General features: G+C 42.6%; 3 protein-coding genes, 2 long non-coding RNA genes and 3 pseudogenes across 7 annotated transcripts; 3 read left to right on the top strand and 5 right to left on the bottom strand.

Annotated features, from left to right (window-relative positions):
- Positions 1 to 12906: 12906 nt before the first annotated feature.
- Positions 12907 to 14904, bottom strand: LOC129058655 (actin, cytoplasmic 2-like; annotated as a pseudogene).
- A 20998-nt stretch (positions 14905 to 35902) lies between these two features.
- RBP2 (retinol binding protein 2) lies at positions 35903 to 59285 on the top strand. The gene is made up of 4 exons (XM_002814102.3): positions 35903 to 36032; positions 50119 to 50297; positions 57571 to 57672; positions 59235 to 59285. Exons 1-4 carry the CDS (start codon positions 35960 to 35962, stop codon positions 59283 to 59285), a joined length of 405 nt encoding a protein of 134 aa, XP_002814148.1. The 5' UTR covers positions 35903 to 35959.
- Positions 59286 to 60692: 1407 nt separating this feature from the next.
- LOC129058657 (uncharacterized) lies at positions 60693 to 122818 on the bottom strand. 2 transcript variants are annotated; one of them, XR_008523928.2, is made up of 4 exons: positions 122180 to 122376; positions 92839 to 92962; positions 89400 to 89498; positions 60693 to 61792 (listed from the first exon to the last, which is right to left on the bottom strand). It is a non-coding gene; the product is annotated as an uncharacterized LOC129058657 (long non-coding RNA). The 2 variants fall into 2 exon arrangements; XR_008523927.1 differs by lacking the exon at positions 60693 to 61792 and adding an exon at positions 85429 to 87557 and having other exon boundaries at positions 122180 to 122818.
- A 157-nt stretch (positions 122819 to 122975) lies between these two features.
- On the top strand, positions 122976 to 154951 carry COPB2 (COPI coat complex subunit beta 2). Its single transcript, NM_001133132.1, is given in 22 exon segments — positions 122976 to 123055; positions 129152 to 129289; positions 133107 to 133193; positions 133400 to 133526; positions 134374 to 134522; positions 136947 to 137093; positions 137972 to 138071; positions 138732 to 138874; positions 139128 to 139327; positions 140729 to 140839; positions 143012 to 143100; positions 143189 to 143295; positions 144266 to 144409; positions 145373 to 145503; positions 145743 to 145950; positions 150006 to 150116; positions 151233 to 151447; positions 153176 to 153268; positions 153360 to 153540; positions 153727 to 153795; positions 154270 to 154341; positions 154586 to 154951. Coding segments are annotated over 22 exon segments (2721 nt in total). The 5' UTR covers positions 122976 to 123052; the 3' UTR covers positions 154682 to 154951.
- LOC112132852 (U6 spliceosomal RNA) lies at positions 124253 to 124352 on the bottom strand (annotated as a pseudogene).
- Positions 153864 to 168586, bottom strand: MRPS22 (mitochondrial ribosomal protein S22). Of its 2 annotated transcripts, none has more exon segments than NM_001131698.2 (8): positions 153864 to 155623; positions 156752 to 156860; positions 159767 to 159912; positions 161502 to 161585; positions 162244 to 162387; positions 164237 to 164401; positions 165520 to 165686; positions 168356 to 168534. In NM_001131698.2, coding segments are annotated over 8 exon segments (1083 nt in total). In that variant the 5' UTR covers positions 168528 to 168534; the 3' UTR covers positions 153864 to 155527.
- A 40224-nt stretch (positions 168587 to 208810) lies between these two features.
- Positions 208811 to 208937, top strand: LOC112132964 (U2 spliceosomal RNA; annotated as a pseudogene).
- A 17760-nt stretch (positions 208938 to 226697) lies between these two features.
- Positions 226698 to 230238, bottom strand: LOC134761032 (uncharacterized). The gene is made up of 2 exons (XR_010139252.1): positions 229831 to 230238; positions 226698 to 229134 (listed from the first exon to the last, which is right to left on the bottom strand). It is a non-coding gene; the product is annotated as an uncharacterized LOC134761032 (long non-coding RNA).
- Between the last annotated feature and the right edge of the window lie 23910 nt (positions 230239 to 254148).

Below are 254148 nucleotides of genomic sequence, written 5' to 3'. Positions count from 1 at the left end.
CAGGTGATCCACCCGCCTTGGCCTCCCAAAGTGCTGGGATTACAGGTGTGAGTCACCACACCCTTAAGTTTTAAAACTTAAGTACATTTAAGTTTTAAAACTAGAAGGAACTAAAGCCCCCTCCAATGCTGCCTAGGACTTCTAAGATCTAATCTGGCACCCACCACCCCACTACCACAAACACACCATTCTAACAGATCCTAGACCCTGGAGGTGGGAGATAGGAGGTGAGAGGAGCAGAGTGGTAATAAGACTAAGTAGATGAAGACAGTGGAGAAGGACGATAGAGACCTAGAGGAGAAGGGAGCTGAGGTGGTTTTAAAATATTTTGGCAAGTTCTTTGACACAGCTTCTTCAAAAGGTGCAGACTAATTTCCTTTCACTTGAATGTGGACTGGCAGCAGAAGTAATTGTGTGACTTCCAACTCTAGGTCACAAGAGGTATAGCTTTCTCCTTGCTCTCTCTTCTGGACCACTTGATCTGAAGGAAGCCAGCCACTAGGTCACGAGGACATTCGAGCAGCCCTGTGGAAAGGCACATGTGGAGAGCAACTGAGACTTCTCACCCACAGCCTGTGAGCCACCATTAAGAGAAGATTCTCCAGCCCAGCTAAGCTACTCGTAAATTCTGGACCCAGAGCACTGTAAAATAATAAATGTTTGTGTTATTTCAAACTACTAAGTCTTGGGGTAATTTGTTACACAGCAATCAATAACTAATAAAGTAACTCTCAGATACACAATCAGGTTGGTTTCTGGAACCAGGAAGGACTGCTGTGCCCTGTCTTGTGAACCCCATGTGTCTGGCATACCAGTTCACAGCAAGACTTTCTTTCCACTCTGCAGGGTTTTGTAGGCAGAACTAAGAGGCAGCCCACTGGGATTGGCACTTGGGTCTCTGTGATGCCAAAGACTCTTCCCTTCTCATGAGGCCACATTGCACAGTCTGGGTGCCAAGAAGCTACAAAAATGGGACCCTGTAGCAGGTGGGGGAAAGAGCTAACAAACCTCAACTTGTTCTGAATCCTAAAGAGTCCAAAACTAAAGGATAGAATAAGATGCCAGTTCTCCTATCAACTTAATTACTTAATTAACTCAGTGGAAATGTGATTAAGGTAGAGACTGAGATGAGATCATACCGGATTATGGTGGTCCCTAATCCAATGAGTCTCTCTTTATAAGAGATAGAGACACACACACAGAAGGAGGCAATTTGAATATGGAGGCAAACCTGGAGTGATGTGTTTACAAGACAAAGAATGCCAAGGGTTGCTGGCAACCACTAGAAGACAGCAGGGACCATTGAACAGATTCTCCCCTTGGAACCTGCAGAAGGAACCAACCCTGCCAACATCTCGATTTTTTTTTACTTCTGGCCTCCTGAACTGAGAGAATAAATTTCTGTTATTATAAGCCACGAAACAAAAACACCAAGACAAACAAGAACAACAGCAACTACAACAATAGCAATAACCCCAAAGAAATAAAATAAATAAATGAGAGCAATATCAGATAACAATTTCAAAATGGCCTTGGGGGATTGAGATATCTCCCTGAAGTCTTTCATTCCTCAGTAAATGTGTGTTGACCACCGGCTCGGTGCTGAAACCATGACTGGCCATTCACTCAGGAAATGTCACATCAGGACAAGGGACTGAATGAGTAGTCCAGAGGGCCAGTGCTCCAGGAGCTTGCTGGCATCTAGAGGGCAGTGTGAGATGCAGGAATCTAGGAAGACTCCCTGCAAGGGGGCTAAATACTTCCAAAACTAAGAGGGGATATTTCTAGCAAGCACAGATACACAACCCCAGGTGTAGCACTGTAGGCTGGTCCATTGTGTGGGGGCATTACCAGAGGGAAGAAATATCTTTCTGCTTCTAAAAGAAGAACCTTAATGGAGCAAGGCCTTAATCCAAAAAAAAAAAAAAAAATCCAAAATCCAAGGTCTTAGACCCTCTGTGATGTCTCAGATACTGTGAGAAGTGGCAGGGGAGAGAGTTTCAGAGAACTTCCAGTGCCCACAGTAGCACCTTAATTCCTGTCATGTAGCATCTGCCCTGCTCATTTTGGTGTTTAAAGCCCCCTGAAGTCCCTTTTCTGAAAATCTGAACACTCTCTTTCTGTTTGAGCTAGGCTTGTCTCCTGAAGTGAATGTGATGGCTCCTGCACGACATTATTTTCCTTCCCATATTCTCCTGAAAAATGCCTGATCCTTCCCTTTCTAGCAATTCTTACGAACTTGCTCAAAAAGTGCTTCCTCCAAGAAGCCGTCCTTGAGTCACTCTTTTCTAACTAAGTTTACTCAATTTCAGTTGGTTTGGTTCTGCTGAAATCTTTGCAGACAGGGGCCAAGTCAGGTTGCATATCGAGGAACTCTTTCTTACTGACCCATTTGATGACCACAGGGCCTCCATTAGACTTTCTCTAGCCAGGCAGGACCTAGTCTCATGCTGTTCACCTCTCCCTCTCTGCTCCTCCCTGAGTTCTCTAAGTTACTGGGTACAAAACTGTGCAATAAGTTAATTAATAGCCTGAACTTCACACACTGTGTTTATCAGCCCAACCTTGACCATGCTTACATTTATGGCCCTTCTATGAAGACCTCCAGACTGTGTTAAGAAATCTTCCTGCCACGCAGCCATAGGTGGAGACCTTTGGCCCAAAAAAGAGGCCACCTCAGAGAGGGTGCTGTTCTTCAGATGAGGTGGGCATTGCATCACCTAATCTGGGGTATGAAGGTAATGCTTGGATATGTCTTCAGAAAATCTCTGCTCTTTTGCACTTTGGGACTCTCATTATTTTATAGCCCCTGATTAATAAACCCTCAAGGTTGCTGTAATCAACCACAGATTTTTCCCCGCAAGCCCTACCTATTCTTCAAGACTCAGCTAAAAGCCCTACCTAAGCAAGATGCCTTTCCCTTTGCCCTAGATAACCACTGCTGGCTAACATTATATCATTAATAAATTTTATTCTTTTTGTGTTCTACTTACTCCCTTAAAAACCTTTGAATTAAACTGTAAATCAAAATTTAAATAGCAAAATAGTTAGAAATTGGTGATAATATTAAAACTACATGGGAAAAATATTTGCAAATTACATATTTGACAAAGGACTCATATCTAAAACAATATGGAACTCTCTAAACTCACCAGTTAAATAAAAAAAAAATCCAATAAGAAAATGGGCAAAAGACTTGGGTAGACATTTCACCAGTGAAGAAACAAAGATAGTAAACAAACACATTAAAAGATGTTTAACACAATTAGACATTAAGAAAAACCACATTAAAACCACAGTGACATACCACTAAATACTTGTTAGAATGGCAAAAATTAAAAATACTGATAATACTAAATGCTAGCTGGTACTAGTGCAAAAATAGACACATAAACCAATGGAACAGAATATATAAACCAATGGAACTGAAATAAAACTGCACACCTACAACCCACTGATCTTTGACAAAGTCAGCCAAAATAAACAATGGGGAAAAGATACGCTGGACAATAAATGGTTCTGTGAAAACTGGCTAACCATATGCAGAAGAATGAAACTGGATCCGTATCTCTAATCATATACAAAAATTAACACAAGATGGATTAAAGATTTAAATGTAAGACCTCAAACTATAAAAATCTGAGAATAAAACCTAGAAATACACTTCTGGGCATTGGTCCAGGTAAAGAATTTATGACTAAATTTTCAAAAGCAAATGCAACAAAAACAAAAATTGACAATTGGGACCTAATTAAACTAAAGAGCTTCTGCACAGCAAAACAAAACAAAACAATCAACAGAGTAAACACACAACCTACAGAATAGGAAAAAATATTTGCAAACTGTGCATCTGACAAAGAATCTATAGAAAACTTGAACAAATCGGCCGGGCGCGGTGGCTCACGCTTGTAATCCCAGCACTTTGGGAGGCTGAGGCGGGCAGATCATGAGGTCAGGAGATCGAGACCATCCTGGCTAACACAGTGAAACCCCGTCTCTACTAAAAATACAAAAAATTAGCCAGGCATGGTGGCAGGTGCTTGTAGTCCCAGCTACTCGGGAGGCTGAGGCTGGAGAATGGCGTGAACCCGGGAGGCAGAGCTCGCAGTGAGCCGAGATCGCGCCACTGCACTCCAGCCTGGGGACAGAGTGAAACTCCACCTCAAAAGATAATAATAATAATAATAATAATAATAATGATAATAATAAGCATAAGGACAATAGGAGAAAGAAATTGCTAAAGCAACAAGCAGAAATTAATGACACTGAAAACAAAAATAAAACAAATCTAAGAGTTGGATATTTAAAAATAAAGACACTACTACCTAATAACCAAACTAAGAAAAAATAAGAAATCATAAATACATAAAACTAAAAATAGAATGGGGAAATAGCCACTGATACAGAGGAAATAAAAGTAAATACAATTATTTCCTCAAAAAATGGAAAATTTTCAAGTAAAATAAGAAACACCAAAACTGGTCCTAGAATAGGCAGAAAATCTAAAGAGACCAATTGCCTTAGATGAAATCAAGAAAGTTATCAAGGAAATATCCTTTCTCACAAAAGCACCATGCCCAGATGGTTTCATAGGCAATTTTTAATTAAATCTTCAAGGGGCAAATGATACTACTGCATTTTTTTCTTTCACGGTTTCGTGTTTGTGTGTGTATGTGTGAATAACTTTGTTCCTTTTTGTCTTTGTTCTTTCATTCTCTCCACCTTAATATTAGCATATTTTTACAAGATGTGCATTGTTCCGTGGTACTATATTTTTAACTTATGTAAATGAGATTGTGTTATATATCTCATTGTGTTTCCTACATTTTTTTTGCTCCATTCATTTGGGAGGGGGGTTCATTCATGTTGCTCTGTACACATTTAATTAATTGCTTCTAATAGTTTTATAATATTTCATGATGTACATCTACCACATTTTACCTCTTCACCTTGCCAGTAAGGGATACACAAGTTCCTACAATGTCCCTATACAGGCCACTCATGGATCTATGTGAGAATTGCCTCAAGATATGTACTCCAGAAGTGGAAGGGTCTAGGGAATACATAGACAATGTGTTTGACTGAATAGGGCCAGACTATGTTTGAGGTGGCTGTACCATCTACACATCCTCAGGCTCCCATATCCCTCTGTCCTGTGTATCCCCACCACACTTGGAATTATCCACCTTCTACCTTTGGCTGGTTTAACAACTATAAAGTGATACTTCATTATTGTCTAATTCACATTTCCCTGACTCCTAATAAGTTTGCATACCATTTCACATATTTGTTAGAATTTTGGGTTTTACCTTCTGTGCCTGTAGTAGATATTATTAATATTCATTTGTTGGTTTGGATATTGCAACTGTTTTCTCTCATTCTGTTATAAATTAGCCTTGTCAGTAGTATCTTTGTTGAACAGAAATCCTTAATTTTCTTTTAGAATGTTAGAAATTTCTTTACAATTATTTTTGGAATGTTAGAAATTTTTCTATTTTTTTCCAGAAACTCTTAATTTATATGTAATAAATACAATTTTTTGCCTGATAGTTTGTGCTTCTGAAGTTTTGTTTAAGAAGTCTTTCCTTCTTAGGTACAGAAATAATCTCCTACATCTTCTTAAAATGCTGTAGTTTTACCATTCACAGTTAGGTCTTTAATTCACATAGAATGCACCTTTGTATGCGGTGTTGGCAAGATATCTGGTCTTATTTCTCTCTGTATAATGAACCAGTTTGCTCACTCTCTGTTCCTCTTCCATTGAATCATAGTGGCACTTTCACTGTACACTAACTTCCCACATACAGAGTGGTCTGTCTCTGAACTCTGTATTTTGCTCCACTGGTCTGTTTATCTAAACTTGTGTCAATATCATTGTGTATTTATTACTTTGGCTTTGTAGTATATCTTAATACCTGGTAAGATAAATCCCCATCCTTCATTGTTCTTTATAAAGACTTAGCTATACATGGACTTTTATTCCTCCATATGAATTTTAGAGTGAATTTATCATATTCCCAAAAACATCTACATGGAATTTCATTTGGGAATACATTGAGTTTATAGATGAATTTGTGGGCAATATAAATCTTTGCAATGTTAAGTTATCCAATCCAAGGGCATAGACTGCCTCCCCTTTTATTCAATCATCTTCTGTGTCCTTTAATGGCAGTTGTAAGATTTCTCCTTAGAGATATTGTGTGTTTTTGCTTCTATTAATTCCTAGACTCTTTGTAGATTTCTTGCCCTTGTGAATAATTTCTTCCTCTTTTATTATATTTTCTAGTAAGTTATGGGTTGCATAGGGCAATACTATTGATTTTTGTAGGTTGCTCTTATATCTGGCAAACTTTCTGAATTCTCTTATCAGTTCTAATGGATTGGGTGTTGATTGTGATTTTTCCTAGGTAAAGGATTATACCACCTCAAATAATGACAGCTTTAAGTCTTCACTTCCAACCCTAACCACCTCTTATGTAAAACAATCTAGGACAGAGAGAGGAAAAAGAAAAGCTTCCAAATTTATTTTACAAACCAGTACAGTATTCATACCCCAAACAGATAAGATAGTCTCAAATTTAAAAATGATATGTTAGCCTTATTCATAAATATACATGTAAATATTCTAAATAAATACAACCAAATATGATCACGAAGCACATTTAAAAATATGCCATAAACAATGGTGTTAATTCCTAGAAGGTAAGGAAGAGTCAATGTGATTTATTATATTAATATGTTAAAGGAGAAAATCATACAATGCTGAACATCTATTATTGATACTAACTTAAAAATGAATGCTGAGTAAAATAGATATGGATGGCTGACTTCTTAACAAGATACATTAAACTAAAAACTAACAAATCAGTCTTATCGTAAAAACACTACTAAAAGTATTTCCACTAAAATCAAGAAAAAAACAGGCTGGGCATGGTGGCTCACACCTGTAATCCCCAGCACTTTGGGAAGCCGAGGCAGGTGGATCACCTGAGGTCAGCAGTTCGAGACCAACCTGGCCAATATGGTGAAACCCTGTCTCTACTAAAAATACAAAATGTAGCCAGGTATGGTGGTGCACACCTGTAATCCCAGCTACTTGTGAGGCGGAGGCAGAAGAATTGCTTGAACTCGGGTGGTGTAGTTTAAAGTGAGCCAAGACAGTGCCAATGCACTCCAGCCTGGGTGACAGAGCAAGACTCCATCTCAAAAAAAAAAACAAAGAAGAAGAAAACAAAAATGTCCACTGTCATCAGTATTATTAACTACTTTTTTGGAAGGTTTAGCCATTGCATTTAGACAATCAAAAGCAATAAAAGTACAAAAATCGGAAATAAGAAGAAAAAACTATCAATATCTGTAGATGATGCAAATGCATACATAGATAGTAGTCTCATGAGGTCGTCTGCTCCTCAACTAAAAAGAGTTCTGGAAATCCTCACTCCTTATACTGATATGATCTGAAAGTTGCTTAAGTGTTTCCAAATCAGATACCGCTACCTAAGAATCAATGCTTTGAAGGGTCAGTATTTGAAGTAACCTTTTCCATAAGACTCTGAGCCTGTCCTTCTTTGTTGAAGACACCAACCCCAGCCTGCAGCTAATAGGAGAAACTTCAATAAGCATTAGAGTAAAACAAAAACCACTCATGAATGACAGAGCTATAATTATTTTATTAATTTTCAAGTGTAAAAGGACTGATGAGAATGTATAATAAAAATAATGCAAGAATAATGCAACAAGGAAAGTTGGTTGTTTGACTGGTGGCATGCAAAACAAAGATAATAAAGCCATTCACTTGAAAAAAATGTAAACAAATATCTCCTAGGGTAATGATTAAGTCTACTTTTTAAGAAATTAGTGAATGTCATATCCACTTTATAAAACTAGATGAGTATATTTTATAGAGGAAAAATTACTGAGCTACAACATATAATAATCCTTAGATTTAGCATGTAAATAGCATACCAAGAATATCAAGAAAAGAGATTCAGTAAGTCTGGAGTAAGGCTTAGACTTCTCTATTTCTATAAAACTTTGTGAGTGTATCTGTGCATTGAGAACCACTGGCCTAAAATTATTTGACTCAAGCTTTTTAAAAAATGAAAAAAGGCTGTGGCCAATTAACATTTTAAACAACAATTGAAATACACTATTGCTCAATATCATCAGGTAAAACACTGCTAAGACTCAGATAAATACAGGAAAATTCAACAGAACTACTTTATAAGACTTTTGATCGGTGTTTTCCTTAAAATTGAAACATATGCGGAAAGCAAGGCATTGATGAATACCTCATAAGACATAAAGTTTCTAAAATATTTATATTAATAGTATCTGACCTATGCAAATTTAATCTAGGGAACACAAGACGGATCTTCTGATGTGACAACTCTTCCATGCAACCCACAAAAGCTAATCATTTCCAGTATCTCTTTTTATAAAGTAAAAGAACAAATCTTTTTGATTTTCTAGGAATCCTCTGGGAAATCTCGAAAACTGTTTTAGGTATAAAAGATGTCCTGCAAGTTTTGTTCTATTTTCTTCTATATTTCAGATCTGATTTTTGGAAGGCAAAAATCAAAAAAGCTGTCAAAGATTTGGACACTTGATTAAGATAGGTTCATAAGTGCCTGAGAAATAGTATTTGGTTTCCTATTAAAGTGACAATAAGACATTTAAAAATGAATATACAAGGTAGCATGGTTGTAAAGAATCCTACATGAAAGAAAAAACTTACTTTCATAAATAAGGGACTTTTTTTCCTCTTCCTCTTCCTCCTTCTTCTCCCCTGCACACCCCCACTCCTCGGCCTCTCCCTCCTCTTTTTTTTTCTTCTCGTTTTTCTACTTTTTCATAGATAAAAGCATAAAGTTAACATAAAGAATGTACAACTATTCAGGTGAGTCACAGAATCTTTGCTTTCTAGGCAGATTAACAGAAAGTAAATAGGGCAACAAACTATCCTGGTTTCTCTAGGACTGTTTTGGTTTTAGCGCCAAAAATTTCACATCCAGGAAACCCTATGGTTCAAGGCAAATCAGGAAGGTTGGTTACCATAGAAAGAATAACCATTCACATTGTAGGAAAAGACAATCAGTAAATCAAGGAACCAAGCCCATCAAGACTGAGTGAATTTTGTAGAAGTTTTAACACATTTAGTAGCTTAAATATTAAGCTTTGACTTTGAAGTTTTAGCCTTTATTATGCTCTTTCATACTCTGGTGACACTTTTATTCTAATGCAGATATCAGGGGGTCCACAAGTTTAAAACTAATTTTATAATAGTATGAAGTGCTTATTTATGATCACGTGCTATACATTCATCATTGCCATCTTTAAATAAATGAATAAATGGATATTTTAAATATTTCCCAGTTTTGATTTTTAATATAGTAAATACAAATAGTTGTAATCACATATACAAAAGCTCTTTGAGGTCCTTAATAAGTGTGAAATAATCTGAAGAACAAAAATTCCAAGAACTGCTGCTTATGGAAAAACAAAAGCATACTCTCTTGCATTTTTCTGTCACTATTGTTCCCAGTGCGGTTGTAACCACTCATATTAATTATAACTTTTAACTGAAGTAATTAACTTCTATTTCACAGAAAAGACGAGAAAGTGGATAATTAACATCTTTCTGTCATCTCAAAGCATTTAAGCAGATTAACAAAATTCATAATACAACTTTTTGTAGTCTCATGCATCCCTGTGTAGCAAAAGTGAGCACATTTATTAACATGACTCATTGTTACAGCTTCTCTAACATACAAAAATAAGTAAATTTATTCTTAATAATATATGTGTCGGTGTTCTATCCTACTTAGAAAATAACTAGATATCTATTGATTACAGATTAATTAATTTATTTAAGATCAATTTAAGGCTTAGGTTACCTAGAGATCTTAGAAATTATCTTCAACATGACATGCTATAAAACACAATTACTGTTGAAATAAAAAGTGTGTCAGAATAAGGATTCACTTCACTTGGACATAAATTTACATTTTTTACAATCTTAAACATTACATAAAAGTAATGTTAGCTTATTTGATCAGTTAAAAAATAATAAGAAAAACATACCCAGGTAAAATAAGCTGTTTGCTTATATTATGCTTAATAGTGATAAGTCAGAAAAGACAAAGCTGTTTTTATTAAACTCACATTGGTAAACTAGTCATTTGCCAAATATTTGCTTAATTATGTGAATTCAGATTCTTAAAAGGTTTCTGAGTTAGCTTCAGGAAGAACCAATTGTAGTGCATCTTTATAGCACATTAAAGTATTAGAAATTTAATTAGCTTATGTTTTAGGGATTTTATATATGCATTTATATATTCTATTAACCAATCAGAACAAATATCCTTCAATTTAAAAGACTTTGTAATCTTATTTACTTACACCCTCCAGAAATAGGAAAATATACACATACATTGAGAGGTAAATGCCTTTCCGAATTACAGACAGAGAGCTCATAGCTTCAATTCTACAATTTTAGCCACAGGTCAAGTAACACAAGAGACACAGAAATTTAAAAACAAAAAGCAAATTTAAAAACCCTCACCAATCCAGATATCAAAGAGATATTCTCCTTCCTAGTGGCCATGCAATTTCTAATTGATTTGTTTCAAAACAGACAAACATTCAAACGAACAGAAAACAAATTAAAAAGACTAACAAACCAGATTCTCTGTCATCTCTTACGCAACAAAGAATAGGTATCTGTCGTCTATCTACACAGATCACCAAATAGCCAGATCGTAAGGCCAAACTCCCAGTAATTGCTGTCACCAATGAAGTATAACCTACTGGCTGGAAAAGAATCAAAAACAAAACACAAAATTAACTGATAGGAAAAAAATTCCTGAGAATATAGAGCTGGCAAAGTTAAAGTTCTATTGCCACTTGGGATTCACCTTAAGAAGCCAAGAAAAAATGTGTCTTGACATAAGCTGCTCATAAAGTATACTTCCGTGGGCACAAGAATAAAGATGGTATAAATCCACAAAAGCAAAGAAAGTGAAAAAAAAAAAAAAAGAAACAGATAAGTGACAGGAAAACTTGGTTCTGATCAGGAGAACTTATTGTGCATCTCAGCAGGAACTCCAAAATTGTTAAAAGATATTTTTTTCCAAAGGTACAGTCAGAACTCTCATATAAATATAAAATGAATACTTGGCAAATATTTTTAATTAACTCATTAATTAATGGGGGAACCAGTTAGATGTTACAACTGATTCAAATGAGGACTTGACTTGAAGAGATTTACATTCCCTACTGGAGAAAACCTCTTTGCATTGTGGTCAGGATTTAAATAAAATACCTATAGATTGAAAATATTTATATTATGCTCAATTCCAAAAGTTAACTTGTCTTTTTACAGAAATGGGAAATAGCTTACTCAAAGGCAGCCAGAGGCAGAGAGAACCTGAATGAATGAGCTAGACAGAACACTCACTAATTTTTTTTACCCATTGAAAAATGTTCCGGAGCTATTCACAAAAGAATACAGATGGCATAAATCCACAAAATGAAATAAAGTTAAAAGAAGAAACAGCAGATAAGTGATGGGAAAACTTGGAAAAGTGGTTGGATGAGTAGTAACTGACTGAGTAGAGTAAGTAAATGGAAATGCAAGTGTCAAAAAGGATTACGACAATGAGAAGCAATCCAGTTTCCCCACGGAACCCCTGAGGGGCTCAGAAGTCAGAAGCACCAAATGTCTAGAAGGCAGGGATTAAGACTAAAAGCAGGAGAGTCAATAAAATACTTATTAAAGAAACAAAGGCCAAGCACAATGTTAACCTGTAATCCCAGCATTTTGGGAGGCCAAGGCAGGTGGATTGTTTGAGGCCAGGAGTTCGAGCCCAACCTGGCAAACATGGCAAAACCCCATATCTACTAAAAATACAAAAATTAGCCAGGCGTGGTGGTGCATGCCTGTAATCCCAGCTACTCAGGAGGCTGAGACACAAAATTCGATTGAACCTGGGAGGCAGAGGTTGCAGTGAGCTAAGATTATGCCACTGCTCTCCAGCCTAAGCACAGAGCAAGACTCTGTCTCAAAAATAAATAAATTAATTAAATAAAATTCCAGATTTTTACCTCTGTCCCATCAAAAAAATTGACTATGCCTGCCCAACTCTATCAAAAAATACAGGTTTACTTTCTAGGAAATTATTCCAGTCGACTTCTGTATTCTAAGACACCAAGCATAGCACAGCCTCCTTGAGTTGAGATGCAACCTAAACAGAAGGACTACTGTAAGAGGATGAAGGGCTCCAGGATGATATCTTAAAAAAAAAAAAAAAAAATTATTATTCAATGTGCTTGATTCTAGTCAAAGATGTGTATTAAGTTGAAACACATAAAATTGAAAATATTCAACTATTTTGGGCCTACAAAAACTACCAATCTACCAATTTCAAGCAAACAAAAACCTGTTAACTCCAGGAAAAACAAAGAGTTGACAGGAATGGAAATCTAATTACAGTAAATTATTCAGCTCAACTACAAATAACATTTAAATAGTCAAAATAATATAAATACTGAATGTTGACCTACCCCAAAATTAAATAATACATATAGAGAGCCAATAGAAGGCATAAGTATATATGAGGGAAAGGAAGGAGGAATTATTATAAAAGAGATAAATCTTCAACATCCATTGACAGAAGTCAACAGAAAATCTTTAAAATTGATATAATAAAGAAAAGAAATACAAGCATATTATTTAGAAGTTGGAGGTGAGTGCCAGAGAAACAGCTAAGAGAGGTGAAAACAGTTGTTTCTGGGAAGCAGGAACTCAGTGAGTATAAGTGAGATGAAGGACTTCCACTTTATTATAAGCCTTATATACTTTGACTTTTGTAATAACTGTATGCATTGTTTGGGGGAAAATAAAACTATTTTTAAAGTATAATACAGAAAGCTAAAAAGCAAACAGGAAACTGAGGGAAATACTTCTTTTTTTTCTTTTTCTTTTTTTTTTTTAACAGCAGCACTTTTATTTCTACTTACACAATGACGTGTTGCTGGGGACTGATGTTCTCACATAACAGCAGAAAACCAAAATTCATTGTCATCTCTTTAAAGAATCCAATTGCATACCAAAAAAAAAACCTTACATAAATTAAAAGGATAAATACATTTACAGGTATAAATGCAAACTACTTCCAACTCAAGGCAAGTAACAGTCCATGGTGTTCTAGCAGGAAAACATCAGCTAAGAAAGAAAACTGGGTCCTATGGCTTAGACTTTTCCAACCCTGAGAGACTAGCAGGACAGAAACAATTGGTTCAGGAGCCCATGTGAGCCTCTAGAGAAATTCCAGAACACTCATCCTTGACACATTAATACCCTGCACAGATCAGAGACTGCTGGCCACACAGACTCACCAAGCCACAGATTTGTCTTCCACAAGCACGTTGTTACCTCAGCCATGAAGTGACCAAACCACATGTATGTACTAAGGGTTAAAATCAAAGATATGTACACGGTATTAAACAAATACCAAGGGGAACAGTTAACTTGAATACAAGGTCAAAATCAGCAACAAGTTCTACAATCCAGTGCTTATATCAGATACAAGCTTCAAGGACAATTTCTTTGTGAAGGCTATTCCAGTTTTGTGAGGCTAGCATGAGGTGTATGCATTTGCCAAGGGCAAATTTATACTTCTGAATTGACCCATGCAGCAAATGCTACACATCTGCTCACAGTCCATTTAGAAGCATTTGTGGTGGACGATGAAGGGGCCCAACTCATCATACTCCTGCTTGCTAATCCACATCTGCTGGAAGGTGGACAGTGAGGCCAGGGTGGAGCCACCAATCCACACCGAGTACTTGCACTCTGGGGGCATGATGATCTTGATCTTCATGAAGCTGGGTGCCAGGGCGGTGCTCTCCTTCTGCATCCTGTCGGCAATGCCCAGATACATGGTGGTGCCACTAGACAGCACCGTTTTGGCATACAGTTCTTTGCAGATGTCCACTTCACACTTCACGATGGAGTTGAAGGTGGTCTCTTAGATGCCGCAAGAGTCCATGCCCCGGAAGGCTGAAACAGTGCCTCTGGATACCAGAACCACTCGTTGCCGATGGTGATGACCTGGCCATCAGGCACCTCGTAGCTCTTCTCCAGAGAGGAGGAGGATGCGCAGGTGGCCATCTTGTGCTCGAAGTCCAGGGCAACGTTGCACAGCTTCTACCTGATGTCACACACGATCTCCTGCTCAGCCATAGTGGTGAAACGGTAGCTGCACTCGGTGAGGATCTTCATGAAGTAGTCAGTCAGGTCCCAGCCAGCCAGGTCCAGATGCAGGATGGCATGGGGGAGGGCATAGCCCTCATAGATGGGTACCGTGTGGGCGACCCCTTCTCAGAATCCATGGCAATGCCAGTGGTGCGCCCAGAGGTGGAGAGGGACAGCACAGCTTGGATGGCCATGTACATGGCCAGGGTGTTGAAGACCTCAAACACGATCTGAGTCATCTCTCTGTTGGTCTTGGGGTTCAGGGGGGCCTTGGTCAGCAGCAGAAGGTACTCCTCTGGGTTCACATGCAGCTTGTTGTAGAAGGTGTGGTGCCAGATCTTCTCCATGTCATCCCACCTCATTGATGATGATGTCATGCTTGGTGGGGTGCTTCAGGGTCAGGATGCTGTGCTTGGTCTGGGCCTCATCGCCCACACAGGAATCCTTCTGGCTCATGCCCACCATGACACCATGGTGCCAGGGGCACCCAACAATAGAGGGGAACATGGCTCGGGAAGCGTCGCCCCAGCAAAGCCAGCTTTGTACATGCTGGAGCCAATGTCAATGAAAAGCATGGCGATTTCTTCTTCCATTGTGACCGGCAGAGGAGGGGGGTGGTGGAGTGGTTGGAGAACAGAGTGCATGGGCTGGTGGCAGTGACTGAGACCCTGAGGGAAATATTTCTAACAGTTATACAATAAGATGAATTTCCTTAATTGTATTAGTCCGTTCTCACATTGCGATATAAAGAACTACCTGAGACTGGACAATTTATAAATAAAAGAGGTTTAATTGGCTCACAGTTTACAGGCTGTACAGGAAGCATGGCTGGGGAGGCCTCAGGAGACTTAGAATCATGGCAGAAGGCAAAGGGGAAGCAGGCACATCTTACATGGCCAGAGAAGGAGGAAGAGAGCAAAGTGGGAGATGCTACACTTTTAAACAACCAAATCTCATGAGAACTCATTCACTATCATGAGAACAGCAAGGGGGAAATCTGCCCCTATGATCCAATCACCTCCCACCAGACCCCTCCTCCAACATTGGGGATTACAATTCGACATGAGATTTGAGTGGGGACACAAACCTAAATCATATCATTAATATATAACAAGTTTTAAAAATCAATTTAAAAGAGGCTAAAACAACCCAATTTAAAATGAACAAAGGACAAGAAACGGCAGCTCACAAAAAAAGAAAAATGGTTCATAAATATTTGGAAATATTCTTAATTGTACTTATAATCAAAGAAATTCACATTAAAACAACAAAGCACATCTTTACAAACCTATCTGTTTGGCAGACAGATTTAAATCATATTGATAATCTCAGGGTTGCCAAGTATGTGACAAAATAAGAACTCTCATTCACTGGAACAACCCACATGAAAACCACTTTGACATTTTCTATAATGTGCACAAAAATATATGTTCAAGATATAACAGAATAGCACTGTTGGTAATTATAAGTAATAGAAAGCAACCCAAATAACCTGTGCCTATGAATTGGATGGCTAAATTAATCATGGTACCTTCAAGCACTGGGATACTATGCAGCAGTCAGAATGAAGAAGCTTTCTCTGTACTGATATGGAAAGTTTGCCAAGATACATCAAGTAGAACAGGATTGGAGGAGGTGGCCCAAGATAGTTGAACAGAACCCTCCATTGATTGTCCCTACTGCAGGAACACCAAAATTGAACAACTATCCACACAAGAAAGCACCTTCATAAAAACCAAAAATCAGGTGAGTGATCACAGTACTTAGTTTCAACATCCTACGAAGGAAAGAGGCACTGAAGAGGGTAGAAAAGATGGTCTTGAGTTGTCTACACCACTCATCCGCCATTCTCCAGCAGTACCTTGTGGTGCTGAGAGAGTCCATGTGTTTGGAGGAGGAAGAGTGAAGTGATTGTGAAACTTTGCATTAGAACTCAGTGCTGCCCTGTCACAGCCAAAAGCAACACAGGAGAGAATTCAGCAGGTTCCCACGGAAGAGCATTTAGACCAGCCCAAGCCAGAAGGAAATAATCCATTCCAGCAGTTGGAAACTAAGTTCCAGCTATCCCCACCACTGTAGGCTAAAGTGCTCTGGAATCCTAAATAAACTTAAAAGGCAGTCTCAGACATAAGGACTACCATTCCTGGGCAAGTCTTGATGCTGGGCTAGGCTTGGAGCCGGTGGACTTGTAGTGCATGCAACCCAGTGAGACACCAGCTGGGGCAGCCAAGGGAGTGTTTGCATGGCCCCTCCCCCAACTCCAGGCAGCACAGCTTGCAGCTCCAACAGAAACTCCTTTTGCTTAAGGGCAGAAGAGGGGAGAGTAAAGATGACATTTCTCTTGCAAATTGGATACCTGCTCAGCTGCAGTCTAATAGGGTAGGTACCAGGGCAGAGTTCTGAACTCTCCATTCTAGGACCTAGTTTCCAGGCAACATTTCTAGACCCATCTTGGGCCAGAAAGTAACCTCCTCCCCTGAAGGGAAGGACCCAGAATTCATCACCTGGTGAATAAAGAGCCCTTGGTCCTTGAATAAACATTAGCAGCAGCCAGGCAGTAGTTGCCACAAGCTTTGCATGAGACCCAGTACCATGTTGGCTTCAGGTGTGACCCAGCACATTCTCAGCTGTGGTGGCCACAGGAAGGTAATCCTGCTTGAGGAAAAAAGAGGGAAGAGTAAAAAGAAGTTTGTCTTACAACTTGGATACCAGCTCAGCCACAGTAAAATAAAGCACCAAGTAGATTTCTAAAGTTCCCAATTCCAGACCCTACTAGCTCCTGCTAGTAGGCATTTGCAGACCTACCCTGGGTCAGAAGGGAACCCACCACCTCCTGGTGATTAAAGAGCTCTTGGACCTTGAATAAACATCAGGTAGCCAGGCAACAGTCACAACAGGCCTTAGACAAGACCCAGTACTATGCTGGCTTCAGTAATGACCCAACACAGGTGCAGTGGTGGTGGTCTTTGGAGTGCTTGTGTCACTCCTCCCCAGCTCCAGGCAGCTCAGCAGAGAGAGAGAAAGAGAGACTTCATTTGTTTGTTTGTTTGAGGGAGAGTGAGGGAAGAAAACAAGAGGCTCTGTCTGGTAATCCAAAAAATTCTCTCAGATCTTACTTAAGGCCACCAAGGCAGTATTTCTACCAGTCTGTAAGAGTCACAGCATTACTGAACTTAGCATGCCTCCTAATGCAGTTATGGCTGCAGTGACCAAAGACTTAGATCACAATACTCAATTCTCTTTGAATACTTGGGAAACTTTATCAAGAAGGACAGGTGCAAACAAGCCCAGACTTTGAAGATTAGAATAAATACCTAACTCTTCAATGCCCAGACATTGATAAACATCCACAAATATCAAGACCATCCCGGAAAATATGATCTCATCAAATAAACTGAATAAGGCACCAGTGACCAATTTCAGAGTGACAGAGACAAGTGACCTTTCAGACAGAGAATTCGAAACAGCTGTTTTGAAAAAGCTAAGCAAAATTCAATATAACATAAAGAATTGAAAATCCTATCAGATAAACTTAATAAGAGAATGAAATAATTTTTTAAAAGTCAAGCAGAGATTCTAAAGCTGAAATATTCAACTGACAAATTGAAGAATGCCTCAGAGTCTCTCAACAGCAGAATTAATCAGGCAGAAGAAAGAATTAGTGTGCTTGAAGACAGGCTATTTGAAAATACAGAGGCAAGGGAGACAAAAGAAAAAAAGAATAAAAAGAATAAAGTACACCTACAAGATCTATAAAATAGTGCCCAAATGGCAAATCTAAGAGTAATTGGCCTTAAAGAGGAGGTAGAGAGAGAGGAATAATGGTAGAAAATTTATTCAATAAGATAATAATGAAAACTTTCCAAACCTGGAGAAAGATATCAATATTCAAATACAAGAAAGTTATAGGATGCCAAGCAGATTTAACCCAAATAAGACTACATCAAGACATTTAATAATCAAACTCCCAAAGATGAAGGATAAAGAGGGGATCCTAAAAGCAGCTAGAGAAAAGAAACAAATACCATACAATGGCGCTCTGGTACACCTGGCAGTACACTTTTCAGTGGAAAGTTTATAGGCTAGGAGAGAGTGTCATCATAAATTTACAGAGCTGAAAAAAACCCTTTTATTTTAAAGTAGTATATCCAACAAAAATATTCTTCAAACAAGAAAGAGACATAAAGACTTTCCCAGATGAACAAAAGCTGAGGGGTTTTACTAACATCAGATTTGATGTTAAAAAAAATACCAAAAAGAGTTCTCCAATCTGAAATAAAATGACATTAACAAGCAATAAGAAATCATCTGAAGGTACAAAACTCACTGGTAATAGTAAATACACAGACAACTATAAGATATTATAACACTGTAATCATGGTGTGTAAAGTACTCATATCTTAAGTAGAAAGGCAAAAAGATTAACCAATCAAAAATAATAACTACAACAACTTTTTAATACATAGTGTACTTAGACATAAATAGAAACAACAAAAAGTTAAAAGGCAGGGGTAATGAAGTTAAGCATTTTTATTAGTTTTTTGTTTGCTTGTTTTTACAATCAAGAGTTGTCATCAGTTTAAAATGATGGGTTATAAGACGTTATTTGCAAGCTTCATAGTAGCCTCAAATCAAAAACCTACAACAGATACACAAGAAATAAAAAGCAAGAAATAAAAACACATGACCATACAAAATTACTTTCACAAAAAGGGAGACAGGAAGGAAGGAAGAAAGAAGACTACAAAACAACCAGAAAACAAATAACAAAATGACAGGAGTAAGTCTTTACTTATCAATAATAACACTGAATGCAAATGGACTAAACTCTTCGATCAAAAGACAGACTGGCTGAATAGATTAAAAAACAAGATTTTATGATCTGTTTCCTGCAATAAACACACTTCATCTATAAAGACACAGATAGACTGAAAATAAAGGGATGGAAAAAGATATTCCATGGAAATGAAAACCAAAAAAGCAGGAGTAGCTATATTTATATCAGACAGGATAGATCTCAAGACAAAAACTATAAAAAGAGACAAAGAAGGTTATTATATAATGATAAAGAGGTCAATTCGGCAAGAAGATATAACAATTTTAAATATGTATGCACCCAACATTGGAGCACCTAGATATATAAAGCAAATATTATTAGAGCTAAAGAGAAATACATTCCAATACAATAATAGCTGGAGACTTCAACACCCTGCCTTCAGCATTGGACAGATCATTCAGACAGAAAAAATCAACAAAGAAGCATCAGACTTAACCTGTACTATACACCAAATGGATCTAATAGATATTTATAGAACATTTCATACAATGGCTGCAGAATACACATTCTTCTCCTCAGCACATGGAGTGTTCTCAAGGACTGATCACACGTTAGGTCACAAAACAAGTATTTAAAAACTCAAAAAATTGAAATCATATCAAGTATCTTCTCTCACCACAAGGGAATAAAACTAGAAATCAATAGCAAGAGAAACTCTGGAAACTCTACAAACACATGGAAATTAAAGAATATGCTCCTAAATGACCAGTGGAACAATGAAGAAATTAAAAGAGGAATAAAAAAATCTTGAAACAAATGAAAATGGAAACACAGTACAGCAAAACCTATGGGATACAGCAAAAGCAGTACTAAGAGGAAAACTTATAGTAATAAGCACCTATATCAAAAAAGTAGGAAAAACTTAAACAACAAATGATGCATTTTAAAGAACTACAAAAGCAAGAGCAAATCAAACCTAAAATTAGTAGAAGAAGAGAAATAATAAAGATCAGAGCAGAAATAAACGAATGAGAAGGTCCTAGCCAGAGCAATCAGGCAAGAGAATGAAATAAAAGGCATCCAAATTGGAATAGGAAGTCAAGCTATCTCTGCTTGCCAATGATATAATCATATACCTGGAAAACCTAAAGACTCCTCCAAAAGACTCCTAGATTTGATGAACAAATTCAGTAAAGTCTCAGATTGCAAAATCAATGTATACAAATAAGTAGCACTGCTATACACCAACAACAACCAAACTGAAAATCAAATCAAGAACTCAATCTCATTTATAATAGCTGCAAAAATTAAAATAAAATACCTAAGAATATACTTAACTAAGTAGGTGAGAGATCTCTACAAGCAGAATTACAAAACTGCTGAGAGAAATAATAGATACGATACAAACAAATGGAAACACATCCCATGCTCACGAATTGGAAGAATCAATATCATGAAAATGACCATACTACCCAAAGCAATCTACAGATTCAATGCAATTCCTATCAAAATACTAATATTATTTTTCACAGAATTAGAAAAAAAAATCCTAAAATTCATATGGAACGAAATAAGAGCCCAAATAATTAAAACAATCCTAAGGAAAAAGATCAAATAGGGACCATCACATTACCTAAGTTCAAATTATACTACAAGATTATAGTAATCAAATAGCATGGTTCTGATATAAAAATAGATAATTTAGACCAATGAAACAGAATAGAGAACCCAGAAATAAAACCTAGTATTTACAACCAACTGATATTCAACAAAGCATACAAAAACATAAACTGAGGAAAAGACACCCTATTCAATAAATGGTGCTGGGAACACTGGATAGCCACATGTAGGAGAATGAAACTGGATACCTATCTCTCACTACATACAAAAATCAAATCAAGATGGATCAAAGACTTAAATAAAATACCTGAAACCATAAACATTCTAGAAGAAAACTTAGAGAAAACTCTTCTGGACATTAGCCTAGGTAAAGAATTTATTACTAAGACTGCAAAAGTAAATAAAACAAAAATAAATAAATGAGACCTGATTAAACTAAAAAGCTTCTGCACAGCAAAATAAATAATTATCAGAGTAAACAGACAACCCACAGAATGGGAGAAAATATTTGCAAGCTATGCATCCAGAAAGGAATATCCATAATCTACAAGGAAGTCTAACAAAGCAGCAAGAAAAAAAAAAAAAGTAATCCCATCAAAAATGGGCAAATGACAAGACATTTCTCAAAAGAAGATACACAAATAACCAACAAACATATGAAAAAATGCTCAACATCATTAGTCATCAGGGGAATGCAAATTAAAACCACAATGGTATATCACCTTACTCCAGCCAAAATGGCCATTATTAAAAAGTCAAAAAAAGCAATAGATGTTGGAATGGAGGTGGTGAAAAGGGAATGTTTATGCACTGCTGGTGGGAATGTAAGTTAGTACAACCTCTATGGAAAAAAGTACGGAGATTTCTTAAAGAACTAAAAGTAATCCATTAATAGATCCAGCAGTCCCACTACTGGGTATTTTCCCAAAGGAAAAGAAGTCATCATATCCAAAAGATACCTATACACATACGTTTATCACAGTACAATTCGCAATTGCAAAGATATAGAACCAACCTAAACCGCCCATCAACCAATGAGTGGATAAAGAAAATGTGGTATGTGTATATATATCTATATATATATTTAGATAGATAGAGAGATAGATAGATAGATAGATAGATAGATAGATAGATAGATAGATAGATAGATAGATAAAATTCCCTGGAATACTACTCAGCCTTAAAAAGAATGAAAGCTCTCTTTTGCAGCAACTTGGATGGAGCTGGAGGCCATTATTCTAAGTAAAGTAACTCAGGAATGGAAAACCAAATATGGTACATTCTCACCTATAAGTGGGAGCTAAGCTATAGGTATGCGAAGGCATACTGAGTGGTATAATGAACTTGAGACTCAGAAATGGGGAGGGTGGGAGTGGGGTGAAGGATAAGAAACTACATATTGGGTGCAATGTACACTACTCAGGTGATGGGTGCAGTAAAATCTCAGACTTCACCACTATACAATTCATCTACGTAAACAAAAACCACGTGTATTCCAAAATCTATTGAAATTATATATTTTTGAAAAAATAAAAAGGAAAAGAAATACAAGTGTTAGTGAACTGAAGAAATAAGAGTCTTCATACATTGCTAGCGTAAATGTAAAAAGGTGTAGTCACTTGGAAACATTTAGAAGTTCCTTAAAAAGTTAAATACAGAATTATTTCTATATCAGCAATTCCACTGCTAGGTATACACCCAAGAGATATTAAAACATAGGACCACAAAAAAACTTGCAATTGAATGTTTATAGCAGCATTATTTGTAGGAGACAAAGGTAGAAACCCAATGTTCATCAACAAATAAATGGATAAACAAACTGTGTTATATAGATACAATGGAATATTATTCAGCTATAAAAAGGAACAAAGTACTGATATATGCAGCAACTTGAACCTTGAAAACATTATGCTAAGCAAGAGAAGCTCAACATAAAAAGACATATATTGTATGGTTTGCTTTTTGATCCAGAATAGGTAAATCCATAGAAATGAAAGCAGATTGGAGGTTACCAGAGGATGGGGAGAGGGAGGAATGGGGAGTGACTATGTATGGCTGTTTTGTGAAGTGATAAAAAAGCTTTCAGATTAGAGCTGATGTTTATACAATATTATGAATACACTAAATATCATCATATTGTACTTTAAAATGGTTCATTGTATATTATAAAAATTTCCCCACAATTAAAAAAACTTTATATAGAAAAATATACAGCTCATTTTTTAAAGAGATATATTTCAGGAATTAATTTTTAGCCTTTTCCAAAATTGTTATTTTAAAGTTACTTACCAAATAACTAACTTATATGTTGAGCCCCTGCTACACATTCAGTATGCTTTTTCTTCCTACTTCAATGGCATTCAAATTTGGACTCTTCTCTTGATGCTCTAACATTGAAAGTAATCTATCCCTTATAGGAAAAAAAAGAAATAAATGAAAGAAATGAAAAAAATACAAAACATCAATGAAATACAAAGTCATTTTTTGAAAAGATAAATAAAAACAACAAACCTTTATGCAGACTAAGAAAAAAAGATCCAAATCTGCCCTAAAACAGCTCCTGAAGGAAACACTCATGGAAAGGAACAACCAGTACCAGCCACTGCAAAATCATGCCAAATTGTAAAGACCATCAAGGCTAGGAAGAAACTGCATCAACTAATGAGCAAAATAACCAGCTAATATCATAATGACAGGATCAAATTCACAAACAACAATGTTAACTTTAAATGTAAATGGACTAAATGCTCCAATTAAAAGACACAGACTGGCAAATTGGATAAAGAGTCAAGACCCATCAGTGTGCTGTATTCAGGAAACCCATCTCACATGCAGAGACACACATAGGCTCAAAATAAAAGGATGGAGAAAGATCTACCAAGCAAACGGAAAACAAAAAAATGCAGGGGTTGCAATCCTAGTCTCTGATAAAACAGACTTTAAACCAACAAAGATCAAAAGAGACAAATAAGGCCATTACATAATGGTAAAGGGATCAATTCAACAAGAAGAGCTAACTATCCTAAATATATATGCACCCAATACAGGAGCACCCAGATTCACAAACCAAGTCCTTACTGACCTACAAAGAGACTTAGACTCCCACACAATAATAATGGGAGATTTTAACACCCCACTGTCAACATCAGATAGATCAATGAGACAGAGTGTTAACAAGGATACCCAGGAATTGAACTCAGCTCTACACCAAGCAGACCTAACAGACATCTACAGAACTCTCCACCCCAAATCAACAGAATATACATTTTTTTCAGCACCACACCACACCTATTCCAAAATTGACCACATAGTTGGAAGTAAAGCTCTCCTCAACAAATGTAAAAGAACAGAAATCACAACAAACTATCTCTCAGATCACAGTGCAATGAAATTAGAACTCAGGATTAAGAAACTCATTCAAAACCGCTCAACTACATGGAAACTGAACAACCTGCTCCTGAATGACTACTGGGTACATAACGAAATGAAGGCAGAAATAAAGATGTTCTTTGAAACCAGCGAGAACCAAGACACAACATACCAGAATCTCTAGGACACATTCAAAGCAGTGTGTAGAGGGAAATTTATAGCACTAAATGTCCACAAGAGAAAGCAGGAAAGATCCAAAATTGACACCCTAACATTACAATTAAAAGAACTAGAAAAGCAAGAGCAAACACATTCAAAAGCTAGCAGAAGACAAGAAATAACTAAAATCAGAGCAGAACTGAAGGAAATAGAGACACAAAAAACCCTTCAAAAAATTAATGAATCCAGGAGCTGGTTTTTTGAAAGGATCAACAAAATTGATAGAATGCTAGCAAGACTAATAAAGAAGAAAAGAGAGAAGAATCAAATAGACGCAATAAAAAATGACAAAGGGGATATCACCACTGATCCCACAGAAATACAAACTACCATCAGAGAATACTACAAACACCTCTACGCAAATAAACGAGAAAATCTAGAAGAAATGGATAAATTCCTCAACACATACACCCTCCCAAGACTAAACCAGGAAGAAGTTGAATCTCTGAATAGACCAATAACAGGCTCTGAAATTGAGACAATAATCAATAGGTTACCAACCAAAAAGAGTCCAGGACCAGATGGATTCACAGCCGAATTCCACCAGAGGTACAAGGAGGAACTGGTACCATTCCTTCTGAAACTATTCCAATAAATAGAAAAAGAGGGAATCCTACCTAACTCATTTTATGAGGCCAGCATCATCCTGATACCAAAGCTGGGCAGAGACACAACCAAAAAAGAGAATTTTAGACCAATATCCTTGATGAACATTGATGCAAAAATCCTCAATAAAATACTGGCAAACTGAATCTGGGAGCACATCAAAAAGCTTATCCATCATGATCAAGTGGGCTTCATCCCTGGGATGCAAGGCTGGTTCAATATATGCAAATCAATAAATGTAATCCAGCATATAAACAGAACCAAAGACAAAAACCACATGATTATCTCAATAGATGCAGAAAAGGCCTTTGACAAAATTCAACAACCCTTCATGCTAAAAACTCTCAATAAATTAGGTATTGATGGGACGTATCTCAAAATAATAAAACTCACAGCCAATATCGTACTGAATGGGCAAAAACTGGAAGCATTCCCTTTGAAAACTGGCACAAGACAGGGATGCCCTCTCTCACCACTCCTATTCAACATAGTGTTGGAAGTTCTGGCCAGGGCAATCAGGCAGGAGAAGGAAATAAAGGGTATTCAATTAGGAAAAGAGGAAGTCAAATTGTCCCTGTTTGCAGATGACATGACTGTATATCTAGAAAACTCCATTGTCTCAGCCCAAAATCTCCTTAAGCTGATAAGCAACTTCAGCAGTCTCAGGATACAAAATCAATGTACAAAAATCACAAGCATTCTTATACACCAATAACAGACAAACCGAGAGCCAAATCGTGAGTGAACTCCCATTCACAATTGCTTCAAAGAGAATAAAATACCTAGGAATCCAACTTACAAGGGATGTGAAGGACCTCTTCACGGAGAACTACCAACCACTGCTCAATGAAATAAAAGAGGATACAAACAAATGGAAGAACATTCCATGCTCATGGGTAGGAGGAATCAATATCGTGAAAATGGCCATACTGCCCAACCTAATTTATAGATTCAATGCCATCCCCATCAAGCTACCAATGACTTTCTTCACAGAATTGGAAAAAACTACTTCAAAGTTCATATGGAACCAAAAAAGAGCCCACATCGCCAAGTCAATCCTAAGCCAAAAGAACAAAGCTGGAGGCATCATGCTACCTGACTTCAAACTATAATACAAGGCTACAGTAACCAAAACAGCATGGCACTGGTACCAAAACAGAGGCATAGATCAATGGAACAGAACAGAGCCCTCAGAAATAACACCGCATATCTACAACTATCTGATCTTTGACAAACCTGAGAAAAACAAGCAATGGGGAAAGGATTCCCTATTTAATAAATAGTGCTGGGAAAACTGGCTAGCCATATGTAGAAAGCTGAAACTGGATCCCTTCCTTACACCTTATACAAAAATTAATTCAAGATGGATTAAAGACTTAAACGTCAGATCTAAAACCATAAAAACCCTAGAAGAAAACCTAGGCATTACCATTCAGGACATAGGCATGGGCAAGGACTTCATATCTAAAACACCAAAAGCAATGGCAACAAAAGCCAAAATTGACAAATGGGATCTAATTAAACTAAAGAGCTTCTGCACAGCAAAAGAAACTACCATCAGAGTGAACAGGCAACCTACAAAATGGGAGAAAATTTTCGCAACCTACTCGTCTGACAAAGGGCTAATATCCAGAATCTACAATGAACTCAAACAAATTTACAAGAAAAAAACAAACAATCCCATCAAAAAGTGGGTGAAGGACATGAACAGACACTTCTCAAAAGAAGACACTTATGCAGCCAACAGACACATGAAAAAATGCTCATCATCACTGGCCATCAGAGAAATGCAAATCAAAACCACAATGAGATACCATCTCACACCATTTAGAATGGCATTCATTAAAAGGTCAGGAAACAACAGGTGCTGGAGAGGATGTGGAGTAATAGGAACACTTTTACACTGTTGGTGGGACTGTAAACTAGTTCAACCTTTGTAGAAGTCAGTGTGGCAATTCCTCAGGGATCTAGAACTAGAAATACCATTTGACCCAGCCATCCCATTACTGGGCATATACCCAAAGGACTATAAATCACGCTGCTATAAAGACACATGCACACGTATGTTTATTGCGGCACTATTCACAATAGCAAAGACTTGGAACCAACCCAAATGTCCAACAATGATAGACTGGATTAAGAAAATGTGGCACATATACACCATGGAATACTATGCAGCCATAAAAAATGAGTTCATGTCCTTTGTAGGGACATGGATGAAACTGGAAATCATCATTCTCAATAAACTATTGCAAGGACAAAAAACCAAACACTGCATGTTCTCACTCATAGGTGGGAATTGAACAATGAGAACACATGGACACAGGAAGGGGAACATCACACTCTGGGGACTGTTTTGGGGTGGGGGGAGGGGGGAGGGATAGCATTAGGAGATACACCTAATGCTAAATGACGAGTTAATGGGTGCAGCACACCAGCATGGCACATGTATACATATGTAACTAACCTGCACATTGTGCACATGTACCCTAAAACTTAAAGTGTAATAATAATAAATTTTAAAAAAAGGAAAAAAGATCCAAATAAGTAAAATCAGAGATGAAAAAGGAGACATTACAACTGATACCACAGAAATTCAAAGGATCATTAGAAACTACTATGAGCAACTATATGCCAATAAATTTGAAAACCTAGAGGAAGTGAATAAATTCCTGGACACACACACCTACCAAGATTGAACCATGAAGAAATTCAAAACCTGAGACACCAATAACAAGTAATGAGATTGAAGCCATAATAAAAAGTCTCAGCAAAATAATGCCTAGGACCTGATGGCTTCACTGCTGAATTCTACCAAACATTTAAAGAAGAACCAGTATCAATTCTAGTCAAACTATTCCAAAAAATAAAGGAGGAAGGAATACTTCCAAACCCATTCTGTGCAGCCAGTATTATCCTGATACCAAAACCAGACAAAGACCCGTCAAAAAGAGAAAACTACAAGTCAATGTCTCTGATGAACATTGATGCAAAAATTCTCAATGAGATACTAACAAACCTAATTCAACAACACATTAAAAGGATCATTCATCATGACCAAGTGGGATTTATACCAGGGATGCAAGAGATAGTTTCACATATGCAAATAAATCAATGCGATATATCATATCAACAGAATGAAGGACAAAAACTATATGATCATTTCAGTTGATCCTGAAAAAGCATTTGATAAAGTTCAACATCCTTTCCTGATAAAAAAGAAAAACCTCAAAAAACTGGGTATAGAAGGAACATACCTCAACACAAAAAAAGCCATACACGACAAACCCTCAACTAATATCATACTGAATAGGGAAAAACTGAAAGCTTTTCCTCTGAGTTCTAGATCAAGATAAGGATGCCCACTGTCACCACTGTTATTCAACATAGTACTAGAAGTCCTAGATAGAGCAATCAGGCAAGATAAAGAAAGAAAGAAAGGGGATCTAAATTGGAAAGGAAAAAGACAAATTATCCTTGTATTTATATCCAGGATATATATCCTTGTAAGTATATCCTTTGATATACTTAAGTATATGCTTTGGTATATACTTTGATATACCTATATGATATATATCCTTTACTAGTATTTATATCCTTTTACAAGGATACCCAAATTATCTTTGTAAAATATCCAGATGGTATTTTCTTATATTTAGGAAAATCTAAAGACTCCACAAAATATCTACTAGAACTAATAAACAAATTCAGTAAAGTTCCAGGATGCAAAATCAACATAACTAAAATCAGGAGTATTCATACATGCCAATGGCAAACAACCTGGAAAAGAAATTAAAAAACTGATCCCATTTACACAGCCATAAATAAAATAAAATGGCTAGGAATAAACTTAACCAAAGAAGTAAAAGATCTCTACAATAAAAACTATAAAGCACTGATGCAAGAAATGGAAGAGAACACCAAAAAATGGAAAAATATTCCATGTTCATGAATAGGAAGAATCAATATTGTTAAAATGTCCATGCTATAATACCTAAAGCAATCTACAGATTCAACGCAATCCCAAATGTACTCTAAACTATTGACATTCTTCGCAAAATACTACTGACATTCAAAATACTAATGACATTCTTCACAAAAATAAAAAAAATTTGAAAATTTAAATGAACCACAAAAGACCCAGAATAGCCAAAACCATCCTGAGCAGAAAGAACAAAACTGGAGGAATCACATTACCTCCCTTTGAATTATACTACAGAGCTATAATAAATGGTACTGGCATAAAAACAGACACATAGGCCAATGAACAGAATAGAGAACCCAGAAACAAATCCCTAAATCTACAGTGAGCTCATTTTCAGCGAAAGGGCCAAGAACATACATTGGAGAAAGGACAGTCTCTTCAATAAATGGCACTGTAGAAACTGGATATCCATACGCAGAAGAATGAAACTAGACTCATCTCTCACCATATACAAAAATCAAATAAAATGGATTAAAGACTTAAATCTAAGACCTCAAACTATGAAACCACTATAAGAAAACTTTGGGGAAAATCTTCAGGACATTGGCCTGGGCAAAGATTTCTTGAGTAGTACTCCACAAACACAGGCAACAAAAGCAAAAATGGGCAAATGAGATCACATCAAGTTAAAAAGCTTCTGCATAGCAAACAAAGCAGTCAACAAAGTGAAGGCACAACCCACATAACGAAAGAAAATATTTGCAAACTATCCATCTGACAAATGATTAATAACCAGAATGTATAAGGAGCTCAAACAATTCAATAGGAAAAAAATCTGATAATCTGATTTTAAAATGGTCAAAAGATTTGAATAGATATTTCCCAAAAGAAGTTACACAAATGACAAACAGGTATATGAAAAGGTGCTCAACATCATTGACCATCAGAGAAATGCTAATCAAAACTACAATGAGATAGCGTCTCACCCCAGTTAAAATGGCTTTTATCCAAAAGACAGGCAATAGGCTGGTGAGGATGTGGAGAAAAGGGAACCCTGATACACTGTTAGTAGGAATGTAAATTTGTACATTCACTATGGAGAACAGTATAGAGGTTCCTCAAAAAGCTAAAAATAGAGCTATTATACAATCCAGCAATCCCACTGCTAGGTATATAACCAAAAGAAAGGAAATCAGTGTATCAAAGAGACACTTGGACTTTCATGTTTATTGCAGCACTAGCCACAATAGCCAAGATTTGGAATCAACCCAAGTGTCCATCAACAGACAATGGATAAAGAAAATATGGTACATATAGACAATGGAGTACTATTCAGCCATAGAGAGATCAAGATCCTGTCATTTGCAACAACATGAATGGAACTGGAGGACATCATGTTAAATGAAATAAGCCAGGCACAGAAAGACAAGCTTTACATGTTCTCACTTATCTGTGGGAGCTAGAAATTAAAACAACTGGACTCATGGAAATGGAGAGTATTATAGAATAATCATTACCAGAGACTGGGAAGAGTAGTGGGGAGAGGGAGTGGGGATGGTTAATGGGTACAAAAAAGATTACATAAAGTTGAGTATTTTATAAAAGCACAACAGGGTGATTAAAGTCAACAATAGTTTATAGTACATTTTAAAATAACCAAAAGAGTATAACTGGAGTGTTTGTAACATAAAGAAAGGATAAATTCTTGAGGTGATAGATACCCACATTTGCCCTGATGTGATTATTATGCATTGTATGCCTATATCAAAATACCTCCTGTTTGTACCCATAAAAATTACGTACCCATAAAAAATTTATGTACCCATAAAAATTATGTATCTATAAAAAACTATGTACCCATAAAAAACTATGTACCCATAAAAATTAAAAATAATTATTTTTTAAAAAGATACTATTAAGTAAAAAAAATGAGGATTCAAGTTTGTTGTATTCTACTTTTTGGATAAAAAGACAAGAGGGAAAACTATCTTTATATTTGATTTTATAAAGAAACTCTGGAAAGATACACGAGAAATTAATATAAATGGTTTCCTGTTTAACAGTAGCAATGGTGGAAAAGGAACATAAGTGAACCAGACTTTTCATTGTATATCTGTTGCTTGAATTTCTAACTATGTGAATGTTATTACATTAATACCTGCTTTAAAATGCAATGAAATGTGAATAGATAAACAAATAAACAAGAATGAAGTAGATCATATATACTGATTTGCAAAGATTTCCATAATATGTCAAATGAAAATGTCATACATTCCTTAGGTCTAGTGGAAAGAAAAGTCAGGGAATATCAAGTTTCACTGGATGGGATTACCAAGGGCATTCCAAAGATCCTTGGTAGAGAGGCAGGAACAGCTCCCTTGGGAAGAGGTGGTTTGGATTGACCACTGCCAGCTTACTACCTACTCTCAACTGTTGGGGGAGGTTGGAGAGGACAAGGGGATTGCAAAGGGCCCCTTCTTGGGCCAGAGCAATTTGAGTCCTTGTGGCCATGGGAGGGATGAGGATTTGTGATCCCCCTGTTCTCCCGTTCTGCCTTCTTAAGAAGGGGCACAATTTACATGAAAAATTAAGACTAGACCCAGCCCTATCTAGTGGCTGAAGGAACTCCAAGACACACTTTCCCCTGGGGCCTCCATGTGAGGACAAATCTAATGGAGCATCTAGTTCTCCTACTGAGAAAATTCAATTAAGCTAGATGTGCAAGTCACAGGGGCATTGCCCAGGAGTGGAAACCTGCATACAAGCTGAGCAAACATTCCAGCCAATGGCCCTTTGCCTGCTAAGGGAACGCCTTCTTACATCAAGAGGAAGAAGGAAGCAGGACAGAGCTCGGCGAGCCTGGGTGGGCCTGGGCCTGGGCCAGGGAGAGACTGCTTGGCTATAGGGAGCCAGCCCAGGAGCCCAGCTGCTGCAGTCCGATACTCCCAAGGACAGCAGGTAAATTCCTGAGAGTCCTTGCTGTGCTCATTCTTAGCTGACTGATTTATCTCAGAACCAAGCTTCTAGGGAGACCCACCTCTGCTCTTTTTCATGTAGTCTCCAGAAAGCTTCTTGTAACCTGGTAAGATTGGTTATAGTTGATCATTTTCCTCCATCTTAAAAGTCACCTGAAGAATTCCACAAAGACTTAGGTAAGTAAATTCAGAAATGGAGTCACCCAGGCAACTGAGAAAATGGAATGTCCAGGTATGTGATTTGTGAGTGTAGTGGACAGAGTTGGGGTTCCTAGAACCCCAGAACTTTTGAAATTGGGCTCTGCTACCAATTTTAAGATTGTGGTGTTCCTTAAATGGAAGGTGTAGGGGCAATAGTGGCTGAGTTATTGAGTAGCAATTGCTTTTTCTCATCCACTACCCCTCACTTTTTCCCCTCAGTACCACCCCCAGTTCCTACACATACATAGATCTGGAACAGAAGAATATGTTGAAGCTCTGTTTTGTTGAGGGCCTAGGACAAGTCACACACTTACTAGGAGTTTGGTCTGTCACCCCCATATCTAGTTACTATCTTGGAACAAACACATACTATGTGCCAGGACTCTGTTAAGAGCTTTCTGGTTTTTTGGTGTCGTTTAATTCTTACAATGACCCTGATTCTCAAAGAATGAATCTGAAACTCAGAAATGTTAGGGACCCCCCAGCTAGGAAGCGTTGAAACCTAGATTCAAAACTTGGTGTGGCTGACTCCAAACTTTAGGATTTTATTTTCCCTCTCTATTTATTTCCTCTTTTATTTCTGTTACTCTAAAACACTAGTTCTCAACTGTGGTCATCAAGCAGCAGCAGCAGCACCCAGGAAATTACTTAAAAACATAAATTCTTGGACCCTAACCCAAACCTATTAAGTCAGAAATTCTAGAGGTGGAGCCCAGCGATCTGCGTTGTAATAAGCCTCCAGATGATTCTAATGCTTGTTAGAGGTTGAGAACTTCTGCTCTATAACGGTTAGTCTTAATTTAAAAAAAAAATGCTTAAACTAATAGCTCTCACAAACATATAGTCAATCAGTAATTACAGCCTCCTTAGCACAAGTTTACTTCACATCACTCATGTGGGTATAACACAGGATTTTAGTTTGAGTCTGTACTAAATTGCTTTTATATAAACAATCAACATAACTATACCTTTTTTATTAAGGTATAGTTTACATACAATAAGAAGGCACAGATCACAAGGGTAGAGTTTGAGTTTTACCTTTACCTGCTTTCCCTGGACCCACAAAAACTGATCTATTGTATATCACTGTAGATTAGGCTTGTTCTTTTCTAGAGTTTCATGTAAATGAAATTATATAGTATATGATCTTTTGTGTCAAGCTTCTTTCTCTCAGCATAATGTCTATGAGATTCATCTTTGCTGTGTATATCAGGAGAGTGCTCCTTTTTACTGTCGAGTAGTATTTCATTGTGTGAATATACCACAGTTTATTTATTCATCAACTCGTTGATGGAAGTCTAGGTTGTTTCCATATTGTGGCTATTATATCTGAAACTTTTTTATATCATTCAAGTACAAGAGTATATCTGAAACTAAGGTTATATGGTAAGAGTGTATCTGAAACTCATACTTGAATGATAGTTGACTGGGTTTAGAATTTTATTCAAATGTGTTTTCCCTCATTATTACAAGATATTGTTCCCTTGTCATATTCCATCAGAGTTGTTGAAAAGCCTAATATCGATCTCATTATTACATTGTTCTTTTATAGGTAATCTGTATGGTTGTCTTTGTTCTCTCTGGGAAATTTTAGAATTTTATTTTTATCTAAATTTGCATCACAGTGTGTTCTGTGTTAATATATTCTGGGTAATCTCCTTGACTGCATCTTCTATTTCACTAATTTTTTCTTAAGCTGTGTTTAATCAACTGTTTAACCCACCTATTACCTTTTTAATTTTAGTGATTATATTTTTAATAACTACTCTTTTTAAATTTTTAATCTGTTTTTAAAAACATTATTTTATTCCTTTTTCATGTTTTCAGTGCTTTTAAATTTTCTTTATTCATTTTAAACATAATTATTTTATAGTCTGTACCTGATTTTATTAACTGAAACTCCTGGAAATCTAATTTCACTGTATGTTTCTTCTGATGATGCTCTTGGTGGGTTACAAAGAGCATCAGTTTGTATGTGTTTGTCAGTGTGTGTTACAATTTTGGATTATGAGCTCATATTTGGCATGGCTTTATCACACAGAATTCTGGTTGATCTGGTTTTGAAGGTGTGTTCCTCTACACAGCTTTTACATTTACTTCTTCCTGGCATCTTAAAAATGTTAACAAGCACAGGACATTTATTATTTTAATATTTTAGCTAACAGAAAGGATAAATTCAAACCCCAAACCGAGGTCAGAGCAGAAAAGAACTTTTTTTTTAACCTATGTAGATCCCATGCCAAGTAGATAAATTTTTCCTTGTCTGTTGCTGCAGATTTTGACTAATTTACATCCTCAATGAGGGAGTAGCCCTTCAAGTGCCTGGCTTTATACAGGCATCTCAGTTTCAAATTTGCATCTTACACCAAGACCAATTCCTCCTCCCTCAATGCCCATGAAAACCCAAGCCCCTGGCTTAGTGCAATTAGCAACTCCTGTCTTGCCCCCAGCCCCTTCCCCTACCAGGCCAGCTTCTCATTACACATTCTTACAGGGGAGGCCTCTGGGGTACTCAGTTGCAGGCAGGAGGGACTGTGGAGGCCCTGGAATTTGAGCCTGGGAGGGACTATCTACTTCTCCAGCCCAGGAGGCTGAGTGCTCAGTCTACAGCAGCTTCTGGCTGGACTTCACAGGATGAATCTCCAAGGTTTCTTATCTGTCTACTCCTTCCTCTATTCATTTTCCATTTGTGGTAAAGTTATTTCTTTCTCACCCCTTACCTTTCCCCACTGGCCTTTTGACAACAGCTGGGCCATTTTTCACTGTCTTCCTAACTCCACTGTATTTACTGAAAGATAAATGTGCTGTTTTATATCCCTCATACCACACACAGAGTCATTTACTTAGATTTCACAGCAGAAGGATACATATATGAGAGCTGCAGTGTCATCATTAAAATAGGTCTCACTTTGGGAACTCACGGTATATCTGTCTCAGGCCACACCTCCATTCTTCACAGTCACTTCTCAGACACCACATCTTGGAATAGAGTGTCAGAGCAATAAACTAAACCCATTTCCATTGGGACAGCCCATTTGGAGAACATTCCTGAACCAAGAGTCCTTGTCCAGCTATGCCCCCACTTTGATCCAGGTGATCCTCAGCTTTCCCCTTGGATCTTAAAACAACATCCCACTACCCCTCTGCCTCCATCTGGTCTCCCTCCAGGCTCAGCTTGCTTTTAGCAGAATCATGTTCCCAGAAAACACTTTTCTAATGTCTCACCCTACTGCTAGGAAGTCCACAGGGCACCTTGCTTCCACAGGGAAGCAAGAGAGAGTTGGGCTCTCAAGTCAGGCTCCAAACCTCTTTCAAAGCTGACCTAGCACACTGTTGAAGAAAAGGATTTGGAGCCCAACAGATCTGAGTTTGAATCCTGGCCCAATCACTTACAAGTTGTGATTAGACATGTGATTTAACCTCCATGATCCTTTCTCATCTGTAAAATAAGGATGGTTAAACATAACTCACAGAGCTCTTGTAAGCTGAAACAAGATGAAGTATGCATGCTGCCTGGAACAGAGTAGAGTAGAGCTCCACAGGTGTAAATTCTGTCTTTTCAGTTTCACCAGCCTTGCTATGAGTGCTGGATTCATGGCTGATAGACTCCAGGCTTGAGGCCTGGGTATTGGTGACCCATAGTACATGTGGGGTAGACCCTGGATGTTTGTTTTCTTCCATTACTAGATGAAATATTCTGTGTGGGACAAGGGGCCCATGGGGACCCAGCCAGCCAAAAATGAGCTGCTCTAGGGCCCTGCTTATAGTGCAGGACACTGGGACATCCACGCCTGGCCATACCAGGACTTTGTTTGTGGGTTACCTATAGTCTCGCTGAACTTTGCAAAGAAAGGTTCTTTTGAGTTGTGCTTCTGCCCTTTGAACCTGTTATCTTCAGAGTCACAAACCTGGCCCACTAGACTATAAAAGCAGCTCATTCCAACGCATTCTCCCTGCAGCCTACTCCTTGCCATCCACCACACACCCTCACTGAACCAGTGGCCACCACCATGACAAGGGACCAGAATGGAACCTGGGAGATGGAGAGTAATGAAAACTTTGAGGGCTACATGAAGGCCCTGGGTAAGGAGGAGACTGGGGATGGGGAGGGTAGCTGTTGTTGGGAGTACTGTGGTCTGGCCCTCCAGACAGTGCTGCTATGGAGTTCAACAGACCTGTGGCAAATCCTCATGCCTCATGTACAGCTGTGCAATATTAGGCAGATCATAAAAATTCTCTGAGGCTCAGTTTTCTCATCTGGAAACTGGGAATAATGATAAATGAGATTATGTCTAGGATGCCTTAGCACAGTGCCTGGCCCACAGAAAACATACACTGAATGTGTATGTCAGGAGGATACACACACACAGATTAAAGCCAAACTTGAGAGGATAACATAGTCGCTCCCCTGCCTTGTGACCACCATCTCTTTGATAACCACTTGGACCTGATATTATCCACCAATGACCTCTGCATTGTTCTTTTATCAGTTTTGTAATGGGGAAGCAGAAAAGAAATAGCTGGCAAATCTCTCAGCCTAGGGAAAATCAAGCTCATGGAAGCCTAGAGAGGCTGTTGTCAGATAGCACAAACAACCCACTGCTTATATGACTTCTGAACTGGGTTCCAGGCCAAGGGCTACCAATTGGTACACGTCCTGAGTTCACCACAGAGTGGGTTCCCTGTGGAACTGGCAGAAAACACATAGCCCTGCCCAGCCTATAGGTTCTGCCTGGGACTAGAGTGAGTGGGTCCCCAGACGGGAGCTCACAGTTACTGGGTGGCTCCTGTGCTCCAGGTGCTGAGCAAGGGGCTTTGGCTGCCTGACCTTATTCCATCCCTCAGCAGCCTCTTTATCAACTCTTCTAGCTTTAAAGTTCTCCACATATGGGGTTACTTTGCTGGAGCTTCCTCCACATGTAGAATGAGAGAAATGGCAGTGGGTGGAGTTAGAGGCCCAATAATAACTTGGATATGATGGTGGGAGGTCTCTCCAAGAGTGGAAATCATGAGTTTTTTGGTGTGATACACTTCTAGCTTGAAAATGTCCACCACGTCAATGAACAAGGAGAGCTGTGATATGTTCCATATTTGTGGAACTAAGCGCTTTCTTCATGTTCTTTTTTTTTTTTTTTTTTTCATTTATTTATTTTGGAGACAGAGTCTCGCTCTGTCGCCCAGGCTGGAGTGCAGTGGCGCGACTCAGCACACTGCAAGCCCGCCTCCCGGGTTCATGCCATTCTCCTGCCTCGGCCTCCAGAGTAGCTGGGACTACAGGCGCCCACCACTACGCCCGGCTAATTTTTTGTATTTTTAATAGAGACGGGTTTCACTGTGTTAGCCACGATGGTCTCAATCTCCTGACCTCGTGATCCACCTGCCTCGGCCTCCCAAAGTGCTGGGATTACAGACGTGAGCCACTGCACCTGGCCTCTTCATGTTCTTTAGACTGGTTTCCAACACTGAATAGCTTTCCTTTTCATTCTGGTTAGCAGGATTTTTACCTCAATATAGTTGGGGGGAGGAAGAAAGAGGCAAAAATCCTCCTACCAGAGCCCCATCCTCAACCCTGTTGCACCTGTGTTTTTTAGTACCAGGAGTGGCCAATAGAAATGGGATTCTGATGCCACACATGGGCAAATGAATTGGAGCATAGCTTGGAACTAGAATTCTGAACAAGATTATACAGATAAGGAAACCAAAGAAGAAGGGTCCACATAGCTGGGACTAGAGTCCAGGGCTTGCTCTGGGACCTTGAACCAGTTTTTTAACCTTTTGGAACCTCGGTTTCCTCACCTGCCAAATAGAGATAATAGCCCCAGCCTTGCCTGTCCCTCCAGATGATATTAGATGTAGTTGTGGTTTTGAGCAATTAAAAGTACTTTAACAAGGGTTATTTGGAAGTTTCAAGGTTTCAGCAGTATGCTGAATAAGCCAGTCAAGTAATATAATTAGAAAGAAACCTTGTGTCTTTTGCTGCTTATACTTCAATAATAAAAAGTCCTATGATGACTTAGATTTAAAATCTAGGCTCTGTTTAGTTTATGGCTCTGCAGAGTGGACCCCTAAAGCCCACCCTTCTAGGCTTAAGGTGAGAAGCAAGCATTCCTACCACCCTCTTTCTCCTCCTGGGGGTTGGGAGGATGGAGAGTACACCATCAGCTCTCTCCAGGAAATCCTGCCTCTAACAACAGCCTTCCTCTGGACTCTTTTCACACCAACTTACACCTTTAATGTGAGTAAGGGGCTCACAAGTTGTGAATGTGATATTTGAATATCTTCACCATTGAGGTTTCAGATTGGACTTCCTAATGCTCCTTGGTATCAAATATTTATTGTCTCTTAAAGCTTCAGCCAAAACTTCCAATTTAATATCACATTACATTGATTTCACTCTAATGAGCAAGTCGTTTGATCTCTTTGTCCCATGATCTCTGCAGTGTAGAGTGTTAAGCTGACACTCAACTGATTAACATTAATACCATACATGGTACTACTAGGTAAACCCAGAGTGTGAATCTGTTGGTGCCTGGTTTACCCAGCTGCTAACAGCCCAGTGTCTCAGGACCCCAGAAACTTGCTCCTGCCCAAGTCATGAGGCCCTGTGCAGAAATGCCTCACCCAGAGTCTTCTTATCACCATTGAGGTGGGACCCCTTGTCCTTCTCAACCTGCCATGGGAACATGGGTGGGGCAGGCATGGCAGTGATTGAAGACAGGTCTCAGGGGGCTCAGCTAGAAGCAGGCAAGGAAGAGCTGCCCCTTCAATCTAACCTGCTAAAAGCAGCCCAACAGATCTCAACAGTTTCCTCCACGCCCAGGACATAAGGCAGGTTGCTTTCCCAACGCTGAGATGTCAATGAAGCTTGACTTCTTTACCCTTTTGAGCAGTGAGACCCTTAGCTTTTGGGAAGAGTATGTGTAGAACATCCTCAAATGTGTGACTATTGTTAAGGATGGTACCCATTCCCTGTCTAAGAATCATCGATTTCTAATACTTTAACCCCTAGCACTAGAGAATTTGCTTTTTCTGTGGGCCTGGTTGTTGGTTCAGTAAGGAAAGAGCAACTCTACTGAGATGTGGGGTTGGGCAGTAAACTGGCTTTGTCACTAGCCCAGTGACTCACTCCACACACTGGCCTCCCATCATGACTCAACCACCAGTCTCAGCAGAGTAACACATCATGGTAACCTTTGGGTTTGCCACAAATTACATCATTAAGAGTTCAAACGGTGAGTGACCCAAGGGTCAGTGGTACTTCCTCTCCTGCCTTCTTAGGCACCTGGTGTTTCTCACCCCAGATTCTTTCTTGACAGTGAGGAAACCAGTTGGTGAACTCTTTTGCCCTGAGAAACTTGTCATGTCCTGAAGTCAGTCCTCCTTCAGGTCAGATCAGGGGATGAAGGAATGGGAGGGGTGGTCTTCATTTTAAAGGTGAGATCAGGAAGGACAGACATAAGGAGGTCTCAGTAATGTGAAAGAGTACCGGGAGAGAGTTCATTAACTCTGCCCAGATGGGAATCATTCAACTTCTCTACCAAAGCTTTAGAAGGTGCTGTGGATGCCAGGGACTGTGCCATCTGAAGCAGAACCAACCCTGGAATCTGTTCTCAAGGAGTCAGGTTATAGCCATGCACAAATGGTATTCCTGTTTTTTATTACTGTTTGATGAATTACCCCCAAAATGTAGTGGTTTGAAACAACCACGTCATTTAATTATTATTTCTCATGGTTCTGGGGGCTGACTGGGTTCACCCCAATGGTTCCTGCTCAAAGTCTTTCATTTGGTTGCAATTGGACAGCAGCTGGGGTTGGAGCCATCTCAGGCTTCCTCACTCATATGCATGTCTGGCAGTTGGTGCTGGCTGGCAGCTGAGACCTTAACTGGCCTTCAACATCTACATGTGGTCTCCCCATGTGACCTGGGTTTCTTCACAGCATGCTGGCTGTATCCAAAGAGATACAAGCTGCATGGCCTTTTATGACCCAGCTTCAGAAGCTACTGGGTACCACTTCCACCATATTCTATTGGTTGAAGTGGTACAAGCCTGCCTGCATTCAAGGAAAAGGGACATGGACCCCACCTCTCAGTGGGATGAATGTCAAGGTTGCATTATAAGAACAGCATGCAGGATGAGAGGTGTTATCGCAGCCATTTAAGAAAATATAATCTGCCACAGATGGGCCAGTTGAGATTCTATGCCTTAGGCTCAAAGGGGCTATGGTATCAATAGAACAATAGTAACAAGAAGTGTGTGCATGGTGGTGAAAGGAGCTACAGTACATGGAGTCAGTAAAGGCTTCCTGAGTACTTCTTGGTGGGGTTTGGGGTTTTGAAGGAAGAACAGGAGCTCTCCATGCAGAGATGGAGTCAAGCATAGCCCCATGGGCGTGTGCACAGGCATGGGCCTGGGACACCAGAAGGCATTGTATTACCAGGGAGTGAAGTGCAAGGAGGAGGCAAAAGAATAGTCTGGAAAAGCAACAGGATCTTTAAGTCAGTGTGCTGCACATGAACTTCACCTTGCAAGGAGAGGGTCTAGGAAGAAATTGTATGCAGAGGAAAGAGATGCTATCAATGCTCACTCTAGCAGAGATAGAGTGAATAGACCAGCAGACTGTCAGAGAACTAAAGAGGTTGTTACAATGACCCTGGGAAGGTGTTGAGAGCAGTACCCAGAAAGGGTGAACAGGGAGATGTCCAGAGCAGGAAATAGACTGGATTTGGTGACTAGAGGAGGAAGAGTCAGGGAGGAGTCAGCCTAGAAAATGAAAAACTATCACATAACTTTAACCAGTGAAGATGGGGAAGCATGTGTCCAAAAATTAGATAATGTTAAATTTATACCTCTTTTAGGAAATTTTCATTCCATAAATTGTAACTATTTGGGGAAAATCCATTCTTTTCTTAATTCACAAATGAAGGTGAGGATTATCTTCTATGAAGAACATCTTTTTCACTTAAATTGACATGCACAGACTTAAAAGTGCAGTGGCTATCACAAACAGTTCTAGTGGGTCTCTGAAAGCTCCACTAGGAAGGGGGAGCCCTGAGAAGCTGAAGTCAGACAGCTCCCATCTAAGTGGTCTCTGCCAGGAAATATTTCCTGAATATGTGTCTTGTGCAAAATCTCATCTTGACCATTTAAGAGCCTGCAGTCTAGCATGATGGGTGAGCACATGCACAAATTATTCTCATACCATGATACACATCACACTAGAGCTTTATAAGCATTTCTTCATTTTAGTGAATTCAGTTTTCAACAAATGTATCGAGCACCTACGACACATCAGAAAGTGCTCCAGGCATTGGCGATATAGTGGGAAATGAGGAGACGAGTTCCCTGCCAGCATAGAGTTTACACGCTAGTGGGGAGACAGAAAGTAAACAAATAGTTTAAGATTATTTTGAGTAGTGGTGAGTGCTGGGAAGAAAATTAAAAGAATAATGGAGTGGAGTGTGATGGGTGGTCAGGGAAGGCTTTGAGGGGATGACAGTGGAACCCAGGTTTGAACGCTGACTAGTGTTATTTTGGACATAGGGGACAGCAAGTGCAAAGGTTTTGGGTGTGTTCAAGAAGCCAGGTGCGATGGCTCACGCCTGTAATCCCAACACTTTGGGAGGCCAAGGCAAGACGGTGACATGAGGCCAGGAGTTCGTGATGAGCCTAGGCAACATAGTGAGACTTCTGTCTCTACAAAATACAGAAAATAAAAAAATTAGCTGGGCCTGGTAGCATGTTCCTGTGGTCCCAGCTACTCAGGAGCCTGAGGGGAGAGAATCACTTGGGCCCAAGGGTTTCAGAAAGCTGGTGTGTTGGGAGTTGAAAGTGTGTGAGCCGGAGGGGTCGGGGGTACAGTCGGGGAGTGAGAGTAGAAAGGTAGGCGGAAGGCAAAGCAGATACCAGTCTTATGCTGGGAAGACAAATTGATCCTCTTTGTATTCTTTAAGGATTACTATGGCCAAAGCATGGAAAATGAATCATAGGAGGGCAAGATTGCAAGCAGAGAGGATGAGAGACCCATTAGGAGGCTGCTGGGTTGTCCAGGCAGGAAATGACCATGGCTTGGGCTAGGGCAGTGCCTGTGGAGCTGGAGAGAAGAGGACGGATTCAGCATATATTTTGCAGATAAAGCTCACGGGGTTTGCAGATGAATATGAAGTGAGAGGAAATGATAGAAATGAATTTGGGTCCCCGGCTTAGGCCTGAATAACTGGGCAGATGACAATCCCATTGCCTGAAATGGGGAAGTCACCAGGAGGAGTGAGTTTTGGTGGGGAGGTACAAGGCTGGGGTGGCAGGGAAGCATGCATTAAGAATTCTGGTTTGCATATTTTGGTTTCAGATATCTGTTACACATTCATATGGAGTATTAAAATTGGCACTTTGATATGGGATATAGAGCTCAGGATCCAGTCAGAGATAAATTCAGAAGAAATGCTTTCCATTTTATGGGGTGAGGAATCCAGAGAAGTGGAGAGACTTGTCCATGGCCACGTGTGGTTAGGAAATGATGGAGCCTAAGACAGGAGCCCAGGCTATCTGCTTCTAACACCCACAGCCCTTTCCTCAGCACTGTTCTTGGTAGGGGTACAAAACATGGAGGTAGGGAAGAAAGAGCTTCACTGTGAACAAGGTATGTCCAAATGAAGGCATCCAAAGTAAATAGGCAGGACCCTCAGGAACACTGCAAGAGAATCACTGAGTCGCTGGGTGAAAATGAATAGGTAGATAGATGATAGATAGACAGATAGACAGGTAGATAGATAGATAGATAGATAGATAGATAGATAGATAGATAGATAGATAGATAGATGTCTGATGCTCCAATGAAGAATTTGTTTCATAAAATCTGGATTCCTGATGGTGCTCACAAGTCAATGAAGGTATACACCTTGCCAAAGTCTACTTGAACCATATGGTACCTGGTAGGACTTTCAAAGGGGAAATGCTGAGGGATGGAAAAAGCCTAGGTAATGATAGGTGTCATCCCTTTGTACAAGTCTCCCCTTGCATGTGTTGGCATCAGCTCCACTCTAATGTCCATCCCAGTAAGTATGCAGTAGACTAAGAATGGGGAGGAGAAACAGTGTATAGGGAGCAGGGAGGCACCCCAGGGTCTCCAGCCTGCCCCCAGTGCCTAAAAGGAAGTGAGAGGAGGAGGCAGGCAGGGATCTCATCTAATTCCTTTCTAAATGTGTTCTCTGAGGAGGAAGTGGCATGGAAAAAAGGAGAAAATTGTTCTTGCACTCTGCTTCTCACAATTGCCTAAGAGTGCCAATGATTTGAGAATTAAGGAGTCCAAGTTTGAAGCCTATCAAAGCTGCACTTTGAATGGTTCTCAGATTTCATATGATGAATACTTGTGCCTCTCTGCTCTTTAATTTACAAAGAGCACCTGCCCTTTTCACCTGCAACTTTAGCTTTTTTCACAAGCACATTACAAAGCATTTTAATGTTGAGTAGCATACTCATATTTCACCTTTATGGCTTGTATTGTTCAAAATGTAGTTATGAAAAGTATGCTTTAATAAAGTCATGTCTGTGTTGTTTTTTTTCCTTCTGCAGCAGCTAAAAGCCATATATATTATTCAGAAATAGCTTGCCTTTGGACCTTTCCTTCTGAGATAGAAATTCATTTCACCTGGCTATAAATCAGACTCAGAGATACCCTTAATCCAGAAAAGGAGATAAAACATGCTTGATAACCCTGGTGTTAAAATACCACACCAGGAAAATAATTTTCTCTGCAAAGTACGAAGAGGAAGTGTTTTTATAATCTGTGTGTGTGTGTGCATGTGTGTGTGTGTGTGTGTGTGTGTTCTACAACTGCAGTTAAACCCTTTTGATTAGAAATATCATGAGTCCACCAACAGAACATTTGGCTACCTTCCCTGGGGCAGAGCAGAGGCAACATGATTTACTGGGTTGTGCAAACACTGAAGGGTGACCAAGAGGCCAAGCCATTTTTCAATCCAGAAGAGAAGTGATGCTTGATTCCATTTGCATAGTCTTCTAATAAGATTCCCCCAGCACTGGTCAGAAAGATTGACTAGGGATGGTGCTTCCAGGACAAACCAGTTCTGTCAGCAATAGATATTTTTAGCTGTGATCTACCTTTCTGTGCAACCAGGGACAAGCAATACTTTTTACTGGGGAGCGGGGGCATTAGTTGTAAATGACAACAGAATGTGTTTGTAAAGAAATTGTCAGGAGTGCTATCCTAACTGGGTAGCTCTGAGCTCACCACTTAAATTCTCACGGCCTCCGTTTCCACATCCATTGAGTGGAAATAGACTTGCTCTCAGAGGAACACTTCAGTTCTAAATTTCTCTGTAGATTTTCAATTATTCCTTAGTGGTTTTACCTACAGCCTTCCCCTATGTTTCATCTGGTTAACAGATAACCTATGGTATTTTCCCATCTCCTAACTATTGTTCCAGAAGTATGGTTTAGCACAGCTCAGACCTTAGCACAAAGGACTGGAGAAGGAGCTGAAGTTGGTTCTACCCATCACCAGACTACAGAGTGAGGAAACTGATCCACACAGAGAAAAGTGTCACCAGGCTGGATAAAATGCCTATGGGACAGACCAAGTCTATGACAGTAAGAGAGTGTATCAGCCACCATTCCCACTTCTCCTGCGGAGTCCAAGCCCCTTGCAAAACATGGAGTGCAGACAGCTACGGAGATGCATAAATATGACCCAAAACTTTCACTCTGGACTGAATGCTGACTTGGTCCCTACTTGACCCAAACAGATAAGGCCAAGAGTGGATGGCAATGTGCACTGCATATGGACAAGCTACTTGGTACTATGTAAAACATTCTACCATTATTTTTACTGAATCCACACTGTAAATAGTCCTCTGAAGTGAGCATTCTTTTCCTCATTTTCCTACAAAGGAAGAGTGATTTCTCCAAGGTCACACAGCTAGCTGGGAAATAAGAGATAGGATTGTACCTGCATCTGCCCCTTACCCTTACTCGTTTATACCACAGTTCTAAACTTTAGCATGCACATGATCACTTGGAAGACTTGTAAGGACAAGCCTGGCCAACAGAGCTCCTATTTAATAGGTCTAGGGTGGGCCCCAGATTTTGCATTTCTTTTATTTTTATTTATATTTATTTATTTAGAGACAGAGTCTTGCTCTGTCACCCAGCCTGGAGTGCCGTGGCACAGAACCTGCATTTCTAACAGGTTCCCAGGTGCTAATGCTGCTGCCAGCCCAGGAACCTCACTTAAATCACTGTCCTGGCCCTTGCTGCCTCCATTAGCTAATGCATAGTGTTTCTTGAGTACCTACTATGTGCCTAGCTCAAGACCTGGTTCTATGGTGTGGTGGGGGGGAACACAGAGCAAGAAGATGGCATTGTCCTTGTCCTCATAGAGGTGAGACTGCAGGAAAGAATAACCAACTCCATGAAAAATGCAGGGGGAAATGCTAAGTACTGTTGGCAGGTAGAGGGCAGCAGTAAAACTGTTTGGCCTGGATAGCAGGTAAGGAAGGAGGCAAGAAAGAGTAGGAAGAGGCAAATCTGGGGCTGGGCCTTATGAGATTTGGAAAGCTGGGACGAGAGTGACAGGGATTCAGACAGCAACTGTTCAAGGGATATGTGGGAAAACACAAAGAACTAAGGAAATTGGCCTGTGAGATCAGGGGCTTCATAATGACATTATGATGATGGCAGCCTCCATTTACAGAGCCATGATCACAGGCTGCCAGCCACTGGGCAAAGCTCTTCACAAACACCATCAAATTTGATCCTCACAACAAGGTGATGCAGTTAATAATAGCGCCACATACGGCCACTGCCCTCTGCTGCTTTAGATCTGGAACCAAATGTCCAGTGATGAGACTGAAGCTGGACACACTTGAGGCAGGAGAGAAATATGAGCTGGAGTGTGACATGCCAGCCTCTTGCCAGCTCCTCTGCACACCACGAGCATGTGCTTTTACTCACTAGAACAAGGAAGATGCTCTTCAGTGGCTTGTAGCAATTTTAAGGAAGGGTTCATTTTTTAAGTTGGAAATACTTGACCACTCGGTCCTACCTAAACAGGTCAGCAGTCACCTTGAAGAGAGAAAAATTAAATAGGTATGATTGCAAGGCCAAGGTGGCTGAGATACGTGTGTCAGAAAGGGTTTGGTGAGCCCTTTCCATAGTAAGTTGCGTGGGATACCTGGCCGACTGCATATTCCTCCACAAAGGGGCTCCATGGCCACCTCAGACTTTGAAAAGCTACATCCTGTACCCTCCCTCCTGTAGCTCCTGTACTTGGAGCTACAAAGCACCTTTCCCATATTAAAGAATCTATGAAATTCTACAGGGCAGAAACCAGCTTGTCTTGGTTTTAATTCCTCATCTCCCAAACTTATTTGCTCGTGAGCCCATTTTTTTCACCACCAAACATCCGATGGAGCTGTACCCCATGGCAAACACAGTGGGGAAGTGGGGGCTCTGGGAATGCTGGCCAAGAAGACTAGAGGAATTCACAGAACCAAAGGCAGCTGAGAGACCATTCGTCTCTCCCCGCACACCATGCCTCGCAGGCTGTGTGGCTTGGACGTGCTCACGTACAATTCCATAAGCCACAGAGGTGAAGCGAAATGAGCTGCCAGATAATGTAGCCGGCTGGAGTGTGACTGCTTCAGCTCTCACTTATTATACAGCCCTGGGCCTAGAAAACAATTGCCATTTGGTGGGGGACAGTATGCAAGGGCTTTGGAAAACAAACTGCCTCAAACAGGGAGGGCTCATCCAACCGAATCCCACAGTTCCTGTGTCTCCAGGGGAAATTTAACAGAATCAGAAGTTACTAGTATCTTGGGCAGCCACAGAAATTGCACACATGGGGATGGTCTAACTGGGCTACCCCAGAGCTTGGGGAGCACAGCACTGGCCCTTGAGACAGACTATCCTAAGTTCAAGTACCATTTCGACTGCTTCCTCACAACATAATCCAGGGAAAGTGACACAACTTCTCTGAGGCAGTTTTTCTGCATTGGCAAAATGAGGATAAAATAAAACTTATCTTGTGGGTTTGTTTGAAGAATAAAATGAGGAAGGTTTCCCAAGGGAGCTTACACCCTGAGCCACCATCCCTAGAAACTATCCGTAGACACAAAGAGACACCATCCCTAGACACAAAGAGTGTCTTAATTGCCACCCCAAATATTACCAAGAGTCCACACAGCATGGCTCGCAGATTCACCTTACCTAAAATTCAGTTCCCTATGTATCCCCGTAAAACTAGTTCCCTCTTTTATTCCCTGGCTCTCATCTTGATCATCCAAGCTCAGAACCACTGTTTGTTCCTTCCAACTCAATCTCTCTACACATCTATCCAATTACCAAGCCACTACAATTGCTGTTTTGGCCATGTATATTTAGACAAGCAGTCTAACCTCTCTAGGTCTTACTTCATCATCTCTGACATGAAAAGTAGGCACTTTAACGGTAGCTTTTAAAATTTTTAAACCATAGAAGTCTTTTTCCAAACAGCCTCCTATAGACAAAGTTCAAAATCTGAAATCACTGAGCTCTACCACCCAGAAGATTCTAGGTTTGGGATAGGACCCAGAAATCTGCATTTTTTTCATTGTCTCAGGTGATCCAGAAAGGAAACTAGCTTTGGGACCCACTGGTTCCTAGACATGGGAAGGTACTCAACAAATAGTAGAGAATGAGAGGTGAGCAAGGCACTGGCATTTGTGCAGCAGCTCATGCCAACTTGAACTTACTTCTCTTTTCAACTTAGGATACAGGCATGTAATCCTTTTACCTTCTGGCTAGCTAATATTACTTGAAATTATTCTGTCAGGCTCAAATCTGACTTTTTACAAGTTAGAGTCTAAAGGTACCCAGGGCCCTTTCTTATGCAGCTGTGATTCTGTTGTGGATTCAGATTGCTGACCCAAAGTGAGGTTCAACTTGGCCTCTCCTTGATTTTGGGGAGAAGGGGAGTAATAGTGATCAAAGAAGGATTTTTTTTTTTTTTTGAGGTGGAGTCTCGCTCTATTGCGAGGAGCGCAATGGCGCAATCTTGGCTCACTGCAACCTCTGCCTCCCGGGTTCAAGTGATTCTCCCACCTCAGCCTCCTGAGTAGCTAGGATTACAGGCACCTCCATCATGCCTGGCTAATTTTTGTATTTTTGTAGAGACAGGGTTTCACCATGTTGGCCAGGCTGGTCTTGAACTCCTAACCCCAGGTGATCCACCCATCTAGGCCTCCCAAAGTGCTGGGATTACAGGCGTGAGCCACCAGGCCTAGACCCAAAGAAGGATTTTTGAAGGAAATGGGTCAGAAAGGAAATGGGGAGAGAGTGAGGGAAGTGATGCTTGGCCACCATGGGAAGGTAGCAGAGTTGTCAGTCTCCAAACTGACAGGAACTTCCTGAGCTACCTGCTGCTCTCTCTTTCATGGCCACAACATAGTGTTTGTCCTGCACCGGACAGTGCACAACATGAAATTTCATCACTTACATATCATAAAGACAGTACTGCAGTTCTCAGAGAAATAGCACTCGATAAATTTGAACTGTTCTTATTCTTGAGGTCATTATTATCTTTGGGTTTTAATAGAATCAATTCTAGTGTTTTTTAAAACCTTCTCAGTGGATTTTCTGAAAAACATATTAAAGATTTAAATTGGCATCTAAAGACATCTGCTGAATTTACAGGCATAACGGGAATCAGATATTTGACTAAGACCAAGAGTGATGATTTCATAACAAGGAAAGAAATTCAAGTATTTTCAGAACTATCCTCTCTTTCTAGATCTACTCCATAGGCCAACAACTTTTTGCCATGGCTCTAATTGAGCCACATTTTATGCTCAACTAGGGGTTAGCTTCTTGTTGTAATATGCAACGCTTAGGACATTCAACACTCCTTTGGTTTGTTTCAACATTTTCATAATAAAAATGTAAACAATTATTAACCTATCCCTTAAAAACAACAGAAGAGGCGGGCACAGTGGCTCATGCCTGTAATCCCAGCACTTTGGGAGGCCGATGTGGGCAGATCACGAGATCAGGAGATTGAAACCATCCTGGCTAAAATGGTGAAACCCCATCTCTATTAAAAATACAAAAAATTAGCCAGACGTGGTGGTGGGCGCCTGTAGTCCCAGCTACTTGGGAGGCTGAGGCAGGAGAATGGCGTGAACCTGGGAGGCAGAGCTTTTAGTGGGCGGAGATTGTGCCACTGCACTCCAGTCTGGGGGACAGAGTGAGATTCCATCTCAAGAAAGAAAAAAAAAGAAGAAGAAATCTCTGAACGAATATTTATTGTCCAGAATATGTTTAAAACTACATTGGGGGCCAGGCATGGTGGCTCACACCTATAATCCCAGCATTTTGGGAGACTGAGGCACATGGATCGCTTGAGCTCAGGAGTTTGAGACCAGCCTGGGCAAATGGTGAAACCTCATCTCTACAAAAAATACCAAAATTAGCTGGGTATGGTGGTGTGCACCTGTTGTCCCAGCTACTTGGGAGGCTGAAATGGGAGGATCACTTGAGCCCAGGAGGTCAAGGTTGCAGTGAGCCAAAATCATGTCACTGCACACCAGCCTGGGTGACAGAGTGAGACCCTGTCTCAAAAAAACAAAACAAAACAAAACAAAAAACAAACCTATACTGGGGGCTAAGAACTGAGGCAGAACAGTCTGCTGTTAAAATGGAAGCTTGTAACTATCCCTCCCCGTTGTGGACATTAACAAAAGTTTCCTAAGTTTCATCTTTATCCATGATTAAAACTAGTGATTTCCAAAGTCTTTTTTCTCTTAAATCATGAGATCTTTTTGTTCAGCAAACTTTTAGGAGGATGCCCAATGGGTCAGATAGAATAGAGCTGCTGTGACGTGTGTGTGTGTGTGTGTGTGTGTGTTGGGGAGCTGCAGCTTAGGGGTGACCCTTTTGTGCTACATCTCCCTCCCATCAGGGATCCTGAGGAGGTGCCAGGAGACTCCTAGGTTTCCCAGCAGCTGACTGAGATGCCCAACTTGGCCACGAGTAAGATGCTTGTTTCCCACTTAAGCAAAGACAGGTGGCCTATACAAGATCTGTGTCTCTAGTCTTGAATGTTTGGTCTTGTTAAAGAAACGAATGAGTCTGGCTGAGCACATCATAACCTCCGCAACTCCCTTTGCCAACAGATATTGATTTTGCCACCCGCAAGATTGCAATACATCTCACTCAGACGAAGGTTATTGATCAAGATGGTGATAACTTCAAGACAAAAACCACTAGCACATTCCGCAACTATGATGTGGATTTCACTGTTGGAGTAGAGTTTGACGAGTACACAAAGGGCCTGGATAAGCGGCATGTTAAGGTACTGACCGGGGCTGGTGTTTTTCACTCACACATTCTGTGCAGGGGCTGGCTATTTGGTACCATGATGAAAAAAAATGTTAGAAACAACCTGGGAAAAATCAGGAAAGGAGGACCAGGGTGGCCTTAATCATGCTGGCAATGAGTAATTACTGAAAGTTTAGTAGGAAGAGGCAGGCCTAGGAGAGATTAAGAGCTCAACCTCTCCACGATCAAGGGCCAGGGCCTATGAGTCATATACGGCCATGGGCCTGGCAGGCAGAGGGAAGAGGGCAAGGTGGAACATCACAGGGAGGGACAGCACCTGTGCCTGCTGGGGAGCAAGGGCACATGGAAAGGTGGCAGCCCAGCCCAGCACCAGCCAAGCACTGCCATGGAGGAGCGAAGCCTGAAGGTGCTAGATTTTTTTTAGGAGATGTAGAGAAATCAGATGTTTTTATATAAAATATCTCAAATTGTTATGATTCTGCTGAAAAAGAGCAAATATAAAATGAAACATCTCAATTATAGATGATCCCAGCTGATTTCATTTTTTTAGAAAAGAATGATCCAAACTAAACAAACAAAAAAATCAGTAGGTTAAGTGAAGTCAAGATTTATCCAGCCCTAATAACTTGGAGAAGTCTCTGGCAAGTTTGTGGCTTCTGTCCTAGCATTGCCTTAACCGACAAGTGATAATCTAGGCAACTCTCCATGTATCAGAAGGCCAGACTTTCGCCATTTGAACTATTGAATATAGATGGGACCCTGAAAGCAGGCAGAAAACAACTCTGAGAGGGGAGTGGGGAGTTATCTTAAAGCCCAAAAACTTGAGTTTGCAGAAGAGGCAGGCTCTTGCCCACAGGAGCTGTTTGCAAATAAGGCAGAGGCAGCAGGGAGAAGTGGAGAGGTGCTGGGAAGGCAAGGGTAACAGCAGCTCTCCCCAGCATCACCGTGTGGTATCCCAACCCAGTAACCAGCCCTCCTGCTCACATTCATGCTCAGTGTGCCTGTTTTTGATTTTCCAAATCAAATTACACCTGGTCAGTCCCCACCAAACAGGAATAGGAGAAATCCAATCTCAGTTGTATTTAAGGATTCCACCAAACCTTCCCATCGTAACGAACCCCAGGGATACACAGTCCAAGAGATTTGGGAAGGTTCCTGGCTTGTCATTTATCATGGTTGCAATTGACTGTTCACTGTCTATGCCCATGCATTTTATACAAGGGTGGGCAGTTTGAATATTCAAAGCATCCTTTCCCTCTGGGACAGTTCAGCCACTGGAACCTCTGTCCTATCTCCCAAACTGAGGGAGGACAGAGCTGAGTACTCTGACCCCAGGTACCCATGCTGTCACCTTCCCACCCCCGGCAAAGGGCCAGCCCTTCAAGTGCCACAACGAAGCAAGCAACACCCTCTGCCCCGCCCTTCACCTCTCACCATGAGTCCTGATCTTCCCAGGGTCAGGCCACTACCCCGAGACTCTCACACTGTGCTTCCAGGAGCTCCTTAGAAGTCAGAGGTCTCAACTCTCCCCCAAAGCAATGGGCACAAGCTCTGACTCCTCTCCTGGGATGGGGAGGAAAAGCTGTTATTATTGTTTGGTGACAATTAAAAGCCAAGAGAGCTGGACACACTTTATTTCTCAGTCAAGTTGTCCTGTAGCATTGATAATCTCAGCCATCAAGTCAAGGTTGAATTATATTTAGTGTTCTTTGCTAAAGAAAAGTAGGGAAACATAAAGCATGATGGAAATTTTTCCATCAGAGCACTCTTGGCATGAGAACTTAAGATTCTGGGCCCTGGAATGTCCACTTATGGAACCCCTCCCTGAGGGGATAATGGATCAACAAGCCTTTTCTGAACCTGTGAACCATCTGGCTGAAAAGCCAATTCATTGGACACCAGAATTGCTAGGAAAATTGATCTCAGAATTTTTTGCATCTGCTGTTCCAACCCAATCAGTGCAAAATGATTCATTTTCCCTCACCTTTCTGTTTTGGGTGTGGGCTCTTGAAAAGCAGGCCTGTCCTCTCTGACTTGATCCTTTGTGACCTTTGATGGTAGAGAACTTGCTCTTCCTAAAATAAATTACCCTTCCAGCCCTTAATGGATTCCACGTGTTAGCACACTCCTACCTTTCTTCTGTCTCTCCGTGTTCCATTTTCTCCCCTCTCCAGTCAGCAGTTAGCCCTGCAGAAAGAGAGAGAATCCTCTTTCCCACAGCTTGCCTCCTCTTTGCCTTCACTAGATTGCCAGAGTGAATGCACACACACACACACACACTCACCCACACCCTTGGTAGGGAGTGAGAAGTACCCAGGACAGTTTGCCCAGCCTCCAACAATGGGCCATTCCCATGAGAATCACCATGCAGAGCAGATGCTCAAGGGACTACCTACTTCCTGTAACTTCACTGGAACCCTTCAGCTGGAAAGACAGTGGGCAAATCTCTTTCTGTGATTAATATCTTCCTTTTTTTTTTTTTTTTTTGAGACAGAGTTTCGCTCTTGTTGCCCAGGCTGGAGTGCAGTGGCACAATCTAGGCTCACTGCAACCTCCGCCTCCCAGGTTCAAGCAATTCTCCTGCCTCAGCCTCCGAAGTAGCTGGGATTACAGGCATGTACCACCATGCCTGGCTAAATATATATACACACACACACACACACACACACACACACACACACACACATATATATAGTAGAAACAGGGTTTCACCATGTTGGTCAGGCTGGTCGTGAACTCCTGACCTCAAGGGATGCACCCGCCTCGGCCTCCCAAACTGCTGGGGTTACAGGCGTGAGCCACCATGCCTGGCCTCTCTGATTAATTTCTGTCGCCCACACTTGGTGGCATGCCTGAGTGAACATCTATACACATGTGGGAGTGTGAGGATGTGTGAGTGTGAGAGTGTGTGTGGTACTCCTCATGCTGTTGTTTTCCAGGGCTCCATGTCTCAACTACTTATTCACCCTTACAAGCCCTCTGGAAATCTCCCCACTCAGCAGTGTGGAGGAGAGGTGCATGTTGTGCCCTGCAGTGCCCAGTTCTATGCCAGCCGACAGCAGAAGCAATGCAACCACATTGATCACAGAGTCAATTCTCCTCTAAGGAGTCAGGGACCCCCCCCTTAGGAAGGACTTCCTGTGGATTCTATGTATTCCTAACTTCCTATCCTGGCTGATTTCTAAGAGAAGTTAAAGCCCCTTTCAAAACTACACAAGCTACCCCCAAAATAAAATTAAATTAAAAATAAGTAATTGATACCCATGTAATGGAATGTGGAGTATATGCAGACATGAGAAAGGATGAAGGACAGACTCATGCTACAAAATGGATGCACCTGGAAAATGTGCTAAGTGAGAGAAGCCCCACGCAAAAGGCCACGTATTGTGTGATGTATATGAGACATCCAGAATAGGCAAATTCATAGAGAGAGAAAGTGGTTGCCCAGAGACGGGGGATAGAGGAAATGAATGATGACTGCTAATATATAGGGGTTCCTTTTGGGGTGCGAAGAAAATCACCTGGATTTAGATATAGTGATGGTTACGCAACCTTATGTACTAAAAGCTACCGAATTGTGTATCTTAAAAGGGTGAATTTTATATTTTGTGAATTATATCTCAATAATAAAATAAGTAATTGAAATTGGGGTAGACAGTAAGGGCAGGGAAAAGCAGCGAAGACAATGGCGGTTAGAGCCAGTAATGCCATTCTGATGGCAGAAGAAGATGGGAGCCCCCAGAAGAGGAGTGGCAGACAGGCGCTGCCAGGGGAGGGCCCCTGCAGGCGAACCAAAGAACTCTTAAGTGAGGGCAAGTGCACTAAGGAGGGTTGAGCATGTGAATACTGTCCTTCAATGCTCTTAAAGAGCTGTTGTTTTCCTTTAAAAAAAAAAAGTATTGGCGAGTAATTCCAACTTACAGAAAAGTTACAAGAATATAACAAAGAACACCTGTGTACTCTTTACCAAGCGTTACCACATTTTGCCCCTTTGCTTTATCATTTGCACATGCTTTCTCTCTAACATACAAATATTTTTTTCTGAACAGTCGGATGCCTTAGCCCTAAATAGTTCCATATGTATTTCCTAATAATTAAGATATTCTCTTGTAAAACTGCAATATGGTTATCAGCTTCTGCAAGTTTAACATTGATACAGTGCCTGTATCTAATTTATCATAAAGGGCTGTTTTAAGCAATGTTAGCTTTGGAAACTGTGATAGTGGAAAGCATGGTGGGAGCCCAGGTTTCTTCTTTAATTCTATGTACAGCTATCTGCCCTTGGAATGTACTCCTTCTTTATCCGCTAGCTGAGAACCAAGGGTTTTCCTCACTTGTATCCATTTCCTCAACCTGAGGATCTTTTAAGGCAATTGAGCCTCTTTTAAAAATCTCTTCTGATGCAGGGATGAAGGGCACCAACTAAAAGCAGATTAAATTAAGAAATTTTAGTTCATTTAACCATTCTCTTCTTTCTGCTTCTTATTATTTTTATATAGGAGTAAGGCTATAATATTGTAAGTATTATCATAATTTATTGGTAACCAATTTACTCTAGGGTCAGAACAACTTTTAATCTTGCTGTCCAGTATGAGTTATTAAAATAAAATATCAGGACAGGCCCCATGCACTAACATTTGTCTCCTTCCTTCTTCCTTCCTTCCACAAAATTTGCTAAGTGCCTAATACATGCCAGGGCTAAGTCAGTAGCTAGTGATAAAATGATGAATCAGATGCCCTCTCCCACCTTCAGGCATTGCAAGCCACCTGGGGAAGGCAGACAAGTAAATGAACAATGACCATACAGTGTCCATATTGATGTACGTGTGTGCACTCTGGTAGGACCACAGAAACTAAGGCAAGGAGGCAAATGGATTTACTTCAAGATTATGTTTCAACAAACAGAGATTCATTCAACAATGCTGGTCACTGTGCTGAGTCTGGTGTTGCAGAAATGAACAGCAGATACAGCATCTTCTTTCATGGAGCTTACTGTCTACTGGGGGAGACAGGCATCAATTCAACCAACATGTATTACGTATCTATCATGTGTGAGGCAATCTGGGAATGAGGAGGACAGACGACACCGTCCTTGCCCAAATTGAAGACATGAGTCCTTTCTCAACTGTTTAGAGGAAAACTCAGAGTCCAAGGCTCATCATAAGAAAAAGCAAATTATTATTCCAGACAACATCTTCCTCCCAGAAGAGCAAGGAAGGCAACCTATGAATTGAGCTTCTCCAAGACCTTTAAAGATGTGAGGTTTAGGATGGTCCTAAAGGAGAAGGAGACCTTTTTTTTCTTTAGAAAACATGTAGAATTTTATTTTCAAATTAGCTTTGGGGATATGAATACATGCAGATGGTTAAAAAAAATCAAAAAGTAAAAAGTAACATTTTCTTTCTATCCTAGCGCCAGCCACAAGTTATCTCCTCAGGGACAATCACTATTAAGGGTTTCTTTTACTTCCTTGCAGGAAACATGTACAAACATATACATGCATGCATACTCCCGCCTTCTTGCTTTATGCATTTGGCTCTGCTCCTTGCTTTTTCGACTTAAACCATACACTACGGCTATATTCTTTCAATGACTGCATAGCAGGGATGAACCATACCATATTTAACTAGCCACCCACTGACAGAATTTACGAAGCTTCTAGTCCTTTGCTGTAACAAATAATGCTGTGATGCACTGGGGAGTAAAATGAGAAGGAATAAAATTGTACATAAAGTATATAATATGGTCAAGGTCAAATATTATTTTAGAAATAGGTAGATTTAACAATCTGTAGAAAACAGATTTGTACCAAAAAAAACAGGCCCAAATGTACAAGGACACTGGGGAAAAAAACCACAGGTCAGTTTATCACCAATTGGGTTTACAAGATACCAAGAAAAGTAAACATCTGGTCCTTAGCATAATATTGTTCAGAGAGGCATAATGTAGTTTGCACATACTTGGAAGAAAATCAGCTAGTATCAGGGTCATCCCCGAAGAAGAAAAACACAGACACAGAACCATTCCTCAGGTGGGAATGACATAATCATCTCAGGAAGGGCATGCCTAATTTGAGCACAGAAGTGGTTGGCCCTGTAGCGCCACCTAGGGGTAGTACAGATTATAGCAGGTATTAGGAGGGGTAAAAGTGGGAAACAGAAGGAGGAGAAATTTGAAGAGTAAATAGTTTGTAAATATGTACACAGAGGTTTGATCACTCTTGGGATTCAGCAGGCCTATGGCTTCTCCAACCTGCTGGCCACTGTAGCCTGGCTGTTCAGCACATGTTCTGCTGCTGCCCCTGTGCTATTAACCAGTTGGCATTGCTGCTGGGAGGAACCCAAGAACCAGGAGAAGGTCCACCCATCTGGTTCTGGATAAAAAGGCAGGTACTGGAGCCATCTGGGCAACCCCCTGATTATTTAGGGAGCTCCCCTGCCTTTATTGCTGTCCTATAGTTGGCAGTTCTCACAGTGTGATTCCTGAAGGAGAAATTCCCAGAAGTAGAATTTCTAGGTCAGAAAGTATATGCAGTTTTATATTTTGAAAGGTAATATAAAATTGCCCTCCAAAGAGATTTCTACCAATTTATATCCCCATGTGCCATGTATAAGAGAGAGTGCCTGCTTCTCTACTCTCCCTCCAATTCAGTGTATTATCAAACTCTTTGATCTTTGACCATATGATGAATTATATCTGTAAAACAAAGTCTTCATTTGCATTTCTCTTATACTGTGTGAGGCTGAATGTCTTTTCTTATGTTTAGAAGCCATCTGCTAGGGCTCTCTCCCCCTTGTAAGCTGTTGGTTCATGTTCTTTGTTAACATGAACTATTAAGTTAATGACATTTTTCTTATTGATTTACAGGAGCCCTTTATATATACAAGGAAATCAAATCTTTGCTGATATGTTATCATTTTCCCCCAGTTTTTGGTTTCTCTGTTGACTTTAAGGTATTTTCCCCTTCCAGAAATTTTACATCATTATATAGTGAAATTTATCATCTTCTCCCCACTGATTTGAAATGCTATTTTTACCATAAGGAAAAATGGAAGAGTATAATTCCTTAAAAGAAAACAGAGCAAGCCAAGATAAGCTGGTCTGGCTGGAATGGAGGGTGTATGTGGAAAATGACATTGGAAAGATCTTGGCTCCTTGAGGCTGAGGGCTCTGCCCTTTGAGCAAGCAAGACCCTGAAATGGCTGCAGGAATTGCAGCTGCAGGTTTAGACTTGTTCAGTCCCTCAAGAGCATATGTTTGATTTGCCTGGGAATCTGTCTTTACAGGCACTGGTCACCTGGGAAGGTGATGTCCTTGTGTGTGTGCAAAAGGGGGAGAAGGAGAACCGCGGCTGGAAGCAGTGGATTGAGGGGGACAAGCTGTACCTGGTAAGTACTGGGTTCTGCTCAGCTCACTTCCACTGTGCTCTCACATGCTACTGTGGTCACCTGGCCAGGCGCTTTGACAAGAAAAATGGCCCTGCACTCCTACCCCGAGCTCCAGCCAAATGCATGTGGTCATATAGTCAGAAAGCCATTCCCATCCGGCTCAGGGGACTCCAGGAAGAAATCTATATGGCTGTTTCTGTGAACAGCTGCAATTCAAAAGAAAGTTCAAAATGCTGAGTTAGGAAGCAGAGATCCAAGGAGAAATACAAGGAACCTGCTAAAGACCAGCTGGGGAGAAATGTGAGCCACAGACTTTAGATGCCCTGGAGGAGGGTGGGACAGGGCCTTCTCATAATGATGGGAGCCTGGGAGAGGGAGTGGGGTGGGGAGGAGACGGGACCCACTCTGCCTGGGAGCTGCCACAGGCATTGACCTCTCTCCATGAGGTATGTCCTCCTGACCCCAAAATATTTTAAGTTAATTTGGTACTAGAACAGAGCAGTAGGAACAATAACTGATATCCTTAAATATCTTATACCTGTCAAGACAGCTTAATTTTTTATTCTTCAATCTTCAAGGCACTTCATGGGTTCAGCATTCATACGGTGAAAAATCTCTCACTCCTTCATCCTTTTTCGCTCATTTGTAAATGAATGGCTCATTCAGTGAATGGCTCTTCATTCATTAATTCAGTCACCTTTGGAATCAGGCAGGTACCTGGCTCCAATGTCAGTATTCAGGTTGCCATGGCACCCTTCACAGCCAGCCTTGCTTCACCTGAGATCTTTATTTTGAAGGCAATGTCAGCTGATGATATATGGGAGGCATTTACTGTGTTTTGCATTGATGGCTTTCCCTACCTGCACTGGTTTGGATGATGGATTTTTCTAATTGTAATACAATCCCCAGTGCTCCCTGTGGCTTAGACAACGGATTCACAGTCAACTGCAATGATTGTGGTGGTCCTTCCCACACTCATGTTTTTCCCTCCTCCTTCAAGGATCAGTGAGGGTCAAATAAGGCCTGGGGCTCCCTCTATGTGGATGAAAAGCAGGAGCTTCTCGGTTGCACAGGCAAGCCTGGGAAAGCCCTTCTGCACCTCACACCCTGCAGGTACCTGCGCCACCGCCAGCCAAAGTTCTAATCACCAGAGGCTAGAAAGCCCGCAGGGTGGAGGGGCAGCTCACCGGCCAGCATCCTTTCAGGCCCCTACCTTCCAAACACTTCTCTACACTAGGTCCTTTCCTTCCTCACGGCTCTGCTGCCTTTTATAAATTAGGCCATGTTACTTTAATCATGGGAGTAGGAGAAATCCTGCCCAAGAGGGTCATTTCTTTGCATTTTTCATTTTTATAGTTGTTCAAGCTCAATTCAAGTGTCAAAATCAAATTACTGCTACCTGCAGGGCATGCCCACTGATTGGGTCTGTGAGATGCACTTTGCCCAGAATACCTACGTGTCCTCTTTATTCCAACCTCCCATCCCCAGATACCAAGGGGCTGAGGGCTGGGCAGAAGAAAGGCCTGGCTTGTTAGCTCCTCACCCACTTTCTGACGTTGCAGGAGCTGACCTGTGGTGACCAGGTGTGCCGTCAAGTGTTCAAAAAGAAATGATGGCGACGCGGGAGGCCTGCCAAGCACAAGCTCCCCACTGCCCACATTGAGTGGTCTACTGGCTTTGAGAAGCAGCTGTGGGGACCTTCCCACTCTTGACAGAGCCCCATTAAGGCATCTGGGTGGGTTTTAAACAGAATGCGTATGTAGCAGTGATAGACATATTCCTCTCCTTTGAAACCTAGCATTAAATGGAAAAACAAAAATTACTCCCATATTTTGAAACCCTTTATATGGATCTCCGTTTATTTCTAGAGCTGTCAGTTTTACCCACAAGAGATGACTGTCTGTGTGGTTTTTGCATGTTTATTAATTTGTTTCAATTTACTTTGTTTCTTTTTTCTTAGCTTGTTTGTTGGTTTGTGGGGGACATGGGGGGTGGGGAGGAGGGCATTTTACCTAGAAACATTCTGTGGCCAACACAGCATCTGCTACTGATTCTTGAACGTCCTCGTCTGAGACTCATTCCTTTGGATGCACATTATTTCTCCAAAGTTCTATTTTAGGATACACATGCCTCCCAGTCTGCACCTTGCCCTGAGCAGCCTGGGCAGAGCTATTCCAACAGATCTGCAGTGCCAGCTGCTCTTGGCCCAAGCCAGCCCTCTGTCCATCAGCCCTGTGCTGCCAAGGGGGTCACTAACCACAGGTCTACTCAGGCTCAGTGTAACTTCTCAACTACTACCACATGCCGGGTGCCGCAAGCTCTGGGGCCAGGAGGCCTGAGTTCAAGTCCTGCCCCTTCATTTCTTAGCTGGGTGACCATGGGCCTGTCATTTGGCGTCTCTGTCCTTATTTTCCTCTACCATAATATTGAGAAGAGACAAAACTATCATCTCCTCCACTGGGTCACTGTGAGGATTAAGCAATTTAAAACATGCGAAGTGCTTGGAACGGGCCCTGGTATGTGGTAAGGATTCAGTCCCCATTAGCCCTGGTCCTTCTGCTGAGTTACCCCCTCCACAGCCTCAGGGGTCCTGGTAAGCAGATGCTAACTAGAGATAGGTCAATACTTCCACAACATTCTGGTGCCTTCAGAACATTAGGTTCATTATTCTGAGCAGAATTGTATTTTGCTGCTGGATACGCAGATGGAATAGCGCACCTGGAAGGACAGAGTGGTTAATGCAGACGGATTTGTGATGGATCATTCACGGGGTCCTAAATTCATGGGGTCCCGCAGGTAAAGGCTTGTCCTTCATCCTTCTGTCTCACCATTAGGCAAGCATTCCCTTTGTAAAGCAGGTTTATCCCCAGAGGGGGTAGCACATGGTATTAGCACACTTTGGTATGATTTGAATGATCAGATCTTTTCATTGATCCTGAACATCCTAAATGGGATTAGGGGGATGGATAGAAAGGCTGCAATCCAGCCATGTGGCCCAGGGCCAGCCTTGGCTCAAGCCCTTTGATCAAGCCATCATGCCATGGGCCTCCTGGCAAGCTGTGCTCCCAAACAACCATGCCATGTTCCTGCAGCAAGAAAGCCAGAAAAGTGCCTGGCTGGAGCCTCATGTTGGCTGGGAGAACAGAGGAGGTGGAGTTCTCTCACATGCATGGCCTTTTTGGTCAAGTCAGTGAGAGGCACTGGGGAGGAAGGCAAGCCTCCTGAGGAAGTGCAGGCCCCCTCTCCTGGGGCAGACAGGGAACCAAGTAGAGGGACCAGTGAAGTGGGCCCTTTGTCCCCACCTTCCTAGAGCTTCCCCAAGAGCCCATCCCCACTCCTATCACTCTCGCCAGGCTTGCCCTTGCTCGCCACAGGCTCAGATGACCTCTCATCTGTCCCTCAAGAAAACCCTATTGAATGAGGTTGTGTCTGAAGCCCACTGGGGACTCACTGTGAAGTATTCTGTGCAGGTAAGGGGTTAGTATTTATTTCTGATCCTGGATTTTGCCAAGTGTATTCTAGGAGATATTAGTCCCTAAGATTCTATGAAAAGGTTTATGGTCAAATAAATTTGGAGAATTATATCTCCTTCCCAGAAATTCACAATGAGAATTAGCATTTTTAAAGCTCTGACAAGTCCTCCAGCAAAGACACCCAGCCTGAAACCATGGAATCCCCTTCACCCAGAAGAGTTCCACATCCACAGAGTGCTTTGGACGCAATGAACTCATTCCCAACATGTGCATGCCACTTTTTCAATTATACATGGCAACAATATACTTTAAAACTCTCATTTTCCAAGTGGAATAGTCTCAGTATATTTTTTCCACAAATGAAAAGTAACTGAATGAATTAGTTTACATATAGTATGAAAGACTCGTAGTGGCTGTATTCATTCTACTGATAATTCTTTTTCAAAGAAGATGCATCTGAACTCAAAGTAGTAAAATTTTAGGTCCCATTGAAAAGCCTGGGCATCTATTTTGGGCCAGGGCCTTCTTTTCATTCCAGCACTCACTGTGGATAGGATAAGTCAAGTTGCCTCTCTCATATTTCTGTTCCCTCAGCCTGTTTCAGAACCAAACCATGACAGGAATGCTTCACTCCAGCACCAACAAGCCTAGTTGGGAATAGAGTAGAAAAGATTAACTTTTAAGACCCATCTGGGGCTTATACTGAGGACAGGGCAGGCCAGTGGAACCTCAGAACCCCACCTCCAGGGAGTATCATGAGAGACATTGGGGTTAGCTGTTAACCAGTGGGGCCTGTTCTTGAAAGTTAAAGAAAACCTGTCCTTGAAAGTTAAAAAAAAATCCAGGCTCACAAATGGGCAGCATTGCAGGGTGGCTCAAGCTTGGACTTTGGCATCAGCCCTTGGTTTGAACATGGACCTTGTCACTCTCCAGCTGTGTGACTACGCAGCAGTTACTTCCCCTCTCTGAGCCTCCCCTTTCTCATCTGTAAAGTGAGGATTATAGAACCTGCTGCATGGGAAGTAGTAAGGAATGAATAAGACCCCGTGGTACAGTGCCTGAAACAACAGTCAATTCTCTCCCTACATACAGATTCTCCTCCCCAATCCCATATATTTATCCATAGTAATACATATATGATGAGGTGATTATTTGCTTCATGAAAACTCTTTGCTTTCTAAGAGTTTTAATACTGAGATCACTTACTGTAGTCATTTCCAAATGTGAAGATCAAACAGAAGGATTTATTAAAAACACAGATTCCTGCCGCCTCCCCTGCTCCTCTAATCTGGTTCTGAGGTCAGGGACAGGGCCCTGGAATATGTACTGTTTCAAGCTCCCCAGGCGAGTCCTCTGCAGGTGCTTAGCAAATACACTGGTAAACCCGGCCTTGTTCATCCAAAGCATGATCATTTTAAACATATTTACCCACATATGCACACCCACATTCTCAAGCAAAAGCCCAAGTCCACCTCCATAGGTGAGTAAAGTCAGTGGTCAAAGGTCATGTGAACCACTCACACATCTTTCTGCTGATGCAGTATTAGAGCCCCTGACTGTGTCTAACGAGTCCTATAAGAGAAGCAACGTCACCCTCTCTAGAGCAGCTTCATAATGGGGGAGATGTTTAGGCCCTGGATAATGGCAGTGGGTGATGGGAACAGGGTATGGGTGATGGGAACAGGGTGATGGGAACAGGTGGAGAAGGAACCAGCACAAGCAAAGGCATGAGGCAGAAAAAGGCAAGGAGGGCTGGGGAGAGGTGGGGTGGGGGTTCTTGCCCATGGTGGAAGGCAGGAGGACCAGGATCTGGGGGGCTGTTCTCTCAAGCTCGGGTAGGTCATGAACACTTGTTTGGCCTCAGTCAGTGCACCAGGAGAGCCAGAGCTTCTGAGGAGAGTGATGTATCTGGGATTCTGCAGCTCAGAAAATGATACCCCAAAGTATGGCACTTTGGTGTGCTGAGTACTTTGAACTAAAGAACATTGGAAGACCTCAGAAGCAACCTCAGAACCATGGTCTCTTTGACTTCCTGCTTCCCATCTCTCACCCCTCATTTCTCCCTCAAAGCAAGTCATAGAAACATAATTCCTTGTCCCCTAGGTGGGTCATAAAAACTGGAACCCCTCTCCCCCAAAGTAAGCCATGAACCCTGGAAATACTACTCTGACCTCCCCATCCCTTTCTGTCTAGGAGGTGGCCATAAAGAAATTCTCTGACCTACCCTTATCTGATATTAGATCATAAGACCCTCATTCCAGAGGGGTCCTGCATCATACCCAGAAGGAAGAAATGCTACAACAGAGAGGCCAAGAAGAATCTGAACAGACAGGCCTTGCTGGGTTTTCCCATTCAGTCTATTACTACTGGATTATACTCTTTTTGCCCAATACAAAAAGAGTATATGGCTGTCCACTCTTCATCAAACCTAAGCATAAAAACAGTTTCCCCTGGGTCTTGGGGTCTTCATTTTTGAAGTCTCCTATATCGCATAAAAGTTTGATTAAATAAATGTGTTATGCTTTTCTCTTGTTAACCTCTTTTGTTCTAGGAGTGTGGTGGGGAGGAAAGATGTCACTCCTTTTTGTCCCTAGGAGGACATGAACCAGGAATGCACGCCAGTCATTGTTGACAGGACAGATGAAGGTGGGGAGAGGAACCCAGGATCAAGTATTTCAGGAGAGAAGCAATGAGGGACCCATTTTAGGGATAAGGAGTGGTCACAGGAAGGAAGGGAAGAACAAGAGAGGTGCTTTAAGGAGCTGCCACACTAGGCAGGGCTGCACAAAGCTCACAAAGGAGGTGAGGGCATAAAGATGGTTGTGGGTGTGGGGACGAGGGAGGACAGATACACACAACACAGCTTAGCAGTGGCAGAGGGAGAGGGGGATGCCAAAGAGAAGATCACATATTGGGTTAAGCCTGTTGTACATGAGGTGACAGAGCAATGACTGCAAAGGCCGGCAAGCTCTGTCTCCCTCAACCACTGCCACCCTCCAATGACTAATTGTTACCCCCTTCAAGAGTCCAGCGGCTGCTGCTGGCTGAGAAGGGAGGGAGGTCTTGGCTGGGGCCAGAGCTGATGAAGCAGTGACTGCCAGTTTTGAGGCTGGGAGATGATGATGTCACAAGGGATAAGGGGAGCTACAGAAGGGACAGGAGGGGAGAATGAGTGAGAAGAGAAATGAGGAAGGAGGAGAAGAGAGAATGTTGCAGGGAGAGGAAGGGAAACAGAGGGGAGAGGTGAAGAGGAAGGGATGAGGGGGTAGAGGAGGAGAGAAGATGGGAAAGGAGGGGAAAGGGTAGGAGGAAAGGGAAGTGAAGAGGAAGGCAGAGGGAAGAGGAAGGGAGAGAAGAGAGAAAGAGAGAGGAGAAAAGAGCAGAGGAGGGGGAAAGAATGGGAGAGAGGAAAGCAGGGAAGAGGATAAGGCAAAGGGAGAAGAAAGAAGAGGAGAGGGAAGAGGAGGGAGAAAGACTGAAACAAGTAAGAAGAGGGGAGAGAGATAGGAGAAGCTTGGAAAGAACACCTGCCCCTCACCAGCAAGAGCTGAAAAGAGGAACAGGTGGGAGCTATGTCTTGCCTGCCCAGGGTTCACAGACCACAGTCAAAGCAATAGCAACTGAGACAGACCCCAGGGGCTTTCTGTAGCCTCTGTTGTTTTTTTCACCAATGCAAAGGAAGATTCATTTTAGAACAACTGGCAATTAAAGCAGAGCTAGTGCACCCACAGGAGGCTCATCCTGGGCCCTCAACTGGTCTTCAAGGCAAGGAATAGATCCAGGTTGTAGGCTTAATCCTTTGTTAAGCACCTCCTCTGTCCTTACTTGAGCTGTTTCCAGGACTAGGATGTAGGTGCCCATTCAGACCAGGTGAAATACTCAAAGTCCCATATTTGGTAAGTAGCAGAGGCAGAATTTGAACACAGGGGTTCTGTCTCCAGAGCCCTAAGGCCCTCCACACAGGAGGCAGCCCCTGACAGGGACAGGGCAATCCTTCCCCCAGCAATCTCCAGAGCCCTGGCATCTTCAGAGACCTCTAATCTCATTTCTTCCCAATCATTTGAAACCAGGTGTGTTAGACAGTTTTTGCATTGCTATAAGTACCTGAGACTGTGTAATTTATAAAGAAAAGAGGTTTAATTGACTCACAGTTCTGCAGGCTGTACGAGTATGGCTCTGGCATCTACCTCTGATAAGGGCCTCGGGAAGCTTATAATCATTGCACAAGGCAAAGGGGGAGCCAGTGATGTCACATGGCAAGAAAGACAGCAAGAAAGAGTCAGGTGGAGGTTCTGGGCTCTTTTAAACAACCAGATCTCACAAAAACTAACCAAGTGAGAACTCATTATCACCAAGGGGATGGCACTAAACCATTCATAATGAATCCATCCCCATGAACCAATCACCTCCCAGCAGAACCTACATCCAACATTGGGAATCACACTTCAACATGAAATTGGTGGGGTGGGGGTGGTGGGGACAAACATCCAAACCATATCCCCAAACTTTATTTTTCTGAAATTAGCATTCACTTCAGGTCACCTTCGAGACCAATACCACTGCAGACAGGTGGCCATCAAAAGTGACTTGTTTGCATTTTCCCCTCCTGGGGAGGAGTGGGTGGGGAGAGATAGGTCCCACCTCTGTGCAGAGCCTAACAGAGCTGATGGAATGACTGGCCTCCTGGAGCTGATTCTCCCACTTGAATCTGCTCTTTTCATTCATGATTTGTGATTGATTAGAAGGGCAGGGATTGGGGAAATTTAATTTTGGCTCCCTGATTACACTTGTTGTGTAGACAGATACAATTAGAATCTGGGGCTTAAGAAAATGAAATAGAAATGAACTAGACAGAATTTTCAAGAACTTTAAACATTTGATCACTACTTTTCTGGGGCTGGTGCTCACTTTAATTGCTCCTCATGCTTCTGGCTTGCTAAAGCTACAGAAAGCAACGGAGGGCCAGAGGAAAGCCTGTAAAAGATGAACAAAATCCCACCTTTGGGGAATATTACAATGGGAAATGTACTCAGCCAAAAAAGAGCTTCCTGAGATCCTATCATGGGTCAGGTGCTGTGTCAGAGGCTAGGGACACAGAATGTATCCGTCTGAGTCCCACCACAGAAACAGAAACCATGCTAGGCATTTCACACAGAGGAAATTTAGTATGGGGAACAGGTTACACAGAAGATGGAAAAGCTGAGGAGCCAAATAGGAGATGGTGAAGCAAGTCAGAACTTAGCAACATCAGAAAGCTGCCAATTACTAGATAGAGGGACACAAGGAGGAACGTGGTGTTTTCAGAACCCAGAAGCCAGGGCTGCCAGGCAGGGCTGGATCATAGAGAGGAGCTATCAAGGAGACCCAGCCACTACCAAAAAACCCTGAAAGAGAAGAGGGAAGAAGAGACAGAGAAGCATCCTGGCTTCTCCTTTTTTCCCACTTTTTCATCTCCCATCAGTGCTCCCCTTGGTAGAAACTAGCCGGAAGCCAGCCACTGCCCAGGGAGCCTGGGAAATGTAGTTCCCCGCAGTGCAGAGCAGAAAGGGGAAGGCATCTGATAGCAAACGCGCATGGAGAAGCACGCAGGCAAGTGGCCCCAACCCCTGTCCTCAAGAAGCTCCTGGTCAGACCATCACAAGGATGCATGAGAGGTAGCATGCGGGAGGCTGTAGGAGCACAGAGGAGCCCAGAGGAGTGGCTTGCAGCCAAACCTGGGTGGGAAGGTTTCCCATCAGCACTATCACCTGACCTGAGGTTTAAGAACTAAATGTTATTTGGAAAGGTCACCTCTGAAGTAAAGGGAAGAAGGAAAGGGGCCATCACAGCTAACAATGCCCTCCTTGTACCCTGCAGTATGCCAGGTACTTTACAGGCATACATGAGCTCTCTTAATTCTCAATACAACCTGACACAGTGTTATTAGTCTCACTGTACAAATGAGACTGATGCTTAGCTGTGTAAGATAAACATGCCCAGGAGACAGGCAGGACATCAGGCTTGGAGTTGAAATGCAGTTTCATGGAGCCCAGGCTCTTACTGGCCTCTCCCTGTGCAGGGGGCTGCCTTACTGTTATCACCCATCAGTCTTTGGGCAAATGTGACCTTTTCCAAATGCAGACAAACCTTAACCCAAATCTTAAAGGACAATGAAGTTAATAAGAGAAAGCACTTATTGAATTGCAACAAAAGACTATTTTATTAGCCTAATTACTTTTAACTACTATTGTTTCAAAGCTCAATGGAAGTGTTTACTTTTATTAAGGTTCATTGTTTTAGGCCTAAAAAGCAATGTTTTCAAACTTAAAACTTCTCAAGAGCCCAAGTCCTTGGCCTCATTGCAGACCCGCTGGCCTGGGTAAGCCAGGGGTGTCACCTGTCTGTGGCCAGGTGTGAGTGTGAGCATGCGGGGACTCTGAGCCTCCTCTTTACAGTGCGCCTCACACTTGCAATTATTTAATGATCTGTAACTATTGTTAATTGCTGTTCCCATCCTCCCAGGTCAGAAACTCCCCAAGGGCTGAGACAGTTATCTTTCGTGCCCTGTTCTCCTTCCTGGTGTCTCTGTCCTTTGCCCGTCAGCATCACTCACAATCAGCCAGCCTATTTATCAAGCACATATCAGTGCCAGCACCTGTGATAGATGCCAGACATTTCTTTCATCCACCTACTCATTCAAGGAGCATTTATTGATTATCTAGTATGAACCAGCCCCAGTCGACAGGCATTGAGGAAATCATTGGTAAGTAAAAGAGGCAAGTTACCTCTCAACACAGATTTTGTTTTTAAACCTCACAGTCTTGCAGGTGTCATTGTCCTCATTTTATAAACAAGAAGAGTGAAGTTCAAACATGGTGAGCAGGTTGTTCAAAAGCACACCCCCCTAAGAAGTGACAGGGCCAGGACTCATCTCTTCCCTACTCAACACTTCCTCTCCTCTTTGCTGGGTGGGGTGGCAGGTAGAGGGAGAACCTGCAAATTAACTGGAGAAATTGGAAGATCCGAAGTCAATGGTTTATGTGTTTCTCATTAAAATAAAAGAGTTCCCTGTAATCCACTAGCCACAGAGGAATGATATTCTATTTGTAACATGCTCTACACAGTGCCTGGCATGAAACAGTCACCGAATAAATTGTGGCTAAAACAATAGTCTATCATCACTCTCTTGTTTTAAACCAAAATGGGACCATATTGCTCTAGTGCAGTGGTTCTCAACCAGGGACAATTTTGCCCCCCCCAGAGGACATTCAGCAATGTCTGGCAACATTTTCAGTTGTCAAAACTGGGGGTGGGGTGCTACTAGCATCTAGTAGGTAAAGGCCAGGGATGCTGCTAATCATCCTACAACAAGCAGGGCAGCCCCAAATGTCACTATTGCAGAGAATGAGAAGCTGGTATTGCGGAGACTTTTCCTGGGTTGTTGATTATTCTTTGATAACATTATTTTCAGTGGACACAGAGTGATTGACTATATGGCTGATGACTTCCTGGAATACATTGGTTAAAAAGACTTTTTTTTCTGGCCTTATAATCCAAGTATAGGATTAATCTTACCCCAACTTAATAGACTTCCGGACACTTGCAGTTGTCTACAAGATTTCCTCCTCATAGGGCTTTGGGTGTTGGCACTGTTTGGCTCATTCCACTCTCCCTGGGTCTTATTGACTTTCAGGGAGCCTAGAAGAGCTGGACAAAACCTGCTTCTTTGCAGAAAGAGTCAGGGTTCCAAAGATTTCGTTACAATTTTTTAAAGATCACTCTCTCAAAGCTCCTTCTCTCCCGTATCACAGGCCTGGAGGCCCTTTCTTAGCCCCACTGTGACCTTTGGGGAATGTTAATGCACTTCTAGCTCATGGAAACCCCGGAAGCCAGTGTCGTGTGACATGAGCCCAGCTGGATTAGAATGATTTCAAATCTTTTTAGGATTAAAGAACAATGGCCTTGTCAGAAATGTCAGGATAATTAGAAAAAATAGTGCTGCTTTCCCTAATCGGATGAGGTTCTGGGGGCTGCAAAGGCCATCAGCCAGGAAGCGGCTCCATTTTCTCTAAAACATGAGGCCATGGAAGACCTACAGGGTCAAGACTCTCGCCCCTGATACTCCACCTTGGCCAGAAGTGGGAGTCCTCAGTTTATCGTCTGCCAATTATACCTCAATAAAGCTTTTTTAAAAAATGTTTTAAGTCAGGACTATGAGAGGAACCAGGTTATCTCTGGCTAGAGGGATAAGGAGTTCAATAAAACTCATGGAACTAGAGCCATGAAAGCCTCAGTGGTCATCTGATACTACTCCTCTCTGTGAGAAGCCATAGAAGAGACTTGCTAAGATCACTTAGTGATGGGGGAAGTTGGGACTCAAATTCAGATTTTCCTGTCTTGCATTCCAGACCTCTTTCCAATGACAATGAGGTCTAAGGAAAATAGCCACCACACTGAAAGCCATGCTGCCCTCTCTCGGGCTCTCATGCTTTCCAAATCGGGAGACATTATAAAGCACTGCACTGGGTTTAGGGTAACTAAAAGGAGGTGTCTGTCAGTTGTTATGGCACGTTCATATTTGTTATCTTATGTAATCTTTATAAGAACTAGGATGGAAAGGTAGTATCAAAATCTCAATGGCTGATGAGGAAACCGAGGCACAAAAAGGTTAATTTGATTTTCCCTGGTCTAGGTAGCTAACAGCGGAGCTGGCACTTCAACACTGTTTGCCCAACCCTTGTCCCCAGACCTTTCCCCGCTCCTTTGCGTTTCATATCTATTGCCTGAATTCCAAGCTCCCTTTTCAGAAAGACCCCACTGGTGGTCATGTGAAGGTTGAATCATATCCCATTTGGCCTTCGTCTCAGTACCCAGGGCCCAGGATCTGTGTGCAGGGCTGGGGGGCTATGGATCCTCTCTAGGAGTCTCAGCTTTGACACTGAGTCATCTTTTGAAAGTACGCATATGACAATAAAGGTAATCATTTTTGAGTACTTACTGTGTGTCAGGCACAGAGCTAGACCCCTCCCATGTATTTGCTCATTTAGTCCTCACAATAACTCAGTGGCGTAGGCAGCATTTTTATCCCCATTTTACAGACAAGGCTCTCTGATGCTCAGAACACCCAAGGAACCTGTCCACATTTCCCAGCTGTGGAGCAGCAGAGCCTGCAATAAACACAGATCAGAAAGCCCCGCTTGCTTTAAGCAAGTGCTGGTTAATGTCCTACAATAGGACTGTTATGAGCACTACATTTCATAGTGCAGGAGAGAAGAGCATTGGCTAATGGGGCTTTCTCAGGAATTCCATGTCAGATAAGCTTTTGTTTGTTAAGCATTCACTGGATGCAGAGCCCTCTCCAGGCTCTAGGATCTGAGCTGCCACCCAAGTCAGAAGCAGAGGCCTGGTGTCCTTTGAAATCCTGATTCTACTCAGCTCCTTCTTTCTGAGCTCCAGGATGTGAAAATGATACATGTGGGAATAGTGGGCTCCACTGTATTCAGGCTTGTGTTCTGTTTATGGGTGGGCAGTGGGTGGGCATGAGGCCAGCAGGGAACGATGCCAAAGAAAACTGAGGTTCTTGTATGCCCTGGAGATGGGCTCTGGGTGGCTGAGCAGGTCAGACCATGAGAAGAGGCACTTGAAAAGTGGATGAGGAGACCATGAGAAGAGGAAGAAGGATTTTTAGGTTCTGCCCCCATGGTGGCTTTCTGGACGCCAGGAGGAATTATTGGTGAGCATCCAGTTGGACCCCAATCAGTGATGCTGCTGACTCTCTGGAATCTGCCATTTTGCTCCTATTCACTTGTCTTTCATTTTTTGCCATACATCACCCTGCTTTAAAAAGAGACCTCTAACTGACTGCACAATGACATCCCTGCTCAGCCAGTCTCCCAGCCCTGCCCTGCCTCTCCCCTGCAATATTTCCTCAGATGCAGTGGCCAAGGCAGGTCATCCTCACGCCTGAGAAATCACTGAAAGGGGAATCTGGCTGAGCCCCCAGCTCCCAACCACAACCCTTTCCCTCCCTGCTTTCAACTCTGCTAAATAAGAAAGCTGGCTCAGGCATGGTATGAGGGATACTATCGTGTCCTGCCTCTCAAAAGCAATGGGGACCACTTTACAAACCAGTTGGCATGGCGACTGAGCCAAGAGGATGCTTTCAAAATGAGCAATTTAACATAAAATGACCCTTGCATTTTTAACTGAGTGTCACATTCCTGTAATTGTAGGACAGCTAATTGGGTAATTGTTCAAAATGTCTTATTTCTGTTCTCATTCCACTGAATGTGTATACACGCAAGCACACACGCACACACACACAGTCACACACACACACAGTCACACGATGGGCCATGCTACTAATGCCATGGTTACCAATGACCAAATTCATGAAGCATTTGACCTCAATGCTGGACAATTTGGTGGCTATTGATTCATCAGCGTCATCACTACCTAATTGTGTTCAACCCAAGACACAGGCCCTTCTTCATTCCCCTCCTCTCATACAGAGGATGTTTGTGACTTTCAAGACGTCAAACCTGTACTCTCACACACCCACTCCAACAGAGGGGAAATCTGCCTGGTCAGAGGACTCTGACTTAGGAAAGTTATGGCACAGCTCTGCCTATGTTTTTGAATTCCGAAGCCCCAGCCTAAGCATGTGTCTAGGGTTTATTGTATATCCATCTTTTTTCAACATTAATTCCATGAAAAGCACACGTGTTGTCATCTGAGACAAAACTGCCTGTTAATTTGTTCTGATTTAATCCTGGATTCCATAGCATACGTGCTTGGTGCCTGAACTGGAACCCAGCTCTTTGAATTCACTGCTTTGGTATACTAGTTACCACAAAATATTTTTTGTTGTAAACATTGTTTCTGAAACTCTAATCTGGTGAGCAATCCCGTTTTGCTGGGTTCCTATGTTAAACTGACATTAGAGAGAAGGTATCCACCATACCTCAGGACAGACTATCCCTCCAAAAAGAGCATGGAGGACTGGTTAACTCATCTTAATTATTTTTTAAATTCAAATTGCTGCTCTGAATAAACTAGAAGTAGCCACATGTGCTCAACTTGTGTTTCAGCCTGGGGCAGCAGACTGAGTCTGCTGTTTAATTGTGCTGAAATCCAGAGATGAAAAGCTGGTAACCAAGAGTCTGTCACCCGGAGTGGGTAATGGAAACTGCACTCCATCTCAGATGACAGACACCATTCTGACCTTTTATTGCTGATTGCGAGCCTTTTGAGTGCAAAGCATTCTCTTTTGTTCTGATTTTCTGACAACTGTTTAATCATGTTCTATTCATAGAAATTACAGTAAAACTCTCTTGTTTCTCATGTGTCAAACAAGATAATGCACATGGAAATCAAGTTCTGGAAATGAATAATAAAATCCTAAACCTCCCAGCAGTAGTGAAATCCTGAAGTGTGCTGAAGGCAAGGTGTGTAGGTACAGACTGGGAGGCATAGAAGACATTCATCCTGCCACAAACATTTCCAAATACATTTGCCCTCAAACCAAGGTCCAATCATCAATAAAATGAAAGTCCAATTTTAACAGCACAATGGAAAAACTTTGAGTAGGGAACTGACATTTATTATCTTTAATGTACATTATTTTATCTGATCCCTTAGGCAATGGCCCTATAATGTATGTTCCATTAAATCCATTTTATGGACAAGGGAACCGAGGCTAGGGATGAGAGACAATGCCCTGAGGCTGCCTGGTCAATAAGCTGCTGGGTGCTGACTCTCAAGGCCCCATTCTGATTTTCAAACATTTCAACTGCCACAACTCCAGTGTCCCATCGGCTGCCTGCCCAGCTGGTCATAGGTCACTTCAGGCCAAGCAGCTGTTACTGAGACAACCTGAGGGCTCATGGCTGAAGAACTGTCCTAAGGACAAGCAAAGTGGCCACTCACTAAGAAGCAAACATAACCCAGTCTCCTTTCTTCTGTGTCTTCCTTATCCCACAGTGCTTCAGGTACCTCAAAAGCCTCTTGGCTCAAGGAAGGCAGATAGACAAGATTTTCTTTTCTTTTTTTTTTTTTTTAAAGAGGGCAAAGCATTTTCGTTGTTGTTTTAAATAAAAGTGATACATATTTGATGTAAAAAATAAACTTCAATGCCATATAGAGAAGTGCAGAGAATGGCAAAAAATTAGAACGTTGATAACCTCTTGGCAAACACTCATTTGGGCACTTTTCTGAACATAAGCACGTGATCATAGGTATGCAGAAGAGCCTCAGTAAGGTCTTCTCTTTCATGCTGTTCCATAAAATCTAATTATTCTCACTCAGAATTAGAAAGTGCAGGTATAATTCCTTCTTTTTTCAACACTGTGTGGTATTCCACTTTTTAAATTTCCAACCAATCCCTGACTGTATACATTACTTTTGCTATTACAAACAACAGTAGAACAAACATCCTTTAAAATATATAGTTTTTGTCTGTTTGTTTCTTGTATATCTGTGATTATCTCCCTAACGATTAATTCCCAAAAGCAGTGAGTTAACCAAAAATCTAAGACCTTTGCTTTCTCTTCTTTTTCTTTCATTGCTATAAAAATCGGAACAAAAATGAGCTGCCTCAAAATGACCAGAGGAGATTTTCTCCTATTCCTTGGGGGAGTTCTTCATCTATTCCTTACCTTCTACTTATTGCTTGCTTTCATATTTGTGATATATACCTTTTTATTTTGCTCATTATAGTGTAGGTGGCTCTGAAAAAAACTTTCTTTATGGACTCCATCCTACTGTTCCTGAAGCCTGTTTGTCTTCTCCAACTTCTAGAGGCTGGGGTAATTCAAGTCTATCCAATTTTTTGTAGCCTCAGGGTGCAGTAGGGAGGAGAAGAACTCATTTGTAAGTGACATGAAGCCTGAAGGACTTTGCCTCTCTCTACTGGGATTTTAATAAAGTCCACAGGCAGCTCCCCTGAGGCTTTATAATGGTCCCTCCATTCACGAAAAGAACCCAAGGACCAGTGAGCCCTATATCCACTGAGACCTTTCTAGAATAGGTAGGGGCTTTTATTTAAGCCTTTTTGTTTTGTTTTGTTTTTTAATTTTCTACAGAACGCCTGTTCATTACCTACTGTTGCCAGATTTAACCATCATCATCAATATTATCATCATCTTCATCCCAGGACTCCCAGTTACATTTGAATTTCAGAAAGACAAAAAAATAATATTTTAGTATATTTATGTCCCAAATATTGCATAAGGCATCCCCTAAATACTTACTCATTGTTTACCTGAAATTCAAATTTGACTACATATCCTGTGTCTAAGCTGGCAGTCTTACCTCAGTTCCTTTCTCTCCAGATCAGGACATAGTCATGTGAATTCTCAGAAGTTTTTTCACTTACCTTCTTCCGTCAGAATAGCTTATTGGAAACTTTTACGAGTCATGGTAAGTCAAGCTAGCCTTCATTTTATTATTCGATCACCACTTTTTGAACTTCCTAGCATGAAGTTGTACCCCTTTCCTTGACAGGCTGCTGCTGGGGTTGGGGGTGAGGGTGGGGCTGGAGGACAGGAGCCGGTTTAATTTTTTTTTAATATTGTTTAAATTCTTTAATTAAGTACTCCTGAAGGGCAAATGTGCAATCTGACTTCATTCTCTATCCAAAGCTCAGAAACTCCATTATGTATTGGAGTTTTTTGAAAATGTAATAGGGAGATGTAATCCATAACCCCTAACAAATCTCCTTGAAAATCTATTTTCTCTTCTTCTTAAATCTCATATACTCCACTCTCACTGATGCCCTTCACTGGCTAAAGGCCCTCAAAATTCTCTCTACTCCCAGCCATCTCAACATTTTCTCCCCTCATCTCCTACCTTCCTTCTCTTAAATCTTTATTCTACAGACTGACTTCCTTCCCTAGAGGCTAAATTCTTCCTCTCTTTCTTCTTTCTTTTCTACTCTCTTGTCCTTCTCTACTCGATTAGTTCTGCAGAAACAACTTCAAACTTGCCTGGTGTGGGGTGGGGTAGAGAGGAATTGAGGTAGGGATAGAATTGAAGCAGGTGGAAAATTGGTGGGTATTCTCATTGGTGGACTGAGGGAGGGAAATGTCTTTGAAATCTTTTATGCTAATAATTGATCATGGATATCCCATCTCATATCTCAGTGGTGGGCTTCACAGTTAAAGGGTTCAAAGTCACATAGCTAGTCAGGGGCATAGCTTAAACCCAGATCTTTGGATTCCAAAGCCTGGGCACCTTTTATTTCATGCTGCTGCTTTTCTCACATTTTACACATACACTGTAGTAGAGATATTAATTTAACATTCACTACCTAATGGTAGGTGCAGTGGTCATGGTGATGGATTCCCCAACATCTAGTCCTCCCTCTAGTATTAATTTGCTAGGTTTGTCATAGCAAAGTACCACAAAGTGGGTGGTTTAAACGATAGAACTGTATGGTCTCACAGTTCTAAAACATAGAAGTCCAAGATCAAGTTGTTGGCAGGATTGGTTCCTTCCAAGCACTGTGAGGGAAAATCTGTTCCATGCTGCTTTCCAGGATTTGTCATTCCTTGGCTTCTGCTGCATCACCCCAAACTCTGCCTTTATATTCCCTGTTCTCCCTGAATGAGTCTCTGAATTTGCCCTCTGTATAATGACACCAGTCATAGTAGATTAGGGGTCCACGTTACCTCATTATGACCTCATCTTAACTAATAACAACTGCAATGAGTCTATTTCTGACGAAGCTCACATTCTGAGGTACTGGAGGTTAGGACTTGAAATATGAATTTTGTGGAGGAAAACAATTCAACCCATAGCAACCACAAGAGATTGGACATAAACCAATTATGTTCTTCCCTTCTTGCTAGTCACTGGTTTAGAAGTGGGCACGTAATTTAGGAATAACCAATGAGACTTGAGTGGAAGTCTTCCAGAATCTCATAGGAAAGGCTTCCTGGGTCCTAAAGAGTTACACAGATAGGCTTCTTTCTCAAAGCAGTGTCAAGTCTGGGTGTGATATCTAGAACTGCTGCAGCCATAAGGTCCCCATCCTCAGGATAAACCAACACGGAGATGCACATAGAACAGAGAGAATCACAGAGCAGCCAAGTCCCCCGATAATGTTTTCCAGATGCCTCCATCTGTGGAATTCTTATCATGTTAACTAATATGTTTCCCTATTTCTTAAGCCAATTTGAGTCAGAATCTTCTGTTGTCTGTGACCAAAAGCATTCTAAGTGATATCAACTAAAAAGACACTACTAAGTAGGTAAAGTATAAATATTGTTCAAAATTCATTCAGCCCTTCAGCTTTAAAATGATACAAATCATAATGATTGGCATTATTTCTAATTTAGTACATGAAGTGAGACTGATTAACATATTATGCGATATCATTTTAAATTTTCTTAGCTCGAATTTGCAACAACAGAAAAAGCGCAGTTGTTTTCTAACTTGAGTATGTATCAGCCTCACCTAGGGGGCTTATTGAAACAGATTGCTGAGCCTCACCTACAGAGTTTCTGATTTAGGAGATCCAAGGTGAAGCCTGAGAATTTCCATTTCTAACCAGTTCCCAGATACTGCTGGTCAGCATACTACACTTTGAGAACTTCTGCGATACTAGAATAAACCTTTGTGTAGCCAAAACAGCCTGGGATATGTGATCCTCATCTGCGTGCACGAGTCTTAAAAACAACTGTAAAAATGATCATCATTATGGAGTATCCACCACATACAGACCACAGCACTGAATGTTTTGCATTCCTTTAGTGACTTGTCACACTGACTCCTTGAGGTGGGTTTACCAATCTCCTATAGATGGGGAAACCGAGGCACAAGAGCTAAGTTACTCACCTAAGGGAAAGAACAATGATCCAGTCCCAGGCCTGTGTGACTACATGGTCTTTTACAAAATATTTGCCCATCAGAGACAAAATACTGGTCTAGCTAGAACTCAGGTTGATGCAGCAGGACAACTGGGAAATTACTGTGTACCACAGCTTGAAGAAAAAGGGCATCTCTGGCTGAAATCAATCACCCTCAGCCTGGAAGGTGAGTGGCTCTTCACTGGCTCTTTCCCCTGGGGCAGCTCAGCCTTCTGCTGGAAGAATCTGCCTTGGAGGGGAAAGCCATAGGGCTGACAGCGGTGCTCTGCCATTCCCTCCCCCACGCAGTGGGTGCTGCTGGCCTGTGGAGGCCTGTGCTGCCAGCCATGCCCCATGCCTCCTGATCATGCTTTGCCTCTTGCTGCCATACAAGTCAGGGCTGGCACCTCATTTTCCACTGCAGAGACAAGGCATTGCCTCCTGGAGGCCAGAGGGAGGACAGGAGGAAATCCAGGGAAGCAGACCCTGTCACTGTCTGGTGAGTCCCAGGATCTGAACCACTCCCTGAATGGGCAGTTTATTCTCATGTGAAATGTCTTAATCATCACAAGGAATACAGACAAGGAAGGCAAGTCCATGCTGGATTCCTCACTCAGCAAAATAACCCCAATTGTGTAACTCCTCCAAGAAGGCAGCTGAGAAGTTACTTCTTGTTGTTGTTGTTGTTTTCATTGCTCTGGCATTTAAGCCTGACAGAAATCATAAGACATTATTCCTTGAAGAAGCTGGGATATAGCAACAGGTCACTATTCGTTGGAAGCTGCTGATAAACCTAATGTGCCAAGGGAGAGCAGAGATTGGCACCTCTGGCTAAAAACATTCGGGGACTGGACCCTGAGAAATGATTTTCCTTCAAGAAAGAACAGCACCCCCACCCACCACACAAAATTTTGCTGGGTAGGTGGTTGTGCAGGGAGGTAAGGGGAACAGGAACCACCTTGACTTCATCATCTTTCTCCTCCCAATACACTCTTCCCTAAGGCCCTCTTTCCACTGAGGAATGGACCACAGACCCAGGCCCAAGGTCTTAGAGAATCTTACTCCTCCCACAAACTTTCATATGCAACTGCTTGTTGAACTCTGCTGATTTGTCATTTCTGTGTGGGAGTCCTTGAATGAATGAGCTGAAACTGGTACCCATAGCAATCATCTGACCCAAGCGCTTCACTTTAAAGAAGACTCCCAGGAAAGGAAGTTAACTTGCCCAAGATCACATGAAATGGTTACAGCTAAGGTATGCCAAAGAAAGACCCCACTGAGGGCTGGTGCTGGGAAGAAGCTGGCTAGGGGACACATCTGACCCAGCTTAGGTTTGTGCCTACATTTCCTAAAGAAGTGAGGCCGAGGGGAGGAGCGACACACATGTCAATGAGGGTCAAGGGGAAGAAACCAACTGGGAAAGAAATTAATCTTCATAGAGTTCTACTTCAGTTCTGGGAGCTGAGGTACTATAAGCTCAGCTTACCTCTCACTCTCCTCAGGACCAGATTTTTAACCCTATTTTACTAATGAGAAAATTGAAGCCCATAGAGGTTAAGTAATTTGCCCAATACTACATAGATAGAGATATACCTAACAGAGCCAGAATGAAAAGCCAGGTCTCTGTACAATTCTCTTAGGTTCACACCTCCTTCTCTAATCAGCTCCCAACCCCACCCCCCATAAGGTCAAGCCAGGATAACCAAACCAACCTCCTACCAGGTACCCTACCTTGGAAATCTCTGCAAATCAGGCTACCTCTGCATCACTACTAGATTGTTTTTCTCAGAACCCCCTTATTTAAAGTAGCCAGAATGTTGTATAGGTAGAAGTAGGTAATATGTAGACTTTTGTGTCTGCCTTCTTTCACTTACCATAATGTTTTTAATAGTCCTCCATGATTTTGTTCACTTTTTTTTTTTTGAGTAGCACTGCATTGTATACACATAGTATAGTTTGTTTATCCATTCGCCAGCTGATGGGCATTTGGGTTGCCTCAAAGTTTTTGGTTATTATGAGTAAAGCTTCTATAAACATTCCCATCCAAGTCTCTGTGGACATATATTTTCACTTCTCTTGAGTAAATACTTAGAAGTGGAATTGCTAAAAATTACATTAAGTATATGCTTAACTTTATAAGAAACTGCCAAACTGTTCACCAAAGTGGCCTTACTATTTTGCATTCCTGCCAACAGTGTATGAAAGTTCCAGCTGCTCCATATCTTTGTCAACACTTGGTCTTGTCTTTTAAATTTTAATCATCTAATGAATACGTGGTGATGTTCCATTGTCGATTTTTTGTTGTTATTGTTTTTTTGTTTTTTGGTTTATTTAGTTTTTTTTTTTTGAGATGGAGTCTCTCTCTGTCTCCCAGGCTGGAGTGCAGTGGTGTGATCTCAGCTCACTGCAACCTCCACCTCCCAGGTTGAAGCAATTCTCCTGCCTCAGCTCCCAAGTAGCTGGAACTACAGGTGTGCACCACCACACCTGGCTAATTTTTGTGTTTTTAGTAGAGACAGGGTTTCACCATGTTTGCCAGGCTGTTCTCAAACTCCTGACCTCAGGTGATCTGCCCACCTTGGCCTCCTAAAGTGCTGGGATTACAGGTGTGAGCCACTGCACCCGGCCTTCATTGTGGTTCTAACTAATAATGTTGAGCCATTTTTTATGTATGTATTTGCCATCTGCATATGTTCTTTAGTGAAGTGTCTGTTCAAATCTTTTATCCATTTTTTAATTTGGGTTGCCTTCTTGTTACTGAGTTGTAAGAATTCTTTCATATATTCTAGATATAAGTTCTTTGTTGGACATATGTTTTGCAAACATTTTCTACCAGTCTAGAGCTTGCCTTCTCATTTTCTTAATGATGACTTTTGACAACATTGTCTTTTGATGAAGTCCAATTTAATAAATTTTTTATTTTATAATTCATCCTTTTTGTATCCTATTTTAGAAATCTTTGTCTAACCTAAGATCACTAAGACTTTTTCCCATCTTTTCTTCTATAAGCTTTACAGTTGGCTCTTACATTTAGGTCTATGATCTATTTAATTTTTATATGTTGTGTGACAAAAAGGTCAAGTTCTATACTTTTGCATAAAGATCTCCAATTACCAACCTTTCTATTTTTTGAGGCTCCTCGTACACTTTAAAAACAAGGTAAGTTATGCCAAAACAGAATTTTTAAATATTGTGACATACTTTAAATGTTCACAGTTAATACATTAATTCTCTTAACCCAAAATTATGAAGGTACACTGATTGTATACACAATCTTATTTGCTAAAATTATCTTACCATTTTTGGAGACAGAGCCCACCCCCACCTGCCCTGCAAGATCCCCAACTCTGCTTCCTTGAGGTAACTTTCTCTGCATTCTCCAATAGGGCTGAATTGCCTGCAGGGGCTCACAAGATGGCCCTTGGTACTTAACACGACAGCTACTGCTTGTGGTGGGCCTACTGCTTTATATGTAGGTGTTACACACAAAAATATTACATAACATGTACAAATGTAACATATGATTCTCACAACAAATAACATATTACTATCCTTATTTTACAGTTGAGGAAACTAGGCCCAGAAGTTTTAAGTGCCTTGCCCTAGACCACTAAATAAGGAAAAAGTAAAGGAGCTGGGACTTGAGCCCAGCTATGCAGGGGCTGGAGCCCTACTGTCCATACCTGACCATCTTCTACAGATCCAGGCTTAATATCCATTATACTCTTCCTGTGAGTTCCTGAACTTCTGGTTGTGTGACCATTTCGGTTGGATGGAACTGGCCTTTGGCATTTTTACAGAAATAAAAGAAGGGAGGTTTTCCTCAATAAATGGAGGATATAAAATAAGATTATAGGAGTAATTTTTTCTCAGGCTTTTCATTTTAAAAAATTTCAGAGATACAGAACGCTGAAAGAGGAACACTTATATCATACATCTAGATTTAATAACTGTTAACATTTTGCCACATTTACTGTACTCAGTAGACTACACATTTTTCAGAATTATTTGAGAATAAGTTGCAGACATCAGTACACTTCACCCCTAAACACTTAAACATGTATCTCCTAAAAACAAGGATATTCTCCTACAGAATGGTAATACCTAAGAAAGGGCAATACTTACATACTTTAGTAATACTAAATACTTTAATAATACTACTTATTATTAAATACTACTGATAATAATAATACTAATAAATAATAATAATAAAGTAATACTTAAGAAAATTAATAATTCCTAGTTTATAATATCCAGTTTAAATTCAAATATCCTTGATTGTCTCTAAAATGACTTTTTGAAAAGAAGCAGGATCCCATCAGAGATTGACACTTTACCAATCTGTATAAGGACACCAGTCATAGTAGATTAGGGTCCACCCTACCTCATTACAACCTCATCTTAACTAATAACATTTGCAATGACTCTATTTCCAAAGAAGCTCACACTCTGAGCTACTGGGGGTTAGGACTTAAACATGAATTTTGAGGAGGGACATAATTCAGCCCATAGCAACTGCAAGAGATTGATATTGTTATGTCTCTTTAGCCTCTTTTAATTGACAACATCCTCACCACTTTTGTTTTATGTTTTTATGACATTGACTTTTTAAACAGTACAGGGCTATTTTCTTGTAAATAGTCCACATTCTGGATGTGTCTCATTGTTTCCTAGCCTCCTAGCCTGTCAGTGACTGGCTGAGCCCAGGGAAGCAGAGTGGGGAGGAATTATGTGAATTTCATGGTAAATAAAAGTTGTGATGTGTGGAGAGGCAGAATGATGCCTTGGCAAAGAGCAGGGCAAGCATTCAGGAGACCTGGCTTCAAAGCCCAACCACTGCCTACCAGTTGTGTGCCTCCTTGGACTTCCCCACCAACCCACCATGCATAATGGGGGACAGGCTGAGGCGATGTACATGGTTAGCAAATACAACCTTAGGGAAGGGCTCAAAAAAGGATAGAAGCACATGAAAGAACACAACAGTCAACCTGAAGGCAATCCCATTGGCCAAAACCGGAACGAATTGAGAAATAAGTAAACAAGCGAAGTATTGCATTATAATTCATAAAATAAATATCCATGATTCCTTACTGATATAAAAAATAAAAATTCCAAAAATAAATTGGGAAGAAGGGATAGTTAGTTCTTACTTACAGAAGAATTCCAATTAATAAATGTAGATTAAATGGGAAAATATTTTTAAAAGTCACCATTAGGCAAATGCCACAGTAATAATTATTACAGGCAAAAATCTACCAATGGATGCTCAAATTAGTATGAGAAACTTTGAGGAGAAACAAAATAGTTTCAATTGCATAGTCTCAAATATGTCTCAAATATGTCCTTCAAGATATTCACTAATTATGAAGAGAAAAATGGTAATTTTACAGTGAAGAAAGCCAGCAGATACTGCCTTCACCAAATGATCAAGGTTAATTATCACCAGTAATAAGACTTATTAACATCACGTACTCCCTGATCCATAGGCTAAGGTCATATCACTGTTGCATGCCTGCCAAAAATGCATAACCTCAACTCAATAGTGAGAAAACATCAAGCAAACCCCAATTGACAGTTATTCTGCAATATAACTGACTTGCCTTCTTTAAAAGTGGCAAGGCCACAAAAGACAAGGAAAGACTGGAAAGACTGAGGAAATGTCACAGATTGGAGGAGACCAAGGAGACATGGCAACTGAATGCGATGTGAGATCCAATCAGTGAAAGAACTGGTGAAATTCACATTAGGCCTGTTGCTTGATTAATAGTAATTAATAACACTCATAATAACATCACTAATAGCACCCATGTTAATTTCATGGTTTTGATCACCATACTATGGTTATTTAAGATGCTCCTTTAACATTTAGGGAAGCCAAGCAATGCATATGTGAGTACTCACTGTACATTTTTTGCAACTTTTCTGTAAGTCAAAATTTGTTTCAAAAGAAAAAGTTAAAAAAAAAATAGCCGCATGTGTAAGTAAAGTTGAAGGTCTCCTAGCCACTGTGGTCTGAAGGATACAGATGGGAGTCCCCTACCTTCAACATTTTCCTCTCCAGCAGCCTATCAAGACGCCTGAAATCCCACCATTCAAGACACATTACTTTCTTTTTCTTTTTTTTTTCTTTTTCTTTTTTTTTGGAGACAGAGTCTCACTCTGCCTCCCAGACTGGAGTGCAATGGCATGATCTCCGCTCACTGCAAACTCCACCTCCCAGGTTCAAGCAATTCTCCTGCCTCAGCCCCCCAAGTAGCTAGTATTACAGGCACCTGCCACCATACCTGGCTAATTTTTGTATTTTTAGTAGAGACGGGGTTTCATTATGTTGGCTAGGCTGGTCTCGAACTCCTGACCTCAGGTAATCCATTACTTTCAACGAATATTTTGTGTTTCTGAAAGTCCAGAGAGTCACGTAATATATTTATTGAGCACTTTCTATGTTCGGCGACCTGCTAGGTACTAGGGATAGGTAGTGGATAAGGCAGAGAGCACCTCTGCCCCACTAGAGCTTATATTCAGCGTAGCCTCTTAGTACAATGTTAAGATGAGTTGGTTTGCTTCAATTCCTACAGAAGCCATAAACCAGGATCCTAAGAAGAGGTAAATTTGGGTAAGTGAAAGAAGGGAGGCTAAAGCTTAGAGCATACAGCTGCTGAAAGATTCAAGAACTAAGTGTGACACTGAGACAAGTGTCACATCCTACTTAGGATGGGGCACAGGGAGAAATACAGCTTGAGGAGTTGAATACACATGAAAGCGGAATTGAACCTAAAATAATAACAATAGCCAACCCCTGGAAAGCACTGGTTATGTGGCAGGTACTGTTCTCATGATTTTATATGTATGGTAACTCCTTAGACCCTCACGGCAGCCCTGTAGGGCAAGGTACTGTTATTATCCCCTTTTGCAGATAAAGGAGCTGAGGCGCTGAGGGTCGCACAGCTGGTAGGTGCTGGATGGAGTTGGGCCATGGGCCTGGGTAGTTTGTCTCTAGAGACAGTGCACCTCACAACGCATGGACTGCTGCTGTTTCCAGAGCTGAGCGACAACACTTTGGCACAGAGAAGGAAGGAGAATGGCAGAGCCAAGATCAAGCCCTCATATCTAGGTCTAAAGGAGAGAAGAAGAAGAAGGAGAAGGAGAAGAAGAAGAAGCCGAGTCTTGCTTTGTGTGAGTGCTGCTATGTCTTAGGCAGAATACCCAGTGCTTTCCCTGTATTAGTATCTAAAATTCATGCTTCTGAGATACTGTCATTCTCATTTTACAGAGGAGGCTTAGAGAGGTGAAGTATTTTGCCCAAGGTCACATAGTTCTAGTAACAGGTGAAGCCAGGATTTAGCTGATTTATGGAAAGCTTCAGATTTGGTTGCTCTCAGTCTCACCACTGGCCTAGCACTAAGTAAGCATGTGTTTCTCTCCCTCTCTCTCTCTCTCTCTCCCCCTCTCTCCCTCTCTCTCCTCTCCCCCCACCTTCACTCTTCCTCTCCCTCCCCCACTCCTCCTACACACTAAAGTTAATTATTTAATGCCCATAATATATATCTTGAGGATGGCATTTTGCAGCACTGAGCTTTAAACAGTACATGTTTAAATACATTTAATCGAATGAATATTTCAAGGTAATTAATCTCCACAGCGTGAGAGAATGCTCAGGTTTCCCAACACATCAAAATACATCTGAATCAGCTGAGGAAATGATTTGCACACTCTGCAGTGGGTTGAGAAAGAGATTCATTTAAAGACTTTTAGATCTGACTCCCTGGTGTTAACGAGCAGAAAGGCTGCTAAAGAGAAGGATTAAGGCGCCTCCTAGTGGTTATATTTATGCAAGGAGCGAATACGGCTAACAACTATCGGGCAAGAGGACTACTTGTTTGAGTTGGCCGGGGTGGGAGAGTTTTGTTTTGTTTGTTTTTGTTTTTGTTTTTGGAGAGTACTATCCTGCAAATGTGTGCACATACACATATGTACACACATGCATAATTCACATAATTTTTGTGTATCAAATACACATCACCATGGTACATGGCACCTGTGTTATATGCTACTGTTTTATGAGTGTGGGAGTATGGTGGGATAACAGTGGGTGAGAATTTGCATGGGTGCCTATCCACATGATTTTGCCTAGACTCTGTAGGTGTTGAGATGACTATATTTGTTGAAGATTTAGTTTGAGCCCATAGAACTCAATGGATGGAGTTAACTGGCCTGATTTCCAACTCATGACGTTAGTAGTAGTAATAGCTGCCATCAACTGAAGGATTATAGCTGTGGCCATATATATGTGTGGGTTTCATATGCTATATCTATATATTACTATACATAGTTATAGTTATTACTATAATATATAATACAGTAATTATTACTATATTAATATTATAATAACTATATCTAGTAATATACAGATAGCTATATATACATATAAATGGGTATATATAATCCCATGTGATCCTCTTGTCAATCCTGTAAGAGATTAGTGTCATTAACCCACATTACTGATGAGAAAACTGAGGCTCAGAACTTGAGCAACTTTTCCAAAGTCACACAACTTGTCAAAACCAGGTCTGCTGATTCCTGAGTCCATGTTATTAACCTTATACTGCCTTTGCATCACATTTCACACAGCAATGAACTTGTGCTAGCAGTATCAAATCAACTAATATTTATTATTTACCTACTAGAGGCAACCTACTAGTATAAGACACTGTGCTTGGTACTGTTGAGGGAACACACACACATACACACACACACGCAAATTATGATGCCTATCCTCAAAAATGTAATAGTCTTATTGAATAAGATAATAAAGACTTTAAAATAAGTCTTTTTTGAAAAAAAAAAGACTTGACAGCAAAAAAAATATTTAAGGGGACAGAATAACCTTAGAAGATAGGGCATTAGACAACATTTAATTGCCAAATAAATAAGAATTACCATGGGGAAGGTCAATTCAGCAGGTATTTGAGCTGGGTTTTGAAATTTGAGTGAGCTGAAGGGGCAGGTAGTGCTTTCCTGAAAGGAGGCTACTCCAGAGAGCCATGAAACATGGTGAAGTAGCCAGAAAACACTGGGCTGGGGACCCAGAGCCCCAGAGACTCAGTCACAGGCCTGCTGAGGACACTTAGGCAAGGCACTCTTGCCTCTTTACACCTCGGTCTCACCATCTGTACCTTTAGGCAATTGGCCCCACTCAGAACCTCTTTGGCCTAAAATTCTATATTCCCTAAGTCTAGAAATTTGAACTGAGTCATAGTCCATAAAGGACTCCAGAGTGTCAGGAAGTTTTATTAGTGGTGGAGTGGCTGAGCTGTCTTTTCAACCTGCTCACCATCTGGAGGTAAAAGGGCCAATACCTCTCATCCACACTCATAAACATGCTGAAGGGTTCCTTTCATGGTTAATGGCAGCACACCCTCTGGCACATGCGGAAGGATCAAAGATATGCAGTACCATTACCTAGATGGTGGATATGGCATTACATATCAAGATATTTTTCCTAGCGTCATGATTTGGTGCCTTACACACGTCACTGTGTAATAGAAAAAACACGGTATCAATGGGAACCCGACCTGACAAAACAGCCCATTGGTATACTTTCCCATGAATGGTTTGTAGTTCTCCACATGCACATTCTCACTTTATCTCCAGACCTTGGAAAATGTTGCTATCTCTGCTTGGAACAAACATACACACTCATACTCATGCACACACTCCTGTGCACATATACCTTTATTCATGATATTCAGTGGCATTTATTAGGAGGTATGAATCCCAGATGATAGCTCAAGAGCACAAGCAACATACTTTATTTATAGGTTAATACAGAGCAGAGTCCCTATTCTGGTAGGTGGGAAGCGAATTTGGAGCATCTCTCTGTCCTCTTGATTACATCTAGATTCTGGGGCAGAATGAGGGGGAGCTTATGTAATGTCTTTGATGTTTCCTGTCCACACTAGCTGAGAGATCCCCTGAGCTTTCTGTCAGGGAGCTCACTGTGGAGATGTTCCTTGTTCCCAGCTCACAAGCTTTCTTAGTGGCTTCTGTGCCCAGTCCCTGGCACACAAAAAATTACTCTGCCATGCCCTGCCGTGCCACATATGGTGCCTTCTCTACTCCCTCAAACACCCCTCACAGCCACTTCCATCCCACTCTGGGTAATTCTAGCTCTCCTGGGCCTTTATGCAGGAAAAGGGCACATGTGGCTTTAGCTCTTGGGCTCCACAAATCTATTTGGTGCCTCTGTGGTCTTTTCCCCAGGGATACATCTAAAAACTCAAAAGGAGAAGACTCCTCTGCAGGACCAGCAGTAGCTTGACTTTCCTTCCCCACCCCTCCTTTCTCTAGGAATTCTTTCTGAATTTCAGAAGTTGGAAGCTTTCAGATGGCTTCTTCATGCAAGACTTCAGTCCAATCAGGAGAATGCCCTAGGCAGGTTCATAATAAGGAACATACAATAAAATAACTGATCTCTGGCGGTGCCAAGATCATACAAAAGACAAAGAAAGACCCAGAAACAATTGGAGACTGTCAGAGAACAGGGAGAAATGACAATCAAATACAATGTGGTATGTTGAGTAGGATCCTGGAATAACAAAAACCAAAAAAAAAAAAAAAAATACATTAGTAGAGGCCAGGTGCGGTAGCTCATGCCTGTAATCCCAACACTTTGGCAGACCGAGGCGGGTGGATCACCTGAGGTCAGGAGTTTGAGACCAGCCTGGCCAACATGGCAAAACCCCATCTCTACTAAATACACAAAAATTAGCCAGGCATGATAGCACATGCCTGTAGCCCCGGCTACTCAGGAAGCTGAGACAGGAGAATCACTTGAACCTGGAGGCGGAGGTTGCAGTGAGCCAAGATCACACGACTGCACTCCAACCTTGGTTAATGGTATTGTGCCAATGTTAATTTCCCAGTTCTGATCATTGTTCTATGTTTCCACAAGATGTTAACAATTGGGATTGCACAGGTGAAGAATATATAAAAACTCTGTACTATTTTGCAATTTTTCAGTAGCCACATGTTCATTGCTAGTACATAGCAATAAATTGATTTTCGTATGTTCATCTTGTATCCTACAAGTTTGCTAAACTTACTTATTACAGTTTTTATGTAAATTACTTGGGATTTGCTGTATAGACTACCATGTCATTTGCTAACAGGGACAGCTTTATTTCTCCTCTCTAATATGTATGCTTTTTATTTCCTTTTATTGCTTTTTTGCTTGGGTTAAAACGCCTATCACTATGTTGAATAAGAGTGATGAGAGTGGAGATCCTTGCCTCGTTTCTGATCATAGGGGGAAAGCACATATTGTGTCATTATTGTATTTTTCAGTTCTAAAATTTCCATTTGGTTCTTCTTTACGTCTTTTATTTCTTTGCTGATACTTTCTTTTTACTTTTCTAAGACTTAACTTTTGTTTCAAGTATGTTCATTAATGGCTCATTGAAACACTTTTATGATGGCTGTTATAAAATCTTTGTCATATAATTCTAAAATTTCTGGCATCATGGTATTGACATCTATTGACTGTCTTTTTCATTCAATTTTAAATCTTCCTGGTTCTTGATGTGACAAGTGATTTTCAATAGAAACCTGATCGTTTCTATTGAAATGATCTTTATCTTATCTGAACCTTCTGTTTCAGCTGACTTCTTCTGACACACTGCTCCAGCAAGCTGGTAAGGGGTGGAAGGGCATCTCACTATTGCCAGGAGTAGGTTCCCCGCTCATCCTCCATGGGCACTTGACAGGATAGGGGATTCTTTGCTACTGCTAGGTGGGATTAGAAGTTCCACCTTCCCACAAGGCCTCTCTACTAAGACTTCCCTAGCTGGGAGGAGTAGGAGTACCTCATTACTATTCCCCACTTGGCCCCTGCTGATGCCATGCAGGTGGCTGGGAGGGTGGCTTTCTTACTGCTAGGCCTTCTCTATACTACTCCACTGGGATGATGGAGGAGCACCTCATTACTGATAGTTTAGGGAAGAAGTCCAGACTTCCCACATGGTCTCCACTGACACTGTGGAAGGGTGGGTCTCGTTATCACCCAGTGGGGATTAAAGTCCCAACTCTCTACTTGGCCTTCTCTGGCACCACCCCAGTAGGAGAGTTGGGACAGTTCATCACAGCTGGGTGAGGGTGGACATTTAAGCTCATAACTTGGTCTTTGTTGGCATAAGTGGGGTGGAGCAGCATTTTTTTCCTATGGTGCTTGGCTGGAGTACAGAAGTTATTATAGTTATCGTCTAAAAGTTTTCTGCCTTGCTAGGCTGCCTTTTCCTGGTCCGCCGGTTAACGGAAACAGGCTTTTATTTGGGCTACGTTTGTTTGTTTCCATTGGTGATTCTATGTTGCTGACTTCTTCAGCTCCAAGTCTGGGAAATACAGTGCAAAAAAGAAAACCCAGGGAACTCACCATTGTGTCATTATTTGGGTTCTGAAGTCCCTATGTGGTCTTTTATGGTCTTTTATACTTATGGAGAGAAATAGGCAGAAATATGTCTCCTCCATGTTCCTGGAAGTGAAAGTAAAAAACTGATTTTACAAATTTGAAAACATCTTGAATCATTAGGAGTTCTCGAGTCTATGTCCTGAGTCCTTTCTTTCCCTGCCCCCACTAGACTAGAAGGGACTCCTTGTGTATCTGTTTTCACCAATACATCTTGTCCCTGTGGTAATAATTATAGAATAGCACCATAAATAAAAGGAGAGGGGGAGGGGAGTAAGATCACAAACGGTATGTGGAAATATCAGGTGCCAAAAAATTAGGTTAATAGTTTTAAAAGATACCCTCATCTCAAATATATTATCTTTATATCCTTTGCAGCAATATATGAGTTAGATGTTATTATCATTTTACACTGAAAGACTGAGGTTGCTGAAGGTGGCAAACTTCTGTATGTCAAGAAGGCATGAAGAGATGAAACCAGCTAAGTCTGTCCTTTTTATTATGTAAGCAAAGGTTTTCCAGAACCCCTTACCAGCAGACTTCTACTTGCATCTCACTACTACAACAACGATGTCACATGGACATCCCTCACTGCAAGCAAATATGGAAGAGCTGGTGAATGTTTCAAGCAGATGGCAATGAGGAGAAGGTTTAGAATGGCTGTTGGATCCACCTCTCCTCAGTTTTGCCATAATCTGTAACTATTCATAAGGAGCCTCCTTCCTAGTCAGGTTGACCCAAATCTCTGGAGAGCCTACTGCATTTTTCAAAAGCATAGTCAATATGCTTTCATATTTGGAAACTTTAAAAATGAATAATATGTATAAAGAAAATTAAACTTAATATCTACTTGATGTCTGGAAATCTGTGAAAGATGTAGTGTTTAATATATGGGGCAGAATTTTTACATTTAACCAAAGGGGCATGAATTTAAACAGGTTAAAAAGCATTGTATTAAGAAGTGAGCACTGGCCGGGCGCGGTGGCTCACACCTATAATCCCAGCACTTTGGGAGGCCGAGGCGGGCGGATCACCTGAGGTCAGGAGTTCAAGACCAACCTGACCAACATGGTGAAACCTCATCTCTACTAAAAATGCAAAAATTAGCTGGGCGTGGTGGCAGGCGCCTGTAATCCCAGCTACTCGGGAGGCTGAGGTGAGAGAATCGCTTGAACCTGGGAGGCGGAGGTTGCAGTGAGCCGAGATTGTGCCAGTGAACTCCAGCCTGGGCAAGAAGAGAGAAACTCTGTTTAAAAAAAAAAAAAAAAAAGTGAGCACCATGGGCACTATTAAGAGGCACTACCCAATACCCTAAGATTACAGGAACTCCACTGGCCACATACAAAGATAAGCTGACCACCGTCTTTGTCAGCTGCAACTTATCTATTGAAGAAGGCCATGTTCTCTGGACCTGTTGAGTGTCAAGCTGCAAGGTGTCATAAATAGTTTGGTGGCCCTGTTAGTGTTAGCTGTTCTTAAAGTGACAAGGAGATCCACAGGGGTAGGGAGAGAGGAAGACACATGCTGTCAGCCACAGCCAGGGCTAAATGCCTTGCTGGCAGCATTTTCCTTCAGGGTTACCCAGCACACAGAGTAGCCAAGCTCAGGTAATTTTAGGAAAAGATCTTCCACTCCACATGATTGCTAATTGCCTACAAAGCAAAGCACAGTAGAAATAGCAGGCAGATATGAAACTCCAAATGTTGGTGATAACTGTATTTAATCTCTCCTAAAGGAACACTAAAGAGACTTTAACACTTTTGTGGGGGGAACCCCAAAGTGTGAAAAGAGAAACAGCAATTGCTGACAGAGTCACTTTCCACCTGAAGGAACTGTGCCAAAATCAATTTCTAATAGGAGGGAAGGGTAATGAGAGTGCATTGTGGATTACAGTCACATTCTACATCTCTAAAAGCTTCTCTGGACAGACTGTAAATTACATTGACCTTAAAGAAAATGTTCACACTTTGGTTTTTATGAACATTCCACCTGGATAGTGTGACCTGGCTTTAGATAAAATAAGAAATAAACCAAGAAACCAACAGCCATACAGAGTCAGCAGTCAGAACTGGTTTGATTATTGATTCTGACTGTTTTCTTCCTGCCCATATATCTAGAGAGCAAAGAGCATTATTTCCATAAATGATATCCAAACCCAGGTCCAATTTGGAATAGCTATTTGATATCCCAACCTTGCTTTGACAATTGCTAAAGTCAATGTGATATTTGGGGCATTAAAAAAAAACAGACACCGACTCTGGGAAACTTAAGCCTAAAAGGTATGTATCAAAAGTATATTAGCTGGGGAACAAGGCAGAGCCATGATCCTACCACAGGATCTGTTTGCTAAGCACAGCATCATGGGCGCTACAAGCACTATAGGTATCGCTGCCTCTAAATCTTCTCCGCTGGTGCTGTTGCATTTCACTGCCCTGGACATGCTCTCTATGCTACCACTCTGCTGCAAATTATCACCAGCTGACCAGCCTCTCAAGATTCAGTTCTGGCAGGAACATCTATGAGGTGCTACTGCAACAACCTATAAGGCTGTACTGAGACCACATGACCACACTTAAGCACAAAGTGCCAGGGTATGGGGAATTCTCAATACAGGAAGGGTATACTGGGCAGCCAGAACAACAAATCCACTGTAAATGAGTTTAAAAAAATAAAGGGCCACTCCTATATGATATCCAAATTTATAAATATATAATACTATATATGATATTATTTATTATATTCCATATTCATATATATATACACACACACATACATAGATACATTCTAAAAAAAATTAGTGTTTTCTGGAAATCAATCAATATTTATAGACAGGGTTACCATAAGTAGGTTTGGGTCCTGTGAAGACCTTATTTTCAAGTCCTCAGCAGTAGAAGACAGGCTAAAAATCTTCACATGGGAGTTGCACTGGGTCCTTTTCCAGACTTCTGGGCTCCAGTGATTTGTACCAGTTCCCTGCCCTCTACACCTCCACCCCATCTTCTAGTCCACTTTTTTTTTTGACCCTTTTTTTTTAGACATTTACTTCTGACCAAAGTGTTATAGGAGACACAACATAGAAAGAAGGGAAGAGAACTAACTTTTGCAGAATGTTTATTTAATGAGTATTTTAGGAGCCTACTTAGCTTAACATTATCCTTATAGGAGGTAGAGCTGTAACTTTACAACACCCATCTGGGTTTAAGGCCCGGCTCTACCAGATATTGTGACCTTGGCCAAGTTATTTAACCTTTGTAACCACCATATTTCTCATCATAAAATGGGAAGCAAGATAGCAGAATACAAGGCTCCACCTATTGTCCCACTTGCAAGGAAACCAAGTTAACAACTATATACACAAGCAAAGCACCTCCATAAGAACCACAAATCAGGTGAGCACTCATAGTACCTGGTTTTAACTTCCTGTCACTGAAAGAGGCACTGAAGAGGTAGGAAAAACAGTCTTGAAGCTCCGACACCACCCTTCCCTCATCCGCAGCAGTGCAGCATGGTGTGGAGAGTATTTCTGGGTGCTGGGGAGAGGGAGAGCACAGCAAGTGTGAGGCATTGATGAACTCAGGGCTGTCTGTTAGACCAGAAAGAAAAACCAGACCAAACTCAGCTTATATCCACCTACAGAGGAAGCATTTGGACCAGCCCTAGCCAGAGGGGAATCACTAATCCCCAGAGATCAATTGCCAAGATGGGCTAAAGGGCTCTGGGTCTCTAAGTAAATTTGAAAGGCTGTCTAGGCCATAAGGACTGAACTCTTAGGTGAGTGGTAGTGCTGAACTGGGTGGACTGGGGGGCATGTGACTACTGAGGCACCAGCAGGGGTAGCTAAGAAAGTGCTGGCATCACCCCTCCCCTAACCCCACGCTGCACAACTCATGGCTCCAAAAGAGAGCCCTTCCTTTCACTTGAGGAGAGGAGAGCGAAGAGTGGAGGGGACTGTGTCTTGTATCTTTGATACCACAGCAGAATAGGGCACTGGTCAGAGTCATGAGGCCCCTGTTCCAAGCCCTAGTTCCTAAATGACATTTTCAGAAACACCCTGGGGCAGAAAGGAATCTGCTGCCTTGAAGGGAAGAACCCAGTCCTGGCAGCATTGATCACATGCTAACTGAAGAGCCTTTGGGTCCTGAATAACCAGCAGTGATGCCCAGGTACTATGTTGTGGGCCTTGGGTGAGCCTCTGAAACTTGCTGGCTTCAGGTACCAGCTTGACCACAAGGGAGTACAGCACCAGGTGGGCTCTTGGGGTCGCCGATTCAAAGACTTGACTCTTGGATGGCATTTCTGGACCCACCCTGGGCCAGAAGGGAGCCCATTGCTCTGAAGGGTGGGTCCCAGGAAAGACAGCATTCACCACAAGCTGACTGAAGAGCCCTTGGGTCTTAAGGGAACATCACTGGCAGTCTGGTAGAACTCCCCATGACCTGTAATGGTGGTAGCTAGAGGATGAAGCTTTTCTGCCTTTGTAAAGAGGAGGGAAGAGTGGGAAGGACTGCCGTCCTGTGGCTTGATGGCCAGCTCAGCCACAATACAATAGAATACCAGGTAGACTTCTAAGGATTTTGACTCTAGTCTCTGACCCCAGATGGCACCTCTGCACCCATCTGGGGCCTGGAGGGATTCACCAACCTGGACACAAGCCTGGCTGGCTTTGCTACCTGCTGATTGTAAAGCCACAAGGCCTTGAGCAAACATAGGCAATAGCCAGGGAGTGGTTCAGCAGGCCTTGGGCGAGACCCAGTACTGTGCTGGCTTCAGGTCTGACCCAGCGAGTCATAGTGGTGGTAGCTGCAGGGTTGTATGTGCCACTCCACACCCAGATTTAGGTGGCTCAGAACTGAAAAAGAGAGACACTGTTTGCTTGGGAAAAAGTAAGGCAAGAGAACAAGAATCTCTGCCTGGTAATACAGAGAATTCTCCCAGATCTTGTCCAAGACCATCAAGGTGGTACCTCTATGAGTCTTCAAGAACCATAGAGTTACTGAGCATGGGGTGCCCCCTAAAGCAGATACAGCTTAGATCTCAACACCCAAGTCCTTTCGAATATCTGAAAAATCTTCTCAACAAGTACAGGTACAAAGAAGCCCAGACAGTTAAAACTAAAATAAATACCTAACTCCTCAATGCCTAGACATCTACACGTATAAAGATAATCCAGGAAAACATGACCTCACCAAATGAACTAAATAAGGCACCAGGGAGCAATCCTGGAGAAACATAAATATGTTACCTTTTAGACAGAAAATTCAAAATAGCTGTGTTGAGGAAACTCAAATTCAAGATAACACAGAGATGGAAGTCAGAATTCTACCAGCTAGATTTCACAAAGAGATTGAAATAAAAAGAATCAAGCAGAAATTCTGGAGCGGAAAAATGCAATTGGCACACTGAACAATGCATCAGAGTTCTTTAATAGCAGAATGAATCAAGCAGAAGAAAAAAATTAGTGAACTTAAAGACAAACTATTTGAAAATACACCATCAGAGGAGACCAAAAAAAGAATAAAAAACAATGAAACATGCCTACAGGCCCTAATAAATAGCCTCAAAAGGGCAAATCTAAGAGTTATTTGTCTTAAAGAGAAGGTAGAGAAAGAGATAGGGGTAGAAAGTTTATTCAAAGGGATAACAACAGAAAACTTCCCAAACCTAGAGAAAGATATTAATATCCAAGTACAAGAAGGTTGTAGAACATCAAGCAGATTTAACCCAAAGAAGACTACCTCAAGTTGTTTAATAATCAAACTCCCAAGGATCAAGGATAAAGAAAGGATCTTAAAAGCAGCAAGAGAAAAGAAACAAATATCATAAAATGGAGCTCCCATACATCTGGCAGCAGACCTCTCAGTGGAAACCTTACAGGCCAGGAGACAGTGGCATGACATATTTAAAGGGCTGAAGGAAAATAACTTTTGCCCTAGAATAATATATCTTATGAAAAACTTTTCAGACATGAAGGAGAAATGAAGACTTTCTCGGACAAAAAAGGCTGAAGGATTTCATCAACACCAGATCTGTCCTATAAGAAATGCTAAAGGGAGTACTTCAGAAAGAAGAGGATGTTAATGAGCAATAAGTAATTACCTGAAGGTACAAAACTCACTGGTAACAGTAAGTACATAGAAAAACACAGAATATTATAACACTGTAACTGGGGTGTATAAACTACTCTTATCCTAAGTAGAAAGACTAAATGATGAACCAATCAAAAATAACAACTACAACAACTTTTCAAGACAATGACAGTACAATAAGATATAAATAGGAACAACAGAAAGTTAAAAAGTGGAGGGATAAAGTTAAGGCATATAATTTTTATTAGTTTTTTGTGCTTGTTTATTTATGACAAATAGTGTTAAGTTGGTATCAGCTGAAAATAATGGGTCATAAGATAGTAGTTGCAAGTCTCATTGTAACCTCAAATCAAGAAACATACACCAAATACACAAAAAATAAAAAGCAAGGAAGTAAATTATATTATCAGGGAAAATCACTAAAGGAAGACAAGAAGGAAAAAAAAGAAGACCACAAAACAACTGGAAAACAAATTACAAAATAGCAAGAGTAAGTCCTTACTCAACAATAATAAATGTAAATGGACTATACTCTCCAATCAAAAGACATAAAGTGGCTGAATGGATGAAAAAACAAGAACCACTTATCTGTTGCCTACAAGAAACACAATTCACCTATAAATATATACATAGACTGAAAATGAAAGGATGGAAAAAGATATTCCATGCTAATGAAAACCAAAGAACAGAAGAGCAGAAGTAAATAGAGCAGTATCTATATTTATATCACACAAAATAGATTTCAAGACAAAAAGTGTAAGAAGAGACAAAGAAGATCACTGTATAATGACAAAGAGGCCAATTCAGCAAAAGAATATAACAATATACATGTACCCAACACTGTAGCATCCAGATATATAAAGCAAATATTATTAGAGCTAAAGAGAGATATAGGACCCAATACAATAATAATGTGGAGACATGAACATCCCACTTTCAGCACTGGACAAACTTCCAGGCAGAAAAGCAATAAAGAAACATCAGTCTTAATATGCACTATACACCACATGGATCTAATAGATATTTACAGAAAATTAGACCCAAGAGCTGCAGAATGCACACTCTTTTTCTCAGCACATGGATCATTCTCAAGGATATACCATATGTTTGGTCACAAAACAAGTCTTAAAACATTCAAGAAACAAATGAAACAATATCAAGCATCTTCTCTGACCACAATAGAATAAACCTAGAAATCAATAGCTAGAGGAATTTATGAAACTATACAAATATATGGTAATTAAATACTATGCTCCTGAATAACCAGTGGGTCAATGAAGGAATTAAGGAAATTGAAAAATGTGTTGAAATAAATTATAATGGAAACACAACATATCAAAACCTACGGAATACAGAAAAAGGAGTCCTAAGATGGAAGTTTATAAGTGTCTATACCAAAAAAGAGGAAAAACATCAAATAAACAATCTAATGATGCATCTTAAAAAACTATAAAAGCAAGAGCAAACCAGACCCAAAATTAGTAGAAGAAAAGAAATAATAATAATTTCAGCAGTTTCAGGTTACAAAATCAATGTGCAAAAATTACTAGCCTTTGGGAGATGTGGGGGAGATGGCAGATAGGAAACAGGGCTAATGTGCAATTCCCACATAGACAGACAGAACAGTATGTGGAGACTCACACTGTAATCTTTTGCTCCAAGAATCACTGCAGAAACATACCAGGAAAACCAAAAGAATTCATAGATCCTTTGAAAGAACTGTGACATCACTGCAAATTCCATGAAACAGGCAAAAAACTGTGAGTTTTCAAAGTGTGAGTGGGGCAAACCTGCCTCCAAACATACATCTCCACTGGGGAATCTGAAAATACAGATCCCAGGAGAATGATTTAACCTTACCTAGAAATGAAATTGATTTAGGGAGTCGCACAAAATATAAAAATAGAAGTAGCAGCAGGAAGTGCCTTGAAGGCACTCCCACCAGCTTGAGCCCAGGGAAGCCTTCCCCAAGTATAACTCACATGGGCCCTTAGGGAAGGCAGCCAGTGGTATTAAGGAGAGGTCACAGTGCAAAGGAAGCTCCCAACTGAAACTGGTAGTGGTTTCAACTGGGCACAAATTTTCTCAAGTGGAGTCTGGGGGATGAGTGGGAGCTGCTGCAGGTACAAGTGTAGGAGCACAGGAGTTGGCAACAGGATGAGCAGATGGGGAGGGGCAAGGTCCAAAGGCTGTGCCTTCTTTCTCTGTGGGGTAGTTCACAGCCTGGGGCAAGGTCTGAGTGAGGCACCATGGGAGCAACACTAGCTCTGCCAACTGCATGGAAGCTGAGGGAGGCCTTTTGTTACCAGCCATCCCCCACTTCCCTGGCAAACTATATGACACAGCAGAGATGACCAAGAGCCCCTCTGGAACACAACCCCATTAGCCTGAGAAACACCCCCACATCCCCTACAGGGGACACAACAAGCCCCACCCAAGAAGAGTCTGAGCCCAGACACACCTAATTCTGCCCCCACCTAAGGGTATTTCCCCACCTACCCTGGTAGCCAAACACAAAATATAGAAACTCTTGGGAACTTTAGGGCTCTGCCCACCACCTGAAAAACCAAACACTTACCCTGGCCATCTTAGAGCAAGCTTAGGGAACCCTACTGCTACCACAGCTGGCACTCTCTTGAAAGTACCACCTCCTGGCTGGAGGCCAGCCAATTCAGGCCATTACAGCAACTCATGACAGAATAACCATGAATCCAGGAAGGAGAATACAACACCTAATTCCACTGCCTGCAACATCCTGGCTAACCAGAGGTCCTGAGTGTGTCCACATGACAACTTCACTGCTAGCATAACCAGCATTCAAAAAATCCAGCACACTAAACATATCTATAGCCACAGAGTCCACTTCAGTTTTCTGCCACCTCTACCAGAGCAGGTACTTGTATCCACAGCTGGGAGACCTGAAGACAGATCAATCACATCACAGGACTCTTTGCAGACATCCACCAGCACCAGCCCAAAGCCTGGTAACCCTTCTGGGTGGCTAGACCAAGAAGAGCAATAACAATCATCACTGCAGTCCAGATCTCAGGAAGCCCCATCCCTAGGGGAATAGGAAAAGCACCACATCAAGGGATCACTCTGTGGGACAAGAGAATCTGAACAGCAGGCCTTGAGTTTCAGACCTCTCCACTGAAATAGTCTACCCAAATGAGAAGGAACCAGAAAAGTAATTCTGGTAATATGACAAAATAGAGTTCTATGACTTCCCCAAAAGGTCACCCTAGCTCCCCAGCAATGGATCCAAACCAAGAAGAAATCTCTGAATTACCAGATAAAGAATTCAGAAGGTTGATTATTAAGCTACTCAAGGAGATAGCACAGAAAAGTGAAAGCCAACTTAAAGAGATTTTTAACAAATACAGGGTATGGATGAAAACTTCTCCAGATAAATAGATATCATAAAGAAAAAATATTCACAACTTCCGGAAATGAAAGACACACTTAGGGAAATACAAAATGCACTGGAAAGTGTCAACAGTAGAGTAGAACAAGTAGAAGAAAGAACTTTAGAGCTCGAGGACCAGGATTTTGAATTAACCCAATCAGACAAAGACACAGAAAGAAGAATTTTAAAAAATGAACAAAGTTTCCAAGAAATTTGGGATTACATTAAACAGCCAAACCTAAAAGTGATCGGCATTCCTGAGGAAAAAGAGAAATCTAAAAGTTTGGAAAACTTATTGGAGGGAATAATTGAGGAAAAATTCCCTGGCCTTGCTAGAGATATAGAAATTCAAATACAATAAGCTGAAAGAACACCTGGGAAATTCATCGGAAAAAGATCATCACCTAGGCACATAGTCATCAGGTTATCTAAAGTCAAGATGAAGGAAAGAATCTTAAGAGTTGTGAGACAAAAGCATCAGATAACCTATAGAGGAAAACCAGTAAGATTAACAGCAGACTTCTCAGCAGAAACCTTACAAGCCAGAAGGGATTGAAGTCCCAGTTTTAGCCTCCTGAAACAAAATAATTGTCAGCCAAGAGTTTTGAATCCAGCAAAACTAAGCTTCATAAATGAAGGAGAGATAAAGTCTTTTTCAGACAAAGGCTGAGAGAATTCACCACTACTAAGCCAGCACTATAAGAAATGCTAAAAGGAGTTTGAAATCTTAAAACAAAACCTTGAAATACACCAAAATAGAACCTCCTTAAAGCATAACTCTCACAGGGCCTATAAAACAATAATAGGTAAAAAACCAGGGTTTTTTAAGGCAACAACTAACATGATGAATAGAACAGTACCTCACATCTCAATACTAATATTGAATGTAAGTGGCCTAAATGCTTCACTTAATAGATGAAGAATGGCAGAATGGTAGAATGGATAAAAATTCACTAAGTATCCGCCGCCTTCAAGAGACTCACCTAACTCATAAGGACTCATATAAACTTCAGGTAAAGGGGTGGGAAAAGATATTCCACACAAATGGAAACCAAAAGCAAGCAGGAGTAACTATTCCTATATCAGAGAAAAGAGACTTTAAAGCAACAATGGTTATAAAAGAGACAAAGAAGGACATTATATAATGATAAAAGGACTAGTCCAACAGGAAAATATCACAATCCCAAATACATAAGCATCCAACACTGGAGCTCCCAAATTTATAAAACAATTACTACTAGACCTAAGAAATGAGATAGACAGCAACACAATAACAGTGGAGGACTTCAATAATCCACTGACAGCACTAGACAGGTCATCAAGAGAGAAAGTCAACAAAGAAACAATGGACTTAACCTATACCCTAGAACAAACGGACTTAAAAGATATTTACAGAACATTCTACCTAATAACTGCAGGATATGCATTCTTTTCCTCAGCACATAGAACATTCTCCAAGATAGGCCATGTGATAGATAGATCACAAAACAAGTCTCAATAAATTTAAGAAAATCAAAATTATATCAAGTATTCTGTCAGACCACAGTGGAATAAAATTGGATATTAACTTCAAAAGCAACGCTCAAAACTATACAAATACATGGAAATTAAATAATCTGCTCTTGAATAATCTTTGGTTCAACAATGAAATCAAGATGGAAATCAATAAGTTATTTGAGCTGAATGATAAATAGTGACATAAGTTATTAAAACCTCTGGAATACAGTAAAAGCAGTGTTAACAGGAAAAGTTCACAGCATTAAATGCCTACATCAAAAAGTCTGAAAGAGCACAAATAGACACTCCAAGGTCACACCTCAAGGAACTAGAGAAACAAGAACAACCCAAACCCAAACCCAGCAGAAGAAAAGAAATAACAAAGACCAGAGCAGGACTAAATGAAATTGACAAAAAAAAAATACAAAAGATAAATGAAACAAAAAGCTGGTTCTTTGAAAAGATAAGCAAAATTGATAGACCGTTAGTGAGACTAATGAAGAAAAGAAGAGAGAAGATCCAAACTCAATTAGAAATGAAATGGGAGATATTACAACTGATACCACAGAAATACAAAAGATTATTCAAGTCTACTATGAACATCTTTACTCACACAAACTAGAAAATCTAGAGGAGATGAATAAATTCCTGGAAATATACAGCTATCCTAGATTAAATCAGGAAGAAATAGAAACTCTAAACAGACCAATAACAAGTAAACAAATTGGAAGAGTAATAAAAAAAAAGTTGCCAACAAAAAAAGTCCAGGACCAGATGGATTCACAGCTGAATTTTGTCAGACATTCAAAGAAGAATTGATACCAATCTTACTGAAACTATTCCAAAAGATAAAGAAAGAGGAAATTCTCCCTAAGTCATTCTGTGAAGCCAGTATCATGCTAGTTCCAAAACCAGGAAAGGACATAATAGGAAAACTACAGCCCAATATCCCAGATGAGCATAGATGCAAAAATCCTCAACGAGATACTAGCCAACCAAATCCAACAGCATATCAAAAAAATAACATACCATGATCAAGTGGATTTCATACCAGAGAATCAGGGATGGCTTAACATACACAAGTCAATAAATGTGATACATCACATAAACAGAATTAAAAACAAAAATCTTATGATCATCTCAACAGATGCAGAAAAAGCATTTGACAAAATCCAGCATCCCTTGTGATTAAAACTCACAGCAAAATTGGCATAGAAGGGTTATACCTGAAGATAATAAAAGCCATCTATGAGAAACCCACAGCCAACATTATACTGAATAGGGAAAAGTTGAAATCTTCCCGCTGAGAACTGGAACAAGATAAGGATGCCCACTTTCACCACTACTTCTTCTTCTCCTTTTTGCTTAAAAATTAACTTTAAGTTCCAGGGTACATGTGCACAACGTGCAGGCTTGACACATGGGTATACATGTGCCATGTTGGTCTGCTGCAGCCATCAACTTATCATTTACCTTAGGTATTTCTCCTAATGCTATCCCTCCCCCAGCCCCCCACCCCATGACAGGCCCCAGTGTGTGATGTTCCCCTTCCTGTGTCCAGGTGATCTCATTATTCAATTCCCACCTATGACTGAGAACATGCGGTGTTTGATTTTCTGTCCTTGTGACAGTTTGGGGAGAATGATGGTTTCCAGCTTCATCTATGTCCCTGCAAAGGACATGAACTCATCCTTTTTTATGGCTGCATAGTGTTCCATGGTGTATATGTGCCACATTTTCTTAATCCAGTCTATCATTGATGGACATTTGGGTTGGTTCCAAGTCTTTGCTATTGTGAATAGTGCCACAGTAAACATACGTATGCATGTGTCTTTATAGTAGCATGATTTATAATCCTTTGGGTATATACCCAGTAATGGGATTGCTGAGTCAAATGGTAATTCTAGTTCTAGATCCTTGAGGAAACACCACACTGTCTTTCACAATGGTTGAACTAGTTTACAGTCCCACCAACAGTGTAAAAGCATTCCTATTTCTCCACATCCTCTCCAGCATCTGTTGTTTCCTGACTTTTTAATGATTGCCATTTTAACTGGTGTGAGATGGTATCTCATTGTGGTTTTGATTTGCATTGCTCTAATGACCAGTGATGACGAGCATTTTTTCATGTGTTTGTTAGATGCACAGATGTCTTCTTTTGAGAAGTGTCTGTTCATATCCTTTGCCCACTTTTTGACGGGGTTGTTTTCTTCTTGTAAATTTGTTTGAGTTCTTTGCAGATTCTGGATATTAGCCTTTTGTCAGATGGGTAGGTTGTAAAAATTTTCTCCCATTCTATAGGTTGCCTGTTCACTCTGAGGGTACTTTCTTTTGCCGTGCAGAAGCTGTTTAGTTTAATCAGATTCCATTTGCCTATTTTGGCTTTTGTTGCCATTGCTTTTGGTGTTTTAGTCATGAAGTCCTTGCCCAAGCCTATGTCCTGAATGGTATTGCCTAGGTTTTCTTCTAGGGTTTTTATGGTTTTAGGTCTATCATTTAAGTCTTTAATCCATCTTGAATTAATTTTTGTATAAGGTGTAAGGAAGGGACACAGTTTCAGCTTTCTGCATATGGCTAGCCAGTTTTCCCAGTACCATTTATTAAATAGGGAATCCTTTCTCCATTTCTTGTTTTTGTCAGGTTTGTCAAAGATCAGATGGTTGTAGATGTGTGGTGTTATTTCTGAGGCCTCTGTTCTGTTCCATTGGTCTATATCTCTGTTTTTGTACCAGTACTACGCTGTTTTGGTTACTGTAGCCTTGTAGTATAGTTTGAAGTCAGGTAGCATGATGCCTCCAGCTTTGTTCTTTTTGCTTAGGATTATCTTGGCTATACGGTCTCTTTTTTGGTTCCATATGAAATTTAAAGTAGTTTTTTCCAGTTCTGTGAAGAAAGACATTGGTAGCTTGATGGGGATGGCATTGAATCTATAAATTACTTTGGGCAATATGGCCATTTTCACAATATTGATTCTTCCTTTCCATGAGCATGGAATATTCTTTCATTTGCTTGTGTCCTCTTTTATTTCCTTGAGCAGTAGTTTGTAATTCTCCTTGAAGAGGTCCTTCATATCCCTTGTAAGTTGGATTCCTAGGTATTTTATTCTCTTTGAAGCAATTGTGAATGGGAGTTCACTCACGATTTGGCTCTCTGTTTGTCTGTTAATGGTGTATAGGAATGCTTGTGATTTTTGCACATTGATTTTGTATCCTGAGACTTTGCTGAAGTTGCTTATCAACTTAAGGAGATTTTGGACTGAGACGATGGGGTTTTCTAATAGGCAATCATGTCATCTGCAAACAGGAACAATTTGACTTCCTCTTTTCCTAACTGAATACCCTTTATTTCTTTCTCTTGCCTGATTGCCATAGCCAGAACTTCCAATACTATGTTGAATAGGAGTGGTGAGAGAGGGCATCCCTGTCTTGTGGCAGTTTTCAAAGGGAATGCTTCCAGTTTTTGCCCATTCAGTATAATATTGGCTGTGGGTTTGTCATAAATAGCTCTTATTGTTTTGAGATACGTTCCATCAATACCTAGCTTATTAAGAGTTTTTAGCATGAATGGCTGTTGAATTTTGTCGAAGGCCTTTTCTGCATCTATTGAGATAATCGTGTGGTTTCTTGTCATTGGTTCTGTTTATGTGATGGATTACGTTTATTGATTTGCACATGTTGAACCAGCCTTGCATCCCAAGGATGAAGCCGACTTGATCATGGTAGATAAGCTTTTTGATGTGCTGCTGGATTCGGTTTGCCAGTATTTTATTGAGGATTTTCATATTGATGTTCATCAGGGATATTCCTCTAAAATTCTCTTTTTTTGTTGTGTCTCTGCCAGGCTTTGGTATCAGGATGATATTGGCCTCATAAAATGAGTTAGGGAGGATTCCCTCTTTTCTATTGATTGGAATAGTTTCAGAAGGAATGGTACCAGCTCCTCTTTGTACCTCTGGTAGAATTTGGCTGTGAATCCATCTGGTCCTGGACTTTTTTTGGTTGGCAAGCTATTAATTATTGCCTCAATTTCAGACCCTGTTATTGGTCTATTCAGAGATTCAACTTCTTCCTGATTTAGTCTTGGGAGGGTGTATGTGTCCAGGAATTTATCCATTTCTTCTAGATTTTCTAGTTTATTTGCATAGAGGTGCTTATAGTATTCTATGATGGTAGTTTTTATTTCTGTGGGATCGGTGGTGATATCCCCTTTGTCATTTTTTATTGTGTCTATTTGATTCTTCTCTCTTTTCTTCTTTATTAGTCTTGCTAGAGGTCTGTCAATTGTGTTGATCTTTTCAAAAAACCAGCTCCTAGATTCATTGATTTTTTTGAAGGATTTTTTGTGTGTCTCTATATCTTTCAGTTCTGCTCTGATCTTAGTTATTTCTTGCCTTCTGCTAGCTTTTGAATGTGTTTGCTTTTTCTTCTCTAGTTCTTTTAATTGTGATGTTACGGTGTCAATTTTAGATCTTTACTGCTTTCTCCTGTGGGCATTTAGTGCTATAAATTTCCCTCTACACACTGTTTTAAACATGTCCCAGAGATTCTGGTATGTTGTGTCTTTGTTCTCATTGGTTTCAAAGAACATTTTTATCTCTGCCTTCATTTTGTTATTTACACAGTAGTCATTCAGGACCAAGTTGTTCAGTTTCCATGTAGTTGTGCAGTTTTGAGTGAGTTTCTTAATCCTGAGTTCTAATTTCATTGCACTGTGATCTGAGAGATAGTTTGTTGTGATTTCTGTTCTTTTACATTTGCTGAGGAGTGCTTTACTTCCAATTATGTGGTCAATTTTAGAATAACTGCGATGCGGTACTGAGAAGAATGTATATTCTATTGACTTGGGGTGGAGAATTCTGTAGATGTCTATTAGGTCTGCTTGTTGCAGAGCTGAGTTCAGGTCCTGGATATCCTTGTTAACCTTCTGTCTTGTTGATCTGTCTAATATTGACAGTGGGGTGTTAAAGTCTCCCATTATTATTGTGTGGGAATCTAAGTCTCTTTGTAGGTCTCTAAGGACTTGCTTTATGAATCTGGGTGCTCCTGTATTGGGTGCATATATATTTAGGATAGTTAGCTCTTCTTGTTGAATTGATCCCTTTACCATTATGTAATGGCCTTCTTTGTCTCTTTTGATCTTTGTTGGTTTAAAGTCTGTTTTACTGGAGACTAGGATTGCAAACCCTGCTTTTTTTTGCTCTCCATTTGCTTGGTAGATCTTCTTCCATCCCTTTATTTTGAGCCTATGTGCATCTTTGCACATGAGATGGGTCTCCTGAATACAGCACGCTGATGGGTCTTGACTCTTTATCCAATTTGCCAGTCTGTGTCTTTTAATTGGAGCATTTTGCCTATTTACATTTAAAGTTAATATTGTTATGTGTGAATTTGATCCTGTCATTATGAAGTTCACTGGTTATTTTGCCCATTAATTGATGCAGTTTCTTCATAGCATCAATGGTCTTTACAATTCGGCCTGTTTTTGCAGTGGCTGGTACTGATTGTTTCCTTCCATGTTTAGTGCTTCCTTCAGGAGCTCTTGTAAGGCAGGCCTGGTGGTGACAAAATCTCTCAGCATTTGCTTGTCCGTAAAGGATTTTGTTTCTCCTTCACTTATGAAGCTTAGTTTGGCTGGATATGAAATTCTGGGTTGAAAATTATTTTCTTTAAGAATGTTGAATATTGGCCCCCACTCTCTTCTGGCTTGTAGGGTTTCTGCTGAGTGATCTGCTGTTAGTCTGATGGGCTTCCCTTTGTGGATAACCCGACCTTTCTCTCTGGCTGTCCTAAACACTTTTTCCTTCATTTCAACCTTGGTGAATCTGACAATTATGTGTCTTGGGGTTGCTCTTCTCAAGGAGTATCTTTGTGGCGTTCTCTATATTTCCTGAATTGGAATGTTGGCCTACCTTGCTATTTTGGCCTACCTTGCTCTGTTGGGGAAGTTCTCCTGGATAATATCCTGAAGAGTGTTTTCCAACTTGGTTCCATTCTCCCCATCACTTTCGGGTACACCAATCAAATGTAGATTTGGTCTTTTCACATAGTTCCATATTTCTTGGAGGCTTTGTTCATTTCTTTTTACTCTTTTTTCTCTAAACTTCTCTTCTTGCTTTATTTCATTAATTTGATCTTCAATCACTGATAGTCTTTCTTCCACTTGATCAAACTGGCTATTGAAGCTTGTGCATGGGTCACGAAGTTCTTGTGCCATGGTTTTCAGCTCCATCAGGTCATTTAAAGTCTTCTCTACACTGTTTATTCTAGTTAGCCATTCATCTAATCTTTTTTCAAGGTTTTTAGCTTCCTTGCGATGGGTTCAAACATCCTTCTTTAGCTCGGAGAAGTTTGTTATTACCGACCTTCTGAAGCCTACTTCTGTCAACTCATCAAAGTCATTCTCCGTCCAGCTTTGTTCCATTGCTGGCGAGGAGCTGCGATCCTTTGGAGGAGAAGAGGTTCTCTGATTTTTAGAATTTTCAGCTTTTCTGCTTTGGTTTCTCCCCATCTTTGTCATTTTACCTACCTTTGGTCTTTGATGTTGGTGATCTACAAATGGGGTTTTGGTGCAGATGACCTTTTTGTTGATGTTGATGCTATTCCTTTCTGTATGTTAGTTTTCCTTCTAACAGTCAGGTCCCTCAGCTGCAGGTCTGTTGCAGTTTGCTGGAGTTCCACTCCAGACCATGTTTGCCTGGGTATCACCAGCAGAGGCTGCAGAACAGCAAATATTGCAGAATGGAAAATATTGCTGCCTGATCCTTCCTCTGGAAGCTTCGTCCCAGAGGGGTAGCCACCTATATGAGGTGTCTGTCAGCCTGTACTGGGAGATTTCTCCCAGTTAGGCTGCACGGGGGTCAGGGACCCACTTGAGGAGGCAGTCTGTTTGTTCTCAGAGCTCAAACGCCATGCTGGGAGAACAACTGCTCTCTTCAGAGCTGTCAGACTGGGACATTTAAGTCTGCAGAAGTTGTCTGCTGCCTTTTGTTCAGCTATGCCCTGCCCACAGAGGAGGAGTCTGGAGGCAGTAGGCCTTGTTGAGCTGTGGTGGTCTCCATCCAGTTTGAGTTCCTTGGCTGCTTTCTTTACCTACTCAAGCCTCAGCAATAGCGGATGCCCCTCCCCCAACCAGGCTGCCTTCTTGCAGATCAATTTCAGACTGCTGCACTAGCAGTGAGCAAGACTCCGTGGGCGTGGGAGCTGCTGAGCCAGGCATGGGAGAGAATCACCTTGTTTGCTGGTTGCTAAGACCTTGGGAAAAGCACAGTATTTGGGCGGGAGTGTCCCATTTTTCCAGGTAGTCTGTCACCCTTCCCTTGGCTAGGAAAGGGGAATCCCCCAACCCCTTGCACTTCCCAGGTGAGGCGATGCCCTGCCCTGCTTCAGCTCACCCTCCATGGGCTACACCCACTGTCCAACCAGTCCCAATGAGGTGAATGAGATACCTCAGTTGGAAATGCAGAAATCACCCATCTTCTGTGTTGATCGTGCTGGGAGCTGCAGATCGGAGCTGTTCCTATTCGGCCATCTTGGAACGCCCCCAACTTTCACTACTTCTATTCAACATAGTACTGGAAGTCCTAGCTAGAGCAATCACACAAGAGGAAGAAATACAGGGCATCCAAATTGGTAAAGACGAAGTCAAACTGTCACTTTTTGCTGATGATATGATTGTATAGCTGGAAAACCCTAAAGACTCATCCAAAAAGCTCCTAGGTCTGATAAATGAATTCAGTAGTTTCAGGATACAAAATCAATGTACACAAATCAGTAGCACTGCTATACACCAACAATGACCAAGATGAGAAATAAATCAGGATCTCTACCCTTTTTACAAAAGCTGCAAAAAATAAAATAAAATACTTATGAATATATCTAACCAAGGAGGTAAAAGATCTCTACAAGGAAGATTCCAAAACACTGCTGAAAGAAATTATCAATGACACAAACAAATGTAAACACATCCCATGCTCATGGATGGGTAGAATCAACATTGTGAAAATGACCATGCTCCCAAAAGCAATCTACAGGTTCAATGCAATTCCCATCAAAGTACCAACATCATTCTTCACATAACTAATAAAAGCAATATTAGTTGTGTGAAGCATATCCTAAAATTCATATGGAACCAAAAAAGAGCCCACATAGCCAAAGCAAGAATAAGCAAAAGGAACAAATCTGAAGGCATCACATTACCCAACTTCAAACTATACTACTGGGCTATCATTACCAAAACAGCACGGAACTGCTATAAAAATAGGCACGTAGACTAATGAAAGAGAAAAGAGAACCCAGAAATAAAGCCAAATACTTACAGCCAACTGATCTTTGACAAAGCAAACAAAAACATAAAGTGGGGAAAGGACACCCTATTCAACAAGTGGTGCTGGGATAATTGGCAAGCCACATGTAGAAGAATGAAACAGGATATTCATCTCTCACCTTATATTAAAATCAACTCAAGATGGATCAAAGACTTAAATCTTAGACCAGAAACCATAAAAATTCCAGAAGATAACATTGGTAAAATTCTTATAGATGTTGGCTTAGGCAAAGAGCTCATGACCCAGAATCCAAAAGCAAGTGCAACAAAAACAAAAATAAATAGATGGGACATAATTAAACTAAAAAGCTTCTGTGCAGCAAAATAAATAATCATCAGAGTAAACAGACAACCAACAGATGGGAGAAAATATTTGCAAAATATGTATCCAACAAAGAAGTAATATCCAGAATCTACAAGGAATGCAAATAAATCAGCAAGACAAAAAGCAAATAATTCCATCAAAAAGTGGCAAAGGAGATGAATAGACAATTCTCAAAAGAAGATATACAAATGGCCAATAAACTATGAAAAAATGCTCAACATCACTAATTATCAGGGAAATGCAAATTAAAACCACAATGAGATACCACCTTACTCCTGCAAGAATGGTTATAATTAAAAATCAAAAAATAATAGATGTTGGTGTGGATGTGTTGAAAAGGGAACACTTTTACACTGCTGGTGGGAATGTAGACTAGTACAACCACTATGAAAATCAGTATGTAGACTCCTTAAAGAATTAATAGTAGAACTACCATTTGATCCAGCAATCCCACTACTCCTGGGTATCTACCCAGAGGAAAAGAAGTCATTATATGAAAAAGACACTTGCACACATGTGTTTATAGTAGCACAATTCACAGTGGCAAAAATATGGAACCAGCCTAAATGCCCATCGACAAACAAGTAGATAAAGAAAATGTGGTGTATATGCACCATGGAATACTACTCAGCCATAAAAGGAATAAAATAATGGCATTTGCAGCAACCTGGATGGAGCTGGATATCATTATTCTAAGTGAAGTAACTCAGGAATGGAAAACCAAACATCATATGTTCTCACTTATAAATGGGAGCTAAGCTATGAGGATGCAAAATAATAATAATAATATGATGGACTTTGGGGACTTGGCGGGGGAAGGTGGGGAGGTGGGTACGGGATAAAAGACTACACATTGGGTACAGTGTACACTGCTCATGTGACAGGTGCACCAAAAATCTCAGAAATTACCATTAAAGAACTTATCCATGTAATAAAAAACCATCTGTTCCCCAAAAACTTTTGAAATAGAAAAAATTAAAAATAAAAAAAACAGAAATAACTAGTATGCCTATACACCAACAACAGCCAAGCCAAGAGCCAAATCAGGAAGGCAATCCCATTCACAATTGCCACAAAAAGAAAAAATACCTAGGAATATAGCTAACCAGGGAGGTAAAAGATCTCTACAATAAAAATTACAAAACACTGCTCAAAGAAATCAGAGAAGACACAAACAAATGGGGAAAATCATCCCATGCTCATGGATAGAAAGAATCAATATCATTAAAATGGCCATACTGCCCAAAGCTATTTACAGATTCAATGTTAATCCTATCAAACTACCAATAATATTCCTCACAGGACTAGAAAAAACTATTTTAAAATTTATATGGAACAAAATAAGAGCCCAATAGCCAAGGCAATCCTAAGCAAAAAGAACAAACCTGGAGGCATCACGTTACTTGACTTCAAAGTACACTACAAGGCTACAGTAACCAAAACAGCATGGTACTAGTGCAGAGTAAACAGGCAACCTACAGAGTGGGAGAAAATTTTTGCTACCTATCCATCTGACAAAGGTCGAATATCCAGAATTTACAAGGAGCTTAAACAAATTTACAAGAAGAAAAAAACCATGAAAAAGTGGGCAAAGGACACAAATAGACACTTCTTAAAAGAAGACATTCATGCGGCCAAAAATCATACGAATAAAAGGTCAACATCACTGATCATTAGAGAAATGCAAATCAAAACCACAATGAGGTACCATCTCACACCAGTCAGAATGGCCATTATTAAAAAGTCAAAAAATAACAGATGATGGAGAAGTTGTGGAATAAAGAGAATACTCATAAACTGTTGGTGGGAGTGTAAGTTAGTTCAACCACTGTGGAAAGCCATATGGTGGTTCCTCAAAGAGCTAAAAATAGAACAACCATTCAACCCAGCAATCCCCTTACTGGGTATACACCCAGAGGAATATAAATCATTCTACCATAAAGACACATGCATGTGAATGTTTATTGCAGCACTATTAACAATAGCAAAGACATGGAAACAACCTAAATGCCCATCAATGACAGGTTGGATAAAGAAAATGTGGTACATATACACAATGGAATACTATGCAGCCATAAAAAAGAATGAAATTGTGTCTTTTGTGGGAACATGGATGTAGCTGGAGGCTATTATCCTTAGCAAACTCATGTAGGAACAGAAAACCAAATGCCACATGTTCTCACTTATAAGTGAGAGCTAAATAATGAGAACCCATGAATGCAAAAAAGGGAACAAAAGACACTGAGGTCTACTTGAGGATGGAGGGTGGGAGGAGGGAGAGGAGCAGAAAAGATAACCACTGGGAACTAAGATTAATATCTGGATGATGAAATAATCTATACAACAAACCCCTATGATGTAAGTTTACCTATATAACAACCCTTCACATATGCCTCTGAACCTAATATAAAAGTTTAAAAATTTTAATTGTACATTTGAAAATAACTAAAGAGTATAATCGGATTGTTTGTAACACAAGGATAAATGCTTGAGGGGATGAACACTCCGTTCTTCATTATGTGATAGGGGATGAACACTCCGTTCTTCATTATGTGATAGGGGATGAACACTCCGTTCTTCATTATGTGATTTTTTTTTTTTTTTTTTTTTTTTTTTTGAGATGGAGCCTTGCTCTGTCACCCAGGCTGGAGTGCAGTAGCGCGATCTCGGCTCACTGCAACCTCCACCTCCCGGGTTCAAGCAATTCTCCTGCCTCAGCCTCCCAAGTAGCTGGGACTACAGGCGTGTGCCACTACGCCTGGCTGTCTTTTTTGTTTGTTTTTGTTTTGTATTTTTAGTAGAGACAGGGTTTCACCCTATTGGCCAGACTGGTCTCAATCTCCTGACCTGGTGATCCACCCACCTCGGCCTCCCAAAGTGCTGGGATTACAGGCTTGAACCACCACGCCTGGCCCATGATGTGACTATTATATACTGTATGCCTATATCAAAACATCTCATGTATCTCATAAATATATACACCTATAATGTACCCACAAAAATTAAAAAGAAAAAATAATAAAATGGGAACACTTTCAGGGTTGCTGAATGAAAAGCACCAAACTCCGTGAAATATGGCCAACTGCTATTATTATCTCTGCCTTCTGAAATCTGGCCCATTTTTTTACTTTTATTATTTTTAATTAATATTTAATAAGTGTACATATTTATGAGGTACAGTGTGATATTTCAATACATGTATACAATGTGTAATTATCAAATCACAGTAATTAGCATATCCATCACCTCAAACATTTATCATTTCTTTGTGTTGGGAGCATTCAAAATCTGCTCTTCTAGCTATTTGAAAATATACAGTAAATGTTGTTCATTATGATCACTTTACAGTGTTATAGAACACTATAATTTATTCCTCCGATCTAGCTGTAATTTTGTATCCATTATCCAACCTCTGGCTATCTCCCACTACCTCATCTTTCCTAGTCTCTAGTAACTACCATTATCCTCTCTACATTTTTTAGATAAACATTTTTAGCTTCTACATATGGGTGAGAAGATGTAGTATTTGTCTTTCTCTGCCTGGCTTATTTCACTTTACATAATGTCCTCCAAATTCACCCATGTTGCCACAAATTATAGAATTTTCTTCTTTTTTATGGCTGATTAGTATTTCATTGTGTATATATACCACATTTTCTTTATCTATTCATCTGTTGATGGACAGTTAGGTTGATTCCACATCTTGGCCATTGTAAATAATGCTACAATAAACATGGAGTGCAGATGTCTCCTTGACATACTAATCTCCTTTCCTTTGAATATATACCCAGTAGTGGGATTGCTGGATCATGTGGTAGCTCTATTTTTAGTTTTGTTTTTTTTTTTTGGCAACCTCCATACTGTTTTTCATAATGTACATTCCCACCAACAATATGTAAGAGTTTCCCGTTCTCTGTATTTTTGCATTCGTTGTCTTTTTTTTTTTTTTTGCATTTTCAAATATTCTCTGTATCTTTGCATTTTTTCATATACCTGTTAGCCATGTATATGTCTTCACTCGAGGGATGTCTAATTTCTCTCAAATGAGATATCTCATTTGATTCTGGCCTATTCTTAAGTGTCTCCTTCTCCATGAAATTTTCCAGTCTCCTAAGGCAGCAAGTATCCCCAGAAATTGTATGAAAAAAAATGTGTATATGTACACTTTTCCCCTTGGGAGAAGATTCTGCTCTAACCAGGGAATACCAGTGACTGCTATGAACCATTCACTCATATTCTTATCCAGGTGAGAGAGGGAGCAGTGAGAGAGAGAATGGAAGCAGAACTTGAGACAGGTGATTGAACAGAAGCTGGTAGAGAGCCAAGGCCATGAGATGCTGCAAGAAAATAAGAATATGAAGAAACATGAGAAAAGTTCTTGCCAAATATGTCAGAATTTTATCCAGCCACATCACCCAAAGATGAGTTCCATTTTCAGGGCACTGGGAAGGCCTCTGTCTCACTTCCTTTTAAAATGTAGCTACTATTCCATTATGCAGCTCCTTGCCAATTAAGCCTTGACCTCTTTCGTCTACTCTAAATCAGAATAACTTATCGCTGTTATTGTCTTTCATCTTTAAAATGCTTGTATTAAGACTCAATTATAAACTCCCTCAGAGGCGTCTGGTTTCTGGCAACAGCAAGCTAGGTTATTCAGATCAACACTCTTGCTGAAAACAACAACAAAAATACTGATAACATATATTTAAACAAACACCACTACCTTAAAATAATCAAATATTTGAAAACACAATTAAGAACTTCCAGGTCAACATTTGGATAAAATCCTGCTACCAAAATAGTAAGAAGACTACTGAATGATCAAAATCCTTAGAAGTAACTGTCAATACTGCTGTAGTCACTACGGGCCAAATGGATACTAGTCAAGACCTGCGGCCCACAGAAACTGGAGAGTCTTACTGGGTATTCTTCCCAAATTAATACACATGCAAATTAAGGATAAACCAGACCTAAATTTGCCTCTCTTACCCCTCAACCTGAAAGGACTGCAGGAAAACTGCCTTGGTACTAAGCAAAGAAGAAGAAAAAAAAGAAACAAAATGTCCTAGAGAAGCTGTGGCCATAGACCAAATTCTTATGGCTTTATACCATGGGTACACTTAGCCTGCATGAGCCAGACTTTAAGCCATGCATGTGCTGTGAGGAGATCTCAACTGTTGTCCCCAGGTGCCTGACAAAAACAAAATAAAGCCTCTCTAGAAGAGGACACACCCAGACTAGGTTTCAGAGTATCCTCCTAAATAATTTGAGGACAATTGCCAGTTATCTAGTCAAAGATAACAAATAACCAAGGGAATAAGAATCAGCAAAACAACAGAGAGAAGGAATAGACCCACACAGGCTTCAGCTATTAGACCTAGGTTAAAAAACAATTATGCTTACGATGTTTATAGAAATGAATGGCAACCTTGAAATTAACTATAGTAGACTATAAAAAGTCACATATCATGTCTGGAAAGAAATGAAACTAAAAACAAAAACACGGTAACTGAAATAAAAACTCAACAATCATATTTGCAGCATATTGCCAATACCTGTATAAGAGAGAAATAATGAACTGGAAGGCCGGTTGAGGAGGTGGGGTCAGAAGACCATGCATAGAATGCAGTACTGAGAGGAAAAAAATAACCACATATACAAGATGTGGAGAATATAGGAGAATATAGTACAAAGTCCTAACATTGGCATGCCAGGAAGCAGTGGATAAGAGAATAGGGTAGAGCTTGAGAATTTTTTGTAACTGATAAGACACCAATTCACAGATTTAAGACTCAATCAATTCCACGCAGAAAAGAATGAAACTCATGCTTAGACAGCTGGTTATGAAAGTGCAGAAACCTAAGATAAAGAGAAAATCTTAAAACAGTCAGAGAAAATTCTCTTAAAAGGAGCAACTAACATTAGGCTGCTTAACAGCGTGTCAGTAAAGGGTAGACCGATAAAGGTTTAATGTGGTCAAAGAAAATTAGTGCTAACCTAGAATTTACAACAACAACAAACAGTGCCACTCAAGAACAAATTTGGTCCCTGTTCTTAGTCTGTGGTCCCCTATAAAGTTCTGGACACTCTGGGAGAAGCTTGAAAAATCCACGTTGCTTGCATTTTAAGAGTAATGGATAAGGTCGTAAGTTAATCAGACCCATGTTTGAGAAAGTTGTAAAACAAGGCCCTGCTATGGCACACAGAGTTGGTGAAAAGGGATGAGAGGGTACCTGAGAGGTGGGAGGTGGCTGACAGAGACCATCCAGCCCTACCTTAAAAATTTTCCCTGCTGCAAATATAGCTTGTTGGTGGAAAATACCTGCTTTCTCCTTTCCTTGACTCCTCATCATTTGGTACATCAAGGACCAGTTCCTTATCCCTTACCGGCAGGGTTGACATTCAAAATATTTAATAATGCTAAGTACCAGTACACATCAATCAGAAAAGACACCTAATGTAAGTCCAGATCCTGGCTGCTACATAGGATCAAGATCCTGGGGGCCCCCTGTGGTATAAATTGTTAAACACTTTAGTGGCTGGATTGTGGAAAAGCCCCAGGGGAGGAACCTGATCAGCTAGGATAATGCAGACATTCAAGGCAGAGGCTATTTAGCAACAAGTATTTCCATATTTTAATACATGCATTGGCAACACTAGTACATACTAACTGAATATGAGCCCTGCTTACAACCCTTCCACCAGGATCCTTAACAGCTCTCAACCTTCTGCTCCCGGATCATCTGCCTTATGATTCCCCTTTCAACTTTAAACCTTTCAATAATGCTGCTTTCTTGTCTAGTTCTACCAGGAATACCCCTTACCATAAAATCCATTTTTTTTTCTCAGAACCTAGTTCTGAGTTCCCTTGAAACACTGAGACAGAAATTGCATATTCTCTTTTGGTGGACTGTTCATTCCTGAATATGACTGTATCATTTCGTTTCACCCTAGTGGGCTTTATAAAATGAGAATCCAGATTTATGCAGAAAATAAGAGGTATTTCTCTGCTGTGGGCAGATTTAAAATAAGCTTTCTTCAAAATGGCAAGCTCCTTTGGTACGTTTTGTTTGCTTAAAATAACTTTGTTTCTGGCTGGACATGGTGGCTCACGCCTTTAATCTCAGCACTTTGGGAGGCTGAGGTGGGCAGATCACAAGGTCAGGAGTTCGAGAGCAGCCTGGCCAATATGGTGAAACCCTGTCTCTACTAAAAATACAAAAAAAACAAGCCAGGTATGGAGGCACACACCTGTACACCCAGCTACTCGGGAGGCTGAGGCAGGAGAATTGCTTGAACCTGGGAGGCAGAGGTTGTAGTGAGCCAAGATCGTGCCACTGCACTCCAGCCTGAGTGATAGAGCTAGACTTCATCTCAAACAATAAATAAATAAATAACTTTGTTTCTTTATTACACAGTATATAATAGAAAAATAGAAAATACAATCACTTGTAATCTTCTACTTCTTTCAGATATTGACTTTATTTATGTCTATTCGTCTATCTATGTGTATGTATATAAAGTGAATGTTACACTTTATATATAAACCCTTTTAGGATAAAGTTGTATCTATATTCATTGTCAGTGTGAGATGCACCAAAGTACGGCCATATTTAGCTAAAGAAAAAATTTCTTCTTCCTAGAGACAATAGCTTTATTTGGATTTTAGTGAATATATCAAACACTATCAATGTGAAGTTGCTTTGACATCAAATGAAAAGTCCTGTCGTAGTGCTACTCAATATGTTTTGGATGATCATCTTCAGATACAAAAGCATATCATGAGTTCAGAGCCCCATGAATTCATTTTTAAACCTTGGGACTTGGAGTACATTTGAACTCAAATTCAGTAATGCCCTTAGATCAACTTGAACTGACAAATGCTTTAGAAGAAAGAGGAATAAAGCAATTTGATGAAAATCACACTGTGCAGTGCCTTGTCACTCCAGATATTTCACTTTTACATTAAATTTTTTTCAATTAATTTAAAGGTAACTGCTATATGCCAGATATTCAGGCTATTCATCATTATTATTCATTTATTTATATGCAGCACTGTCATTTCCAAGGACATAATTCTTAAGGAAACATAATTACTCTAAACCTATCTACTTGCTTATATAAAACTTTGTGAAATCTTTTTCCTAGAAAGAAAGTTAAACGTTGGTTGAGAGAATGTTCACCTGGGACCTCTACATACCAGGCACACTTGGGCCTGTATTCCTTGTCCCCTCATGCCTACCAGGCTCCTTGTCCTGAGCCCCAGGAGCCTCAGGTTTGTAGAGCATTGTTCCAAGCATAACAAAATCTCAACAAAAATTTGCTGATGGAAGGTGGCTTCCAGATAAAAAGAACAATGCATGCTATGAAAGATGTGAGAAACACTACTACACTGGCACATGAATTAAGTAAAGACAAATGCCCATTGAAACATCCTGCAGCCACTCCCCTCATCCACTTCGTTTGACAAGAACATAGAATCACAGACTCAAAAGTATAAAAAAGCTTACAACAGGAAGAGACTTTGGAGCTAATGCTGTCCATTATTTTGTAGGTAATAAAACTAAGACCCAGAGGTTCACTTCACTTGACAACCCCGGGGCAAAGAAGTACCCAGAGCCCACTGGTCATGACTTACCATGGGGTCTGTACCCCATGAGTGAAGAGTGGGGTACAGAACGAATCCGCAGATGGAGCACTGTGGAGGTCACTGACAAACTCCCCAGTCTACTGCCATATTTACAATGTCTAGCAATTCCCATCTACGAAATCACCTCCTTTGCTTCATTCAAAGCTCACTTTAAACTTTGACTCCTCTAAAAATGTTTATTAGAAAAACATAAGGTTAATGTAATTTTTAAGGTAAAATTAACACAAGTCAAACACATTACTAATAATCTGGATTTTTACACTTTCAGGTAAACAAAAGTTAACATCCTCTGCATCTGGAATCCTACATCAAACTCCCATGAAGTAAATTTAACGAATTTAAAATGTTTAGAAGGTAGTCACATGAAGTGTACAGCACATTGTGGTTGGTCAATGCTTTTGCAATCAGTCCAACATTTGCCTCTAAGTGTTGGGCAACCACAAACTCCATTTTTCTTGGAAGACAGTTCAGTGGTTCTCCAACTCAATTTAGTCTGCTGCTGGCTGCTATTTGACTATGTGGTCAAAACTTTCGCTTTCATTCACCTCATACAGAAATCAGGCTGATAATCTTAACATTTCCTCTAACAGGAAAAGTAACTGACATGTGATGATGTATCAGTAATGAAGCATGAAGATTACCCTACTTAACATACTTAAATGGTTCCCCAGAGCCTACAGGATAAAGTCCAGACTCCTTTAGCTGGCTATCATGGATCTTCAGAATCTGAATCTCGTTTATCTTTCTAGTACCATTTCTCAATCCTCCTCCTTCTTACTCTCTGGCCCAGGCATGCTGAACTATTCTTACCTCTCTGGAAAAGTCAAATGCTCTAGATATACTCTCTTGACATTTAACTGGCTAGTTCCTACTCACACTACAAAGGTCCATTTAGTGGCCTGCATCCATTTGGAGCCCTATCATAATTAAATCAAGCACGCCCTAAATGCAGGAACAGTCAACCCACTTACAGTGAGACACCTCTCACATCAACATTTGCCTTTCTTCACTAATTGCTTGGTAAAATAGTTTATACTGATGACCTCCACTTTTTTTTTTATCATCTAATAATTTCTAAACCCTTTGTAAACTTGCCTTCCCTAGTATTACTCAACTTTTTTGAAGGCTGATAGTGTCCTCATAATCATTTATTTCATTGGCAATAGTTTTTGCAAATACTAAGCCTCCTTACATTCTCTAGAGCTATCAAGATGCTAGTCACCCAGTCACATTTTCCCTTTCTTTTCTTTCTGTGACATAAAGTTATTCTGGGTCTCTTATTCTGATTGTTCCTACACTGACTCCACTTCTTTTTCTTTCACTTTTTCTTCTTTCCTGATTCTCTTTCTCTGATTGTTCCTTCATTGGCTCCACTATCATTCACTGGCTCCACATCTTCCTCTGATTAAAGGTATTCTTCTGGGTTCATTAGATTAAAAACATCAGCAATAGGATGCCTCCCACTCCCTCAATTCAACAAACGCATTTGTGTATCCAGTTGATTCTAGCTTCTCAGGGAAAAAAGGAGAAATTACAATCCAGCAAAAAAAGATGTTAATATCATTAAATATAACTTAGGTTCATATCTCAGGTCTGTCAGTCATGAGCAATGTGGCATGAGGTATACTACTTAACCAATTCAGGCCTCTGTTTTTCATCTATAAACTGGAGAAAATAATGCCTATCTTTTAGTATTACTTTATGAATTGCAGTACGCAAGGTACACATTCCAATGGCAGGCAGGCACATAGTGGGCATTTAATAAAAATTTTTCCTTATTACTGTTATTTCCACACTCACTTCCACCAAACTTGTATAGTCTGTTTCAACTTCTTTTAATGTGTCATACACACCAACAAAAGACAAACCATCTAGAGTACAGATATAAACAGGTTTCCTTTCTGGCCCAGTAAGTCCCAACTGCTTGACTCAAAGCTCAATTTCTCCCAACTTAAAAATCCCCAGATTCTAGCCCCAACCTTCTTCTTCAACCTTCTCCCTCACCGTTCTTCTAAATGAATACCATTCTCCAAACAAATTGGACCTTTTTTGGTTCTCAAACATGCCGTATACTCTTCACCTCAAAGTCCACCTCAGATTCTACCTCCTTTATGAAACTTATCTCCCCAGCTGGATATTTTATCTTCAGAGTATTTTATTGGTACTTCTCTCAGAAGGTACTCATATTCTGCCTGGTATTCAATTATTTGTGCATAAATAACCTTTCCTGCTTATAAATTGTAACCCCTTTGAAGGGAGAAACTAGGTTCTTATTCATGCTAGTACTTACCACTTAGCTAAGTGATAACACATGTATATTTAAAAATAATAAACAAGGCTGGGTGTGGTGGCTCAAGCCTGTAATCCCAGCACTTTGGGAGGCCGAGGCAGGCAGATCACCTGGGGTCAGGAGTTCAAGATCAGCCTGGCCAACATGGTGAAATCCCATCTCTTCTAAAACTACAAAAATCAGCCGGGTGTGGTGGCGTGCACCTGTAGTCCCAGCTACTGGGGAGACTGAGGCAGGGGAATCGCTTGAACCCGGGAGGTGGAGGTTGCAGTGAGCCGAGATGGCGCCACTGCACTCCAGCCTGGGTGACAATGTGAGACACCATCTCAAGATAAATAAATAAATACAAATAAAATAAAATAATAAACAAAAAACCCTGACTCTTTCTCAAGGAATTATTTTCCTCAACTTCTTATGAAGAGGTAGAAATAGGGTGGGAAGGGAACGGTATATATAGGGTACTTACAGAGGCACTGCAACCTGAATTCCCACTTGGAATTCTCCCAGCTGCTACAAAAAGGCAGGGCTGAAATAGCTATCATAGAAATTGACTAGGTAAGACTTTAAGATCTGTTAATCAATTGCAGTCAACCTCTTGGGAAACCCTTTACCAATCTGCTAAGCTTGTCTGTATTTCTTTTCTTCCCAACGGTTATTTTTCCTAACCTTCCAGTCTCCTCTAAACCAAGTAAACAAAAGATTTTAATTTAAACCCACAGTCAAACGCATAGTGAAATACACGTGTATATTTAATGTTATGTATTAGTTCCTATTTAATAATTTTATTTCTTTAAAATTTATTTCAACCAAAATCCAACACCAAATTCTATGGGTAATATCTTAAGGCAGCAACTAGTATAGTGCTTTGTATATAGTACACATTCAGTATGTAATGGTTAAAAGAGTGAATTTACAGTCTACAATTGCAGGACTTAATTTTGGCTAATTGCACTGGAAAACATGAGAAAAGATATAGTCCAAGTAAGAATGACACTTGGGGGTTCAGGCCCGCAACACCAGCTAGGTAGACCCTTAGGTGCCCAGTGGTATATAAAGATTTAAGTATTCCCAGCTGAGCCCCTTGACAATAGAGATCCATCATTTTATTTTGTGTTACTTAGTACTGTGCCAAATCCAAAAATACTCTCTCAAGTGCAAGAGTATCCAGGAATTAGAAATATTGAAAGTTCCACTATTCAAGCAAATTAGGTATAGTTCATATAATTTTTTCAACTCAGGATCCTCAGTCACTCCATACAGTAAGCAAAGTATGCAATTATTAGAATTATTAGTCTCAATTTACATAAGATCACACTGCTGGCACTAAACTCCAGTTCCAGACTCTTTTTTCCACTATTGAATGCCACAGAAACATAAAAAAAAAAAAAGAAAAAAATGTAAGGATCTTTAGAAACTATGCAACTGGATTTTTTTTTAAGATGATGAAAACTGAGGCCCATGAAGAGAGTCACATTAGCTCAAGGCTCCTACTAAAGCCAAATAATTTCGTGCAAAATCATCTCCCTCTGATTATCATTATCTACACACACAAATATATAATTTTTCTTTTTGCCTTTCTGAAAATCTGGAGGTCTGAAAAGACTTTACGATCTCTCTCAAGTTAAAGATACACGTTTGTACGTGTAACCAGAGGGCAAGTTTTATATGGTCCACATGTTTTCTTAAAAAAAAAAAAAAAAAAAAGGAACTACAGGAGATGTGCAGTGTGTGTGATAAGCAAATGTCCTCGAACTTTATTGTGTAGTGTAACACCTATGGCACAGGTCCTTAGAATTCAGCCACATTAATGAAGAGAGATTTTTACGTAGTAGAAAGAGCACAAACTTTGAGGTTTTTTGTTTTGAGACAGTCTTGCTCTGTTGCCCAGGCTGGAGCGCAGGGGCGCCATCTCAGCTCACTGCAGCCTCCACCTCCTGGGTTCTAAGCGAGTCTCCTGTCTCAGCCTCTGGAACAGCTTGAATTACAGGCGCCCGCCACCACGCCCAGCTAATTTCGTATTTTTAATAGAGACGGAGTTTCACTATGTTGGCCAGGCTGGTCTCGAACTCCTGACCTCAGGTGATCCACCCGTTTCGGCCTCCCAAAGTGCTGGGATTACAGGCGTGAGCCACCGCGCCCGGCCCAACTTTGAGGTTTTATCTACCACTTACTATGCAGTCTTGGCTAGAACACTTAACTTCTTTGAGCCCGAGTTTCCTCATCATTAAATGGAGATAATTCAGGTTTGATGTGAAGATTTGAGAGGAAGGTATGGCTGGCACACTGCTGAAGATCGATAAATATTTGTTGGATGAATAACACAGCCAGCCGATGCTCAACAAAAGACATACACACAAACACACACACGGTTGGGTAGTTGCCGTCTCCCGGGGAGCTCCAGAAGTGGAAGCTGTCAGCCCTCCCTCTGACTTCAGAAGCCTGAAGCTAAGCCCGCAGCCCGGTGAGTCTCTTCGCGGCCTTAATCAGTGCCCGGGCCAGGGCCTGCAGAGAACTCTCCGGGCCTCGCACCAAGCCCCAAGAACACACTGGAGACTCGTTTCGCCTTCTCCCTCGAGGTTCCCCGCTCCAGGGCCAGAGTCCGAGGAAGCCCGATAGCGGTTCTCGGCCTCCGAAACACAACGACAGCACTGGGGAGCTTGCCGTGCAGTTAGCGTCTAGCCGGGATTAGGCACTTCGTTTTCCTCATCGTTTCAATCTCTATCTTCTGGTCGGGATCCAAGCTTAGCTGCACCAGGTCACAGCCCTCAGTGGTGTAGGCCACACCCCTCCTTCCCGGCGGCCTCAGGTCCACTACCAGCTGGCTGGAAGGCCACGTTGCCTAGGAAACTGGGGCGGGGCTTGGGAAACGACGGTCCTGCGCGCAGTTTGCGCAGGCGCTCCGGCCCTGGCCTCTGACTATCGCGAGAATCGTCTCCCGGAAGCTCCACGTCAGTCAGTCTGACGGTCAGTGGATCGGTGGGTTTCTCTCAGGGCCTGAGTAGCCGGTGACAAACGAGGGTTCCCGGGATCGGACCGACACAGCCATGGTAGGTCCAAAACCCGTAGAAGGGAGCGGGGTCCCATAGGTTACGGCCGATTCCTGGAGCTTCTGGACTGAGGGCCGCGTTAAGCAGTGGTCTGGGCTCCCGCTGCGGCCGCCGCCTCAGGCCTTGCGAGGTCTTGGTCCACTTTGATTCCAGGAAGGGAGAAGGCGGTGGGGCCCAGGGGACCGGGGTGATTTGGGGAGGCAATGCCTGCTACTGAGGGATTCTGTCTCCCCTGGCGCTTGTGGCGCTTGCCAGAGCTCCTGCAGTCTGCAGCGGGATCAGTGGTGTCGGGAAACACAGAAGCCGAATGTGTTGAATTCCGTAGGAGGCTTTGGTAAAACTAAAGTTTGCCTTTAAAATGGTGGTAGTTAATCTACACTCCTGTTGGGCTTATTCCGGGGATAGTGTGTGCTGGCTACAAACTATAAACAAGCAAAGAAGCCAAAAACAAATGTATATGGAGTCAAAAGTGGAATTTCAAATGCTTTGATATCTCAGCTGTTCGGTTTCTAAGGGGAGAAGAAGGGTTGGGAGGAAGGGGGTGCTGTTTATAACACTGGCTGGTGTGCTTTTATGCATTTGCAAATCCAGTGGCTGGTAAGAATAGTAATTGTTAGAGCACTTTGTTATTATCACCATAACCCTAAAAAATGCCCTAGACTAGTTTGCACAAGAGTGTTATAATAATAAGGAAAGAAAACAATAGTGTAAGAATATCTTCCGTCTCTATTGAAAATGCAAAAAAAGAAAAAAAAATTAGCCGGGCGTGGTGGCGGGCGCCTGTAGTCCCAGCTACTTGGGAGGCTGAGGCAGGAGAATCGCTTGAACCCGGGAGGCGGAGGCTGCAGTGAGCCGAGTTCGCACCACTGCACTCCAGCCTGGGGCAGAGCGAGACTCCGTCTCAAAAAAAAAAAAAAAAAAAAACGTGTTATGAAGCACAGAATCAAACATTTTGGAGCTTGAAGACGCTAGGGATTAAGTCCCTCATCTTCAGTTAAAAAATTTTTTTAAATTATGTTTCCACAAGGTTAATTGTGGCAAAGTTGGAACTAGAAACAGAGGAAAAAGTTAGGAATACTCCCAGAGAAAATGCACAGAGAAACAAACATTTTTGCCTAAAATTTAGTGCATTCATTCACAGACACCCCCCCCCCCCATCCATGGACCTTCTTTTTTTTTTTTTTAATTTGTTTTATAAAAAATATGGAACACTTCACGGATTTGCGTGTCATACTTGCTCAGGGGCCACGCTAATCTTCTCTCTGTATGTGCTGCTGAAGCTAGTACCATCCCTGGACTTTCTTGGGCACCCAGGTTACAGTCCCTGAACAAGACCTCAAGCCTCTTAATTAGAGCACTTCATATTACTAACTACCTGCTCTAGTTTGGGTCTGCTGTGGTTGCAGTAATGGACGTTTTTGGAAAAGGCTCTTGGATCTGCCTAATTTCATTTTCTTTTGCTGTCTTTACATTTACCAGTGTATTTATATAATGAAATATTGCCTTCATTCTTTATATATTTTAAATCCTTTGTGGAAAATACAAAACGTGAATTTATTCATTTGTACATTTACCATAGAATATTTAGTGTGTGCCATGCACTTTACACTTTGCTAAACATGGCTGCCTAATTCTCACAGCAGCTGGGAGATAGAATTATATGTTTGTGAAGTGGTTACTGTAGGTCAGGCACTGCTCTAACTGGTTAACTCTGAATTTAATTCTTACAGCACTAAGAGGTTGATAATAATAATATTCCTGTTTTACATAAGTCAAACTTGAAAGAGGTTAAGTAAATTTGCCCACTATTGCACATCTGAAATGAGTGGTGGAACTGAAATTTAAATCCATCATGGCTTTCTAGTCTTGTGTTATGGTATCTGTCCTTAAACCGCCATACTCAAATATATAAGGTGATCTGGAGATAAAGACATGTATAAGCAATGACCCTGGCTTTAAGGAGGATCTACTCTAGAAAGCAAGAAAAGATGTGTACACAAGTGTACCATGAACAGTTAAAATGAAATCCTATAGGATTCTCTAGGAAACAATGCTTCAGGCTAGGGTTAACTAGAAAGGTCTTACTGGTGGCAGTAGCATTTAAGCTGAGTCCTAAATGCATCCAGCTTTTGGAAGATGGAGGGATATATTTAAAGTTGAGGATACAGTGTGAGCATCCTAATCATCTTTGTCCCAAAGTACCTAGTACATTGTCTTATTCAAAATAGTCACTTAACTGTTGGGAGAAATATTATCACAAGAACCCTTGCCTGTTCGTTCATTCGTACGTTCGTTCTTTCTTTCTTTCTCTTTTCTTTTCTTTCCTTCCTTCCTTCTTTCCTTCTTTCTTTCTTTCTTGACAGAATCTCACTCTGTCGCCCAGGCTGGAGTACAGTGGTGCAATCGTGGCTGACTGCAACCTCCACCTCCCAGGTTCAAGTGATTCTCCAGCCTCAGCCTGCCGAGTAGCTGGGACTGCAGGCGTGCACCACCATGTCCAGCTAATTTTTTTTTTTTTTTTTTGTATTTTTAGTAGAGATGGGGTTTCACCATGTTGGCCAGGCTGGTCTCAAACTCCTGACTTCAGGTGATCCTCCTGCCTCAGCTTCCCAAAGTGCTGAGATTACAGGCATGAGTCACCACGCCTGGCTGCCTGTTCTTTTTTAAACTGAGATTTGTGCTTTGGGAGTATGTAGAGGTTTACTGGGGTTGCTCAGAGTTCCTTGGCCCAACTTATGGAGCATCACTTTTACTCAATAATCAATAATTTAAAATATTTTAAAGTAAAATGTTCACAGTTTATAAGTATCCAATTTCCTCATTACTGGAGGAAAATTGTGAGATATGCTGGCTTATATGAAAACCCTTACCATGGTTCCTGCCTGGTACATAATAGACTCTTCATACCTGTTGACTCCATAGAGATTTAAAAAGAAGTTAAAATTTGTAATAGTAATTTATGGGGCAGAATTCAAAAATGAAGTAAAAAGCCTTGATTTTGGGAACTAGCAAGGAATGTGAAGATGATGACTTGAAAGTAGAAATTGGAGCTGGGAGACCGAGGTGGGTGGATCACAAGGTCAGGAGAGAAGTTCGAGACCAGCCTGGCCAATATGGTGAAACCCTGTCTCTAAAAATACAAAAATTAGCTGGACGTGGTGGTAGGCACCTGTAGTCCGCAGCTACTCGGGAGGCTGAGGCAGAATCGCTTGAACCTGGGAGGTGGAGGTTGCAGTGAGCCAAGATCACACCACTGCCCTCCAGCCTGGGCGACAGAGCAAGACTCTGTCTCAAAAAAAAAAAAGAAAGAAAGTAGAAAATTGGAGAGAGGAAGGAATTGATGACAGTGAAAACATTTTTGAGGAAATTGAAGAGAAGAGCCAGAGAACTCTGATCTTTTAAAGTAAGAGGTAAAGGTTGTTGCTGAAAGTGAAGGAGGCTTGGATAGAGCAAGACTTGAAGTAGTCAATGACCCAAATTTGATAAAAATCCCCAAAAAAGATGAGTAAAAGCATTGTGAGGTGTTTTGTCTCAGGAAGTTATCTCTGCTAAATCTTCTTTTTATATTAAAAAGTAACCTTAAATTTCTGTCCCATTCATGATCATCATAGAAGATCACAGCAATAAAGATTTGACAGTAACTCAACTTGCCAAATGAGCTTTTAGGTTGTGTTTAAGACCTGTTGAAGGGGAAATATATTTTAAATCAGTCTTTTCTCAGCATGCCTCCTAGAGAGAATTAAGCCCACTGCCCTAAGATATCATTGTATATAATAAATTAACTTTTCTCCTAGAATGGCATTTTTTGGAGAATGGAGAAAATAGTTATACAAATAATTATCTGTTCTGTAATTCAAAGGAAGAATTTGGCTTGAAAATGCTATTATAAACGATTCATATTTTCTGACTTGAGAGAATGTTTTTATTTTTGTTTTAAATTGTTCCAATTTTCATTAAGTTTCTGTAATTTAAATCCATTAAAATATTTCAAACATTCCCATTTGACACCAAAGGCCATCATGCACAGGGATATAACCCTTATTGATCACACATTACATTACCTAGCATTTACTAGTATTTTTGCCAAGATAAATCTACCACTTTTCTCCAAAGAACTCAGTATTATGCTTTATGGTTACTAGGACCTCATGAATAACACTTCTTCAGAATATTTCCTGATATGACACTATTGACCTGGGCACAAAATTGTGATTTGTGAATCAATGATTTAAATTTCATTGGCCAGGCGCAGGGGCTCACGCCTGTAATCCTAGCACTTTGGGAGGCCGAGGCGGGCGGATCACAAGGTCAGGAAATCAAAACCATCCTGGCTAACACGGTGAAACCCCATCCCTACTGAAAATACAAAAAATTAGCTGGGCATGGTGGCATGCGCCTGTAGTCCCAGCTACTCGGGAGGCTGAGGCAGGAGAATCGCTTGAACCCGGGAAGCAGAGGTTTCAGTGAGCAGAGATTGGCGCCACTGCACTCCAGCCTGGGCGACAGAGCGAGACTTCGTCTCAAAAAAAAAAAAAAAAGTAAATTTATTTACTAGATAATTATATGAACTAGAGGTTCTCAAAATGTGGTCTGCGATTCCTTAAGAGTCCCTAATACTCTTTTAGGAGGTCCACAAATTAAAATTATTTTCTTAACAGTGAGACGCTGTTGGCACCTTTCACAATGTTGATATTTGCACTGATGGTGTAAAAGTAGTGGAAGGAAAAACTGCTAGTGAAGTGACACCAAATTGTACTGTTAGTATATTCTTCATTGTGACACAGTTTTTTAAAAAGTCAGTTTCACTTAAGAATGTCATTGATGAAACAGTAAAAATTTTATTGCCTCTCCACACTTGAGTATGCATCTTTTAAATTCTGTGTGGTGAAATAGGGAGTATGCATAAAGCAGTTCTACTGCATACTGAAGTATGGTAAAGGGGAAACACTTGTACCGTTTTTAAGTTGTGAGCTTTACTGGAAACAATGACTGAGAAACTCTGCTTATTCAGACTTGAATATTTGGTAGACATTTTTTAAAAACCTGAAAGGTTGGCTGGTCCCTGACAGTATTTGTTGCTAATGATAAAATTAAAGCTTTCAAGTGAAAGTTCGAATTTTGAAAAACTCACTGAACTTGATGGATTTCCAATGCTTAAAGGCTTATCAGTTGAAGTAGGTGGTGAAATTAGTGAATGTGTAATTTTTTTAATAAAGTATAATGATGTTGTTAGCATCTAGAAGATGTGCATAATTCAGTGAACCAGCATTTTCCAAATGACCAATGCTTAATGTTAGAAAAACATGCATGAGAGAAAGATCCATTCAAAGTATGGACTAAACCAATGGATTTTAATGTAACAAAGTATAAACAGCTTATTGATACGGTTTCAGATTTTACCTTGCAAGTAGCCTTTAAGAAACTACCACTTCTCGAATTTTGAAGAATTTCAAGTAATGAAAAAACTATTAAGATACTCCTCACTTTCCAACTAAGTATCTGTGAGACCAGGCATTCTTTTGTAGACATTAACCAAAACAACATATCACAACATATCGAAGGCAGAAGCAGATAATGAGAAACCATCTGTCTTCTGTTAAGTCAGATTATAAAGAGTTTTGCAAAAATGTAAAATATTGCCATTCTTTTCACTAAATTTTTTTGAAAACATAGTTATTTTTCATAAAAACATGTTATTTTAGTTAACATGTACTGGATTTTTGTTATTTGAAAATGAATTAATATATAAATATTTTGAAGTTGTCTCAGGTTTAATTTTTAACATGGTAACATGCCAATAGCTAAAACTCACATAAACAAAAGCTCTTTGGGGTCCTCAAAATGTTTAAGGACTATAAAGGAATCCTTAGAGCAAAAAGCTTGAAGACCACTGCTGTAAATCTTAAAATGTTAAATATTCTCATTTTTTTGATGTGTAAATGAAGAAATAAGTGCTTAGACTTGAAACTGTTTCAAAAGCTTAGCAAAGTAGTGGCTGAATTGTTTTGTAGGCCTATTCATGCACTGTATTTAGTTAAAATCTCAAACGTATTTTATTTGGCTTAGCAATTTAATTTTTTTAATGTTTCTTTTTAGCCTCTGCGACTTGATATCAAAAGAAAGCTAACTGCTAGATCTGATCGAGTTAAGAGTGTGGATCTGCATCCTACAGAGCCATGGATGTTGGCAAGTCTTTACAATGGCAGTGTGTGTGTTTGGAATCATGAAACACAGGTAGGAATTTTTCAGGACTTTATTAGAAATAAAATACTATGTTAGACTGTGCTTATAGTGAAAGAGAAGAAATACTATAACAGAATCCAGAAGCTATATGCAAACTGCTTTCTCAAGTTGGTACAAAGTATTTTAAATATGAAGGAACTAACATTTATGAGGGGATAGTTTGTAGGAGAAACTGTCCTGGGTATGTTATATACAATATTTAAATATAACAGCTCTGACTTAGGTAGTATTAGCTCTTTTTTGAAATTGAGAAAACTGATGGTATTATAGAATCACTTGCTAAAGTATTTAATTGTTAGTTTTCCATTCAGTGAATACTCTATCTTAAGAATGATCTTTTTAAATTTATTTTTCTCCCAAATGCCCAATGTAATGATACACAGATAAATCTTTCACTCAGCCATATAGATTATATCAGGGAAATATTTATAGTTAGCTTTTGATTATACACACATCTTACAGATTGTCTGCCTAAATATTTGACTTATTCTCTTTCACCTGAGTAAATAACATATCCTTCAAATTAGTTTGTCTCATATTTTCCAGTCCTCCTAGACCATATTTAAGAGTACAAAGTATATAGTTAGCACTATACCATACAGTTGTGTCTACTTATATAGTAATTATCCTTAACGTCCAAAGTTAAGTTCTTGAAATCCAGGTAAAATTCGCATTTGAGGAATTTAAAATGGCAAAATAGGATCAAGGAACCAAAGCCGGAAGTAAACCTAAAAACACCTTTATACTTTTAGAAAGAAATGACTGTACACTAAACTCATACCCTGTATTAGTCTGTTCTCACACTGCTGTAAAGAACTACCTGAGACTGGGTAATTTATGAAGGAAAGAGGTTTAATTGACTCACAGTTCCACAGGCTTAACAGGAAGCATGACTGGGAGGCCTCACGAAACTTAAAATTTTGGCAGCAGGTGAAGGGGAAGCAAGCACCTTCTTCACATGATGGCAGGAGAGAGAGAGCGAAGTGGGAAGTGCCACACACTTTTCAACCATCAGATCTCATGAGAAGTCACTATCACGAGAACAGCAAGGGGGAAATCCACCCCCATGATCCAATCACCTCCCACTAGGGCCCTCCTCCAATTCGACATGAGATTTGGGTGGGGATACAAATCCAAACCATATCATAGTCCATCAGTGACATTTTATACAAATTAACATTTTGTTTTCTGCTGTATCTCAGTACCTATAACATTACCTGGCACATAGTAAATGCTCAATAATTATTTGTTCAACAAATGAATAATATGCATTTCACTTATCACTAGTTCAGTATTTGTGTTCTCTACAATTTCAGATCTTTATCTTGTGAATTCTTTTTGCTTTGATGCAAATAACTGGTTTTTTTTTTTTTCCTTTTCGTTTAGTGCTTGAGGTGTTTAAAATATTTCTGATTTTATGTTTAACAGATATGTTGGTGTCCTCTCTCTCTGATTATTCCTAGGGATTCCCTCTTATCAACTACATTTACCTATCTCTCAGCTCTATCACTTGATCATCATATGTTCTAAAGCCCAGGCGTACTTTTCTTATCTTTCTCTAGGCTTTATTGTAATGTATCTCTGCTTTATCTACATTTCCACTTTGCCTCCTTTTTCTCTTCTCTACCTTTTTCTGCCCTATGACAGGACCCTCTGCTTCCCCTTTCATAATTCATCTCAGTGGTAGTTTCATGTATAATTTCCTTCTTTCCTCTAAGAATGGAGGTTCTGTGAGGACAAGGATTCCCCTCATCTTATTTCCCACTGTTGGTCCAGTGCATGAGGCACTACCTGATGCACTGTCAGGCTCCTAGTAGATAGTAAGTCTTTGTTGAATGATTGATCTGTCTTTGATTCTCCCTGTTTTTTCCCTGTGTTTATATCACCAACAGTATTTACCACTCCTGTATTGAGAGCAAATTCTTGAGAGAGCCAAAAAGGTTTTTGGAAGTAAAAAGGTTTTTAGATGTACTTGAATTTCAAATAAGTAGATACTATATATTCTTTGAGGTGGTACATGCAGTGGTTTAAAAAAACATAGTATTTTAGGATTTGAAGCCAACTTGCTGATTAAATTATATAGGCAAGCCTTTTAACCGTGCTGAGCCTCTTTATTTATCTAAAGTGAAAATGATATTATTGCCTTGCCTACATCACAGGATTGTCAAAAAGATAAAATAAAATTAGATAAAATTGTGTATGAAACCTATAAAGTACCATATAAGTATTAGTCATTAGTTATACTTTCCTAATCTACGTTGAGTATTTGTATGTATTGCATGTGTAGCTTTTCTTACTCTTTATTTGCATCAGTCATAGCCCCTAACATGACGTTGAACCTTGGCTATTTGTTCTGCAGCTGCTTTATTTTTACTGCTCAGCAGATCCCTGGATTTGTTGGCTCCTCATGAGCTTTTGTGGATTTTTCTGCCATGTTATAGATTGCATGTTCTGTCTACTCTCAGTGTCTGTATTATAGTCAGCTGGTAGTGATTCTACAGGTTGGAATTGAAGTGCCTACTCATTCAGCCTTTGTCTAAAGAATCTTTGAACTCTGGCTTGAAAAGTCAGAGTAGGACAGTTCTTATGAACCGGTCCCTATTACTTTTTTAGTGCACATGGTTAATCAATCAGTAAGATTATATTGTGTTTCTTAGTTATTTCATTTTTGCTCTCTGATACAAAAAAGGTTTGGAAAATGATAGTTTGACTTTCAGACTTTTAAGAACAGGCATCAAAGAAGGAGAACAAAGAGGTACCATGATCTCTGCTCTTTCTAGGAGGGTCTCTACCTTTATCCTATGTGTATAATTCCATTCTGAGCAGCTCGGAGGAACATAGAAGTCACGGTGTTTTCATATTTTATTAAAAAGAAATAATAACATTTGTATGGAATCATATTGCTAAAGCATGCAAAAGAATTGTACCTTATTCATGAGTCACTTTTACGGGTTTCAATTTCAAAAAGACTGACTAGGTGCAGTGGCTCACGCCTGTAATCCCAGCACTTGGGAAGCTGAGACGGGTGGATCACTTGAGGCCAGGAGTTCGAGACCACCCTGGCCAACATGGTGAAACCCCGTCTGTACAAAAAATACAAAAATTTGCTTGGCACGGTGGCGCACACCTGTAATCCCAGCTACTTGGGTAACTGAAGCATGAGAATCACTTGAACCTGGGAGGCGGAGGTTGCAGTGAGCCAAGATTGTGCCACTGTACTGCACTTCAGCCTGGGTGACAGAGTGAGACTGTCTCAAAAAAAAAAAAAAAAAAAGAAAAAGAAAAAGAAACTAAGTGCTAATTCATTCAACAAATATTTATTACACACTAATTGTGTGCCAGCCACTGTTCTAGCCTCTGCCTATACAGTGTGAAAAATATTCCTGCCTTTGGAGAGCTTAGCAGGAAAGATTGGCACTAAACATAATTATGAGGTGCTACATTATGAAAGGGAAGTACAAGTTTCCATGGTGGATTTTCAAGTCAGAGAGAACAAGAGCAGAGGTGAGGCTGGGAGCAGCCGAAGGTGACGCTGGAAAAGGGAGGGAAGGGCTGGAGCACAGAGGATCTGGAATACCATCTTGTGGATATTTGCTTTCTCTTATCTTTAAAAAGTGTTTTAATTTTGAATCTATTAAAAGATAGTTGGTCTTTTTTAAAAATTTGAATGTTGAGCTTTTATATTTTAGCCTGAGAATATATTAAAATGAGAAGTGATCTTAAAAATTGGATGTTTGAAATATAACAGATTAGATTTTGTGGTTATTTTCTTATAGCTCAATTTGTGTATTCTTGTTACATTTTAAAGACACTGGTGAAGACATTTGAAGTATGTGATCTTCCTGTTCGAGCTGCAAAGTTTGTTGCAAGGAAGAATTGGGTTGTGACAGGAGCGGTAAGTAATTAATATGCATCTCTATTCCCATTTTCTGAATTGGTCAATGATTATGTAAATTTGTTGCAGGATTTTGATTCCCGATTTTTTTTGTTATTTACAGCAATGTTTTGAAGCATAGACTTTATTCCTTGAGTCTGCGATATACTTTTTTTGTATAATTTACTTGATAACAGGGATGATGGTTTTAAAATTTCTGTTTCTAGGATGACATGCAGATTAGAGTGTTCAATTACAATACTCTGGAGAGAGTTCATATGTTTGAAGCACACTCAGACTACATTCGCTGTATTGCTGTTCATCCAACCCAGCCTTTCATTCTAACTAGCAGTGGTAAGAGATGACCTTTTTTGGTCATATGCGTCTCTTTGGGTAATTCATTTTCATTCACTGAGACATGCTATGCTTTAACTGCTGTTACAAACAGAATTCTAATTCCAAGCAGCCTTTAAACTATTTAGATCCATTACTGTGCTATTGATGCTGCTTGCGTTTGTACTTTAATGAAATATCAAATGTACTTAGGATTTGTGTAATGATTGCTCCAATTCCTGTCAGAGAAGACCTACAAGTCTAGATGTTTAAACATCTGCTGAACAGAAAGGTCATTTACATGTTGATGAGTGAGTTTTTGGCAGATTGGCATAGACCCTACTCAGTTCAATCTTTATATTCAAACTAGTTTGCTCCTTGGTATTGTGTATAAATAGTAGACCTCTTGGAGGACTGGAAAAAGAAGTAGCACTGAATTAGTAATAGCTCTTTGAAATGTTTTTAAATTAAAAATTGAGAAGTAAAGACTTTTTAAAAACCAATCTTGTGAGGGCAAATGCTTGTTCTCTACATAGTCATTGCTATCACTATTCAGTCATGCTTAGATTCTACTCAAACTTACATTACTCTGGCCATTCTTTAATGCCCACTGAATTTTTAAGTTTTTTCACAGAATTTTTATATTTTCTATTTCTATTTTATTTATTTTATCTCCACTTTTCTGTAGAGAGTTAAATTTATTTTTAAGATAAATAAGCATTTTGAAAACTCTATTTGGTTTTGATTCTATTTCTGTAAGTCATGGATTATGTGGTTTGTGTTAGGTTTGCTTCTTCTAAAGACTGTGTCTTAGTTATGAAGTGAAAAAATAGAATTACAACTAACTTGAGACTTTCTTTTGGCCTAGATGACATGCTTATTAAGCTCTGGGACTGGGATAAAAAATGGTCTTGCTCACAAGTGTTTGAAGGACACACCCATTATGTTATGCAGATTGTGATCAACCCCAAAGATAACAATCAGTTTGCCAGTGCCTCTTTGGACAGGACTATCAAGGTAGGGCATCCACATTTTGTGTCAGTTATCATTATTAGTGAACTATACTTGCCTTAGGTGTTTTACTGTTGACTGGCCAGAAATTTACCCATCTTAAAAGTTTTTCTCAAAAGCCTGTTTTGAAGTCAAAATAGGATTTCTCATTTTAATCCAAACGACATGTTCTGTTTAGAAAAATATTGTGGCAACTCAGTGCTCTTAATGAGGAGCATTTTTCTGTGTGGAAGCAGCATGTTATAAAAAGTTTTTAGCCTTTGGAAACCCAGAATAAGAAAAATGCCAGTATCGTTTTAGGATACTACTGTCCTCTCCTTTTAGTATTCATTGTTGACTTCTGCTCATCATTCATCTATTTTACATTTAAATTCCATATGCCTCTATTCTCTCTTTCTTACTCCATTTCACCACACTGCTGTCTGTTATCTTTCTGAAACATAGATTGCATCTTGTCAGTTCCTGATCTAAGGATAAAGTCCAAATGCCTTAGTGTGGAATACAAGGATTTCCAGGACTAGCCTGGGCTAATATTATGGCGACATCTCCTAAAACCCTGGTCTACTCACCATCCTCTAGAGAGGCTATGAATGTTCCCAAAACCTTATTTCATTGAACCGTTCCATCTGCCTGCACTTCTCTTTATTTTCCTCCGGAGAATTACTCAGCTTTTAAGGTTTAGCACAAATATTTACTCTTGAGAACCTCTTGTCAGACATCCACTTCACCTCTAGACAGAGCCAGTTATGCTTATCCCATTTCTTCCATTGCTTTTTGCCTCTGTTTCAGCCTTTCTCAGATTGAATTATAATTACACGTTTTTGGAAATCTTTATCCCCTGAAATACTGGATTTGGGGGATAGAAACTATGTGTCACTTCCTTTCCCCAGACATTCAGTAGCAAACAGCAAAGTGCCTTACCTGACCTAGATGCTTAATACATGTTGCAGTGAGGGCAATCATGCTCCTTTTTTTTTATCATAATATTTTAAATATTTCCATGCCAGGCACGGTGGCTCACGCCTGTAATCCCAGCACTTTGGGAGACCAAGGCAGGTGGATCACAAGGTCAGGAGATCAAGACCATCCTGGCTAACATGGTGAAACCCCGTCTCTACTAAAAATACAAAAAATTAGCTGGGTGTGGTGGCAGGCGCCTGTAGCCCCAGCTACTCGGGAGGCTGAGGCAGGGGAATGGCATGAACCTGGGAGGGAGGCAGAGCTTGCAGTGAGCCGAGATTGCGCCACTGCACTGCAGCCTGGGGACAGAGTGAGACTCCATCTCAAATAAATAAATAATTAATTTAATTAAATATTTCCATATGCATTGACTTAAAATAAATTAACTTTTGCTTACATGTTTGCTTTCACCTATATAAAACACTGTTAATAGTTTTCCTTTATGTAAAATGTTATGTGTCTGAATATCTTAGGGTTTTGACCTTAGCTATTTTGCCTTTGATTGGATTATCCTTGCTTTTGACATAGATTAACTTTGAAATTAGTTGTAAACTTTTTTTACTAATTTAGGTTTATCTTGAGAACAATAATTGTCTTATCTTCAGTTCCAATAAAGTTTATTTTATACAGTAATTGATAAACATTTGTTACACGTTTATACTCCCCACAGGGCCTCCCATATACTAGGCACTCAGTAAATATTTGTAAAGATAAAGCTTAATTCTGTGCTGTGGTAATTTTTAACAATTTTCTACACTTTAAATTGGTAATTAGGCAGTAATTTTCACCTTTTAATAGGCCTTTATTTTTATTTATTTATTTATGTATTTTTGAGTTACGGTCTGTGTTGCCTAGGCTGGAGTGCAGTGGCATGATCACAACTCACCGTAACCTCAAACTTCTGGGCTAAAGCGATCTTCCTGCCTCAGCCTCCTGAGTTGTTAGGATTACATGCGTGTGCCTTCATGCCCAGCTAATTTTTTACTTTTTACTTTTTTGTAGAGACAAGGTCTTGCTGTGTTGTCCAGGTTGGTCTTGAGCTCTTGGGCTCAAGTGATAACTTCCATCTCAGCCTCCTAAAGTGCTGAGATTACAGGTGTGAGCCACCACACCCAGCAACTTTTAATATATCTTACTAAATCTACTTTCATGAGCTGTATATTAAATCTATAATAAAATAATTTCATAACATCTAGATTCCTGGGCGTCACTGTGGATTGAATGAATTATAATCTCTAGAGATAAAGCCTGGAAATTGGCACTTCTTTTAAAGAACGCCATAGTGATTTCGCTCCCTGAAAATTCAAGTAAAATGAGAAAGAACAAAAACCAAACAGGATAAAAAATAAAATTTGATAGCTCTTCTCTCCTGGGCTTTGGCATTTTACATAATGTGTCAGAAATATGGTGGATTTGCCTTTTGAAAAGCAAGGCCCCATATTGACTGGCAGATGCTGTTTCTCTCTGCAGGTGTGGCAGTTGGGCTCTTCGTCACCAAACTTCACTTTGGAAGGACATGAGAAAGGCGTGAATTGCATTGATTACTACAGTGGTGGGGACAAGCCATACCTCATTTCAGGTGCAGATGACCGTCTTGTTAAAATATGGGATTATCAGGTACAGTTTTTCATAACCTTACTTCCATATGTTAGATATGTTTCTTACTATGTCTTATAAGACAGTTAAGACTTGGGTTGTTGAAATCTGTTCACAGCATAATAACTTAAGGTATCAGTATTTGCACCTAAACTGTGTTCCCAGAATTCTCCATAAAAATGAAAACAATGCATACCAAGATTTTAAAAATAAAATACCAACATGTTCATATTTCATTTCATAATTGCATTTAGAAATTTTAACATTTTAATGTTGAATTATCCTCCATAATCTTCATTGATAGACTTCTATTTATTTTTGTAAGCTAGCAGATCAACAGTTAGCAACCATTTTGCCAAATCGTACTCTTGTAAACCTAGTTATGAATTCTTGTTAACATGCTTCCTATCTCTAAGATTTTCTTATATTTTGATATTTTTGTTTTCCACATCAAAAGTTCCCATAAGCAATTAATAAAATGAGGCCTAGAAAGTCAGTTTTTCTTTGAAACATTTTCAGATTTGTACTTAAATCCAGAATAAAAATATTAAAGGCTAAAGCAGCACTGTCTACTTAGCCAGTGATGGTAGGTGTGAGTTTTAAGGGGAAAATCTATTATCCTGAGAATTTGGGGGAATAATATTCAGATGAAAGCCTTCTTGGGTTTTTTCCCCTTCTTTAAATATGATAGTTACATTTACATTTATTTTACAAAGTAATTAGATAAAATATTCATATATACAACAAAATCATCCTATTTCAAAAATTTCTGTATTGGATATTATTTAGATTTTCATGACTACTATCATTTATAATGTATCTGTACACTGAGAAAATTAAGGGTGGGCTGGTTACATGTTTTTCATTAATAAAAAATGTTTTCTATGTCTTAATTACAGAATAAAACATGTGTGCAGACACTGGAAGGACATGCCCAAAATGTGTCTTGTGCCAGCTTTCATCCTGAGTTGCCAATCATTATCACAGGTTCAGAAGATGGTAAGTTAGAAGGGTATGTTTATTCCTATGCTGGTAACTACTCAGTGGGCATTTAAAGCAAGTAATGTCTCTGCATTATAATTGGAGGTTTCCAAGGATTTTGATATTTTTATTAAAGTACCAGACTTAAGCTATAAAAGAGTAAAGGGGCATTATTTTCATCATCATCATCATCATTATTCTCATGTATTTTGATTCTGTCACTTAAATAAGAGGACTGTCAGCTGTCCTAAAGAAAACTGAAAAAGCATGTGCTTTGGAGTCAAGCAAACCTGGGTTCAAAATCAGGCTCTGTTATGTCATGAATGTGTGTTTGGGCAGATTATGAAATGGAAACATATATATCTGCTTCATAGAATTATAGTGAGAAGAAATCATGGGTAGAAAGCATCTGGCACATAGGAAACACTTTACCCAGGAAATCCTGTTATTATTTCATGTTTAAAATCGTAATTCTTAGTTTTTGTTTCTTATATGTTATGTGTTATGTTTATGTTGCTTTTAAAAATCATTTAAAGACAGTATATCAAAAAATTGGTCATTAAGCTACAGGAAGTGTTATCTATTTGAATAGAAAGACTTCTATGGTTCTCTTTCACCTGACACAGTTTATTGTCGGATGTTCATATCAAAAGGGAGTATTTACATTGTTCTTTTTAGGAACAGTACGTATTTGGCATTCAAGCACCTACCGGCTTGAGAGCACACTGAATTATGGAATGGAGAGGGTATGGTGCGTGGCCAGTCTAAGAGGGTCAAACAATGTCGCTTTGGGCTATGATGAAGGGAGCATCATTGTTAAGGTAATTATACTATCCCTCTCAGTAGGTGGACATAGGCAAAACCATTTTCTTTGTATTTTAGTACTGTCATCTTCCAAGTAACCAGTTTTGTAAAACTGGCACTTCTTTCATTAAGCACTAGACATTAAGCAATGAAGATTTAAAGTGGAAGAAAGGAAATGGAGCTCTCTGTTAGGTGAAAAAAATAATCTGTTTTGTTTTGGTTTTATTCATTTTCCTTTTCATTGCTGAGAGCTATTTTTCTTTCTTTCAGCTTGGTCGGGAGGAACCTGCCATGTCCATGGATGCCAATGGAAAGATAATTTGGGCCAAGCATTCAGAAGTCCAGCAGGCCAACCTAAAAGCAATGGGAGATGCTGAAATTAAAGATGGTGAAAGATTGCCACTGGCCGTAAAGGATATGGGCAGTTGTGAAATATACCCTCAGACTATTCAGCACAATCCTAATGGGCGGTAAGCCATCACCAAAATTTGTCCCTCAGCTTCTGTGTATGTTAGAACAGGTTTGCAGATCCACAGTCCACTCTTGCCCTGTGGTTGGCATCTCTAATCATTCCTCAATGTGCTTTTGCCCTGGCCTCACAGTCCTCAACACAGCTGCAGGCAGCCATGCCACATGATCAAGTTGGCACAAAAGATGGAGCATGTTTCCTGTCTGGCCTTGTTCTATACCATACAATTTTGAATAGTTAAATAGTACTGTTTCCTGTTATTTCACATGCATTGAGTTTGTGTTCTTGTGTGCTCCTTTGAGGGCAAGGAGTATGTCTTATGCTGAGACTTAGTAGGTGCCCTCTCTAAATGCTTGCTGACTCATTGCTCTTTCAAGAAGAAAACCTGACTCTGAGATATGTGTCTTTTGAAAAAGTTTTGGGATTGATAATTATTCTGTTTCTTATTTGTAATTTGAACTGTCAGTTGAATTTCTCCCTTAAGATTTATAAGTCACCAAACATCTTGTGAGAGAGGAGTTTCTAGCACAGTGAAGTCTAAACCTGTGGAGCTTTAAAATTATTTTACAGCAGGTCTGGGCATCTTATAATGCTGTGCTGAGTATTGAAAAAGGCAAAAGATATAAACCAAGTATGCCGCCTAGTTCAGTAAATAGTATCCATAATTATTTGTAATATAATTGTCTTATAAAGGTTAAGAATGCATTATGCATATTTCCCTTAATATCATAAAACATTCTTGGCCGTAAGTTTTGCCTTTGGCAGTCTTTTGATACCAGCCTTTACAGTGTTATAAACAACTTTAAAGATAGTTGTCTTATGTCCGTTGGGAAAATTTTAGTTGACTCTGCAGCATTCTGTTTTCTCATTATTTAAATGTTAAAATATCCTCTGTATTTTGCTGAATTTAACAGTCTTTAAAACCTGGAGTGAGATATTTTTATTCATTTGAATGATCAGCTTTAAAATGAAGATAGTCTTTGTAATAATATAGTGCCTTCCTGTGGTATAAATGTCATGGGCAAAGTTCTAGGCAAACAAAAAAAAAAGTTCTAGGTGCTCAACAAATACTGGTTGAATAATTGGAATCCTCCTCCTTTGCATTTCCAGCCATTCTCACCTTCCTGTCTCCAGTTGCCTTTATTTATGAGAAGGCCATTCCAATAACATTTCAGCAGTAATGCTATATTTATAATTTCCTTTTTAATTTGTTGGCTAGTATGTTTTTTTGTAACTTTGTATTCAAAGAAATGTATAACTTTTAAAAGATGTTAAATTGTAATAATGAACTAAAATAACATTTGTTATTAGAATTCTTTTACTATAACATGAATTATTGTTTCTTAACTTCTACATGTCTTTGGTCCTCTGTACTTCCCTCCCTGGCTTCTGTGATTTCTAGGTTTGTGGTGGTGTGTGGTGATGGGGAGTATATCATCTACACAGCAATGGCATTGAGAAACAAGAGCTTTGGATCTGCTCAGGAGTTTGCATGGGCCCACGATTCTTCAGAGTAAGTTTTGGCTGTATGATAGCCAGTATGCCCTGATTGCAGATGTGTTGTGTGCTGCTTGAAGACTCTTGAGGCTTGATGTGGGCTGTGATTCTCCGTGTTAAAAAACAGTTCTCACCAGAGCTGTCCATTGGAAGATTAGAGTCAGAGGCGACTGTGTAGCGTGAGCTGTCTTTGTGCTTTCTTTATTCTGTGTTGAGCTGGCTCACTCAAGCTGATATAATACTTCCATTTAACTGGGGACCCATTTCTTTGATGGAGTCCAAGGCAGGACCTGGTGCTTTATGGGCTTAAGGCACAGTAGACCCTCATGTCTGCCTTGGCAGGCCTTGGCATGCCCTCCCTGTGATGTAGTGTCCTGAGGTGCTACTGCCCCTTTATGAGCGACTTGGGAGTGATGTTGTGGTTTGATCATTTTGATGAGAAATTTATTAAATCTTTTTTAAAACTTATTTTCTGTGATAGTACCCACTGCCCATTCTTAACAAATTTTTGTCTGAATTCAGAATGTTCATAAAATGTTCTCATTAAAAGCAGGAAAGATCATTTAACTCTGACTTTTTTACTAGTCATTGGCTCTGGTTCCTTTTTTGATTCCTGTTTAATGCATGTAATAAACATTAGGGGTTTAGTGTTTTCAGACCACACAACTGAATTACATTTTCACAGTTTTTTTAGTTTTGTTTGCCCCACATTTTATATTGCATCTTGCCCCCAACAGTGGGGTAACTTAAGCCTCAGTGTTGTGTAATAAGATACATTTTTAAAAATGTTACAACAGTAAGATTTATTGAGAGGTATGGAATTATTCTGATCTTTTCATAAATTTCCTATATACACATATACATACAGTTGTATGTATTCAAAGGTAATGTGTTATCTTAAGCAAAATTATAGTTGATGAATTGCCTTCTCTCAGCACACCTCTTCCTCTATTTTGATAGTTCCCTTTTTTCAGCTCTATCCAGCCAAGACCTTGCTCAGCATCTTTCCTGTCCTGAGCAAAGCCCTCATCACATCACTTCCTCACACAATCTCAAATATCCAGTGACAGCCACAGCCCCTTTTTTCAAGGCAAAGGCCTGAATATAAGCAGTTGTTGCTGATGATGGCTGATTAATGAGCCATTTGTCACAGTTTTTATTACTTAAATCGCCCTTATTGAGGTATAATTTACAGAAGACAGAATGTACCACTTAATTGTACAGCGGTCCCCCCATCTGTGGTTTCCCTTCCTGCAGTTTTAGTTACCCACAGTCAACTGTGTTCCAAAAATATTAAGTGGAAAAGTCAAGAAATAAACAACTCATAAGTTTTAAATTGCCCAGTGTTCTGAGTTGCATGGTGAAATCTTGAGCCATCCTACCTGGGACGTGAATCATCCCTTTGTCTAGTATATCCACATTGTACATGCTGCCCACCTCTTACATTATAGGAAAAAACATAGTGTATATAGGGTTCAGTACTATCTGAGGTTTCAGGCGTCCATTGGGGCTTAGAACGTATCCCCCATGGATAAGGGAGGACTACTGTTCATGTCAGTAGATTTGGGCAAATGTATGTAATCCGTAACCACTAACACAATCAAATTATAGAACATTTCTGTCATCCCCCCAAAATCCCCTTGTCTCCATTAACAGTCTGTCCACACCCCCCATCCACCCATTCCCCAGTCCCAGGCAAACACCGATGAGTGCCTTTTGTCACTACAGATTAGAGTTGTCTTTGGAGTTTCATATAAATGGAATCATATGGTATGTACTCTTGTGTCTAGCATCTTTTGTTCAGTATAATGTTTTTGAGATTCATCCATATTCTTGCCTGGATCAGTAATTGGTTTCTTTATTTGCAGAGTAGCATTCCATTATATGAATATACGATAATTTGTTTAATCATTCACCCTGTTGTGGACATTTGGGTCATTTTCAGTTTCTAAAGTGGTTTGTAAGCCCTAGTAATTCATGTCATACACAGTATAAAACCCTTTCATCATTTGTCCAACTATAAGGAGTTCTCTGATCTCTTAGGAAAACAGTACATCAGAGAATCTTCAAATATTTATTTTATATTTTTGCATAATTACTGAAAAATATTTGAAGATATTTCCAACATTTGGTGGAATTATGATTTAGTATATAACATGTTATGTTTGCCTTCCCTTTTTTCTCCCAGGTATGCAATAAGAGAGAGCAACAGCATCGTAAAGATATTTAAGAACTTTAAAGAAAAAAAATCATTTAAACCAGATTTTGGAGCAGAAAGTGAGTGTGGTCTACGTATGATACATTTTTAAATTCTTTGTAATGGCTCAAAAATGCCTAAGCAAAACTCTTTTTATGTTCCCTTTAGGTATCTACGGCGGCTTCTTATTGGGAGTCAGATCTGTAAATGGCTTAGCCTTCTATGACTGGGACAATACAGAACTCATACGAAGAATTGAAATTCAGCCCAAACATGTGAGTTTCTCCTCCATTACTGTTTTTGGAATATTTATTTTTGTGATGAGTTCTGGGTCCCTAAGGCCAAGAAGTATCTTTTGTACCCTGCTCTCCCTCTTCCATTATCAAAAGCCATTTAAAATATAAAACAGCACTTAGAATTTAAATAACTTCTTATATTTTTGAAATACACATTGTCTACGGCCTCATTAGGATACGACAATCCTGATTTTCTGAGCAATTGGAGGTAAGTGGCAGTGCCATTTTGACAGGAAAAAAGCATGCTTTGAGAACAAGAAGTCAGAGAATTCTTGACTTGGAAATGCCTTCTTCCACATAGTTCAGAAAACCTTTTCATACGTTTTGATGATAGCTGCTTGAACTTGAGGTGACCATCTCCAGTGACAAAGTGTTTACCTTTAGAACTGCCCGCTGCTTTGACAGTTTTCACTGTCAGGAGATTATCTCTGGAAACAAACCAGCTTTTCTGGGGTCTGGTTCTAGAGCACACATTCTCAGTGGGTGTAAACATTGACTTGGGGGCTTACTCTTTATGAATAAAGCATAGCTATATATATGTATATGCATTATACATGTATATCTGTGGTATTAAAATTTCACTGGGGGAGGTGATTAGAAAAATGTCCAGAAAGACTTCTAGGGAGGGTGGGTGAAAATGAAAAAAATAAAATAAAAAAGGTGATAAACACTGTTCTAGAGCAGTAGGGAATAGGCTACTGGTCCTTTGTGTAGCACATTCAGTGTTTACTGACAGCTCTCCTTTCCTGTCTCCCTTTGGTCTTTCCATTGCTAGGCTAAATAGCACACATAATAGCTGGCCACCCTCCCAAATAATGCCACATAAAATTGTTAAGTGAATACTTATCATCTTGATATAAGAAGATAAATGTAAGAAACCAAGTATGTGCAGTTTGTCATATCCACTCAGAAATCCAAATCAGTTGTCTATGATTTTGTTGTGTTGCAGATTTTCTGGTCTGACTCTGGAGAGCTAGTCTGTATTGCTACTGAGGAATCATTTTTTATCCTTAAGTATCTGTCAGAAAAAGTCTTGGCTGTACAGGAAACACATGAGGGAGTTACTGAAGATGGCATTGAAGATGCCTTTGAGGTAATTGCATCAGCACAACTTTCGCTTTTAGCTTTGTTTTTAAATGATTTATATTCTTACAACAGACTTTACTGATTTTAACATTTCGTTATAAATTAGGTGTGGGGAGACAGCATTTAAGGATTTCCGGTGAAATGTGAAAATTAAAATCATAACTCAGATCAAAATATGAAAATAAATATGTTTAAAAGAAATTTGTACTTTGATTTTAAGAATTCTTTAGACTTACTTTGATATCTTTCAGTAAAGAAATTATAGTTGTTTTGGTCCTAAGACTATTTAGTCAGTGATTTAAATGAGCTCCCAAATGGTAAATCATTTATTGTGCAGATGTCCTAGATTTTGTGAAATACTTAATATTTCATTGTCATGTTATGAAGGGTCTAAGTTTAGATCAGTATTCTTTTATATCATGATTTTGACTCAACAATGAGATTTCACATTACAAATACTAATCTAGTATTTTTTTTTGTTTTTTTTTCTGTTTTGAGCCTAAGGGTTATATTGAGTAGGAATCTGTTCTTAAATGAAGAAAGAAATTCCAGCGGGGCACAGTGGCTCACACCTATAATCCCAGCACTTTGGGAGGCCGAGGTGGGCAGATCACTTGAGGTCAGGAGTCTAAGACCAGCCTGGCCGGCATGGTGAAACCCCGTCTCCATGAAAAACATAAAAATTAGCCAGGCATGGTGGCAGGCGCCTGTAATCCCAGCTACTTGGGAGGCTGAGGCAGGAGAATCACTTGAATCCAGGAGGTAGAAGTTGGCACTGAGCAGAGGTTACGCCACTGTACTCCAGCCTGGGCAACAGAGACTCCATCTCAAAAAAAAAAAAAAAAAAAGAAATAGGAAGGATTTTACTTTGCATTCCTTATTCTACCATATCACCCTCAGATATATTCAGCTTTTTATTGAGAGATTTCTGATGTTGGATAAAGTAATTGTCTTTATTTTCTTTCTGCAGGTTCTTGGTGAGATTCAGGAAATTGTGAAAACAGGGCTTTGGGTAGGCGATTGCTTCATTTACACAAGTTCTGTGAACAGATTAAATTATTATGTTGGAGGAGAAATAGTCACCATTGCCCACTTAGACAGGTACCTGAGTATCATTTTGCATTTGTCCTAAATTTTAAAGTGTGTTTAGAAAAATCTGTTGCTGGCTTGTAGCAATGATAGGCTGATTTTTCAGTGTTATAGTTTTAGTAGGTTGCCTATTGTTAGCCAAAATTGTATCAATCAAATGGGAAGGTTTTGAGCAAGAGGGAGATTGGCGGGGTGTGTGTTTGTGTAATTGCAGATTTGAATTTCTAACTTGGTTTCTGTTTCTTTTATAGGACGATGTATCTCCTAGGCTACATTCCTAAAGACAACAGACTTTATCTGGGGGATAAAGAATTGAACATCGTTAGCTATTCCCTGCTGGTTTCAGTCCTGGAATACCAGACAGCCGTCATGCGGAGGGACTTTAGCATGGCTGATAAGGTCCTTCCTACCATTCCAAAAGAACAGAGGACCAGAGTTGCACACTTTTTGGAAAAACAGGTAAGAGGTTTTGTTTTTTTCTTTTTGTTTTTTAAAACTTGCAATTTGAAAGCAAATTAGTATGGAGTTGAAAAACTTTAATTGCCAACTGATTTCCTGGGGCAATAGAATTTCTCCTGTGAGTTTAAGGCACTTGTTACAGCATGTGATACACCCTTCTTACACTCTTCCTTCTCCTTTCTCAGTGCCCCCTTTAAATGTTGGAGGTGATTATCAGTCTTCCTCTTCTGTGCACCTCTTTTCCAGTCTCCTGATATTTTCATTTCTACACTGCATTTTTCTTTTTATCCCATCTGCTTTTTAAAAAAATTATGATTAAAATACATATAAAATGTACCATGACATGACTTTTTCTTATGTAGTGTTTTTTAAGCAAAGTTAAAAAACTTACTTTTTGCAAAGCATAAAGTAAGTTTTGCAAAGCTTAATAAAAAATCAGCCCTCCCTCCTTTTTGCTTCCTACTCCCTAGAGGTAATTACTTTATTTTATCTAATTCTTTTGGTATTTATTTCCATATCTCTAAATAACTTGAGGTATAGCAGTTTCTTCATTTCTTAGCTTTAGGCATTTCTTGTGACCTCCCCCTCTGTAGCAGATGAGAATTTCGCCTTCTTTCATTCCCCTGCGTTTACCACATACATGCCACTTTCCTATCCTTTATCTCTTAGAATAGTTCTAATTTTGATTGATCACTACTCAAATGTTTACATTATTATGGCTATGTAATCACTGCTCACAGGTGAACCATGTAGCATATTATCTAGCTTTCCTTTCCTGTAATTGTTTGTTTTCCCTAGAGTTTATAATTGTCTTTTTTCCCCCTTTGCTTAATTTTCTATGTACCTGTGGTTAATTCTCCCTGGACTTTGCTGGTTCTCCAGAGTTCCTGAAGATCTCCTTTCAGTTTGCTTAGTCTCCTTCAGACTGTACTGGTTTTCCTGCTCTCATCATGGATTTCCCCTCACCATCATGTTGGGGCTTCCTTTGCTTCTGTCCTGTTGGATCCATTGTTTCTTATACCCCTATCTCCTTTCCTGATTTGCTCCCTCATTTTAGGGGAACATGCCCTTCAGCAATTTCCTGAGAAAAGGGTTGTTAATGGGAGATAAATTGTTTTGTGACTTTGAATATCTGAAAGTGCCATTGTTCTACCCTAAAACATATTCGACCATTTAACTGGTATAGAATTGTTGGAGGTAATTTTCTCTCAGAATTTTGAAGGCATTGTTCCATTGCCTTGTAGTTATTGTTGAAGTCTAAAGCCATTTTTATTCCTCATTCTTAGTACATGACCTGATTTTTCTCTGTGGAAACTTTTTGAATGTCGTCTCTGTTGTACTGAAATGTTATATCATGGTAGGCCTTGGTAGGAATCAGTTTTCATTAATTCTGCTGGTTATTAGATGAGCTTTTTTAATGGGAAACTTATGTCCTACATTTCTGAAAGATTTTCATGAATCGTTCTATGGTGATATCCTTCCTTTGTTTTCTGTATTCTGTCTTTCTGGAATTGTTAATGTTGTATGTCCTGCACTGATTTTCCTATTTTCTTTTAAAATCTTTTTGTTTATAGATAAAAGTTCCTCATATGTTTCTACAGATATGAATGATATATTTCTGTTTTTAGATTTTGAAGTTTTCTCTTCCCCCTATGTGGTATGCTTCCTTCACGTTCCTTTTATTGCTTCATTTTGATCTGCATCTTTGCTGTTAGTGATTTTCCTCAAGTATCTGATGTCCTTGGGCCCTCATTTAAGAGTGAAGGTACAAGAAACAGATCAGAAGGTCTGAATTTGTGGGTGGGGCATATTGGGTTTGGATTTCACAATATCTGGTGTGGTTGGCCCATTTGATTAGGGAGTCTCAATGTCAGTATCTTTAGCCAATGAATTTTTGATGACTTTCCATTTATGTAATGAATTTAACAAGCACTTAACAATGTGCTAGGCACTGTTCCTGCTGACATGTAGCCTTCATGGAGTTGACATTTTAGTATTTTTAAGTCTTTTCCCTTGGGCTCAGTAGATTTTACTGAAAAGTTCCTCAGTCACCATCATTCTGGGGTCTCAGTAGAAGATACCTTGGAGTCTCAGTATTTAATATTTCATTGAGTCTATGTATCCATTTTCATAATCTCCTGTCTTCCTTTGATACTCTGTACTTCTTCCTCCAAGTGTGCTTGGAATCTCCTGGTCTGGAGACTCTTTAGTTTGCCCTTTCCAAAGAATAAACCTGTCTTCTTTGTCATGAGGTGGGAGAGGGGAGGTGGGAGAGGGGAGCGGATCTAGAGTTTCTAAATGCTTTTAGGGCAGTTTGTTTGTTTTTAGCCCTACCATTCATGAGACACACTGAGTGTAAATCACATTGTTTCTATGCTGTTCTCACTCCTGATTTAGGATCTGTTTTCTCTACTGTTTTAACAAAATGTTTATATTCCTCCACCAGCTTTCCAGCTTCCAAACTTTTGTTACTGTTTCCTCTCCCTTTCTGTGTGTCATTGGGAGTTTATGCCTTTAAAAAAAAAAATCCTTTTAGTGTGATTTTATTAGTAGTAGGGAATTAGCAGAAAACAAAAGTATATATATTTAGTCTGCCTCATTTCATGTGTTTTGCCCTTGGCTGTATCTGACTAGTTCCAGAGATCGTCCATCCTCCACTCTTGGGTTTTATGTTATCTATATCAATGCAAGTGGAAAAAAAGTAACTCCGGTTATTTAGAATGCCTTATTTACATCGTATTCATGGATGGATCGGGGCAGGGTGGCAGCCTGTATAAGCTGAGAAGTTAAAACATTTCAAACTTGATGATAAAGCCATCCTGAAGATATAGCCAGACAGAACCCTAAAGCTGTCCAGCTTCTCAATCTTGACTATCCCATAAATGAGCATTCTCCCTCAGTCTGGTGAAGAGGTAAACTATCCCTGAGCTTTTTGTGTAACACATTACATCCCTAGAGCTAAAAATGACCCCATCAGTAGTGTTTGTCTTGAAGGAAAAGCTAATTTAATAATTACAATAGTTGATTTAAAACAGTGGTCCCCAACCTTTTTGGCACCAGGGACCAGTTTCGTGGCAGATAGACACTTTTTCCACAGATGGGAAGGGGGTACATTTCAGGATGAAACTGTTCCACCTCAGATCGTCAGGCATTAAGAGTCTCATAAAGAGCACGGAACCTAGATCCATCACATGCACAGTTCACAATAGGGTTCATGCTCCTATGAGAATCTAATGCCATTGCAGGCAGAGTTTAGGCGGTAATGCTCACTCACTCACCCACCCGCTGCTCACCCTCTGCTGTGCAGCCTGATTCCTAACAGGCTACAGACTGGTTGTTTGGGAGACCCCTGGTTTAAAAGCTTGTTCTTAATGCCTTAATGGAGCACGGGAAGGAAATTTTAGACTTCCTGTCTTTTGGATACTTGCTGATGAACTGGACTTGAGACCAACAATAAAGGAATAGGTAATGACACCTAATTGGTGACTGGACCTGAATACACAATGTTTACTATGACCTACAGATGATAGAAAGTTGGAAGGTTTTATATTTGACTCCCTTTTCTTTGGCCATTTACTGCTAATAGTCTCATCTGCAAAATGAGGGATTGGACTAGATGATCTCTACTTCCCAGCCTAGTTGAGTAGATTACCAACAGCTAAGTTTACACTGCTGTGCCTAGTTTTCTTCTTTTGAAATGATTCTTGTTTAGTCAACTTTGCAAAATTCCTTTCTTTTTGACATATGTTTATATTTACATTTCCAGTTTTACTGGTTACTTGAGTTTAACATAGCTAGCTTCCATTGTCCTAATAAACAGTAAGAATTCTGTCACGGAATATTTTATCTGCCAGGTTTGTTCTTACCACTTACTTTAATGACTCCTTAATTATTCCATCTTCTTATTAAATAGTGGGGTTTCTAGTTTGAGAGGGAAATGATTTGCTCTGTGAATGTGTGTACACTGTATATGTGTATATATATATATATAAAACAGACATACATTTTTGTATGCATAAATAACATGTATATATAATTTTTAAAAATCTGTTTAGGGCTTCAAGCAGCAAGCTCTTACAGTATCCACAGATCCTGAGCATCGTTTTGAGCTTGCTCTTCAGCTTGGAGAGTTAAAAATTGCATACCAGTTAGCAGTGGAAGCAGAGGTATGTACTAATTCATGATTTTTGATAACTGATGGAAAAGTCAGTAGGTACTTCTATGTATTTGGTGTAATGTTTTGTTAATAAAGTTTTTCCAAATGCAAATTAGTGGCTCATTTTGGTGAAGTTATTGTCTCTCTCTGATCTTTTTAAAAGATGTATTATGTTAAACTTTGCATAAGTTAAATTGATTACATTGGAGATATTCTTAGCACTCTTAATTTGTTTAAGAAAAACTGTTTTCATATCTTATGTGGATCTATTTTGCAAGATAAGAAAAGATGTAAAATAGTATGTAAACTAGTCTGGAAAGCCTAAGAGTACAAACATAGCAGTTATTTGCCAGTGTCTGAAACTAACTAAAAATATGTTGGTTTTGAAAAGGGGTTTTGAAAGACAGCCCAACCCCCTCGTCTTTTGGTGTTGAATAGAGCAGGCAGTTAGAGAAGGACAGTGCTGCCTTGGTGGCACTCACCTTCAGCAGCAGATGCTCTTAGCACATCTGGTCTAAATGTTTGAGCTAAATGAGCTGTTCAGGGAGGCTCAAGTGGGAGAAATGTTAATACCATTTTTGTAATGATATTTTTATAGATCTTTGTATACTGAGGCTCCCAATTGTGGTTTAAGACTGGCATTTACTGGTAAATTAATTTCAGATGTGCAAAATAAATTTTAGCTACATTAAGATCATCTAAACGGTGCAGCATTTTGAGTTTTGAAAAGCTACAAGTGAGACATAATATTATTGTGAAATATTTAAAGACATAGTTTTGTACGCTTTCAAAAAAGTGATATTAAATCACTTGTTAAAATAACTGCAGTCTGATTACCTTAAAACTCCAGTGAGATGGTTTTACTTTCCCTGTGTAATTATAAGATAAAAGTATAATGGGTTGATAATTATTCGCACATCATTAAAATTGATTTGTGTTTAAATTCATTTTGTATACATGAATAATTTCCATTTCCTCATTGTACATTTTGCAATGCCATTCTTATTTTGATAGAGCCAACTTAACAAGCACAGCTCTTTATTGTCCGCACAGTTAAGAGAATAATGTTGGAAATGTAAATGCTTATTTCTAAAGATATTTTAACTTGGAAACTCTTTTCTTACAGTCAGAACAGAAGTGGAAACAACTTGCTGAACTTGCCATTAGTAAATGTCAGTTTGGACTAGCCCAGGAGTGCCTGCATCATGCACAGGATTATGGGGGCCTGCTGCTTTTGGCCACTGCATCTGGAAATGCTAATATGGTGAACAAGCTAGCAGAGGGTGCAGAGAGAGATGGCAAAAATAATGTGGCATTCATGAGCTACTTTTTACAGGGCAAGTGAGTATTAATTTAAAAGATTAATTAATTCTACACTAAGGATGGTTTTTGGAGAGGGAAGTGAAGAATGAACCCTGCAGAGAACTGATGAATGGCCAAATGGTGTTGAATAGACTGGGCAGTCAGAGCAGGACAGTGCTGCCTTGGTGGCACTCACCTTCAGCAAGGGATGCCCTTAGCACATCTGATCTAAATGTTTGAGCTAAATGAGCTGTTCAGGGAGGCTCAAGTGGGAGAAATGTTAAACACCTTTTTCAACAGCCCTGCCAGTTAATGGTGGAAGCATTTTATGATTGCAGGAGGCTATTGAGCTGCTCTAGTAGGTACCTGAAGGGCAGGTGATTTTACCCAAATTGGATAATTTCGATCCATTTATGGCAAGAACAAAAGGGGATAAGTATGCCACTTACTTGTAGATTTGAGCCCACTATAAAGCATAAAGATGTCTCGTATTTTTAAGTCTAACCGAGTTAGCATAAACCAAATCATTTGGACATTAGTTGGCAGTATTATGAAATAAAACACAAAAGTATTCTTTTCTTTTTTTTTTTTTGAGATGGAATCTCACTTTGTTGCCCAGGCTGGAGTGCAGTGGCATGATCTCGGCTAATTGCAGCCTCTGTCTCCCTCGTTCAAGCCCTTCTCCTGCCTCAGCCTCCCAAGTAGCTGGGATTACAGGCATGCGCCACCACACCCGGCTTGTATTTTTAATAGAGATGGGGTCTCACCATGTTGGCCAGGCTGGTCTCAAACTCCTGACCTCAAATGATCCACCTGCCTCATCCTCCCAAAGTGCTGGGGTTATAGGTGTGAGCCACCATGCCCAGCCCGAAAGTATTCTTTAACCTTCCCCTACATACTGATTTTTTTTTTTTTTTTTTTTTTTACAATCCCATACTTCGCCATATAACTTTGAACATGCACCCCATTGTATGTATGTGAATGTATTTATGAATGTATATACCTGTAAGAATAGACCCTATTCCTTATCCATAATTCAAAAATCCATAAATATTCTGAAAACAGTTTGTTATAACTGTTTTGATGGCAAGACCTGAGCTGAACTGCTTTAGTATTTTTAGTTGCTTTTATACCAACTTGGTACATTTTTATTGCATTTAACATTCCTACGTAAGTTATTGCAGTATTAATGTTTGTGGCTTTTTCATGCTGAGGATGTGAGGTAATACATAGTATACATACTGTATCACCTTTCGAAAATCCAAAAAATTCTGAATTCTGAAACATAGTGTCCACATCATAAAATTTGCACAGAAAAAAAATGAAATTAAAATTGAAGAAAAAATAGACACCTTGGTATTCTGCTGGGCACCACTGGCTTGTCTGGCCCTTCCCATGTTGGAGACACTGCCCTAGATATTTGTCTTGTGGAACTGAATTTCTGCTGGCATATATCCTTATGCCTTTAAAATTTGCTAATCTAACCTGCCTTAACTCTTCTTAAAAAGCCCCTTTAGGTTCCTAGGAATTATTAAAATTAAGTTAAGTAGATTCAAAGTAGTCAAGAAAGCTGTCTTATCCCTCATACCCTTGCGGTGTGTTGATTATGTAACAACCATTAAAAGACACGTGACAGAAATGAGATGTTATGTGTGAAGATTGGGGAGATTTTTGGCTTTGCAACACTAAATTTACTTTCTTTGTGTTAAGTACCATTATTATAGTGTTTATTCTTGGTAACAGTACCTCTTCCTTTTTAATGTTTAGGGTTGATGCCTGCCTAGAGCTCTTGATTAGAACTGGACGGCTGCCAGAAGCTGCCTTCTTGGCCCGAACTTACTTACCCAGTCAGGTTTCAAGGTACAGACTTTTAATTTTAGGAAGAAATGTTTCCAATAAAAAGAGAGCGTATTTACTTAGTCTCTCTTTGGTTCCATGATGTCTATAATAGGGTAGTGAAACTCTGGAGAGAGAATCTCTCAAAAGTCAATCAGAAAGCAGCAGAATCCCTTGCTGACCCAACAGAGTATGAAAACCTGTTCCCTGGATTAAAAGAAGCCTTTGTTGTTGAAGAATGGGTAAAGGAAACACATGCTGAACTGTGGCCAGCCAAACAATACCCACTTGTCACGGTGAGTGGCCAGGATGTCAAGCTTCATTTATTGTAACCACAGGGTGGAAGTACATTCATGACTTCAGATTTTGAACTGCTGTACTTTTTTTAAAATTAAGAGCTGATATCTGGGATTTAGGCCAAGTTCACAGGTAAATTATGATTTCAGAATATCTCATTTCATCATTGCTTTATTCTCTGATAGCCAAATGAAGAGAGAAATGTCATGGAAGAGGCAAAAGGCTTTCAGCCCTCAAGATCCACAGCTCAACAGGTCAGTAGAGCACTTCATGTGATAAACTTGGCTGAGATGGTTTACTTTTTTTTTTTTTTTTTTTTTTTGAGACAGAGTTTCGCTCCGTTGCCCTGGCTGGAGTGCAGTGGCGCGATCTAGGCTCACTGCAAGCTCTGCCACCCAGGTTCACGCCATTCTCCTGCCTCAGCCTCCCGAGTAGCTGAGATTACAGGCGCCCATCACCGGCCTGGCTAATTTTTTTATATTTTTAATAGAAACAGGGTTTCACTGCATTAGCCAGGATGGTCTCGATCTCCTGACCTCGTGATCCACCCACCTCGGCCTCCCAAAGTGCTGGGATTACAGGCGTGAGCCACCATGCCCGGCTGAGATGGTTCACTTTTAAACATCATCTCCCACTTCCTAATTCTGATCATCCTTTTCTTGGGGGAAAAGTTTAAATTCCTGAGTAAATTCCCTTGTCTTCATATATATCTTCACTTGGGGTTTCAGGAACTTGATGGGAAACCTGCTTCTCCTACTCCGGTTATTGTGGCCTCCCACACAGCCAACAAAGAAGAAAAGGTAGGTCAGACATCATACTCAAACCTCCCTCTACCCTATCCTCCTCCCCATCAATATCTGGAGGATACATAGGCCTCTGTGGTTTAAGTGACATACTCAATTTCAGAGCAGGGGCTTTGAAATGGGAAGATGCTCTTTTTGACTATTAAGAAAATTTTAGTTCTCACTTTGAATCATGAACCCATGGATAACTTTCCTTTAACAGTACTGTAAAACTTAATTACCCTCTTCCTTTTGTCTGCAGAGTTTACTCGAACTAGAAGTAGATTTGGATAATTTGGAATTAGAAGATATTGACACAACAGATATCAATCTGGATGAAGATATTTTGGATGATTGACTGTAATGCTTTCTATTTACCTGACTAAACAGATCATTATATATAGGTATTGATTGCTACCCTGACCACAGTGCTTTGGACTATGAGAAACTTCTTAGATTTTTATATGTAAATGCTGTGGACCACTGGGAGCACAATGCCCACATCATCTTAAGAAGAGTTTACGTGCAGCATTTAAATCACTGTGTTTTCCTTGTTAACTAAAACAGACATGAGCTTTGATTTTTTTCATACTATTAGACCACATCTCATAAAACCTTTTGAATTAATGAAGATACTTGTTTCCTTTCTCAATAATGAAAATAGGCTTCTAGTTTTAGAAGGCTGAGCCAAAACTACACCTTGCCTAGGGATCAGCCCCACTGTCTTTTCTTTGTATAACTAACTAAATCTGCATTTTCAAATGTTGTCAATCACATTTTTCTTAGAGCTGAATATCCATGCTGTAATTCTCTAAACCTTTTTCTTGACCTCATTGCATCATTCCACAGGTCTTGCCCCGATTTTGTCTAGCAGCTACCCATTTCTGGAGTCAGGATGTGAAACCTCTGTTCCTCTGACCTCATTAAGCTGGGGGGTCTGTCTAAATTACCGTTTGCACTATTTGGTAACACAAAAACACACCATACTTTTTAACCATACACTCATCTAACATGATTCGAGAAATTCATAACCAGGCACTCAAATATCCTTGTAGCCTAGGAAAGTGAGTAGGGTAATAATTTTTGCTTTGTAGGGAGAACTACAAATTGATACCTTTTAATCTGGCCATTTTTTAACGTTTAGCTCAATATTAACAGAAATGTAGTCAGTATTTAGTAAAATAAATGTATTTTAAAAATACTTTTAGGAAGCTGCAGAATGGCGACTGAGTGCTTCTTGATAAGTTTGCAGTGTTAGTTCTATATAGGCTCCCTTCTGTGCTTCTGTTTTTGCAAAGACCTGTTTAAATTAAAAAGAAAATTTTAAAACAACAGGACATATGCTATTTATAAACTTTTTCAGTTTTAAGACATCACTAGCATTTCTGTAGTAGCAAAGAGTCCTACTTAAAAAGGTCTTTCAAATTTCACAATTTTTCCCCTGATGATACAATAATAAACACACATGGACAGAAAACAATACCCAACACATTTCAAGCAATACTAATGCTAAACACCAGAAGTATCCAATTAAGACCCTGACATTGTATTAATATTAATACTTCTTCGAGATCAAAACAAACCGTTAGGTTAGAGAGAAATCTGGAAGCTAAGAGTTACCAAACTAACTTTTCACTTTAAAGAATATTTTCTCCAAAAACATTGTGCTTTATCAGGTTCATAAAGAAAATCAGTACTGTAGTTTCTCTCTACTCTTCCTAGGATGTCATCACAGGTCATTGTTTCCTTAGTAAGACTTACAACTGCTTTGCAGCATGCAAACAGTATTACTAGGATAGAAGCCAGTTCCACAAAACCACGTATATTCTGAGCATTAGAAGAGATGAAATTATACAATCTCCTCCCGTTCCCTTCCTGAAAATATCATCTCAACTCTCAGCATTTACAGATAAATGTATATAATCCCATGGTTTTGAGAGGTGTGCAGCTCCAAAATGACAATACAGCTAAGGCTTGATATACAAGCATCACACTCTCCACTTCTTGACACATGCCCATTTCCCCCGATGTGATGTGACCACACATAGACAGGAAGCTGCTCTGGGGGACATGTGCTACTTAGTCCTCTATGCTGTCCTGTTGGTGGCTTGAACACCTCAGATGCAGCTCAGCCCTTCCAGTGCTCCAAAGAACAAAGGGGCTGCTCCCTGCACTGTCGGAACTTCTCTGGACTCCAGCTGCTAGCACCGCATCACTCAACCTACTTTACTGCACTCTACCCCCCTCCCCTGTCTGTTTCTATTGTCCAGGCTGAAGAAATATGGGGACAAATCATACTGATGTTTTCAAGACCACAGATGTCCCATATTCACAAATCTGTTTAGTCACCATTAATTATGACCGAATTCTGAATTTTTCCCAGCTCAATTACCACCACAAAACAACCAATATGAAAAAAAAACTTTACCTTGATTAAATTTATTCCCTCAGCAGCCTGATCCTTGGCCTCTTGAGCCGACTGGCCGTCTGGATGGAGCATGTGATACAGCTGGACCAAGTTGGTTGCATCATCGATTCTGAGAATGAAAGGGTTTAATATTATCTAGGGGTTTTCTTCATTTGATTCACAGTCCTACAAAAGTGTGTGCCAACTTCAGACTAAATTACATTTCAGACTTTCCTCAGGCTGGGGGGATTGGGGAAGGACCTTCAGTTTTACAGTTTCAAAAGCATTTTCAGGAAAATTGACTAATTTAGACCTCACACCAACTCCGTGAGGCAGGTAGGGCAGGAGTCACTGCAGGAAGTGTCCAATTTATGAAAGTGAATATATTCCAAATGTGGCTATATTCTTTTTGGAAAAAGAGCACCAGTTCTCACAGAAACAACATTCCTAATGGTAGATAATTTCCAGGCCAGCTTACTTCACCAGCATATAATAGTCTAATCCAACTCAGAGGACAGAAATACAGCTTCATCCCACATAAGCAGGAGGGTGGTGGTCACAGGGATCTCAAAGTCACTTGCCTCTAAGTGACATTTGCTAACAGAGACAAATGCCTCTACAAGAGGCCCCCTAAGATTCTAAGGAAAGACTTTCAGGCCACCAGACTATTGACAGGAACACATTAGTAAAATAGCATCCTAGTGAAGCAAATTTGAAATTATACACACACATCAGACAAAAAGGAAAATTGGGTTCTACCTTAGCAATCTGTCTAACTTCAGCATCACACAACTATCTATGAAGAAGACAGAAGAAGAATTCAATTATTCTGGTCTGTACTTCTCAGAAATGTATAAACAATTTTTATCAACATTAAAACTTTCCTAGCAAAACCAAACAATCACTATCTTCTCACACAGCTGACACTTTCCCACCATTTGCCATCTCATTGCTGGAGGGCATATAAAAACGACACTCAAAATGCTTGTGCTTTTGAGGCTCTGCTATATACACTAAGTGAACTACTGGCTTCCATTTGGGAATGGAGGGCTGAGGACACCCTAATTCAGTGCTTCCGCAGCTAGCACTGTTCAGCCTTCCCTGCATTCCCCTTACCTGAGCTGGGGGATGAAGAACAGGGTGACAGTGGGAGTAAGTACAGAATTCCTCAAGCCTTGGTAGCCTTAGAGAAATGCTCTGCGCTTATACTGAGGCTCATCTACCCTAAAGGCCATCTCTTAGGAAAACAGAGCTGTCTGTATCGTAAAGCTTTTCAGGAGGAAAAAAATAAAAAATGTTCATCACAAATCTATTGTGCTTGTTATAATCTAACAAAGTCCACTAAATGTAGTAACGAAATGTCTCCCCAATAAAAAATTAAGATTCCCTTTGGAGCTTAGGCATGTGGCCTTATAAAGAGCTTAACGGGATTGCTACCTGTTGGTATGTTCAGGGTTTCATTAGGTTCATGCTTAAGTATAATGCCTGTGCCTCACAGAACAATTTAAATTTAGCTTAACACCCCACCCATACTTAAAGAGCAAATAAATTATATTTCAAAAAGATTTTAAAATAATCTCAATATAAAAACCAACAGTGGGACCTGAGTCTGGGATAAATGTGTGCAGAATCCTAATTCTTGCCTGAGCTCCATTCAGTGAGGATATGCACCCTCTACTGTCCAGCCTGTGATTTGCAGTAAGCTCACTCCTGTTCAGAATGACCACAGGAGGGCCTTTACCTAGGAATAGCAGGAAAAGCTAATAAGTATTCAAACTTCCCTCCCAGTAAGCATGAATTGCTTCAGATGTAAAGCTTACATGTGATGAGTAATACTATAATATCATACATTAATATACCCTAATAAAGAACTAATTTTCAAACATTTCTGCGTTGCTCTAATTTTTTGTAAGAACATACTGTTTTAATAATAAAACAATTTCAGAATGATTAAACTCAAGAAACTTTATAAGTGGAAAATTCATTCATAGGAGATAATGCACATAAAGACAAGTCACTTGAGCATCCCCATCGCCACCAGCCCCCAATTATGGGGTATGAAGGTAATATTTCTGCCCTCTGATTTTTATTACGCTACATATGCTGGTGAAATGGGCTGGCCTGGAAATCATCATCATTAGGAATGTTGTTTCTATGAGAAATGATGCCCTTTTTCCAAGTATGGGCTGTATTTTATTCTGAAAATAAGTTCTGTGGAACTTTCAGTTCCACATGCCTTACCTTTGTGTATATGGCTTGTATTACATGTTAGGATACTCTGCGAGTCAAAAACTAACAGTCTGAAGGTGGCAATAATCTCAAAACTGTCTTGTAGTTCAGACTTGAGTCCAGCAAGGGCTTTTTGTGGAAAGTTGACTTTCTTACTACAGCCATGCTGCTTCCTTGTCATTTTGGCCTTCCTAAATCAACTGATAGAAAGATACTCAAAAACTATTTTCTCTTCAATTTTATCACAAGTTGTATTATTATTTCCAGCTAGAAGCCTGGGAGCACACCAGCTTGATGCTAAAATACAACAGGTGTTTTTTGTTTCACACTACTCTGAAAAGAAGCTTTTTTCATGCCTTAAAAATCTTGCAAAAGCAAAGGATATCAAAAGTATTTTCATAAGTTAAAGGATGGTGTTTACTGAAAAGCCCTAGAAATAGTTCTACCAGAAAATAACCACAGAGCTTATTTCTACTTCTTTACATTTCCTATTTAATCCCCCTTTTGGTATCTGGAAAGTTCAGCAAACCAGGAGCATTGGTGAGCTCGGGATAAGTTAATATTGAGGGTTTACAGTACAGATCCAAAGCCACTTACTCTTTCAAGAGAAAGTAAGTGGCTTACTTACACTTTATATAAAAGCAAAAACTAGGAGAGCTAGGTTATACTAAAAGAACAAATCCATAAACTGAGGTAAGCAAGCACTAGACAGTACACTGTTATCACTGGAAAAATACCATAGCTTAAATACAGATGAACTGTTAGAGCAATAAGAATGATTCTTTCACTTACTAAGATCATACTTACAAATCTCTCTGAATCTGGTCAATCAGCAAACCATCAATCTTTTTATTATTTACAAAATACCACACCATTCCACCAAAGTATCTCGTTGAACGTAAAAGGTCATATTTTCCATGTTTATCTATATCTTCATAGGTCTTGTGATGAACCTATCCACATAAAATGCAACTCTTCAGAAACATGAAAATAAAAAGAAGTATGCAGCATTATTCAACGTACACTGATTAGCATGAGTGCTGCCCAAGCAAGTAAAACCAGGTCTACTTACAGTTGCCTCCGTATCATTAACCAATTGGTATGATTTAAACCATTCCTAGTACAACCTACCTTAGGTGGGAAGGAGGACTCTATTAAGAAAGAATTTTGGCCAGGCACAGTGGTTCATGCCTATAATCCCAACACCTCGGGAAGCTGAGGTGGGAGGACTGCTTGAGCAGTCCTCATCTCTAGGAAAATTTTTTTAAAAATTAGCTGGGCATGGTAGGCCACAGAATAAGACCCTGTCTTTAAAAAAATAAAAAGAAAAGAATTTGTCTAAATGACAGCAAGTCTGTGCCTTCTCCACTGTAGAAGTATGTGGCAGCCTGGAGCAAGATAACAAACATTTATAGCCATATTAAGTACTTTTTGGCAGGCCAACTACAATTTATTAAGCACCGAATATGCATATAGAGACCACTGGAAATAATGTAGCACCCACTTCTTGGTCACTATGGGAGAAAAGAAATCAAGAATATTTTTTCACTACTCTCCCTTTCCCCTATCCCTCCCCCCATCAACTACCCTATTCTACCAGCTAGCCCATTCCATCTTATCAACTAAAAGTCCTTCAGTCCTCCTTCCAGATTGATCTTCCTAAATGAAGGTTCTGATGGGGGCATTCCTCTGTTCAAAAGGCTTTCAAAGGTCTGCTGACTGAATTCCAGATTCCTCAGCCTAGCACCTGAGGTCACCTATGATGTGGCTACATCCACCTTCCTAGCTTAATCTTTAATCACTCCCCTACATATACATGGCATATACAAGCAAACCAGATCACTGGCCATTTCTCAAGCCTCCTTTTTTCCTGCCTGTTGCTTATATTGTTCTCTACCTGAAACACCTCACCCAGCTCCACCTGCCACAATGTTTCCTGCACTTCTAGAACCCTCCTTAACACCCCTATGAAGGCTTTCTTCAAAGAATTTGTAATCTTCTCTTAGTGTCTAGCATTTTAGGCCTGAGGAGATAATTATTTGTATACTTACTAGCACCTTTCCCCACAGCCATATCCGGACTGCTGGCTTTGGCACAGCATACTCTATCCTAGTTCATGGCATCACCTATACTACCCAAGATAATACCTTACACATAGAAGGTACTAATGAATACTTACTGAGCTGTAAGACAAACACACTGTACTTCGGCAAAATTTTAGTAAATAATTTGATTCCTATATGGTAAACTGAAAAGAGAATAGGCTTTGTCATCAAACTTGGGTCCTAACCCTACCACTTAGTAGCTACGCAACTTTCAGCAAGCTACTTAACTCTACAAGCTTAAATTCCCTTATCTTTAATCAAGGGTTGTTGTGATTATAAAATATATATCTGGCACACATCTGTACTCCATAGATTTTCAGGTATTTCTCTTCCCTTTCCCCTGTATCAAAACTTACAACCAAATTCGTTGAGCTAGATTAAAAATCTTACTCATAACCATACTTAAGCCTATATTTTAGAAACTAAAATATACTCACCTTGATATACTCAGTGGAATCTGGCTCAAACTGGGCAAAGCAGAGATTGAGGACATCAACATGCCTGTCCTGGCTATACATAGTCTAAAACCACACAGCAGAGTTAGCATCACATGAGAACACTGAAGTTCAGCACCTGTCCTGATGCCATGACAGGCCTGCCCACCCACATACTGGCCACTCTGTGCTCCTCAAGAAGCATAAAGAAATAACACAGGCTTTGTAATTGTCACACCTAGATTCAAATTCCAGCTAAGCCAATTATGAGAGAACCCTAGTACAACCCATCTTAGGTGGTAAGGAGGATTCTATTAAGAAAGAAGTCAGCCAGGCGTGGTGGCTCACGCCTGTAATCCCAGCACTTTGGGAGTCGGATGCAGCGGGGGGGGGGATGCGAATCCCGAGGTCAGGAGTTCGAGACCAGCCTGGCCAACATGGTGAAACCCCGTCTCTACTAAAAATACAAAAATTAGCCGGGCGTGGTGGCAGGCGCCTGTAATCCCAGCTACTCAGGAGGCTGAGGCGGAGAATCGCTTGAAACCGGAAGGTGGAGGTTGCAGTGAGCTGAGATCCCGCCACTGCACTCCAGCCTGGGCAAAAGGAGCGAAACTCCATCTCAGAAAAAGAAAAAAAAGTCAAGTTATCATTAGAAATGTTTATCTGGATCAAGGCACAAAGCCAACTAGTTCTACAAATAAATCATCACCACTGGCTCTAAAACATAAAACCTAAGTCACCTTACCCTAAGATTCTCTTCCTGGAAAATTATTGGTGTCAAAATTTTACGACCTTCTTTTGGGAAATAAACTTGTATCATTCGGTCCCGTTCTTCCCAAAAGGCTTTGCGTAGTGTGCCACTTGGTTCTCTGACGACAATAAAACGCTCCTAAAATAGAAAAACATAATCAAGGATGCGTTTGTGAGGACGTATTTTTAGTTCCTGTGTCCCACTAAGGCCATTATAAGAATAATTTGCAATCAACAATATAAAATGCAATCATGCATATGAGATCAATGATAATTTTAAACCTCAAAGACTTGGCAAGGTTTGATATTTCCTTCACTAATCACTGCTGTGCATCTGACAATCAGAAATCTAAAATGAAAGTATTCAGTAAGTACCAACTATGGTGCTAACGTGAGTTCGATACGAAAAAAGCTGAGATTCATCTATATCCATTTTAGAGGAAAGAAGTGCTATGACCTTTCCAAACTTTCATTTCTCTATCCCAAAGTCTCATCTAAACAGATTTTACTACTTTATGATCTATGTTTAAAGTCCTTGGGATAAAAGAAACAAATCCAAGAATGGGGAGTCTTACTTCTACACTTCTATGATTTCTCATATTGGCATTAGACGTAAACATGTCTGAGAGGCTGTCTGGTCCACCTGTCTCTGGTCACTTCGATCTTCCAACTGCCAAGTCCCAGGCCATGGGATCACTTCCTCCTCTAAATTCTACCTACTTTTTATACCATTCAACTGGAAATTTACCCCGGACAAGATTTTTGGCATCCCTCAGATATTGTTATATAACTGGAAAAGGGCAGGAAATGTGGATTATAATTTTTTGCAATACCAGGAGTGGCATACATGGAGCTTTGCACATTGCTGATAATTGATACACACCTGATTAATGTATAAATTAACCAAACAGTACTGCCTCTCAACTTTTCAGAGGTGTAGGAGTCTCTAAATGTGTTCTCAAGATAACATAATTAAAACTTTCACCAACACTGTCAATCAAAAAAAAAAAAGCACATGCCAACATAATACAATTTTTTCCTCAGAAGGATTCTGGTAATTTGAGAAACCTGAATTCCAAGTTCCTTTCTCGCTTTCAAGTTATAAAATGCTTCCCAACCAGCCTTGATAGCACTGCAAACATATATTAAAGCATCACAAAACAAAAACTATCATTAAAATTGAAACTCTGTGACTCATGTTCATTATGTCACATATACAGATGGCTGGTGTTGAACATAGCTCAAATCGTTTTCTAACCATAATCATGTATAATAAAAGATTAATATGGGGTGAACCTGCTCCCAAATTCAGCATTCTATAGTGTTCTAATGTATTCTGTGGGCTGAATTGTAAACTATTCTTTTTATTCTTTACTTGCAAAGGCTCAAATACAAAACTTACATATTTCTAAAATGCCAGAGTGTTCTTTTAAATTTGCAATCAAGTAAAGAGGAGCCAGAGAATAACAATCACAACAGAAGAAGTGGTGATGCCTGAAAATTATCTGAGAAACATCTGTCATTCTTACTGAAAATTCTGGAAAGTGAAAATCCTTTATGATGTCTGAGTTTCTTGGCATCATCAAGGAATTTATAAGACAGAAACATTCTACCTTCTCAAAAAGCTTCAGCTAAAGAAATCCATCTAACTTAGGCAAAAAGAGTCTCCTGCTTCCATTGCCTTGTAGATTTTTGTGCATTTGTGGTTTGGGATGGGTTTCTGTATCTGCGTACCCCTTGTTCTGCCTCAGCACATCTGGAATCTGGAAAATACTATGCCTATTATCTGCTGAGAAATGGTAACATCATGATGTGGGGCTGGTCTGCATTTCTCATCCCTCTTATAGTATATCTTCCACAAGGGTCTCACCCAGTCAGAGGAAATCTGGTTTGGACGCATCAGAGACAGCCAGGTCACATCAACTCTCAAGTCCTTCTCCACATGGTATTTCAAAGAAAGATCATTTTGCAATTAGACATATACTCACCCGGTGTGGTATGCTATATGATATATCAGTAAACACATATTTGGTTGTTTCTGTTCCTTCCAAAATCTTATCTTCAGCTAACACATCATTTATTGGTACTCGCTCTTCCAGAACTGGTGGCATTTTTAATCGTACTTTAGCTGCCTCAACTGCCTGTCTTGTAGCCTAATGAAAGAAAATATTTATTAAGGAAAGCCACAAGGTTACATAATATAAGGATCATCTGACAAAAGCAGATACTAATAAAAAATGCAAAAACCTGCAAAGAAAAGAAGGTGTAGCCACAAATCAGTGAGTAAAAAGCCAAACCTGGACTTGTGAGCCCTGGCCTTTGCCTCTGCAATGTGGCTGAGACCACCAGCTATAGACTCAACCATTATCAATACCACAAAGGCATGCTCTGAGACAAAGCCAGGCTACAAAAGCTGCTTGAAACAGAATAAAAGAATGCAGTTTTGGGGTGCTTACTATGTGCCAGATATTGTTCAAATAGTCTAAATGTATTTGGCTCATTTAATGGCCTCAATTACCTTATGAGTTAGGTGCAATTGTTATCATCTCCATTTTACAGAAGAAAAAACAAAGGCACACAGATGTTAAGTAAATTGCTAGGAAATTGCAACACTGGTATTTGAACCTAGACAACCCAACTTCAAAGCCCATTCTCTTAACCATTGACTACATTGCTTCATGCCATACTGTTAAAAGCAGTTACCTCTAGGAGGTGAAAAGGGAGACTTTTACTCTTCATGTGATCTACTACTGGAGAGAGAGAGATATATTTTGCTGACTATAAATTACTTTTGAATCAGAAAGACGAGTATTAATGCTTTACGTATTCATACATCAAAGTGTTTTCCACGCAGCACTCAGTACCCATGGTACTGAGGAGGACACTGGTGCCTGGAAAACATGCTGTTTCCATGCAGGATTTCACAATCTCCCCAAAGCTTCAGCCCCAAGGCAGATCACAGTAGATGTTTCTCCAGGAAGGAAGCTGGAGCAGGCAGAAAAAAGGAAGGGTGCTCAGGCTGGCTTGAGAGGAGAGAGGATACTCTCTGAACACCCAGACCTGATCCATATGCCCTAGTCTGCTCAGTTCCAGCCATGCTCCCTGCCCCTCTCTGGCAGCCTACTCACATTTCTTTTCTCAGTTCTATGCCTGGTACTACCTTTCACTAGCGCCTATGGAAGAATAGCTATAAGCATCTGAAGGGGCCTCTAGAAATGTTGTTTAACCCCTTAAAGAAAGGTATTCTAACAGTATTCCTGCATTCACGTACCTCTTCCAACTGTGCCTGAGTCATTAGCTTATAGGTTGGTGGCTTCAGTTCTTGTATAGCTGGCTTAAAAGTCTTCTGCAAGTTCAAGCCTGTCATTTTCGTGAGTATGCTTTGAACTTCCTCATCCATAAATGTAGGTTTCTTGGTCTCTGGGCTACCAGATTCTGCTAAAATGGACTTTAGTAAATAAGAAGCTGACAAAAACGACAAGCTAACAAGACCTCTAAATAGAAAAGTAAGTTAACAATAAAAAGCATTAGCACAATGTCTACCTTGGCACTGCAAAATGCTAATACCTATGAGATGCATTCATTCATTTCTTCATTTAAGATTTACTGAGCATTCATTATGATGAGGAGATAGACTCGGTCTCTGCCAAAAGGACAGACTACTAGAGGAAGTAACAGTAATAAGGTAATTAATGTAATAACTGTAATGGTTGCTGCCACTTACAGAGTTGTCTCCTATATGGCAAGTGTAACACACATTTTCAGGAATGCTTATAACCACTCACAAAATAGGTACTGATAAACCCAATTTTATAAATGAGGATGCTGAAGCCTATCCAAAGACAACTAGCTATTAAGTGATAGAGTCAAAATTTAAACCCAGGTTTGTCTGGTTCTGGATCCCAGATGGTTTCCAATTTATCATAGTGCTCCTCGGTATAAGTGGGAGGTGTGGGGAGACATAATGTGAGAGGTATGGTATACAGGAGAGGTATGGGGCTTGGGTGATTGCAGAGGAAGAAACTAAGCATAGCCTGGACTAGGGATGGGCATGACAGCATCAAAGAAAGCGTCCCAAGAGCCTCATCACGGCAGAGAAAAAAGGGAGGGAAAGTCTAGGCTAAGAGATTGCAGCTAGGAAACAGGCTTGGTTCACTGGACATGATACTGAAGAGGCCGTGTGTTATCATGGAAGAGCCTTTGACATAAGTGGAGAATCAAATGTTAGCTCTGCCTCATGCAGTTTGCCTATTGCTTTGCCTAACTTCTACTGCCATTTCCATTAGCAAAAAAGAAAGAAAAAGCCATTTGTTCCTAGTCACCTCTTCCTCTCCCAGTCCTATAAATGTTGGTATCCCTACAGATTCTGAACGATGTCCTTTTCTCCCTTCCCAGATTCTTACTCGATGATTTTTCCTATCCTGCCATGACTTCAATTACCTTTATATGCCAGAAACTCTAAAATCTGAATCTCCAGCCAAGATCACCTTACATCCAATTACTCAACCTCTCTCGTGTACTTGAATACTGCCAAGTCAGAACCCATCAACTTTCCCTTGTCTCAAAACTGCATTTTCTGTTCCCTATCTCAGCATCATCCAGTAGGTCATACAGGCCAGAAATCTTACAGCCATTCCTAAATTCTCCCTGATCCTCCAGATCTAGCCAATAGCAGTAGTAATAACAATAGTAATCAAATAGCTGTAGTAATAATAACAGTAATTATAAGAGCTACCATTTATTAGCTATTTACTACATGCCAATACTGACAGAGCTAAGTACTTTACACATTCAGCCCATTTAATACTCACAACAACCCATGAGGTAAACACTAAGATTATCCCAATTTTACCAAAAAAAAAAAAAAAAAAAACCACTGGCAGAGAACATACTGATTGTTTGCCTTCATAAATCTCATTTTAATCCTCCATTTCCCACTGCCACTACTCTAGTCAAGGCCATCCTCATCTCTTGCATCAGCCTCCCTTTCTCCATTCTGGCCCAACTACAGATCATTCTCCACAGAGCAACCAGAGTAATCTCTTTAAAATGTAATCAAGATTACTCCCAAGCTTAAAATTCATGAATGGCTTCCAACCACATTTAGAAAAAAAGTTAAGGTGGTCTGCTTACTTACACTACGTCTCTCACTAAGTGATGTGCTCTATGAAGACCAGACCTTGTCTTATACTCATCGCTGGCACCCAGGGTTCTTCAGGGTATCCAGCACACAGCAAGTGCTCAACACTACTCTCTCCTCAGTCTCACCCATTCGTTCAGCTTTAGTTACCGTTTTTACTCCGATGTTCCTCACTTTATATCTAACTCCATACTGAACAGTTGACTCTCAAAGTCACCTCAAATTTAATGTGTCCCAAACAGGTTTAATTCCGCCTCCTTTCCCATCTCCTGATCTCATCTACTCCTGCACTACCCCCGCCCCCAAAATAACGTTCCAACAATTAATCTTCTCCATCTTGGTGTAAATGGGACAACCCTCTATTCCAGTCAAAAACTTAAGAAACAATCTTAATTTGTCCCTTTAAACTCATATCCAAAGCCTTAATCAAGCCTTATCAATCCTACCTGCAAAACGGGTTCCCAAATATCTGTGCTCAGTCTCATTTCTGGACATCTGCTAACTGTCCCCTATGCTTGAGAAGCTTCTTGCTTTCTCCTTAGCATGGCTAACCAGATCTCAGCTTTGGTCATATTTGCCAGGAACCCTTCTCTGACCTTCCAACCCAGTTTGAGTGCCTCTCCTGTGTGCGTCCCGTATCACAACCCGGGTCACACTGCACTGCCAATTCCCCATGGACATGAGTTCCCACAGGGAAAGGTCTGTGTCAGTCTTAGTTTGCCATATCCCACAGAGCTTAGCACAGTGCTCTGCAAGGAGCGGAACTCAGGCACTGTAGCTGAGTGAGCGAACGAATGAACAGATATGCAGGTGATGACAAACTCTACAGGTACAGAAGGAAGACAGCTGAATCTAAGGAAGCGCTAGGATAGGTGTCGCAGGGGCTACCGCGTGGTTTTCGCATGCCAGAAACAGGATCTACGTCTCCCAGAAGAACGCCCCAGCGAAAGTCCGGAAGGTCACTTACCGGCGTCGGAGCTGAACCGGCGGCGTGGCAGCCCCATCTCGAAAGAGCAAGGTTGCGGTTGGAGCAGGCCACCGCGCCAGGGCTGGATTCGAGCCCGCAAACAGACCCGTTCCACGCCCGGAGAACTCCTCAAGAGACTCCACAGCAATACACTTGTTCTGAGGGGCGCCATGATTATCACAGGCCACTTGCGCCGGAAGTGGCTGGGAGGGATTTCCGAGTCACGCCCAGTTCTTGCAGCACTCTGGGAAATGTAGTCTAGTTAAAGGCGGAAAGGGCCAGAAGTCTTCCGGGCCCTTACAGATTGTTTCTTCTAAACTACTTATTCACAAGTAGACGGTGTTTATGTCCTTCCCTATGCATAAAGTCAAAACTTACACCTTTTTCCCACCCGTTTCCATCGTTCTAAATAACAAATTTCCGGCCAGGCGCCGTGGCTCATGCCTGCAATCCCAGCAGTTTGGGAGGCCAAGGCAGGCGGATCACCTGAAGTCAGGAGTTCGAGATCAGCCTGGCCAACATGGTGAAACCCCGTCTCTACTAAAAATACAAAAATTAGCCAGGCATGGTGGCGGGCGCCTGTACCAGGAGAATCACTTGAACCCAGGAGGCAAAGTTTGCAGTGAGCCAAGATCGTGCCATTGCACTCCAGCCTGAGCAACAAAGCAAGACTCCATCTCAAATAAACAAACAAACAAACACTCTAGCCTGGGTGACAGAGTGAGACTCTGTCTCAAATAAATACATAATTTATGTATTCCATGTCCTGCCCAAACCTTCTCCCCCATCCTCAGGTTTAAATCCAACTACTTTTTAAATTTCTCCATCCACACTGCTCACACGCACCCTAAATCTAACTCCTGATTCCAAGCCCTGATTACCACCACCACCACTGCCACTGCCAATTCATACACCTGATTCTCTGTCTCAACACTTATTCCTTTCCTTTATAGCCCATTTTATAATCTGTTATTTTGCTCTTTATCTGCTTATTTCTTTTTCTCACCCCACGAAGACAGTGACTCTACATATTTTATTGCAATATCACCTAGCCTAGTACATCTATGTGCACAGCAAACTTTTGTTGAATAAATGAATGAATGATTAAATGATTCTTTATATTTTTTCCAACTATCCAGGATGTGCAGGTCTTATCCTTCTCTAGACTATAGATTGGTGCCTGTGCTAAGCACTTATCCCAAGGCCTGGCAAAACAGGGTGTTAGTAAACTCTTGTTTGAATTAGCTGGATGAACAGACTCACCTTCCAGCCTCACCTATTTTCCCCAACTTAGCATTAATATTAACAGTGCTGTTTATGAACTCATTCCCTACTTGGGAGGGGAAGGGAGAGCACTAGGCTTCGTGCCTACTTAGGCAAGTCTGCTGCCCTGCACTTCCCAATGCTTACACCTACATGATAGCAGGTGTCAGAGACTAGTGGTAGGATGAATGCAGGTGTCTCCCAGCCCATGCCTTTTCTCTGAAAATGAACCCTCTACTTTCTTCCCATAGCTGAGAGAGCAGGCCTCAGTGGCTATGTTTTTCCTGTAAACATCCTCCTGGACAAAGCTGATTGGACACTTAGTGCAGGATGAATGAATCCATTGGCTGCAGTATTAGCATTAGTTTCCTGTGGCTGCTATAACAAACTACCACAAATATTATGGTTTAAAATAACAAAAATGTATTCTTTCACAATTCTGCATGAGAAATCTGACATCAGTATTACTGGGCTGAAATCAAGGGAGCTCTGCTCCCTTTAGAGTCTATCTCTGGAGAAGAATCTGCCCTTTGTCTCTTCCAGTTTCTGATGACTGTAAACATTCCTTTGCCTGTGGCTGCATCATTTCAATCTCTGCCTCCATCTTCACATCAGCTTCTCTTCTTCTATTTGTGCCAAATCTTTCTCTGTTTTCTCCTTATAAGGATGTATGTGATTGCATAATCACTGACCTACCCTGATAATCCAAGATAATCCCCATTTTAAAATCTTTAACTTAATCACATCTGCAAAGACCATGTTTCCATATAAGGTAACATCCACAAGTTCCATGGATTAGAGTGCAGTTATACTTGGGAGGAAGTAGGGGGACATTCTTCAGCCTACCCCAGATGACCAGGCATCAAGCAGATTTTTTCTCAATAATTCAAACTATGAGACATAGAATAGTTGATGGTGGAAGCTTGAAGTGAATAACTAAGTATTTAGGGTTTGGGCTGAAGCAGCCTTTTTCAGCAATGTGCTCACTGATGAGTGAGCAGGGAAAAGCCACTCTGCAGAGAGAGGCAGGAAAATGGAGCAGATCCTCAGAAGCAGAGATGGGAAAATATGTATGGAGAGAGATGGAGAAAGGTGCTGTCTTGGCCAGAGAGCTTCCCACTTTCCTTTCAATGACCTCTTTTACTTGGGGTACAGTGAGTTTTACTGACATAGAGTAACGAAGATTCCTTGTTTAAGCTATAACTTCGGGCAGATGCCCACATCTTTCAGAGTCCCAGTACCTCACCTGCAAAATGGGCATAATGACAATACTTATCTTGCAGACTTTGAGAATAAAGTACTTTCAGGATCTGATGTCCGGTGTCTCATAAAGATGATGTGAGAAAGTTGTGTGGTGGCAAGTCAATTACTTTCTTTTTTTCTTTTCCTTTTTTTTTTTTCTTTTGAGACAGGGTCTTTCTTACTTTGTCACCATGGCTGGAGTGCAGTAGCATGATCTCAGCTCACTGCAACCTCTGCCTCCTGGGCTCAAGCAATCCTCCCACCTTAGGCTCCCAAGTAGCTAGGACTACAGGTGCACACCACCATGCCCAGCTAATTTTTGTGTTGTCCAGGCTGGTCTTGAACTCCTGGGCTCAAGTGATCTGCCCACCTCAGCCTACCAAAGTGCTGGAATTGCAGGCATGAGCCATGGCATCCAAGTCAGTTACTTTCTGAGGATGGTATTCAGAAGTACTCTGGTTGCAAGAAACAAATCTTTCCTGAGTAAAACTGAAATGGGAGTAATTGGAAGGATACTGAATATCCCACAGAATTCAAGGAAAAGCTCAACAGCCAAGCCTCAGGAAGGACTTGAAAGATGGCAGCTCCAAGAACCCCAGAGGCAGGAACTCAAGAGATCTCTCCAGGAGGTTGCAGTCCTAATGGCTTGGTTCCAACTCCCTGCCTTCTATCCAATCTAAGTTCCTGGTGAGAGAGGCTGACTGGCCTGGGTGGGGTTCTGTTCACCACTGGGGGTTGGGGAGGGTTGGCCCTCTGACTGACAGTCCCAAGGCTATCTGGCTGCAGCTACTGTTAGGATTCATTAGGTCATTTCTTCACCAGCTCTGTGGAGCAAGCATGGTTTTCTATTATTTGTAAAACAAAAGTATAGTGATGCCTCAGTGAGGAGTGCCTTATCCCACTCTCAGTGATTTAACAGGGTCTGGACTTTTGTTTTTTAAAAGATATATTTTATCCTGAGCTTTTAGAAGTCAAGATGGGGTTTGGGGATAAAATCAGGGAGAGGAATGGAGAGAGGAAGAACAGAGCCCAAGGAAGAAATGTGACAGTCTGGACAACGCAAGAACCCCTGCGGTCTCCAGCAACCACACTCATGTGACTTTTATAAGTCTTCAATTCCCTATCCTTGAGGCCTCCTGAAAGGTCCCCATCCACCCCACTTTTGACTTCACCCAGAGTTTTTATTCTTCTGCCCCCTATTCAAAGTCCAAACCTCTTACATCTTCCTACAGAGACACAAATTCCATGGCCAAAATTCCCCTTTGTGTGCTGAGAAGGGACTGGTAGCAAGGAAAAAAGCAAAGATCCAGTAATGAGAAGGGACAAGTGATGTTGTGGATCCCTGAGGAAGCTTCAGGGGATGAAGATTCTAAGTGGAGGCATTGGTAGTAGATGCAAAGGAGCCTTTGCACCAGGAGGCCAGGAGTTAAGGATGGTTGGAGTGGATACATTTTGGGGAGACAATCAGAGAGCCTTCCTGCCTCTCTGTCCCTCTTTTTCTGAGCACTGGAAAGCAAAATCATTGGTTGAGAAGAGGTACGGTTGTGTTGGGAGCTACAGGAATGAGCAGTTTGAAGTATCTGCTGGGGCTGGGCACATGGCTGGGATGCAGCCCGCTGAGCAGTGGGACAGTCAGTAGCAGTGCAGAAGAGGAGATAATTCCAGAGAAAGAGGGGCAACATTAGAAGACATTCCTGGAAGGCTGTGTGAGGGTGTGCCTGAGCAAAAAAACCTTGAACAATGGTAGGAATGGTTGAAGATGTGATGGCCCAAGCCCCTTCCCTCTCACTCAGAGTGCACTGTCTTCTCATCAGCCCCGTTGGTCTTCATGGCAAATTGGTGAGGCAGACAGGGCAGGCACTGATATTCCCATCTTTTATAGGCATAAACTCAGGCTCTGAAGTTATGGGTCTTGCGCGTGACCACCCAATTTATTCCATGCAGTGACAAGGCTGAACTCTGAGGTACCTGGCAGCTCTTATGGTGGAAAAGCTCTGTTCCACATGTGTTCTATGGGGTGAAGAAAAACATCGACACTCCCAGAAATTACATAGACTGACTTCTGAGCCAGAATATGGCCCAAAAGAGAGAAGGAGGGAGACTGTCCTCCACCACGAGACAGTGGGGGCGGATGAGTCAGTTCCTCTAACCCTGGAGTTATCAGTTTATCTCCAATTTTCCACGTGACACTCTGTCCTTTTTCTTCTGATAGCATCCACTGAACTACAATTCTACACCAAACTGAACACTTGAAACAGAAAATGATTGCCAGGGGCCAAGGCTACATCAGTCTGTGATGACAGACAGACCCTCTGTCCTATAGCACAGGGACATAAATGTCAAAGGCACTAAGGCTGGCTGCTACTTGCCACCCCAGCTGCCCCCACAGGGACTTGGGCCCAGAGCAGTGGCCCCATGACACAGCGATCATGGATATGTATTGTAATAAATGGCACTTGGCTCCCCTGCTCCCAAGATCTGGCTGCTGTCAGGTTTGGTGTGGAACATTTTGTCTAAAGGACATGCTGGCCTGGGTTGAAAGTAATTCCCATCAGCTCAGAACTGGGTGGTCTGTCACTAGGTTATTTTTCAATTTGATCTGGACTCAGGAAGTCCCTCAGACTGAGAACTGGTATTTTCAAGGTTAATAAGCCTGTCAGAAATTTCTTTCACGGGAAAATGTGATGTATCTGATTGCCCTGACTTGCATGCAGCGCCCCCAGATCAGGGGCCTGGGCATAATTTCACTTGAGACTTAGGACTTCAGTGTTTTGAAGATTCCTGGGGCCTGGGCTGGGAGAGGCCGGCAAAGGGATGTAGTGGTGGCTGTTTGCAGGAAGCCAGAGCCAGAAAGGGAAAATATATGTTCTTAGGACTAAGTGTGTGCCTGTGTGTATGTGCAACCACATATGTGTGTGCTCAGCTGTATGTGTCATGCAAGTGTGTATGTGCATAGGTGTGTGTGTTCAGGGGATACATGTGGATGCATTTGTGTATGTGTGTGGCCATTTTTGTATGCATGCAAATGTGTGTATTCAAATATGTGCATGTGTGTATGTGTACCCGTGTGTGCAGGTACATTTGTATACGTGTGGTTGAGCATATGCGTGTGTGTGTGTGTGTGGCCTTACATGGGTGTTCAGGTGGAAATATGTGTGTTCACATGTGTATATTGGCTTGGGAATGGGATACATTTAATGGTAGGAGCACAGGCTTTGGACAAACAGACATGGGTTCAAATACTAGCTCCGCAGCTTATTAGCTATATGAGCTCATTTTACTCACCACCTGCTAGTTCCTCCTCTTTAAGATGGAATGCTAACAACTTCCACATAGGACTAGGGTGAGGGTGAACAGACAGGAAGCAGATGGTGCTGAGGCACACGGTCAGTGGCCATCAAGTGGTAAATAGTATTATCACTATTACTATCATCATCATCTTCATCATTCTCATCCTCATCCTCATCATCATCATTCTTGTTCCATCTCATCTTATTCCTTATGAATGGTGGCATTCATTCTCCTCCTTTAGAAACTGTCCAGGGATGCAAACGTTCCAGGTTGAAATGAACTGACTTGACCTAGCAGTCCATAGAAATGAGTGATCAAACGAAGTCCCCCCTCACCCCTTGTGACTTTTGCTACTTCAGCAAATCACAATTTCCCCATCAGCTGAATTGTACCAGTAAACATCCTTGCTCAGTGAGTTTCCTTCTATGTTGGTAATTCTTGTAGGGATGAAAGTAATCAAGTATTTGTTGACCACCTTCTGCACACTCAGACCTGAGACAAACCCTGTGGAAAATACGGAAAGAGAATACAGATATTCCCTAACCTCAACAATTTCCCAGTGGAGTTTTGTTTTTTAAAATAAATAGGTTTATATTTTTATATAAATAAATAAATAGGTTTATTCAGGTATAATTGGCATACAACAAACTTCACACGCTGAAAGCATATAATTTAATAAGTTTTGACATATATGTCTGCCACATAACCATAACCACAGTCAAGATAATCAAAATATCCATCACCCCGAAAGCTTCCTCATACTCCTTGGTAGGTAATCCCTTCCTCCTGCTCTTCCCAAATAACTCTCTCCCCTAGAAGCCACCGCTTCCTTTCACTGTGGATAGTTTGCATTTTCTAGAATTTCATATAAAGGGCACCACAAGTTTATATTCTCTTTTGTCTGGCTTTTTTCACCTAACGTAATTATTTTAAGATTCACTCATGGTGTCATGTGTATCAATAGTTTCTTCCTTTCCTTTCTACTGCTGAGTAGTATCTATCATGGTTTATGGACCACAACTTATTATCCTTTCATCTGTTGAGGGACTTTTGGGTTTTTCCCAGTCTTTGGTTATGACAAATAAAGCTCCTATGAACACTTGTGTACACATCTTTGCACATATGTTTTCATTTCTCCTGGGTAAATATCTGGGAATGAATGGTTGACTGTGTTTAACTTGTTAAGAAACTCCCACATTTTTCTAAAGTAATTTTACCACTTTACATCTCCATCAACATATTATATGAGAGTATTGTTTCCTCAGCATCTTCATCAACACTTAAAATAGTCATTCTTCTTAATGTTAGCCTTCTAATAAATGTGTTATGCTATCTCACTGTGGTTTTTAATTTCATTGGTCTAATGACTATTGATGTTGAGCATCTTTTCATGTGCTAATTTTCCATTCATTTGTCGATTCATCTATTCAAATCTTTTGCCTACTTTAGAAATCTAGTTGTTTGGTTTTTTATTTTTTAATTTCATGAATTCTTAAATATCAGAATATATATATATGTATATTCTGGATACAAGTCCAATATTAAAATATGTTTTCAAACATTTTTCTCCCATTTGGTGGCTTACCTTTGTATTTTCTTAACAATATCTTTTAAAGGTAAGATTTCATTTTGATGAAGTCCAATTTATCAACATGTTCTTTTATGGATCATCCTTTGTTTAACCTAAAGTCACAAAGAGTGGTACCTATGTTTTTTTTCTAGAGGTTTCTAGAAGCTTCATAGTTCATAGTTTCATATTTTACATTTAGATCCATGGTTCATTGTGAGTAGATTATATCAGATGTTTTACATGTTGTCTGTGAACAAAGACAACTTCAATTCTTCTTTTTCAATCTGGAAAGGTTTTCTTCTTTTTCTTTTTCTTTTTTTGGGAAGGCTGGTGCAGAACCTGGTTACACTGACTAGAACCTCCAGGAGAATGTTAAATAGCAGTGACAAGAGCAGACATCCTTGTCTTGTTCCTGATCTTAGAGGAAGCGCATTTGGTTTTTACATTAAGTATGTTTTCTGTGGGTTTTTCATCTGTAGGTTTTTGTCCTTTGTCAGATTGCAGAAATTCCCTTTTACTTCTAGTTTGTTGAGAGTTTTGTTTTTTTAATCAGGAATGATGTTGGATTTTATCAAATGCCTTTTCAGTATCTTTTGAGATAAGCATGGGGTGTTACTTTTATCTTTTGTGGGGTTTCTGTATGTTAATCCAACTATATGCCCGGGATAACCCCACTTAATAAAGACATATAATACTTTTTTATATATTATTGGATTAATTTGATAAAATATTTTTAGAATTTTTACTCTATATTCATAAAAGATATTAGTCTGCAGTTATCTTTTCTTGTACTGTTTTTGTCTGGTTTTGGTATTGGAGTAATATTAGCCACAGGATAAATCAGAAAGTCTTTCATCCTCTTTAATTTTGGGGAACAGTTGTGTAGAATTAATATTATTTCTTTCTTAAATATTTGGTAGAATTCACCACTGAAGCCATTTAGGTCTAAAGTTTTCTTTGTGTGAAGGCTTTTCACTATCATCTTATTATTTGGTTTTTATATGCCCAAACTCTTATTGCTTTATTTTTCCTCTTTTTCTGCTTTCTTCCAAATTAGTTGAATTTTTTATAATTCTATTTTATGTCCTTTATTGTGTTATCATATTTTCATTCTAGAGGTTGTTCTAGGATTTCTAGTAAGTATCTCTAACACAGTCTGCTTTGATGTGATAGTATAACACGTCACAGGTAAGAACTTAACAGTATACTTCTGTTTTTTTCCCTCCTAGCCTTTATTCTATTTATCATATATTTCGCTTTTATATATATTATAAAGACTATAATGCAATTACTATTCTTGTTTAAACAATTATCTTTTTCTTATATCTTGTTTAAAAAGCCAATATTTTTATTTTAATATATTCTTTTAGAGAAGACTTAGATTTACAAAAAAATTGAGCAAAAAGTACAGAGTTCCCATATGCAACCTCTTCCCCCAACAGACACACACAGTTTCCCCTATTATTAACATCTTGCATTAGTGTGGTGCATTTGTTAGCATTCATAAACCAATATTAGTACTGTATTTTAAGCCAATGTCCATAGTTTGCATTAGTATTTACTCTTTGTGTTGTACAGTTCTAGAGCTTTAATAAATGCATGATGTTAAATATCCACCACTGAAGTATCATTCAGAATAGTTCCACTGCCCAAAAATCCCCCGTGCTTCACCTCTTCATCCTGTTTTTCCTCCCCTTCAACCTCTTGCAACCACTGATCTTATCACTGTCTCTAAAGTTTTGCTTTTTCCAGAACGTCCTATATTTGAAATAACATAGTAGGTAGCCTTTTCAGACTGCCCTTTTTCACTTAGTAAATATGGATTTAAGATTTCTCCATATTTTTTGTGACTAGATAGCTCATTTTTTAAATTGTTGAATCACATTCCATTATCTAGATATATCATAGTTTGTTCATTCACCTACTAAAAAAAAAAATCTTGATTGCTTTTGATTTTTGGCAATTATGAATAAATCTGCTATAAACATTCATGTGCAGGTTTCTGTGCAGACATACATTTTCAACTTATTCAGGTAAATATTTAGGAGTGCAATTGCTGAATTGTAAGACTATGTGGCTCCAATGTCTTCTTTCTTGCATTATTTCTGATGAGAAATCTGTTGTCATCCTTTTGTTTCTCTATACATGATGTGTCTATTATTTTCCCTCTGTCAGATTTTAAGATTTTTATTATTATAATTGGCTTTGAATAATTTGATTATGATGTGCTTTGCTGCAGTTTTCTTCATGTTTCTTGTGCTTGAGATTTATTGAACTTCTTGAATCAGTAGATGTACAGTTGTCATCAAATTCGGAAAATTTTTGTCCACTATTTCTTCAAATATTTTGTGTTCACTTTCCCATCTCCTGATGTCCTTTGGGGACTCAATTACATATATATTAGGCTACCTGAAGTTGTCCCACAGCTTACTGATGCTCTTTCCATTTTGTCAAAAAAATTATTTTCTCTATGCACGTTTCATTCTGAACCATTTCTATTTGTGTGGTTTTAAATTCATTAATCTTTTCTTCTTCAATGTCTCATCTGATATTAATCCCACCCAGTGTGTTTTTATCTCAGAGATCGTAGTGTCCATCTCTAGAAGTTTTGATTTAGGCCTTTCTTGTAAGTTCTATGTTTATGCTTAACTTTCAAAAGAGATGGAATACAGTTATAATGACTTTTCATGTCCTTCTCTGCTAATTGTATGTGTTTGTCAGTTCTGGGTTAGTTTACATTAACTAATTCTCATGAGGCATTATGTTTTTTCTGCCTTTATATGCCTGTTAATCTTTGTTTGGATGTCACACATTATGAATTTTACTTTGTTGGGTGATGCATTTTTTGGTATTCTTATAGATATTCTTGTCCAGAGTGTAGTTAGCAAATTGGAAACATTTGCTCTTTTTGGATATTCCTTTACAATTTGTTGAGCTATTTAAAGAAATAGCTCCATCTAGGGCTATTTATTTCCCATTACTGAGGCAAGACCTTTACAAAGATTCTACCCAATGCCCCATAATTTAGGAGTCGTTCCATTCTTGTTGGTGGAACCAGGCACTATTTTCAGCACTCTGTGTATGTGTTCTGTCCAATCCTCCTGGATGCCTTCCCTAACCCACAGCTTTCAGGCAGTTTCTTCATACACATGCTCTGATCAGTACTCTGCTGAGTAATTGACGAGGACCCTTTGCAGATCCTGAGTTCCCTCTCTGTGTGGCTCTCTGTCTCTTTGGTACTGGGATTAGCAAACCCTAGCCACCTTGGTCTCCCTGAGCACTCAGTGTTATCTCCTGAATGCAGGGAGTTTTCTAGGCTCTGCCTGGATTTCCCTCTCTGTGCCATCACCTGGGAAGTCCCTCAAGGCAGTAAGTTGTGAAAATGGTAGGGATCCTCTTCTTTGTATCCTCTCTTTCAGGAATCACTGACCTTCATTTCAAGCCACTGTCCAGTATCTTGAAAACCAGTTTTATATATTTTGCCTGTTTTGTTTCCTTATTTCAGGTAAGTCTGGGTCCCTGTTCCTCTATCTTGGTTGGAAGTGGAAGTCCTCAAAGAAGTTGGCAGGACAAAAACACCTCAATGATACCATTAGGGAGTAATTTAAGATTGCAGGCCATGCATTTTCTAGACCTAGAATTTTCAAAGGATATTTTTCTTCTGGTTTAAAAACTATAGTTGATGAGGACTCACAAAGTAATACAAATCATGAAGCAATTATAAAAAGCATGACATTCCAGGAAATTGGAACTACCTCTGAATGTCTAGGATGGAGGGTCTCCATGGCAGAGGATTTCCTAATGAGTGGTTGGGGTGAGTTAAAGGATGAGGCGGGCTGCAGAGAGGTGAGTAGCAAGACTAAGACAGGTTCCCCTGTTACATGCTGTCATAGTATCCTAGCCCTGCATTTATAGTGCTTATGAAGAGTTTAGCTAAATAATTGTTAGTTTACTTGGTTATTATCTATTTTACCTTCCTGGCTAAAGGCTCCATAAAGGCAGAGCCTTTAGCACTATATCTTCAGTGGACATCACTGTATTTGACACATAGTAGAAGCTCAAGAAATAGCCATTGAATAAATGGGCCAGGTGCGGTGGCTCATGCCTGTCATTCCAGCACTTTGGGAGGCCAAGGCAGACAGATCACCTGAGGTCAGGAGTGTGAGACCAGCCTGGCCAACATGGTGAAACCCCATTTCTACTAAAAATACAAAAATTAGCTGGGCATGGTGGCATGCACCTGTAATCCCACCTACTCGGGAGGCTGAAGCAGGAGGATCACTTGAACCTGGGAGGCGGAGGTTGCAGTGAGCCAAGATCGTGCCACTGTACTCCAGCCTGGGTGACACAGCAAGACTCGGTCTCAAAAAAAAAAAAAAAACCCCATCGAACAAATGAATAAATAAATAATGAGTAGAATTAGGAGAGCAGGGCCCAGGCCTCCAGGCAAGGATGAGAAGAACCAGCCCTTCTAAGAATTGGAGAGCAGCAATGATGATGACCTGGGGGGCGGACAGAGCCCACAGTTAGTTCATCCTTGTGTGTGCTCAGTACTTAGTAGTGGCTGCTCACAATTGTGCAAGTTAGCAGAATGTTCTGGTTGTCCACTGCACCGTAACCAACTCTCCAAAACTTGGCAGCATTTATTTTGCTCATGAATCTGAAATTTGGGTAGGGCTTGGTGGGGACCGCTCATCTCTGCCCTCTCTTGTACTAGCTGGAGTAGCTCAAAGGCTGTGCCTGTGATCATCCAAAGGCTCATTTGTCACATGTCTGCCAGTTGATGTTGGCTGTCAGCTGAGATCTCAGTGGGGGTTGTCAGGCAGAATACCTACACGTGGCTTCTCTGTGTGGCCTGCACTTCTTCACATCCTGGCGGCTAGATTCCAAGAGTCAGCATCTCAGGAGATAGAGAGCCAGTCCAAAGCCATATCACCGTTCTAACCTCGTCTTGGAAATCACACAACATCGCTCCCATCTCACTTTATTCAGTAGAAGCTACTTGCTAAGCCTGGCCAATATTCAAGGAGAGATGAATTAGACTCCACTTTTTGAAGGGACAAGTGTGAAAGAGCATGTGGGCATGTTTCTAGACCGCCCTGCGGAGTTCCTGTGGAGTGCTGTCGCATGTTGGGCCTGTGTACTGTGAGGAGGCCCCAGCCCAGCTGAGGGGAGGCGATATTGACATAGGAGTGGGTAATGATGGGGACAACATGACAGCCTGGCATCAGATAGTTTGGGGCTCCTAGCAGGGCTGCAGATCAGGGGACAACAAGCCCCCTCACCCTGAGAGCTGGGTGCTCAGTGGGGGAGGCCTCCCTAGAGGAAGAGATAATTGAGGTGTAGCAAGAGGGGAGGACACTTCTGGGAAGGAGGTGCGAGGTGAGGCTGTGGGGTGGTATGTGGGCTGAGCAAGCCCTAACAGCTGCTGAGTGGCAAGTGGTTTGAACCCATATCTGTGTGTTGGAAGGGGCTGTGTTCTTCCACTGCAGCAGCAGCAGCAGCAGCTCTAAGAATACAATGACGATATTAGCAATGGTTCTTCCCCGGGGAGCCAGGGACCCACAGGCTTTGGAATTAATGTGAATCCCAGTTCTGTCTTGTACTAGTAGGGTGAATTTGTATGTATTACTCCACTTCTCTGAAACTCAATTTCTCTTCTGTAAAATGGGCTTGATAATCCCCACCTTTCAGTGTTGCCATGGGGCTTAGTGATAATCCTCATGACATGTCTAGCAGCGTGGGGTGCAGAGAAGATTCTCAGTGAGTGGTACCCAGTACTACCTTTGCAGAGCACTTTACCATTTTACATTATGGTCTTTTCATTTGTTCCCCAAAATCACTTGAGAGAGGAAGGGCAGGGATGGTCATCTTGGGTGCAGGTGAGGAGCAGGGACAGCGTGGACAAGGCATGTGTGGGCCACGCGGCAGGCACTGGAGGCGTCATGCAAGCACCTAGCCAGTTCAGAGGTGCTCCGGTTCCTGGACAGCGCCCTCCTCCGCGTAGTGAGAGACGCGTGGGCTCCTGGCGGCCGGCCGCTAGGTGGCGCTGTGGGACCGCCGTAGGGAGCCAAACGCTGGAGCAAGGCGTCCTCCCAGGCGATTAAACCTTAGGCTGCCCTTCCGGGCCAGGCCCTCAGTGGAGCTGGGGCATCCCCGCTCCGTGTCCGGCATCTCTCAGACTCACACAGAGGCAGAATGCATTCTCCTTTTCATGCAGCCTCATGCTACCTTCTCCACTGGCACTGCAGACAGACCCTCCACCCTCTCTCCTTCCTGCCACAGAGGCATAGGGTCTCTCAGGATAGAGGGGGCTGTGGGAGCCAACAGCACCCGTTCTAGGAGAGAGGGTGACTTTGCTGCAAGGACCCTGTCTAGTTCCTAAATGCCAAAGGCTACATCTGGGCATGCAAACCCCTCTTTCTAATGCTTTAAATTTAGTGATATAAATCTCCACAACCATGTCTTTGGGGAGACTTACTTTTCTATGAGGCGGGGGCCACATTTCCCTCCCATCTAGTCTGGCACTTGGTAACCCCACCTGTGCCCACAGGCCTTGCCATGAATCTCAGCGTGTGGTAGAGGAGACAGCCTGCGTCAGGAGCCCATCAAATCTGTAACACAAGCTCAGCCTCCACAAACCAGTAATTTAAAGGCAGAGTCACTGCGGTAACTCCTCTGAGGCTCATCTGCAGAGTGGTGACAGTAATCCCTACTTTGTAGGGCTGCAGTGAGAAATAAATGATGTGTCTTGTTGATGTGCTTTGTCTGTTGGAAATCTCTAGGCACCTGTGAGATGTGGTTATCACAAAAAGATAACACCTTTGGACAGCCTTGGGACATGTACAAAGTGGCTGGTGTGGGCAGAAAGTGCCAGGAAGATGACAGCAGGGTGGGAGGGAGACACCGGCCTTGAGCCAGGTAGTCAGGGTTAAGGGTGTGAGAGCGAGTGGGATTCACAAAAGCATAGTGACTGGAAAGTGTCAGTGAGTGGGATCTGGCCCATGTGGCCAGAAGGTGAAGACAGGGCCAGACTGAGGGGGCCTTCAGAGCCTGGACACTGAATCTGAACCCAGTTCTGCAGCCATCAGGGAATATTTATGAATTCTGAATCTCCATCTAAGAAGGAGCATCCCCTGGACAGGTCCCTCCAGCAGCGGTGGGAATGGGAGAGAGGCACAGCCGGGAAGCTCGTGTAATCACTGTGCACTTCACCCTGCTCTTAATTGTGAAACACTTGATTCAAAACACTGCTCCTCCTCCAAGTTTTCCTGATGGTTGAAATGGGCTTGAGGGTCGAGGTCCAATGGTTCTTTCTGTCTCTGGAGGACAGGCCCAGCTGGCCGCAGTAGACTGCCTTGACAGCTGATTCAGTGCTGTTCACACACATGCTTCACCTGCCCTGACACAGGAAGAGTGTCTCCAGGCTTCGCCTCCCACCTCCCCACGAGGCAGGAAGCCCAGCCCCAGGCCTGTCTGAGCTGTCTCAGAGAGAAGCTGGGTTATGGAACCACAGCAGCCTCCCACCCCCAGCGCGCGCGCGCACACACACACACACACACACACACAATGAAATGCGTGGTGGACAGGGAAAGCCACGCAAAACCACAGGACCATGTGGTGTGCTCACACACCAGACACACACAAGAAGGAAGATATGCTGCAGCCAGCCTGGCCTCCTCCTGCACAGAGTGGCAGGGTTGGCTTTCCCTCCACGGCAACCTCATCACCAATCCTTGGAACTGTTGGCCAGGAGGCCTTAGTTGTGGGCCAGACGTCTTGGCAAGTGGGCTCTTCTGTTGGGAAGTAAAGAAGGCACCTGAAATTGCTTTCCATTCTCTGCCTGTGGCTGAGAATCTTTCCTAAATGCCAGTGTTCACAGTGCCCATCATTTTTGTTAGCTTTGGATGAAACATCCCTTGAACATCAACTCTGAACCCCAGCAACAGAAAGCCTGCAGAAGGAGTAGAAGGGCAAGAATTGAAGAAGTTGAATTGGCCTAAAGATACTCATGGGGACTACCTCTCTGGAGGAAAGTTTATTTCCGTGCATTACGATCCTTCTTCCTACAGGGAGAAGGCAGGGGAAGAAGGCAGAATCTGGGGCAACGGGAGGCTGGGTTTTTTGGATTCCGGCTTGGCAAGATGTATGTTCTGAGATCTGAGAGCAATTTCATGGTATGTGATTTTTTTCTCCTCCCCGTGGTAGCCTGGCAAGACCCTTGAGCCAGAAAAGAGGCTGAGAAGCCAACTCCCATCTGTGTCAGGAGTGCTTTGTGCTTCAGTTTTTCCATCTGCAATATGGGGATAACAGTACACACAGGCATTTCACAGGGTTGCCATGAGGATTAATGGATAGATGTAAAAGATTTAGAAAAGGGTAATGCACAGTTTAATGGAGGTGGTATTTTCCCACCAGTGGAAAAAATTAACAGTATATTCTTACTACATACAAGTATAACCTCAGTCCCCAAAGCCAAGTGAGTTTGAGAAACAAAGCCAAAAGCGAATCTAGAGGGCGGGAGCCGGAATTCTTGGTGAGGTGGCCTTTGAGTTGAGGGCTTTCCCTCCCTCTGATGGCTCCAGCAGCTCCCCCGGCCCTGCCTGATGAAAGGGAAGACAGGATCTGTTGTGGTTTGACACATGCCCCAGATGTTAGGTTGCAACTCTGTTCAGCAATTAGCTCTCAGAGGTGGCAGCTGTGTGGAAAGGGCCAGGGCTTGGAACCAGGGTGCCTGTGTCCCAGTGCCAGCCAGGCCCTAAACCAGCTCAGAACCCTTGGGGGAGCTGCTCAGCTTAATCAAATAAGGATAAAGCCAGCACAGGCCTGCTCCTTCGGGTTGCTAGATTTACCAAATAAAAATACAGGACACCCAGATATGTTTGAACTTCATATAATCAACAAATAATCATTTAGTACCAGTATATCCCATGCAATATTTGGAACATATTTATATTAAAAATATTATTCAATATTTATCTGAAATTCAAACTCAACTGGGCATCCTGTATTTTATCTGGCAACCCTACTCCTTCATGAGACTCTACAAGGAGTCCACTGGTTGAAGGGGCTTCAAGAATGTAAACACTTTCAAGGTACAGGTTGGGAGGCATTATGGAAAGATTGTGAACAGTAACTATAGAAAACAAAATGGCCTTTCACTTTGAGCCCTCTAACACCTCCTGCCCTTCCATCTCTTCCTCCACTTCAGTGGAATCTTTTCATTTCTAAAGGCCTCCCCAGGTCTTCCAACCTCTGATCCTCTCTGGCTCTCATTTCCCCCCTCCCACTGTCCATCCCCAGGGTCCTCAACAGACCCACTTGGGTTCTTGGAGGATGCTGAAGTCATTCTCTGCTCTGCCTCCTCTCTGGTCTTTGTCAGCTCAGGCTGCCCTAACAAAATACCATAGACTGGGTGGCTTAAACAAAAGTAATTAATTTTCTTCTAGTTCCAGAGGCTGGGAAGTCTGAGATCAGGATGCCAGCACGGTCGGTCAGGTTCCAGCGCGGGCCCTCTTCCTCCCTGTAGATGCTGCCTTCTCACTATGTACTCATATGGCCTTTCCTCCACGTGTGCCCATGGAGGGGACAGAGATCTCCCTCTCTTCCTCTTCGTACAAGGTCACAATCCTACAAGATTATAGCCCTCCCTTATGACCTCACTTAACCTTAATTACCTCTTAAAGACTCTATCTCCAGATACAGCCACATTGGGTGTTACGGCTTCAACATACAAGTTTCGGGGGGACACAATTCAGTCCAGAGCAGCCCCCTCCACTGTTGTCAGTGTGGCTTAGACTTGTGACTGTGGCTGTCAAGGGACAGTGTGGTGCAGTGGGAGGCCCAGGGGCCCATTTAACAGTCTTCCCAAGGTCCCCAGCTTCCATGGCAGACTGGGTGCTCTGCTTCTCATCCCTGAGCTGAGGCCTCCTCTGTGCAATGGAATGATGTTGGCCCTGTCTCAAAAGGGTTTCTTGAGAGGCAAATGAGATGTTGCTGGTAAAGCACCTAATATGGCCATGCACACAGTGGCCCCAAGTGCACCTGCTAGCTACCATGCCACCTGCTCACCCGCCCCCATCATGCCAGGCGGCCTGCTGGCAGGCACCCATGTTCCCTGGGAGGGAAAGCCTCTCCCTCACTGTGGCCTCCTTGCACCTGTTTCCACTGCTGTCACCATTCCAGGCTGCCAGTCTGGCCAGCTGCTGCCTCCTCACAGTGCCTGACATGGTTTGGCTCTGTCCCCACCCAAATCTCATTTTGAATTGTAGCTCCCATAATTCCCATATGTTGTGGGGGATAATTGAATCATGGGGGCAGTTTCCCCCATACTGCTCTTGTGGTGGAGAATAAGTCTCCCGAAATCTGATGGTTTTATAAGGGGCTTCCCCTTTAGCTTGGCTCTCATTTTCTGTCTTGTCTGCCACCGTGTAAGACGTGCCTTTTGCCTTCTGCCATAATTGGGAGGCCTCCCCAGCCACGTGGAACTGTGAGTCTCCATTAAACCTCTTTTTCCTTATAAATTACCCAGTCTTGGGTATGTCTTTATCAGCAGTGTGAAAGTGGACTAATACAGTGCCTGTCTGCCTTCCTCTCCAGAAACCTTGCTGGATATGCTCTCTGATGACCAGAATTCATCAATGTAGTTGGTCCCAAAATGTAGCAGAGAAATAGACAAGCTCACACCATCAGCCCATTCCCTCCCCAACCCAACTGAGGCCTTCCAGAAATCCAGCCCCCTCAGGCAAGCACAGCTAGTGTCCAAGATGGGGCTGGCTCTCTGCTGCCCCAATTTTGGGGCCCCAAGTGGCTTTCATGACAAAGTATATCTGGAGATGGAGGTTGGTGGAGAATCATGAGATGGATGAGGACTCTGGGGTCTTTTGCTTTTGTTCTCTCAGCCCAAGGAGCAGTCAGGGCCGAGTGGCCCACTGGGAAGTACAGGGGTTAAGAAACAGGAGCCTCTGCCCTGCCTCCCCCAAAGCCCTGGCCCTGCTGGCCTGCAGTTTTCCTTTTGTCAGGAAGAGAGACCAACCCATGCATGGGCCACCTCTCAAAATCGTTCATTCATTCTTCCAACACACAGCCTTCTCCCAGGATTGGAGGAGGACACAGGGGACACACGCAGGAGAAGCACACATCCTTGCCATTGTGGGGGCTCCAGACCGGAGGGAGGGATGGAGGTGATGCAGCCACAACGCAGTGGAAGGAGCCTGGACAGAAGCAGGCTCGGGACACACAGGATAGGATGGGGTCCACTCCCAACGTGAGCAGACAAAAGGGAACAGTGATGCAATGTGCATCATTGACAAAAATTTAAGTCAGCCATCTCAAATGTTGGCAACAATGTGGTACAGTAGGAACATAACATTCTGCCAGTGGGAAGCCCATTTAGTTCAACTTCTCCAAAAAACACTGGAGACATCCATTCCCTAAGACCCCAAAATCCCACTCCTAGGTATGTGCCCTAGAGAAACATCCACATGTGCACCAGGAGATCTGTACTGGAACACTCCCAGCAGCAATGCTCACAGAAGCCCCAACTGGAAATAGCTCCCCAAGGGCCAGCAGTGACAGAATGTGAACAATTAGACAGTGGCACATTCACACAATAGAATGCTATACAGCAATGAAAATGAACACAAGGTGGCTGCATGCAATAATAAGGATGAATCTCACAAGCACAATTTTGGCAAAAGCGGCCAGATGCAAAAAAAGTACATATTGCATGGTTCCATTTTCATGAAGTTTTAGAACATGCAAAACTATATTGCTTCGGGATGTGTACATGGAGGTGACAAATCTCAAAATGAAAACTAGGATTAGCACCAAGTCAGAAAGGTGGTTTATTTCCATCTAGTGGTTTCTCTAGGACAGAGATTCTCAACTGGGGATGATATGTCAATGTCTGTAGGATATCTGTCAATGTCTGGAGGGGTGTATTTGATTGTGATGACCCTGAGGAGGGGTGGGAAGCAGGGTAAACATGCTACTGGCATGTACTGGATGCTATTGGCCAGGGATGCTGCTAAATATCCTACAATGATGCACAGGACATCCCTTCCCACCCCACACCCCCAACACCAAGGAATTATTCTTCCCACCATGTCATAGTGCTGACCTTGAGACATCCTGGTCTAGGAGAAAAAGGAAGATGCTCACATGGGGCTTCTAAGATCCTGGCAATGTACATGGGGGTTCATTTAAAATGCATCCTTTAAGTTCTACATAAAGATTTCATACACTCTAGAATAATTACAGAGAATGCAGTTGGGTATTTGGGAAGATCAGCAGGGAGGCCCATGAGGTGAAGTACAGATCTCCCGGTGCACAGGTGCACATGTGGACGTTTCTCTAGGGCACATACCTAGGAGTGGGATTTCTGGGTCTTAGCATCTGGCCGCAAGGGGAGCCCAGGACCAGGGCTGTTGCTGGGACACCCTCACAAAGTGCTTCAGATACCTGGGCAGGCTGACACTGGCCCGCAACAATCACCCAAGAAACTGGCACACAGAGGGGCTCCCAATGCTAAGGATGAGTGCCCTGCCCAGTGAGGTGAGTCCTCTGGGTTCTGCTCTACTGTGGGGTGCTGCAGAGGCCACAGGGGGCCAGGTGGAGAGAAGGCCTGGTTAGCCGCCCCGCCACCACTCTCAGGAGGGCCTGGGGGTCCAGGGCTTCGATGAGGCATTTTTGGTGGTACCAAGAACTACATCCTTTCACATCCACTTATGGGGGAACCACCCAAACAAACTCTGAGCTTTTTCACTCCAAGATTAATAAGGAAGACAGCAGCAACATATACTAGAATTCAAACTCAAACTTGTGTTTGAATCTTGGCTTGTCACCTAGAAGCAGCATGACCTTGGACAAGTTACTTGATTTTGCTGAACCTCAGCTTCGTCTTGTGTAAAAACTGATGTCTATGGCATAGCATTGGCATGAGGAAGAGATAAAATGATGTTGGTAAAATGGCCAGATCAGCCTCCAGGGCATAGTAGTGGCTACCAAGTGGCAGCCATGACTGGTCACTGTCAGAGGCAGCACAGCCGCTGTGAGATGCTGAGGAGTGTGGTTGGCAGCGGCTACCATGGGCTCTCCACCTCACTCAGTGTCACTCGTGATGGTTCAGACCTCTTGTGTCTTCTACCTGTATCCCTGCTAATAGCCCTTGGTACTGACTGATTTAAAAATTATTAGCTCCTTTGGGGAAACAAGGGAAGGAATTTGGGTCCAGGCCTGGGCCAAGGCTTTGAAAGAGGAGCATGCTTCCTGGGGCACAGGCACTGGTGTGAGAGCCTGCACATCAACAGGAAACGTAGGGCCCCTCGGCTCTGCTCCCGCCACCTCCACAGGCACCCTGATACTCTTGCCAGGGTCTCAGCTCCGTTTTGTTTCACAAAAAAAGACCATGTGCCATATCAGTCAGGCGCCCAGCAGGCAAGAGATGGCACATTCGATTTAGGATCATTTGAAGGGAATTTAATCAACTATTCAAATAGCATGACCTCGGACCTCATGAGTGAGATCTAGGGACACCTCAGGGACAGTACAGATTCTGAAAGGGTGGGAGGATGAAAGGTTTACCAGAACCTGGAAGGAGAGCATGGTCCAGGCAGGGGTGCCTGGAGGGACCTGTGACCTTCAGTCCAGGGACATGAGCAGCCTGCCACAACCCTGCAGGATCTGCTAGAGGAATAAATACTCCCACCCATTTATCCCCTGCCCTTAGATCTCCTGCTGGTACCTTGCATTGGTCTAATCTAATAAGAACACAGTGGACAAGAGGGTCTTTATGCAGTCCATTCTGGTCAAACTCCTGGACACAGAACAGGATGGCAGGAGAGTGGGTGTACACAGAAAATGCTCAGTACAGGGGTGTTTGAAGGGGGTTTCCTTCAAAGGGGGCTCCATTTGGAGGCTCTCTGTGGTGATGGGTCCCTTCCTTGTATGTCAGTCTTATGAAGACTGTTTCATGTCTGAGTGACATTTTAAAAATCAACTTTATTGAGGTGTAACTGACACACAATAAAATGCATCCATGTTAGATGTACCCTTTGGTAAGCCTTGGGGAATGTATACAGCCGTTGTACAGAACACTCCCATCACTCTAGATACCCCGCTCCCCTTCCCCATCAGTGCTCCACCCCAGCCTTGCCTCTGAGCAGCCACGGAGCTACTTCCTGTCATTATAGAACGGATTTGTCTTTTCTGGAGATTTGTATACATGGAATAACCCAGCATGTACTCTTTTGTGTTTGATTTGTTTCACTCTGCATGATTTTGAGATTTATTGTGTATACAGTTTGTTTATTGATTTCACCACTGAGTTAGTATTACATTGTGCCAATATGTCACGATTTATTTATTCCTTCACCCATTGATGGACACGTGGGCTATTTTTAGGTTTTTGCTATTATGAATAAAGCTTCTATGAATATTTGCAAAGGAGACTTTATATTTTCATTTCTCTCAGGTAAATATCCAGGAAGGAGATTGCTGGGCCATATGATAAGCGTCTGTTTAACTAGATAAGAAACTGCCAATCTGTTTTCTAAAATGGTCTTATTTTTTGAAACCCACCGGCAAAGTATGAGGGTTCTAATTGCCCCACATCCTCATCATCACAGAATCTTCCGTCTTTTTAATGTTAGCCATTCTAGTGGGAGAGGAGGTGGTGATATCTCATTGTTGTTCACTTTGAATTTCTCTATGACTAATGACATTCCGCATCTTTTCATGTGCCTGCTGCCCATTCAGACATCTTCTTTTGTGAAGTGTTTGTTCAAATCCTCTGCTTTTTTTAAGTTGTCTGTACACTTAACACTGAGTTAATTCCTTCCAGTTTATGGCCTGCCCTTTTGTTTCTTAACAGTGAAACTTGAAAACCAGACTTTTAAAAAATCTCTCATTAGCGCCCTTCTTAAATGTGACTATTAGGCCATGTAAGAAGGGCCAGTTCTCCTCACCCTGCCTCGCTCCAGGGTTGCTCAGGTTCTCCTTTATCGCACAAGTTCTCAAAGCAGAGAAGCCGGCTGGAAAAACCGCCTCTGTGTCAGCTGAGAGGAGCCCACAGAGGCACTCTGCCTCTTCCCTTGGCCTAAGGCAAACACGAAGGCGCAGCTCTGGGGGCTCACGATAGGGACCCTATTGAAGCTGCTGAGTCTTCAGCCACTCGAACCAGGTCCCACCTCGGTGCCAGGCCTTGGGCTATGATGCCCTTCACAGGCATCTCCTGGCTGACTCCTCACTGCACCTGTGAGGTGGAGTCACTGTTCCCATTTGATGGATGAGGAATCGGAGGCACAGACTAGTATGTCTGTCAGGAGACAGAAAATGTCTTTTTGACAAAGCGAATTTCATATAAGGCACTGTTAACCAGGGCTTGCAGAACAGAAAGGCAAAGGGGAATGCTGAGACATCAGAGGTAGTAACAGCAGGAATATATGAAGCCCTCTTACAAGTCGATAATAAGGAAGTAATCTAGTTGTTTAAAACAGGTAAATGATTTGAGCAGACACTTCAAAGAAAATATAGGGATGGCAAATAAGCACATGAAAAGATCCTCAGAGTCAGTAATAGCCCCTAGGGCTGAGGGAACAAGGGTGAGAGTGTGGGCTTATAAAGATGTGGACACTTGGGAGGGGGCTGCAAGGCTGAGGCCCAGATTTCTGAGGTGGTGTCTCTCAGAGGACCCCATGGGACAGGCTCTGGGAATGGGGAGGAAACTGACAGCTGGAACCAGCGGTTGCTGCTGGGGTGCAGGGCCATTGCATTGCTGGGGTGTTGCCAACAGAACAGGAAACAGACACAAAGGAGCTGACCCCTTCTCCATCCACCAGTGTTGCAGGCTCCCTCTGGTGCCCCCTTTTGGCAGAGCCTAACAAGGAGTTCTGGCAAGGCATACTGGTGATTTGTGGATCCCAGAACATCACAGAGGGATGCTGGTTTGGAGCTGAGAGACAATGGCTTAATAACGAGCACCACAGATAAAGTCATTTGCCCAGGGAGTATAGCTAGTAAGTGGCAGAGTTTTTAACCCAGGAGCATATGACTCTGAGGCCAGTGCCCAGCTGGGGGTTAGAAGGAAACACTGGACAGGTGCCAGCCCCAGAGGCCGGGCTGACAAGGTTGGTGTGTTGGGCACTGGAGCAAGGGCAGAGGGCTAGGCAGGCAGCATTGGGCAGGCAGCAGTGAATACCAGGGACCCACCACGGGTCCTAAGCATGAAGCCAGGGCTGCTGAGGAAGCCGAGCTGGAGCAGTTATGACACTGGGGTATGTGGGGGACACCATACATGCTGCTGAGCTGGATCCCCATCTCAGCTCAGATAGGCAGGAAGACAACCAGAGTGAACTGAGATCCTGGCTCTAGGCTCTGCACCCATGGGTCCTGCGATGCCCCTGCCTGCCTGAGTCAGGAGCTCCAGCCAGGGACAAGAAGAGCAGAGCCCAAGGAGCTGGACATTCACACTTCTCTCCTCATCTCAGAAACAGCACTCTCTTTTTTGGTCAAAGCCTTCCCAGGACAAAGCCATTGAGGTCCCAGATGGAACATTCCAAGATTTATTTGCAGTTTTCTTCTGAAACTAGCTTCTCTACTGTGGTGACCATGAGCCGGCCACCATTCCACCTCTGTGAGTGCCTCCTTGAGTCACTGATTCCTAGAGAATGAGACCACACCCCAGTCTCAAAAGGTGTTGGGAGGAGCTCTTGCACTGAAGTGTGAGTTGCTTTTCCCTGGCCCCTGCCAAATCCTCCAGCCTTCCCCAGGCAGGTCCATCCTGGGTGGTCAGCAGCAGGAGACTCCCACCTGTGTGCCTTGTTCCTCCCCTTTCAGTCTTCCTCTGGATATGCAGCTGCTGAATGGCGTTCCCAGGCCCACATCCACACGTGGAATTCCTCTGAGCCAGCCTTCCACTGGGGAGACCTGTACCCCAAGCCTTCAGGTCCCCTAATGACTATCTCTCCTCTCTATGATGGGGCTGCACCTGGTCTGATCTCTGAGCTGTGGTACACCCAGGGATTAGGGGCACTGGCTTTGTATCCAAACAGCTGTAGGTTAAAACGCTAACTTTGCTGTGGGCTAGTTGTGGGACATTGGGCAAAGTACTCAATCTTTCTGTGTTTCATTTTATTGTTTGTCAAACCTATAGGCTAACATTAGTATGCCCACCCCCAGTGATTTGTTAGGAGGCTTGGATGAGTCCAGGCATGATAGCCCTGGCACGGTGCCAGGTGTCTGGCCAGTACTCAAGCAACGGAGCTGTTGCAATTAGAGTCAGCTTCAGATCTGGGGCTTCTAGGGTCTCCTTTGGTCCTCCACTCACCTCTAGGGCATAAACATCGTCTGTGCTTTTTAATTTCCCACACTAGCCCTGCAGGGAATTGTATCCCCTCATCTACGGCCCCTCCCCATCCAGCCCTCTCAGCTACAACATCAGCCTCTCATTCCCTGGCTGGGCTCAAGCTGTTATGATCTGGCTTTGGACAAGAGAAGCTGTTGATCCTATCATGGACATCTTGGGCACTGGGTTCATCCAGGTGCCTCACTGCTCAGCAGCTCGTGGACAGGCCCTCTGGCCTGTGGTTTGTGGGCCTGTTGGCCTGTAGTCCCAGCTGGCTCTCTTCACGTTGTGCTCCAGCATCCGTGGGCAGCGGGATGCCTGCTTTCTCCTCTTTGATCAGGGCAGGGGGGTGCTCCACAGTTAGTTTGGGACCATCTCTGTGATGCATTTTGACAGCCTTGGCCAAGCATATGCTTTAAATCCTAATGAGAAAGGGTCTTTTTAAGTAAAGGGAGCCCACAGCAGCCTTCAAAGGGCTCTCTGGACAAACTAGGGAGTATGAAGAACCCTGGCTCTGTATCATCCTGCAGCCTAGTGTGCAAATGCAGTGCAAGAGAGGACCTCTGGCTTGTCCTTCAATCCAAATGGGTGACAGCAGAGTTGAGTCATGGCCTGACTCAGCCTCACCTCCACCAGGTTCAACCCCCTGAGACCTTTTCCCAGGTTTCCTTGTGCTCTGACTCTGATAGCTCCTTTGAACTAGTCCACCTTGGCTCTTTATTGTAAACTGCCTTAAGCAGACCTTGCATTCTTTCTAATGGCTTCAGAAGGAGTTAGATAATTTATAACTGACTCACCTGGAAAAACTTAATGAGATTTCAACTCAGTACTTCTGAAAAATAAATGATATCCAGACACAAGGACTTACAGAGTAGATGGAACATTCCAAACAAAAAGATTCCACCCTTTTTTTTAATTCTTTTGTTATTAGTCCCCCTGTTCCAACTGATACAAACATATCATCGAGATGCAACTGCCACCCTGGGGTCACAGCTCTCTGGCTGACAGCAGGGTCAGCTGTTCTCCCTGAAGGTGCATACAGCCAGACTACGCCTCCAGGAAGTCAGAGAAGGAAGCTTCCCTGGAGCCAGCATGTCCTTCTGTGTTTAATTTTCCCATAAGTCAGCTCTGATTATGGGGGATGGCCTCGTGTTTCATATATTCAGTGCCAAGTTCTGCAGAGCACCTTGAAGGGGTGGGGAAGCCCCCTGGCAGCAGACGGGGGCAGAAGGGTGACTGCTCACCAGGTCACCCCCAGCACACACGTCTGCTACCTATCAGATCTCATTGGAGGAATGACCCGCCAGACGCTGAGCTCATCTGACAGCCTCCTCCTAATGAGACCCAGGGCTGCTCCCAAGCTTGTATGAGCTGGATGGAGAGGAACCCCCCACAAACCTGGAGAAACATCTCCAAGGGAAAAAAGATGTCTTCTGAGTCTGCTTTGGTATGTGAAATGGTGGACTCCAGGAACTTCTGAGAAGCAGATACCTTCATGCTCCACCTTCTACCTGGGATGGTTGTTCTCAGGACCCTCAGGTAAAGCAGAAACTTTCAATATTTACTTATGACACTCGTCATCTCCATTGCAGGCTCACTGCCAATGGCTTCAGGCCTTCACCCTTCACATGCAAGAGGAGGCAAGCTCAGTTCAGTTCTCACCTCCAAGAACTTGCAGTTCTCCTGGGGAGGCAGAACCAATGCCCATGGAACAAGGTGTGCCAGTGAGCCCCACAGAAAGGGGCAGTTCCCTGCACCAGGACACACTTCTAAAAAGCACAATTCAGATTATGCATTCCCTGCTGAAGATGCTCCACTGTGTCTTATATCACTTGAGAAAAAATTCTGGACTCCTCTCCAATGTACTTCAGTCGTTGCCCAACTGGGCTCCAGTCAGGGTGGGGTTTTTTGTCGTTGTTGTTCTTCAAATGCTGTCCACCACCCCAGAGGTTGTTTCTTTGCTGTTCGTGGGCCTGGAGTTCCCTTTCCCCAGGTCTTCACATGGCTGCTCCATCTCTCCATAGAAGTTGCAGCTCAAATGCCACCTTTTCAGAGAGCCCTTCCTGGACCGTTCAGTATAAATGAAGCTCTTTCCCCAAGTACTCCTGATGGCACCAACTTGTCACAGTGTCCTTCTTCGCCCTTACCATGAGCTGGTATTTTTTCCTATGTATTGATTCACTGATTAATTGCTTCCTTGGTTATCCCTCATGCTGCCCATTAGAATGTCGCTCCATGGGAGCAGGGACCTTGTCTATCTTGTCCTCCATGGTATCCTAGAATGCTAAGATGTAGGATAGCTTAACAGAGGAGACTCTTGAAATATTTGTTAAATATGTGATAAAAAATAAAAGGAAGAATCTATGTACGGCAGCTGCTTTGAAGTGTTCCTAGCAGCCCACACCAACAGCCAGGGTTGCAATAATGACTGCAGCCCCAGCACCTGCCAGTGTAGGGAACCAAGCCTTAGTTCCCTTGTAAGTGAAATAATAGAATTGCTGGGAGGATTAAGTGTGGCATCCCTGGTGATGACAAAGGGTGAGACACAGTAAGCGCTGCAGAATGTGTGGCTTCATCCCCACTACCATCACCACACGAGCATCATCACCACCATCACCACCACTACCACCACCACCATCCTCCACACTGCAGCTCAGCAATGACCCACTCTGAACATTCCTTGTTGTCTCTTCGGCTTTTGTCACATGAAGCTTCCTGCCCTGGCTCCCTTTCCTTGCTTGGTCTCACTTGAACCATTGACATTGTTGGTTTCCAGACCAGTGTCATCCCAACCTTTCTCCCTGCTAATAGAACCCTGCTTATATGATTATAGATGTCTTCATTTCAGGGAAGGTGGGCCCAGAGGGTGGTCTGCAAAGTGGGCACAAGAACCAGCCATCATTAAGCTTCTGGGAGAAATTTCCCTTCCAAAAAAGAGAGATACATGAGCCTGATTTGACTACAGATGTATAAGAATGTGATGTTTGGTCAGGCACAGTGGCTCATGCTTGTAATCTCAGCATTTTGGGAGGCCGAGGTGGGTGGATGGCTTGAGCTCAGGAGTTCAAGACCAGCCTGGGCAACATGGCAAAACCGTGTTTCTATAAAAAATACATAAATTAGCCAGGCATGGCGGCACACATCTGTAGTCCCAGCTACTTGGGAGGCTGAGGTGGGAGAATCGCTTGAACCTGGGAGGTCAAGGCTGCAGTGAGCCATGATTGTGCCACTGCACTCCAGCCTGGGTGACAGAGCAAGACCCTGACTCAAACAAACAAAAAAAAGTGATGTCTGTAATTGTGGCAGCCATGTTGTCACCATGAGGCAATATGCACAGGGACAGAAATGCTGACATGCTGAGGATAAGAGATAAACAGCTAGAAAGAGCCTTGGTCCTTGATGACATCCTTGAGCCACTGAACTGACTTGGGATCCACCTTTTTTTAGCCTTAATGTTAAGAATCTACACTTTCTGTTACTCTTAATTAAGTTGTTATTTGCAGCCAAAAGCTAAGACAGCAAACATGGTTTCAAACCGTCTACAAAGTTCTGACCTGGCACTTCCTAAAGCAATCTACTCCAGCCAGCCATGTGCCCACCCTATGAGATACCAACTAAACAGTGCCTGCTGAAGAACCCACCCGTGCCCCCTTTCACTCTCTCCCACAGACGGAAGAAAGGACACACACTGAAGTGCCCCAGAATGTGGGTAGGAATTGAGATGGAAGAATATGGGAGCACAGCGAGAACCCTCCCATTTGAAGGGAGGAAGGAGTGGGGCACAACTATCTTTGAAGACATCCTGCTTCTGAGTATCTAAAAAGATGATCTGAGAGAGAAGACACAGAACAAGTTCACATGTTAGATACCGTGCCCTCAGTACAGATTTGTGGCTGAACCTCAGATTAATCTTGTTTCATGGTCAATAATTTAATATGTTACACACTGGACTATGCCCCCAAATGAGGCTTTATTTTCTATATATATATATCCCCTATCAGAATGGTGGAGGGAAGCAGTGAGCCACTGGGTTTAATAACTGAAGGAATCCTAGTGTCTTGCAGGTAAAGCAAGCCTTGCTGAGCCTTTCTCCCCTTCCCCCATTTTTCTTCCCAGGACAGCTTCTAGGAGCAGGTGGGAGATTATGTATCCTCCTTTGATGGAGGGAGGGGTCTTAGGAAAGGGAGAGAGAAGCTTTGGGGTTGTTCTCTTAACCCCTGCTGGCTTCCCCTGATAGAGCTCAGGGCTGAGAACTTTGGTCTTTCTTTCAGCATGCTCACTGCCCACTGGACTCCCCCACCAGGCTGACTTGGCCCCAGCTCCATCCTTAGCAATGTTGCACACCCTGTTTCTCAGCCACACACACCACCTGGCCTTGGCCCAGTCTCCCGCAGCCTGGTCTCTCCTCTGGGGTCACCTTGACCCTCACAATGGCAGCCCCATGGCAGCTCCACCTCCTACTTCTCATAGCTTTTGGTGACAGCTGGAGGACAACTCCAGATTCCTCCAGAGGAGCCAAAGGAGACTGTCTGCTATGTGGTAGTCTCCCTGCCCAGCCGTGGCTGACTCTGTCTTTTGGGCAATGGCATCACGTTGGATGTGGCGCTCTCTAAGAGGGAGCTAAATTTCCTCAGTCTAGCTCCCTGGAAATCATATGTAAGCCCTGAAATCAGACAAAACCTCAGACTTATCTGTGTCTTCTTACAACACATCTCTCTTGGGTTTCTCTTTGGGAGAAACTGTAGGAAAGCGGGATGGCACAATCCAACCACTTCCCCTGCCTTCCTCTTACCTCTTTCTCCCAAGACTGAAAGAGGTTTCCTTCCGCTTGCAGCTTGAAGGGATTCCTCTAGGCACGTCTCCCTCCCCTGCCCTAGCAATATCCACTTTCTAGGCTATGCCTGCTCTTTTCTCCCCTGAAGCACTAACCCCATGGCTTTGCCTCAGTGGTTAGGTGGGATTTCAGAGAAAAATAAGCCACATTACCCATATTGCAATATATGTTGAGAGGCACTTAAACATAGTATCCCTAGTATATTCACATCTGCACATTCTTCTGGGACCTACTAGTAGCTGCCGAGGCAAAGCCTGCTGTTTCCCAGCAGTCTTCCAACTCATTGACTAGAATTTATTTCTGAATGAGAAGCCGTGCATAGCTCCCTGTTGCTGGGCTTGTCCAGAAGAAAACAATGGCTCTCCCCCTCTCTTCCTCCCCTTTCCTCTCTATTTCAGCCAGCCCCTGCTTTCTGGCTGGGCCTCCAGGCTCTGGTGCTTTCACCAGTGCAGAGCAGCCAAGCTTGGGTCACAACTGTCCTGCACATAGGCCAGAGCAGGGCCACTCCGAGCTTGTGATCAACATGGCTGCGCTAGACAAGAAAGGATTCCTGGAGGAGGTGTGCCTAAGGACTCAGCCCTGAAGGGTAGATAAGAATCAGATTGGGGAGAGGAAGGGATGTCTTGCTCAATGACTCAGAGGCAGGAATGAACTGCTAAGAATATGCACTTGCCTGAAACTTCCCTGGTGAACCCTTACTTGACCTTCCAGACCCAGCTCCAAAGGGCTCCAACGTTCTGTTAACCTTGCCGAACCATACTCTATGCCAATGGTGAAAAAGACATAGGCCCTCCATGATCAGAGGCACTGGATACTCCCACTGTCCTGGACCCCTGGCAGCCCCCCAGCTCCATTCTGCAGTTTCCCTAAGGTCTGAGAGTCTAGGCCTATCCTTTGGTCTTGAGTAAGGAGGACCCCTTTGTGGCTCTCAGAAATTCATCCCCTGGACTTCAGATTGATTGATTTTGCACCCCCAGGAGAACTCTCAGCTTTAGTCACTGGAAGACAGACACTTTCTTGTCCTCATCCATGTTTCCAAATTCATCAATCTGCTGTGTGGCCTTGGCAAGCCTCTTAACCTCTCTGGACCAGTTTCTTCATTCATAATATAAGGATCACAGTGTGTCCCTTACAGGTCTGAGGATCCCATACTTTCATGCATGTAATACACTTAGCACGCAATATGTACTCAGGGTCAGTTATTGTATCTCTTCAAACCTCATCTGGTAAAGTGGGGCCTACTTTACCAAGAAGCTTGTCTTCTTCCCTATTCATCCACATGAGTTTGTGCCAGGCTTCCTGGCAGCCATTACCAAGTACCTCACCAAGAGGAGTGTGTCTACCCCCAGAGGCCTCATCCCTCCCAGGGCCTCTGGTCTCTCTGTAGTCCCCCAAGGATTCCTGTGCTCACTCCTCTCTTGTCCCTTGGGTACAGCAGAGTCCTGGGAACACTCGGACTCCCTCATCTCCCTGTTCTGTCACCACCCTAAATCCTTCCAACTCATCTCCCTGCTCTCGCTCCTGACGTCTTTCCCCCAACACACACACACATGCACATACACACACAGGCACACAATCACACTCATGCACGTTCTCAGACATGTACACAGATATAACCACAGGCTCACTCATGTGCCCTCCAGAAATCATGTACTAAGTTCTGACCATACCAAAATGCCTTAAATGCACAGTGAGAAAGTAGGTTTCAATGGTCCTAGGGGATGAAGACGCCAGTCTCCTCACCCCTGGAAAGTCAGGATTAATTAAATGGAACAAAGATCATGTAAACACAGGAGAATGAGAAGTTAGCCTCTGTGATGCAGCTTGCAGACACAGGAGCACAGTGATTGGGAACAGCAGCTCTCTGCTCAGACAGCCAAGGGGCTCAACTCACTGCTCTGCCATTTCCCAGCTGTGTGACCTCTGGCAAGTTACTTAACCTCCCTGAGTCTCCATGTCTCCTCTGAAAACTGAAGACAATAGGACCCACCTTGGAGTATGGTTCTAAGAATTAATCCAGATAATATATATAAAATGCTGAGCACGTGACAGGCACTCAATAAGCAGAACAGCTTTTTATTATCATTACCAGGCACTCAGGGACTGGGAAATAAATGAAGGTCAGAGGAGCCAAGGAGAGCTGTGTGGAGGGGGTGGACATTGAACTGGCCTCATAGAGGGGTCCGGGAGTTAGTGGGAAGCAATGTGGGCCTGGGAAACAGAATTGGCACCTGCATTGGTTCGAGCTGCATTGGTTCGAGCAGAATTGGTTCGAGCTGGCAGAGGTTTTATCCTGCAGCCAGGAAGGCATTCAGAGGAAATGCTAAGTCTAGAGTCAATCCTATTAAAAATCCTCCTACCCCAAACTCATTTGGAACTGGCTGGAGGTCCTCAGCATCTGTGAGCATGTTGAGTATGTTACAATAAGCATCAATCCGGAAGGAAGCTCAGGCCCAGACCCCAGGTCAGAGCCCGGATGAAGGACTCTTCAGGTCTTTGGTCTTGAGTAAGGAGGACCCCTTTGTGGCTCTCAGAAATTCATCCCCTGGACTTCAGATTGATTGATTTTGCACCCCCAGGAGCACATCTACTCATTCTTCAAGATGCGGCTTGTGTCTTCTCCTCTGGGAAAGGACTCCTCTTGTTGGGTTGGCCCCTCCACATTGCATGGCCCCAAATCACAGTGGGATCTAGAAGAACAAAAGCTTGGAACCAACGAACCCAGCTTTGAACCCTGCTTCCCACTACTGGCCATGTGACCTCAGACAAGGCAATTCACCTCTCTGAGCTTGCCTTATGGGTTGGGCCTAGCACAGTGTCTGGCAAACAGCAGGTACTCAACGATGATAGTTGTCAGCAACCCTAATTCCAGTGCCAGCCCGCCTCCCAGTTCTGTTTCCTGCCTGAGCTTTTAACTCCCCTTTCTGAGGATCTGGGCCCACGTGGTCACTGTCCGTGATGTTCCTCCCCTCAATGTGAATGCTAACATTCCTATTCTCTCTGGAAGAATTCAAAGGGCCCTGGAAACTTGTTTATTAGGAAAAGCTGTGGGAGTCTGTCCTGCTTGGTGGAGGCGCTGACCTCTCCCATCCTTCCTTGCATATTTCTCCCCAGCGACATCTTTTCATGTTCCCTGGCTCACTTGGGTGAGTCACAGATCTGTAAATCCTGACCACAGAAAGCTTGGCAAAGTGTGTTAGGTGTTTATTGGAAAGGGAAGGAGGCATATGATCAAAACATTGGCCGTGGCTTTAGTCTCTGAAACTTGCAAGAGTAAGTTTTAAAATTTATGTTTGAAGCATCTAATCAGATTCATAGAGCACTATTTTTAAAAAAACATAATGAGAATAAGATTGTATAATACTCGTCAGTGGCAGTCAGATCTGTGGGCTGCCTTTGTATGGGGCCAGATATCTCCATGAAAATGAAGAAATTTAATTCAGTTTTCAGTTTTCCTATTGATATAAAACATCATTTAGACCGCCCCACGGACACATACAGACTGTAGTTCTCTGCAAAGCCCCATGCTGATCATGCCTCCAGGCCTTTGCCCATGCTACTCCCACTGCCTGCAAGTCCATTTCACTCACTTTAGGAAACATCTGTGGCTACTCTGTGTTAGGCCCTGGGTTGGGCACTGGAGACAAAGAGATGAGTCACAGTCCCTGACCTCCAGAATAAGTGAGGAAGAGAGGCTAACAGGAGGAGACCCAAGCTGAATCTTGACAGATGAGTAGCAGTTCTCCAAATGGACAAAAAAAGAGGGCCTTTCTCATGGGAGCACATCTACTGATTCTTCAGGATGCAGCTTGTGTCTTCTCCTCTGGGAAAGGACCCCTCTTGCTGGGCTGGCCCCTCCACACTGTATATTGTACGCTCCCTCCCATGGCCATCCGCACATCAAAACCCATTTCCTGGTTAATTTATCCGCCAGATAGTCTAGACTAGGAGTTCTGGAGAACTGACATTGTTTCTTCTCTCCCGCATCTCCCGTGCCCAGCTCCCAATCTGCTGAATGGCAGGTTCATTAGGTGTTTGGTGTTGTTTTTAAGCTGAGCATCACTGTCATCGGCAGGCAAGAGCTGAAGCAGCCATGTGGCGTTATGAGAGCCACACCTGAACCATACCCACCAGGCCCCTGTTTCTTTAAGCATCTGAGCCCTGAAGGAGTCTGAGTGGGATTAACCCCTGGATCCCAGCCTCATTCCTGCATCGTGGTTTGGTGGTGGTATTGGGAGGGGCTACTCAATCAAGGAGGAATTATGCTTTGAAATGAAAGCACTTCCCTTTCTGATCTGACTGGCTCCACCGTGCTCCCTGCCTTCTTAGTATGCATGTATTCAGCCCCATTTCAAGACTTACCCTCAGTACCTTCCCCACTCTGATGGGCTGAGTTGGGGTTCCTCGCTTCACCTCCCCCACCCCCGCTCCAGTCCTCTCCAAAGACAAATTGCTTACATCTGTCAAGGCTTTTCTGATTAATAGAGGAATATGCTGTGGGATGTCATCAGGGGTTCAGAGGCTTTTGATCAAAGGGGGAGGGGGAGCCAGGCCACACATCCCTGCTGGTTCATTTATCAGGTCGGTTTCAGCACCTTTCCTCCCAAGTGCCCTGACAAAGGCCTCCTTACCAGCCCACCATCAGCTAATGTGCTCCCTATGGAAGAGGAGCAGACAGGAAATGGTGTTCCAGTAAGGGGACGGTGGGGAGCAAGACACAAGGAGAGAGGGAGAGGAGCAAGCTGGGGGGCCACAGTATGGGCACTGGTCCTCAGGGCAGGGTACTTGAAGTGCTTTTCATTCTGCACAGCCACTGGGATGAACACGTACCAGGCAATTCCCCCGAAGCATGGAAAGGAAGGAAGGAAGGAAGGAAGGAAGGAAGGAAGGAAGGAAGGGAGGGAGGGAGGGAGGGAGGGAGGGAGGGAGGGAGGGAGGGAGGGAGGGAGACCTTTGGATGACTAAACCAAAGAGAGAATGAGGGACTGAGGGATCTATAAAAGAATGAATAAAGGAGGGGGAAAATGATTGAATTAATGAGTCAGTAAATGTCTGGATGCAGTCATAAATTAATGATTTACAGCAGTCCTTACAAAAGTGGGACTTTTTGCACAGACTCATCTCTCATTTTTTCTTCAGTTCAGCCATTGGTTGGTGTTAAAAAGACCCAGCTTGGAGGAGCAACACTAAGGCAAGTTTGAAGGAATTCAGGCTTCAACTCCACCCCAGCTTCTCTCATCCAAGGGACCCTCTTCCTTTCCTTTTGGCCCAGTTGGCATTTGTAATAGGCCATGTGAGCTGGGCAAGAGCAGATGAGGCCTGGAGTGGTTGGGGGACTTACACAGAGGAAGGGGCAGCACAAGGATGGGGCCTGCCTCGCATCTCATGCCTTTTCCTGCAGAGCCAGGTCCCTGAGGAGCAGCTGGTATCTGTCACAAGCTCTGTGTGTCCTCAGGCTGCAAGGTTACTGCCTACTGTGTCCCTTGAAGAACACCCCTATTGGGAACTTTACAATGGGAACTCCAAAGAGCCATGTAGGGTTTGCTTTAGAGGCTGCTAAATTAGACTCTGAGGATTTAGATTAACCTAATTTAATGACACGGATGACTGGCTGGCTTGAAGTTCCTTGCTACAATTTTTTTCTTTCAACTCGCTCAGCAATTATTTCCCTCAAGTTGGTTGCAGATGCAGCCTGCCTGGGAATTATAATCCATTCCTTACTGAGCAGCAAGGAGGCCAGGGAGATGCTGGCCCCATCTACATGCACACCACCCAGGCAGGGGGGCTGGCGGGCAGGCAGCACTGTGGGCTGTGTCTGTGCCACTGCTTAGAACTTGCAAAAAAGGCCTCAGAGTCTTGCTGGGCTAGGCTGGCTGTCCTGGGACCCGGCAGGCAAGAGACTCCATGGAGACACAGCTGGCTGGCTCCCGACTGGGTGGTGGCTGTCTCTATCCCCTGCTCTTAGCTCAGAGGGAGCATCCCCACACAGACATGCAACACACACAGGCATGCGCAATCACAAAAGACACATATGGACTCATCCAAGATGAGATGCACATGGACACTCAGTCACAGACGCACACAAACACACACATCTAGATACGACCCCCACACAGAGGTACTGAAAGACACACACATACCCCCAGGCCCACCAAGCTCACCCACCCCAGTATCCCACTGTCCTTAGCCTGGAATCTGATTCAACTCGATCCAACAACCACTTATGGAGTGCTATCTGCATGCAAGTTCTCAATGAGCAGACCCAGAAATATTCATGGCCTAGGACTGAAGATCACAGAGACACATAATTCATTCAGCAAGTGCTTAGCAAATGCTCCAGTGTGGAAGGCCCTGCAGAGGGCAGTGGAGGGCACATGAGTCCCTCCTGTGTTCACAGATCTCATGACAGAGATAAAGGAACATCCATCCTGGTCATCACCCAAAAGCAAGGTTTTAAAGAAGGCCTCCTCTGGGCTGGGCCCTGGAAGATACTGCCTGCACCTTCCGGAAGCCCACATTCAGCTGGGGAGGCACACAGGTAAACAGGCCATGGCACCACCATATTCCAGGGCTGTTACAGAGGGGGCTGTGGAGTCCTGAGGAGCCTGAGGGTTCTTGGAGGGCTTCCTGGAGGAGGTGAGGGACTAGATAAAAATAGGATGGGCACTCTGGGTATGAGAAGGGGCTCAGGCAAAAACCCAAGGCCACCAGGGAGAAGCTATGTTCAGAGAAGGGCAGTTCATAGAGTGGGACTCAGCCACAGGGAACATCTAAAGGAGTCAAATGCCAGCCTTGCTGCCCTAGCAAGTCAGCACCAACTTACAGGTAACAATGCTGCTGTAATTTGCATTAAAAACACCTTTCCCCTGGAGTAGGAAGCTGTTTCAGGATTTTCCCATGCTGGCCAAATGCATTGGCCATGCTACTGACCCCCATCTCGCCCCTGGCCCCCTCCCCTGCTGGTTTCCAGTACTTTCAGAGGCTGCTACAGCCCAAGAGAAAGATGTGCTCTGGGATGACTCCTCACTGCTGTCTGCGGGCCACCGCCTCATACCCTGCCAGTACCTAGGCCCTGGCCTGGAACAGGATTTCTGAGGCCACAGTCTTGATTTCATTTGTCCTGGATAGATGCAGGGGCTTGGCCAGTTGTGAGACCCTATACAATGGTCAGTTTGTAGAGAGATTTGTCACCTAGAAAAGCCAGATAACTCCCTGAGCAGCCATTTCCCAGGGACATGGCCCCTGGCCCAGGTTTTCCCCCCAGAGTGCCCCCTCCCTTCACTCTTCCCCATTTTTCATCCTTCCTTTCAGCTGGCTAACTCTGGCCCTTCCAGACCAAGCTGACGTGTCACCTCTCCCAAGAAGACTTTCTGAGCCCCCATCCCCAGTACCCCAGGGGAGTCAGACACACTTTCTCTGTGCTCCCCTCTATGGCCCTTATCAAGCAACGTAGTCACTGTCTGTTGACTTAGTGATCTCCCCAGAGATCCCGACAGCTCTTCCAGTGGCCCAGCCTCCCCACAGAGCCTATGCGCCAGCTATTTATTGCTGCCTAACAAATTATCCCAGAACCTAGTGACTCAAATCTACAATAGTTAGATTTTACCTCCAAGGTTTCCAGAGGTCAGAAATTTAGCACAGCTGGGACACTTTGTCCCCAATGTCTGGGCCTGAGCTAGGGTCTGGAACTATCTGAAGGATCATTCACAATGTGTGGTGGTTGATGCTGCCTATTGACTGCAGGACTACCTGGGCCTCTCCATGTGACCTGAGCTTCCTCCCAACATGGCATCTGGGTTCCAAGAGCAAGTATCCCAAAAGAGAGTGTGGGGTTGCGGGGAGAAAGGGAGAGAGAGGGAAACAACTGGAATCTGTATCCTTTTCATGACCTAAAATCAGAAGTCATATAACAGCACTTCTACTACATTCTATTGGCCAAAGCAGTCACACACACCCATCCAGATTCAAGGGGAGTAAATGCAGGTCCCTCTAGGTGGAAGGAGTGTCTGTCACCCTGCAAGAAAGGCATAGGGGGTGAGATAAATACAGGGCATGGCTATCTTTGGAAAAAATAATATGTCACAATCTGTTATGAATAGATGCTCAGTGAAGGGCTGTTGAGTGAATGAATGAATGAATGATCCTTTTTCTGCACTATCCATCTCCCCTCTGTCCTCAGACAGTTCTTCTCAGTTCAGAATCCAACTAACTCTGACAATCCCAAGCGCCAGGTCATAGCCCCTCTTTCTGTTTTGGAAGGCCAAGGGGCCATGAACTCCCTCCCAGCTCCAAAGTTGTCAGAATTGTCCCTAGAGTTTCGGGGTGTTCACTGTGGTTTTCAGAAACAGGGCAATAATGTTGAGAATTAGAGAGGCCACCAGAGCAGAACCGGGAGGCAGTTTCCTTGCTGATCCACAGACACAGTTTTAGGAAGAAGATCTAAGGAATTAAACATTAGGGTATGTCTTCAGCTATTTTTTTTTAGGAGAAAAAGAACTACTTGTACTATCTGATAATATTTTTCAAGCTCCAATTTTTTTTTTTTTTTTTTTTTTGAGATGGAGTCTCACTCTGTCGCCCAGGCTGGAGCACAGTGGCGCGATCTCGGCTCACCGCAAGCTCCACCTCCCGGGTTCATGCCATTCTCCTGCCTCAGCCTCCTGAGTGGCTGGGACTACAGGCGCCCGCCACCACGACCGGCTAATTTTTTGTATTTTCAGTAGAGTTGGGGTTTCACCGTGTTAGCCAGGATGGTCTCGATCTCCTGACCTCGTGATCCGCCAGCCTCGGCCTCCCAAAGTGCTGGGATTACAGGCATGAGCCACCACGCCGGGCCCTGAGTTCTAATTTTTGAGTAACTATTATTTGCTTTCACAGTTTTTCTAATTAATAACAGAATGCATTGAGACTTTACAAAGAGCCAGACTCTGTGCTAAGTGCTTTAGAGACGCTATTTCTGTAACGGGTCAAAAACTACTAATGTATGAGCATTCAGGGGCTTCCTCCACTTGCCATATTCTAATGTAAATCAGCTCATCAATGAGGAGAGAACAGAAAAACCCTTCAGTGAGTGAGGGTTTTTTGGAGTAGGTACAGGATATGGGAGAACTGAGGTGAGGAGTAGAGCATCTTTCAGAATCACTGTGGTGGTTATGCAAGAGATGTCCTGTAATGTTATTCAAGAGAAGCAACAAAGATTGAAGAAGTACTTTTTAAGTTATTTTTGGTGCTTGGACTGAGCTTCTTTGAATGAGACGCTATACAAAGTCTGAGCCACTGAGACACTGGAAGCTATAAGGGTTACATCTCACTTGATTCTTACAACAGTGTGATGAAAGAGAAACTCCCATTATTTCCTTTAAACAGCCGAGAAAAATAAGATTTAGAGAGTCTAAGAATATGCACAAGACCATAGTGTGACAAGTGGCTAGTCCAGGACTAAAGCCCAGATGTCTCTGATCTGGAGACAAATCTCCTACACACTATGTCACCTCTTGCCTTAAACTCTGTAGATAACCGGGAGAGAGGAGCATGGGCATTTTACTAGAAAAGGATTTCAGGAACTATTCCCTGGGTGGGAGTGGGGAGAGCAAGAAATCCAAGACAGGCGGTTTTCACTCTCCAGATGAGGCCTGGTGCTCTGCTTCTCCCCCTGAGCAGGAACATCTCAGATTTGTTAAAGCTTTCAAGAACACATTCCCTCCTCCACTTCATTGGAGCTAGGCCTTGCCCCTGACAATCATACTTACTACTATCCCCTCCATTAGCCATGTTGGGCCTTCTATCTGTGATGTCCTTTCCTCCATCTCACCACCAATCCAGCTCTTACCCTTCTTTTAAGATGCCACCTCCTCCATAGAGTTACCTGTGAGCACCCCAGCCACAGAGCATGGAAATGGGTGTGGCTCTCATCACCTCACCTGAACTATAACTACCTGTAGGCAGAGAACACATCTGTTCCTGTTCCTTCTCTCTCTCTCTCTCTCCCCCCTCTGCCCCCTTCTCTCCCCCCTGGAGCAGCTAGCCCAGGCCCAAGCACATGGTAGGTGTCCACTTAGAACATTTTGGACCGCTCTGGGGGGAAGAAAAAGTAATCTGAGTATTATAGACTGAATATTTGTCTCCCCCAAATTCCTATACTGAAGTCTACTCCTACCGTGATAGTATTTGGAGGTAGGACCTTGGGAGATAATTCAGCCATGACGGTAGAGCCCTCACGAATTGGATTAGTGCCTTTATAATAAGAGGCCAGAGAGCTGGCTCACTCTCTTTCCCCCACGTGTGGACACAATGAGAGCTCAGCATTCTGCAACGTGGAAGAGGGCCCTCGCCAGAACCTGACCATGCTGGCACCCTGATCTTAAGCTTTCAGCCTCCAGAGCTGTGAGAAATAAACTCCTATTTTTTGTAAGCCACCCAGTCCTTGGAACTTTGCTATAGCAGCCCAAATGACTAAGACACTGAGTTTTGTAGGTAGTTTTTTTCAGAAAGTCAAATCCAATAAAACAAATCTGATGATTCCTAATTGAGAGCCTCAGTGGCTCCTGTGCTCTCAGCTCTTCCTTTTGTGTTTGTTCTGTTGAGTGCAAGTATGGGGAGCCTTAAAACAAACCAGGCTCATCTCCAGAAGACCTGAGCCCTCTGTCTGCCTCAGGTCCTTTCCCAAAAAATCGCAACACACACATGCACACACCCCACCTGTTCTACGTCATGTTCTGGAGGGTCTCATTCTCAGCTGAAATCCCCAAAGTCCTTGGCCTGATACACTGATCCCCTCCCCAGATCTGGACCTACCTCCACCAGGCCAGCCTCACCTCTCACCACTTCCTGCCTTGAATCCCCGGCAAATTACCTAAGCTCCCTGAGCCTCAGTCACTGCAACTTAGAACAGGGGTCATAATAATGCCTGACATCGCTTCTTGGCCTTTTGGCTAAGATCAAGTGTAGTATCTGTTCTTATCAGTTTAATAATGCCTGACATTTAGGAACAACTCAGTAAAGAGCTTTGAAACGCATGAGTGATCAAACGATACCTAATTCATAGGGTTATTTTGAGGATTCATGGAAATGTAATGAGAAAGGAGCAGAATACACAGCAAGCACTCAGCAAATAGTAGCTCAAAATAGGTGGAAACACCGAAAGACCACTGTGATGTTTCTTGCCATTCACAGCCAAAATTTCTTCTTCTTCTTCTTCTTTTTTTTACATAACCACATCTCTATCTGATCTAAGCATTATTAAGAAACAGTAACAAACAAAACACAAAACCAAAACAACCAGCAACAGTAACCTCATAACTGTTCCCTGTGACCACACACAGATGCCAAGCATACTTTAGCTGAGCCAGTCCAGCCACCAGAGAGAGAGCACGCGATGCCCTGATGATATCCAGCAAAGTGAGCCTGAGAACGCTCCTGTGGGGTGAGTCAGACTCCAGAGTAGAGACAAGGACTGCCAGAATGAGCTGAAGTGCTGTGTGTTGCCAGCTACGGCCAAGAATTGGCATCCAGGGTGGTGGCCGTATGCATGCAATGTGCACAGCTCTGGGGCTGGAGACACAACTCGGCCCCTGAGTCTGAGGGACTTCAGGAGTGAACCAGAGCACAGGCAATCAAAGGAACAGAGGGAGGCTATGGTGAGCTCAGGCTTCCACATGGTGGAGCCTCATTGTCAACCACGCCACGTGGAAGTAGTTGCTTTGCTTGCTTGAGCAGGAATCTTCCTCAACATTCTATGGCTATTCATGGAGGCCAACTCCTCTTTCCCCGACACTGACCCACAGTGCATTCACTGTCGATTCCCCAAGGCAGCAGGCCTAGGGTTGGGGCAGGTCCCAGGCTGTTCTAACTGTTCATGCTACTGACTTCTGTGTGGATCTGAGTAGCTCTGGGCAGGGCCCACCATGCAGGACTGGCACTAATAAGTAGGAGGTACTGTTAGTGCCGATGCAGCTGGGGCCACAACATCCTGAGTGCAGGCTCTGTCCACTCATGCCAGGAGCCAGGCGAGGCCTGCCTGGGATGCAAGCCATTTGGATGCTCAGCTCCACATGGGTGGGTGTCCAAGAGAGGTGTGGCCTGGACTTGGTGGGCCCACTAAAGCCCAGCACTCTGGACCCTGCAGAGCATCCTGGATGTCAAGGTTTCTCCTGACCCTCCAGCCACCCCTCTGAACCTCAAACTTGGACCTGAACTCAGATCTCTTCTGGCCTGGAGGCTCTGCTTTTTCCTATGTACTCAAAGCATCAGCACCTTCCCAAGGCAACAAGTCTTTGTTCTGCTTTACAGAGGGAATGAAGGGAAGCTGGGGTAAGTATCAGCTCTTGGCCAGCTGAGTCACTCTATCAGTGAAGTTGCTTCTTCCTCCGAGGCTCAACAATGAGGCTTTGAGAGGCTAGGCTCTCCCAGACCAACAGGCGAAGTGGCTCAGCTGGCTGTGTGGAGAAGCACCCCAGCCAGAAAAGTTGCCCACAGCAACTCCGTGCGCAAACAGCTCCCCAGAGTAAGGGCAAGCTGGAATGCTGCCCCCATGCCATCGCTCTGAGGCAGGGAGATTTCTAGGTCAGTTCAGCGCATGGGTGCCCCTGACATTCCCCAAGCCCTCCCTGCCCTGGTGCCCTGTTGAGAGCTGCCCCTGCCCTCACAGTCTGGAGAGACACCAACCAGGAAGGAACATTTCCCTGCTATTTATTGTTATGGCTGGTTGGTTGGTTGTCTTCTCCAGCTACACAAGTAGAGCTAAATCTGTAGACAATTTTACAAACACCAAAAATTGCAGAGAGAGACAATTAAAATTATGACATTTTTTCTTTCAGTCTCCCCCTGCCCCTCCTCAACCTGGTTCACTTTCTTTACATAATTGAGATCCTAAAGTATTTATCGTTCTATGGTTCTATGTTCAGCTCCTTCCATCCCACCTATGGCTTGACATTTTCAGTAAGCTTTTTCTCATTTCATTAAATTCTGTTTGTAAACACCATTTTTAAAGGCTGCATAGTCTTCCTTCACTGGGCTGAGCCAGGGTTAATCTAAGCATTCCTCTAGTGTAGGCTTTGTTTATTTGTTTGTTTTGTGGCATTGCAAAAGTAATGATATGAAAAACTTTTCTGGCATTTCAAAATATTTCTTTGGGATACAGTCCTAGAAGTGGCATTATTGGGTAAAGTATAGGAACATTTTTAGGGCTCTTGCTCTCTGTTGCCCAATCGCCTTTGGGAGGACTGACCATTTTACACTTGATAAACAGAGAATTCAATACATGGTACTTAGTGCCTGTGATAGAGGATCCCTCAACCACAAACCTCACTGCTCTGAATCCAATAATCTTGCCACCGCTATCAATTCGGGGATTTGCAAGTACCAAACAGTCTCCTTTCTCCCCACCCCCAAAGGCCATCTTCCCCACATAATAAAAGACTTTGAACATCCTTGGAAAGATTTCTGGGCCCAGGAGCTAGGCAGACCAGGTTCCAGAACATTTGTCACCAGTGAGCTGATGACAGTCTTCATTGGTCAAGTAGGAGGCTTGAACTGGAGGGTCCCTAATGTCCCCCAGCTTGTGACCCAGTCTGGCAGTATAGGAGTTAGGGTCCAGGCTTTGGTGTCAAGCCGCATTGGTTCAAGCCCCAGCTTTGCCACTTGCCAGCAACATGATCATGAGCAAGTTACTTGACTGGCCTAAGCCTCAATCTTATAATATGTTAAATGGGAATGAAGGAAATTAAATTATTTATCAAGTGATGGTGAGGACTGAATGTAATTAAAAATTTTAAAATTTTAAAACAGTGCCTGGCACAGAGTAAATACTCTATAAAGGGCTTGATGCCAAAGCATGTGCTTGCTTTCGATTATAAACATCAACCCAGCTGAAGGGGGTCTCTAAGGTTGGTGTAAACAGAGTCAAGGAAGAGAGAAAATGCTCACAGCCCACAGTGGCCCAAGCTATCTGGCAGTGGCCTTGCCCCATCTCTGTCTGGCCCAGGCAGTTCCTGGCACTTGCTTTTCATCTAACCTGAGGTCTGGCTGTGTAGCACGCCTCAGGCAGGGCGGCTCTGAAACTCAATGCTTCCGTGGGAGGAGAGTTGAAGGCCGCTTCACCAGGTGGTTATCAAAGGCCTGGCCGCCACAGAGGCTTGGGAACATAATCTCTGGAAAGAGATTGTCTGAACTCGGCTTGCTGGGGAACAAGGACACTGACTCTGATAAGCCCGAGCAGTAGCCAAGGAGGAATTGGACCTGGGAGCTCGGGAGGACCTTGATGACTCATCCTGTAGCCATTTCCTGGGGGCGATGGTGAGCCAGAAGCCAGACGCACACTCTAGGTGGTAGAGGGTTGGGGGAGATCCGGACAGAATCCTCTCTCTGGGATGAGGATGGAAAGAAAGAGCCATGATCACAAATGTGCCTCCTTGTCAGGAGCCAGCTCCATGCCTGGCAGCCAGCGACTGAGCCAAGCCAGGATCTCCCTGGATGAGTACAGGGTTAGTCAGGGGCCGCACAGGCCCTCAGGAGGAAAGGGTCATGGCTCTGGTCAACAAGGCCTGCTGGTGGCTCTGCCCCTAGTGCTGTAGTCAGTTTTGCTCACCAGCAAACCCCTAATTCCAGGACAGGATATCCTCATCGGGGGAGATTGGGTAGGAGTGATGACTGGCATTTTACGGATCTCAACCAGAAACTGAGGTTGAGAGCGATCAGAAAATGTGTCTAAAATAATAAAGTGAATTAGGGGTCAAGTCAGCATGTGAACATAAGTCTCCTACAGCTCATTTCTCTGACGGGCTCACAGGTCTGGGACAAAAGAGGTTAAGAACATCTGAACTAGTTGTTGATGTGTTGAACAAAGCCATCCTACAGAAATGAAGTGAAATGACTGTATGTAATAGGAATTAAATTTCTGCAATGAACTCTCTCACGGTTTCTTAATGGGAAGCATGAAAAAGCAAGTGCTAAAAGGTATTTTTCCTTTCTTGATGGCCTTGAAATTCAGCATCCAGTCAACAATCATTAATATCCACTTTGGTGGATCCTGTTACCTACCTGGCCTCCACTGCTTTTTTTTCTCTTTCCAAACAGAACCTTGATTTCATGCAGCTATTGGTCTCCCTCACTCCTAGCTCCTCAGAGGCACAATAATTATCCTAAACCCATGCCTCCCAGATGGTGCACCAAGGCGCCCTCAGGTGCTGCAGTGAACTCACAGTAGCACCAAGTGATATTTTCAATTTTCAAGAAACACAGTGACATCCATTGGAATCATGAGATTAGTTCAAGGTACTTCACAATATTAACATTCATGATGTCATAGCTTTGTGAAACCAGGTTTTCAGTGGCTGCTGTCATAAAAAATAAGTACTGCACTTATATCTATGTAAATAAGAAAAAAGAGTAGTGGGTCCGGTCTAATTCCCAGGTTTGAGAAGTTGTGCAGGCCCGACAGGAACACACATCCCATTAACAAATAATTGTGGGCAATTAAGAGTGATATAAAAATATTACTTTTCTTTCCATTTTGTGTGCATTAATTTTTCAAATGGCTGCTAAATTGTTAAGACACACTTATTAAATTGTTTGTACCTAACGACTTAACAAACGGAACTACTGGGTATTTCTTTTGGCCTAGGATGCTGTGAAAAAATACTAAGGCACTAAGGGTGCCATAACCAAGAAAGTTTAGAAACCTCTGCCCTAAGCCAATCAGAACATGGTGTTTCCCTGGCACATGTCCAGGGTCCAGAGTGGGTCATTGTCCCTATCAGACTGAGGATAAGGATACCTGTGCCAGGATTGGGGAAATTTATTCTCTCATTTATGCTGGGCAAGAACAGACAGGAACACAGACCCAAGTGTGTGTGTGTTCACTGTGTGTGATCACTGGTGATCAAAGGGGAGCCGCCCTTAGCGTGGCATCCATGCTGAAGACAACAGAGAACACCCGGGTCCCTGATGCCATTGCTGAGCTGCTGGATCTGCCCACCCTGCCTCTAGGCTTCCTGTAGTATGAGATAAGACATTTCCTTATTGACATGGTAGTTTGTGTCATGGATTCTGTTACTTGCAGCCCACAGCATTCTAAGGGATAAACAAATCTACTGTGATTGAAGCTGTGTTAGGAGGAGCTGGGGATGTGCAAAGGAGCAGCAGAGCCTCTGTCTTTGGGAGTCATGAGGCAGAGAAGTCACAGGAACTCCTTACGGCTAAGGTGTGCCCAAAGCTCTCCTAGGACAGGGGCAGGAGAGTTGACTTTTCCTGGGGTGAAGTTGAGGGCAGTCCATTCAGTAGTCTTTTAGAAGGGCACTGTCCCCACGACATGGCACTTGTGGCATCTTCCTAGACTTTCTAGGCACACTGCACCAGAGCTCACTGCTCCAAATGTCTTCCTCACCACAAGCTTCTTGAGGGCTCCTGAGAACTCTCCTAGCTTAACCCCAGACATACCTTGGCTCATCAACCACGATGAATCAAACAAAATGAAAGGACTAAAAGAGTAGGTGGAAAATGAGGTGAGGGGAGATGGAGGGCTTCCAGAAAGAGGGATGAGCACAGGTGAATGCAGAAATGTGTATTGACATAACAAGTAGTATGGGCCTGGGCCTTGCTGGCACTGCACATCAGTGATGAACAAAGCACATGTGGCTCCTTCCCTGAGGGAACGCACAGCTCATTGAGCCTTCTGGGGGAAGCAAGCTCAATGGAGGTGAAATATGTAAGCACAAATCGTGGGGAAAGAAGAGGATAGTCGGGCAGAATAGCAGGGAGCCTACTTTAGATCGGTGGTCAGGGAAGGCCTCCCTGAGGAGGTGATACCTAAGCTAAAACACAAAGGAGAAGGAGCCAGCCAGGCGTAGCGGGAAAAGAGCACTGCAGCAGAGGAAAAAGTGCAGTGAGGGCCGTGATGTGGGCATGCACTCAGCAGTTGGGGGAACAGAATGAGTCCAGGCCAGAGCTGCCAGATTCATGCACACATGCACACACACATATACACACACACAAAAGTTAAATGTGGATTTCAGATAAACAATGAATATTTCCTTAGTGTAAGTATGTCCCAAATATTGCACAGGATATATTTATACCAAAAAAGTCCCATTGCTTATCTGAAGTTCAAATTTAACTGTGCATCCTGTGTTTTATTCTGCAACCCCAGTCCATTCTGACCAGAGCAGAGTGGGTAGAGGGAAATGGCCTGAAAGAGATCAGAGGTGGGACCAGGGCAGATCCTGCAGGGCCTGGCAAGGGCTGGATGTTATCAGCGCAATGAGAAGCCAGAGATTAGTGAGAACAGAGTTGGCACACAAGGACATGACTTTGATGCAGCCAGTACGGCACAGTGGTTAAGTTTAAGCTGCATGGACTCTGGACCTCGACAAGCTGGGTTCTGGTCCAGCCTCTGCTGCTGACAGCTGTGTAGTCTCAAGCAAGCTATGAAGCCTTCTGTAACTCAGTTTCCTTATCTATCTGAAGGGCATGATGGAAGTGATAATGCTCCCCACAAGGTTGTTGTGCGCAGAGCACCTAGAACAACCCCCAGATCAGTCAGTCTGCTTTCTGCTGTAATAGGATTGCTCTTTTTTGTTGTTTGTTTTGTTTTTTTGAGACGGAGTCTCGCTCTTGTTGCCCAGGCTGGAGTGCAGTGGTGCGATCTCAGCTCACTGCAACCTCCGCCTCCCAGGTTTAAGCGATTCTCCTGCCTCAGCCACCCAAGTAGCTGGGGTTATAGGTGCACATCACCATGCCTGGCTAATTTTTGCATTTTTAGTAGAGAATGGGTTTCGCCATGTTGGCCTGCCTGGGCTCGAACTTCTGACCTCAAGTGATCCACCCATCTCAGCCTCCTAAAGTGCTGGGATCACAGGCTTGAGCTATCGTGCTCAGCCAGGATTGTTCTTTAAACAGATCACATTGGCTGCTGTATGGAAGGGTGGAAGGGAGAGGGAGACCAGGGAGGAAGCTCCAGGTGAGAGATGATGGTGACCATTGAGGTGGAGGGAGTGGCTGGACTCAAGGCTTGTTTGGAGACAAGGCTGCAGGACTTGGCAAGCTTTGGGGCATGGATGAGGTGGGATAAGGTGGTTAGTCTTGCTGGAGCACAGTGCAAGCACCAATCAGGGAGGAGTGAGAAGTCACATTCCTTCTCCCCAGACTGCTCCAGAGGCTTCTCCAGGCAGGTGGAATGGAGCTGTCCTACCCTTCTGGCAGGGCCAGATGAGAGGATGGAGACGGGATCTCACAGAGGCCAGGAGCTGTGATCATGGAAAGGGCGGCCTCTGCTCTGCAGTGGTCTCCACACTTCTCCCTGTCCTGCAGAGGTAGGATTTGGCCCAAATTTAGTAGTCACATCAAGCTGTCATCTCCATGGATTAAAATTGGCTCTAAATGCAAATCAAGAAAGAAATTACAACAATGCAAGCATACTTGCCTTCTATTTCTGGCACCTCAGAAACTTTAGAAAGTTCTGACCAATTTAAATGGTTTGTCATTTCAGGAAAATTCCACTCCTCTTCCAGAGTGAGGCCCAGCTTGCCAAGCTCCTGCCCAAACAGTCAGACATTTCAGATGTGCATCATTGCCAAAGCAGGCACAGATGGGAAGCCACAATGCACTGCTTGCTGCTGAACCTCAGACCTAGGGGCCACGTGGCCAGGCCTGCCAGGCCCTAGCTCCTCTCCCTCTGGGCCAGGGCTCAGCGCTGGACTCCAGGGACAGCTGCAGCTGTCAGACTCTGATCCAGGATCTTATAGGGGACATCAGAGACTGCTTGGGACAGTAAACACAGGGAAGCTGGGGAGCTGCTGAGGAGGCTCGAGTCCCAAAAACACTGGTCCTAGGGGCACCAAAGATGGAAGACCATTGTACATTCACAGCAAGCCCTGTCTCCTCATCCGTCTTAAAGTCAAAAGTGGAGAGATATGGGCTGAGCATGGTGGCTCACACCTGTAATCCCAGCACTTTGGGAGGCTGAGGAGGGCGGATTACGAGGTCAGGAAATCGAGACCATCCTGGCTAACATGGTGAAACCTCGTCTATACTAAAAATACCAAAAAAAATTAGCTGGGTGTGGTGGCGGGCACCTGTAGTCCCAGCTACTCAGGAGGCTGAGGCAGGAGAATGGCGTGAACCCTGGAGGCGGAGCTTGCATTGAGCCAAGATCGTGCCACTGCACTCCAGCCTGGCGACAGAGTGAGACTCCACCTCAAAATAAAAAAAAAAAGTGGAGAGATACATATTCTAACAATGAACAAACTCATCCAGGGTATGCCTTCCTCACCCTACAAACAGAATATTATAACAGCTTCCAAACTGTCTCCTGGCCTCCAGGCTGAGATTGATTAACTGTGTCTGCCGTGAGCACAGGAGCAGGGAGTGTGCCAAGTTTTTCCCATTCACAGACTGGACAAATCTTCTTGGAATGCAAATGTTATTAGTGTTCCTTAGTTCAAAGAGCTGCAGTGGTTCCCTGCTGCCTCCAGAAAACGTTAAGCTTGGAACCTAAGGCTCCTCACAAGCTGCATCCCACTAGCCCAGCCAGTCTTAACTCCCACCTGTTACCCACCAAAAGCTGTGCTTCAGAAGCCTGGCTGCCTCACAGCCAGCCTCAAACATGCCTTCAATATTCCAATGTACCTTTACTCACTGGGCTCCACCTGACTGGAATGCCCTCTTTTCCCTTCCCAAAGACTATTAGACCTAACTCAAGGCCTTCTTCTCCAGGAACCCATCCCTGGTCACCCAGTCCCAGCAGCCACCTTCCACTTAGCTTCTACAGCACCCAAGTGTTTGTGCTTTTCCATGGCCTGGAAGAATCCCTTGCCTTTTATGCACACAGAGCTTGTCTGCCCATCTAGACCATAAGCTCCCTGAAGGCAGGGATGCTGCCTTGTTCATTCCCTTGGAAGGGAAGGGAAACATCTACCCTGTGCCAAGAACTGTGCTAGGGATTTTCATCCATTCTTTTAATAAGCCTGATAACAACCCCATGTTGTGAGTACAACCACCTCCATTTTATACATGGAGAAAATCAAAGCTCAGAGAGGTTAAGTGACTTGTCCAGGGTCACACAGCTAATAAATGCCTGGGCTGAAATTTAGACTCTGATCTCCCTGAATTTAAATCCAGTCTTCTTTTGCCTTGCTGCTGGAGTCCTCTCATGGAAAGCCATAGTTACACAGAGGACCCTGGAGAAGGCAATACTGAACTCCATGGATGTGCCCGACACATAGGAGACACTAAATACATACCTGTGGTTTCACTCACAAAGCCCTCATTGTGGAGTCTGATATGTGAAGCAGGCTGTGGAGGGACTTATTAAGCAGTGGGACTTGCCCAGCCACCCCCCAATCCTACTTCCTAGGGGACCACTAATTCCACCCACGGAAAACTAGCACAGCCAGGAAGCCACTCAGATCATGAATTTTTCTGCCCTTTTATTTCACGGCTGCCCCGTCCCTCTACCCCCAGGCTTCAGGCTTCAACCATCCTGGATGATCCAGCCTGGAGCGGCTGAGGCTGCCGCACTGACTGCTCCAACTACACAGAGAAGCCAGAAACGTCTGTCACTTGTGCCCTTGGTTTATCTTTAGAAGAAGAATGACTGAAAGGACCTCCACTGCCCAGGATGATTGTTTTGACAAGTTTTTATTGCGCATAAAATTGCGTCATTGTTTTGTTTAACATTGAAAGGAGTTAAATTGCTATGAACTTAATGCGCCACCCCTAGTAAACCATTAGGTCCCTTCTGTGTTCCTGACTTTATAAGTCTGTTTCCCTCAGAGGAACATCTGTTGTATACTTAAATGACCTTAGTTCAAAGGCACGATCAACAAAAAATTTCTTAACTCCACTAGGAAGCATTCGAGGGGATCGTTTCTCTGCACTGGTCGTACAGGATGAGGGGCTTCTCTGTTAGCAGCTGTGTACATCTGCCCATGGGGGCAGAGGCCCCTCTCTTTCTGCACATCATTAAAGATGCTCAGGCCTGCTTTTCAGCCTCTTTCCCACTCTGACCCGGGCAAGTGAGTCTCGCCAAAGTCTCCATTTTACAGGCATCGATAGCCAGGGTTCCACTCAAATGTAATTTTTACCCCATGTGCGGAGGGAGTGTGATGAAAGACAAGCGAGGAGTGCTCTGCTAATCCTTGGAAAGAACATGAATGGGCATTAGGAATTTCGAGCAACTTGACAAGTGTAGGAAAAACAGATTGTTCTTAGCCAAACACAGAGGAATTTGAGGAGAAAAACGAGCCTGTTGCAGAGAAAGATTATAAGGACACCATCTTGGAGGCCATAAAAATCATATTGGAAACAGAGATGGCATCAGCCTTTCTGGCTTCCGCGTTATTAGCTCATCCTGACGTTATCCCCATTTTACAGATGAGTCAGCAGGCACTGAGAGCTCCCGACTTGACCAGAAGAGTGCCCAGGCATCTGACTCCAGCCATCCTCTTTCATAGGCAGCTCCTGCTCAGGGTTAAAGTGAACCAGCCACAGTTTATACAGATGAAGATAATGACGGCGTGGACAATCATAGTGAAGTATTCCAATGTCTCTTTCCCTCCAGCTCCTCTGCTGAGGACTGAGCTGTCAGTGGTCTCCATAAAGTTAGCCAATAGTCTTTTTGTTCTTACGGTTTAGTCAGATTTCCCAGGGAATACGACTTTCGAGGATCCTCTGATGTCGGGCCCATCAAACATCAGGAAAATACAAAACTGCATTTCTCCAGGGGGATGAGGAGAGGTGGGTTGTCCCAGTTAAGCAAAGCTGGGGTTGCTCAAGGGTTGCATTGCCCAGGCTGGCTGAAGAGTTGTCATGGAGAAGGGGCCCCAGCTGGGGCTTCAGACTATGTCTTGGGGCCTCTTCCCTAAAATGGGTCTTTGTGTCTGCATGCACATGTGAGTCTTTATGAGTTGTTGAAACTTTTCTGGAAGTTGGTGGGTTTCTGTAATGCTGGATCATGGACTTGTGCCCTCTTGCAGTTGGGAAAGTCATTACTAAAAATAAAGCTGGGTTTTGCCTTATTTGGAGAGGACTGGCCTGCATCGTCTCTCTCTTCCTTTGTTGTCTTTTAGAGCAAGTTGAAGGGCTTTATCATGAAAAAAGAGTGGTTTTTAAAAGTATAGACCAAATCCTATGGCCAAGATTTTTAGAGACTGCTAGAATCTTTTTTTGTTGGACCAAAATGTTGCAGCATTTATTCTATGATGCTGGTAGCCTGTGGATCCATCTGGATCTGAGGAACCTCAAGGGTTTTATTTAATTTGGATCCTTGAAGTATTCATTGAAATGGCCTGTGACTCACAGCCATGTTATTCTTTTATTTGTCCATTCATTTATTCATTCGGTCAATCAAAGATAATTGAAGACAATCTGTGTCAGGCTCCATGATGGGCTTTACAGATGCGAAACGAATGCCTCACCATTCTGCTCTGCAGGATTTTGCCACATGGCTTCAGAGGCTAATGGTCACAGCCCTGGAACTCAGTGCTGTGGGGCTGTGCTAGGGTTGGAGGGGGGAAGTCAGGGAAGAGACAGAGAAGGGCTCCTAACCTGGCTTAGGGAGTGAGGGAGGGGCTTCCAGACCCAAGTTTTAGAGGAACGAAGAACAGAAGAAGGAAGACAGGAGAGAATTCCAGGCAGAGGGGATGACACATACAAAGGCCTGGCTGCTGGGGGGTGGATTCTAAGCACTTCCTGGGGTCCCTCTGAAAGGTAGAGAACGACTGGGCATATCTGGACGCAGAGCCAGCACAAGGGTGAGGCTGGCAGGGCTAAATAAAGATAGGATCTGCCCCACACCTACACGATTCACCTTACTTCCCTCTCTCTGATCCTGTCTTGCCAGTCCACATCTTCGTCGATACTCATATTCTGTTCATCATGGATTTTTTTTTCATTAATTTTGGTTTTTAAAAGATTGCACTAAAACTTTATTTATTTTGATTGCTGAGTTTTTTGGTGCCCCCTTAAATTCTGCACCCAAGGTGGGTGGGCTCCTCATTCACCTCATCCTCATCCTGGCTCATTCAAGAGAAGAGGCCTAGAAGTGGGCAGGATAGGGCCCAGGAGTGACCCTTTCAGCTCAGGACTTTACCCTTCACCCTGAAGGCAGCCAGGAGCCACCAGGGATGGTGAAGCAGGGAAGTAACCCCATCAGATGTATTTTAGAAAGCCTCCTGGCAGCAGCAGGGTGGAGGGGGGCAGGAGGCAGAGGGCTTAAAAGCAGAATCCCAGGTGAGAGCCAATGAGGGCCCAAGTCAAGGCCAGGAAAATGTAGTTTAGGAGGAAGGCCTGGTCAGAAGCAACACACATTGAAGATTCTCTCTAGCAGGCCCAGCATCCAGCCTCCCTAGGCTGTCTTTGGCAAAGGGTGGGTAGAGAATACCCAGATCTTCCAATGGGCAGAGTGAGGTGTAGGGTTAAAGCGGTCAGATGACCTGGATGCAGCTGCCTGGGGCCAAGCTGAGCCCTGCCATGCCCACCCTACAGGCTGGAGCTGTCCAGCTCCCTGCTGGATAGGGGCCATTTGCAGGGCTCTTTTCCCCACTTTGCCCCCACCCCCTAGCCTAGCCCAGTAGGTCCTGGGCCCTTAGGCAGGACAGGGGCCCCAGGAGCAACAATCTCAGCTCAGCACGCAGGCACAAAGACACACAGGCAGGGAGGTGGGAGGGCAAAAGGAGGTCTGGTCCCCATTAAGGGCCATTTGCTTGTGGTATCAGGCCATTGGGGCTGTGGGCTGGTTAACAGGAATGGCCACGGGCTGCTGGGAAGGAGCTGCTGCCTTGAAATCACATTGATTGGCTCTAATTTTTCCTGCTCCATACAGGGGGCCCAAAGGCAGCTTAATGCAGGCTGGCAGCCGTAGCAGCCCAAGACAGGATGTCTCTCATGACTAAGAAAAGACAGGGGGCTTCATTCTCTACACCTGGTGCTTCCAGATAATGCAATTTACTGTCACTAAAATCTCAGCTGATCAAATTCCACCTCTTCCAAGAAGCCTTCCTGCCCTTTCTAACCCCTGGGCTCTGACATCAGGCACATCTGTGTCCCTTCCCATCTCTGTGTCCTCCCCTTCTCCCCCTAACCCCTTTGAAAGCCTCAACTTGTTTCTCTCGCTGCAGGAATGGACAGGCAGGACCCTCATGGCAGACATGTGGTGACAATGATGGAGTGACATAATGATGAGGCACCCTGCTCTGCACAGACCTTCTCTTCTCAGAGCAGGCCTGGCCTTCATATCCAGATGCCTGCCACTGTCCCAATCCCACACCCCAACCCCACCGGATTTGATACACTTCTCTGAAGCTACATGGGAGGAACCTGGTTTTCTCCTTTGAGCACACAGCCCACCCCCACCAAAGAATCCAGGCCTCCAGACCTGAGGGCAAATCTCCCTCTTCCATTTTCTTGCTCACTGCCCACTGTTGTTTTATCTTTTCTCCCTTCTCTCCCTCTCTGCCTCCCCATCACTGGCTTCCCTGGGTAGCATCTCAAGGCCTGCAAATGCTGGGCTCCTGGCTTCTCCCTCTGGCCATTTCTCTGCCTTCATCTTCTTCATCTCCGTATTCTCCAACAAGCTTCTAGCTCTTTCCTTCTTCATTCAACAATATTTATCAAATAGTCTTTAGTGCCTGCCATGTGCCAAAGGCTGTGCTAGGCCCTGGGCATAAATGGATGGGCCGACATAGGGAACGTCCTAACCATGTCCTCTTGCTTTCTGTCATTTCTGTCTTCCCTTTGGGGTCTTTCTTGGGCTAGGAGGGAAACCAGGGCTGCCCTGTCACCACAGAGTGGAGCAAAGCCAGGACACTGACAGACCATCGTTGCTTCCCTCCCTCCTACTCCAGCCCACACCTGCCTAGGGACGCAGAGGCGCTCCCACCCCTCTCTTCCTCCCCCTCTCCCTCCAGGGGCTATTCCTTCCCCCATAAGGTAAGTGAATGAGGAGTAGGGCACCTCCTTTTTTCAGTCAACACCATCGTGGGGATGGGACAGTGGAAGACAGAGAGGCACAGGAGAAGAGCAGAGAGGACCGAGTGGTGAGGTCACCACAGAGTCAGGCCCATAAAGTGCTGCTTCCTCTGCTGGCCTGGCCAGCAGCTCCAGATCATTTCAAAGGGCTTGATAAACAGCTTGGCAACCTTATCTCCCCCACACCCCACAGCACAGCATTACAGACTGGGAGAGGCAGCCGTCCTGGCCAGCCGGCCGGCAGCAGCACTGAGGGTAAGGTGCTCCTCTGCTGGGTCAAGGTGCTCCAGGCTCCTTTCTGAGCCCCAGAACCGGCCGCCTTCTGGCAGCCACGCAGCTGCAATCCCTGCCTGGTCTTGTGAATTACATCTGTTCACAGTCAGGGGTCAGTGCCCATCCAGGAGCAAGGCAGCATCTACTCAGACCCCCAAGTGTGTGTACCCGAGCCTGCATGCACCCAGGCACATGTGGGCACTCTGCACACCACAGATGCCTGCAAAGACACACAGGCACCCCCATGTGTCCACAGGCCCCAATGCACCCTCAGGTTCACACACATATACTCACATCAGTAAGAATATGTTCAGTCCAGGAATTATATAGCCAGGTGGATTGGAGCAGCAGGGAGCAGTTCTTTCAAATGAAAAATAAAATATGGGCAAAGGAAATTCTGAAACAGCTTTAAAAGAAAAAAAGTAGAAGGAGCCAAGCCAACATCTTAGTGCTTCTGATGCTATCAGATTGGACTGAATTAACATGGGGGCTCAGTCTTGTTCCTCAGGGTTTTGTTCTCCTCTTGGGGCACATCCAGCCCTCTGCCTGGCAGGGCCCAGCAGTGGGGAACAGGGAGGAGCCATGGCCTGGGCCAGGAGCATCAGGATAGAGGCAGCCCTGCCCACAGCATGCCCAGGCCCTCACTGAGCCTTTCACACACAGGGATTGCTCCAGGCTCTGAACTGATCCCATGGTCAACCATTGTTTACCTGTCTGTCCAGAGGGATCGGTATTGTAGCTCCAGCACATGGGCTCTGGGACCAGGCTGCTCGGGTTCAAATCCTAATTCTGCTACTGCCCAGTGGGTGACTTGGGGTGCTTGGACTCTGTGAGTCTCAGTTTATCCTTCTCTGAAATGGGTGTGATATTCCTATTTTACAAGGCCCTTGTAAGGATTCAATAAGATAATGTGCTATTATCTTACTGAGACCCAATAAAAGCTCAAGCAATGTTACAATTCCTATGGTTAATCCTGCTAAAGTGAATGTTGAGACACCTTCACTCCCTTTAGTGTATTCAGCCTGCTCTTTCTGTTCTGCAGGGAGTGGAAGGCAAAGTACTTAAGGCAGTGGTTCCAGAGGGTGGTCCCAGCTCAGCAGCAGCACCACCTGGAAACTGGTTACAAATGCAGATTCTAGACCCCACCCCGGACCTACTTACTGTATCAGAAACTCTTGGGCAAGTACAGTATGATACTTACTGTATCAGAAACTCTTGGGCAAGGCCCAGTGTGTTTTAACAGGCCCTGCAGAAGATTCTGATGCATGCTCAAACTTGAGAATCACTGGGAAAGGTCAGGACATGGCACTTAGGCAGTAGATCCCAGCACCTACCTATGTTAGCCTTTTATGGTTGTTCCCTAGAAATCTCCACCACCAAGCTCTGGGGTGAGGCCCTGAGTCCCAGACCCTGGCGTCCACACCCTGTCCCTATTTGACTCCTTCTTGGTCATCACGATTGCCTCTATTCTGCCTGCACCAGCCCTCCCCCACCCCCACAGCCGGCATGCTGGGGGGCCCCACCTCAGCCCTGCATCCAGCCTGAGTCCAGCTGGGCTGGACCCAACCCTGGAGTGGGAGACACAGGCACTTGACTTCAAAGCCTTGTCAGAGTGAGCCTGGTTTGCAGTGGAGGTCAAAGATAAACCAAGGAACAATTCGGCCAGAAAATGGGCCGTGAGGGGGAATGGGCGGAGGGAAGGGGGAAGGGGAGGACAGCAGGGGGAGTGGGGTTCAGTTGTCCAGACCGCCAAGAAGGAAAGGCAACTGAAGCTTGTCTCTACAGACAGGAAGATGAGGAGCCCTCCTGCAACCAGGCCCCACCTAGGCACCCTTTGGTTAGGCAACCTGAGAAAGGGGTCTGGCCCCACCCTACCCCACCTCCACCCACTGCACGAGTTTGGATTGCATCTGTTCTGTCCTGATCCCTTGCATTTCCTCTCAATAGCAACGTGTGGTCAGAGCTGGGACAGACACTTGACTTTACTGACAAGCACCTTCTGGAGGCAACACAGTTGGGTGGAGTAGAGCAAGAGTGAGGTGTGACCCAGGTGTCTAGCACAGGTGCTGCCGTCTGCACTGCATGGAGCTGCCTGTGCCACTCCCTGTCCTGCTGGGAACTTCAGGTGAGGTCTGCATATGTCTTCCTGAGTGAGATCCACAGTTCCCGGCACTGCCATGGCCACACCTGTACCCCGGGCACTCGTCCCATTTATGCCACAGGTGTGCTCCTCGGGAGCACAGGAGTGGGGTGAAGGTCTGTGAGTTCCATTCTACACCAGAGCAGTGGGACAGAGGGTAGTGTGAGAGAACAATAGCTAGGGTGAAACCCCAAAACCCAGCACAGGTGATGATGGCTGGTGGACATGCTGGAGCAGGTGCCTTGGACTCTGGGCTGCTGGAGACACTATGAGGAATGGGCTCTCTGCCAAGAATCAGCGGGGAGGGAGGTGTGCACACCATGTATCCATGCCACTGTGTGCTCCGCATGTGCACACGTAGTATCTTGTATAACCCTTAGAGTCCTCTTTCAAGGTAGGTATTCATTTCTCCTTTTTACAAAGAGGAGAGGCTGGGTGGGGCCCAGCGTGTCACAGTTAGGAAGCAGCCACACAGGGATTAGTCGGGTTGAGCCCAAAGCCTCAGGGCCCCCATTAGCCTCTGCCATGGTGGAGAAGCAACAGAGCAGTCCCTGTGGGCAGCAGCTGTGATTCCTCCTGAGGGGCCACCTGCTTTGCCTGAGTCCTCATTGTGGGGAGGACTCTTGTGCCTGCACTGTCCTTGGCAGCCACACAGAAGCACTTGGATCTCTGGTCATCCACAAAGCCTGTACATGACCTGTATGTCCAAGATGAGCTGGTGAGGAGAGGTTGTTATCACCATTGCTCCCATTTTCAGGTGGGGAAAGTGGAGTTCAGGGAGGGGCCCTGCCCAGGTGTGCCCCAATGGGTGAGTGAGGAAGCTGGACTTGGGGCCCAGCTCATGTGGACAGGCACCCCCAGCTAGATGTGCTGAGTTATGAGTGAGAGCAGGGGTCCCAAGGAGGGTGTGATGAGCATGTTTTAGTCCTCAGGGTGTTAACCAACATTATTTTAAATTAATGTAAACTTCATAGTGCAGAAGCATACATAATAAGACATGCATGTCTCCTTGGCAATGCCAGTCCCCTCCCCAGAGGTAACCACTATTGTAAAATGGCCAAGGCTCCATCCAGAGCTTTTCTATGTACTCACAAACATCTACAAGCACTTGTAGACCAGATTTTTGTTTTGTTTTGTTTTAGAGGCAGGGTCTCACTCTGTTGCCAGGGCTGGAGTGTAATGGCATGGTCATAGCTCACTGCAGCCTTGACCTTCTGGACTCCTGGGCTCAAGCAATCCTCCTACCTCAGCCTCCTGAGTAGCTGAGACTATAGGCACATGCCACTGCACCCATCTAACTTTTTTTTATTATTAACTTTTGTAGAGACGGGGGTCTTACTTTGTTGCCTAGACTGGTCTTGAACTCCTGGCTTCAAGCAATCCTTCCACCTCGGCCTCCCAAAGTGCTGGGATTACAGACATGAGTCAAAGCAACTGGACAGATTTTCATTTTTAAAGAAGTGTTCAATATTACATATATTGTGCTGTGACTTGCTTTTTTTTTTTTTTTTTTTGAGACAGAGTCTCACTCTGTTGCCAGGGCTGGAGTACAGTGGCACAATCTCAGCTCACTGCAACCTCCACCTCCCAGGTTAAGCAATTCTCCTGCCTCAGCCTCCCAAGTAGCTGGGATACAGGCGCCCGCCACTACACCCAGCTAATTTTTTGTATTTTTACTAGAGACGGGGTTTCACCATGTTGGCCAGGCTGGTCTTGAACTCCTGACCTCGTGACCCGCCCGCCTCGGCCTCCCAAAGTGCTGGGATTACAGGCGTGAGCCACCGCGCCTGACCAACTCACTTTTTTTATTTAACATTTCATGGGAATATTCCACATCAGTATATAAAGTTCATACCATATTCCTTTTCGGCAGCAGAGGCTATCCAGGAATAAAAGTCATGCAGTCTGATTACTCACAGAAGCTAGTGCTGAGCTATGGCCAGGTCCTATCCATCTGTGGGATGAGGGAAGAGCCGCTGGCCCAGCTGCCTCTCAGACTGTCCCACATCTCAGGCAAGGCTGTGAGATCACCCCAGGCTTCCCTTAGGGTGATGCTGGCATTGGTGTCCTCCTGCCTGGCCCCATCCCCCATTCCCCAGGTTCCAAGTACCCTCGTGCTGGCTTGAGTCTCTTCAGTCCAGCTCCACTGGCCCATGCTGGGGTATCTGAGGCCTAACGTGCTACCCTTTCTGGGAGTGTGGGCATCCTAAGAGGAGGCAGTGTCTTTACTCAAAGGAGCGAGGCTTGAATCAAGGCATAATGGCAGGAGAGGTGCAGAGACAGGCAGGGTGCAGAGGCCCCACAGATCCTGCCTTCATGCTGGTCCAGCCTGCACCCCACCCTGTGTGAAGACGTCTGCTGCCCACTGGGTCAGGCTTAAGCAATCTGGATCAGTACACTCAAAGCCCTCCAATCTGGCCCAGTCTCCTGGCAGGCATCCTGGTCTCAAGGCCCCCGTTATCCTCCACAGGAAAGGGCTTTGATGCAAGGGACCCTCCAGCACTGGCAGCTGTATGCTCCAGGCTCACCCCTCATCTTTCTCTCCCTCTAGCTCCAAGATGCCATAGCTGAGCCCCCATACAACTTCTCTGATCCTCAACTGCTCTGCAGGCTCCCGCCTCTCTGTCATTGTCCTTGGTCCCCCCTCCACTTGGAATCCCCTTCCCTTTCATCAACCTGTTGAAACTCTACCTGCACCCCATCCTCTCTGGAGGATGGTCTCAATAGCCACCACCACTCTCCCCCTCAGGCTTCCCTGACATCTGAGCTGTCTATGACAATTAGCACCCTCTGCCTGGAAGATCCTATGTCAACCCAGCTCCTGTCCACTCCACCAGACTGCAGGTCCTCAGGACAGGGACTGTGTCTTACTCCCACCCCCAAAGCCCAGGCAGGGCCTGGCACAGAGCAGGTTCCCAGTGGTTTCTCGCCCAGGTGGCTGCAGCCCCGGGCCCAATTCCTCCTTCACCAGCAGGAAGCACCTCCTTGGATCACAGAGAAGCCCTTACGCCACAGTTCAAGACTGTGCTGATCACAGTGGGGAAAGTACAGTGTGGCTGTTCACTGTGGATTCTCTCCTTGGCTCCCAAACATTGACGAAGTATCTACTATGTGACAAACATCATGCTGGTGAAATGATCACTCATTTCAAAGAGTTTGCAGTCTAGCCAAGAAGCAGATAGTGTCCTGGTAGAGGAAAGCCATGTGTGTGTGTGTGTGCGTGTGTGTTTGTTGAGGAGGGGGCTCTGAGAGCACAGCAGAGATTGTTGAAAAAGCCTTCTTGGAGGAGGTGAAATTTAACCTTAGTTTTGCTGAATAGAAGTTTTCCAGGAAGAAAAGGTTGGGGGAGGACATTCTAGGCAAGGGAACAACCTGTGCGAAGTCACAGAGACAAAGTGGAACTGCATAGGGAGCCTCCTGTCACAGCACTGCCCACTCTGGCTGTGACAGTCTCCCCTGCCCGGCCCAAGCATGCTGCTCAGGAATACTTGCTGAGTTATGCTGAACTAAGGAGTTCCCTTCTGCTCTGCTGTTGCTGAGGGAAGGTTCCTGAAACGGAGAATGGGATGAGACTTCCCAACACTCTGACTGCTCCAGAGGCATTTTCCACTTCCAAATGTTGCCTCTGTGTGCCTGGGACAGCTCTTCTCAGGGGCGCAGCAGGCCACATCTCCTGGCCAGGGTGCCCCCAGCTTGGCTCCATTTGGAGACTCAGGCCATTAGAAAAGAGGGGCAGCAATTTAGGGGACGGGTGAAAGCAGCCAGGGCTCAATGTCTCAAGCCCTTCTGTCCATGTTCAGTCCTTCCTCTCACTTGCTGGGTGGCAGTGTCTGCATCATTTTCCTTCTCTCAGCCCTAGTTCCTGAAATTGCAATAAAGTTATTTCTGATTAAAGATCCCTACAGACACGATTGGGACAACAACTTGGTACACTGAGAGACCTGTGCATCTTCTTAGCAGTCTGCACCCCCTGCTTCCCTGGAAGACATTCTGCCCCTCCCCCCATCATCTCCTCAAGGCAGGGCTGGGTGGGCACAAGGCTAACCGGCCACACATCAGGCAGTACTTCCTCTCTTCCCTTCCTTCTTCTCCTCCATGCTGCACAAAGTCTTTGACCTGGTTCTTCTCCCTCTGGGGAAGACCTTTCCAAACACTCACATGCCCTCCTGGCACTTTCTCATGAGCCAGGTGACCTCTGAGAATTCTGCCATCTCATGCTACTCAGAACTGACCAGTGAACAGAGCAGGGAGACCAGTTAATTGCTTCAGAGGCCCAGGTGGTCAGAGGCCCTGGTGAAGATCTCAGACTACCTAGGTCCAGGCACACATCTGAGAGCTGTCCCAAACCTGCCTGCTGTAGGCATTGCCCTGTGGCACCCACAGCCCCCGCGAAGAACAGGCACATGCACCTCTCCTGCCCTGGTTGCCAGAGATGCTGGCAAGAAACCCATCTGGGAGCGGATGCTGCACACTCACAGGCAGTAGCATCTGCCAGTAGCGTGATCTGGCCCATATTTCGCCAGCAGTGAAGAAAAGAGAAAGCATCCCCCATCCTCACCCGCTCTAATTGCCTTCCTTCTGCCTGCAGGGAGGGAAATTGCCTCGTTCTGACAGAACTTTGCCTCCAGGAGGCTTTCAGGATCTTCTTCCAGAAGAATGGCTTCCTTTGGCATCTGGCAGGGTGTGTGCAGTGCGCATCCTCAGCGTCAGAGGCAGAGTCAGTGCCGGCCATGACAGGGGCGGGGAGGTGTAATAAGCGGAGACAGCTGCCGCCTCTGTTGTAGGGCCAGCATTGAGGAGCCGTTGCATAGATAATTGGGGCAATGTCCTGGTACACTGAGGAGATCCACTTCCAGATGGCACTGAGGGACCACTTAGAACAATTAGCCAGGGGAGATGACTCCACCTGCTATTTTTAGAGGGTACCACATCTGGAGGTGGTATCTTTTGGCTGGAAATGTCTGTACCAAAGGCAGAGGGATTTGCATAATCTTCCGTGATCAACTCATCAAGATTTCTCCACCCATCAAGATGTTTTTAGCTTTTCAGATGACAAATCATTCTGGTGTTTTGTGCATGGCGCCTGGCCCTAGAGCAGCCTCCAGATTATCTTTTTAATCAGTGCTCAATGCCACACTGGAAGGAGAGGAGAGAGCCATGCAGTCTTGCTTCCTGTGGCCCAGTTTTCCAGCTCTGTCCATGGAGGTGTTGCTGAGTGGCTGGGAACCAAGTCTCAGACGTAGCTGGGGTGCTTCTCTAGGCTCATGGATCTGTTTGCTGGAAATGCAGCTGATATGTTGTCCCAGGATCCCCAGGCAGTAAGCTTCAGACAATGAGACCAAGGGGATATGGATTTTGGAGTCAGACAGATGTGAGCTCAAATGCCAGCCATTTGTTGTGGGCTTGGGTGAGCCACTTCACTCTGCTATGCTTTAGCTCTCCAGCTTAAAACGGGAGGAGACCTACCTTGGAGAAGAAGAACTAAACACGCTGCAGAGGATGGTGTGGATTTTCACACAAGACCTCAGTAGACAAAGTTGTGCCTCTCTTTATTTCCCAGCATAGCCTTGCACTTGAATCTGGGTCCATTCATGGCTGGAAGCCCTTGGGCCACTTTGCAGGAGATCCAGCCTCTTTCTTTCTTTCTCAATCAATTCTTGGTCAACCTAGGTCAATCTAACACTCCTTCCCTTTCTCTTCCTTTTTTTGTCCCCTATGAGATGGAAGTTCCAGGCATTAGAAGCAGAGGCAATTGCCTCTCCCTCCAGTTGCCAGTACTGTGGTCAGCCCGGATGTCCCTTGCCTAGCCTTTAACCATTGGCCCCTGGCCACACTGTGACTCCCTGCTGCCACATCTGCACATTTCCACTTTTCTGCTCACCAGGTCCATGCAGTCACTTGGTGTCCCTCTTGTTCTGTTGGAAGATGTCTCCAGATCTGCCTGCCCTTCTCTCAGTTACATCCTCACCCAGTGGGGCCCAGTAAATTCCCAGACACTCCCCTACACTGTTCCAGGAGGTTCTTGATGTCGCTGCCAGACATTTCTTCCCTTTCTTCCTCACTAGCCTGAAAACCACCCCCCACCACACCTCTCTCCAGGAAGTGTTACCTGACCACCAGTTTACTCTAACCAATGGCCTTCCTCTGCAGCACAAGCAACGGGCCCAAGCTCCAACACTATGTCCGAGTGCCTGGACCGTCTGATGTGTTTTCTTATAGCTCACACTGGTAGATCTGGGTCCCCACTGGGAAGTCCTGAGAGCAGCTACAGTCCTCTCCTCCAGCCTGGCCAGGGCTCAGCCCCCAGCCCAGCCTGCACTTATGCCATGCTGTGCTCCCCTGTGGCGGGGCAGGGTTGTTTCTTTGACCTTCCTACTCTCTGGTATTCTCTAAGCTTTATACAGTCAACACAGATCACTCTTTGCTCCTAAATGTTAAAGAATGTCTTTCTGATTTTTCTTAAAGTTAAAGCAGTCTTGGATGAAGAGCTGTCCTCGAGCCCCCTTACCAAGAAGGTAGGATTGAGGTATGATGAAAAGTGTGGGCTTTAGCTCAAATTCTGACTCAGCTCCTTATGTTGACCTTGGATCATTTTTATTTCCCTCTTTAACTTCAGTGTCCTCAACTCTAGGTGGGAATAACAACCACACATCCCTCCCAGGACTGTGGGGCCCTTAGCATAGCACTCTGCTTGGAGTAACTGCTCAGAGGAGGGCTAGCATTGCTGTCACTATTATTGTCATCTTTGTCCCACTGACAGAGCTGAGTTGGGTGGACTCATTCCCAGGAGCATGTGCCTTCTCACGCTCACCCCAGTCAAGCCCCTAGGCACTCTTCATCAGTAGGGCCACCCCATGGCAGGCAAGGCATCATTGTGATGAGAGGTAGCCCCCAGTTTCAGGAAATGGAAGGATCTCAGGCTCCTGGGAGAAGTCAGATACCCCCACACCGCCACCATGGTTCACCACTGGAGCCACTATGGAGAGGTGGCTCCTTGCCACCCCACATTCCCTTCATCTCCCATGCCTTCTTCCAACTGCCCAGTCCTCATCAGCTCCCAACTCCCTTTCACCTCCCCATATCCCTTCTATCTCTCTTTTTTTTTTTTTTTTTTCCAAAACAGAGTCTCACTCTGTCGCCCAGGCTGGAGTGCAGTGGTGTGATCTTGTTTCACTACAAGCTCCGCCTTCCAGGTTCATGCCATTCTTCTTCCTCAGCCTCCCGAGTAGCTGGGACTACAGGCACCCACCACCACGCCTGGCTAATTTTTTTGTATTTTTAGTAGAGATGGGGTTTCACCATGTTAGCCAGGATGGTCTCAATCTCCTGACCTCGTGATCCGCCCATCTCAGCCTCCCAAAGTGCTGGGATTACAGGTGTGAGCCACTGCGCCCGGCCATATCCCTTCTATCGCTTGCAAAGACAAACCCACTGTCTTAAAGTAGCCCATTTCATGTCCATCCAGAAATACATCTTTCCAATCCAGCCCAGAAAACAGCTGCAAACAAGGGAGAAGGCCACAAGAGAAGCCCTCAAAGGGCATTTTGGGTGTCCTTGCAAGGACAGCGCTCAAGAGACCAAGGTGCCACGCAGAAACAGAAGCCTGGGGCTTCTGACATCAGGGCCAGCCCTGGTGCAGGTGTGAGTCCAGGAGTGCCTGGCTCCCAGGCTGCCACAGCAGGAGCTTTCTGAGGGCAGATTTTCACATTGGTCAGAGGCAGCTTCCTGGAGCCTCAGGACCAGTGGTCATTGGCCTACAGGGTGGCAAAAGGCAGAGCCAGGCAGGAAGGGGGCAGTGGAAAGTGTACCCCACCCAGGCTGCTACCTATGGTGGGCACACAGCTGAGCCATCTCTGGGAGCCTAGCATCTCCCAAGTCATGGCCTGGCCTAGAACAGGAGGAAAGAAGGGGCTGGATTCTTACCTAAGCCAGCTGGAGCTGTGAAACATGGGAATGAGAAACTCAAAAGTAGGCAACACAGAGCGAAGGTTCATTTAGTCAGGAGCTGGAATTTTCACACCAGCTCACATGATCTTACATTCACTCTGGGGGTGTGTAGGGTCTTCTGAGCCCTGTAATCAGATGGTAAGTTTGAAGCTCAGAGACATCAGTCATTTGTGCAATGTGTAGATGTATGATTTGGGGGAAGTGGCTTAACCTCTCTGGCCTTCAGTGTCTCCCGTTAAAGCTCTTTCCTTGCAAGGCTCTTGCAAGGAAAAGAGAGGAAATACACATACAATGGTCAGCACTGTGCCCAGCCCCCAGAAGGTGCTATGTACATGGCCATAATCTTTATTAGTTCCAGGGAAGGTCCAATTTAGCCTGGTAGAGAAGAAAAACAGGGAATGTAGGCCCTCCTATGGGGCAGGGGTAGCAGGGCTCACACTCCCCTTTGAGAAAAGAGACTTTGGCTAGGCATCGCTAGGGTTTCCCCTGACCAAGAAGTCTTTAAAATTTATGCCATATCCCAGCCACTCCAAAAAGTGAATATGATTCTCATTTTATCAATTAGGAAATATATTAAGAGAGGCAAAATAACTTGCTAAATGTCACATAGCTGAGAAGCAATAGAACGGGCTTTAAAATTAGGTCTTCCTAATTTCAAATTTAAGTTCTTCCCAAACACCCCACTGCTCCCAGAGCTCCAAAGCTGAATTCAGAGATAACTTCCAGCCACCTCACTTTAGCCACATTTCTTCAGGAACTCATAGTCATTAACAAAAATATATTGTGAAATATACCATACTTACAAAAGAATACTTTAATAGAAGTATATAATACAAGGAGTAATGAAATTTATACGTACTTAAAAGTAATATGTCTTTGATGCAGTTTCACCAAAATGTATGTGGTTGTGAATTCCTACTTTTCTTGTTTATGATTTGTTATGCTTCTAACATCCAAGTTTTGGTGTCTTTTAACAATTCTGGGAAAATGTTAGCCATTATTTATTTGAATACTGCCTCTTCCCCATTCCTTCTATAAACATCTCCTTCTGGAATTGCAAGGACCTCCACACACTATGCTTCATGTCATAACCTTACTTTCTTCTTGTTCTTATCTTCATCTCTCTGACCTGCATACTGGATAATTTCTTAAGAATTATCAGTTTATTAATTTTCTCTTCAGCTGTGTCTAATCTGTTGTAAATTCATTCGCTGAATTTTTTAATTGTTATATACATTTTCCTAGTAGTTCTAGTTTTTTTACAAATCTGCATTTTTAAAAAGTGTCCTGTACTGTGTTTATACTTTTAAACATTCATTTCTTAGAACACATAGTTATTTTTCATGTCTGATTATTTTAATATCTGAAGTTTTTGTAGATCTGATTCTACAGTCTATTGTTTCTGTTGGTTCTCACTCATGGTCCCTTATTTTCTGGTGTGATTTTATGATTCTTGACTGGAACCGAAATCCTCATTGGAACTTTACATCTGTGGGAAATCTTTGAGGCCTGAGCTGAACGTGCCATTTTGCAAAGATAATCTGTTTTTGTTTCTGCCAGTCACTTGCGGGAAGCACCAACTTGGGACTCTGTTGAATTAAATTTTCTGCTTAAGAATTTCTGACAACGTATGAATTTGGATCATGTATCCATGTGGGAATCGACTTTTGGTTATGTATTCTTGGGAGAATTAACATTTTTCTACATGGGGCCAAATTGTCCTTGCTCTCTTCTATGCAGCAGATTTATTTCTTAGTTACTTTTACATTGAAAGTGTAGCTATTGAGGCCCCAGCATTATGCAGGGGTCTTTTATTAGACAATCCACTTGGGCAGGCCCCAGGACCCCATTATTTACCTATTTTCTCCCATTCCAGCTCAGCATCAACATGCAGGCTTAAAGTCACCAGGGGACGGTAGATCCTGGAACAAAACCAGCACTGCGCTCCATCATCCTGTGTTTACACTCTCCACGCAGTTATAGTCTCTGTGACCCTATACTTTCTTGTCAATTCAGTCGTGTATTATAACTTTTAAAATATTTTGTCTGATATATCATTGTTTTCATTTGGAAAGTTGTTCAGGGTATTTAAGGCCCCTTGCTCCAGAAATGGAACTCCCTGCACAGAGATTTTGGACAAAAATATAAAGTATTTCCTGCCTCAAAGCTAGATGCAAGCAAATTTAGACTGATGGTAAATATTTTTCTAAGATGCCACTTTCCGTTTTCTATCCTCCTTCCAGTAATTTTCCCCACCCTTAAATATATTTGTTTCTCACTGTTGCTCTTCCCTTTCCCTCACTAGAAAAAATAAATAAACTCATGCTAAAGTGTTAATGACCAAAACCAACTTACCTCTATTCCTTAGTATGCTGTGTATCAGGAAACTTTAAAATTTTTCTTTTCTTTCAAGATTTACATTTTGAAAGGATCCTGGAGTTGATAGTTTGATTGAATGGAGTGACTCTATGATGTTAAATTCTAGGACGCCCTTTCAGCCAGGGAAGAGCTTTCTCCAAATTGTCCCCAGACCAGACTGCTTAAAGGCCATTCCTTTGGTCCCTAGAGCCCACAATGTGTACGGATGGTCAAGGAGTTCATTAGCCTCGTTGTTAGCTGCCCAGCCACACCCTCAGAGTTCCAAAAGCATCTCAGCCCCTCAGCTGGCGGACCCACCAGGAGCTATGTATATTAGCACACTAGATCTGGCCAAACCTGCCAGCGGGGTTTAGAAGCCTACACAGCTTATTCTTCTCTGCTGGCTCTTACTAGTACTTCTCATCCTCCCTCCTGCTTCAGGGGAAATAGGGTCACTGATGGATGCAGAAAGAAAAATGGATTCTAGTGTTTTCAAGACAGAGAGCTTAACCCCAGCCTCTGATAAATACTTAAGGCACATTTCTGTGTGAGATCCTGGGAGAGCACACAAGCCCCTCACATAGGCTCTGACCCAGACAGAGTCAGTGCCCCCAGATACCCCCTGCCCACCCTTGTAGAGCATTGCCCTCTCTTTCATCCTGGTCACCTACCTATACTAGGCATACTCAGGGGCCTGGACAGCTGCCCCATCTGCTCCTTCCCCTTTGCGGGGTGGTTCAGGGATGTAATCTGGGCAGACTGTCAGTGGCAGCTTGACAGACCTCAGGTACCATGTGCATAAAAGCTCTCTGAGACCCACTCTCTAGTTTAGGGTCCATTTCTCCCTGTTAGTGGGGTTAGGGGATACCAGGGGCTAGAAGTAGACAGAGATAATGGGAAGGTGAGGAACAAACACAGGCCTTTCCTGGGCTTGGCCTGTCAGATAACCCTGGCCCACTCATACACGAGTGGATGGTGTTCTAGTTATATAGTGCTGCATAACAAACTACCCAAAACGTAGTGGCTTAAAACAACAATCGTCATTAATTTCATTTATGAATATGCAAAATAAATAGAGCTTGGTGGGGGTAGCTCATCTTTCCTCATCAGCTAAGGCAACTCAGTTGTGGTTGGAAGATCCACTTCCAGGATAATTTACATGGCTGGAAAGTTGGTGTCAGCTGCCGGCTGGGAATTCGTCTCAGGCTGTTGGCTGGGGGCTTCTTCACAGCATGATGGTTGGGTTCCAAGGGTGAATGTTCCAAGATGTCAAGGCAGAGGGAGCAAGACTTCTCATGACTTAGGCTTGGAAGCCCAAGATACCATTTCTGCTGCATTCTAAGTCACTAATGCCAGCTCATATTCAAAGGACAGAGGACTAGACATCTCTCAGTTGGAACACTTAGAAAGATGTGGCCATCTTTAGTTTACTACACATAAGTCTGGATGAATAGGAATGTTCCTGTTTCATTCAATGTGTGTGTGTGGCGGGGGGAGGGGTTTGGGGGTGGGCAGTTATTTATCCATTCATTCAACAAGCACTTTAGGGAATCTCCTCAGGGACATCTGAGACAATGTTCCACTCTCAAGAAGCTCCCAATCATGTGGAGGGAAGTAGACACAGATTGGTAAGTGTGTATATGCATTCATCTATTTAATATGTATTGTTTGAGCACCTACTGAGTGCTATGCTGGGTGCTGGGGTGCAGGGTGGCCATGCTGGACAGGCCCTGTCTTCAGGGAGCTCACAGTTTGTCAGAGAAGACAAACACCAAACCTGTTATTACGAAAGAGTGTGATGAGGGCTGAGGGAGAGCTGCATGGGGCTGGGAGGTCTCTAGCAGGCAGGTGTGACAGTCTCTCTGGAAAAGAGGTGTTTAAGTATAAACTTGCAGATGATGTTTGTGCAGATGAAGGGAAGGAAGCAAGTACACTCCCAGTAGAGGCAGCAGCCCATGTGAAGATTCAGAGGCAAGGAAGAGTGAGAAGAATTTGAGGGCTTCATAGACAATTAGTGTAGTATGTACTTAGGTGTGGATATCCATATGTATGCATGCTGGAAGTATGTGTGGGTCTGTGTGTATATGTGCATGTGAGTGCATATATGTAGTTGTGCATGTGTGTTTTTGTGTGTCGTTAGAGCAATACCAAGAGCTTCCTCTCTGCACCTGGCTTTAGCTTATGGAGTATCCCTACTCTGCAATCTAGAGGTCTGGGAAATAGCACACCCCGTCACTGCTGCCACACATCCCATGTGCACTCATGACCCATCCCATTCCACACCTTAGCTTGCACACAGGAATATGCTGATGTGGCCTGTGATTGGCATACAGCACTGAGCACTCAGAAGAGGCGGCAGCTCCAGTTCCAGCCTTAAGGCAACCTGCCTACCTCCTCCTCAGCCTGTCAGGTCTGCCGACGACCCAAGCCCAGGGTGATATAGGAGCAATGGCGCTAGAAGGGATCCTGCCACTTGACCAGTCCCTGACCACCAATGGGCCTCAGAGTTCTCTGCTGTGAGAAAGGGACCTATGGTGTGAGGAAGAGATTCCCTCCTCATGCGAGTCAGGCAATCCCATCTCAAAAACATGCATAAAAGCTTTCTGAGACCCACTCTCTAGTTTGGCATCGATTTCTCCCTATTAGTGGGTTTTGAGGATGCCACAGCTGGGAGGAGTAGGCACAGGGAGTGGGGAGGCGAGGAACAAAGTCGGGCCTTTCCTGAACTCAGCCTGTTAGATAATCCTGGCCCTGAGAGAAAGCTGTCCCAGCCCCACAGCCCCACCTTGCCTGCTGTTTGCTCCTCGGCTACACACCAGAGAGAACAAAGCAATTTAATTTTTTTAATTTAAAAAAATTGTATTGAGGTATAATTTACCTAAAATAAAATGCAGACATGTTATGTATAGTTGGATGAGTTTTGACAAATTTAAACATCCATGTAATCACCACCTCAGTGGAGATATAGAACATTTCCAGCTCCCTGGAAAGTTTCTCCCATGCTCCTTTGCAGTCAATGTCCCCTTTGCCATCACTATAGATTAGTTTTCCTGTTCTAGAACTTGATGTAAATGCAGTCATTTAGAATGCACTTTTCTGTGTCTGGATTCTTTTGCTCAGCATAATTCTTCTGAGTTATATCTGCATTGTTGCATGGTGTCAGTGGTTTCTTCCTTTTCATTGCTGAGTAATATTCCATAGCATGAACGGACTGTGTTTACCCATTCACTTGTTGATAGACATTCACTTGTTTCCTCTTTTTCCTTTCTAGGTGACTTTTCAGAAGTTCCATATAACATTTCTTTTCGAATTTTAATGGCCAAAAATAGTCACATGGCCACACCTAGCTACAAGGAATCTGGAAAATGCAGCTCTAGTTGAATAGCAGTTGGGATTTTTTCCTAGGAGGAAGGCGAGAGTGGATGCTGGGGACAACTAGCGGTCTCATTTGGCAGAAACTAAGGTCCAGAGAAGCACTGATGTCACCAAAGTCATCCAGGTCCTCATAATAGAGGTGGGTCAAGGCTCCAGATTTAGAGCCTTTTCAATCTGTCAGCAGCAGACCACCTCACATTCAGTGGCAGTCATCCATGGGTCAGCACCCAGGGTCTAGGCCACCAGGAGACAGCACCATGAAGAAGCTGAATGGCATCAGGTAGGAAGGGTAACACTGATGCCATGGGCATTTGACTGAACACTCACTATGCACCAGGTACTGGGCTGGTCCCTTCACCCAACATGCCAGCTGATTCACACAGCTGTTAGCCCCATTTCTCAGATGAAGAAACTGACATTTGGAGAGGTTAACTAACTTGACTGAGATCACGCAGCTAGCAAGTGGTGTCTATAGGGCTCGAGACCTTCAGTTCTGCAGAAGGCAAGTTCTGATCACAGAAAGAAACATAGGGTTTCTCAACATGCTTTCTAACAGGTAGAAGGAGCTTCTATCTTGAGACTCATAAATAAATAGTCCTTTTAGGGCCCCCGCTGGCAGCCTCAGGGGCCTGCCACAGACCCCTACTCTTCTAATTCACTCAGGATTTTTACTCATAATTCTACTTTCCTCCATTTCATGCCTATAACATATTAACATAAACAACAGTGCTGACAGCAGCTCAGCTCTCACTGGCTCATGCTGGAATCTCACTGATGATTTTCATCAGGAAAAAAGACTAAACAGGTTAAGATGATTAAATTTTCTTAAACCTACAGCTAAGCCTAATCAAAGCCATTTGTGCAGAGATGTGTGTGTGTGTGTGTGTGTGTGTTTTCCTTTGCTGGAAAGTTGACTGGCAGTTTCAAACGGATGGGTCTGACTTCTGGGAGAACAGAATTAAAGCATTTTCTGCAACTTCCAGACATTAGCATAGGCCATTTCCACTTCCCCATGTGGGCTGGAGCTGTCATTTTCCCTGAGAAACATCTGATGATGAAAATCAGTGTCCACATTTCATCCCGTCCCTGATTTCCCCCCCAGGTTGAGTCCTTTTATGATTGCAGCTTTTTGTGTTGAATGAGCAAGAAAGTGTCACTGATTCCTAATTCCCAGACATTTAGGGGGTCAGGAGCCTTTCATACAGGCTGATCATATAATCTTGGCCAAACCCTTTGCCCTCTCTGGGCTTTGGCTTCCCCATCTGCAAAATGGGGAGGTTGGTCCTAAGGATCTCCAAATCAGCAGAGTAGAGCACAGCAAATGGGGTGTGACAGGAACCAGTCTCCTCCACGTGTGTGCTGTTCTTTGTCACACAAAGCTCACAGGCATCCTTGCTGATTATGTTATATAACCTATCTGTATGCTCAAAGGGGCACCCACAGGGCATAGTTTTTCCCTCTCTGACATCCTCAAAAATCCTCTCAAACCTGTCTTCACCTTCACAACGTTTCAGTGGACCCCAAAGCCAGGAATTAAACCCCATTTTCAGGTATTAAGAAGGCCAGTCTCATCCTGTATTAGTCCATTTTCACACCGCTATAAAGATACTACCTGGGACTGGGTTTATAAAGGAAAGAGGTTTAATTGATTCACAGTTCCACATGGCTGGGGAGGCCTCAGGAAACTTACAATCCTGATGGAAGGGGAAGAGGAAGTAGGTAGCTTCTTCACAAGGCAGCAGGAGAGAGACAGAGTCAGCAAAGGGGAAGTGCCACACTTTTAAACCATCAGATTTCCTGAGAACTCACTCACTATCATGAGAACTGCATGGGGGAAACCACCCCCATAATCCAATCACCTCCCACTAGGTACCTCCCTCAACACGTGGGGATTACAATTCAAGATGAGATTTGGGTGGTGACACAGAGCCAAACCATATCACATTCCATTTAAAACTTCAATCTCTCTCCCAGTTCAATACTCCTTTCCCTTTCCCAGCATCCACCTGTGACACCTCACTCAAGAACCTGGAAGTGGGGTAGGAGGCATGGTCACTTTCATTTTTCCTCTCCCCAGTTCCAGACATTCCATAGCTGGGCAGGAGCTTGGGGGGTAGATTTGGGGGTTAGGAAGGAGACTAGAGAAAGGAGAAGCAAAGCCCTATTTGTAGTACTCTCTAGGACATCCATAGCTAGCTGTTTTCCCTCTACAACTTCAGGCATCCAAACGCTGACCACCACACCCACCCACTGGGTATGTATCTGTAGACTTTTACAGGGACCTGCTCACCACACTGTACAGCTCTCTGGCTGACTCTTGCAACCCTTCCACAAGCACTACCACCACCTCATGGCTTCTTGCTGCTCGGGTTCCCTCTCCCTAGCAGGCAGGTCCTGTCATGACAGCTTGAGCCCTAGCACTTCCCATGGTGTCCACATGACCCACACGAAACTCTCATGTGAGGCTGCTCCACTGCCACTGCGCTTGTCCCTCCCCCTGCTGCCATAGGCCACTCCTGCAAGCCCCATGAGTTCCTAGAAAGAAGCAGGCAGCAGTCTCCGTGTTCACAGCTACACCCAAACTCCAGGTGGTATGTGCCATGATCACTCTCACCACACTTCCCTTACAGCAGCAAGATGGCCCTTGGGTTTCTAAAGCTCAGCAAATATCCTTCCCTAGGACAGTCCACTCCCAAATTCTGCAAGTACTTTTTAAGTCCTCTTAACATGTTTGGGTGGAACACCACCCCACATGGTGTGGAGGAGATGGAAGGGCACAAAAACTCTTGAATTCCTTCCAAATATCTACTTTCTTTTATGTAGGCTGGAGGTGGGGGATGGGGATTGGTAGTCACTGGACCACTTCTGCTACCTTTTAGTAATCTGCAAGGATGTGGCTGGCATTTTACTTACACTGTATTTTTAGCTTTGAGGCTTCAATCAACCTCCAGAAACATTAATACTGTGTTGCATAACTTTTAGGGTTTTTCTCAGTACTTTCTCCCAGAAAAAGAAGATAAAACTAAACACAACGCAGAAGAAAGGAAACAAAGACTTAAGTAACAATAAATGACATAAAGAATAGAAAAACGATAGAGACAATCAACAAAACCAAATGCCATTCTTTGAAAAGATCAATAAAACTGACAAACTTTTAGCCCAACTGACAAATATATAAAGGAGACAGAAGACTCAAAAACTAAAATCAGAAACAAAAAGGATTATAAGGGAATACTATGAACAACCATACGCTACAAATTAGATAATTAGGTGAAATGGACAAATTCCTAGAAAAACATAAACTACCAAAACCAACACAAGAAGAAATAGAAAATTTAAATAGACCTACAACAAGAAAAGAGAATTCATAATTTTAAAACTTCCCACAAGGAAATGCCCAGGTCCAGATGGCTTTGCTCGTGAATTCTACCAAACATTTAAATAATGATACCAATACTTCACAAACTCTTCTAAAAATAGAACGGGGAGGAATTCCCAACTCATTCTCTGAGGCCAAAATTACCCTGATACCAAAACCAGACAAAAACTTCACATAAAAGAAAACTACAGATCAATATCTCTTATGAATATAAATGCAAAAATTCTCAACAAATACTAGCAAACTAAATCCAGCAACATATAAAAAGGATTATATACCATAATCAAGTGGGATTTATCCCAGGAAGGCCAGATTTGTTTAACATCTGAAAAATCAATTCATGTAATATGCTCTATTAATAGAGTAAAGAACACAAACCACATGATCATCTCTATAGACACACAAAAGGCATTTGGCAAAGTCCAAAAGGGAGGAGAGGGAAAGGCACTCCAGACAGGGGAAACAACCTAAACAAAGGCACAAGAGGAAAAGAGTTTTATTTAGAGGATGTACAGGGAATAAAGAAGTATTTTCAGAAACCAGATGGGCGTCAATCTATACAGAGCCTTGAATATACCAGTCTAAGGGATCAAGAGGGAGCCATGAGAGTGTTGAGCAAAGCTTTGACATAATTTAAGTGACGCTTTAGGAAGCTAAACTGGACCAAATTATCCAGTGATCCATTTATATACACCAATATGACTCCAAGATACAGAGTAACAATCAACACAATTTTCTGGAGGATAAACTACAATCTAATTTACTCCCAGCGTGGATCCAGGTTTTGCAGCTGAAAGTACGTATCAGTTTTGAGGCCCTCTTTAAGAAAAAAAATTAAAATTAAAAATCGAAAAAGGTACAAAAGTCAACATTTATTTACAAGGAGGAAAGAAATTACAACATGCCCATGGCTACTCCAAACCATTCAATTCAAGAAGTGAGAAGGAGGGGATGTTAGAATGGAAAGTGGTAGGAATTTTAACCAATTATAGTTATTATATCTGACTTTTGCCAACTGTACAAAAATATATAACCATGTGGAACAACGCATGAGCTTTGAGAGAATCCCTGCACAGGAGAAGCCATGAAGCCTAAGCCTCCTAGCCTCATGGTGAATCTGCCCTGTGGTGTGCTGAAGCCAGTACGTACAGGTTCATAAGAAGGAAGCATGAACACTTTTTCCCAATGGCACATTCAGTGACACAGATCAGCCATGGAGTGAGTATTTAGTTACACTACAGAAATTGGTAAATGCTACAAATTTGGGCTTCCTCCATTCCAGAAAGCTGGTTGTTAAACATTTGCCAGCATGCCACTGAATCCACTTCTATTTATGGCTACAATGTAGTGCCAATTCTGGTCCTTGGCACAGAGTCCCTGTCATTGGCCTTCACAGCTGGACTATTCAGAGGTCAAAGTCCTTAGAGTCAGTGTCAAACCAGGGGAGATGTCTCTAGGACAGTGATCTCAGAGACTTCCAGTGTGCCCTGCCCACTCTCCTCACTATGCCCCTTCACTCTCTTACCTTCTCTGCACCTCACCCACCAAAATAAGCCAAAGCAGCAGTGCTGCCAGCATCTCTGAGCAGGTGAGAAGAGAACATTTCAGACCAGGACTGAATGTGAGCATGGGGCCTTTTTTCCAGGCCTAATGGAGCCAGGAGACAGGATCACAGGGGAGGGCGGCTGTCCAAGCTACTTCCATGGGGAATGGTTGGCTTTGGAGTCCTTTAGGTTAATAACCCTAAAGATAAAGCTGTGCCCTGACCATCTCATGACCTGTTGGCCCTGTGTCTGCTGGATCAGCTGACATCTCCAGCCTTCGGCATTCTCAGAGCAGTGAGGCCCTCCTCAGTGCTCACACTACCTCTCATTTACCCTAAATATGCTCACCTCCAGTTCTAAGGACTCCTCATTCCACATAATGGACTAGGGGGAGGAATCAGTGCTCTGTGCTCTGCAAGCCCTCCTTCTGCTCTTCCTTCCCTTTCCAGAGAGAGGCTGCCTCAAGTTTTAGTAGGACCCATAGGGCCAGGCTTTTCTACCTTTTCTCTGGATCTGTAGGCCCACTGTACTGATAGGGAGACTAAGGCTCAGAAATCAGGAGTCACACTGAGGCCTGTCTGACCCCAACATCTGTGCCCTTTTCATTCTGCTATGCTACCTCTTGAATAGGTATGGATTCTGCCTCCTGCAAGCATGAAGCCAAGTCCCTAAGCAGAATGCATTCCCAACCCAACCTACGGGGTCCAGAATGGCACAGAGTTCCCAGTGTAGCAACCTCCAGCCCTAGAGCTGTGGGAATGAATGAGTGGGAGATGAGGCAGGATACAGATGGGGTAAAGAAGGAGTTGAGCAGGAATATGGTAGTGTGCCAGGGTTATGGCCATGAGGACATAACTGAATGGTACTCAGTGGTCTATATGGGGTTCCCGCTCATCTCTGGGGATGCTTATGTGGAGATGTGTGCAGCATTCATCAGCTATCAACCAGTGTCATAATAACTGGCTGTGAGCACACCTGCCCAGGCTCTGTGAGGCCCCTCTGAGAATAAGCACAATCAACAGTGATTTAGGGATTACGCTTTGAGCCAAAAGTTGTACGTTCAAATCCTGGCTCCACTGCTAACTAGCCACAGGACCAAAGGGAAGTCACCTTGCCTCTCTGGGGTTGTTTCCCTCCCTGTAAAATGGAGATGAGAGGCCAGCTCACTCAAGGCAGACAGTGTAGTCCAATGGTCAGGCACATATACTTTGAGGACATAGGACATAGACTTATAATCCCAGTGCAGCCATTTGCAAACTAGGGATCCTGGACAAATTACCTCCCTGTGTTTCAGTTTGCTCACCTGTAATATGGAGACAGTAATACTATCTAATTGAGAGTGAGAGATAGATTTTTTCTGAGATAGAGTCTCACTCTGTCACCCAGGCTGGAGTGCAGTAGTGTGATCTTGGCTCACTGCAACCTCTACCTCCTGGGTTCAAGCGATTCTCCTGCCTCAGCCTCCTGAGTAGCTGGGACTACAGACGCACACCACCACGTCTGGCTAATTTTTGTATTTTTAAGTAGATATGGGGTTTTACCATGTTGGCCAGGCTGGTCTCGAACTCCTGAGCTCAAGTGATCTGCCTGCCCCAGCCTCCCAAAGTGCTGGGATCACAGGCGTGAGCCACCGTGCCCAACCAGAGGGATAGATATTTATGTAGAGATTATATATAGATATATTTTTAAGGACTAAATGAAATAATATCTGTAAAGAACCAAGAACACCAAGAACAGTGCCTGACACATGTCTAGCTATTCAGCATCAGCTAGTGCATCTATTCAGGCCTCAGCCTGTGGCTCTCAGCCTAGAGGAGGACTCTGGCCCCCAGGACTGAGTTACTCACTCCAGGAGATTTTTGTGCCAGCCATGTCGCCCCATACAGAAGGTCTCCCACAGCTGCCAGAACTCTGTCATCCATCCCACTGGCCCCACCACTCACCCTGCTCAGATTTCCAATTATTTGTCCTGTTTTGAATTCAAGTGGGATATTAGCAGTGAGTCTGGCTTTATTAATGGCGGCATCTTTAGTGTTATCGACTTTCTCACTCACTCCTCGCTCTCACTCCAAGCTCTGTTTCCTTTAATTAAGCCCCAAGCTAAGTGCTGAGCAGGTGATGTGAGTCTGGAACAGCCTTTGTTCTGGGATTTAGGCACTTTCTCATGAGCTTGGGAATGGAGAGACAGCGTGCTACTGCCTTTGAAGTCTGACATCCATCCCCACAATCAGAAAAGTGGAACAGTGTGGAGCGTCAGGCCAGAGAGGCAGAAACTATGCTCTGTCCCCACTCAGCCTCCCTACCTGTAAAGTTGGGGGTGAGACGCATGAGAGTGTCTGCCACCCCTCTCAGCCCCATGACACTCGGCATCTACTGAGGATTGGAAGGTCAGCCCAGCAGACTATGCCAGAGGCTCCATTCTGCAGACTCACTGATGAGGTGACAAAAGCCACAGACACCCAAAAGGCAGTGAGCCATAGAGAAAACAGCCCAAACTTTGGCATTTCTTAGCCTCAGTTTGAATCCTGATCCTGCTGCTCTTGCCTCAGTAAGTTATAAGCATATTGAGCTCAACTGCCTCCTCTATAAAATGGGGTGATGGTATCTACCTCCCTGGGGATGACATATGGGAGTCATCTTCAATGCCAGCCCTGATACTGTGAGTATCTCACTGTGCAACAAGTTTGCTGTTTGAAGGCTACTTATTCCCAGCTCCAATCCCTGCTTGGCTGTGAGTCTCTGTATGCATCTCCTGACTACAGAGACAGAATTAATCTTAATCTTTTCTGTGCATTATTCTGTACCTTGTGATGGATGGATGCATATGGACATCATTGCATGCATCCTATACTATTGAAATGATGGTGGATGTGTCTATATTTCCACCTAGGGCCTGCTTCTTATTCTCTCTTTGACAGGTAAGTGGAGAGGAAAGCAGGATCAGGAAATTGTAGGCAGTTGGTGACTGTCAGCTGAATTCAGCTCAATTTACTTTATAGTAAGCCATCACCACAGTTGCCCAGCAGACCCTCACCTGGACGAGATAAGCAGGTGTCTTGGGTATCTGTGGCTTTTGTCACCCCATCAGTGAGTCTGCAGAATGGAGCCTCCAGCATGGTCTGCTGGTCTGACCTTCCAATCCTGAGTAGATGCCGAGTGTCACAGGCGTCGTTTGGTTTAGGGCTTGAAGCTTTCCTAAGCACTATCTGAAAAGTGAGATCCAAGGCAGGTTATTCACTGTCAAGAAGTGAGTACATAACAGATTGAGTATAAAACCCCAGCACAATGCCTGCCACAAGGAAATACCTAGCAAATGTCATTAAATCGTTGATGTCATGAAGGCCCTAGATAATAAACACTGGTGTTTGTAACTGGCTTATGCAGATGGGTATCCACACTCACAATCCCCGCCTCACTGTGTGGCTGGAAAGCCCCATCCCTTACAGCTGGCCCTAATACTCACGCAGGCCCTCAGACAATCACTGCACTATTCTAGTTTAATCTCCCAGGTGAGGGGGCAGCTGTGGGTTGGGTAGAACGATAAACAGCCAAGTGACCTCTATCAGGTGGTGAACAGCAGCTTTGGGCCTCTTTCCCCAAGGAATGGAGTTGGGGGGTCTCAATGCTATTATCCAAGCAGTCCTGGAACTGCCGCAGACTTCACCCTTCATCCTGTCACTCTTCCCTGGGGGCCTTTCTCATCTCCCCTCTGAAGCCCTGCCCACGCTCCTGATCTCTGCCTGCCCCTCCAAAAGGGCTCTCAGGCCTGTGGTCCCAGCGATGCTCCATAGCACACGGCATGGCTGCTTCCTCTCAGTCCCTGGCTGCAGTCAGCCTGCTTCTCCTCTATCTACCCTACCAGAGTGTGGGCTCCTTTGGGCTGGGTCTGCTCTGGTTCTTCTCTACATCCCCAGCACCTAGAGGAGGAGCCAATCCAGAGCAGGCATTCAGGAAAACTCCAGCAAACTGGCTTCAGTTCCAGATGCCCAAATGATGTCCACAGTTTTGTTTTGTTTTTTTTAATTTTGATAGTCTGTAAATTTCATTCAATTCTGGAAGCACCTGCTCCCCACTCCTGGACACCAGTCCTGTGCCTAAGTCAGAACTACAGGTCCCAGTGTATAGGACTAAAATCCGGACAAAACAAACAAAAGGGGAGAAGGTACTGGAATGAAGAGTGCATGGACCTCCACGGCCGGATTGAGGGCTGGACCATGGCCCTACAACTCTGTCTCTGTTTCTCAGCTCCATTTCCCAGGTACTGACTTTTCAGGCAAACTCCCCATACCAAGTGACCAGATGGCCACCTCAAGCTCCAGGTTCACCTCAATTCTCCCAGTTCAGCAGCTCCACAGACAAGAATGCCTCTTCCTGCCACTGCCCAAGGAGGCCTTTCATTGGCCCAGTGTGGGGCACATGCTTTTCTTTTCTTTCTTTTTTTTTTTTTTTTTTGAGACGAAGTCTCACTCTCTTGCCAGGCTGGAGTGTAGTGGCACGATCTCAGCTCACTGTAACCTCCACCTGCCGGGTTCAAGCGATTCTCCTGCCTCAGCCTCCTGAGTAGCTGGGACTACAGGCGTGTGCCACCACGCCCAGTTAATTTTTGTATTTTTAGCAGAGACGGGGTTTCACCATGTTGACCAGGATGGTCTCGATCCCTTGACCTAGTGATCCACCCGCCTCAGCCTCCCAAAGTGCTAGGATTACAGGTGTGAGCCACCGCGCCCACCTGGGGCACGTGCTAATTCCTGAACCAATCATTGTGGCTGAGGGGAACAGTGCTCTGACTGGCTAGGTTAGGGTTAGAGCCCAGGGAGCCAAGGGCTGTGTATAGTCAGCCCTGCCCAGATGACATGGACTTGGGGGCCCACATAGTTCCCCTAAGGAAAATCAGGGTGCTCCTTCCAAAAGAAGGGGAATGGGCAGGCAAAAGCAATCAATATTCACTGGACCGCAAGGTGCCTTCAGGAGATGGCACCAAGCAAAAACAATCCAAGTGAGTAATTGCCTAATTAAGAGACAACTCTGTCTCATCGAAGCCGAACTGTGTATCACAGACTCTCAGGGCTGCTGGAGATGAAGAGAGGGCTGCAGCAATTTGGAAGGCTTCCTGGAAGGGGAGGTGGGACTTAAAGGACTGGTTGACCCAAGAAAAAGGGCGGTTGTGTTTCCAGGCTGCTATATGCAGACATGAGACAGATGGGGTTTGCCTTTGGACATCATACCAGGGCAAGGGCTGTCACCAAGACCACACTGGGGGTACTGAGGAGAGGGAGTTAAGGGGCAGGAGAGCCTCGCCCATCCAAAGGGCCAGGCTCCACCCATAGGACCCAAGCCAGCAAGATCAAAATCTAATTTACTCATTAGGCATGTTTCTTCTGTACAAATCAAATCATGGGCTATTTTTCCACATCATAAATATTGTTTTAAACTCTTGCTCATGGGCAATTAGATTACAAGCATAGCCTGGTGAGCTATACGCCAGCACATTTGGCGTGTCTCTGGCTGCTTTGTGAGCAATTTCCTTTTTAAATGTTTCCCAATGATTTTTTAAGGGTCTTTGAAATCTTCTCCCTAGTGATGTGTGAGGGCCCTTGTCTGTGGCTATTAATGTCCATAACAGCCCAAGAGAGACTCAGCCTCATCTGTGTTATTTTCCAAACAGCCCAGGCTGAGCTCTGCACCCATTCCTTGTATTTCTTGCTCTTCCAAAGGCCTTCACCCACCAGCTAAGCACTGTCCCTGCCTCTGTCTTTGTGCTAAAGACTCAGGAAAGTATACACCCTGTGCATCAGCTCTCAGTAGACCAGCATTCCAGTATCAAGATCGTCATTCATTTTGGGAAAGTTATTCCACTTACCCTCCCTAAGTCTGGGTTTTGACATCTATAGAAAGGGATCAAGGCTTGCCTCACCCAAATGGTCCCCTATCCTCCTCTGCTGGCGTTTCTGGGCCCTCTATGATCTTCGACAGCTGCCAGAAAGACTTTTGTTCTGATGATCCCCAAATATGCTCCCTTCCCTTTCAGGTCAGCTCCCTGCTCCCTTACGTGCTTCTTCCACCCTGGCTCCCCTTAGCCTTGCCCTGGAGGGACAGCTCTCTCCCTCGAGACACACATAACCCCAACCTGATCTGGCTAAGCACCAGAGCCACCTCCTCCAGGAAGTGCTTTGTGACTGCCCTGGCCCTCAACTATCTGTCTTTTCTCTGGCCTTCCACTCCACAGAACACTCTTTAGTCCCTGACTACAACCACCTCTTACTGAGCACCTAGTGTGTACCAGGCACTATGGTAGAGGCTGTATATGCTATTTTTTTTTCAGTCCTCCTAACAGTCCTGCAAGGTAAATATTATTATTCCCATTTTGCAGGTGAGAAAACTGAGGCTCAGAGAGGTGAACTGACATCTCAAGGTCACACAGCTCGTAATGGCAGAGCCAGAATTTGAGATTATTTTCCCCCTAAAAAGGACAATCTTATATGGAGCTTCTGCTTTGCCAGGCGGGGGCTGTGCCTCATTTAATCCCCACAACATCCCCCCATGATGTAGGTAGTGCTATCTCCATTTTACATAAGAGAAAGGCCCAGAGAAGTAGCATCTTACATCCACCACTTCTCAGCCAATACATGGAGTGAGATTCAACGTTAGACCTGCTGACTCCACAGATTTACTCCTCCTACCCTTCACCCTACTCCCAAACAGCCCCACAGGTGTGGCTGCCTTGTCTCAAAGCTAAAGGACAGACTACTTCTCAAGGCCTTTGACTGTGCACCCATTCTGAGCTGTGAGCATGAAGGAGGAAGCTTAGAAGCCCAACCTCAGGGAGAAAGGTCCAGAGAGCATGACAAAATATGAACTCTCTTCTGATGATTTCCTTCCTTCCTTCCTTTGTTCCTTCCTTCCACAAGTATTTATACAGCAGTTACCACTCCCTCCCTTCCTTCCTTCCTCCCTCCCTCCCTCCCTGCCTATCTCCCCCCTTCCTTCCTCCCTCCCTTCCTTCCTTCCTTCCACAAGTATTTATGCAGCAGTACTCTGTGCAAGAGGGTACCTGGCTGTACGTCCCTCTGTGATTTAGAAAGACAAAGTCACTGCCTGTCTCCCAGCCAAGGGCTTTCTGGTGAAATGCTCCCAGAAAGTGGTTCTCCTAGAGAAGGTGCTCCTGGGAGGCAGTTATAGGCACAGATGTCCTGGAGGTTGCATACCAGGGGGCAGGGCTGGAAGAGTGCTGATCTGGGGTTCCCGGCCCCTGCACTGAACAGAGGGACACAGCTTAGGGTTCCCAGGGCAATATCTGTCCCCAGGGAATGATGTCAGCTCTGCCCTTAAAGGGAGGTGAGCTGGCCTGTTGGGGGGGTATCAAGGAGTTATAAGAATAAAGGACTGCCCCAGCACCCCATTTCAGCAGTGCTTGCATCTCCGGCATCCCCAGCAGGGGCTCCTCTCTGTGCCTGAAGTTATGAGGCAGCCTCCTTGCAGTGCAAGAAGCCTGTTCCCCAGGCTCTGGCTCTGGCCACCCTGTTCATTCCTCCTGTAGTCGCATTTACTGAACTGAGCTTTGGCCTATATACAGAGCATGGTGAGATGCCTCCTCATAAAGGGTCCTGTTGTCACTGTTGAGGGATGATGCTCCTGCTCCTGAGGGCATCATCCATCACATCACATCTCATCCTCATAAACAACTGGCCCCTTCCAACAGTCCTCACAGTCCCAGCACCAGTAACTCAAGTTTCTTCTAACCTGGCTAGTTTTTAATATTGTAAATATTATGACTTCTATATCTGATCACATATCCCTCTTTGCCTTGGTTGCTAAGAAACTCAGAGTCAATGTTCATCGTACTCTCAGCAACTCTATAGGACCTTATGTTACAAGAGCCTTATTTCTTTTTCCTGTCTTGATTTTCACCTTAGCCTCAACTTCCTCATGTGTCTTTATTAAATTCTTTTGGACTGAATATATTTCTGTAACAACATCAAATTTAACACTTCCCTACTGCGTGACCTAAGGAAAGCTAAGGAACCTCTCTGAGCCTCAGTTTCCTGGATGCTAAAGTAAGAGGAGGAACACACACCTCACAGTATTCTATGAGAGTAAATTAAGCCAATGTGGGCCAGACACTTGGCACTAGAACAGTTAGCTGTTATTTACTTTTATTACAGAGATGAATAAATAAAATTAAATTAACTTAGAGATACTGGTTTAGAAAGAATTCCCCTTTTATATTCTCTTTGGTCACAAGCAAAGATTGGAAGCTAAGAGTGATTAGAATTTAAGATGGGATTTAGCCCACACTCCAAATCAGTCCACTACATAGCCAGCCTCTCCTCACCCAGAAGCCTTCACTGTGTGGCTCCCACATTATCTTTCCCACACTATCTGCCCAGATGGCAGAGAGAGGCTGGCTAGAGTTGGGGCTGCCTACACTCCTTACCTAAGAGGTTCCCCATGATATGAACCCTGGGTCTTGGTAGCTGCGCAATCTGTTGGGGGAAGTGATCTTAAGAGAAAAATCATCTAGAAAGAGGAGAGGGTCTGTGGAAAATGGGGTATCCCAGAGCTGCTGCTTCTATTCCTCTCCAGTTAGAACCCGGGAACAGCAGAGCTGGAAGGCACTACTTAGAGAGTAGTCATCCAGCTGCTTTATTTTGCCCAGAGAAAAACTGAGGCCCAGAGAGGGAAAGGGATTGGCCTGAGGTCACACAGCAACATACGAAACTCCTTGCCTCCTCCATGACTCCAGCCAAGACCTCTCTCCTGAACTTCAGACCCAGCTCCAATTTCCCACGTGACACCTCCAGTTAGACGGCTGATGGGTGCCTCAAACTTAGCACATCCAAAACTGAAGTCCTAAATTTGCCCCAAAACCTGTGCCTGTCACAGTCTTCCTTTATCTTTCTCCCTCTGTCCTCATCCCCCTTCTCTCTTTCCCCCTCTCTCTCTTCCTCCCTCCCCCTCCCTCACCACACCCGACATTTGGTCTGTTATCTAATCCTATTGTCCAGATTTTCACTACATTCCACTCCCTGGCTCAGTTTCCCATCTTCTTCCACCTGGGTGTCCCCCTCACTGGTCTCTTGCTTTTGTCCTGGGACCCTAAGACTATTCCCAACATATGAGCCAGAGTGGAAACATAAATAGGATCATGTCCTATTTATGGACATGTAGGCCCTCTGCCCACATGTCCCTGCCCCCCAGTGGCTTCCAGTTTTGCTCAGGATAAAAGCAAAGTTCTCTCTGTGACCCACAGCATCCTCCATGATTTGCCCTCCTCGACATCCCCCACTTCTCTTACCTCATCTCCTACCCCTCTGCCCCTTATTCAATCCATTCCAGCCAAACCCGCCCTCTTAATGTGCCCCCAAGAGCCTCTGCACTCTCTGTTTCGCCTTGCAGGTGATCTTCCCCCAACATCCACATAGCTAGTTTCTTCACTTCCTCCAGGTCTCTACTCAAAAATTACTTTCTCCCTCATATGATTTTCAATAAGGGGGCCAAAACTATTAACTGGGGAAAGGACAGTCTTTTCAATAAATGATATGGGAAAAGAAAAATGTACACATTCAAAAGAATGAAGTTGGAACCTTAACTAATGTCATATATGAAAATTAACTCAAAAAGGATCAAAGACCTAAATGTAAGACCTAAACCTATAAAACTCTGAAGACATAGAAGAAAAACTTCATGACATTGAGCTTGTCAATGATTTATTGGATATAATACCAAAAGCATAGGCAACACCACCAAAATAGATTGGGCATCAACAAAATTAAAAACTGCTGTGCATCAAAGTACACTACCAACACAGTGAAAAGGCAACTGACTGAATGAGAAAAAAAAATTTGCAAATCATATACCTGATAAGGGATCAATACTAGAATATACAAAGAACTCCTAAAAATCAACAACAAAAAGCAAATAACCCAAATAAAAAATGGGCAAAGGACTTAGTTAGCCATTTCTCCAAAGATAATATACAAATGGCATATGCATATGAAATAAGCATATGAAAAGACAACATCACTAATCACTAGAAAAATGCAAATCAAAACCACCATGAGATACCACTTCACACCCATTAGGATCAGTACTATTTTTTTTTTAAAGCAGGAAACAAGTGCTGGCAAGGATGTGGGAGAAGTCGGAACCATTGTGCATTTTTGCTGGGAATGTAAAGTGGTACAGCTGCTGTGGAAAACAGTATGGCAGTTTCCAATAATTAAGCAGTGAATTACTATGTGATCCAGAAATTCTACTTCTGGGTATACATGCA

Source organism: Pongo abelii, chromosome 2, assembly GCF_028885655.2.
Source record: "Pongo abelii isolate AG06213 chromosome 2, NHGRI_mPonAbe1-v2.0_pri, whole genome shotgun sequence".
Lineage (NCBI taxonomy): Eukaryota > Metazoa > Chordata > Mammalia > Primates > Hominidae > Pongo > Pongo abelii.
The sequence above is the reverse complement of the archived record's forward strand: the minus strand, read 5'-3'. Positions and strand labels throughout refer to the sequence as shown.

Excerpts from the sequence above, each read along its gene's own strand:
- MRPS22 (XM_024243997.3), bottom strand. The coding sequence starts at position 168,527 with ATGGCGCCCCTCAGAACAAGTGTATTGCTGTGGAGTCTCTTGAGGAGT. Across the intron at positions 165,684-168,355 it reads CCGGTTCAGCTCCGACGCCG|AATCTGGTAGCCCAGAGACC; the intron begins GTAAGTGACCTT and ends CCATTTTAGCAG. Across the intron at positions 155,624-156,751 it reads AGGGAATAAATTTAATCAAG|GTCTTTGCAAAAACAGAAGC; the intron begins GTAAAGTTTTTT and ends TAATTTAAACAG.
- RBP2 (XM_002814102.3), top strand. The coding sequence starts at position 35,960 with ATGACAAGGGACCAGAATGGAACCTGGGAGATGGAGAGTAATGAAAAC. Across the intron at positions 50,298-57,570 it reads TGGATAAGCGGCATGTTAAG|GCACTGGTCACCTGGGAAGG; the intron begins GTACTGACCGGG and ends CTGTCTTTACAG. Across the intron at positions 57,673-59,234 it reads AGGGGGACAAGCTGTACCTG|GAGCTGACCTGTGGTGACCA; the intron begins GTAAGTACTGGG and ends CTGACGTTGCAG.